The sequence below is a fragment of the Phaenicophaeus curvirostris genome, chromosome 2, assembly GCF_032191515.1.
Source record: "Phaenicophaeus curvirostris isolate KB17595 chromosome 2, BPBGC_Pcur_1.0, whole genome shotgun sequence".
Classification (NCBI taxonomy): Eukaryota; Metazoa; Chordata; class Aves; order Cuculiformes; family Cuculidae; genus Phaenicophaeus; species Phaenicophaeus curvirostris.
The window spans coordinates 57,409,692-57,698,049 of record NC_091393.1 but is presented as its reverse complement, the minus strand read 5'-3'; the positions used below and the strand labels follow the sequence as shown (position 1 = coordinate 57,698,049).

Here is a 288,358-nt window from a genome sequence, read left to right as displayed (position 1 = left end):
CATATGGACAGTCTCCTGTAAGCTGGTACCTGTATGTGAAATAAAGCACATTTGTTTCTGAAGTTGTAGAAGGTGCAATTTGTTTGCTGTCACTTTTTGATAAGTGTGAGTAACATAAGCACATCCTAGTCTCAAATTCTAAAAATCACCGTTGTTTTTCACTGGTAGGTATTTGTGTCTGGAAATTCTTTATACATAGAGACACAAAGGGGAAAAAATTACAAATGTTTCTGAAATGCATTTGCAAGTAGATTTATTGATGCATGAGCATTCATATTTAGCAGTGTATAAAAATAAACATCTGAGATCTGCCCACAAAGCTACATATGCCATTTGCATTGCACAACTTTGAGAGCAGGATGTTTGCAAACAACAGAGACCTAAAAATAAGTATTTGGCACCTTCTGGATTTTTGTTTTCCACCTAGGCCCATTGAGAGATCTGATTCTTAATTTAATGCCTTTGTGTTTATCCTTTTCCAAAGGCAGCCTCTCCTCTTTAACAAGGTACCTCGTCTGTCATTGAACAAGCCTTTAATAGCCTAGAGTCTTGGAGTAGCACAGTGATCAGATTCTCTTTCCTAAAACTTTTTGACAGTAGTAACATTTGAGCTTTTCAAACATCTGGCACATCCCTTAGAAAAGAAGCCACTAGGGAAGCTCATGTAAGTTTGGGGTTTTGTTGTTCTTTGTCATATTCCATCTTTAACATGAGAAGGTGGGTTTTTTTGTAAGGAAAATCTACCCTAACATCAGGTTAGATGTCTCGGTGTCAGCAAAATTGCTCACCTACCTAGTTAGAACCATGAAGGATGCAATAGGTGGATGCCACACTTGCTTTGTGGGAATTTTTGGTGTTCTGACCCAGGTACTGGGACATAAACACCTTCAAGTTAATAAAGTTTAAATCCTGCCAAACTGGACTCCCTTGGTTGGTTATAGACCTATTAAGTAGCAAGATAGAAAGAATCAACACCCACTCTCAGAGTGGAAAAAAATAATGTGCTATTGCATGGAAACTTGTTTTTAAATCTCAGGAGTGGATGTATTAATGAATCCTTCAGTATGTCATTAAGGTCTTTGAAATGTAATCCCATTAATGCTTTGAATTAATCCCAGGACTTTCAGCAGTCATTCAGCATTGACTTCACACAAAACTACCTTTTTTTAAGGTAAAAGTGAAACTTGTCTGATTACGGTTATGTTCAGAGTACGTTTTTATAAGTAAAAATCCCACACCACAGTATACCTGTAATAAATTACATGTTTTTATATTTTAGCTGTTCTTAGTAAACCGCTGGTCTCAAAGTAAACAAAACATTGAAACATTAGCTTTCTGACATCTTCAACTATCTCAAAATGGAAACCATAAACGTAACTGTTAATTAGAGGTGGCATCGTCTGATTCCTGTGATAATTTAGACCAAAGACTGTAAGAAGTTACAGAGAAATCTGCAGCTCATGAGGCTATTTCCGAGTTGTGAAAATATGTCACAGTCAGCTTCACTGGCGTAGAAGGGTTTGCTCTTCTTAGTTGAAATAAAAATTCTCCAAAGGTTCTAGTTATGAATAAAACTGACATCAGTGCTCCCCCAAAGACTAAGCTTTAGCTGGCCGAAGCTTGGTTTTGTTTGGAGAGAAAACAATAAGTACTGTTTTTTACAGAGGAGCCTCTTCCACTGAGATCTAACTGACAGTAAATTATCTTAGCATAGATCAGGTTTCCCCAGTTCTAAAGCACTTACAAAAAGCCATATCTGAAGTGAAATGACAGCATGGAAACGTCATGTACCAGTTCATTTAACTTGGAAAAGGGATACTGTGCCTGAAACGCTGAGGAAGCAGTTAATAATCTAGGACAGAGTTTGAAATGGTGCAAAAATTATTTAATTGTAACTTACTGAATTATCTTCACTTTTAGCTTTTACTTCCAGTTCTTATTCAAGCAGGAGGAATAGAGTGGAGTTGTTAAAGGAGGTAAGCAAGGGACAATGGTAGTCTTCTAAATAAAATGTACCCAGAACACTTTTGTGCCATATGCATATTCAGGATATTTTTGTCTAGGATATGGTACTGCCTCTTCAACTTGGGGATTGCTTTTGTGGGAAGGTGGCTGTTTACAGCTCTATGGGTCTTCTGTTGTTTTACAGAGGCTTCATCCTCCACGAGTCAGATGTGTGGATGAATTGGTCTCCAGTCTGAAGGGAAGACTCTCCACCATGTGGTGTTGCATCTTCCAGTATGGGTGACAGCTAGGCTAGAAAGCATTTTAAGACTGATTTTTTCCTGAAGTTGCCTAAGTTTTATAACAACATTATCATAGAGAACCTGGTGGAGCTGTGTCTGAATTGGAGTAGTGGAAAGAGGGAAGAGCCAGGCCCTCTTAATTCCACGTTTTCAAGGAGCTGTTTGAATGGCTGAGTGACAACATGACAACATCAAGGGGACCTCTGTGAACTCAAGGCAAGTTTGGCTCAGAAGCTGTAGTGCTCAGGAGGATCATTGTACCTCCTGGGCTTAATGGCACAGAGCTGATTTTTAGGGGAGGTAGAATTCCACGTTTAATGAATAAAAATAACAGTGATATAACACCTTTATTGGATTTTGTTCTCTTTGGCACTAGTCATGCTTTGTATAGCTACACTTCAGCAGTGTGACATTTTTTTCTTTAAAAACATACTGGGAATTTGCACCAGGCTGTGTAAAACTTTTCTGAATGGACCACTTTATGAATCACTTACTTGTAGTTGCTTCCCTGTTGTCTGTTAGCTGTCACTGAATGGGACCATAAGAGACCATGTGAGTGGGGAATGGAGTTGAGTCTCTTTTATTTATGGTTATTCTACCATACTCAGTACAATTCTGATAGAAGAAATGGCAAAAAATCAATTCATTAATGGACAAAACTGCTTGCTTAGAAACAAAAGCTCACCAAGTAGGGGAAGAAACAGCTCTACCAGTTCTGCAAGGCCCTATATGGGGGCTATCTTCTTTCAAGAAATTGCCCTGACACCTGAATGTACAAACCAATACATCATGTACTCCAGAGACACAACACACAGCTTGTCCTGCAGCCAAAGCACGAGTATATGCTACTCAGAGGACTTGCAGTTTAACGTTAACTTTTTTTTGTAGACAGGCTCATTCAGAGTCATTTGAGGTCAATAATGGTGTGAACCTGCAAGCAAAGACCTGGAGCTATAGACAGCCTGTGGCAGCTTGCACAAGTATAGATATACTGGGGTTCATTTTCTGTGACCACAGATCAATGTAGTTCTTGCAAAAGGTTGTTGGTTTTGTTTGGTTTGTTGGTTGTTTTTTTTTTCAAGAGGATCATTCACAAAGAGGCACTAGTAGTCTGTCTGAGAATCAGTTCCTAATCATGTGCTTTTATTCATACAGCAAATACACTCAGCAGCAGGAACAATGAAAGTAAGTTATGGGGTTTAGATTTGGACATTTCACTCTTACTGTATGGGTTTTTTATTAACTTCCCCCAACTGTATTTATGTTTCAGAGCTGTTACCGGCAATTCCTGTCATGTTGAATATGGGATGGGTTACTTGTAAATATTAGAGTATGTAGCACTAGGTTGATAAAAGGAGTACCAGAAGATACTTCAAAAATTCAGCTCAGGCTTGTAACATACCCTTTTAATTTATGAGCTTGAATGATTTCTGTTTCTTGAATCCTGTTATTTGCAGATATGACAAGAGGAAATGTCCATATCTGCTTGTTTAAGGCTATATTTCTGTCTATATTATATAGAATATTATATGTTTCTGTGTATACTTTGATATATTTCTATACTATGTAGATTTTTTTTTTCTGTCAGAGCTTACTTTGTCATAGGGAGCAACTTTCTGTATACATCAGGAATTCCCACCTATGGATTGAATTTTGATGACTAGGAGATGTAAGGTCATACTACTGTAGCTATTTCTTAGAATGGCTAGTACTCTGTTGTCTCTCTGTGACAAAACTGGCAGATAAATAATAGGCAGTTTTGTCATGGCAATGAAAGACACAGGGCCGTCAGTGTGATACTGAAGAGAACAATAGAAGTAGGAAAAGGGTGTAACCAGGAGAGCAATGTTACAGTAAATGCTCAAATTTAGAAGTATTTGGGGAAAATGATGTACAGTAACAATGCATTTTTAAGCTATTTGTAGAATTAGCCTTCTTATGTAGTAATTTCCCTGTTTCCTCCCTTTCCAAGCAAGCTGGTTCAACCAATGCTCTCTGTAAAGAGAAGATGGGCTACTCCTTCATATTAAATGCTTCTGTCTGCAATTATAGGTCAAATCTGGCATCCTGCACACTCCCTTTTTCCAAGGACAAAGCCTTCCCTCTCTCCAAGCCCTATATATAAAATAGTGATTAAGCTCTTGTGAATCATGCTGGGGAACTCCACCGAGCAATGCTAGTGAATCTGTTAGCATCTTGGTTGGAATGGGAATAGAATTCTCAAAGCACTCAGTCATCTGGGGAAAGATCTTGATATGTATGGCATCATCCTAGTCCAGTTCTCCAAAAAGCATGAATTTCAAAAATAAGACTAGGATTAAGAAATAACTTTCACCATCCATAATAAAACAGATCAGGATTCAGAAATTCTACCCCTTTCACACCCTTGCAATATACACAGAACTGAACATCCAGGTCAGCTGCAGAGACAAAAATAAAACCTTGCTTCATTGATTGGGCTCTCAGCCCATAATTCCCCCCAGTCACAGCTGTGCAGGGAAGTTACTAGGGCTGTTCAGGAGGTTTGGGAATGTCCCAGTTAAAGATCATGTGCAATACCAAAAAGATCTGCAGAAGAAGTCAACAGGCAGGACTTCATTTGTAGCTGTAAGATTTTCTTGCAGCAGGCCAGTTTCTTGCCTGGAAGCAGGAGACTGCATGCACTAAAGTTTATGGACTTTAGGCATAATAACCACTCATAACTCGGCAAGACTGAGGAAGGCCTCTGCCCATATGTTAGACTAAGAACTCAATGTCATTTTGTTCCAAAACCTAAAAAATCTACATTGGAAAAATCCACAAAGAGAAAATAGGTTCAACTTCAGCGAATAGATGCAGACCTTGTTAGGCTGCATGTTTTGAAAAAAAGTTCTAAGGTCAAATGTACATTTTTAAGGCTTTCTTATCATCCCTCATCAGTTTTAAAAATGTGAATGAGTAAATGCAACATACATAGTTATACTAATACATACAAAAGGAGATTCAAGTTCCTTTAAGACAACCACTACTGGATAACCCCCATGATCAAATCAAGACTAACTCTGCAGATATATCCTTAGGTGCCTGTTTCTCACATTAGCAATGGTCAGTATGGAATATGCCCTGCTCCTTATGGTGCCATAATCTTGTTTTCTCCAGCACTAGATGAGGCTAAGTTAGGCCCTATTACAAAAATTAAAATAAATTAGGTGCAATGGTAAGTGTATTATTTATGCACTTCAAAAGTATTTTACTAATCTGATGATATTGGGTTGCTAAGGTTTTGAATCACAGGATAAACTAAGCAGTGATTTCGTAGGATGATATGTTTCTAAGGGTTTAGGGTTTTGTCCTTTTAAAGGAAGTCCATGCTGTTGTGTGGACAAATTCTGTAACAAGGTCTGAAGCAATAAATGACATTTATATCTGGAACCAGAAACAAACCCTAGTTTTGTTTTTGTCAGATTTTGTTTGTTGAGTGCATTTGCAATCTTGTGACTTTCAGGTTTTGAGTCTATTTCCAAAATGTCATACTGCCTTCTGCTTTGATTCCTTCTGTTGTTTAATGTCAGCATGGTGGCATTTCAGATATGTTTTTAAAGGAACAAACTGGTTCATAAAACTTGTTGTCATGAGGCAGCTGCCATTAATGTCTAAACCTCTACCACCTGAAACCTATTGAGTAGATATTGTATTTTGTATCATAGTATCTCATAAACACTGAGAATATGATACGATATTTTCTCTTCTAATCTTCAAAATATTTCCCCTCTGGGCTTTGAATAATAAATCTTGCTAGTATCATAGCGCTATAGGATTCCACAGCATAAAAGAATTTGTTCTTCTAGATGGAATATTACAGTGCTCATTAGAAAACTCCTATTTCAAGAGCCTGTAATTCATTAGCTGAGAGCTTGTAAATGTCACCTAGTTATAACTCCTCTAGGACCAAGTAATATCATATGCTTTCTGGTACCACATTGCATTGTCTGCTCAGAGACAGAGAAATTCCTTGTTGTTTGTTTTCCTTCAGGACTACAAGTGTGTAATATAAGCTGTAAACTACCATCAGTACAAATCTTTTTTTCTGTGCACAACACTGGACAGGCTGCTCTTGAAATAATATAATCCATCTGTCCAAATAACGTAGGCAAAGCACAAATTGATTTTGATGCGACCTTTACCTCTGTAATCATAGTTAAAATAGTTTGCTATCTACCTGGAAAGCTAGATACATAAGGCTAAAATAAAAACCTTTGCTGATTGCTCCTCAGTTGCATTTCTGCTGAGTCACTGCACAGGCTTGCAGTAAGAATTATTATTCTTGTTAATGGTGATGCTAAAGCCCTGTGGTTTTTAATGCCTTTGCTTGAGGCTAAGCGTCAGCTAAATGATGGCAGCTGGGACTCAGGAACTCCCATATAATGAACCTGCTCTCAAGTTTTTAGGTTGTCCCAGTGGCAACATAACTTCATCTTTATCCTCACCACCCTCAAAACTTACGGGCTTACAGACAGCTGCAGTGTTGTGACAAATCTGAACTTTGCAGTGCAGAAAAATGTAATTGCAAGAGACACCAACAAATCTGAACATCTGGATCCTAAACATTGCTTTTGTTCCTTTTCCATTCATCAATAAATCCAGGGTTTCTCCCTCGGCAACTTGGGGGCAACTGTATAGTCAAAAGTATTATGCAGTTAGATCCAAAAGTCATAAATCTTACTCTGTGGAACTACTTGTTGTGTCATATGTTGAAGAGGTTTAACTATGCAGCAGGATCCAGGTCCAGTGCCTAGGCATGCGATTCATGCATCCCACAAAATAATCAAAATTAGAACTGAAGGAATCAATATCAAATTGAGAAAAGCAGAGGTGGTTAAGTTTGCTAAATTTAATAATAAAGTGGTTTCTTATTCAGATGACTATTCAGAAAAAGGTGCTAACACCATTTGACTGTAAAAAGTCCCAATTTCCACTTCAATTTTAAATCATAATTTTCAATTTTTGGATTATTTTAAAAACATTTTTAATTTTTCCAGGCTTGCCAGAGGATAGCACAAGCAAAGGACTTCAAGGAAAAACATTTCACTTGTTTTGTCTGCAAGTTCTTCTCTGTGCATTAGAATAAAGTGGGGAAACAAAATTAAAGAATTCCTGAGGCAGTCACAATATCTTATTTCAAGAACAGGGAGGCACATGCACTCAGACCTCTGGTAGAGGTGAATGGACCTTTGACCTTTCAGGTGGAGTGTGCAAAAGGATGCAAGCTCTAGTGCCTGCCTGTAAAAAGGGTAGCCTAAGGTAAGTTAAGTAGTGGGGTGTCAGACTTTGAGATGGGAGGTAGCTAGATTAAAGATGGGTGTGGGAGGGTGGCCTCTGTGGTACAACATACTTCTAGCAGTGTTGGCCATCAGATGTCATACATCTGATGTAGATAAGCTTGTCTCAGGTGTGTTATTACAGCATTTCTTGCCTCCCTTCCCCTTGCCTGTTGCTTGCCCAGTGCTCTGAGGTCCCTCCCAGGCACCTGGTGCTCTTCTCCTGGCTGATGAATGGCCAAGGCAGCTGCAGCAGGGGCTGGAGCAGGGCATTTCTCTGCTGTCATTCCCAGTCTCTGCTGAGACTGATGTGATTTAACGCTAGGAGTGAACAAAGACCTTGGAAGTATTTTAATGCATATTAAAAAAAAGTGTTCAAGTGAAATGGTGAGTTCATTTCAGCTGCAGTCTATATTTGTATGTGAATTGTTGGAAATAGTTGACTTTACATTAAGGCATGTGTAACCTTATTGCATACATTTTTTGTATTTTAGAGGAGAATCCCATATTGGAAGCTCCAAGAATCAAGGAAAAGATTTATTTCTTTGCTTTTGTTGTTGAGGCAATTTGATGTTCACAAACAAAAATAATTATTTACAGTAAAATACTGGCAAAATGATTTTTGCATTTTGTTATTTGGCATAATATCAGAACGTGGAATACTGTGAATAGTGATTCTTAGTGGCAGTTGTGGATAAAGTACCCTATATTTTGGATTCTCTGGCCACATTATAGATTTCATGATACCTTCCATTTTCAAAAAAAATGCAACTTAGCCAGAAAATCTCATCTATAGAGGAGAACTGGATCACAAAGTAAGCAAAGTGTAACTCCAGAGAGTATAGTGCCATTCTGAATCAAAATATTCGAGGTTTCATGTTTTAGCATTTTTAATGGAATATGGAAACAGCTGGTATATTCAGAGAGGGGCAGGGCAGAGTGACTCTATTGTAAATAAATTTGCCTCACAGAACAGAGGTTTCACCAGCTGAAATGTTCCATTTCTCTTATTTCTTTTTATATGTTTGTTTCAAGTCTGTACACAGGTTAGCTTTTGTGCACGTTTTAGATTTAAAATTTTCGCTTAAAGTGAAAGCTCTGATGGTCATTATATTGAAAGATTTAACAATAAAATTGTAAGGCAGGCCATGCTAAACTTACTGGAATGCAGGTACTTTCTGGAATGAATCCAGAAAGTACTTGAGTGCACCCACCAAAAATTTACATGAAAGGTTACGTGCATCCAGCTGTAAGCCCTAATGCAAAGGGCACATGTTGTAAAGAAATCTGTTGGGGGAGCGGCTTCTGCTAGCTTTCCTGTTTGGCTTATCAGTCAGTAACCTTCTTCTACACAGTGGTTCGGTGGCCCAAATTAAGACCGACAACTATATGAAATTCTAGTTCCCCTTTGTAACCCAGAGTTTTTGTCTGAGTAGATAAATGGGCAGAGATGAGGATTTAGAGAGGAAGATGCTATAAGCAGCTGAGAGGTAACAATATAGCAGTATCATAACCTGGATCAAGAGCAGCTGACGGTTTGTCAGGCGGCAGCCCACGTCCCCACAGTCTGCAGCACCAGCTTATTGCTCATCCCAGGCTAGTCATTCCATTCATTACTGGCAGATAAACACATTAGCCTGACATTTCCGCTCAAACTAGCATCAGTGAAAACGTAATACATTCAAATTACCATCAGTCTTCATTTTACTAATTCATGGGGATGAATTGCACTGCACTCACAGAAGCGCGTGTTTTGTGCAGGTTAATGGAAGTAGCACAGTGAGCACAGTACAAATCTACATTTACTTAGCACTTTTAAAGTTTCCTTTCCTACCTTCATTAGCTGATGGTTATTTTAATGCATTCTTAAATTCTAGAATAAAATTACATGGCAACTTATAATAATATGAAAATATGTGTGGCTGCATGGCCAGACTGTAACTTTAGTTCAGCTAATGATCTTATAATAGATCAATATGTAGGATTTTTCCTCTATGGAAAATTTCTCCTTGAACTTTTCATTTTGTTATAAATTGAAAGGAAAAGTTAGATTTGCAAAGTTTCCTGTGCATTAAGAATTCAATAATATATTATTTGAAAGCATCAAACAGCACTTTTTGAAGTATTTCATCTCATAAGGTTAGGACTGCTGCTTGGGATACTTTCAGTCTTATTCATAACCTACTAAGTAAAAATGAAGTAAACTGATTTATATGAAAGCAATAATTCTCTCCATTGCTTTTTTCTAAAAGTCAATATGTGGAAAAATACTCCACAGCATGATTTTTTCTAACAAAAAAAATGCTACTCAGAAAAATTTCAGTCAACTGTAGATTCAGAATAGTGTTTAATGAATACAGGAATACAGACATTTCTTCTATAAAGGAGTACTGGGCAGCATGGAAAGGGTCTATTGTTGGTGTGAGCCAGCAGTTTTCAATCTGAATTATTTAGTGTCTTGGAATCTGCAAAGAGACAGATATAATTTTGTGATGGATATAGGACTTTTTTTCCAAAGCTGAAGGCAAGTTGTTTGTGCCTTCAGCTAATTGGTGCTTGGGGGAAACTCAAAGGAAGAGAGGATGGTGGTTGTAGATGAAAATTCTTGTCATATTAACCGATTCAGACTTTCACTTGGCTTGATATATTTTTGATAATGAAAGTTCTTTATAATGAATTCCCTTAAAATTCAGTTTGGACAGAGGCTGAACCTAATTCATTTCAGTTTAGCTAACAGCTCTGACTAAAAGGGGAATGGACTTCGTTGAAGTCTTTTTCCAACATTCCTTCCAACAGTTTTAAAATTAAAAATGCCAACTCTCACATTAAAATGATACTTTTAAGAAATAGAAATTTAATTGGAAGTTAAAAATTGTTAAATAACCTAAAGCTAACAAAAATGTTTTCTTTTAAAACAAATTATTTTTTCCCCAATGACTTCATCTCACTTTGAGAGTAAGAAATCCATCATTGAAGTGGATCAGAAATTTTCATAGAAATCTGGAAATTGGCTCAGACCTGCCAACACTGTCAGATCAAACACGGTACAGCCTGGGTAGCCTGCTGTCCCCCTGTAGCTGCTCTGTGCAGGCACTGTAAGGTGCTTGGGTTCGGTGTTTCCAAAGCCTTCAGTCCATGCAAGTGCCTGCCCCCTCAGCGTTGCAGATGCAGTGGGTCTGACACAGCTGGGTGCCCACAATGTGTTGTGCATCAGCTTTACAGCAGCTTTGTGCGTGTTCAGTGGCCATTTGTCTAGCACGTGACCCCAAATTTACCTGTTCAAAATCACAGGGTCATAGGTTACCATGAAAAGGAGAAGTGGCTGGTCCTGTGAGTCTTTGTGTCAGTGTTCATGGCTGAAATGCCTAACCCATCTGTGGCCCAACAGCCAGCAGTGTGTGCATGGACTTGAAGAGGAGCCACGCTGAGGATGAGAGGAGGGCTTTTAGCTGTGGGGCTTGACTGTCCGTCTCTGGGGAAACTTGTCCATCCAGCTGCTTGCAGATATTTCTCACAATCTTTGCAGCAAGCTAAAGTGTTAGCTGAAAAGCTTTCTGACTGTGACACTTAGATCTATGGGATCCTGGTATATGTGTTGAAAATTTTTAGGGCTGCATGGTCTGGACAGAAGCCACAACTGAAGCTAAAACCCAACTGCATTAAAGCATTGTGCATGGATAAAAGAATCATGAGATCTTGCAATCTAAAGCAGACCAAAGCAGATCCTGCTAGCCTCAGTCATGTGAAAAGGCATTATTTAGGCAAGGAACACACTTTATTTTGCTGGTTCTCTTTGTGGATCTTCAAGCATAACAGCATATTAGCTCCAGTTAGGAGGAAAAAAAAATAATACTTGACGTCAACACTGATCTTATTCTCCCCGTTAGGCTGTTGTGCCATGGAATAAATAGGGTATTAACAGGAAAAGGTAAGGATCTTGCAGCTGTGTTGAAGAAGTAACTCTGTATTGTGTTTGTGAAGACAATATATGCATCGTCTGAATCTGAAGGTTAATAGATATTAGGAGATGAGGACACATGCCAGCAGTTGCTATTTGTATGAAACCATCATAATTTCTATCATAACGGACCACACAGATCCATTAAAACCAATCATGGTTAACAACAATTGTGTTTATTTTGTTAGCACTGAGACACAGAGAGATCTCTCCTCCTTCCCCTGAGCCAGGTACTCCACTGACTGCAGATGGTCGGCTCTGCTCTGGAGGGTTCCCAGCCTTAACGTATGGCCTAGCAGTGGCTCTGCAAACAGAGACTGGTTTTTGGAATGGTGTAGTTCGAGGGTGAGGGGGTCTTAAGCATGTGCTCCAGGGTTGCTCTCTTGTAGAACACTTTCAACAGAAGCTGGGGCTGGATGGCCTCCAGGGTCCCTTCCAGCCCAGGGGCTCTGGGATGAATTCTCTGAATGCTTGGCAGAAGGTAGATGAGGTGAAAGGAAGGAAAACTTTATGGTGGAGATGTTGACAGAGGCTGATGCTATGGCAGCAGGCTGGAGGCAGAAGGGGGCATGTATATCTGTAAGGAGCCAGACTTTTTAGCTCTCCAAGCAGAACAGCTTAAGAGGAGAAAATGAACATTCATTGAAGTAATTTCCAGCTAACAGTTAATGCCAGACATGATTAAACTCATGCTGTGTAAAAGCGCACATCACATTTTTTTGTGGCAGGTGTTTAAAACCTAAGACTCAGGCAGTCTCACATGCCCCCTCCTCCTGTATGCAGAATGCACTGGCTTCTGGGAAAGTGTTTTTATCTTCTTATCCCCAGTGCTCACATCTATGTGTCCTGATTTTCTGCAATTTCATTAATTCACATTGAAAACTATAATTATGGTTATTAATATAGGAAATGTACTTGGAGAGAGCTGATGTGCCTTGGTTGTTTTTTTTTTTCTGAAGTTACACCTATGGTAAATCTGAATTTGGGCTTTCTATAGCTGTGAGATTCTTTCTTTAATGTATATTCTGAAACTGCACATGTAGCAAGTTTTTTTCTTGTCTGGACAAAGATCTGTCCTATGGACTTTGAGCAACATCAGCTTTTTGCTTAGTGTCTGTCAGTCTTTTAAAGAAAATGTACAAAGTTGCAAAACAGGTATACTTGCTTTCATTGCCTAATGCTTCTAATATCATACAAATGATATTAGGTATTCAAATGGTGCATTAAGTTTATACAATCTCTTCTTGGTCAAAAAATTTTCTGGAAATGTCAGCTGTTCTCACGAATGTTTGATTGAGTAATAAGAAACTAGTACAAGGCAGCAGCAATAAAAGACAGAGAAAATACAGAAACATGTGCTTCATCATCAAACACGTTCTATTCTGTAGCTTAGGCCACCCCAGAAAAAGAAATAAACATGGCATCTAGGGGAAAAAAAGGTTCTTCTTCAACAGCAGGCTATTGCGCATATTACCACTCTACTTCTGCAGTTTGTCAAATTGGTTTTGATGCTGAACATGTAAATGTTCCCTTTTCAGTACCATAGCATTCAGGGGTGTTCAGGTCTAAATCAGAGATCTGAAATGAAATTATATTTTCAACAGCTTGTTATGTGTTAGCATCAGCTCATTTTATACCTTGATGATCATTACCTTACTTCTACATATTCCAGGCTCTGAAACAGAAAATTTCATTTTGAAAGAATAAAATAAACAAGGAGCCATGCACTACAGCAGAAAGAACATAGATTCAGAATCTCAAAATAGGGATTTGGGTGTCGTCTTGGTATCAAACTCTTAGACACGGCATGAACTCTGGCTTGCAGAAGTGCTGTTGGTGGCCATTAGCTGCAGTGATGGAGAATGATAAGTAGCAGGAGATTTATATCCCTATTTACCCAGAATTTCTTTGCTAGCTAAGTAGAACACTCATTTAGGGTCTGTACACAGCTCTGGAGTAATGTAGGCAGATGCACTGAGATTTTTTTCTTGCTGAATTTTGCTGTTGAATTGTGAGGGATGAATCTCTTGTGTCTGGTCATCTGCCTGGATCTTCTGAGCTGCGAGGAAGCCATAATAAAATCCTCTGAGATAGATTTAGGGAGCTTCAGTAGAAACCTTGCTCCTCTTTTACTGTTTGTTTTATGCTGCAAAACAGAGTTTTCTTACATAACAGGTGACATTTCTGATAACTTAAATCTTGCCAGCATGTTTGGACAAATAAAAACTTTTTTTGAAACAATTGCCAAATTTAAGAAAGAAAACAACCAAAAAAATTGTCTGGATAGAAATTAAATGGATATTTATCTCTGATGAAACAATCAGACCAACAAACAAACATTTTGAATCAACTCAACCGTTCACTTTTTCCCTTAGGTTAATTGCAAAATGAGAAATGTGATTTTAAAGCCAACTAACATGTTTCTTTCTAAAAGCATTGGAATATTTTTTTTTCTTTTTCAGCATGCAACAAGTCATTAAAATGCAAAAGCAAAATATTTCAGTATTTTCATAATTCTCTTCTCATGTATTTTGACCTGAGAACATTGCAAAATTTAACCTAAAGTTAAACCTGCCTCAGTTCTTACCACACAAAATTTCATTTTTCAGCAATGTTTGTTTAATGGTCTCAGAGAATAGTAAATTACCCAGCACTAGATAAGAGGTCAAAGCACAATTGTAAACAACATCTAAGTGTTTACTATCCAGCTCCAGCAAAATGCATGCAGTGAACAGTTGAATTTTGCCATATCTGTGCTCTTTTCCACATTATCTCCTCTTGCACCCTGAAATGCAAGCCACTGTATGCTGTTGACGGTAGGCGGTCAACAAATAGGAATGGAAGTCTCTCATGACTCAGCAAAATATGTGGTAAAGTGACAAGACAGAAGCCTTTTACCCACCATCCCAATTTCATTCGACTCAATTAGTGCAAAAAAGGATTTTCACATGACAAACTGATCCATATGTGCGTTTTTATTACTTGTGATATAGGATGTAAGGATTGTGTCTGTTTATGTGAAAGTCAAAGAAGAGACAGAATTCAGTGCAAAGCAAGCCTTTGCTCTTTTAGAAATGTTAATAAAACCGTAATACGACCAAGGCTTCATTGCAGGATTTCTTGTATTTAAAGACTCGTGATTTTTTTTAACATGCTCTTGATCAAAATGGGGAGTGAATGGCAGTAGGATTCCCAGCTACTGCTGGAGGGGACAGTGATGAAGGCCTGCTGGTTCCTCCCCAGTGCTTCAGAAACTGATAACTGGACAACAGGAATCACCTCTCATTATCAATTCTGGAAAGAGCCATTAGGGAAGATCTTCCTCATGTGACTTCTCTGGGCTTCTGCTGATTTATGCTAGACAGGAAACAGATCTCATTGTGTCATATAAAGTCCTTGAGATTATCAGTCAACATTAAGCTGAAGAGGTTTGCAGCTGAACTCAGGAAAGTGATGGGATGGATGTTATCTTATAATTTTTGCTCTATAATAACATATTCTGGTCTTTCACCTGGTTGATAGTCTGGAGTTGTCACTTTGTGCTACCACCACCAGTTTTTATTTTCTTTACTGCTGAAAGGAGGGGAAAAGTTAGAAAGAATTAAAGAGAAAATGGTTTGTCATTTCTGCTCTCTCTTTTGACCTGAAGATGTATAGTGAGACATCTGAATTCAGATTAAAGTCTAGAGAGCCCACTGTATTGCACAGGCAGCTCTCCCATGATTTCAGTGATATCCATTGACTAACATCATCTGTCTGTCAAAATTCAGAAGGTTTTACATTACTACAGGGAGCTGAGCCTGACTACAAGAATATGTAATTGTCACTGAGATCAAATGAAATTATACTGATTACAAGGAAAAAAGCCACAGCCGAAGACATAAAAATACCCTATTTTTTTTAGTGTGGACAAGTAGTTACTAGAATTGGAGGATTTTTTTTCAGAAAGAAGTATTTGTCATTTCCACCTCAATCAGGTCCTTAGTACAGAGAAGAGTTTCATTGATTTGTGTGTAAGCATTAAAATTAACCATAGAATTCACACAGCCTAATCTGCTTTGATTCTTCATCACATTAAATACTAATTCAGATTTAACAAAAAAACCTTCTACCTAAAGATAAACAGAATATTGCTGGATTGAAAATTGTGTGGAAATAAAACTATCCTGAGGCTCATTTACAAAAAGGACAATGAAATAAGTACAGCTAAGGAAAAAAGAAAGTCCAAATGTCCCTTTTTCATAATTTCCTAATACTTTGATCTCTATTTTCATCCTGAATAGGAAATAGTCACTCCTCTATAAAATGGAAGGTTTCTGAAAATTATGCTTCAAAAATGTGAAAAAAAAAATGTTGATGTTTAAGAGTGAAAATGTTTCATTTCAAGTCAGTTTGATATAGAATTGTGCTTGTGTGACTGTCTGGAGTGCTTTGGGAACATTTTTCTTTAGACCTGCCATGCTTCCACTCTATTCTGTAAGCTGTTTTCTTCCCTGTGATGTACCTCCTGCCATTCACTGCAGCTTTCCCATAAATCCTATCCTGCACCATGAAGTAAAGCACTTGGCGCATGGGGTGTGTGAGGCCTTTAGACTAATGCGCTCGAAGGAAAAAAGACTCAAAAAAACTTTTACAGGAACTAGATATTGTATGTAAAGCATATTTTGCCTAGAAACCCTAGGTCAGCTACAGGAACAGCTACAACCCTAGGTCAGCTACAGCTTCGATCGGGGCAGCCTGGACCACCTGGCCTGGTAGAAGCTGCTGCTGCCACCACATGTTCCCAAGAACTGCTGCTGCCATTGATGTGGTGATTTCTTTCCTTCCCCTTCTCTCTCTTTCTCTCTGTCTCCCTCCCATTACCTTACAGTGCACGTGTCAGATCAGATCTGAGGGACTTGGGTTGTGTTCAGGGATTCGTCTCTGTAACTTTGGGGTAACCGCAGCAGTTCACATGGGTAAACTGACAGCTGTGATCTATCTAGACTTTTGTAAAGCCTTTGACATGGTCGCCCACAACATCCTTCTATCTAAATTGGAGAGTTATGGATTTGATGGGTGGATGGTATGGTGGATAAGAAACTGGTTAGAAGGTCGTATGCAGAGAGTATTGGCCAATGGATCAAAGTCCAGATGGAGATACGGGACAAATGGTGTTGCTCATGGGTCCGTACTGGGACCAGTGCTGTTTAATATCTTCATCAATGATATTGACAGCGAGATTGAGTGCACCCTCAGCAAGTTTGCAGATGACACCAAGCTGAGTGGTGCAGTTGCCACACCAGAAGGACAGGATGTTATCCAGATGGACCTGGACAGGCTGGAGAAGTGGGACTGTATGAACCTCATGAGGTTCAACAGGGCCAAGTGCAAGGTCCTACTCCTGGGTTGGGGCAATCCCTGTTTTCAGTACATGATGTGGGATGATGTGATGGAGAGCAGACCTACAGAGAAGGACTTGGGGGTGCTGGTGGATGAGTAGCTTGACATGAGCCGGCAATGTGCGTTTGCAGCCCAGAAGGCCAACTGTATACTGAGCTGCATCAAAAGAAGTGTGGCCAGCAGGTCAAGGGAGGTGATTCTGCCCCTCTGTTCCTCTCTTGTGAGACCTTACCTGGAGTATTGTGTCTAGTCCTGGAATCCTCAGCATAAGAAGGACATGGAGCTGTTGGAATGGGTCCAGAGGAGGGCTACAAAGATGATTCCAGGGCTGAAGCACCTTCCATAAGAGGACAGGCTGAAAGAGTTAGGTTTGTTCAGCCTGGAGAAGAGAAGGCTCCGAGGAGTCCTTATAGTGACCTTCCAGTACCTGAAGGGGCTACAAGAAAGCTGGGGAGGGACTATTCGTAAAGGTTTGTGGTGATAGGACAAGGGACAATGGATATAAATTGGAGAAGGGCATATTTAGGCTTGATATAAGGAAGAATTTTTTCACCATGAGAGTGGTGAGACACTGGAAGAGGTTGCCCAGGGAAGTTGTGGCTGCCCCATCCCTGGAGGTGTTCAAGGCTGGACAGAGCCTTGGGCAGCCTGATCTAGTGGGAGGTGTCCCTTCCAACCCAAACTATTCTATGATTCTACCCTATGCTCCAGTATTAGTAATGTCACAGGTTCCTTCCTTTCTTTGAGCTTACCAAGGAGCCTCACAGCTGCAATGCAGAATTAAGGTTGAGCCTAGAAACTGAGTAAGGAATGGCCCAGCTTTCCTGTGGTCGTGGAATTTTAATGAGGAAACAACAAGAACAAAAAGATCATCTGTTAAATGTAACCAAAGGTGTTTATGTTCAGTTTCAGTAGAGCTGCTAAATATAGATTCTAGGGAACTGGAAATTGGCTGGTGGAGATCCAGAATGTTTGTGTCTTGTGTGCAAGAGTTGGAGCACATCTTCCCTCACATCTGTGCCAAGCAGAGGGACACAGTGTCCCCAGAAAAGAGACAGAAATGGAAAGGAACATAGTTTTTTTTTCCCCCCTGTCAGAAGCAGGACCCTTCTGCTCAGACCTTCACCAGTGGTGCAAGGAACAAAACCAAATATAAGATTTGTTTAGGGAAAGCATAGCTCATTTTTCAGGTTCTTCCTTGAAATGACCCTCTTGGTGCTGAAGGTAGTGTGCAGCAGCTTACACAACCATTTTCAGTGCAAATTCTGCCTTAAGTGCATGTACAGATACCAAGAGACCCAGAAAGCCCATAAATACTTCCAGCTTTTGATGGGATAGGGAAGAGTGCAATGTTTATCACAGACCGTGGTACTTGAAGTGACATTGCTACCCTTCAGTCTGAAATACTAATTCCAAGGAACTGCCCAGTAAGGCCACTGAAACCGGAAGGCTCTGGAGGTGTCTACTCTACATGAGTGCGCAACAGCCCTGAAATATTCTGTTCCCATGCACACCTCACCCTGTTTTACAGATGAACTGGCAGCAAAGCAGCTCACAGCCAAGTACCAGAAGGCCTGATCTGAAAAGACCCTTTCTGTGGCAGTGGAGCAGTGTCATGTAGACATTTCCAGAGAGGACTGGAGTATTTCTTTCCTGTTGGCAATGCAGAAAGAACAGCCCCCAAGCTGAGAAGTGATCCAATAGATGAAGGTCCTGATGTGTCTTTCCCCTTCTTTAGTATATATATGAAGTCTTTAGGAAGAGTAACAAGGAAACACTGACCATTGCATTAGTAACTGACACTTGATATTTAGCTTCACATTGGTATTATGGCAAATCCACTTGGCGAAGTGGAAGACATCTCCAGCCACAGGAGATTTTTACTTGAATATGGCTTATCTGCTGGGGCTCAGTTCCCAATCAAGTGAAACTATGCTGGCAGAGTTGTTGAAAACAGCATCAGCAAGAAGTGCTGCCCTCCCCACTCTAGTAAATGAGGGACAGAGCTCCAGCAATATCTGAAGTTCAAGACTGGTGCTAAGATCTCCAGAAGGCATATTTTAATTATACCAGCCAGGCTTAGGGAAACCTTGCGTTTTCTATACAATCTTTGCAATAGTTGATAAAACATGTGGTATTTTGCAAAATGAAGGGAAGATTATTTATTTGGCTTGCAGGGTTTGCACAGGGAGAGCCCCAGCTCTCTGTTTACCACTGAGTCACCAGCTTAGCATCAACTTTACCAATCCACATAAACTGTAGCCAGTTAATTCCACCTCAGTACCAGCAGTTCTTGCTGCCAGCTGAGTTCTGGCACAGAGAGTTGCAAATGCTTTTGCTACATTGCAGACTAAGTTCATGCTGGTTTATGACCAGTTATTGCTGTGATGAAAGCAGCTCATGAAGCTGCTTTTATGTACTAATTGCCTTCCAAATTGTCACAGTGGAGATCTGTTTTAAATTTACATTATGGTGTGGATTGTGAACTGCAGGAGATAGAAGAATAGGCTAAATCAGTTTCTGCTTTGAATGGACAATTTGTATTTAAGACAAGATCTAACTGAAGAATAGAAATGCAACCATACAGTGTAGATAACTCAGCAATTCTTCAAAATTTAGACTTGGGTACAAAGGAAGGGCATATAAATAATAGCTTTCCCTTTCTAAATATTCAACATATTCAGATTCAGTTTTCGTAGTAGTTCATGTACTGTCCACTTGGAACAGAGGCCAAGCATTTATTTATCAAGCGATGCACGCCCTGGCTTGGGGTGGACTGAGGCTGCAGTTCCCAAGGGATGGGAAGCAGCTGCTCAGTGCCCATTACAATTTCACTGACACTTAAGGGAATTAGTGCAATTAGCAATTGTGAGAGAGAGGAGATTCTTAAGCTGACAGTTTTATACAGGAATCCAGGGAAGCTAATTTTAATCTTCCTGAATGTAAGTTTTCAGGCAGAACAGAATACTGGGAGCAGATGCTGCCCTAGAGTGTTCAGATATTTTTCCTGGAAGAAACCCTATGCCCCTGTGAAATATTTAGCGGGGCCCCAATTCATCTCTCATTTCTGTAAACATCCTAGTGTTTACAGCAACATCCCAATGTTACGTATTACTGTACCAAATCCAGATGTCCCAACTCATGTAAAACTTTATGAAGCCAACAGGAATTCTGTGGATAAGACAAGCCGCAGCTTGCTCTAGAGGGATGTAACCAGAGCTACACTTTACTCTTAGTTGCACTGGCAGGAGCACAGAAAAAAAATCCATAAAGGTCTGAATTTACAGTGAACAGACTGACAACAAAACGTGTTCCCCAGATACTGACTCATACCAAAAGGAACCAACCTGTTTAAACATCTCATTAGAAATGGCAAGTGACACACCTTAACTCTTGACCTTTCCTTCCAGGTGTGACTTCTGTTTAGCTTTTAGCTCTGTCATCAATGCAGATTTTCCCTTTTCCCTTGCCATACAAACACCTAACAACTTTTGTTCCATTAACACACCATCTTCCTTATTTGGTATACCATGGATACCTAAGCAGGAAAACTACACATGGAGCAATAATTCCAATTTTTTGTGTGTTTTAGGAGGAAAAAGTTGCTGCCCAAAGCATTACTTATGCACTCCCAATTCTCTCATTACTGTTCTACTTCACCCCCGCCTTGTTCTCTGCCTCCCTGGATGAGAGTTACAGACCCCAGTCATCACCAACACGCACCTGCATTTCCTCAATCCAGAGACTCCGCGCAGTGGGTTGCGGAATCAGCCTGGGGAACATCCCTTGCATGAATAGCCAAGAGGGATCCACGGTCCTTCTCCCCCTTCAGTCATCCATAACGCATCCCATCCTGCCCTAAGTCTGGCCAGCAAGGCTCCCAAAGCCAGAGGGTTCCTCTGATTCCTTCACAGAGAAACCTCAATATGAAAAAGGACTACAAACCCCCCTCTTCCTTAGTGCAAGAGCTAGGACAGGTAATGTCATAAGATAGTGGCATTACTGAAGGTCTATATGTCACTCACAACAGCTGTTTTCCTTTTGCTGCAATGAGACCCCGCTATGGAATTTCTGTAAGATCACCTTTTTAATAACTAGACCACAAAGAGCCTTGGTGCTTTCTTCTAACGTACATAACACTTAACTACTTAATATATTTATTCCGGAGTATAACAGATCTGTAAATACCGTGGTCAATGTGTGCAGCAGTTTTGATTGGTGTACTGCCTTTTGATAGAAAACCTTCATCCTATTTTGTATCCTTCAGCCTATTTGTATGATCAGCATTTCAGATCATAAAATCAACAGATGTGCTTCTTTTTTCTTTTTTTTAAACACCTCAAGGCCATACTATCTTCTGCATTATTGCTAGAACTGGCATCTTCTGAGGAAGGTTGGAGTGCAGGACAGCTGCCAGCCAAGGTGTGGGGGCCATGGAAGATAATCCTGCTCTGCCCGGGCGCAACACACGGGAACAGGGAGCGTTGCAGGAAACAACCCAGCGAGTCGCAAGAGCCTTTGTGTAGTTTGATCAATATACAATGCCACGGGAACAGTAGGAACAGGATCCCGTTGTGTGCTTGTGCTGAATGTCTCCAATGCTTAGAGTGCCAGCAGCTCTGTGCAGGAGAGGCAGCTGAAGGCAAAGCCTGCCCGTGGTGGCTCCCTGCGGGCTCAGGTGGGCACCCCTGGTCCCTGCTGTGCAATGAGGGAGGCTGGGGCTCCCCTTTCCTCTCTGACAGGGTTGGGCTTTGGACATGTCCCCTCATCACCCTCACAGCCCTTGCAGCTGGATGCAGGTTATCACTCCCTGAATAACTTGGACTTTGGATTATATCCCAAGCATTTGTACAGTGCACGTAAAAATAAAGGGACCTGCTGGAGTGCTGACTCCAAACTAAATTAAGATACCTTATTTTCAATATATTTTCTCATGTTTTGTCATAAAGTTAGTCTTTTTTTTTGAAACCTACCATCTATTTTCTTAATTCTTTAGGTTCTTTCTAGATATAACTAACTGAATAAATTTATTTTTTAATTAATTTTTGAAAATGTTAAAAGGAATTAGAAACAGTAACACATGAGCTGCCATACAGCAGTGGGCCAAATATGACTCCTAATTATACTACAGCACTAAAAATAATTCTTTGTATATTGGGATTGACCAGGAATGATTTACAGTTCTAGGAAGGAAAACACGATACAACTGATCTGACAGATGACTTTATCGAGGAGGTGTCCTAGGCCTGGTCTCTATGGAGCTGGAGACTGCAGTGAAGAAGTGCTCTAGGGAAGTGCTTGCTGTTTCCAGGAGGCAGCAGTTTTGGAGCTGGGTTCAATGAACCATACTGAAAAGAATAATTGGGGACCCCCAGGCTTCTCCACATATTGTAACTGTAGTTCTGAATAGCAATTATTTACGCATGCAGAGCACTCCTAATAACTGATTCTAATTAACAGGTAATATCTATCACACAATTCGGCAACATATGAAGGAAAATGACTAGGAACACAAATTAAGCACTGTCTCTCAGAAGAGGAATCAGCTATTTTTGCACAAATCGTAAAGAAAAGGGTATTTAATGACTATTACAACAATCAGTATTATTTCAGTAGCAGGGTAATAGAAGACAAAAATTTGCATTCACAAAGGCTTTGGAATAGCTGCAAACCTTCAGAGACAGTACGATAAACTTCTGACAGCAAATTTTGAATGCAAAAGAAAGGTTCTTGATAGGAATGTTAAGTTACTGTCAGACCAGAACTTAAAAGTTGTACACATATCTATCCCTGGTAATTTTTTAAATAAATATTTAGTTTACTTTCTAGATGAACTATTTCATTGAAATTACAGTGTCGACATAATGCAACGAAACATCAGGTAATCAAAATACTTTCTCTCTCTTTGCTTATCATCCAGAAATGTCAGTTTTGGAACTGTACAGAAAACCTATGCTTACAAGATACCTGGTAGTTAAGAGTATGTAAAAGGGGAGATTCTCCAGAATTACCTTCTGACATAGCAGGCTGAAACCTCTGGCAAGACTTCTCAGCAGTTTGTTTACCTGCACAAGAGGACCAGCCTATGTTTATATCCTCTCATCCCCTCTGCTGACATGGAAGTTTGGTAGGTGCAAAATTTCCCAAATGGAAATTAAAAAGTTCACTATCTCACCCCTTCAGAGACACTTGAACGTTTACAGCAGAAGTGATTAATAAACTTCCCTTTATTAAGCAAAACTCAGTTTATTTCAGGGGATCTAAAAACATATATCCTCCGAGTTTAAAATGTTACCCTTCACAAATCCACAGCATGAATTTGGCTAGGGAGTTCTATGACTTTTCTTAAGTGCACATTAAAACATGTACCACAGGTGTAACATTTTTCAATATTCCCATTTGCTCATCCACTGTATATTCATATCCCAAGATTTTGGTAAGAAAATAATTATAACCTCAAATCACGAACACACAAAAATGCGCCACCGCATTTAGACTCCAATGAATAGGTTACACTTGCGACCTTTCACTCTTTGTTTGTTCATTGCTCATATCAGTGACTCATTCCTCCCACAGGAAAACTGGCAGAAGGGCACTCAGAGGAAGATTTTACAAATAGTCCTCAAATTTTCCCTCCAACCTCCTCCTCTCCAACTCTATCCAGCGTAGGTTCTAGCTCCACTGCAGCATACCAACAGCAGCAGCAGGTATGAATGGATCACCATTCATACCTTCTCTGGCTGGTGTTGAAGTGCTCTGGGCTCTCTACCTCTAAAAGAGGAGCTGTATGATGGGAATGTCTTTTCATCAGACCTGTTGTGAAGAGCTAACATTGGCAGCAGCAGTTAGCATAGTATAATCATTTGCATATAAGACCTACATTGCTTTACTAAGATTCTGTAGAAGACTAAAAGAGAAAAAACCCCATATCTATGTCCTTTCCTTGCTGCTGATCCCCTTCCTGTATGGACCAGATACCTAACATGCTCTCTGTGCTATTTGAAGGTAAGCTCTATGACAATGGCATGCATTTAAGAAAATGCTAGTACACTATGGAAGATCTTATGTCATAATTAGGTATATTCACTAAAGAATAGGCAGTGTATGTGTTTTTAAAGTGCTGCATATCAAAGAAAACATTGCAAGGAGGAGCTGTTAGCTTTACACCTATACTTCTTTAGTTTACTTTCCAGTATGTTGGGAGAAGCTGGAATAGAAACCAAATCCACTGCTTGCTGCTGCTGAAAACATAAGATAAATGTGCAATAATTTAAATAAGACAAGGAAGAATTAGTATCACTATTTGTCATTTTGTGAACAAATGTCCTTTTGTTAGAAGGAAATGGCCATAATGTTAACAAAGAAGAGATCAGAAACTTTTTTGCAAGCGAGATTTCCCATTCGCAGGGCCTGGGTTGCCAACCAGGGCAATAAAAGAGGCATTTCCAGGAATTATTGTTCCACAGCCTAGTACAGTAATGTTTGGCAATTACATAAAAATAATCCCCACAGAAACTCTTAGGCTGACTTTCATATTGTTTAAGTAAACCCAGCTTGGTGACGTAGAAGTAGGCACTCATCACTTCAGTCAAATGTGCTCCCTGTTCCCACACCATTTATTCTAGTGTTGCTTCAAAGCCTACACTGCAGAACACAAACCAAGTCAACTGCATGTGACGGAAAAAGGAAAATCACAGTTGGATATAATGGCTTTGTCTGCTCTCTATAAAATGTATTGTCTATTGTATCAATGTACCCCCAAGCTGATGTTTTATAAATAAATATGAAGCACCTAGTGGAGTAGTGACCCATATCAATATATAACTTTAACAGTAATCATTTGGTTGTCCAAGACAATATGCTGAATATACCTGAGTATATACATATGCTCTATTACTGCAGAATAAGCCATTAAAATGGTTGAATGCACCATGGCATTAAGTGCCATTATTTTATAGAGTAGAACAGAATATTTCAGTTGGAAGGGACCTACAACAATGACCTAGTCCAACTGCCTGATGAATCCAGGGCTGACGTTAGTTAAAGCATGTTAAGAATGTTGTCCAAATGCCTCTTAAACATCGACAGGCTTGAGACATAGACTGCCTCTCAAGGAATCAGGCTTCAGTGCTTGACCATCCTCTCGGAAAATAAATGCTTCCCAATGTCCAGTCTAAACATCCACTGGTGCTGCTTTGAACTATTCCCATGCATCCTATCACTGGATAGTAGGAAGAAGAGCTCAGCACTTCTTCCGAAGCTGCAGAGAACAGCTATCTCACAGATTATCTTGCATCCCCATTTTCTAAGTAGAATTATTCTAGTATTTAGAAGCCCTACGTCATTTACTTCTCCCCGCCACAAGTGACTTATTTCCTTAACTACATTGGATAGCTGAGTTCAGCTAAATGTCCTCTTTATACTGCGTATGACTGTACAATATGTGAATGAATATTAGGGACTTGAGTTCAACGCTGTAATATTACAACACAACAGTTACCTATACTTTCCTCCTCTAAAGAATAGGAGACAGCGTGTACAACAGGACTTGTGATAGTGGTTCAGGTGCAGTTTATCAATCCAAAACGTAAAGACTTAACAGCTAAAAACTTGTAAGCCTAACTGATCACTCAGTAATTAGATTCCCAGGTTTTTTTATATGTCAGCAGTACAATATAAAACCAGAAATATAGAAGTAAACAGACTGAAATTCAACATCCGCTTCTACAGTGGTGAAGCATAGGGGTAAATTAAGACATTACAGGTATAAAAATGAATTTATACCAGGCTAATATTATCGTTACCCCAACACTTTTCATCTGACATAATAAGCTTGTTTTACTGTAGCCATTTTATGGATTATGACTCATTTAGTCTACTTCCACTGACCAAATGTAAACGTGCTTTGTAACAAGCTGAGTGAGCTGGGGATGGGTGGAGCATGGGGGGCTGGGGCAGGATGACAGACAGAGAAAGGGAGACAGACAGAAAAGGAGAGAGAGAAAGCAGGATGTCATAGACTTCTTGATTTCTCCATTATGAAAATCCTTTAACCTACATTTATGTTGTATAATCTTGTAAAAACCTTACTTGTTTCAAGCAACCAAAAAAGGAAGAAAACCACACACAGTGGCTTTGCAATTAGCCTTTCAGTCTATAGAAAAGCTTATCATAAAGATTTTAAGCACTAACTCTTTAGATTAAGCTTCAGAAAGAGGGTCCATTTATAGTTACGGAAAAAAAATGAGATTTCCTTTTAGAAACTGACTTAATTCCTTACCTTGGGGGAGCAATAAGCTTCAAGGTTAATTTTTTTACATTGGTCAGTTCAATACCATAAGGGAATCCACTCCCTAGTTTCCAGCATTACCAAGCTGTTTGGTTTAAGGAATTCTACTATTTGCATCAAGCTTTTACAGATACCTAAATAAGATGACAGCTCTGTTCTACAAGGCACTGAACATTTATACATAGGAAGAAAAAAAACCTTGTCCTGAAATCTTTAGCAACTACAGTCAAAAAAACCCCTCCCAACATTTTTTGTCCTGGAACTGAAAGAGATGAAAGGTCAGCACCGAGTTCTTTGACATCAGTCAGAGCCTCATTTTTAAAGGGACTGCACTGGATAAACAAAACTGTCAACTGTGGTCATGTTTACATGTTTTAGCAGGAGAATACATGAGGATCAAGTACATGACTGTGCATATCTCTACATGTATATTATATAAACACTGCAGTTACTTTAAACTTAGTTCTCTGTACTTTAAATTGCATGAAACTTGAGCAATCCATTTTATCACTGACACTTCAAAGGTTCAAGTTTCCGATTTAAAGTGCTTTAACACACCTATTTGACACATTTTTCTGTTATTCCTCCTAAGTTCTAGGTCCTGGTGCTCCAGGGCAGTTGGGAGAGAGCCTAGAACCAGATCTCTGGCATTCCATGCTGCTAAGTGAGCGTAAAAAACTAAGTCAGAACTAAAGATTCATGCGCTGCTCGATGAGAAGTTATGCTTTTAGTTAGGAATCCAAAAGCCATATTTTCAAATAAACAATGAAACCACCATCTTCATATAATAGGCCAAAAACTTGCAGAGCTGAGGAAACTTCTCATAGCAGATATTTTTCAGTTTGCTTCTGTCTTCACATTCACTGACAACTATTATTCCCACATCTAGTTATTTAAAATGGGGGCTATGCATGTTAAACTCCGTGCACCCGTGGTGTTTAACATGCAGTTTCTCAGAGTGATTAGCAGCTCCTTGTTCAGTCACATTATGTCGTACAATATTAAAACTCTCTGAGGATGATAAGGCAACTGGAATGCTACAGCCTTCAGAGTTCCTGGAGTGTCTGTACAGTATGATCTTCAGTGCACTGCAGAATAATTTAAGCTGGAAGTGATCCATGGAGGTCATCTGGTCTACTCAGTAGGGCCAACTTCAAAGCTGGATCAAGTTGCTTGGGCTTAAATTTGAGTTCCCAACATGTTCAGGGATGGAGATGTCAGTCTCTGTGCAAACTGATCAATCTCCTTTTAAAAAAGTCTACTACCTATTCTATTACCCTTGCTGCAAACTGAAAGCTGCAAAAGATCAGTAATCTCCAAAATAAAATGTATAAATAAGACTAATACATATTACAAATATGGGAAATAAAAACACATTGTGTGTAAATTTACTCAAATAGTCTTTAGAACAAAATATCTAACCTGTCCAAAAGGACAAAAGACTATAGATGTCAAAAAACACTTCCTGATACAATATTACTCATGTAAATTCTACTTACATTTGTCAGCAGCAGAAAAATTGTTTGCCGTGTAGACAGGCTTAATACCCAAATGGTGCAACTCAAATGTAGTGTGATTGAAAACAGAACGCAAGAAGTGCAGTAACTGCAAGGCAAATCTATTTACTGGACATGATTAGAGTAAAAACTCTAAAATGGAATTCTTCAAGGACTCATTTTAGTTTCAAACTCAAATAAGATTTCCAAAGTATACAAAAAACATTGTCTACTGAAACAGTAGTACTGAAACAATATTGTAACTGCAGGGGAGCAGCTTGTCATTTATGCATATACATTTGCCGAGTCTCTAAACACTATATTCTGTCCAACACCAACTGTGTAACTAAGCTTGCTTCTGTAGGACCTTCAAAATGGTGTTACATTAAGTGGATACACTTAAGGAAATGTGTATCCATAACCTATGCTAAAAAGCTTAAATATTATCTTGCCTAATTTCAGTAGTCTAAAAGTTAGCCTAGGTTTGTTTTCTAAACTCTCTACTGTCAGTAGCAACAGGGTAGAGTGATCTCGCATATCTGAGGATGAAGTTTCTCCAAAGTTTCATCTCTGTCCACTCATTATCTAACTTAGACTAGGTACTTAACAATTAGACTACCTACCTCATAAATGACATTTACTTTTAATATTTATGTTGCTGCATCTCTAAGGGGGAGAACTAGACAAAAATCAGAGTGAGAAATTACGCAGAAGCACTAAAAGATTATAAACTGATCAGCAACTAAACAAATTAATTTTTTAAAGGTCTGTAACAAATGCATTACTTTTTTTTTTTAAACAAAGCATTAAATTAGTCATGGCTTTAAGAATAAGTGAAAACACGTACTGTATGTTCAAGTATTTAACTGATTACCAGACCAACACACATACAAAAAGCATAATTTAATTATCATCATTTTGCAGTCAGTAAGCATTAACAATGAAGTTGAATTGTCAAAAGGCTTTATGAGTATCTACAAGCCTAATACAAACATCCAAATTATTAGCAAAGATTAGTTATTTAAAGTGTTACCAATAATACGCTCAGTAACTCTGCATTAAATGCTAACAAGCCCTTTCTAGAACAATATTTACAATCATTTTTTCTAACAATTCTTTGTAGAGTAAAAACAAACAAACAAATCAATCAGATTTGTGTTTTCCTGCTTCCCTTTCCCCTCAACCACCCACAGAGTTTTGCTCTTAGACCGAGCTACTAGCCAATCAAACTTGATGGTAAAAATCCTCTCAACCAAGGGTCCAAGGTGTCAAGTTTCAACATCCAATTTAAATGCTCTTTGGGAATAAAATCCGTGGTTTTGTATAATGTGCAAAGTGCAAGTTTTATCCAGTGCTATCAGAAGTGCGTGCTGCCAAGAACTTCACCACAGAATAAAACAGTAACAATTAAGACTTTTCTATTCCAATAGCTCTGTTACAAATGTTAGATGATGTTCACAGGAATGACAGATCAAGTGTATAATACACTGGTGCTTATTAGGTAAGGTATATTCTGATTTCATTAGGCCAAACCAATGTTTCTTACTCAAGCTCTTCAGTTTCCTCTGTAAAAAGGTCAGCCAAATCTGCCACTGTCAGAACTGAGGCTTCTGACTGTTTCATGGAAGAGCTTGTGTGGCTGTGGGAAAAAAATTGCATGCAAACATGAGAGAAGGAACCTCCTTAATTAACAAGCTATATGTACTGAAGAAAGACTACACAGTTCAGAGTCCCGTAGCTGTTCAACTTTGAAGTTTAGAAGGAAAACACACTTTCTGTCACGGAAAATACATACATCAGCTCCTCCTCTTGCAAATTCTGAGTAAGATACCAAGTTCGTGTACCGTCCCCGAAAAGCTGTCAACACCAAGCACTGCACAGACAGCAGAACATTGACTAATCTGCATTGCTCTCAATATTTAAAGGACTGGCTTCATCTTTTAAGCCTAAGGTTTGATATTATCTTCAAAATATTAGCCCTCATTGGATCATTCAATCACTGTATATTTATCTGAATTTTATATGCAAAAGTAGTGCTACTTTACAGATATGTAAACTGATTAAATCGTTCTTTCAAAGCTAAAGCCAATTTTTTTTCATAACTACAGCCAAAGATACGCATGTAATTTTTAGACTCAATTTGTAACAGCCAAAAAATTGGAAAAATAGCTAATTTTCTTAATGTAAGGCTCCTCCTCGACTTGGCATGTGTATACAATATATTTAGACGTACAAACCTCTTGTATTTTCTGCATAAAGGATGTAAATACCACTTTTGTTCCACTCCCATCTGTCACTGCTTATATATTTTGAAAAGATAAACACAGTGAAAAATGCTTTGTGTCTGCACACCAGGCTGACTCATAAGCTAGCATCTGGACAACTCCTGCACTGACTGCAAAATCAATCAGTGTGACACAGAATTGACAGACTAGGTTTGTAGAATTTAAAAATAATGAAAGAAAGAACTGATGTCCTATATTAAAGATTACAGCATTGGCTGTTACTCCAGTAACAGGCTTAGTATTATTCCATTAATTGCTTTTACACCAATGGAAATAGGTAAACCGAAAAGATAAATCATAACACAGTTTTTTAATTAACTTGGCTTTTATGAAATAAAATATACAAAATGTAACTGAAGTATTCTCCAGAGTATTAAAATACCTTAGGTTTCAAGTTACTGCAACCAGGTTAAAGGATCAGTTTTTCAAACCTTAAATTTTTTTTGTCAATTAAAACAATTTGAAGGAGAACAGTTGGAAGTTTATATATAAAATATGTGTACCTAACTGTACTCAAAGCATGGTTGAAAACTACCTTTTCATTTTCAGTATAATAACTATTTTTCAGAAAAATTTGACACATACCTTCTATCTACAGTTTTCAGCATAGTCTGCATTCTCTCTTCTATTGTTGCTTTTATCAGAAACCTATGAACAATGGTAGATCTGAATGTGTTCAAAAAAAGAAGAAAACAAGACCGGGAGTGAGCAGAAGTTATGCTGTTACTGTCAAAGTTCACAACTACATTTTTGACTCATACCAGTTATTGTAAGAGTGAAAAAAGGCCTCTGTATTTTAAGAAAAGAACCTTACAAGGTGATTAATGACTCCACTGACATTTAAGGATGTTTAGTGCCTCCCAGAGCACAAGCTTCCACTTTGCTGAATCACATCCTAAATGAATATAAGCCTTATTAACTAAAATCCTAAAGCAGCTGCTGGCCAAAGTTCTGCTTTCTGCGTCCCTGCTATAAACAAGCAGTCTTCATGAGCCTAGATTGTCATTTAAAAGAATTACTTCGGCCCATTGGTTTAACTGCATTGTCACAAGTCAGTCTAAGAACAGAGCTCAGTGTGATGAATAATTAAAGCTCATTCCCAGGCATTTAACAATATTGCACTTGAAGACAGCAAAATACTAATTTTTTTTTAAGTCAGTAACTGTAGTCACTAAACACAAAATTGTAAATAGTAAAATATAAAAACCAAAATGTCAATAAACATAAAACAAAATCAGAACTCCATTTATGAAATAAAATGTCAAGAAGAATGTTGTAATAAAAAGAGAAATGTCAGTTAGAAGAAAGTCAAACAGAAAAGAGCCAGCTCCAAAGATGAAAAATCATCCCAGGCTCTCCAGTATAAATGCTTTTCAAGATATGAACCCTTGAAAGTGCTCAGATGGTTTTCAGATCTTAAGTGGATACTTTGTCAGGTACCATTACATAGAGGAATTCTGCAGGAATATTTTGTGATTCATTAGCAAATGTCTACCCAGAAAAAAAAAAAAAAAAGAAAAAGAGTAGTGAATAAGTACTTGACTGAACTGGCAGTAGTTGCACCAGTGACACTGAACAGCACATTCCCTTATGCTCACACTACTTGATCATGGCTGTTTTTCAAATAAGCCTTTCTGAGGTCTTATTCTTAAGTAGTACAGCATATGTTCCTGCTGGTTTTATTGCAAGGCTTTTGCCAGACCTTTTGTGCCAGCATCATGTCAAACAATAATGCAGGCTGTGGCAATCAGTCTTCCTATGCCCTCATAGTTAATTCAAAGTCTTTACCAACACACCCAAATACCCATTTGTTTATAAACATTCTTTCGTATACATGCTCATTCATGCCCTCTTGCTTTGCCTTCATTTCTAGAGCTCAACCCCCACTGTTACTCTAGAATATTATTATTCCAGAATTCACTCCAGCTATTTTTTGTTCTTCATGTACAGTGATTTACTATTTTTTCAAATGAAAGGAAATCAAACTTTCCAAAACCTTTGTTAAGTATTCAACGCTACCCACGTAAAATCTACAACACTAAAACAAACAAAAGATATGCAAACTCATTAATGTCTTCAAAAAGGTCTGGACAGGGTGAGGGGAGAACTGTGATTTGAAAACTTATCAGTTCTAAAAAGCGTGTGCTGTAATGTTCTTTTTTTGGGCTCCCCTGGCTCCAAACCCCCAACCCTCCTAATGTGGAGCTGGGAATGCCCAATGAGAAGAAGCTCTCAAGGAAAATAGGAAGGGCCACGTCTGAACCTAGCCACATATGATATAAAGAGTGAGTTGCTCAGATCTGTAAAGCTAAGACACTTCTGGACATGCTTACAAGCAGAATTTAGAAGTTAAAAGCTAAGGCACCAATCACACACACAAAATAGGGCAGCAGCTGAAGAAGGTTTTTCAGGATTTTGGGCTCAAGAGCCTACACTCCTCCTAAATGCCTAAACACAATTTGCTTCTGCATCTTACCCTCAGAGCACAAACAAACTACCTAAAGTACACAGTGTGTGTTTTCAGCAAACTTTTTTATTTTAATCTTTGTCCCTTATATGATCATTTTTAAAAACAGAATTCCTACAAATGCCATCATCTCCAAACTTGAGAAGTTCAGTGAACTAGATTTATTCTGATTGCAGTATACGGTTCTATTCTGAACCATATCTAAACCACCCAATACGATTTTAATTCTTACTTTGTCTGGCCAATACGATGCACTCTGCCAATAGCCTGTAGCTCATGTGCAGGATTCAGAATGGGCTCCACAAGCAGAACATGAGTTGCTTCGATGATGTTTAATCCATTGGAACCAGTGTGAAGAGGCAGCAGCAAAATATTGATGTTGGGATCATATTTAAACGCAGACAGATTTTCCTGAAAGGCAAACATCACAGCATTGTGACAAAAGTTCTTCAATAAAGAATGTGGAAGGACATCTCTGTAATTTCAAGAAATTACAGCAGCTACTAAAGGGCCCAGAGAGACATCTTGCAGTCTGACTGATCCAAGACCTGTCATGCCAGAACAGATGCTTGACAGATATCAGGAAGGCAAGAACTTATTGCCACAGTGATCACCGTGTCTCATCCTTAACGTCCATGCCAACACTATTCTTGAAAGTGAATGTACTGATTATCTCCAGAGGCTCTGAATTGTGGCTTTTTGTGATTATGATTTTTAGAATTAATGAGATCAAAGCTTCTGCTAAACAAACTTGCTGCTTTTGTTTCTCAAATGAAGCAATGAAGTAAAAGGATGAAACCAACTTCTATGAACTGAAATTTGCCCCACTGAAAATAATTAAAAAAAATATCTGAATTTCAGTACCTGAAATTTACTAATTCCATTGATCTGAGAAAAAATCATGTTGTTGTCATACAAGGCTTTTGAAATTATGTCCAACACATCTTGCCACTGTAAAAAAAACCCCAAAAATACACAACACAATAAAAGTAATTCAACATTACAAACAGTAATAACAACTAAATTATATTAACTTTCCTAAGAAAGAGTAGATAAAAAGGCCTTTCAAAATACTAGCATTTGCAATTTAAAAGAAAAAATAGATTTGCATGCCAGAAACTGAACCTTTCATAAAACTAAAGTAATTAAAAAGATCAGCTTGAATAAAAGAAATTGGTAACCATCATAAAACCAGTCTTACAATGTATCAAAAATACACAGACATTACATTTAGAAATATCTAGAATTTCTAATGCTTCCATATAAATCTAAATCTTTGCTCCTTAAAGAAACCAGCTTTTACATCTAGTGACTCTCATTATTGTTCGCATCCCAGTTACAGGAATTGCCCTACAAATTTTCAAAACAATCAAGAGGCTGTACAGAGCGATTCAACATTTTGGTAGCTAAACTAATTCCTAAAAATATAATGACCGCTTTAAACCCACACACCCATAAAGCCAAGACAGAAAATAGTAATTAATACCGTCGAGAAAACTAAGGATTTAGCCCCTGGATCTTTAAATTGAATTCTCTTCAGCGTTCGGACCACAGCTTCCACTTTGGTGGAGTGACTTCCCTTTGAAAAGTAAAAGAGCATTAGTAAAGTAGGATATTAAACAACTCCTTCCACATTAATTGCTTTATTAAATAATGTTATTAGGACTCCAATGTATCTTACAGAAAATTAAAAATCAGCAGCCCGGAGGAGGGGCAGGTTAAGTAGCACTAATTCCTTTTATCCATCCCTTACAATACAACACTATAGGATCAGTGGTGTATTACTGCATGTCCAGCACACAGAAGAATGAAAAGCCATAGTTACACCTATGTAGATCTCCATGAGGCAGAATGAATAGCCCCAGCAGCATTGTTGCAACAATCAAGCTAGTTAAGCCTTCTGAGGTTTAACTTAGTGGCACAATCTTTAACGAAACCTTCCAAAGGCACGTTTAAATTTCCCCCCCGTTAACTGTAATTCCTGTAAACTGGCAGTGAAAAAAACCTACCTGAACTCTGCTTCTATTGCTTTTGTTTCTCATTCTGGCAACACCAAACTTATGCTCAGTACTGTGAAGCTTGTTAATTATGGTTAAAATAATAATTGGTAAATATAATCAAATTAATACTTGAAGGATCACATGCTGCAATGAAAATATCTTCATATTCTGCATTCAGAATTATTTCAGTGCCTAATGAATCAAATAATACTTTCTACCTCTTGTCCACTTTGATTTCTGTGCTCCCCTCTTTTCCCTTTAGTCAGGAAGAGGGTTCTGAGAAACAGTTCTTTTGGCATCTCCCTCTATTCCTTATGTACTTTGCATTACAGCAATTTTACCTAATGTGTTTTTTTAAGCAGCTCTTATTTAACTTCTTTACTAGTTCTTACATGCACAGTAATTTCAAGCTGCACTAGATTCAGCTGGACAAATATTGTTTTATTTCTGTCTGCACCTGTCCTCTGAACATTGAATTAAGTATGCTGGCTTGCGACAATGAGAGATCAAATTTACTGAAGCTCTGCTGCTCGCGGAATTGGTGGGGAAGTATGTCAGCAGACTAAGCACAAGTTGGGAACCAGTGCTGGGCTGCTTGATCATTCATATGTTACACAGCTAAATGAATGCTCCAGAAATACACGTAAAAGACTTTCTGCAGACTACTTTACCATAAGCTACAAAAAGTACCATTTTATTTCCAGGCTCTTCCACAGTGATCTCAACTCTGTGACACAGACACAGAAGTAAACCAGCTTTTTTCGTAACAACTCTGTTGCACCTGGTAGACATTATCATTGTTTCCAAAAGTTTGACAGACAATTAAAAATGCTTATTGTCAGCAGGTGTTAAGATCTGCATGGACGAATGACATATTTGCAGCCCTCCAGCAGCTGCCTTTCAATCATAACCACCTTCAGTTAGAAGATTTGAGATTAAATTTTGGCATTTACTATATATCCTAAGGTCATTTATGAACTTTCCTGATAACATCCATCTCTGACTCAGTTATGACTATTCCTGCTCATCTGCTCTGTGTTCTTCACAGACTCTTTTTGGACCTTATCATAGCTCCTGTTTTTTCCCTGCTGTAAGAGATAGTAGCTTTAGCCAGTATTATTGATCCTTCCAGCCCTTAGGATTCCTGTGACTCAGATGTTACAAACATGACTTTGTACTAGACAAGTCAGAGGAACAATGGCAAAGAAGAGAATAGCACAATGATCAAAGTGGTTACAGTCTCACTGCTCTAGTTTTCAAACAAGATAACTTAAGTTCTCCATCCCTCTGCTTACATCGTATTAGATAAATAATATTAGACTTGTCTTTGAATTAACAATAGACTAAAGCTTTGGTCCACAGGGCATAAAAAAAATTAATTTTCTTCTCAATATTTATGGAGAGATAGGATTTATAGAAGTATCATGAGCTCTTTGTTTTCAGTCTGTTTTAGAATATGTTACCCCACTGAATACCCAGATAAGTATTTATGACAGATTAACTAGTTCTAATTAATTACAGAACAGGACACATTAGATTCAAAAATACCCTATTAAGCAATTTCTGTCTCAGATGACAAGCTGGCAAAACCCAGCGCAATACTGACCAGACACTGGAAGCATTTACAGAACCAAAACATGCAAGGATGCCAGCAACCTCTCTCTTAACATAAAACGGCCCCATTTGCAGTAGTCCTTTTGCATTCAAGGCATTAAACTTAAGATTGCTAGTGATGATACAATGAAGAGCAAGAAACCTTATAGCAGCCTTCCAGTACTTAAAGGGGGCTTACAGGAAAGCCAGGGAGGAGGCTCTTTATCAGAGAGTGCAGTGATAGAATGAGAGGTAATGGTTTGGAGCTGAAAGAGGGGAGACTTAGGGTAGGTATTAGTAAGAAATTTTTACTTTAAGGGTGGTGAGGCACTGGAACAGGTTGTCCAGAGAAGTCGTCCTTGGAGGGTTTCAAGACCAGGCTGGATCAGGCTATGAGCAACCTGATGTAGTGGAAGGTGTCCCTGCCCAAGGCAGGCAGGTTGAACTTGACCATCTTTAAGGTCCCTTCCAACCCAAACCATTCTATGGTTCTATGATTCTAAGACGTATATGACATGACAAAAGAAAAAAAAAAGGAGAATAAAAAGAGAAAAAAAGATGGAGGTACTGGATACTGACAAGAGAGCAGAGAGGCTGAAAAAGTTCAGGTAAAAATAAAAAAAAACCTGAATAAATCACAATTTTCATATATATACTGCAAGGTATTGTTGTTAACCTCAGTATTCTATAAAAACCATAGTAACTTGGTTATCCTTTGTGAACTGTCCTAACAGAAATACCAGCTGGGGATTTTTAACAATGCTACCTATTTTGATAGTACGTACAATGAAGGTACAGTATAAATTGCTAATTTTTCTTGAAATAAGAATGAAATTTTCTCAAGATGACTTGGGACTTCACACAGAATTCATGGTTTTACTTTGCCTCAAGTTTTTGATGCAGAAATACTTCAAGAAAACACTACAACCCTTTACATAGGAACATAGATGATATGTTCCAATTTTTATTTATGAAATTTAGTTATTCTATTTACATTTTGTAATGTAATTTATGAAACATTTAGAATTTTCTGGTTAGAAACAGGGTAATATCTCTAAACCCTGAGGAAACACCTGTTTAAAAAAACCATATGAAATGAGGTCCTAATAACTAGCACTTCAAAAACATAGCCTATTTACTCCCCCTGGTGCCACGTGCCGTCAACTACTTCAAATCTAACAATTTGAGTTAGAAAGCAGCTACTCATAAAATGGAACTGCAGCTTTTCAGGCAGGTTGACATAAGTAGTGTGAATGTGGTTAGCACTGACTTCAGTACAGTCCAACAACTCCCCTACACCTGCAAGGTTCAAGGAGACCTGCAGAGGTACCATCGAACTCTGTCAAAACATTTAATTACTACTTTTGAATAAAATAACCACATTAGAACTATTATAGGTATGTCCAGCTGTATTATATATTTTAATTAAGACAGCAGTATAATCTAAATAAAAATTTTACCAATATTAGTCTTTTACCTTTGCATTTTAGTCCAGAATCCTCTGTTTTTAACACAACTGCAATAACCCTAGGCATTTGGTTTAACACCATCGGGTCTAACAGTTTTTGTGCAAAGCAAAAATGTATCTACGCACTATGTATGTGTCAGTATTGCTATAGACTCAGAGATGCTGCTTTTCTTTCACATTTGCCTTCAAGAAAACTAAGCTAAAAGGAATAAACACAGAAAGTCACACTGGAAAACACAGTTACTGGTCTTTAACAGAGCTATATATGGTCAGTGAAAGCCCTTTGAGAAAGGGATAGCCCAGGCAGGGAGTCATTTTAAGATCAAAAGTCACACTTTATTCAACAATCATCTTTTCAGTAGGTATATGTATACAGTCAGCGGGGCTTTAACCAAACACCAACAAGATTAAAATGCAGACAGGCAGGAAGCTCTAGTTCATCTGCCTAAATGCAGTATATGATAAAACTACACTGCTGAAAGTGTGAGCCACAAAGCTCATGTAAACAACGTACCTTTACAGGAATATCATCTTCCTGATTTGCAGTTTCTGCAGTGAAGACATAAGATATTTCTTTATGAGATGTTGTCTGCCTGCAAATGGCGCATTTAATTGAGCTCCGGCGGGTGCCAACGCTGTACTGCTCTATGATGATAGCTATACACTCGTTACAAAAACAATGTCCACACGTCAGCACTGCCCACTATTAAAAAACCCCAACAAAACAAAGTATTAGTTTCGGATCAATGCAAGAGAACTAGGTTACCAGTACACTATAAGCTACATTTTCATAGAAACATAATTTTAATTAAACTAATTAAATTAAAATTGAAGAATTCTAGAATTTGTACCACTCCAGCTGCTAAAAAGCCTGGATTTCAAGGTTTTCCAGCACAGAAAGTCATGATCCACAGAAAGTCCTCTGCATTTATTGTTAATTTTTTCATTTTCCCAGTTTTAAACTTGAAGAAGATACTACAGTCTTTCACTTCTGTGAATGATTCTTAACACACAGGTTAAGCATAGAGATTAAGTATTTACAGAAATACTTAATCTTTTTTTGACAGAATATATTAGAAACAAGACAGTGCATTTCAGAAGCTATCCTTCAGGTCCTGGAACATCTATGTGTTGGCTGTGACCTTCTGTAACAGAGAAGTAAACCAATGATTTTGCACCTAAAAATAAGGTCTTAACTCTGTATTAGTCTGCTCTACAGGCCATTCTAAAAGGGAAAAAAGAAAGTAGCAAAGGGAATTGACGTGGCTAGTGATTATCACGCAAAAGATACTTTAGGCTTTGTAAAGTCCTTTCAATTATGCTAAGCATTCCAAAAGTTCCTTGCAACATGGGGCTACTATCATCCTAAGTGGCAGTCTCAGCCAAAGTTAAAGAAAACAGTATTTTTGCTTTCAGTGATATCCTCCTGCTCAGAGATGACGCAGATGAGCGTGTCCAAAGGGGAGAAACGAAGCTGGTGAAGGGGCTGGAGAACAAGTCTTAAGAGGAGCAGCTGAGAGAGCTGGGGTGGCTTAGCCTTGAGAAGAGGAGGCTGAGGGGAGACCTTACTGCTCTCTACAACTACCTGAAAGGAGGTTGTAGAGAGGAGGGTGCTGGCCTCTTCTTCCAAGTGACAGGACAAGAGGGAATGGCGTCAAGCTCCACCAGGGGAGGTTCAGGCTGCCCAGGGAGCAGGAGAGGTGGTTGAGTCACCTTCCCTGGAAGTGGTTAAGGCACGGGTGGACAAGGTGTTAAGGGGCATGGTTTAGTGTTTGATAGGAATGGTTGGACTCGATGATCTGGTGGGTCTCTTCCAACCTGGTTATTCTATGATTCAGACTGGACATCGGAAAAGTTTTTCACAGAAAGGGTTTTTGGGCACTGGCACAGGTTGCCCAGGGAGGTGGTTAAGTCATCTTCCCTGGGGTTATTTAGAAGAGGGGCAAGGTTAGTGGCAGATAGGAATGGTTGGATTCGATGATCTAAGACGTCTTTTCCAATCTAGACATTCTGTGATAAAGGCAGTTAACAGGGTAAACAACTGTTCTGTGAAAACCTGTATCACTCTAGTACGAATTGCACAGAGGGAATTTTGTCATCAGCAGGACAGCCGTTCATGCTTACATGTCTATAAAGCTAACAGAAGCCAAAACACCTTAAACCAGCTACCCTTGAAAATGAGTCAATGTAATTCGACTGTACAGGAGTCCTTTCATGTTTCTACATGGTCAGTAATATATAACTATGGCTTTGTACTTTATTATATGGATCTGTTTTGATTAAATCTTGCTTAAGTTTCAACTCCTGAAGTTCAAGAGGCAAGTGGTGAGGAAATAAATCCAGATTGTCAGTCTTTATTCTATTATGTTTTACTACTGTTTAAGTAGCTAATGTCCATTTCTTTAAAGTCTAGAATAAAAAAATAATATCAATAAGAGCAGTTACAATAAAACACAACAGCATACTACAGAAACTTATCTATTTCTTCATTCTATTAGCTTATAAATGACATTTTTTTTTTCTGATAGAACTATGAAAGCAAAACTTCAGCTATGAAACCATCAGTAACAATTTCTGGAAGACTTCTGTCAAAATACTTACAAATTCACTTCAACAGCTAAAGGCAGCAGAGGTACTTGCAACTGCACAAGGTGACATTTCAGGAGAGAGGTTGGCTGGTACTTTATAGGAAAGGGCTTATTTCCCCTATTTCAATACCAAGTTCATTTAAAAGCAGATGTTGAAAATTTGAAATACAACTGACTCAGCTCTGGTTCTAAAACCAAAACCCTGCTGACTAACTTACCTGTTTTCCCAGTTGGCGTGCACAGATTGGACATGGTTCTGGGTTAACACCCCCTGTAGTTTTATCCTGAGACTACAAATTAGAAAAAAAAAAACCTTTATGTTTCAACAAATAAGAAGTTATACTATATTCTAGAAAAAAAATGAATAATTAAGTCCTTAGAATAAATTGTGTGAGCAAATTAAGAAATACCATTCATGAATAAGTCTATTTTGAGGAGTTAAAAAATACGTAATTTAAGGTTAGTAAAAGGAGCACTTTTCACACTGACACCCTTCAGATCTACATTTCTTATTACAGTTTTGAAAAATCCTGGTAAAATACAAGCTTCAAACAAGAAACTCCTCATATTTTTCTATCAGCTCTACATTGTTGTAAAAACACGTAAATATACTTCATGCTTAACTATGCTTTCTTAAGTGTAATTGTACGCACTTGAACATTACGATTAAAATAGTGTAACATACACGTTTTATTTTTTTTTAATACTAATTTAGTCCACACATCTGATTATTCTTCTGCTTAAGATGGTAAGCTCTTTGTACATGGAGAGGTACATAATTTTACAAAGCTTCTGCTAAACATGATCCAGTTAGTTTTAATGAAAGCTTTAACTATATAAAAGTAGTTCATAGTTTTGTAACTGCACAATTAAACAAATAGCACAAATATAAAATGTAATAAAGTTTATGACTATTCAATAACGCAAAGAACACCACACTGTATTCCAACATGCAATGAAACTTCACAAAAAATACATTTCCTTTAAAATGCAAGCTTTAAATAAAAGTAATGGTAGGTTTGTTCTACTAGGTAAAGAGAGTGCATCACTATGGGAATGACCAAGGAGCTGTAAATCTTACTTTCTCCAGATTAGTGAGATACAAAAGTTGTCCTAATTTCTTTTGAAGCTGAGATTTGGCAACTGCCTTGTCATTCAAAAGTTTCACTCTGTTTTGTTCTACCTGTGGAAATAGTATTAAACATGTATTAAAAAGCAAGAAAAAAAACATAGCTAAGCAGCCTGAAGAACAGTTAGTTTCACAGATTTAAGATGTGCTTCTCCTCAGGCACATGATTATCAATTCCTCTCCTGTATACAGTAAGAACACAGTACCGTGAATGGGCTGAGAAAACTTGCTCTTTTATTATTTGCATTATAAATTCTTTCCAGAGACAAACCCAATTTAAAATAACTTTATTTTTTTAAAGTTTCTTTCAAATATAATTCAACTTATCTACCTTCTTAGAGCCAAATACATCCTAAACTCTACTTGTGGTTCCAAAAACAGGGCATAAGAAAAAATTAATTACTTGATTCATACTTCTTAAAAGCTTTCACTTTCTATTTAACATATGCAAAGACAGAAACATCAAGCTGACTCCTTTCTAGATTATTTAGTTGGAAGTGGCATAGTTATTAAAACTACAGAAGAGGCAAGGACCCAAAGGATGAAGTCCAAAGTAATGACTGTGCCTTTTATTGTTGCACACATACATAAATCAAACTGTCAAACACTCATTAAGCAAAGTGTTGCATTTTAAAAATTGCTTTAATGCACAGATCAAATATCTATTTTCCTACAGAAAGTGTCTCAGAAATTCCATGATACTGCAAAAAAGATTTATCTTTTAGGCTTTCACTGTCTTTTATTTAGGGCCTTGTGGAAAGTAGCTATATGGCTGAGAAATCAAGTCAATTTAACTTTCCGCCAGCTGGGAAAACTGTGCAACTGTAGAGAATGGCTCTGGGACTTTCACCTACTGCTGGAAGGAAAGCAGTCTTTTGGAAACACACCACTATTACAGTCAGAGGGCTGACAAAAATATATGAAAATAAGAGTAACAAGCTCAAAAAGGCCTGTACACTGAATGTAGAAATAGATAGGAATTCTTTACTCCACCAAGGCTTTCTGAAATGGAAACAGAAACATATTATAGACCTTAGATATAGATCTAGATACAGATTCTATTTTTATAGGTGGTAGGTTATTTGAGAAAAATACCATTTCTTTCCTGCCAAGTACTGTACCTCATGTGGTTCTATAATGTAGAGAACTGGTGGATTTGGTTTTGGCTCATCAGGATGACGCACTCTCAGTCGTTCTGTTGCCATTGCCAGTTCATCAATAGCAGACACATGATCCCTCAGCACCATCCAATATTCATGAAGTAACTGTAAGAAAAACCTAAACAAATCAGTAGCAGATCTCAGTTGAGTTCCCTTTACATGACTCTGCCATACAATATGTAATGTAAAAATCCTTCTGGAGTAAGGAATAATATTTCTTTCCTGTCATTCAGGCACTACAACAAATTACAATGGAAAACAAACAGTACAGAGATCATCTGTGACGTGAAAGACCTGTGTTCTTTTCCAGTTTCTCTTCATAAGCAACTATAAACAGCTGTCTTCCATGTCTTCTACACCTTTATTATTACAATAACTAATTCAACTAAAAGTTCAAGAACAAAATTACTTGCAAGACTAATCAAATGCTGCATAAAATAAGGAAAAATGATTAAGCAATTTTAAACAGTTAGGTATTATAGTACTAAGGACATTTCTTCAAGATGAAGTATGTTTTAAAGAAATGTTAAGAGTTTTAGTGGTCTTACAGATTATTGTGATGTGAAGATAATATCCAATAGAATTCTCCCAAGAAAAAGTAAATTCTGGGTTTCTGCAAAAGAAATGGCTACAACTGGAAGCATACTATACACATAAACCGTCATTTTCAAATTACAGATAAAACTGTAAAATGCTTCTTCTAAAGCTTTCCACTTTCTTACATATACTCCTGTAGTTCTCTCTGATCTAAACAACAGGAGACAAATAATTTCTGGTCACATTGTGTAGTAAACAAGATCCAGTAAATAAAGCAATAATGAAAAGACATCTGCATATAGCTAGAGATTGAAGGTAAACTGAATCACAGAATGGACCATCATTTGATTTGCTGAGTCTTCCCAAATTCTGATTTAACTAAATAATGAACACATTTAATTATATCAGTATACTATCTTAACAGATGCAAATACATTGCTTACTAATTTGCTTAGTAGCCAATATATTTTTAATAAACTATTATATCATACATAAACTATTTTAAATCAAATCCTGTAACAAACACCGTGAAAAAGCTTTGTGTAGGCAGGCTTGATTTTGTTTACATTACATTAAATGGACTACACCAATCTTTCATCACAGTCTTATTTATTGTACCTTATATTCCTTCTTCCATGCTTCATAGAGTTCCAAAAATATGCTGCCTTCTTCAGTAAGCTTAGCATCCATTCGGTGAGCTTTGGCAAAGGAGAGAATAGCTTTCAAGGCACGTTCAGTTTCACTGGTTGCCCACAGTCCTCTACTTGTGGTGGGCAAACGGTCATCAACAAGCCCCTCTTCATCTTCTATCATCTCCTCAAATATTGCCATTTGGCCTTTAACACTTAAAAACAAACACAACATAATACTTAGCACTGGTTTTGTTCTTGCACATCCATTTTTAGTTATTCACTGTATATCTCAGCCTTCTAACAGCTGATTAAAGGATAAAGCAAATGAAAAATATAAACGGATGTTTCATTACTTAATACACCAAAAGCTTGCTATGAACACAGTGACCTCGGTACCAGCAATGAAATCACCATACAGGCCATTTTGTCAGCTCAAAAATCACCAACAGCTTTTGTAAAGGCTTACGCATCTTAATGCTCCTTCGGTAGTTATTAATCATTAATGTCACAATTATATAAAAAAAATAGCAAATCTGAGTTCTTAAATCTGAAGAATTCCAGTTAAACTCTAATGCAAAAGTTGCTGTGTATGGCACTATTTAAGAACACTATAAATTCCCAGTTCTCTCCTTGACAATCAATGCCAATTAAGAAACATCCTAATGTTACCTAATGATTGCTGGAATCACTGGGAAACAGAGCTTCTACCAGTAAAGACTTGTCAAATTGTTCTCTCAGTGAGCTCAAGATTCTGACATTATGCAATTCTGACATTATGAAGGATATGAGAAATAAAAGAGAAAGCATACAGAGGGCTGCATGTAACCTGTGCCTCTCAGTACTGTCCACTACGCATACTTCTGCCACACCTCGTGCTGGTGTGACCCTTCTTTCGTCTCTCAATTGCATTCATACCCGAAATCTCTTCTCTCATTGTGGCTTTAGTTAAAATTTGTTACTTTATGGATTATACAGAATGAGTATGGTATTGTACCATTTAGAACTGGACTACAAAAAATACTTGCACAAATGGGAATGTGTTTAATTAGCACACTTGCATTTATACACACAGTTTCTGAACAGTTCAAGGCTTCATTTCAAATGTACGGTCATATTATAGCAGCTTGAGGAAAAGTGGCATGTACTCGTCTCCTGTACATCATTTTTTCATTGATATTTGGGTAGAAAAATTAAACCAAACTAATAAAAATGCCATCAAGGCCATTAGCAAGAAGCTGCTGCAATTTGTTCATAAAGTTATTTCAGAAAAGTTGAAGTAGGAAATACAAAACAATTCACCTTACACTTTTTTTAATAAATTTTATAAAGCTTTGTACTTACGTATGAGAAAAGAGCTTTGACTCATATTCTGTGAACAATTCATCAGCCTTACAAAAGACACAGCTGCAATACAGAAGATTGGAAACAGAAGCACTCAATTTCATAACAAAATACAGTAATTCCTGCAATTAGCTATTCCAACATATAAATTCACATTAAGTCCTTAAAGAACAACTTAACAGTCCTATATACACTCAATATAATAACTGACAGGAAGATCTTATAAGAATAAAACCAAACAAAGTAAGGTCATGTTTCCAACAAACTTATCTGTGAGATCTGTGTGCATACAAACCCTAAATACAGACTAAAGACTTTAATCTTTTCTTATTTCAAATGAAGTAAAATTTAGTAATAGACCCCTAAAGTATGTTTTCTATTTTCAGGACATACTTGTTAAGTGGAAGCCTAACAGGTCGCAAATGGCAGATAGTGGCAGCCTCAATAACCTGCTTAGAGGGAGGGCCTTCTAAGTTTTTCACTGCTTCTCTTACAATCTTCTGGAACTTCTTTACTTCCTCCAGCTGGGTTGTAAGCAGGTATTGAAGGCCTCTGCAGTCACGGAATCTGATTTAAAGAAAAAAGAAATAGTGCAGTGAGGCACCAAATCCAAACTTAATTCAGTGTTTTGAAGTAGAAAAGAAATAGCTAAATAGCAATGTAAGACAATTTATGAAGCTTACATCATAAGCACATGTTTATTAGTACTACACGTGATGCTAACTGAAAGAAATCATCCCACTGTATCCCCTGAGATCATGTCTGGTATTTGTAGAAAAGAAATTCTTTCCAAGAGTTGAGAAAGTAGTCAACATCAAACTGCAACACACTGGTCCAGAAGGCACATCTACTAAAGGTAAACAACTGCACATATTATAGTCTTATTTGCATCTGTTGGCTAAACAGATTTGCTGTGCATCTGTGCAAATCAGAGTAGAGACACATGCATCCATCACAAAAATATACTACATTTTGCAAGTTAGCTTTTGAAATTAAAATTATTGAATGGGCAGAACAGTGAACTATTTTCCTGAAACCTACTTGTCTTTTATGATGGGAGTAGGAACATGAACAACAGCAAAGCACTTCCAATACTGTGTTTTCCCTGTGAGCAGAGGCCTCTTGCTGAGAGTGCATCATTTGTACAAGGTCTGGCATTCATATACAAGACAGCATATTATAAGGCTGTGGTTCTACCTCATATGGAAAGCTTAATCCAAAACATCCCTTTTATAAAGTGTGGAGGAAAAACCCACAGGTTTAACAACACTAAAGACTAGCATTTAAAATGACCTATTTAAGTAATACGTATTTTAAAATAAAATAGACCAGTTTGCTTAACCAGGCAGTCTGAAAATATATGTAAAGTACAATCACAAGTTTGTTGTTAATACTACCAGTTACCAAACATTTCAGATTTAAGACTATATCCCACACACTACACCCTGGATTAACCATCTCTAATATTCAGCTAGAGAGTAGCACTTGTTGTTTCCACCACTGACCAGTAACGCTCCATAAGACATTTAATTTTTTACTGCAGATGCTAAAATAAGTTTAAAAGGAAGTAAGTTTTATCACTATTTCATGAAAGAAACCGTTGAGTTGCAGATAGCTTGTCCAAAGTTACACAACCTGTAAGCAATAACTATTTAAAAATACACTTCCTAAACAGCTAATTTAAACTAAGAAAAAAACAAATCACTTTTTTTCCCCAGCATGACATAGGCAACCACACAGACAGATGCCACAGAGACCATGAAATCCTCCTCCCTGCAGATGTCCTAAACTCAAAAGGACAAATCTCTATGCAACCTGCTTGGGCTGAGTCCCTGGTCTGGTTCTATAAACTGGGGATTTGCCTAGGTAACCCCTAGATGTCCTTCCCAATCCATTATTCTGTAATTGCACACAACAGTGGTACTGTTGTCTAACCTAAAAAAAATCCAAAATTCTTCGCTCAGAAAAACAGTGATGCTACTTTATGCAATTATACTAGGATTTTCTGATACTGTCTGTTTTCCATTTAAGCAAGTCAGTTTCTTTCAAAGGTTATTTGAAATTTTATTTATTTTTTGTTTATTTCAATTTTAAGGCAATAAAGTTTCAATTTTTCTTGCTCAGCAGTTGTAAGAGTACAGAAGACTGTAAAGCTATATTATATAATACAAACAAACATTTAAAAGAATGCTTGTCTAGGTGAAAACTGTAATACTCCTGCTTTTCTTTCTAAAACTTCTATGTGGGTATACTTTTGGGGAACTGTTTTTGAAACCTAATTGCAGCCCAGATGCTCTGAAGCAAAAACATCTGCGATTTAATTGCAACTGCTAGCACAAGTTGATAAGAGGACTTGAGCAGACTTAACTGTATTCATTAGCTTATTCTAGCTATTCTCTTACTTCTCTGCCATGGAGAGTTTATTGGTCTGCTGTTTGTAATTGCAGGTTATTTCGTTTTGCACGCGTTGAACAAGCTCCTCATCGATGGCATACTGTATTGCTGTCTGGATGACATCCAGCCACCATGGAGAACCTGAATGTATCTGTATGCAGAAGAACAGATGAACATTCCACAATCAACCATTTTACTCATTGCAGCACAGGCTTATGCTGCTCTCTAGGCCACACTAAAAACAGACTGCTAAATTCCATGGGAAGTGAAAGAAGAGAGCATGCTTAAAACAATATCCTTTCCTGTTAAATGAATAAATGACTAAGAAATTTTCTACATTCCTACCTACTTCCACACCTTCAAATTGCTTCAGCAAAGTTTGATTCACAGAGGCCATCTATATAGAATAGCTCCATAGGGATACCGCAATCTCAAAGCTTCTTCTTTCTCTCAAAGAGATAAAAGTAAGCTCTCTAAATTAATAAAGAGCAACACTGAAGTGACCTTATAATTTTAAATGGTGAAAAAAGATGCAGAAGTTTACTGCCTCATGTGCCACTTGTCCACGTTTCTTTATTATTTCTTAAATATTCCGCAACTGACAAGCAGCATTTTAACTCACGTTTCCATCAATTCATTATGGGCTTGTACCTTCCCAGGAAACCTGAATTGTCATATTGACTGAACACAATTAAGCACAACAATTAAATGCATGTCAAGTAACAGTTCCTTTGAAAGTAACTAAAATACCATCTGATACTCCACAGAAATGTTTCAGGTCAAAACCTGTAATTTATTTATCTAAATTACAAGTGAAATACAGTTTAGATAAAACCAAAAAATTGTGTTAAAACGTTCTGGAATCATCCCACCACATACTTCTGGTTCTACTCTCCTGTTCATCAAGTAGCATGTGCCTCTTAACACGAGGAACACAGGATATGTTCTGGGGCTCTGGGTTGTGTATATGTGCATGCACACTGCCCAAGTCCAATTCCAAAAAGGCCTTCAAAGAAATGTTAGGGATAACAAACAGCTGAAGTTTTGGATAAACACACGAAAATAACATTAAAACAAAAATCATGAAATTGAGAAACTGAACATATAAGAGGTACCTGCCTTTCTCTGGAGCTCCCGAATGGTCTGAACAACTGGCTGTAAGGCCTGATGGGCTTCTGCAACTTCTGCATTGGATTTACTCATATAATGCCGTCGAAGTTGTTCTGCCTGTAAGGAGATGACAGCTTAAGCTATGAACAACTCATTTATGAGGAATAATCAAAAATGCAACCCCCTTCTCTTGCAACTCCCAGCCACCACAGCATTCTAAAATAGTTAGCTACCTATGTGCTACTCACTTTCATTTGTGGATATTCAGCATTAATTTTTAGCATTATTTATTTTCCTCTAGAATCCAACATTTATTAGTAAGCCCAAAAAAACACCTGACAAGACAAACTTGATTTTACCAATATATGTAATTAACTTGAAAGCTATTTAATGATATTTCTTTAGGTGGGAAAAATATTGAAGTATAAAAAAACCTAAACAATGTGAACAATGTTTACCTCTTCTGCAAGTCGGCTATCACGCAACGTCGGGGGAATTCCTGGGTGCTTTGCCAACAACAATTCCATCAAATTGTGTGTAGAATGAAGTCTCTAAATACACACAGAGTCAACAGCAATCACAAAAAAATATATATCAACATCTGTGACAGGAAAAACTCAAAGAACAATGAAAGATCATAGGAAGAAATTAGTATTAATTTAAAATTAGTTTTATTTGTTTCTCTGTTAATCTTAAAGCTTCTTGTAAAGTAAATAAACATTCTTTTCCTCATTTTACTGAGACAGGAAATAAAACATTAAAAAGACCTTCTTTAACACCTCAAAAGCAAATTAGCAGGAAAGTTTGATACAAAGTCATCAGATTCTGTCCCATAGTAACTCCCCTAATTAAAACAGCCCTTGAATATCATGGAAAACAAGTTACTTATCTCAGAGCACATTGTTTTGTAAATATACTTTGGAATACTATAAGGAACAATTCACTTGGCCTATTTAAAGTGAAACAAAGTATAAGGAAAAAACAGCTCCAATGACCTTCAAAAATTTTTTATATTTTTCATTTTTCTGAAATAAAAGATGACTGAAAAAAAAAAGCTGGTTTTGTTTATTTTCCTTCAACATTAACTTGATTGTTAGTATAAGGCAACTCTATTCTTTTTCCCTGTGTTCACCCTAAGCATCCCAAACCAGAGGCCTATTATTATGCTGCCTGCATATGTTGCACAAACTGATAACTTTTGCTATCATGAACTTGTGCCCTTCTCATCTCCTGGATCCACTTCACCTTTGCCCTGTACTATCGCAGCCACTGAACAGCACTGGCCAGCAGTGGTTTGCCCCTACCTTAAAGGCATAAGCCTACATAACTGACAAGTACTCAACAGAAGGTGAGTTTTATTACACAAACACAATATTAGGCAGTGTACATTTTAAGAAAAGAAAGTTTTATCAGTTTATGTTGATACTGCTATGTGAAGTGAAAAATGCCTCTGGGAAGTCACAAAGGAGAAGGAAGAATGAAAGAAATATGCCACACAGCCATCAGACGACCAAGTGCAAGATGATCAAAGAATAACTTACTCAGTGAAACAAATGAAGTAAAGAAATAGATAACTGATCACTTATTTATCTGTCCTTAATTTTTTAAATATTCTGTTATGCTTAAAAGAATTTTGGTTAATTTAGAACTGATATTTCTTGAAGAAATACAAAGCTGTTACAAAATCATTGCTTTCTTCATCATGAAAAAGTACATATATTTTTAATACAGTTTTCAAAACACATATTGATATATTTCCTGAAAATTCCCCTTGATTATTTTTCATATTTTAGTGCCCTTTCAGAGAACATCTTCTGCAGAGCAACAGTTTTATTATTCTCTATCATTTGATACATTAGTATCATTCTCAATGCAAACTCAGCATCCTGTATTTACAGGGTGTAATATAGTAGAATTAATGCGAGCAGTCACATAGACAAGGAATTCAGCATGTTAAGTTTATTGCAGAACAGCAGGTGGAGATCATACACTGCTTATGAGATATCATGACTCACAAGCAGAAGTCTTTAGAAACAGAGTAGCTTTTTAAAAACAAAGGGAACTGGACAGACCCCTATCTAACAAGCACGATAATGACAGCAGGCAGAAAGAAAAATTCAGCACACCACCGGGAAGAAGAAAAGACTGACCTGTTAAGTTAAATCTAAAGTATTCCAGTTCTTAACTACATCTCTCTATATTTGAATGCTCACTCACTTGCAAGGAATCTGTTTTGAGCTTTTCTTTGTGCTCTTCAGATGATCTTAACACTTCTCTGTACAGCTCTGCAGCCAATGCATATTCTCCTGAATTAACAGAGTAACAAAAACACACATATATTTTTTGGTTCTTAATTATACAATCATGACTGGCAATAACTCGTTACATACTAAGGTGTTTTCAGAGAGGCTATATAATATCTGCCTGTCTTTAAGCAAGTCTTCCCTACTTATTCCGCTACCCTCCACCCCCTAAAAAAACCCAACCCCACTAGTAAAAGACAAGACTATTACATTTTACAAAGACTAAGGCAGTTTCCAAATTAAATGTCTTGTGACTGCAAGATCTGTAGACTTCTTGATCTTAAAATATGTATTCGCAGTTGCATAAGTCCAAAAAAATCTCACATGTGGTACCGAAATAACATCATCTACCACTCACTGCAGTGATGCATCATTAAATTCACACTGCAAACACCTTCTTCAGTCTTCCACTGAAAACAATGAAAGTTGCATTGCACTTCAGAAATGCAGAAATGAGTAAATACATGCAGGGAGCGTAACTACTGATGTAAGCTGCTAACATCACAATCACTTCTCAGAAATCAGATTATATAAATTAAAAAATAAATATAAAATTGAAGTTGCATATGGAAAAGCAGCAAAAAAAAAAAAAAAAAGAAAAAACTATTTATTTTCTTTCTCCCAAAAGAGATTTTCTTAGCCAGTAACAGTCTTAGAAGATTCTGAAAACCTGGAGAATTACAGGGACAAGAAATGTAGAAAGTAACAGAGTAAAAAGCATCTTCCTACATATCTGGAGGTGTTACAACCCTATGTCAACAAGATTTGCTGCTTCTGACATTGAAACAGTTGCCAGTTGTAAAGGGGTATCCCCTGCGATATACCAATGCCATTACTAGCAGCAGGCAGAAAGCTATGTGCTGAATTTGCAAGGCCTCAAGGTTGAGGCTTGTCAGGCCTCCTTTGAGTTTTTATTGACCTGCCTGTACCTTTTACTTGGCTTAGCTGTGACAGTAATTTCTCTAATTCATTAGATATCTATGGCTATTTATTTGTGTGGGTTTTTCTAACAATCACAGCTTTATATAGATAGCACTAACAAGCAGTTATTCTATGTAGATAGAGATATTTACAACTAACACAATTACCTACTATAGAAGAATACAGTAACAATAGCAGAGGCCTTGAAAAGTAAAGATATAGGATGCAGTGTAGAAGAGTATGGCCATGGGATGCTAAGAGATGGAGCACAGGCTTGGCAGTGAATAAGAAAGCCATGGCTATAAACAACTCACCCACAGTCAAAGAAATGTAGACCTAGAGCTGGACAAAACTGGTTTTAGGGGCAACAAAGAGAACAAAGAAATAGCATGTAACATTCATAAAAAGGTATAATGTACACTAAATTTGGTGTTAACATGGATCTGCAGACCAATGAAGAAAGAAAGAGGTGTAAAAGTGTGCTAGCAAACCTAAAAATGACCCTTGTTGGATCCTTGACTAAGAAAGAAGAAACCATCAACACAAGTATCTTATTCCTCCTGACAAAGGACTCTAGGTAGTGACAACTGGCCATTGTACTGCCACCACCAGTATGAAACCACTGACCTCAGGACCCAGAAGAAAGGTGACCATAAAAGCAAGACAAGTAGTAGAAACTAGCATGATTACAATCTTTTTTTTCACCTGTAACAAACAGATCTGGACTACTAACAATTAGACCTATAAGATTTCAATAATATTAAAAATAAATTCATGGCCTTGCTCATATACAAGGTGCACTTCCTCCTTGCTGATATAGAATACCGAGTGTAATGCTGGGTGGAGGGAAGTTATAGACCAGATCTCTGCCTCAGTCCTGCTTTTGTTTCTTACCAGGTGCAATTTTCATCGATCTGCTCTTAAAAAAGGGCCAAACAATTCTTGTTACTAGTGTGTTTTAGAAATATTTAATCTTTACAGAAATCTTTTCAAGTACTTAATTCTATCTGAAAAAATAAATTAAAATTCATTCTGCAATCAAAGTATTTCAAAGCTACTAACTACAGACTAGAGAATATGTCATTGAAGAAATACTTTAGCATGATCTTGAAAAATTCAAGCAGCTTGTCAGCTTTAGAAGACTTGTTACTTGGCAAAGAGGCATTTCTTTCACATTCATGACTAAGGGACTTTAAGTTATTGTTATTTTGTTCATGGAAATTAATAGAATTATTTTTGTTTCTCATTCAAAGCTTTCTTCCCCTCCTAACTCAGACAAAATCTGACAGAGCTAAATAGCAGGTAGTAGCAAACAGATCCCATGGTCAGCATAGCAGTCTGCATGGCAAGGGGCACAAAGAAAGCCCACAAAGCAACACTGGTAACCCAAAAGCAGGTTAAGAACAATTCTACAAGGATGGCTTCTTTTACCCTACCAGTACGTATAGATGATAGAATCAAGAAAGAACATAAAAGAAAAAAGCCAGAAACACGCCAAGACATCTCAAAGACCCATCAAACTACACTTACTCTTCTCTCCTTCATCAAGAATTAATGGTTTTTGTTACACTGTTACAAGCCTCTAGTTTGCAATGACTTCACTAGGGCTTTTTCCCTGAATTGGAAAAAAAGCCACTGTCTTTACGTGGTGTCATCTAAACCATGGTTAGCCACTAAAAAGAGTAAAGAATATGCTACAGCCATCTAGTCTTACCTTTAATGATGTGGATACCAGCTAAGCCATTAAGAGCACAGACTAGCTGTCGGTGAGCTTCCTCACACTCTGTTCGACATTTCTTCTGCAGAGATGTTAACAGCTCCTCCATGGTCATAGTGCTGAAATGGAGACCAAATGGCTCAAATTTGAAACAAACCCACAATAGCAGAGAAGTAAAACGGTCATGCTGCGCAGCATGAAAGATTGCTACATGCATCCAACATACTGTGCAAATGTTTATTCAATATTTATTTACTTATTAAAAAACCGTAGTTGTCAGCTTTTCCTCCAGTTAGAGCTTTTCCCCAATATGTCATGTCCTAAAAATATGAAGAAATAAGACACAAGAGGAAAATTACGACTAGGTAAAATGATCCTCCACAGGGCAAAGTATTTTGCTTCTTCTGTTACAGTGGTGAACTGGAAACAAGTAGACCGACCTCATTTGGCTAGAATCTGTTCAAATGAAAACAGCTATGAGAGACTACATTTCTCCCTTCCACTGCCAACCTAAAAATGTAAACCAGATGAGGTGTCAAGGTAAAGAGGAAGATGTGTTGAATGATGATAGCGATAACTAGCAAATATCATTTTAAACTTCTTTTTCTACATTCATTTGTAGTGTTTGTAATTACTCCAAGGAATTTAGTCAGAAGAGAATTAGCCTAATAGAAAAACACAAGGAGCAGAGAGGTAAGAGGGAAAAGCAAGAACTGAGATGAGAAAGAAGCATGAAGGATAGGTTGGAGTAAAGCCAAGGGACAAAGAATCCAGGCAGGAAGAAGTCTGATGGAGAGTAAACTGCAACAACAGTCTACAACTGCTGAGCTGAGGATGCTTCTATGATCAATCGCTGCGTGAGAACAGACACTACTCCTTTCCCTGAAACTCCACACCTCGGCATCATTCACCTTCAGCGAAGCACCACTAAATTTGGTGTTTAGTGCTGCAGAGCAGAGTAAGAGTTGGCCTAATCCTGTGCAGTCTGGGACCAAGGTATGCTGGAAGGGTATCCTGGACCAGGCCTTCATTTTATCCTCCTTGCCACACTGTTCGATTTGCAGAAAGCATTCCTTGAATTTACACTGTAGTGTTACCCTACAGCCAGCTTTATTTAATATAATCACTACTTGTAATTAGCCAAATTCTGCAGAGGTATTGGCCACTCTGATACTTCTACCACTGTTGCTTTCATTTCATTCATTGCATGAATTATGCAATTTTATATATAGCCTGAGACTACCAATTAAGACAAAAAGATTTTTTTTACCCATTGTAACTAAGAGAGCCTAGAAAACTCCCTTTTGAGGGCTATATTTTTGCTGAGTCAATGTTCTCATTTATTGCCTTCACTACATATGAGGGAAAAAAGGTCACCTCGCATAATATTTGCTTCAAACTCAGATTTCTTGTTTCTGGCCGGTTTCCTCTTATCCACAAGCTCCAGCATCAACTTTGTTGTTTCAGTAAATTTCTGTTTGTCATCAATGTATCTAGCACTGAAATTCTTCATTATTCTCATACATATTACCAAAGCCAGGAGCCAAATCTTCCCTCTTCCCTGGGAATGTCCACTGCTGCAGTCAATCTTGGTTCACAAAAAAAGATATGCAAATAGTGCTGGGAAACAAAAACTTTTCTTTGTACGTGTGATTTAAAGGAAGTTTTAATTTTCATTACTGTTATTTCCACCAGGGTTACTATGCAACTGTCACTCCACTAGCATTCCACCAAAATCAACACAGCACTTAACTGTCCCAAACTTTTGGCTCAGTTTACATATTTAATTTGCAATCCACTGTCCCATTTCCATGTAAATAATCTTGTAGGGGCTGGTGGACTCCAATGTTTGAGTCCTTGCCTCCACACTAGCAGACTGTTAGACAAAAAGTGCAACAGCACAGTATGTTCTATAGGTCCCTGGTGAAGTAGGTGCGATATCAGTTAAAGCTGCTTAGGCATTGTGGGTGTCCTATATGAGAAAAGGGAAGGAGTAGGACACAAAATTTAAGAGCATTAGCAACATGCTTATGTCTAACAAAAGCTGAGACCAAACTAGTATTCACAGGGCACTTGTGAGGAAGATGAGCTCAAAAGCATGCAAAAAAAAGAAAAAAACCCCAGCATCTGAACTGCTGTCAAATTTGGATCTATATTTAGAAATTCTGCAACCTCACATTAAAAACATTTTCTTGGAATTAATTATTCCATTCTGTTTATTCATTTTGTTTGTAAATGAGAACAGTGAACATGAGTTTTCTAAGAGAAAAAGCAAAATTAGTGGACTTACTTAAAACTGAAAAAGAATTTGGCTTGTTTCATGCTCAGTCTGTCACCTCAACACCCTAGTATCTATCAGTATCATAAGATTAAAACATGACTGCACAAACTGCCTCTCAGTACTATGTTCTTTAACACAAGAATTATATTAACTACCTTACTGCATCCTATTCAGCTTCTGGGCTCAGATAGCTTTGTGTGCCATACTCACACATTAAACCGAAGAAGCTTAACATCAGGCTTATTTGAGAACTGTACAAGATCTTGCACCGTTAGGGACCATCAGAGTTTTGTTTTGGACAAAGCAAGCCATATAAGAAGTGACAGAAATTCACCTTTTCTGCAATGGCAAGAACTCTCCCCGAACAGCTTGTGGATGACAGCAGGCCTGCCTCAGACGCAGCAAAGGGTACAGAATAGAGGTCACAGTCCTTCTATCTAGGCTACTAAGCTTAAGAGTCCAGTCTGATATCTTCCTGAGTTTTGCCAAAGCATCCTGGCAGCACACCTCGTGCTGGCGATGATAGAAGTGTCTCTCCACAGGAGAGAAGTGAAGCCAGTGTACATTTTCTGTCTGAGGGGGGATCTGAATCTGCAATTAAAAAAAGAAAATAAGCAAACTGCAAACGAAGACATTTATCAACATCTATCAGGAATTTCAAAACCCAAAAGTCTTATTTACTTGATCAATCACATCCTTTTTTGCTGATCTCCACGTTATCTGGGCGATTAGACTGTAGAGAGGCTGTGGATTTTTCCTACAATAAGGTCGATATAAAAGCTGGTCCCACCAATGTTTGACCCAGTAAGGATCAATTCCAAGAAAAAGGACTAATCCATACAGATCTGCCAAGAAAAAGAAAGTGTTTTAGAACAACGTTTGTGCTTTAGTATTTCATAATATGTCTCAAAAAAACTCCTTTCATACAAAGGTTACCAGGCATAAAGCAACTCCAGTCTGCCATTATCTTTTCCACTAGCCAATTTGAGGCAGGGGACTGGGTGAGGAAAGGTGAGGGTTCTCTCCTTTAGATAGTTGTTGATTTTCACAGGAATTTCTGGCATATACCTATTTGTGAGACACTTTCCTAATTTCAAGTTTAGCAGAACAGAGCAATGAATTTAAATCTATACAAAGCAGGGGTGAGAGGCAGAAAATACATAATTGCATATGGTTAACTGGGTTTGCCAGGTTTTTTAAAACAATATTGCTCAGCATCATTACTTCACAGCCTGCTGTGCACCAGCTGTCTGTTGCTCACCATCCTAAAAAGAGGTGCAATTCAAAAAAGAGTTCAACTTTTCTACTAGGGGATAAGAAACTAAAACATAAGTTTTCTTGCTAATTGAGAGAATACAGCTTGTTAATTCTGCCCAATTCAGAAACCTATAATTTCTTGGGATGAAATATAAGGACATACAGACTTTAAAGCTTGGTCTAAAATCTTACACGAAAAACGGAGAAACGCATGTTTAAATGCTGCATGTTGACAATGGAGAAACAGAAATACAGGATGGCACCTTACAGATAGTTCTTAAAGATGAGGCCACATTCTTTATTCTGTTAACTTTATGGTAGTTTTGGTATTCAGCTAAGAGTCGTAAGACATTCCCCAAATACATCACAGATCAGGGGAAGAAAAATCCTGGTAATCATTTTTATGCAGAAAGCAGTTTACTCATGGGTCCTATGCCACTTAATTACAGCAGTGACAGCAGAGATTCATATTAGTCAGCAGTTTTCATTTCCTCTGTGATGGGGCTGGCCTCGGTACAGCCTGAGCGCCTGATCAACATATATTATAGACAATATGGCATTTCAGATAGATATTAAATCAATACTATCACACATAAGAACTTGAACAAGTTAATCATGACAGTCAAATAAGTCACTTCCATAGTGTTTGCTCTATTAATTATTCTCAAAACTATTTGTAAATTTAATCCACAACTCCATAACAAATGAATCTGCAATACTGACTTATAATATAGTTTGGTATCTGAACAATAGTTCTAACACACACAAATGCTTGCAATGGTTTATCCATTTTCAAACGCGTTGCCCTGATACGTATCATATATTCCTAACACCATAAAGAAGTCTGTCAGTTCCCTTTCTTTTTTTCTTTGTCTCAAGCCTGTCTACAGAAGCTGAGTACTTAAAAATAAGATAAATGACACCTGCTAACATATAGCTCCCTACTCCGCACATCTCAATTCATTAGGTCCTTACATAAGGAAGCAAGACAGTTTCATAAACTTCAGAACAATTTTTAGAATTTATATTCATGGCAGTTGATACCCACAGTAGTTCATACAGGGCTAAGCAAAAGCAAATACAGCTTTGCTCGCTGTATTTGACAGGAGGATTCTGTAACCAGAGCAGACTATCTTTAGCTGCAATAAAAAAGGGTTAATATTTACCCACTCTAAGTGAAACTGAAGAACAGACTCGAGTAAGCTGTTTGACATACAGGTTCTCTGCTCCCCCAAGAATTATTCTACCTTGGGGAGAAAAAAAGATTTTGGTTCTGCAGTTTTTATATTCATAAATTTATTGATGGCTTTATTACATACTTAATGTTTATGGCTTACCAAGTCAGAGCATCCAATGAGAAAAACTAGCAGATATTTTAACTGCTTCAACCCACTACCTAATTAACAGCACAAGGAAAACCCACAGATGACACTGCTACATAAAATCTCACCTTCTAATCCTCGCTGCACAGGAGTGCCACTGACACACCACCGATTGATTCCACTTAAACGGAGTGCCATTTCAGCAGCCTAGCAGAAGATAGAACCAATGGGAGGAAAGGAAAAACAAAGTCAGAGTGGAACACAGTCTAAAAACACATGGACTTTATTTTTAAGAAGTCTGAACATCTTTTCAGTATGTAAGATTAGCAGACCTATAAGCAGCATTAGTACAATACAGTATAAAAATGTGTATGTATTTACTGAGCTTTTTTGGAGGTAACTGAAAGCTGATAAAAGCCATGATCACTTCCTAGTAATCAAGTGCAGTTAGGGGTTCACAGAAGGCTAACAGTTAGCAAAAGAAACTATGTTAAAAAAAACCAAAACAAAACCAACAAACAACTAAAACCCATGAGCTAGTATGCAAGCAGCATTTCTGTCTTCCTGTTTGGGGCAAAAAAACTGGATGAATACTAATTAAGACTGTCTTCCTCAGTAGACTGCAGCCCGAGAGTTTGCAGACAGACTGCTTGCTATCTTAGCTTCTAGACCCGAAGGACATATCTATGCCTCTGAATCATGTCACTGAACAGGCTAGTGTCTTGTCTGAAACTATCAAACACCATATACAAGATGATGACCTAGTTCTTTAAACTGTCAGTATAGATTATGTTAAATATTTTTTGAGCTGGATATACTTCAGTCTGCCATAATTCCAACAGGAGAACCACTTAACAGTAAATATTCCTCACAGAAAATTCACTTCTAAAGAGCAAGGACAAATTACCTGAGTGCACTGAACGTTAGAGGTGGCGAGGGAAATCTATTGTATTATTTACAATAAGCTTGTCAAAACCTTTTCAAGTTAAATAAATGCACGATCGCGAATGTCATACCTTTGCAGTAGTGCATTCAACCATTTGTGCTTCGTCAAGGCAAATCCTCCACCACTCCACAGCTACTAATGGGCTTGGGATGGCCATGTACCGCTTCTGGTTCCTGAAACGGCGCCCATCTTCGCTGTTACTGTGGGGTATATCTACGTAGTTCAGTTCAGTGCGGAGGACATCATATGTGGTGATGACCACCTCCTGCTCTGCCAACATGTGCGGCTGCAGAAAGCCATGCTTCTTCACACCTTGGTACACCTACATAGATTTGTATTCATAGAATTATAGAATCACTAGGTTGGAAAAAGACCTTTGAAATCATCAAGCCCAAGAGTGTTCAATAGCACAACAGCAAACAAGGAGGGAAAGAGAAACTTTCATAAAATTGCTAAAATACCAGTACAGCTTAATACATGTATGCTTTCATCAGTGTTGCTCATATAATATGAAACCATTGATAAAAACCCATATTCATAGAGTAGCATGGCAGGAAATCCATAAAAGTAATACAGATAATAAATGCAACACTGCGAGTTCATTATTTATTCTATAAAGACAATCCATCTTGGTTAGTGTTTATCTGCAACTACTTACAAATGCTTTTACCATTTAAGAAAATCACACTGTCTTTCAGTCCCTCATCGTGTTAAACTTAACTGTTAGCTGTGTGAATTAAGAGAACATTAAAAAATACCAAAATCAAGGGAACTCTATAAAACTTAGTTGATTACCCCCCTCCTTGCCCCTTGACATTCAGCACTTGATTTCACTGTCAACTGTACTTTTTCTTTCAGTAATAATCTTCCTCTATATTTGTGCGTATAGAAACAGTGTTTCTGTCAAGTGAAATACTTGTAGAAAATGTCTGTTCAGCCCCAGAGCGTGAAAACAGAGCATGTTCAACCAGGTCAATGCAAATGAATGAAACGGAGAAAAGGGCAGGGGGAGAAAAAGGGAAAAATAAGAGCACGCTCACTGATGTAACTTAAGAAAAAAATAGCCGTCGATGCCTAATAATTTCTTCCAAGTATTTATGAACAGATTTTCCAGAGGTTTATAACTTGGCTGTTGTTTTCACAGCAGCAAGAAGAGACAACCTGATAAATTTTAATTTCTTGCTCTATTACATAAACCCACTAGAATTTCCCGTGGGTTGTAAGGAGTTGGAAGAATAAAAAGACACCCTTCACATGCAATGCAAAACCTGTTAATATGGGTTCTTTGAAACAGCTGTACTGGTTTCGTTGTAACTTTACAGGAAAAAATGTAACAAATTTTCACTTTGAAGCAACACTGAAAGCAAGTCTACATGACTTAGAGTTGGCAGTTAAAATTTTAGAAGTGTCTTAGAATGGCAGGTGTCACACAGCTTAAAACACTGACATTCAGTATTTAAGCTATTTTACTGTTACCATGTAAATCTATTTCTGACAGTTTTCATCAAAGCTGGTATAAAACTTGGACCAGGTCCTATGAAAACTCTGCATGTTTTACCAGTTTGTTAGTTGCTGCACTAAAGCCAGTTAGACCGCTCACACGAATAGCATACAGGAAACCTACAATTCATTTATGCACTGGGCATCTAAGCAGGATATCTGAAGGTATCAAATACATCTCTGAATACAAAAGGCTTGTCTACCAATCTACTACTGTTGTTTTATTCAAAGTATAAGGGATGTACAGTTCTCAAAGCACTTTATCATTACTAAGATTCTTGCTGACTAAAAATATAAAAACCAAAACTTGACTATATCATTCATAAAAGGCAGTGGCTACCCTTGAACACTGTGATAACTATAGTAAAAAAAAACCTGTATAGCCATGGTTACTATACATGTAAGTAGGTTTTAGTGATAGAGCTATCAGAAATAAAGACCAGTCATGGTCTTCAGATAAGCAACATCCCAATAAATACAGCAGATTAATAGAGACAATGTCTAGGTTGCAACGGTGTTATTTTCAGTAAACATCAAGGCCAAGGAGTTCTTTTGTAAAGCCCCTATAGTTAGGCCTTTCTAGTTTCCTGGTAATCTCTCAGAAACAAAAAACCACTAGCAGCCTTCTCTCTCAGGAATCACCTCTTGTTGTGACAGGTGCTCAAAATTTGCTTCCACTCAATAGATATATCTAGTCCACTGTATCATTTCCTAGTAACCAACTAATAAGGAAAAAATTAAGAACCACATACAGTTTTAGTTTGACAGCAATGCCAAAGCACAGGTCTAATAGCAAGAAATGTAGAATTGTGACACAGAGGACAAAGAAACCTCTGAACTTCGTGGGATACAGTGTGTCAGACAAGAAGCCCAGAGCCTAGATAAAATAACCCTCCAGAACATGAAGCTATATAACCTTACCAGAACTCGAAGAGAAGACGATCTTACATGCCTGTTGATCTCATCTACCCACTGATGGCAAATAGAACTTGGAGAAATTATCAGAGTTGCTCCTGTAGAAACTGGTTTCATTGCCACGAGGCAATGGGGACAGTAGAAGGGTTTGATCTTCAGGTTTTCCTCTTTGTAGTTTACGCATTCTGCATGCTGCCATAAATAACATTTCAGGCATTGCACTCGAGCTTTATAGTCAGACAATCCAAGCTCACCACAGATGCATTCAAAACGATATTCAGAGGTATTAAATGGAAATACAGAACCAGCATGTTGCGTAGTAGGGCCAGCATGCTCTTGTGAATGAGAGGACTGATCCTTTGCTATTTCTTGCTGGACATCAGCTGTAGTTTTAGAAACATCAAAATTGGGATGCCTGCTCACATCACTGGAGACAAGGACATTGCCAAGCAAATCAGGAGACTCTGGGACCACAGCTTCCTGCTGAACTTTATTCTCTTTTAGAGAGTTCTCATGATCTGCTTCAGGTTTCCTGTTATTTTTGCTAACTGTACAATAATCATGTTCTTCCATGGCAACATTAGACTGTAAAGGGGCTTTAAGGACAACTTCAGAAGTGACATCATTATTTTCTGATCCTTTTGTTTGAGTTTTAGCATCAATCAGTGGCTTCTTCTGAATGTTTTCTGAGGTCCTTGCTACCTACAAAGCAGAATTAAACAAAAATGTCAGAAATTCTCCTCACTTTTTTTTTTCTTTTTAAACATATAAACACATCAAGACATAGATATTAAGTTTGTATATCAACTGACAGTTTGAGGATTTGGTTAATACTTGCCAGCATTCAAAAGACAACTTCACAGTAAGACCAATACATCTGCCCACCCCAAACCCACTATTTTAGATTTCTGACAGATGTGGTTAATATTTAGCCCTAAATTTGATTTACTTGTGATTTCTGGGTTTTTGTTCATCAATGTCAAATGCTACAGTTTTCTTTATTTTTTATAAAGAAACCTGTGTCACTCAACTAGTGCACATAAACATAGCTGTAGTATGTAATTGTTAGAAATAAGATCTGCCTTTGCAACATTCCTTGAAGTAACTACGGCAGCATGTTTTACCTGCTCTTTGGTCCTTTCTCGCTTCTTCTGTTCTTTGTAATTCTTTCCCAGCTTGAAAGATCCAGCCAGACCATGTCCTTTGACTTGCTCTACTACTTGTTCTGTGATTAGTTTTTCTAGAGTTCTTTTGAGAAGCCGTCTATTTCTCTGTACATCATACTTATATACAGCACTGATGTACTTAAACATTGCAATAATGGATGCTCCTTTCTTCACATTCATTTCCTTTACAGCTGCTAATATCATCACTCGTAAGCCTACATGTAGAAACAAAGCAAAAATCTTACAGCTCAGATGAAATGAAAGTTACCTTGGAGAATGCATATTAAGGGAACTCTAAACACTATGCTTGTCTAAAAAAAATGCAAACCAAAGTCAGGCAGCAGCTTTGACAAATGCTTTACTTGAAGCCCTACAAATTGCTATGTTTCAGTGATTCTAAGACAATACTGAATAGCGAGAGAGAATTCACTCAATTTTCTCACTGAAGCTTATAAAAAGGAAACACATTTCAGTCAAATGCATAAACTTTCTTACAATAAGCTTTAGTTACATGGAGCTCTGTAGCACAGATTCTGAGTTGGCAACTACTTTTAACTGGGGATCACTTGTCTGTAGCATGCAATCCCACATCACAGTACTCAGCAAATGAATATTTTCTTTCTGCAGAAGGGAAGAGTAGCCTTGAACTCATCATCAGTGAATAATAAGGCCTACGCCAAAAGCAAAATGTATTTTAAAAGTCATCAGAAATACTTACTGGGGTATTGTATTTTTTCCTTCAACTTAAACTCCATTTCCTTTGGTTTTTTGTTTTTAGTTCCTTCTAAAGGTTGAGGTGGAACAAAGAAGTTCACGAGCTTACCCTAATGCAGACAACGTTAAATAGTTATTAGCTCATGTCTTCACAATAATTCTGAACTTCATTAATCTTTTCACATTTGGAAATAAGCATGAGCTGCTACAGATGTGTACTCTAATCTCACCAATTTGCTCAGATAACTCATTTCAGTGTACAGAGTGGCACCCCACTTGGTTCAATTTCTTGGTAGAAAGTGTTCAGCAACCTACACTGAGAATACAAAGAGCAGCCCTGCAAGCTGCTCGGGTCCTCCACTTCCTCCTCCACTAGCAGCAGGAATCTATAGCTGTAACTGATCTCAGTTATTGGTGGGGGAGGAAAATACTTAGTTAATAGATAGCTAGAAACACAAAAGAAGGTAAGCAACGTTGACTGAGAAGTGCTAGTTAGTTGTGTAACAAGCAAGTTTCTCTCTTCAGGGACTGTCCTCCAAAAACTGACTTTACTACTTGTGATTCAGAAATAGTGATTTAATTCAAGGAGCTGTATATTCAAGAACTGGAATATAAAAAAGAACCTAAAAGTCTGAACAAATTCAATGCCAAAATTTCCACGATTAATTGTTTTATAGCTGTATTAATTGACACTTCACTCTGCCCTGTAGAACTGGTTGCTTTGTAGAGTTCCTAAACAGTAACCGCAATGAAACTCCAGGCATTGTTTGAGCCCTACAGTGACTGGAAATACTTGGAGGAAAACTCTGACATTGGTTTACACAAGCCAGGAGTCATCCACAAAGTCCCTGTTGGAAAAAAGCACTTTTGGCTGTTCTTTCAGGGGTTTTTTCCAGCCCATTTACTACATGATATTGAGGGATAGCAGAAATCTTTATTCACTGACTTTAAGTAGTCCCTATTTTAGCACAGAAAGTATGTCTGATGGATGATTGATACTCATCAACGTGGCAAAGGGATAATGGATTTCCAACACAGTAAACTAAATTACATTTTTATACACTCCTGGAGTGTGGGTAAACTACCAACAACCTATTAACAGTGCAGTTACTGGCTAACAATCATCAACAACTGGACACTATCAACTGCTTCCCATGCAAACCATTGCACTCTTTATGCCACCAAGCATTGCATCCTACAAAGCAACTGTACCTTAACCTAGCTTTGAATCTGGACTTCTATAAAACAGAAAGCAATGAACTCAACAGAAGTGCATTTCCATTAATTCTGAAAAAATATTTTCTTCATACTAAATCTTATCCCGGTTTTCTTACCTCAGGTAATGTCAGATCGTCTTGTTTAATGTCTGGTCGCGTATGGGTCAGAATAAGAGCCAACACTTCTACTGTTTTTCCTAGACCCATCTCATCTGCCAAAATACCTCCAGGCCACTGAGGTCCCGCAATCGGATATTCATGGATAATACTAAAATTCAAGTACATTCCCAAATTACAGTCAGCAACTATAGAATGGCGTCAGAGAAGCATGTGTTCGGGGACAAACACAGCATAGCTTCAGTAAGGCAAAGTTTCTAAGGTGAGGCATTACCTTTTATTAGGTAAGCCGAGATTAACATAAGCTTTTTGAGGCATACAAGCCTGGCCAAGATGAATGTGTATGCCAGAAGATTTTGGATTTTTTTCCCCTCCTAACAGGCCCTGCTTAGCTAACCTAACTAAAAAGTTTGAAATACATTTCTATTTACAGCTGTTAATCTGAATGTTATACAGGAAAAAAACAAAAAGCAAACTAGCAAACAGAAGGTTCAATTCTAACCAAATAAATCAGAAAAACACTGAAACAGAATTAATAATGTAATAACCAGCATTAATAAAAAACATTGTACTGACTCCTGCCCTTAGACTTTAAAAAAATTGCACCAGAAGGTCAAAGCCTCAAATACATTAATTAAAAAAAGTGTTAATTTTAAAACAACAAATTTGCATTAAAGTAAAAAAAAACCCCACAACTTCAAAAATTATGTCTTCAATTTAAGAGTTACATATTTACTTGTGGATTGTATACTCCTCTTTGCCTATTTTGTTTTCAAATTAAAAATGTCACTGTTCTAATAATTAAGTTGTTAACTGAAAAATGGCAGTTATGGATTATTTTATATCATCTAGATAAAAACTGTCAATAAGGTTTTCCCAAGGTACAACCTTTATGTGTTCTCAGAAAGAGATAACTACAAAAACATACCAGCCAGTAAATGGATTGTAGTAGATTTTTACTCCGTCCAGAGTGATGACCTCCCGCCACAAGAAATGCAGTGCATTTTCTATGGAGAAAGAGTTCATGTTACTATTACGAAGTTTCTTTATGAACAGCACACTGCTTAGAATTGCTCATCCTTACTGTGACATTGAGAGACAAAAAGCAGACATCTACCTCCACAGACCTTCATGACCAACAAGATAGATCAACTGCTGTTCAACAAAGTTTAGTTTGTCATTTAGTGCGCTACATAAGCAACAGTTTTGATAAAAATGGTAATGAAATAATTAACAAAGCTTCTAATCAAACAACAAGAAAACATTACTGCTGATAATACAATGCCCTTTTCCTTAACTGCACAAGTTTCCCAGACCCATATACTTGCCACTGCTTGGAGTGCTTGAGAGTTTCTCCCGATAAAGCATCCAGTTAACAGCTTCACTTTGGTATGGCCTCAGAATAGGAATTAATGCAGGATGCTGCACATCCTCTCTCAGCAAATGGATATTCTGCTGGTGGGTGTGCCTCACAAAATCATAAAGCTCTTCAATATTTTGTCGCTCTAGTTCCATGTCAGATTCTTCCTCATCTTCCTCCAGCTCATCTGCATACACCAAGTAAAGAAATATATTATAAGACAACTTTGTTCAATATTTCAGTAAATTTTGCTGCAACACATTTAGTTAACCCATGAAAGCAGGCAAAGCAAAACATCACTTAAACATATGTCATGACTGTACCCGACTTAGGAAGCAACAGTAGGAAACAATCAGCACATATTCCCTCAAAGTAAATTAACATGCCATGGCAATCACAGCAGCCTAGTCAGCAAAGTCTTCCTTTAGAATTTAGAGGTAGAATGCCCAGACTTCATTTATTTAATAAAGATCTTCTACTAAACATTTCAAACAGATAAAGAACCACAAATATCTCACATTGCAGACTTAAATGTTAACAATGATGCCATAGAAAGGAGGAAAACACATTAGGTTGTCAAGGATTTGTATATTTTTCAGGAAAGAAAGCCTTTCTTGACAAAGTAACATTAAAAAAAAAAAAACTCTGAAGATTCTCTTCAGTGAATGTTTATTTAAAAACTTTCCATCTGGATAAAAAAATTGTAGCAGTTGGACAACACAAAATTCTCACCACTTGCACCCCTGTAAAAACTCAGACAAGGCATACTTTATAAACTAAAATCTCACCTCAAGAGAAGTATGCACCTTCTAGGACAGAAACCCAACCCTTCTTACCCTCTGGTAAAGAAGGCCTTATGCTTACATATTTTTCACATAATTTGCATATGTGGGCATAGACAGAATTTAAGAACTGCGGACCAGAAATTCATGAAAGTTCAAAGGTCTGCATTTTAGGAAACTGACATGAGGAAACAAAAGACTTAGAGGACCAGTTTTAACAGCGTTTTAAGTCTTAAATTAAAAACATTGGTACCAATAAAACAGCTGTACAGCTTTACAGTTCAAAAGAAAGACACAACCCTAGCTTGTGCTGGAGATAAAGCCATTTTGCAGAATTTTTCTCAAAAAAATGAAAATTTAGAAGCAAGTCAAGGCCAGCATTTTCAGCACAAAGTGACCTTAAGGTATACTTAAAAGCGTCATATAATGATAAAAAGAGCAAACACCTAACGGCAGGCACAATTAAATCAAATTATAATTACAACGCCTCACGGAAACAAAGAAGTGATGTACATGGCACAAACAACAGAGAGTTTAGTCTTAAAACAAAGTTTGTGGGATGCTATTAGGACTCTGTTTCACAGAAAGCAGAAACTTTCTTTCATTCAAATGAAAGGTGAAGGTGAAGAATAGTTTCCAAAAAAACCATCAGGAAACAATGTCCCTATATTTCCTCCCTGAATCCTTTTAAGCCAGTGGGACAATTCCAGTACTTCACAAGGGAAAAGAGAATTCTAAAAGACATTAAGTTCCTATAAATTCACTCTCTCACTGTTAAAGACTTGTAATGTAAAGAAAGTAACCAGAGTGCAGAGCATGCAGCTTTATATACTAAAGAAACTATTCCAAGGAAACCTCTCACACACATTCCTCATTTCATAGAAAGAGCAGAGAAATTACAGCGATTGCAGAGTAACTTTGATCAATGAAGTTGATCTATATATAATGACACCTATCATCATACTTATTCAAATAACAGTTTTCAAATCTCACATTTCACAGCATAATAAATTAGCTTCTATATAAACTAAGCCTATCCAGAATTTTATAGGAGAGCAAAGACTACAATACCCTTTGAAGTAAAAAGCTGGTTGTTTTTTATTCATACAACTGGATATTTTGTCCAAACCACTCTTGTTTTGTTCATCCTCTCAGTGAATTTTTTTCCTGATTAAATCATTCCACGTACCACAGGGATTTTTAAAAGGATACTAAGGAACTTAACCTCTTTCTCAGTGACATTAAATGATGAATATTTAATTATGCTTTCAACCATTTCAACAATGCTTTCATCTTAGTTATTTTTTACCTTTGAGAAACAGATGTTATTCTACTATGTAAAATTAAATTTCTCTTATATGTTTCATAATTCTAGTTAATTCTTTTAATGACTGAACCAAAGTTCTACTATTGCACCTGAAGCAGGATCTTCCCATTTTAGCTGCAGGGCAGTTTCCAAATTGCTGAACAAAAATATCTACATCAATGAAAAAGTAATCTTATCCCCCTTTACTCTAGATTAATGAAAAACTTATGATTATTGTTACTAAGTCAGCCTCCAACTAATGTTTTGAATCCATCCTACACTCAGGAACAAGATCAAGGCTGGTTTTCTTAAAAGTCTCCTAAGACATCGCACCACACAGCAGTCATATATATCACACTAAAAATCTGTATCACTATTGAATATAATAAACACTTCCTCAATTCCAAAATTACGACAATGCCCTTATTGTAAATTTGCCGTGGTTAAATCTCTCATAAAGGTGAATTTTCTATAGTTTAGATTACAATTGCTTTGCAATATAAACCAAACAGAAACTCTGTAGCCACAGTTGTGTTAGGTACCACATTATGAACAAAAGCATTCCAAACTGAATTCCTGGTTCTTTTAAACTATTCTTGTGTAACTTGGAGAAGCTACTGCAGATCTGTTCAAACAACCTACGTGAATCATTAAAAACTGTATTTACTCCCAAGAAAGGTAAAGGAACAAATTTCTACATGCCTCAGTGCCTTATCTGTAGAGAAGGAATGTTATCATCTGTAATTTGACCATAAACAAATTAGCATAACATTAATTATCAGGTAATATTGTAGAAGGAAAAATCTAATAATATCACCTTGAAAACAAAGGCAGGAATAACTTACTATTTTCCCTTATATTTAAAACTACTAAAAAGGCGCCCACACTTGAATAACAAAACTTATTCATCAATATTCAACTTGAACATTCAACATTACCTGGAACTGAAAAACTATAGAACTTTTCCATGAGTTTTTGAATCAGCTGATTAGCTTTTTTGGGTCTTCCACCTCCATCACTGAGAAACTCTAGTTTACTTAGCCCAGCTTCCAGCAAATAAATTCCAACCTGTGAAATGGTTATACAGTTAATGACTTAATTAACTGTTAGAATGATAAGAATACCATAAACAGAAAAACACGACAATAAAAGCAGTGCTTTGAAAGTTAGCAGATGTAGACATACATAACTGATCTCCTAAAACCACCATACTGAGGATACAGAACATTGCAGGGAATGGCTTCTGTGACTCCTTGGAGTAATGCATTACTAGCAGTGTCACAGTAAAAAGAAATTTTTAGGGAAAAAACCCACAACATTGAAAACATTCACAAAAGCACATAGAAACTAAATACTTCTATCACATTATAAAAACAAATGGTAGCTGCCATACTTCATTGTGTTCAGAGGTTTTTATTTTCTATTTCAAAAAAAAAAAGAACTTAGAATGCAAAACAAATATAAGAATCCATACCTTTAAAGTTTGAGCCTCTCCAAGTCTTTGATAAAGTCCAATTATCTTTTTCTTTTGCAACCATCTCAAGTCTTCCAATATTTCACCAGCTAAATTTGTTTCCACCAAAATACGTTGTTCATAAGCACCCAGGTATTCTTTTGTTTCACTACCGCACTCTTCTTCACTTCTTTCATGAACACAAACTTGCAGCTGATCTTCAGAGTCTCCTCTCATCAAACTAAAGCTCCTTTCATGGAAATCATCAGTTAGAATTTGCTCAGAAGGAAGATGAAGAACAAGTTCTCCCAACAAAGCTTTCCAGGACCCATCCGCACGGTATGGCAAGACTATAATATTTAGCTGTACCGAAACAGAAGGCAAGATGGAATAAGAGTCATCTTCATTGTTAACTGTCAAAAACTTCACAGATTTTGATCTATTGCCTTCTTTTTGAATGGGATCTTCATCAGTGCTATCATCATTTACAACAACGAAGGACGGAGAAGTGGTGCTTGGACCTGGAACAAGGTCCTCATTGGTTGTATCATCATCTAATGTTATCATTTCATTTCTCCGGTCTTCATGCATATTCCAACAGAGCTGCTTCTTCTTCTCCTCATCTAGTTTTGATGGAGGTGCACGTTTTCGACGACCACTCATTTTGTCGTTTTCTCAACAGTGTTTTCAGCCTCTGAAATGAAGTAAATTAGTCAGCAATGAGTACCTCAAAGTCAGATGGCCACACCAAAATTTCACCGTGTAGTACCTGCTAAACTTGCAAATGAAGAAGCAGATTATGGAATATTAGACCCACTAATTACATGCTCAACGCCACACACTCATACTTAAATACCCAAACAAGTAGTAAACCTTTTTTTAAGAAAATAATGTTTTTATAAAAAGCCTGAACACAGCAATAGATTCATGACCTCATAGTACAGCACTGTCTTTGTCAGCAACGAAAGGAAAATATTTAGATATCCACATCAGTTCAGCTTCTGCATACAGGTTCTAAATACATGAAGATGAGAGGTAAATATTCTACGTTATTAATTCCAGTGTCCCACATCATAATGTTAAAAGGGTTTATTTTGGAATAGGCCTGAATTCCTAGAATTCGGAATGATTTTTAAAAAGATCTTTGGAAAAAAAAAAACCACAAGAACAACTAAACCAAATCAAAACAAACTGTAAATTTTATAGTTCGTGGCAGTCAAAAGACAAATTCAGGAATATTCAAATCTTCACAGAATCATAGAAAGGTTTGGGTTGGAAGGGACCTTAAGGATTATCTAGTTCAAACCACTCCACCATAAGCAAAGACATCCTCCTCCAGGTGAGGCTGCCCAAAGCCTCACCCTACCTGGCCTTGAACACCTCCAGGGATGGGACACCCACTGCCTCACTGGGCAACCCCTTCCAGTGCCTCACCACCCTCCCAGCAAAATATTTCTTCCTAACATCTAATCTAAATCTCCCCTCTTACATCTTATAACCGTTACCCCCTCATTCTATCACTACGCTCTGATAAAGAGCCATTCCATGGCTTTCCTGTAGGCCCTCTTTAAGTACTGGAAGGTGGCTAGAAGGTCTCTCTGGAGACTTCTAAACAAGCCCAACTCTCTCAGCCTGGTGCTCCAGCCCTCTAAATATCTTCATAGCCCTCCTCTGGACTCGCTCCAACAGATTTTGCCACTTTTTAGATTTGAAGCACAATGGAATTAAAGAAAGGAAATGTGAGTTTTCCATCACCCCTGGAGGTGTTTAAACAACAGGTGGAAGAGGTGCTCGGGGACATGGTTTAGTGGCATATAGGAATGGTCGGACTCGACGATTTAAGAGGTCTTTTCCAACCTACTGATTCTATGCAAATAGCACTCATGCACACAGAGCGCTGCTGCCAGTAAACCCAGAGACGCCGAGGGCGAGCACCCCATAACATTGCACTTACACCAAAGAAAGAAGGGTGCCTGCGTCACCAGGTCTGTCTGTCCACAGCGGCTCTAGCATCGCACTCCGGCGTAGAAACTCGGGAGAAGGGCTCTGGCACCAGTACGGCCAGGGGACGGTCCTGCCTACGGGGCGAGCAGCGACCCTGAAACAGAGGGACGAGCCGTGATGCTTCCCGGGGCCGGTCAGACCCCAGCCCCACAGCCCCCGCCCCGCGAAGTCACTCCGAAATGAGCAGCAACCTCACCGTACAGACCGGGGGGCACCGCTGGGACCCCGGCAGACACGGGGACACCCGAGGTGACCCCCGGGGAGAGACAGGGGGACACCCGCGGGGACCCCCGGGGAGAGACAGGGGGACACCCGCGGGGACAAGACGGGGACACCCGCTCGGACTCCCAGGAGAGACATGGGGACACCCGCTCGGGACTCCCGGAGAGGGGATACGGGGACACGACAAGCAGAGCCGTAAGGACCCCGGGGGCGGGGGAGACCCGGGGACAAGACGGGGACATCCGTAAGGACCCCCGGGGGGACACGGGGACACCCGCCGGGACCCTGTGGGGGAGGAGAGGCGACACGCACGGAGCCTGGAGTGGGAGGGGGGGACAGGGACACCCACATGGACGCCGGGGGGGGTGGGGGGTGGACACAAAACAGGGACACCCGCCGGGACCCCCGGGGGAAAGGGGACACCCGCAAGGCCCCGCAGCAGCGCGCCCCGCCCGCCCGCCCGCCCTTTCTGCCCCGCCGGGGACGCACCGCCGGGCGCCGCGGGTCCCCGGGTCGGAGGGTGCGGCGCCCCCCGCCGCCGAGAGGGGAGGGGTGGGGGGGATGCGCGACCCCCGTAGAGCGGGCAGGGCCGCTCGGGGACGCGGAGAGGGGCGGGCGAGGAGCTGCGTGCGCACCCGCCCCAGCAGGCGGCCCAATGGCAGCCGAGGGAGGCGCCGGGTCCGCCCGCCCCGTCCCGCCCCACCGGAACCAGCGACGGGAGGGCGGGCGGCGGCGCAGGCGCTGAGGGGCCGCGGGGCGGGGGCTTGTAGCGGGGTTATGGAGTCATTAAGGCTGGGAAAGGCGTGTAAAATCTTCCAATCCAAATCATCGGGGTTGGAGAAGACCTTGGAGTTTTGGAGAAGGACTTGCAGTGGTACAGACTAGGAGAAGTCTGGCTAGAAAGCTGCCTGGAGGAGAGGGACCTGGGGGTGTTGGTTGACAGCGACTGAACACGAGCCAGCAGTGTGCCCAGGTGGCCAAGAAGGCCAATGGCATCTTGGCCTGTATCAGAAACGGCGTGACCAGCAGGTCCAGGGAGGTTATTCTCCCTCTGTAGTCAGCACTGGTGAGACCGCTCCTCGAGCACTGTGTTCAGTTCTGGGCCCCTCATCACAAGAAGGATGTTGAGGCTCTGGAGCGAGTCCAGAGAAGAGCAACAAAGCTGGTGAAGGGGCTGGAGAACAAGTCTTGCAAGGAGTGGCTGGGAGAGCTGGGGTTGTTTAGCCTGGAGAAGAGGAGGCCGAGGGGAGACCTCATTGCTCTCTACAAGTGCCTGAAAGGAGGTTGTTGAGAGGAGGGTGCTGGCCTGTTGTCCCAAGTGACAGGGGACAGGATGACAGGGAATGGCTTCAAGCTCCGCCAGGGGAGGTTCAGGCTGGACATTAGGAAAAAATTTTCACGGAAAGGGTCATTGGGCACTGGAACAGGCTGCCCAGGGAGGTGGTTGAGTCACCTTTCCTGGAGGTGTTTAAGGGACAGGTGGACGAGGCGCTGAGGGATATGGTTTAGTGTTTGATAGGAATGGTTGGACTTGATGATCCGGTGGGTCTTTTCCAACTTGGTGATTCTATGATTCTGTGATCATCGAGTCCAAACATACCTGTGTACTATTAATCATATCCCTAAGCGCCTCGCCTACCCGTCTTAAATACCTCCGGGGTGGTGGCACCACCACCTCCCTGAGCAGCCTCTGCCAGTGCTTGACCTCTCTTTCAGTAAGGAATTTTTTCCTAATATGAGGAAGCAGGTGGCGGGGTGATATGGGGCTAAGTGGACTAACAATTGATGACATTTAGGGCTAACAGGATAACCATTGTTTAGCTTTAAGTTTTTAGCAATCAGTCAGCTCGAGAGAAGCACAAAGCAGGCACTAACTTAAGGGGTGAACAAACTAGCAATAATTTAGCTGAAGCAACTGACACTTCAAGAGTGACAGAATAGAAGCTGCTCACACTTAAAGAGGATGACAGTTGTTTAGTTAAAGCAACATATTTCTATAAGCCTTTATGTTGGAAGGGGGTCTGTTGCTAGATGATTTCTGATAAGACAAGTTACCTGGAACTGTGATAAGAGCAGAAAACAACACTGACAAGAATGCCAAGGATCTAGAGAACATGTGCACAGATTGAAGTTAGAGGAAGTTAAGACAATCGACTTTATCCCTGAGAAGACACTGCACAGGCACAAACAGGAAGAAGACTTCTCAAACTCATAATAAGAAGTGGGGAAGGGTTATGAATATGTATAGGTGTTTTTTTTGAATTTTATGAATATGTAACACTTGGCTGTATAAAGCCAAGACAGGTTGCCTCGGTGGGCATGCACATTTTTTTTTGAGAAATAATTCTCCTGTGCGTCTCAGTGCTGAATAAACATACCTACTTTATAACTTCATAAATTATAGAGTCATGATTCCATGTGTCAGGGGGACGTGGTTGTTCTAGTTTGACCTGAAGCAGAAGTTAAGATATCTTACTTCAGCTAAGCCCTGTGTCATCACTAGATGAACTCTGAACAGGAGGCCTCCTGTTGGTGTTGCTAATAGCTATAACCTCCCTCTCTGCTGATAATTTCTGGCTGTTCTGGTTTGAGCTGAAGGAGTATCAGTTTTCTAGCTTCAGCTAAGCCTCATCTAAGTAACTTCATTTTCTGAAAATTAACTGCATGTTTTTCATACAGTGTTCTTCTCCAGAAGTGACAACACAGGGCACTGGTATGCAGAAAGGCCATTGCTTATACTTATTCCTATAGTAACCAAGACCATCCTCAAGCTGGTGGAAAGCCATAAGTCAAAGATGAAAAAGGATCACACCTGCAGGGAGGAGTGGGCACTACAGGTGACCCCAAACTGACCAACAGGGTATTGCATCCCATATACACTGTAGTCTATATAAAACTGAGATATCACGAGGGTTGTCTCTCTTCTTTGATGGCTGATGTCCAGTGAGGACCTCGTGTGTCTGTTTGTCCCTGATCCTGGATCCACTCATTCCTGAAGCCAGTTCCTGAGCCCAGCTCCCTTCTAGCTTCAGACCCCTCCCTCCTGCCTGCTCTGCGATATCTGTGGAAATGTATATTCATCGAGGGGTGGGGGCACAATTTCATTTTTTTTTATTATTATTTTCTTAGTAGCTTCTTCAGTATTATTTCATTAAAGCTGTTTTAGTTTCCAGCCCGCAAGTCTTTTCCTCTCATTTTCCTTTCTCCTTTCCCTGGGCGTGGGGAATAAGGGAATTTGTTGACCAGCTGCTCAGTATTAGCTGCCGAAATTGGCCAGGCTATGGCTAACCCATGACAGTGGTCTAGGTTGTGGCTGTAAAGAGAGAGGCTGAAGGGTACTGAGTTGCTTAAAGCCCCACATAGGTTTTGTGAGGTGCGTCAAGTCCTTATGACAGGCGTTCGTGTAAGGGGTCATGGGATAAAGTCCACTTGTGGGCAAACTGTTGAAGGCCTTTTGGCTTGAATGACTTTAAGCATGAGTACTCACACTAGCAGTGCTTATGTTGTTGCTTTAGAAAGTCTGTTAGGTTTAGAAACTGTTGTGGAGCAGAGGAGATGCCATCTTGTTTCTGTGGACAGTCACACATGGGAAAAGGTGACACTGGGAAATGATGGCTCAAAGTAGTGGTGATGGTAAAATCTTTGATGCAATCCACGAGGTGAAATACTGTTGAGAGAAAAGAGAGGCATGGAAAGGTCCATTAAGTCATGTGACAAAAGTGATTTAAGGAGTGTGTTTCTGGGCGATTAGCACTGCAGAAAGACAAAATTAGTCCAATTAATTTTTAATGACAAATATCGCTGCAATAAAAACTATGAAAACATTCATCTGCTTGTAAAATACACAGATACACACTGGAGAGCTTATAACAACTGTAAATACACAAATACACAAACCCTTACAGTAAGAAGGGTTTTTTTCCTTAGAGATGTCATTTAGACTGTTTGCTAGGATTAGTCTTTGCAAATGAATTCATTACTTGTCTGTGCCTAACCTTCCACCACTTTCAGCCCTTTTGGAAGGGTGAGTGTCCTGTGGGTTTGGTGGAGCTGCTCAGATGTATGGTAGTGAGAGGAACCATCACAGTGTCGGCCTTTATGCCATGGTGGTTTGGCTGTTTAAATAGTCAATGTTGAGTTTGCTGCATGAGTGTTTGGCATTCCTGTATGAAAATTCACTTTAAAATCATCACTTAGTCCTATGTTACAACAGTATATTACTGTGGAGCAGAGACAAAAGGGAAGACCTTCTGGTGTACATCGGTAACTGGAATAACAGCAACCAAGGAGATGAAGAGTGAGCAAACCTGTTTTATGGGGAGGTTCTTGGGTCCACGGCTCAACACGGCTTGTGGCCCTCCGGAGCAGGTCTGTGGGGAGCTGGAGACCAGCCCTGCTGCAATGTCGCTGGGCCAGGGGCTAACAACCCCGGGGGGCGGTGTGGGGGTGTGATCCTTGCCTGGGGCTGGGCAGGAGCAGTCAGGGCTGGTGGGGCCCTGAGGATGTTGATGCTGTCGAGTTTTTGGTGGTGCTGCAAGCACAGCTTTACTGCTAGCTTTTTTCTGGTAGTTGTGTAAAGAAATTGTTGGGGAAGTAGCAGAAGAGCTAGTTTGGCTCAAAGTAGGAAGACGGTCATATTAGTTCAAAAAGCTTAAAGCCAGACTTGGATCACACTGGGGGAAGCTCACCACCCGTCCCTAGTGATCCATGCCTCCAAGTGTGCTGCATCTTGGCATGCTGGGTCTGTGTTACAGCCCGTGCTGCCATGCCAGTGGCTTGGAATTGCCTTGGAAGGTTTTCTGTCTTCCTCATAATGTGAAGGTCTTGCTAAAAGATCATCCTCCTTTTTATTTTTTTTTTCATGGAAGCCTTTTATTTCTGCATAGGCCTTTTGGGATTTAGCTGTTGACTCAATCAGTAAGATAGTGAGTAGTTGAAGTTATGTGCTTCTCTAGGATTTTGTGAAGCCACTGTGTTTCCCTCCCACCTCCTGGCATGCAGCCCTGTGCCTGGGTAGGCAGCTCCCTTTAAAGGCATGAAACCCAGGTTCGTGTTGCAAGATGTGAACATCAGATTTTCCCATCCTGAACTGTGTCTCTCAATGACAGGAGTCAGAGCAGCCAGAGAACAACTCCTGTCATGATTACTGATATGAGAGGGTCATAAAAGTGGTATGCTGTCAGTTTGGGTGTGCTGGTTTTGGCTGGGATAGAGTTAATTTTCTTCCTAGTAGCTGGTGTAGCACTGGGAAGGAGGTGCAACCAGGAAAGCTGACCCAAACTGGCCAAAAAGATAGTCCATGCTGTATAACCTCTGCTCAGTGTATAAACCAGGAGGAGTTGGCTGGGGGGCAGCAGTCACTCTCAGGGGTCAACCTGGGCATCAGCAACTAGGTGATGAGGAATTGTATTGTGCATCAATTGCTTTGTATGTTCTATTATTGTTATTGTTATTGTCTGTCCCCATTGCTGTCCTATTAAATTGTCTTTATCTTACCCCACAAGATTTTTACTTTTCTTTCATTCTGTTCCTCATTCCACTGCAGGGGGAGAGATGAGCCAGCAGCTGCGTGGTTGTTAATTGCCAGCTGGGGTTAAACCATGACACTGGGGCAGCATGGATTCCCCCTACACGGGACCTCGAATAAGAGACTCCTCATGCAAGTGCCCTTCACCTCCTGTTGCCAATGGGATGCTGTGAGGAAATCCCACCAGTGGCTGCTGCTTGTCCTCCTCTGCTTCTTGAAGTCTGGGCTTTACTAGCTGTGGGAAATGAGATAGGAAAGGGAAGTCTGCCAGGTGGAACATTCCCCTTCTCTGCAGTCTCTAATCATGGTTATTTGGGAATTTAGGGAATATAGACTTCATCATCCACTATGGATTGCCTGCCTTTTTATTTTAGGTTTGGATGGCCTCTGGTAATTGTGTTAAGCTGGTGTTAAGCTTTCCCAGGAATACTAGTGCTAGTGGCAGTGCATTGCATGACTCAAGAGGTATGTCAGGCCTGTGCCCTTGTAAAGTATGTGGAGGGGTTGTCACAGACATAAGTGAAAGAAACGCAAAAGGTTTCTGGATTCTTGTTATGCTGAAGGTCGGTCCTGCTTGAATGCAGACTGGGCACATCTCCTTCCAGAAGGGCCTGGATGCAATATGTACTGTGCCACTTGCCCAGGAACTAGACTGTAGTCTAGTTCCAGTCTAGTCCCAGGAAATAGACTGTATCCACTGGCATATCTGATAGAGCCTACTCAGGTATAGCCTGGAAGGCTTCCCATAAAGATCCGTCATAGCTGTCAAATCTAATCCTAAGGTGAATAATAGGAAACAGCTTTATTAATGTCCTAGGATCTACATCTAGCAATAAAGCTGGCAAGGAACAATGTGGTATCCTATTTCATTATAAATCTGTAAATCCTGCTTAAATGTGATGGATCTCCCCTGACAACAATACACAGTTTTCCATTTCAGAATTGTGAGTTCCCCTAAAAGCTCTTTGTGAGTATTCTGAACTTCTGAGGGACTGCTAAACTTTTGGCACAGGGTCCATCTACTGCTGAATCCAGTAGCTGATGCATCATCCAGAGAAATTTTCCTCATCTCCTTCAAACTGAAAAAAATCACTACAGATGTAATTTTCTAGCAGTAACTACCTTACCTATTACCTGAGCTTCCCGAGGAACTAGTGACCATGAAAACATTACCTGTTTCCCACTAAAAGCCCAGAGAGCACTCCTTTGACTCAGACTTCTCCAATACAAGTATATAGCAGCACAAAAGAGAGCAGACAAAAATGAACCGAAACATTACATCACATACTCTCCCGTAGGAGAATAATGGAAGAAAAACACATGACAGATGGTAGTCAAATCACTCACCCATTATTAGAAATCACTGCAACAGCATATACTTCAGGAATCCATGTAGAAATAGCAGACAATAACCTATGCTTCAGTGAGCTCTATTCACAGGCTAAGGGCTGTGAAGCTTTTAATTAGTCCTTGTCTTTTCGTTAACTTTTTTTATTTCTGTGTTATGCATGTCTTCCATTTAATGATTTCCTCTCTGGGGTGGGGATTTGTGCTTTCTTTGGTAGTGATGGGTTTTTTTAAAAGACTTTTGATGTAAAACTCTTGTGAAAATGAACTTTATTTTCTTATCTGGATGTCATAAAAATTAGTAAGCAAGGAAGGAACCTTTCTGCCTTCCAAAGAGGGAAAATACAATGGCAGCAAGAAGGTGCCAGTTTTGCCCATTGATTTCTGTCTGAGCTTCTTTTTCTTTCTCACCCTTATTTCTGTAGGAAATATCTTCTTTAGTTCCCAGGATAAATGAGCTGTATTTTGAAATAAGGGTCAAGAGCATGTGGAGGAATGTTCGTTTCTATTCAACAGCCAATGATGAAAGATCCTAGTGATGAGTACCTCGTAATTTTACTCGTGTTCTTAAGAATTTGAATGCATGAAAGAACATAATTGCCATTTAATTTAACAAAACAGAAAGGAGCAGTATGAAGAGAAGAGACTCTGACATAAAATGAGGCTATGTGGCTTTTTTGACCACGCTTGAGAACTCAGCCCCACTTGCCTATGGATAAGAAAATTCCCCTTTGCTCTCAGTAGTAACGCTTGAATCCCAGGAAGAGTAAGCAAATAAAAGCAGGAGACCTGCTACTTTCCAAAGTGTTTCTTTTTGTGAGGGAGAATGAAGAAGACAAGACAGCATGTTAGTCAATGTGGTATTTTAAAGTCCTTTCCACAAATATTTTGGGTGCAAAGGCAAGCAGATTTTTTCTAAAGAAAATAAAAATTGTATTTGTGTCCAGATTGGTTCTGATTGCAGAAAATGTGAGCAGTTGCAGCGAGAGAATAGAAATGAGGACAGATAAACTATATTCCCTGTACTACAATGTTTACACGTTATGCTGAAGCACTAACTGAGCATCTGTGTGCCTCAGCAAACTAAGTATAAAACCACTCACTGTGTTAATCGGTTACTTATCTAGTAGGAAAAATCTTTTGAGTTCTGTAGATAAAAATCACCGTATGATAGAAATGAAAAGATGGACCCCAGTAGAGGCCTAATGTGGCTCCAGTCTGTTCCAGATTAATAAATTCATGGTCAGTATTCTGTGCCCTGGTAGGAAATTATATTCACGGGTTCAGCTCTACCCAGCTTCCTTAGTGTTTGGTATTTTAAAGTAATTTAGCTATCATAGTGGGACTTTTAAAGTGCTACTGAATAATTGCTACCGTCCACAGTGTGTAATACCGCTTCAGGCAAAAGAGTAGAAGTTTTAAATATTTTAAATATTTTAAATATTTTTCAGAGAGCTACAAAGGGCCGAGTATATTTGCGTGCCAGAAACAATCAGGTATGCCAGTAGGCTAACTCCCCAGCACACAGAGAACAATACCATGGAGCCACGGGATAGCAAGCCTCTCTTTTTTTCACTTCTCCAGGGCTTCAATTTTGTTTCTTCAAAATAGCGAAGTTCAGTGTATCACTTGTGCCCTTCTGCCTCTTAACACAGCATCTCCTGAAGGAATCATCTACACCCCACAGAATAACACTCTTCAGGCCATCTGTCTCAGCTCACGTGTATGCACAATTCTTATGCACCCTTGTCCATCTGTCACTCAGCTGAGCTACGTGCTGGTTTTGTGAAAACCAGGTGATACACCTGACCTCGGGACTGATGGTAGCAGCTGATCAGTCACTGGTGGGAGTTAAGCCCATCTCCCTCTTTCCAAGAGAGAAGGACAGTTAAAAAGACTACCTAAATATAGAGCAGAAAAAAAAAATAACCATGTCATTGCATCTAGGACATCGTCTAGAGTTCCTATGTAGGATTTGGAATCCAGTTCTTGGAGTTATTTAAATATATACCTAAATAAGGTGTTTTCATTGCTTTGATATTGCTTTTATGAGCCTTTTTTTTAACATAATGAAAATACATAAAGGAAAAGTTTGCAGCTCCTGAGAAAAAGCAAACCCTCTAATAAAACTGGAATTAAGTAGATAAAATGTTATTAGAAAATCAGTAAGAACATTTTGTAATTTAGGCTCAAAATATAGATGTTTATGACATAATATTTGGCACAGCGGTTTGTAGGAGAGCTGAAGGACGCTTATGACAGAGAAATATTTCAGACATTATCTATTAGAGATACCTTACTTGGCAGTGAAAAATCTTTATTTTCGCACCCCAGCAAGAGAGTATTTGAATTCATAGCTGGCTCTCTAATATAAAAATTAAACCAATCAAAACTTCTTAATGCAAAATTCTTATCTGTGGTCTGCACTATGGATAAAAAAGGCAATTCCAAGCGTAATTGAAACAAAAATGGGCAGTCTTCTGGGACAATTTTCTTTTGGCCACTTTACTCATAAAGAAGTGAGAAGCAGTTTTTCTATTTTTTTGGTGAAAGGGTATGAACTTCATCAGGGATATTATTTCCCTGATTTATTAAACTAGAAGTACAGAAAGATCTGCACTACTCAAGCTATAAATCAATGTATTTATTTAACACAGATGAAAATCTGCCCCCTCCCATAAAAGTTCATAAATACTGATGTGGCTTCGTGGTAGACGATTAATAATAATTCCCTTTAGAGGAGAGTTATATTTATCTGTCTGAAATTCACCTTCGAGCCCACCCAGATTACGACACTGACTCAGAAAAAGCACCTGGTTTTACAGGAGGGCAGGCGGTGTGCTCTGCACTGCCCAGCATTTGTTCTGATTCTGAGCTGAGAGAGCAGGCAGTGCTGAATCATGGACTGCACAGGGCATGAAACAGCTGAGGAGACACTGCAAAGCTGTCAGCAAACTAGCTGGTGCTTCAGGGTAGTCAGACTTTATCTGGATGTTGTTCGTGTCAGACTGCGTTTCTGGTAGAAGACATAGGGATATTTCTGTCTGCAGTGTATGAAGTTAGGTACGGTGTGTGTGGGAATTGCAGTGAGGCAGTTCTCAGCTGGGCAGCAGAGCCTACTGCTTTGTGCTGCTAATGTAATGAGGTCTGATTCCCTATAACTTTTCTTTGAAAAGCGCAGTAAATCTGGAACAGGAGAGGCCCAAATGAGGCAGTATAAGGCTGATGCTGCTGCTCAGGGAAGAAATGTTAAGGCACCAGAAGCCTCTAGACTCCCATCTGTCTGCAGTACTGTTGATCCCTCCAGCAAGTCTCTAGTGAAGAGGAGCCTGAAGCATCCCTGAGCTGACCTTTTACTTTCGCTAGGGGCATTAACTGACTAAGGCAGCAACCCTAACTAATGAGAAAGAATATTTTCTCTGGATATAATGTCATTGTACTTCAAATGATATCATAGACCTACACTTTTATTAATCAAACTATGTTTTTGCATGTCTTTGGCCTAAAACTTAGAAATGCAATGATCAATGATCAATGAGAAGTTGTTTTGGGGCTCCAAAAATATCTTTGGTTTTGATTTTCTCCACGGTAGCACAGGGAGCGCAACCTGGTGGGGACGGATGGAATGGCCCGAGTAAATGAGCAGTTCTAGTTCACGGTTTACTACCAATATATGTGATGCAAGCAATTTAAGGACTTCATTTTGGTACTTCTATACATAGTGTTCTTTTGCAATTACAGAAAATTGTAATTGTGTTTTATATTTTAATTTAATCTCCAGTGTCTGCAGATATTCTCTTTTCATTAGTGTCTACTTTGCCTTTTCCAATCCAACCAAACCTATCTGTGTGCGTTGTGTTCTAGCTGTAAAATGATAACAAAAAATGAGTCTGTGTCTACTGTACTCTCACCAGGGTAGATGTATAATCTGTTTATGTAGTGCTGCAGTTACAAAGTTTGTACAAAAATTTCAGTAATAAGCCATGCTTCAACCTGATCTCCTTCCTGCTTTTGGTGCTCTGAGGAGTTTTCTTTTTTGACTTGTTCTGTTCTAAGGCATTTTCCTACATGGTATTCCATCTGTGTACCACAGAACTGGTCATACCTCTTAGCTGATGTTGGTAGAATCCGTCTTCTCTGGCTGGGGAAATGAGTCAGCAGAAATAACTGTGCCTCACTGAACACAGTCTCAGAGAAAAAAGCCACCTTGTGCCACAATAAAACAATGAAATATTACATCTCACAATAGTGCTTGAGCAAAAATAAACCTTTTTTAGTTGAGGAGGTAGTTAAAAGGTCCAAAGAGATGGGAGAACAGGCTTTTATTTGAAGGATGATTGTGAGAGAAAATAATGGGGTCAGAGTAAAATAAATCTTTTCCTTTTTTTCTCAACAAAGTATTGCTTTTTATTAACTCCACTTTGTTTCTCTAGGCAATAGGAACAGAATACAGAAATGTTGCAAGATATATTCTCCTAGGATGCTTACAGACCTGCAGATGTTCCTAATAAATGAAGTCCTGGGTCTGCAGCACAGATGGAAAATGTTAAGTGATTAAGATGTTGTAGGATATAGATAACAATACTACGATGTTGTGTGTAGAGATATCAGCAGAACAAGGAATGCTTATCTTCTGGCTTGGTAAGCATCTTGTTTATGGCTTATCACAAACTGCAACAGTTGTGTCTGCTGCCTAAACCATAAGTCAATGTCTTTCTGTCAGGGCACCGTGGGCACCACTAGCCCTGCTTGGCCAGCCTCCAGGGCTCTTCTCTTGGCTGCTCTGCTTCTGGCTGGGGTGGTTGGACGTGCCCTGGTTACCAGGCCCTGCTGCCACTGTCCCACAATGTTTGCTCCAGAAGGAGAGCAACGAGCATGGTTTTACCACAGGCTAAGGATGTTTTTTTCTTTCTCCTGTACTTGGAAACAGCATTTGTCAGGAAATCTTCCAGAAAAAAATTAACCCAATGGGAAATTCCCATGGTATCCAGTTTTAACTCACATCTTTCAAAATTTTGCTCCTTGTTCTTCAGCCAAATAAACACTATTGTTTGAGATTGGGAAAACAAAAGGTAGCATCCTCACCAAGCAAACCCTCACAAATTTTTTGTCCCAGCTTCTTGCAACATGAGAGCTTTCCTAGGAGGGTGTTACCCAGGCAGTTGCATTCTCCAGTTCCGCCTGACTGAGCCTGGCCACAATTCGTCAGTCTTGGATTTGGTTTGCCTGATGAGATTTTGGTGTGGTTTACTCTTCGGTGCCAGCTTTCCCAGGCAATATATGCGTGCTTTCCACATCTGCTTCTGCAGAAGCAAGGTGGTTCCCTGACAGCCAAGCTGATTCTTCCCCATTCGTGCCCTGCATTTCTGAGACATTCTGGTGAAGTTAGTGTCATTTGGAGCAAGATAACTTCAATTTGAGTAATCTTTAAGATATGCGTAATGTAAAGTAACATAGAGGACAGTCTGCTTTAAAGTGGTCTTTATTGTTTATTCTTCAAATGCAGACTCTTCCCTATCTCATAGCCCTAAAGTGTTTTATGCTGAACAGATAGCTTTCTCCTCAATAGCCAACTTCTGATATACAATTACCATAATTACTGTAGGTATTATATGCTTCTGTCCACAGGGTAAGAACTGCATCTAATCAAAATTATCCCATAAGCTATATAAAGATGTGATACTATCTAAGAGCACTGAATGTGGAATGCCTTCAAAGAAAAGGTTTCTGAATACATTATCTACACTATAAAATTAAAAATAGCGTGAAAGTGAATAACAGCTTCCTCTCACCCACATTTCGTATCTCCAACCAAGACAGTTAAAACGGGCAAAGAGATAAGGCAGTTTAATCTCAGCATCCTAAAAAGTACAGTTTACAACTATGAAATGCTAACGGAATCACTTCTAGCACACTTTAGAGCCCTTCCACTCTCATATTTACTATGCAACCTCAAGTAGCCAATGTGAACTCTGGTCTTGCAGCATCAAGTCTTCATTGCAGCAACAAATAGCCCAGGATGTTTCTCTCCTCGGCTGTGGGGGTCTTGAAATAGAAAGTATATACACAGATGGAAAGCATAGCTGTGATGCACAGGAAACATGTGTGATGCTCTCTTCACAGAACATGAGTCTGTCTGGATGTTTACTGGGCAACCCTTTTTTAAAATTTCTTTTTATTTATTCAACAGGCTTTTACTGCATTAGAAATGAATAAACAGAATTAAAAATGAGCTAGACAACAGAAGCTGAAGGTCTCCTCACCACATATCCCTGAATTCCTCTCCTTACCCTCCTCCTCAATTTCTAAAAAGAAAACTGAGGGCACAAACTTAAAAGCCGTGCTAAAAGAGGGTGGAGTTAAGCATATGACAAAATGCTCTTTGGGATTAGGTTCTATGCGTGTGTCATCAGTCTATTTACGTTTAGCCACAAAATGAAAGCAAACTTAGAAGACTTTTCACACAAATTTAGGCTGAACATTCACATTTTAGGATGATTTAGGAAATAGGTTGAAAATGTTGTATAAACTATTTGAGTGGCACATACTATATTGTCTGGTAAAGGAGAGTGAGAGGGAAGAATGATGTTCAGATTTGCTTCCTCTGTTAACAGTGGCTGGAATTCAGAGGAAAATAAAAGCTGGCTAGGACCTAAGATGTTCAGTTAGACTGAGTTCTAGTAATAGATTTGAAAAAGCCAGTTTCCTGAGACTGGAACACAAGGCAAAGAAGACAAACTAAGTGCAGGTACCATTTAGAAATCAGAAACACAACAGGAATTAAGATGTTTATGTGCAGCACTAGCAATTGTCTGTTGGATTTAAATGAAGACATGAAAATCAATAGCTGGCCTATTGCTGTGGTGACTGTTAGCAGCTGTCAAATCAATTGAGCTGGTTTGGGGTAATTTATTGGGGAGTTATGGTTTGCCGCAAAAGAAAAAGTGAAATGATGATGGGAGTCTTTTTAGAAGCTATTGCCAAGAAGAAGGAAAACAAAACTAAAAACAAGCATATGCTACAAAACCAAGCACATGCTACAGTTATCAATAAAATGTCCTTTAGAATAAAAATAAAAGGCTACACCATGAAACTGATGTATACTTACACAACAGGCTTGTACAGGTAATTTGAAAACCACAAGGACATTTTGTTTTAAACTCATCATTATGAATATGCAGATATTCATTTTCTAACCAAGACGGCTAACTGCTATTTAGAATTTTTCCCTTACCCGAGTTCTCTTAATTTAGTGGAGCAAGTGTTGATTGCCTGTGCGCTTTATTTACAGTATGACAGCACAGCACCTCAGCCATGTATTCTTCATGTTGTTTCATCTATTCATTGCTAGTCAAGTTTCAAGAATCACTTTGTGCATTAAAATTAATAATCTATACACACAATTTATGCACATGAGGAGATTAATGGTGCCACGAGGACCCCACTTTTCTACCCAATCCTAGTAATCTGTCACACATAATCAGTCAGTCTAATGATCACTCCATCCTCCACCTCTGAAAATCACCTCTCTTGAGTACTCAGTTTCACCTCTCAGGGCAGAGATACCACATTGTGTGGCTGTTCCAGAGCTGTGCTGACTGGGCATCTGGTTACCACTGCTGGTTATTTCACCTGCTTCTCTCCCAGTGTGGGTATTTATGTATGTCTACTTCTTTTAGTCACCTGCTGACCTTCAAAAGTTTGAGTAAATGTATTTATCTGTGAGACATTTTCAGTGATATTTTCCCCAAGTTAAAGACTGGATAGCTTTTGGTATTTTGTCAAGGGAGGGCTGTGGTGGCAGTAGGCACAGTAAACACACTGGATTTATTTTCTTAGAGAACCAAGATGAAAGTGCCCTTTAATTAAGACTATGAGAGGTTCTTCTCTTGGCTTTTGTGCACTGCTCCTGACATTCCTTTTTGATCATTTTCAGTTCAACCCCATAGCTACAGACAGTATATAAGATTTTTTAAAGAAGCTAATGGTTTCAGGTGCATCCTTTTTTTTAATGTCCAATTCAAAGCGTATGAGAGGGTCTGGTATTTCAGAACATTGTTGCTCCAATGCTTATAGAAAATCTGGATCTGTTAGTGTCTTGTAACTATGTTATGGTCAGCAAGAGCCAGAAAATTTGTAGCAGCATATAAGGAAGATATGCAGGAGAGCAAACATCCAAGTATGATGCTCTGTGATTTAATGCGTGAATCGAATGTGAACCATTAATTATAAGTGGACTGGAGAAATAAATGCAGTATTGCCTAGCTACAGAACACAGGGCAAAAGGCAAATAGCTGACGGGCATGCAAGACAGAAAGCATTTGAATACACTTATTGAGGACCAGCATTCACAGTCAATGAATTCAAGCTGCTGCTTCAGCTGAACCTCAGGGATTTCATCACCTATGGTTGTGTTATGCTTGATGTTTATTTTCCTGTCTTAATAAAGGCATTTTTTTTTTGATAAATCCAGTGTTAAATCAAGTAGAGTTGCATAGCTGGACAAGAGTAACAAAGTCTGATTCTGGAGGAGCTGAAATTTAAACACCCTAAGAAGCAGCCAGTTATAGCTAGTGGCTGAAGAGCCAGGCACCGCAAGCGAGGATCAAGGTCTTGGCATCCCTGCAATGGCAGTGGGCCAGTGAGACAGTGCAGCCACTTCACCAGAAGGAAATCACAGAGAAAAAGCAATTAATATGTCACCAAAACCACAGCAGCATACTGTCAGGGAAGTGAAAGGAAAGGGAGTTATAACAATGATTCTAATAAATCCTGAAGTAATGAAATGCTTCCAGAAATGCTTTGCCTGGCCAGAAAGTCAAAATGATAAAGTCTGTGTGCAAATTCTGTTATCAAAGCAATTCCTTATGAGGTCTATAACTAAGAGAAGTTCTTAACAGAAACATATGCCCTCTGATATTGTTCTTGTTTTCATTATAGTACAGGAGATATAAGAACACGTAAAAACTTGAGCTATTTTTTTAAGTGCTCTGAACTAGCCTTTCATTTTGTAGTTGTGGTGCTTTTGTATATCAAGTTTTTGGACAAATGTATCAAGCCATTTTCAAACAGTTGGAGGATCAAAGCTTGTACGCCATATCCTCATGCCATTTCTGAGTATCAGATTTGTGTTCTATATGTCCTGCTCTGAGTAAGAGGCATTAAAAATAAATGCAGTATTACCTAGTATTTTTTGTCATGTTTCCTTGACTGAACAGTTGGGTTTGGACCAAAGCATGAAAAGTATGTTAACTGCACAGATATAAATATGTGAGTGGTATTATAAAAATATATATCTGTTCTTTTTTCCTTTTTCAGCGTGTATTATTTTTCTGCAGCTGTTTGTAGGAGGCAGAACTTTGCCAATACCTCTTTCCTCTCACTCAGCATCATACAAAACTAGACCAGGCTTCCTTTAGTCTAAACAGCCATTTGCTCACTTTGATCACTCCGTAATTCTTACGCACTATTTAATCCAAGCAAGACCAACTCAATCCGAAATAGGGCAAAGCCATAGCACCTCAATCCCTTTGAATTCACTCATGCACATGTCTGCAGCTCAATGTATCTCAAACTACAGACCCCTTTTGAGATGTATCTTCTTCTAATCTCCTTTAAACCATGCAACTTGAATTATTTTATCGAATAACTACTCAATGGTGTGCTGTTGTCATATTACCTAGGTTTAGAAAAATAATTGAAATAATGATTGTGAAACTAGAAATACAGGCCTGAAGTTCCCTTAGTTGACAACTTTGAGTTCTTATACACTCACGTATAGTAAAAACAAAGTGAATAAAATCCAACTAGTCTGAGAGCAGTGATTTTAAGGCATCTTTTCCATCCATTCCAAACAATTGTAAATGCATAAAAAGGTGCAGGATAGAAGATGAGATAATTTCAGTTAAATGTCACCACAAAAGCCTATTAATCTATAAAGTATTCTATTCTCCCTTTCTTTATTTGTTATTGCCAACTTCAAAAATAAATATTTATAGAAACTGGTAAAGTATCTTATATACAGTGTGTCATAAAGAATAACGGGAATGTAAATGGGAAAACTGACATTCTGAAGTATTTAGCATTTTTTATCCATTAATTTTGGCTTCTTTTAACATCGGAATGGTTCTTTAAAATGTGTTAGATACTTATTACACATGATTTGATTGCTAAACTGATATTTGCCAAACCTCCATCGATTCTTTAGTCATGTGTAAAACATTTCAGTTTTGGAAAGACTGCTAGCCTTTTCCATCTCTGATATTTGCGATTTTTAATGTGATTTTTTTTCCTTCTTTTTATTTTACAAAATAACTAGAAGGGGAATATGTGGTAAAACGAAGGATACAAACAATGACCACTAAATGCAAAGCTGTTTTCTTCAGTGTTAACTGTAATCGTTGGTGTAATTTCAGAAGTGACAAGGTCCTGGCAGGTTTCCTCTCAGCGGTGCAGAGATGTGTTGTTTCATAGTATAGTTTCATATATAACGCGGAAACTTTCCATCTTCCCAAGTTACTTATTCCTCTTCTAACTGAAATCTGCAGCCTAAGGGATTACTGACCCACAGCTCCAGCCTGAAAGCTGAGGTGGCAGAAAGGAGCTGCAATACCTTTTCCTTATCTACGTGGTAAGGACTTCCTTTCTATATGTAGCTGTTACGCGTTTCCTGTGATACTAGACTGGATTCCTGCAGATCATGATTTTACACGGAGCTGTTCTTGTAAATCACTAGAAAATTCTAGCTAACAGATGCTTTAGCTACTGTATTTCCCACAAACAGAATGCCAAATCTTTCTCCTTAGGGTACTGTGACTTCTAGTTAAATTCCTTGTCCTGTTTGTTATTTACAATCTATTATAATGAAGTATACCTATCTAGTTAATCTGTATGAAATCCCATATAGCCAAGATACCATCTCTCTCTTCACGCTTACATAAGTCCCTGTCTGGCAAGTTCAGACAGAGTGATTCAGACTGACATTTCCAAATTACATTAGAAATCTGTGGATTTTAAACAGAGAATCTGAAGGTCAGAAATTGTGGACCTCTGACTTTGAAATGCACTTTTCTCTTTGGTCTGATGTAGCATAAGCTTGTTAGTACGCAAGTTCCAGCACAGATTTATCTGTTTACTCAGGTTGTATCTTAGGCAATGATTTCGGGGAATTCAGAGGATTTTAGGGCAAGAGAGTCAGATCAAAATGAATTGAGCTGGACAGAACAAGTGTATGTAAGAGCATGTTGTAAATATTGCGTAGTATTTTGGCCTAGAGGGCACCCTAAGAACATTTTTTGCAGTTAATAAATAAATACAGGAATGGCTTGCAATGTTATCCAGGACCAAATATTTCCATTGTTTAGCAAGGGAGACATTCATATGACTTCTCATACACTTTTTTGGAGTGTTTTTGTAGCCATCATAGAGCCAAAATTCATCCTCAGGTGTCACAAGAGGAGGTTCCTGGGGTATCTCCATGCTTTGAGACATGTGACCTTTCCGTAGTGAAGGGACATCAGGTATTTTTTGGCTATTGCTTGTCATTGCTTGGACAGCATGGGTTTGTAGCATGTCTACGCCGCAAAAAGACTATGCCGTTTCTCTTTTGGAGCATGCTTTTACAGTCTCCCTCCTTAACAGCTGGCACAAAGCACTTCTGCTGAAAGTTTTTTTGATATAGTGTTATAAAAGCAATCAGTTATTTATTTTAAAATATAGAAATAATTAATCTTAGTTTATTAACAGCTCTGCTAGCCAGACTTGGAAACTGCTGAACATCTGAATAAATCTAGTCTGTTCATCACTTCATGGAGTCTATAATCCTTAGAGAATGTAAAAAATTTACAAGACATCCCTGGGTGCTGAATTTTGCATTGATCTCACACTTATTTGAAAGACATTTGAAATCATAACCAGACAGACAATCCTCCCCTGACTAAATCTCTGAGGAGGCATTTTGGTTATTTTAAAAGGATGTGAAATGTCTTAAGCCTGTAAAATATGCTCAAGATACCGTGACTTGAGAGAGGGAATGAGAGGGTATGTGATGATTAGCAATGCAAGCTTTCAAATTTCAGGGGATCCTTTGGGTCAAGGGATGTGTATGCCTCTCAAAAAAGGAGCAGAATAGCCCCACATCATCTCAGGTTTCTGTAGAAGCTATTGCTAATTTTTAGGTATCACAGGAATGAGACCTAAATTTCATGGGTTAATCCTATTTAATTTTAATGGATCTACTAGTACAAGGAACAGCTGAGCAATCAGACCTTCATGAAGCGCCCTATATATAGACATCGATCCATTAATGTTCATTTCCTCGCAGATGCAGCAAGTAAGTGTAAGTAATCAAAACTGTTAACAATGTTAACAATGCTGTTGCTTTCTTATCAGATAGAGTGACTTAAGAGCTTAAATATAAGAAATACAGTAAAAACAATGTTGTAGCTGGCACGCATTTTAAATGAAAACCCATGAGAAATGTTTGCTTTGCTAAAAGAAAATGAGAAAATATACTGAGCATATTAGGAAGGCTTAAATACCTGTTTCAACTAAATGAGCATGCTAGATGATATGACTCTAAAGCCTTGTTCATGAGCAAACATTTCAGCATCTACTACAGAGGGATACCTATGCATGTTTTACATGCACACTGTTTATATCTAGTAGGTGGCTTTTGTAAATCATGAGAGGAAAACCTCTGAGTGAGCAGAACAGAAAGAGCTATTGACAATTTATGAAATAGCTGGTATCTGTTTTAGCTGACTTCAGACAGGAACAAATGAGCTTTCTACTTGTTTCCAAGGCAGAATAAATTTGTGTAATTTTAGCAGCATCGGTTGTTGCGGAATAGTTTTAAATCTTCCCAAAAATTTAGCCAGACAGACTTGGTAGGAAGTAGAGGAGGGGGGAGCCATGTTTGGGAAACCAAAAGCAGGGTCTCAGCAAGCCCTGCTTTAGTATTTGCTACTTGAGGCCACCCCTCTATTAAATGGCTTTCTACAATACACTGGCCTGTCTCATTGCAGCTGAACAGAACTTTTCCAATAGATTTCCTGTTGAAAGAGATAATTTTTATGAAATAGAAACATTTAACAGGACTATGCCTGTTGTAGGAAAAATAAAAAAAGAAAATCTTTTGAAGAAATACTGGAACAGAACTTCCATTTTAAGCTGATGATTGATTTCATCTGAAGTAAAAATAATGATACACTGTGCTACACTGTATAAAATGTTTAAATGGAAAACAGAACAAAACACATTTGATGCCATCAAAATAGAATATTTCAATCAATCTCCAATTGCTTTTTAAATTGTGTTGCATGGGAAAGTGAAAATTGTTCACTTTTCATCCATTTCAGGAAGGACAAATATTCAACATCAGGCAATTTCCCATGGAAAGTAAACATTGCTTATAAGCCAGCTCCAACCCTTGCTCTGCTTTTGCCCTGATCCTCTGCTTATCTGATGGTAGCTCATATCTCTGGAAAAACTGCAGTCTTGTGCAGTGCTCCAGTGTTGGTTACCAGATGATAAAGGTACCATGTGATAGGAAATTTGGGAAGGTTGTAGGACTGGGTCATGGGATGTTTCTGAGGGGAGAAGTGTAAGATCTGCAGGCCGAGGCAGGATCAGGTTGTGTAGAAGATGAGCCAAAAGGCAATGGGATGACTTTGGCCTCTTTGCGGGTACAAGGACAACAGGGTCACATGGTGCTACTTCCCATGGTGGAAACACGACCACTGGGGAAGATTGAAGCCCCTGCAGTCCCAGTGGTCTCTGCCCATCCCTTCTGAAAGCCTTCTAACATCCCATGTGTCTTCTCATGAATTCCAGGCTTCTGCCAGCTGTTACCTGTCCCCATCTGCTGCTGCAAGGATTGGAGGGGCTGCAGTTGAGGCCATGGCTCAGCATCAGGACCTGGTAACCTGCTCTCTAGTCTCAGCAAGACTCAGACCATCACAGGAGGGAGAACAGCTGTGTGTGACAGCCATGCATGATCCTCGACTGAAAGACTTTGTCTTTGCGAGTGCCTGGTGCGAGGGCATGAACGCTGCAAGGTGTTGATGTTGGGATGGGCCAATGGAAACATTTGCAAATGCTTCCCTTGCCAGAGCCAGTGGAGAAAACCTTTCACTTCACAATTGGAATAATTTACTGGCATGTTGCATATTCTTTATGTCAAGGGCAAAAGGTAATTTTTAAAGTGTGGATAAAGGGGTATTTGTTCCTCCTTTATGTACATTTCTGGATGTCTCTCCAGGCCTGGTCCTGGTAGATCTGACCCAGGCTGGCTCTGTGATGCCCCGTGAGAGCTTTGTGCCCAGAGACAGAGGACAGGCAGCCCCTCTACTTCTAGCTCCCACTTTGGGAAACATGACCTACAGGAAAAGTGGGCACTGGCAAACCATAGTCTTCCATAGCGAACACGTCTCACAGATAAACATGCAATGCAGACAAATAACTAGCTGCGTGTTAGTAAAAGCACAAATATTGACACAGGGAGAAGACACCCCTGAGGCAGCATTCACTGCAAGCCCTTCTTTGAATGAGCAATAGTTAAATGTTTGTCCTTGCCTCTTTCTTTCAAAAGTAGGGCAAATATCTATAGAGTTCCCAGCGGGGAGGTAATCTAACTTTAACTTTCGTGCAGTCAAGTAAAACACTCGAGACCTATGTTAGGGATGCAAGCAGGTCGTCGGAATTATGATTATTCAATCTGGTATTATTTTAATCTGACATGCCTCTCACGTGCTTCATTTACATTCATCTTGACCTGAAAACTCTAATCTCAATACCTTTGCACCTATAGGTGATTTATCTTGTTGCAGTATCTCTTTTTTCTCCCCCTCCCCCCTTTTATTATAAAATCTTTATTTTAATAGCAAAACCATGCCCGTGAGGCAGACCAGCACATTTCACTCTGTCGGGTCTCCCGAGCGTGGTCTGGGTCTCTTTCGAGCAGCAGCCCCTCGCTTTTGCTCTCTCTATTGCTAATTGTGGCACGAGGATAATGAATTAAGAGTCGCGGGAGGTGAGAGCTGACACCTCCCCTGCAGCCGCAGCGCGCTCCGGGCGACGCTCCCTCGCTCGCTTACAAGACAATAGAAATTAAGGAGGGGGAGAAAATGACTGATCCTTCTGTGTGAGAGAATGGATGAGCCCGGGATGACCTGTTTTTTTCCTTGCGGTGGAGCGGTGCTGAAGACAGAGGGCACCAGCGCCCAGCCCACAGCCGTCGCCCCGCCGCCAGCACGGCAGCTCGGGGCGGCCGGGGAGCCGCCGGTGCCCGCTCCGAGCAGGCAGGGAGCCGCCTCCTTCCCCGGACAGGTATGTCTCGGGTTGCCCTGCGGACAGACCGCAGGTCTCAGCCCGGGGGGCGCCCGCGGGGCAGGCGGCGGAGGCAAAAGGAGCTCCGGGTCTGCCCGGGGGAGCCTCCTTCGGGCGGCTGTGCCTGTGTGGACGCAGCGGCCGGGACGGCGGCTCTCCTCGGAGCATCGCCTTCCCCGTGACGGTCTCCAGCCCCGTCTCCGGCCGGCGGGGAGGGCAGGGGAGCGGCGGCCGGTCCGGGGCGACGGGTGCGGAGGCCGGTGTCCGTGCCTCGGGGTGCGCGCCCGGGTGCCTGCGGGATGCGGGGAGACCGCGGCGGCAGCGCCGGGCGAGGGGCAGAAGTTTGGGGAAAGCGCCCGGCGGTGCTCGCGGGCGGCCGTGCCGGCGGGGCCGGGGCCGGGGTTGGCGGGACACGGAGGTACCGGGACAGCGGGGCGACAACGGAGGCGCGGGGACAGCGGGACGGCAGCGGGGACCGCGGGGCGACTCAGCGCGGCGGCCGCTGTCCAGGGTGCTGACGGCGCAACAGCGACCCGACCCGGCCCGCCCCGGCCGCGCCCCCCGGAGCGGCTCAGCGCGGCCGCGGCCCCCAGGCTGCCGGGCGCTGTCCCAGGTGCTGACGGCGCAACAGTGACCCGACCCGGGCGCGCCCCCCGCGCCGCCCACCCCCCGCTTTCCCACGGCGTTCCCAGCCTCCCAGCCCAGCTGCCGGGCTCTCCCCGCCCGGAGCCTGCATGCATGTGCCGGTGAGGCACATCAGGACTTTGCCCGCTGTTGCCTTAGTAACTGACATGTATTTTCCCCCGCTTGTACATCTGTGTCCCCGTCTGGATTACGGTTTTGCCCCCCACACACGGAAAAGTTAATCTAAGCTGTAAAGTGGTTCCTTTCTTCTTCCCTTCGCTGACCTTTAAATGACATTTCCCCCGTCGCTGGCAGGCCGGATTGTTAGCTCTCTCTTTGCACCCCCTTTCTCTTGAGAAAGGAAATTGCTGAGCTGAGAAAGATGCCTTCGGAAGTCAGAAGCACTTATTGCCATTCTTCCAGGGCTGAGGCCGCCGGGGCGGGCTGGGACGCTGAGCTAACTACCTTGTGAAACTTTTAAAACTTCCCGGGGGCGGAGGGGAGGGTCTGTGCCGGCTGAAGGTGTGGAAAACAGCTGCTTCGACTTGAAAAGTGGACAGGAAAGAGATCGTATAAACTTAAGATATACGACAATGCATGATCTTATGTGAAGGTAAATACATATTTTAATCCCTCTTGAAACTTCCTTTTCGACTGCCTTTTCCAAAGCAAACTGACCCGGGCATTTGCAAAAGCAGTCATCTCCTCAAAACGTGTGGAGTCGCTTTATTGAGCTCTGGTTTGACATCGATTTCCTGACTAGTGTGTTTTATCCCCTGTTTCTATACCACCAGGTTAAAAATCCCTAGGATGACGGCTGCCTTGACATCTTCGAGAGTGGTGCTATAAGTCTTCGCTGTGATGGTACTTGAAGTAACTTGGGCACTAGCAGGGGGAAGCAGATGCTATTTCCTACATGTCCTTAAACCATGTGCAGGCAAGAGGAGCCCATGAAATTCGTCACCTGGATCTGGATGACATCCTGCAACAAAATGATCGGTGTGTTACTGGTCTTTTTCCCTGCTCTGCTCCTGGAGATGGACGTGCTGCCCAGGAGCGCTGGGCGGAAGGTGCTTCTCTCTGCAGCCTCCTCACAGCGTTCTGTGGCTCGGATGGACGGGGATGTCATCATCGGGGCTCTCTTCTCTGTCCATCACCAGCCACCGGCTGAGAAAGTGCCCGAGAGGAAGTGCGGGGAAATCCGGGAGCAATACGGCATCCAGAGGGTCGAAGCCATGTTTCACACTTTGGATAAAATTAATGCCGACCCGGTCCTGCTACCTAACATCACCCTGGGCAGCGAGATCCGAGACTCCTGCTGGCACTCCTCGGTGGCCCTGGAGCAGAGCATCGAGTTCATTCGGGACTCCCTCATCTCCATCAGGGACGACAGAGAGGGAGGCACCCGCTGCCTTTCCGACTCGCAGCCGCAGCCCCAGACCAGAGTGAAAAAGCCCATCGCGGGGGTCATCGGCCCCGGCTCCAGCTCGGTCGCTATCCAAGTCCAAAACCTGCTTCAGCTCTTCGACATCCCCCAGATCGCTTACTCCGCCACCAGCATCGACCTGAGCGACAAAACCCTCTACAAATACTTCCTCCGGGTGGTCCCCTCCGACACGCTGCAAGCCAGGGCCATGCTCGACATCGTCAAGCGCTACAACTGGACCTACGTCTCCGCCGTCCACACGGAAGGTAGGTATGGGGCAGCCCCACCGCATCCCCCGGGGCTGCCACCTTCTCCCGGAGAGGTGCTGGGGGGCCGGGGAGGGGGGATGGAGACGCCGTCTCCCGGCGAGGAGGAGCAGGAGCGTGTCCCCGGCGGTCCCGTCCCCGCGCCGAGTGGTTTGTGTGTTTCTAAACAAAGGGTTAACAGACGATAGCGACTAGATCCGGAGGTAACAGAGGCCCCGTCTGTGGTGGGTGCGGAGGTGGCTCCGTGGGGCTGGGGAGCAGGCATCGCTCGCCCTCGGTCGCTGCCACCAGGCGAAGTTCGGCATCTCTGCCTGAACGAAGCGGAGTGGCGGCTCGGCGGGGACTCGTGGATGAGCTGCTGGCTCTGCGGCGTGGGAACTCTGTTTCTGGGATGGCGAACGCAGGGGAAAGAAACCTGAAAATCCCTCTTACAGTCCAGGTAGCCCCTGCAAAGCCACGTCCCCTGGGGAAGAAAGGGCAGGAGGCAGTTTGTCAGCAAGTCCAGCCGAGCATGGGGTTTTTTTTTCATGCAATTGCGTGAAAAAAATGTTGCTCCGTACAATCTGTTCATAGTCAACAGGTTTTGTTAATTTTAAATATCAAGACAAAACCGTCAAAAGTAAGGATACTTTAAAAATTAGTCGCGGGTTTATAGCCAGGCTACGTGGACCAACACAAGTTTCAGAAGTAATTGCATTTGATAGAAAGCAAACTCTTGAGATATATTATTGTGACATTCTTACGGCCCAGACGTGGTCCTCAAACTGGGACTTTTGTGTATGGGATTGCAAACCTGACCACATTACTGCTGTAGTTTTGCAGACATTCTGTGTATCTGACTGTATGTCTTGTATGGATTTGATTTATTATTCCCTCTGGTTACTGAGCTGACTCCACACATTTTATTATCACAGAGATGACTAGGTAAAAATACTTAAGACATATATTATGATGAAGAAATGAAAGAATCTCCATGAAGAGTTGCGTGTACAAGATTCAAAGGTGAACTGGATTAAACCGGGCACCTAAAACGTGACAGTGTTGCAGTCTAGGGGGAGTGGGGAAGTAAGAGCAGGAGGCAATGACCTGCCATATGCAGTTCATCTATGTCCTGTTCGGATGAGAAAACAAACTGCTAGCAGGAGTTGGACATGAGCTATTAAGATTCTGTATTGCTGACAGATACGATTAGATCTTGTGGCAGGCCAGGGTGAAAAATAAACATGAAAGGAGTAAATTCTTTGTTGATGTAAATCACCATGATTCCCTTCAATGCTCCCTTCTGGGGAGCTATGCTAACTCAAAAGTGCCTGAGAAGCCACCTAAAGGGACTTGCTCTCTTACTTTCTCGCTCAGATGTAACTCTCCTTAACATTAGTGGACCTATCTTTTTTGGAAAAGACAACAGGTTATGAAGGTTATTTGTTAATTCCTTCTTAAAAGATCAGTATAAGTAACAATTTAATTCATCATGAGGAATTTTAATTAAATATCTGGTTTTATAAATATACTGCTAAGGACTTTGCAGGTTGTGCAACTTGATATTCACATTTGCTTTTTAAAATGATTATTAATTTGTAACTGCCATACCTCTATTGTTGGATTCAAGCTACAAAACCCACTGGAAAAATGTAGCAGGCTTGAACTTTAGTATTTTCTTCCAGAAAGACAAGTTAATAACCCCACCCCAATTGCTGTTGAGTGATTTCCAAAGAGAGGGTTTTTTTTTGTTTCCTGTTTAAAATGAAATTACTACTCGTGAAGATTGGTGTAAACTGTTACACTTCTGTTGCTTCAAATCCCCTGCATTTACTATGAGAGATCTGCCTGCTGGCGTGTTAAAGGTGGGATCATTCTTTGCAGACAACACAAAACCACTCTGAATAATAGTCTGCCTGAACAGGAGCTGCTCCATCCGTGCTATGTTTGGAAATACGGGGATAAAGTCTGGTTAGAAACATTCCTCCCACACACTTACTCATAGGCCGCTACACTGTCTTTATGGTGGGCTGTGAGGAATTCTAGGTTATCAGGGGTTGGAGAATCACTTCAGCAGGGACTGTGAGCAATCTAGGAAATCTAGGAAATGCACAGGCTGACACTGTGAATAAGTTAATTGTTTCACCTTCAAAGTAGTCCAGATCCAATCTGGTCACCTGTTGAGAGCAGAAAAGCTGTTTTGTTCTTGCCTGACCTCTTGTTCTCACGGGGATGGACAATACCCAGCTCTTGTAGGCACCCAGCCACAAGGGGATGCAATGAGACCACTACGCTCACTGACACCTGTGCCAGCTAGCCCTACTCCTCAGTCTACACTGGACCAGGGTCACAGAAGTGATGAAGCCCTCCTCAGACCATCTGAACCGTCCAGATCCTCTGTTTACCCTTCCTCTGTGCTTATACATAGCTGGAGTTATTAGAATGACCCAAACAATACCAGTCAACACAGTTATAACTTTAATGAAAATCAGAAATAAATACCATGTAATTCAGTGCCCACGTTTCTTAACATGAAACCTACACGTGCTGTGAGAATGAAGATAACAGTCACATAATCTGTAGCATGATGTCTTTAAGTAGTCCTCATTATCCTGCTTTACATTCGACACAAAAGTTTACTCTTCATGCATTAATACGATAACTAGCGTTGATTAGTGGTGATGACATTTAACTATATACAATCTCTACACACTGTTACGTGGAGTTGCATGAAGGTATGCAATCCTTGTTCTAGGGTGGGGTTTGTTTTGCACAGTTTTTTATTAAAATGTATAAACGCTGTGACTTGGGAAGATACTTCTGTGTTACTGAATAAAATCTGTTTTCATAGGCCCAGAGAGCACATTGCTCCTTTTATTGACCTGTGGGGCTCCACATCCAAGAACAAAAAAAGAAAGACAAATTATGTTTCATTATTTTATTATGTATCTCAGTTGAGCATTTTTGCACATCATGAAAGTGAATTTTTTCCAGAATGGGCAGCAGTCATTAGATGAGGTAAGAAATCTGTGCATCTGCTGGCTGAAGATATGTGACTGTATAGTAGCTGCAAAGCATTTTCAAGACTATTTTTTTTAAGGATTCCTCACAGGTAATCCAGTGTTGGAGTTCTTGGCATGTGCACATCTCAGCTCTTAGGGTTGGAAATAATTTTTATCTGCAAATGCACGTAAGGATATGTCTAGCTCCAAGCCAAGGCTACCTATGGAAATCAAGACATCAAAAGCACAATCCCAAATATGATAAGGGCAGAAGGAACTGCACTTGATAAGTGTTGCTTTCCAAGTGAGATATTCTGGTCTCCAGTGAGCTAACCTTAGAGTCAGGTCTTATTCTCAAATTACCAGGCAGCCACTGCTTATTTGTTGAAACTGAATTACAGGGGGCACTTTCTTCCTTGCTTGGAGAAGAACGCCTGGGCTGCCCTTGGATTGAGGCAAGAAATGCTAAATGGAGGTGGTGGTCACCACCTCTGCAGTGTTTTGATGATGAAGACACAGAGGTTAATAGGGTTTTGCCCAGAATATTCACAGCAGTTGTGAGATTGCTATAGGTTATTCCAGCTTCCAAAACCTGCAAGATATTCACCTTGGCTAGTGATTCGCAGAGTCTCCACTAAGTCCCTCACTTTTAGCTGCTCCTCCTATACATGAAGCAGGAGAGATGATGGTGTAAGAAACCTTTTTATCACCTCATTTTCAAAATTTATCTCTTCTGACTAAGCTTATAGAAATACTTACTGCCTGTGCTTTTCATTTAAATCACTGCACATGTTAGGCTTATAAAATGTATGTGAGACTGATTCTGTGAAAACAAGATCTGGATGTGCAGAATAGATCCGTTTAAGTACCAGTTACAATTTATAGCCCATTCTTATACTGTAGTATACAAATACCCCTTTATAAACAAAATTTCCATTCCAACTGATTAACATTCAGGCTTTGTAGAAACAACTTTGGAAATGGAATGATTAAATTAATTGCACCAAATTTTGATTGTTTATAGATTCATTTTACTGAGAGCACTGGGATGTTTCTAGTCTTGACCAATTTTGGAAGATTTGTATTGCCAAATACAAATTTCTTGAGTAAGGCTTAAAATGAACTATGACTCAGAAGGCACAATTGGAAAGATTTTCAGATCAAAGTAGATTGTAGGTAGGATGGAGCCTTGGGCAGCCTGGTCCGGTGCGATGTCCCTGCTTATGGCAGAGGGGGTTGGAACTAGATGATCTTTAAGGTCCCTTCCAACCCAAACTATTCTATGATAATCATTGCAATGATTTTTGATAACCTGACTGCTGCTCACACTATTGTAGTAACATACAGGATACTTCTAAACGTGGTTCTGTATGTTGGAAAGAGGATGGAGGGGAGTGAATCTTGCACTTTATTGCAAATTTCATAGGAAATAAGTTCTGTCAAGAGAAGTGACTAAAGTAGCTCTATAAGTAGAAGAAATTAATACTTATGTTTAAACATAAATAGGGCAATATCCATCAAATAGCTCAAAGGAATAATTTTCATGCATTTGTTATTTATTTCTCACAAGGTGTTTCTAGAGATTTTTCTAATAATATTATATTATTAATTCCACTCAATGATTGATACTTTCTTATAAAATTATGACCGGACAATAGAGAAAAGTAACTCCAATTCAAATGTTTGAAATTTCAGTTTGCAAATATTTCTGTAGATACCAACAGTTACAAAAATGCTCTTAAAGGTTAACCTCACGAATTCTTGTGAACTGTGTTTGAGGTGTGTGTTCACAAATGAATATTCCAACATATTTTTTTCTTCATTTAACTAGCTTCACTAACCACTTTCAGAGCCTTTGTAATAGGGAGAAAAGGAGACAGAGATATCCCAAGGAGGACAGAAATTAACCTGAAAACAAGTAGGAATTATAGTATTCCCTGCATTGGACACATTAATTGTATTTATCAGAAGGTGCTGGGAGAATCATTTACATTATATGAAGCTGACAAAATTATTGTGGGTGACAAACACCACAGAGATCAAGCGAAATTTCTTCTTGAAAATATATTGCTTTGGAGTACTCCTAAATTCACAAATAATCTAGCTTTCCAGCTATACAACTGGCAGGTACATGAGTTAAATCAACTCAAAAGACTAATTTAATTTCTGTGCCTGCCTTTTCAGCACTGTTGGCAGAATTCATATTTATCAGTCAACACCATGGTTCATTTGTGCTTTACTTCTATTTTTTCTGCATTTGCCCTTGCTTTCAGAGTTGCGTGTCCCATGACCCTCGTAAACATCTGCAGGATTCTTGACTTACTGAGGATGGTTTTAAAAAAGTTAAATGAACTTTCTCAAGAAATGTGAAAATGCCTCTAAAATATTCCTTTGAATATATAGTTGATAGTATGGAGGTGCTTATGCTTAGGTTTCTCAGATAGAAACCCAAAAGCTACGTGAAGGGAAATCATGTAACTAGAAGTGTTGTCACCCATTGTGAAAGATTTTTCAGGGGACTGCTGCATCAGTGAGCTGATAACTGTAGTGAGAGGCCAGGAGCATTGCACCTGCCACACGCAACCCGTAAAAATACTGATTAAAGTAATTTCTTAGTGGTGGTCACTCACCCACCTGAAACAATGGGGATTTCAGTATGTTTACTGGGTGGTAGGTGTTCACAGCACAGACCACTGGCACAGACGGCACTAATTAATACCTGTGCTGGCAGTTGGGAGAGGAGGGCCAGAAGCTGACTGAACATGAACTACAGTAGTGTTTCACCAAAGAAACTATTCCTTCATCTATGGTCATCTACAAGATGGTAAAGGATATCACCAGAGGTGGATGAGGACAGAGAATCCTCCTAGCCACCTTCACAAGCAGTACACTCAGAGAATTAATTTAACTTTTCTGTTGTGGTTTTATCTTCCCTGAGTGCTCTTGTATGGAACTAGTTAGCACTGAATATCAGTCAAGTTTCTCATTTCTGAAATATTTGAAGAGTGGTGGGTTATTAGATTCTATGCATTTATGTCTCAAAATTGTTTTGTCTTGTTTTATTGTGGTTTTGTATTTCATTTGCCAAGGTATGCTCTGTTCTCTTTTCTGTCATTAACACACAGCTTAGACTTTTAAAAGTATTTTTTTTACTTTACTTTATTTTGTTTTATCTTAATAGCTTTAGGAAATTTACTTTTCTGCTTTGTCATAGTGGCTTTTTTGATCCTTCTGGAGCTTTGTCTTGCAGCTTCTCATGCATTTCATGTAATTCATTAGTATTTCACTCTTTTAGCTTCTCCTTTCAAATTCCTTGAAGTTAGTTTTTTCATTTTTTATATAATTTGTTTTCGTTTATATTAAATATTACTGTCACTGATATATTTCATAGGTAGCTTTTTCTGTCCAAATATTGTACAGTCACAATTACAGAGAATTTTTTTGATAGATAGATCTTAATAAAACTCAAGACTAAATAAGGAGTTGTTTCTTCTTTTGTGAGTTCAATGAGCAGCTGAATAACACACATGTGAAAGAAATCAATGCACAGTATGTAAGATTTGCCTTCATTTTCCATTATCTAACCTACAGTCTGGCAGTATTACATACAGAGCTAGGGTGTGTTAATAGCCTTTTGTGACACTTGGGGTGCTTTTTAATGAAAAGTGCTGTGCGACACAAGCTGTCCTTTTCTCCTGCGATGTGCCACTACCCAAATGACTTGTGTCTATCAAAAAACAGTGTGACAGTTATTTAATCTTACAGAAAATTCATATTGTTTGTTATAAAATGCCATTGTCCTCTGTTTGAACAATTTTCATTTGTATTCTCTCTTGAATGTTTTTAAACAAATTAATTTATTAAAGTATATTTGAATTGCATTAACACCAGTGATGATTTACAAGTCCCTTTTGAAATCTGATAGAAGTATTGTACGGACAGACATTTGGCAGTTCTGGTAGACAAATCAGAGAAATCCATGTCCTGTGCTGATGCAGAGACCAAGTGTAGCTGTAAGGCTCTTGATCCAATGCTCATTCAAGTTAGTTGGTGGTCCGCTGTTGAGTCCAATGGATCCTGAATGGGGCTCAGCATCACCATCAGATGATATCTTGTCAGGCTATGGAACTGACATCCCTCACAGGGTTTGTGAATCCCAGAGCTAGAAAGATCTCATCGTTAATTGAAAGTAGTATAAAATTGTGTGAAGGCAAACTGTGTTTGTTGGATTCGCATAGATAATAGATTCTATTCATAAACGTAATTTTTTTCCTTCCAAGTAGAAGAAGGCTAAATCTAGTTCACTTCTTCCCATACAAATTCCCCAGTGAATTTAACTCTTCTTTCTCTTTGCAAATTGCAGTTTTTTGACCAGCAACTTTCATTCTTATTCATCTGTGTGTACAGATGGATTCGTACAAGCTAGTAATTCCCCAAACATTTATTCAAACGAAACTCATCCTGGCAAACTGCAGTAAGAATATTGCTGCAGTGACAGCTATTTGAATTCTAAATAAGTGTTCATAAATACTTACTTAAGGTGTCTGGTCAGGCTCCATTGAACATTGAATGTCTCCTCCTGTGTGGAGTGGAATATAAAAGATAAATTTGTAATTAATTGTCAGGAAGTGAGAAAACCTTTCATGCTTATTTGTATAAGCCTTTTTAACCCACATGATTCTTTGGAGAGGCTTTAGCAAATGGAAATTTGGCATGTAGATCATCATGTTGGGTATTGAAAGATCGTGAAACTCCTAGTGAGGCTCTTTCTCTGAAATACAAGACTCATACGCGTATATCTCAGCCTCTTGCCTGAGTAGCAAATATGTGAAATGGAATATTGACAGTGCTGTAAAGGAATTCCATATTATCAGCACTGCTAAAACTGCTAAGATGATTAGAGAGACTGGAAAGTTAAAATCCACTCCTACTGAACTGTCAGAATGGGGTACAGAAATGGACCAACAGCACTCTCTAGGAGGATGCCCTTATTTGCTAGGTCATTATTCCCTGGAAGGGTAATACTCATATTCAGGATCAGATTAAAAACTCTACAGCTATACAAAGTAGAGTACTGAGCTAGGATGGTTGCTCTGCTGGAACAAAAGTGCTTAAGATTTTGAGAAGGAGGAATGAGCCGGGCTGCAGCCCTGGCAGCCTGGGTACCACTTATCCACAGCATACCACACATGAATTTCTTCAGCTAAGCCATCTGCTTTTTCATTAGTCCTTTTTTGTACCCTTCCCTCTCAAGGCACTACAGTTATGGTCCCCAACTGTCAGTGCATTGCCTTATAAATAGGTGTAGGCATCCTGTTTCACATAGATATCTGCCCAGCTCAAACCCTTCTTTGTCCACTGACAAGTATGACCAGGACTACAACATCTGACAGCTCAATCTGTTGAGCTGCTAGTGCTGGTCACCCAGAGCGAGAATTCCTCCTCCTTTCCACGTAGTGTCAAACTGCAGGTGAATTTACAAGAATGACAAGAATGTTTTCCATGAGCTCCTTCTGGATTTGTCACTGACCTCAGAAAGAGATGGCCAATATTCTGTTAAACATATGCCCCACAACCACACCTACAATGGGGTCCTTCAGTGCTGGAATCCTGCAAAACAGTAGGATAAGGATGTAGTGAAAGTATGAGCTTACAGTGTAAGGACAGTAATGTACAAACCTAATGTTATGAAATTGAGTGCAGCAGTGAATATTGATTTCAATATATCATGAAATGGTCAAAAATGTATAGTGTTGAGTTGTGCCAAAAATGCAAATGTGAAAGACAAAAGGGCTATCCTGGAGAGCTGGCTGTGAAGACAGCAATTGTCAGAAAAATAAGAAGATGATGGTTCAGGACTCAGCTGACAAAAAATTGCAATTAAATTAAAATCAGCCAGTGTGACTCTGCAGAAAACAGATCTTCTCAAACGAACCTGATTTTATTCCCTGATGAAAATGTGAACTTGGTAACTACAGATAGCAGTGCAGATGGAATATCTTGGATTTCTGTAAGGCGCTGAATTAGTATTACTGGATATTTTGATTTATAAAGCAGTATGCAAAGTCAAAACAGACATTGCATAAATTAAAACTCAGCACACTGACTACAGCAAGTAAAGACTGACCATTAAATGAGCTTGTATCTATTGCACAGCACAGAGCTCAACAAAGAATCTAATGTCTCACTGTCTTCATCAATGACAACAAAGCATCATTGCTGACAAGATAGGCAGATTTTTGAAATGGCAGTTAATGGAGACAAAAGGGAAGATTTAGATCTCTTGGTAAGCTAGGCTCAGTCTAAGAAAATACTGTCAAATATCAGACATAAATACAGGAATAAGGCATATGTGAAACTTACACAGGAGAAGAATTGTGTCCCTGAAATAATTCTTATATGGTTACAGAGCAGCTGCATAAAAACAAAGAAAAAAACCCCAACAAGCCCCAAACAAACAAAGCAACCCAAAATACAAAAAGCTAATGTAATCCTTGAGAAAGTGGAAACTTTACTTCATTCTGAGGATTATTTGTACTAACTTCACTCTTCTTTGTTCAGTTCTGTTCCTGAAATTTTAAAAAGAAAGTTAAAATAGCGAAAAGAGATAGGGGTAATACCCTATGAGGGCTGAAAAAAATGCCTTACAGCAGGAATCTAAACCAGCTTAGTTTATCAGGTTTGTCAAAAAGAGATACAGCTTTATCAAAGACCATTCAATTTCCTCCAAGCAAACAAAACCAATAGGAAGTATTGGGCTTTGTATCCTAATGGTTGAATGCATAACAAGCAGCAATTGCTGGTGAGTCAACAAATTTCAATTAGGAAAAAGACAAACTTTTTAATCTGTGGCAGTGATTAACCACTGGGGGAAATGACTGAGGGAAGTGATACATTTTCAGACTTTTGTTGTTGTCTAAGAAAAATTTTCTCCAGACGTTCCAGAAGAGTTTTATTCAAAATGCAAGTCATTGGACACAGCGAGGTGGGATCTGGAATGAGTGAATTTATGGGCTGTCATTATACAGGTGGTCACATATGAAGACCTGACTATTTGCTGTATGAAATCCTATTCATTTATGGATAGCATTGGTTGTACAAACAAGCAGGACAAAAAGTTTAATTTAAAAAGTAGCTTGACAGTCATGTGTTTCACAGAATCACAGAATCACAGAATAACCAGGTTGGAAGAGACCCACCGGATCACCGAGTCCAACCGTTCCTACCAAACACTAAACCATATCCCTCAGCAAATCGTCATCTGCTTAGCTGCCTCGGAAAATTCAAAGTATCCTGTGCTGTTCTTACTGATTGAAGAGGAAGAGAAACTCAGGATGAAATAATCCCCTCAGTCAAATTCAGTCTGCTGTTGCAGTTTGTGTGTGTTATTTTAAGTCAATATTTGTTCCAGCAGTTGGTGTTTGTTATGCATTTTACCATTAGATTAGAGAGCCCTTTAGTTCCTACTGTTTTTGTTTGCTTAGGGGAAATTTTCGCTTTCATGGCAATTTTAGTCTGCGTTTAATCTCTTAGTTGTGACATAAATGTTGGCCACTGTGAATGAAGCAAACAGCAAGTTTTCTAAAAGGATATAGTGACATTTTTTTCTATGGTCTCATTAATTAGAATACTATTTTGTACCTAAAATTATATAATTCATCCAACAGCCCATGCTAGATTAAAAAAAACCAACTTTAGAAAAAACCAAGAAGCTGGTGGATAGGTTAATTAATATTTTTGCCTAACAGCTTTTTTAGAAAGGAATTCAGTGTTGAATTTTGTGAATATTTGTTTTAATTTCAGCAGAGAAAGTATGGGCATTGAAATTTTTGATTGTTTCAGAACACAATCAGCACATTGTAGGTGGTATGCCTTCACACAATGATCACCTTAATGTCCTCTTACAAGGCAATGTAGAGTATAGCCATGTTTGAAAATTCATTGTCCTTGTCACACCTACTTGTGCTTTTTCTACGTAGTCCAGATATATGTGACATAATTTATTCCACTTTTGTCATAGCTGCGGTGTTGCCTGTGAAATGGGAAGCAGAAATGTGCAGGTACCACAAATATCTGAAGTCACATCACTGCTTTTTGTAGCTTATATCCTGAGGACAAATGAATAATAAAATGCCGTTTAAAATTCTGGCAATACATGTGTATTTACATTCAGAACTATGACTCGCTTTAATGAAGGAAATGAGAAGTTAGTTATGGACTGAAATTTAGCCATACATCTGACCCTATAGAAAGATCCTTTAAGGTGCAGAATACTGTTTCTTGATCCTAAAAGGGATGTGAACACTAGCTTAACTTTAAGCACTTGGATTATGGAGGGCAAGGATTAATCATACACTTACAGGGCACAGTTTCTGAGGATTCCTCACGTCACAGCAGTGCCCAGTGCCTTACAAGTTTAGGCACAATGTGCTTATTTCACACTAAAGACAAGCTTTCTACCAATAAAGCTAACATTTATAAGCCTTGTAGAAGTCCATGTACTGAGTTAGGCTAAGGAGAAACTAAATGACCTTGGAACTGTGCATATCAGAGGATTATGAAAACTGATGAGTGAGTTGACTAAAGACTGCAAGCTGCTGGAAAAAAAAAGGCAGGATTTTGGATGTGCTGCTTTAAAGAGAGAGGTAAAAATTAGTTGCTGCTGTCTTTCTTAGTTTAAATCCAGGTAAACAGCCAGCCAGCTGAATGCTGAATCATCATTGCATTTGACCATGTAAGAATTAGGATTTATTTTTAAATATTGTATTTATTTTGCTTTTGCTAACCATTTGCTAAAATCTGGATACACTAGGGTAAATGTCAGCTGGATTTTTTTTCTTTCTCATTTTTTTGATGAATATTTTCTGAGTGCTGATTTGTATGTACTTAAGTTCACAAGGTCGGACAGCACTTTCATCGTAGTAGATGCAGGAATATCACACATGAAAGGAACTATTGCTGTATCTCACAAAAAGACTTCTCTTTTAAGAGACTACTGGCTTTTTGGTGTTGCCAGCCTCTTTATATGAGTGCAAACTACAGACTTTCTTAACTTTCAAGGAAGCTATCTGAAATGGTTGAACCTCTAACAAATACTAACTTAAACTACACAACATATAAAATACACAAATTTTGTGAATCAGGTTTCTTTTTAATTACAAATTAAAGTTTATATTCAGAATAAACACTACAAATGCCTCATGGCTTAGTAAGCTGGTTTCATTTTGTATCCAGCAGAACACTGTCAGTCACTGACTAGGAGATGCCATGAAACAGCACTGGCCTACCTTGTTTTGGGTGGAAACTTCTAAAAATTAAGGGATTCTTGTAGGATCATTTGATTTCACTGAATCAGCACCTTCCAAAAGAGGAAACACCCTATAGAAACCTTCTAACTGGCTCTACCTCTGGCTCTACCTCTAACTCTGGGTCTCATCATCCCATCCTGTAGAAATCACAGCCTGTGTGTTTCTGTACCCAGTCTTTCCTACAGCTCACTTTCGCAGACCCATCTCACAGATTCTATATTAATACCTGGAACAGTTTTTAAATGGCTTCGTTGATTATTTATTGTTTTTAGAAGGTATTGTCTTCTGGAAAAGCAGACACTCATTGCTGAATCTCTCTCTTCAATACTGTTCTTTTCATGTTTTCACTATAAGCCACCATGCTTTGGTAATTTGAACAACCAGATGTAAGCATCTCTGGACCAGGCAGAATTGATGATCGTGACCTAAGTCTCCAGGAAGTCCGTTTTCATACTGTAAAAATATTAAATGTGTCTGAGCTGATCCGTAAGCTTAGTTTTCAGACAGGCAAATCATTCGAAAAAGGCATTGTAGTCATTAGAATTAGATCATAATTAGCCTTTTATTATTGCAAGTTATTTTAATCTAAAGATAGAATTAACTTTCAACACGGTTCCATTGATGTCACTGGAAGATTTGCTACTGATTTCTGTAGGAAGAGGTTGGAGGCATAATTATTACAAAGTTTCAATGTAAATATAAATGCATATGCGGAAAATGTGCATGGATATTAGGAAAGAGGCTTGTAAAACAGGGAAGCTGAGGGAAAGACTGTATATTTTACTAATAGAAACAATATTTCATCATTTTGCCTTATTCTTATGTAGAAAGAATTCAGGCATACATTATAAAAACATAAATCTTTATAAAGAAATTCTTCATGGTGATGTGTATTTGAATTTCAGTCTCAGGGAAATTTTGCTTTAGATTGCTACTAATTATCTTTGTGGTGACAAGGACCCTTGTTATTTAGAATAAGGGAAAAAAGATGTTCTTCATACTGTAATCAGGAACACCAATAGAAAAATTCTTACATTTTAATGAACTGTAGTGTAGGAATGATGCACACCTGCAAGCACAGATGTTTTACACTTAATTTCTGCAACTTTGATTTTATTTAGAGCATTTAAGTTCTGCACGCATCAAGGAGTTCTGCTTCACTGCTAATCAGGAATTGATCCAGGAGATAAGAAAGATCCAAATATGCTTCACAGTTATATGAGGAAAACAGAAAAAAAAAATTGGGATATTTTACTTGAATCCTAACTCAGCTTGAAATGGTGATTTGCTGCAGCTCAGCTGTGGAGATTAGTGATTCATTTGTGTATTTATTATGGGAAAAAGCGCTTTGGACAACTGAAAATGAATTATTTCAACATTAAAAGAATGTTTTATTCTTGAGCACTTTTAGCAAGAGCCAAGGAGGTCAACCTGATGGTGTTTCTTATTTTACATTTTATCTCACTGATAACACTAACTGGAAGAGATTCTGGATCAACTTTTCTCTGGGAAGATGGGAATAACATTGTGTGAAGCATTACTGTCAAATGTTATGCTGCCATATTTTGCAAGAACCTTTTAAAGTGTTCATTGCTCCGAACAGTGGGTTGATCCTGGCCGGCAGCCAACCATCCACACCACTACTTGCTCACTTCTCCCCATCCTGTACCAATGGAATGAGGAGATAAAGTAGGAAGAACAAGAGAGAGCAAACTTCTGTGTCAAGTTAAAAACAGCTTAATAGATGCAGGAAGGGGGGAAATAAACAAGCGAAGCGAAGGAAATTACTCACCACATCTGACAGACAGACCTACACCCAGTCAGTCTCCAGACTCTAACCCCCTTGGAAACTGCCCTCCCCTCTTCTTGTTTCAGTTTTTATTGCTGAGCACATTGTGATATAGTGTGAAGTAACCTGCTAGCCAGATTAAGTCAGCTGTCCTAGTTGTGTCCACATCCAGTATACTAGCGAACCCCAGCCTACTCACTATAAGGGAAAGAGAAGGCACAGCGGGAAAAAGAGAATGCCCTGGTGATATGCCATCACAGTTCAGCAACAGCTAAAACATTGATGTGTTATCAATGCTATTTTAGTGACAAATCCAAAGCACTGCTTCATACAGGTTGCTATGAAGAAAGTTAACTCCATTGCAGCCAGATCTAGTAAAGTCTAGCTGAAGAAACACTATATTTCAGTGATTAAATCACTCTTCTCTGTGAAAAATGGATTTTCTTATCCTCTGATGTTGAAACTGAAGCTCTATTGACCACTTCTCTGATAAGTGCTCTAAATGCTGAACTGCTTGACTTGAACTTCTATGTCTGCAGAGGCCTCATTGGGTCTGCAATGTTGGCAGATGGAAGCTTTCACAACTAACACATTAAAGATATTTAAAAAATAACACAAGAAATGCATTATCATTTCAAATTGTAGATAGTCAAGTACTTGGAAGTGTAACATTATTTAGTCTAGATTTATAGCCTAGAGCACTTTAATGGATGGTTCCCAGGCTGGATGCTTTGAGCTTAAGTGACACACATCTGTGTGACTAACTGAGCTGACAAGTTATAGGAACATTTTATAGATATATGACATACGCTTCACTTAAGTTTGTAAGTTTCTTCCTTTTTAACATGTTCCCAACTGTTCTAGAAGCTGTGGTTTTATAAAAACTTCAACTGTTTTGAAATAGGGAACATATTTAAGGAATGCAGATTGCACATAGAGGTCCAGCTTTGGTGTCACTTGCATGGAAGTTCCCCAAGACATAGTCCAACTCAAAATTACATGATTCTTCAAGCATCTTCTTCATGGACTCACCATATTGTATAATTGTATGTGTATGTGTACTCATTCCCATTTTAAAATCCAGCCTGGTAAGTTCTTTAATACCAATAGTTCTCTTGGAACATTGTTCTAGAGTTTCATTCCTTCTACAGATAAAAGTTGCTTAATGCTTTGCTTTGCTTTTGGTTCTTGCTTTGGAAGGGTTTTTTTTGTTGGGGTTTTTTTTTTTTTTTGATTGAGCCCTTGATTGAGCTCACTTGAAGTCAGTCACATCTTCCTGTCTTTCTTTGAAACTTCACCAGTTTTCCAATATCTTGTATGACTGGATATTACCTCAGAAGCAGTCATAACGCTATGAAATGGAATTAAGGTAGTATGATGTCTCTGTTACTACAGTATCATACTTATTTATATAACTAAAAACCAAGTCTATATTTTTTTAGCCATAACATTACCTTTACTTATCTACTTTAATTCCCAAGCCAGTAATCATATCCTATGATGGAATCCAAGATCCTGTATGCACAGCATTTTTAGTTCCTGAGAATTTAAATTTATGTGTGCATTTAACTGTATATTTCTGTGTCTATGCACAGTTTACTGAATCAACTAAATCATGCTGCGTTAGTAATTTGTCTCCCAACCTTTCTGTCATTTGCAAATGTTACTGGTAATGCTTTTGTATTTTTGTTTTTTTCAGGTCACTGGTATATGTTAACTAGTAAAATCTAAGAACAGATCCTTATGGGACACAGTACAGACACCCATTAAATGCGTGTTGATTCACTGCAAGTATATGTTGACATCTATCAGCCAGATTTGAATCTTTTTTAGGTATGCAATACTGATTCTTATAATTCCAGGTTTATAACCAAAGTATTATACAAAATGAATATCCTCTGGAACTGTATTGCATTGACATTACGTTTAATAACCAAGCTTGTAAATCCATTGATAGAAGATATTTTGAATAAATGAATTTGAAAGATCTAGTTTTCACATACAGATAACAATTATATTGCCTTAGCTCCTTGTTATTTTCCTACTCGAGTTCCATGTCAGCTCCTGAGTTATATTGTCCAGAATGGATGTCAGGCTGACAGACCTGTAATAGCTCAGGTTAACTCACTTATCTTTTTAAAGCATTGCACAACACTTCCTCTGTTGCAGTCCTCTGGCACTTCACAACAGCTATTGAAAATCATTTCTAGTAGTTCACAGAGCTCGTCAGCAACTTCTGTCAGAAGTTATCTCAACACATCCATTTTAAAATGCCTGCCTTTTGGAGCTGCCACTTGATTTCCTTCTGAGCTGGGGAGGGAAATTACCATTCACCATCACCAACACTGTCATCATCTCTGGTATGTATACATTATCTGTCTCTTTCCCAACATCCAGAACATAAAAGCTTCAGTATCTTGCTGTTCTGCAGAACCCTTTCAAGCACTGACCCATCATCATTATAATTTATCATTTTCCTTTTCTTTCTTTCTTTTCTTTTCTGAAGTTCCCAGCTTCTAATGTTTCTCTGTTACCTTTTGTGCTCCCATGACATGGATGGTAGCCAAAAAGCATATTTTATTCTTTTTTCCCAGCACAGGAAAGTCAGTTCAGAGCTAAGCAAAGAACGTAACTGGGAGGGCTTACTGGGAGAATCAGAGGAAGGCACAGTTCTGCTGCCCAGTTTGCCTGTTCTAGGTCTGACAGGGGGAGAGATAACATGTGACAATGGCAGCTGCTGCTGCTAGGGGAGTGACAGCTCCTGAGAGTAGTGGTCCGGGCTCCTGGCCTCCACACTGGGGGCACTGCCAGGACCGACAAACCTGCTACTCCAGAGCTTTCACCCAGACCTGCATCTCGGGCTCTGTCCTCCCTTCTGCTCATGCTTTTGACAGACTTTGAGTCAGCTTCAGTGACACAGCTCCCTGCAGGCAGATGGCTGTTTCTGTATGTGTTCAGATGATGGCAAATGTCTGATGCTGTTGCTCAGAAAGTTTGCCCAGTCAACATTTGGGCCACTTGAGTCATTATTGTGCCTTTGGCTGTGCCTGCAGTTGGGTTTTGCATTGAATAAAACAGTATTTTGTTTCTCAAGGATAGTAAGTACAGCAGATATCTCACAGGAAGTATCTGTTCCCAGCATAGTGTTATGACAGCTCTCAGCTCTATGAGACAAGAAAGGAAAACAGTCATTTGTGATTAAATAAAAATTGTTCACACCACCCCATAAGTACTTTGTGTTCATTAATATATGGATATCCACTCAAAATAAAACATTATTTACCAAGGGAGAAAAAACCAACTAATCCACTCAATCATGAAAATGGAAATATCTTGCAGAGATCTTAAGAAACGTTAAGAAAAACAGAAAGCTTTCTGCCTTTAACTTTCTTTAGTTTTGCTAGATTAGAGTGCAGGCATCGTGTCAAAAGACCAGCAGTGCTTGTTAGAGAGCATTTATCAAGTGCTAACTAGAGGATGAAGGAAAATTGAAATGCCATTACAATCTTATTCTTCATTAAAAGTGCAATACTAAATTTTCCACTAATTCGTTTTGACAGATGATATCCTGACAGAGTTGACACCTATAACAAAATGTGACTAAAGTGGATGCAATGCAGGAAGTAGTGTTTTACATTATTTTTCCTAGCACTACAACGTCAGTGAAATAGATAAACTGGACCTAGATTTTTTTTCTTAAATCTTTTTTTCTTAATTTTTTTTCTTAAATCAATACTTTGTGTTATAGGCAGATACCTACCTACAAAAATACCAAAACCATTAGTTTCTTAGAGTATAAGAAAAATGAAGTAATTAATGTGATTAACATTACCAAGGAAAACTGTAGCATCTAAGCTCTTTTCCCAGGCAATGCGTGAGGTGACATTTTAAAGCATGATTTCACTAATAGTCTTCTCTCAAGTCAGATTTTTTTTTAATTGGAAATGCAAACATTATTTTATTGGAGCTGTTGATGAGATTTAACAGAAGATGGAGTGCAATGGGGGGAACTCTTGCAAGTTACTTTATTGTAAAACTTCAGTAACAGCTCTCTTTGGGATGTAGGATTGAAAGCTAGGTTGGCAGCTGTGTTCCAGCAAGGTATTTCAGAGGTATTTCGGCAACTTATTTCAGACATACGTCATGATGTTTGTTTGCTGGTTATTGAGAATGACTCTAGTCTGTGGCTGAGAAATGCCAAATGAAACTCATCACAAACACAGGATTTAAGTCTCAATAATGGTCCTGGCTGTTCCTAAGCTTTTCTCAAGATATTATTACGAGGCTTCTCTACCATTTACTGAGCAAAAGTGATTCCAAGGAAACCATACATCACAACTGCTTTTAGCAGGCAGTATAGGCTAAAAAGCCACAAAGCTGCTGCACTAGTTGAGAGGACAATGAATGCTTCCATGAAAAGAAGTGATTCTCCCTGGGCAGATATATTAGCAGTATGCTGCCAAACATGGTCCCAGTGCCAATGAGAACTTGGCTACTCAGTTGCCTTTACGAATGTTTTTTTGCCCACCACTGAATGAATGAATAATCTTAGGGAGCAGAGAATAGAGGTAACAAATAGAATCATCAGACACAGTTCCTTTGGCTACAGACTACTATGGAATAAATTATTCCATAAGGTTCCTGTATATTAATTCAGTAAATAAACAGTTTGCCTTGTTTTCTGTGTTTTTTTCTTTTTTTTTTAAAATAATTGCAGTAAGCTGTCAGATGATACCTTAAGAATACTATCTTGAAATATTATTTTTAAATAAGAGGTTAAATTTATCTCTAGCAGAGTCTAGCCACTTACATTTTTTATCAGAACTCTTTTTGTTTTCTTTTTAATTTTTTAATTTTGTTTTCAGCATGCCTTATTGATTTAGTATGCCCTCTTTGTAAGCTAAGGAAGATACAATGAGACAGTTTAGAAATATTGCCATTCTATATTGTAAGAATTCTCAGAGGCATTGTATAAGATTGCAACCCTCTTTTTTTTCAGCAGTCATTTACTTGAGCCTCTGTTTTTAAAAAATAAAGTCAATAAAAATTCAGTCCATATAATTTCATACTTTTTTTAAAGGATCACCAATTAAAAGTTTGGGTTTAAGCTAATAAATGCTTGGAATTTCTCAAAAAGCACCGACCTAAGATTAGGGAAGACAAGCTACTTATCTAAAAATGGAAATCCTTATGCAAAAATGCTATACTAATAGTCATCAGCCAAAATAAAACCTTTTCCGGGATTCGAATAAGAATACAACAATATATCTTTCACTTAACTGACCTTTAGCAGACTTCAAAAGATACTTGCAGGTCCATTTGTCTTTTCTGATTCCTTGGTAATTCTGAGTGTTCCATAAGGTGTACTTGATGGCCCTCCTGAATTCACCAACTATTTCTGGGTTTCTTATACTGGTCTTAGGTTTTCCCACTCCATACACGGAGGTTTTTAAAAATCAATTTATCTCAGAAGACATAGAATCATAGAATCATAACCAGTTTATCTCCTTGGCTCCCAAAAGCCTATGAGCGTGGCTTGTCAACCATGCATTTTTGCTTTTAAACATGGCCCCTCTCTACTGCTGTAACTGTCTTGGCAACACAAACTCCTTGCCTCTGTATAAACAGTGCACACCGAGAGAATACACATAGAGGAATACTGGAATGAAGGAAGAAAGGCAAATCTAGAAGACAAGTATTGCTGATATTTATTAAAATTTCCAGACTTACACAGCTTTCATCACTTGGCCTTTCTCTGTATCAGATTGCAACAGCTTTGTAAAAAATGTCAGAAATATAAAGCGCTAAGTGACTGTTTTTGCACTAGTACATGCATGTAACTCCTGATTCAAACAGTGAAATACACTTCACCAAAACAGAGTAGATTTTGGCCCTCACTGTGTCATTTAGCGTGCTTTCCAGCAGCATGTATATAGTCAGATTATTAAAGCTGAAAATTGAGGTTTGCCTAAAGCATCTCCTTACAATGCATTAACAAGAATAACCATGTGCTTTTCTGATTATATTAAAACATAGACAGATGTATAAGGTAAGATTGTAGATACTTTGAAGATGTTTTTTAGTATAAAACTAATCTTAGACACAAAATCTCATACATATAGAATACAAAACCTGATTGTTGTTATGAAGGAGGAAAAGCCATGGAAAAGTCTAACAGATGTCCAAAAGATGCATATGTTCATAGAAATTCTGTCCGTGATTTTGAGGTTCTTTGATGCCAAGGATTTTGCATGAACAACCTTGCTCACAGTTCTGCCAGTGGCTCCTGCCATCAGGTTGATATTTCAATAGGAGCCTTCTGTATTTGTACTCACCTTCCCAGATGCATCAGAAACACAACCACCTCCACCTTGCGTGGGGTTGTAGTGGCAGAAGAAGAGAGGCCTTCACATTAGCAGAATAGAGTTGGGGCCAGATCAGCCTTGGTGGGCACCTTTCACTCTCTGTCCATTTGGGAGAGTAACAGCTCGAAATAAGTTTCTTTGCATTGCTCATGGAAGTTTTGCATATTGTATTTATGAGGGCGCTTCTTATGTCGTTGTTCCTCTGAGTGAGTATCCTAGAGGGGTTTCAGCTGAATTCATAAAGGAAATACAATGAAATTTGTGAAATTAGTTTGGGTATGATTTTATTTATGACTAGCAGCTTTTCTCCCTCCCCTCCTCACTGATATTTTGTCTGTGCAACCAGGAAGTCTTGAGCTGGATCCTGATGGCACCAAAGGAAATGAACAGGGGCTACTTTCACTTTTACCTTCTGAGGCTCTTAACAGTTTCAAAGGAGACAGAGAAAAAATTACATTCAGACCATATTTTAAATAAAAACACTGTTCACTATTTATTGAACACATGGATAGTGAAAAATACAGCAGTATTTTAGAAACAGAAATCCTGTTGATAATGTGGCAGCTAATCACTTTGTGTACCATCTAATTCCCCTGTCATGTAAATGGGGTTTGCCTAGTCCCTGAGTATCTCTGCTCTCATGTAGTGCAGACTCACAGATGCCTTGAACTTCCAAGCACCTGTGGGTTTGCTTATGTATACAATCATGTACTTGCAGAAACATTACTTGTTTAATCCAACCTCATCATAGCATTGGAGAGGGCTTTTCAAAAAAGGCTAAGACAAATTTCCTTTACTTAAAAGTGCCCTGTAGGATCACTTCATCGTGATCAACTTCTCAAATAGCCACGCGCATCCAAATCATACAAACTATTCAGTTGCATGAAACATAGTGCTAAGAGAGAAAACATTTACAATTAATAAAACGGATGTATCAGTCCTATCCAAAATGGTATGTGACTGATATATCACTTAATCATGAGTTAAGAGGAGTCACTAGCTGCTGTCTACAAGAGTATGGGAAACATCAAAGTTTTCTTGGTTCTTTTGGTGAAATCTTGGTTCTCTACTAACAATCTTCAAATCAAGCTTAAATATCTTGTTTAATATGGAGGACAGGAGATTATGTGGAACTTCTACAAAGTTTACCATCAAATGTTCACTTAAGTGCTGGAATTAATTTGCTGGAAAACCAAAGAGTTTATGTGAGTTCTTAATGGCATAAAGCATTTGCATCGACCTTTGCAGTGATAATTTTTTTCTCTAAGAAGACCCATTCCTGCTTTCCAGCTACTTAAAGCTTCTATAAACCTTTTATGAGCTTGTTCTCATAAATAGACTCACTTATTTTGTTCTTTTAACACCTGGCCAACTTAACAACTATGCTTATTAGCAGTTTGTGCTTTTGAACCTTAACGACAATGAAGAGAAGAGAAAATCAAATTGTCCAGTATAATTAGAAACTGAAATTTTGTTTCTTTTTGGTTCCCACATGTGTTTTGGTATCAGCAGATATTCCGTTGATTGTATGTGGATTAGATACAAAAAGCAGATGATATCTGACCTGAAAACATTCTACGCATCTGAAAGATTCAGTGTCTTCTTACTGTGTGTTGCTTACATCTTGTCATAGAACATTATGTTATTTCATATCGGAAGCATGTTAATGATACTAGGTTATACAATGTCAAAATGGAATTTGTAGTGTCTTGTTCTTTTGTATCAGGCTCCCAAGATGCCTGGTCAGGGACTGATTTTCTAACACTCCCAGTTGTAGAAGCATGTCTGTTGAATTGCTGTACTCCTCTTTGTCAGAAGTAGATCTTTCTGCTGGAGAGAAATATATGGAGTATTTTGGTGCACGGGTCAGATCTGCCACACTCTCTGTCACAAGATCAAGAGGCATCCATGTACTGATAAATAGATTCAGTCAAGGCAGAACTGTAGAACACCCTGAAAAGCCCTGTCACTCCTCCACACCCTTGACAGAGACCTTAATCAAAAACTCTGGCACTTGGTGGTGCTATGCTGTCTCTCAGAACTGGAATCACAGAATCACTAGGTTGGAAAAGATCCACAGGATCATCGAGTCCAACCATTCCTATCAACCAGTAAACCATGCCCTTCAGCACCTCATCCATCCATTTTTTAAATAGCTCCAGGGATGGTGACTCAACCACCTTCCTGGGCAGCCTGTTCCGGTGATCAATGACCCTTTCTGTGAAAATTTTTTTCTGATGTCCAGCCTGAAAATCCCCTGGCGCAGTTTGAGGCCATTCCCCCTTTGTCCTGTCCCCTGTCCAGGCTGGCTGAAAAGTCCTCCATAACATTGTCACCAAGACCCCATCTGCACAGCTGCAGAAAGATCTTTCCTTGCTCCCACAGCTGTGAGACCAGAGTTAGCTGTGTCAATATTGTCCTTTTGCTGCTGTAAAGGCTGAAATCCTTTCTTCTACACTGCCAGCAAAGTGCCAAAGCCGTGACTGGTGGATCACCCAAATCTGCCTCGCAGTCTGCCGTCTTTGACAGCAGTTAATTAGAATGCTCCTGAAGAGCTTGTGTGCATTAAAGTGTATAAGCATAACTGTCTTGCCCTCAGTAGCTGCTGTATTTGGATGTGCTTAACACATGCACAACCTCAGCCTATCTCCTGACATTTCCTGCCTGCTACCCCACCAGTCTGGGGTTACCCAGCTCTCCTCCACCTTCCCTCTTGAGCTGAGTTTCCATGTCAATAAATGGGATGTGTCTGGGCAGTGAAGCTGTCCTGGCCAACAGCTGCCTCTGGGAGGAAGGGCAGCTTGACCATGGGTGCCAGGTCCTTGCGGGGCCGAAGCCCTGCTCTGCTGGCTCTGCCCTGCCACCAGTGCCTGTTGCTGTGCCTATTCTGCTCGCTCACTTCACTGCTGTCTCATTTCTCTGAGTGCTCTGGCCCTGACAGCTGCAATTTGGGAAAAAAAAAGGGTGGTGGGAGCAAAGAGGGCTGTTTCTGTCTTTCCTGGTGTTTGCATGCTTGCAGGGGGCTGTGGTTATTTGGTGGGACTTTGACAGAGGGCTCTTACCTTCCTCCAGCGTGTCTTCTCAGGTATGTTTAGTTGAGGGCTGAGCTGCTGCAGCCATGCGGGGATGATGTGCTTGGGCTCAGATAGTTTTGAGCTGGGGACAGGAAGCTGCTAGAGGTCTGTACCACTTGTGAGCACCTAGATGTTGTTCCTTAGGAGCTGTCTGTAAGTCACAGGTCTGTGTGCATGGAGAAAGCAAAATTGCAATGTCTGGGGGGAAAAAAAATATTGTTTTGTCTTTCTTCAGGAGCTTTCCTTTCTTCTGTTTCTTAACCCAGCAAAGGATCCTTCTTTTCTCTCTCCAGTGAGTCCTTTTATGGGTTTGCATAGCAGCATTGTGTAGATGTCTCCAAGGATGCACAGTGCATGAAGAACAATATTAGGAGTGTTGCAAAGGCCTCTCAGCCCTTTAGGCAGTCTCAATTCAGTCTAGAGAGCACCAAAGGTGACCTGGAAGTGCTCCTGGGCATGGGTGAAGGAAGACTCGGGAGGCCTTTGGCACCGTTGCTGGGGCACAGCCTGGAAAAACCACAGAGACACAGAACCATCACGCTTCTAAATCAATATGTAACACACTGGTAGAAGGACTTGGTTGCTCCTGGTTGCCGAGATCAGATAAAGGCTGTTTTTGACAAGTTGCCTTTGGGTCATTCTTCTTCAAAACCTTTCCTAACCAGCTAGGGAAAATTAAGAGAGAAGTGCAAGAGAAAGGAAGGAAGAAAGTTAGGGATTTCTGATGTGAAAGTGAAAAGTGTGTTAGTCAGTGCAAGGGTTTATTGTCAGTTTTGTGGCAGTTGTAACAGTTTTGTTCTTTTAGGGCTTAGCTAACTCAAAATCTATGTTCAGTTCCAGTTTGTGCTTCTGTAGCTTAATGGCAATTCAGGGAAGAGAAGATGAACTGCTCATTTTGCTCTTAATTGACAAGCTGTGTTTTAAAGTGTTCTACAGTATCTCATGCTTTCAGATGTATGACTTTGTCTTATTTGCATTTAGCCAGTTTTTCCTATCTCACAAGTCTACTTTTCCAAAGTTCATTCTTTTGTATTACCTCTGTGGGAGCTATGCGAAGTAAACTATTAATGTGTTCTTTGTCTGTGGTAACCCAGCTTTTACATTCATTTCCTGTACTAGCTCTGCCTGGGTTCTAGGTATTAAGTCACCATTTCATCTGCAGATACTAGAGTAGCCTATGGAGGAAGGTATTTCAAATATTTCACCAACCAGCATCAGATATGCCTTTTAGAGTCGTGTATTTCAAACATTTATATTGTGTTAATCCTTGAGGCTAAGAACTCAACTGGAAATGCTGATGCGAATATCTCATCTCAACTTTATTGTTGGGACTACTGTTCAAAATTAGGGTTTGATTTTTTTTTCATTTATTTCTGTCAGTCTCAAAGCCTACAAACACTTGCGCTATGTATTTAATGTCTCTGCTTTAAGTATTTTAAAGAATTGCTCTGAGTATTCAAGTGACCATCTATGGCTATTTTTGCAGAATTGGTACTTCAGCTTGGGGGTGATTGGAAATATTTTGACTAAATGCTCTTTAGAGGGTACTAAAAATATTTATAAAGTTAAATTAAATATTCTTTTGATTTTGATTCTGTAAAAAATTAAACACTTCTGTTTAGATACATTTTATTTTTGCTTATGCATTCCATTTCTCTTTTCCTAGGCCTTTTCATTAAGTTGTTAAATATGTGGGTTTGCTTCTTATTTCTAGCTTTCGCAATCAACATCTAAACCTTTCTGTCTTGTTTTCTTCTTGTATCAAACCGAGAGGCAAAATTGTTTAACATGCTTTTCCGTGTTTCTTCTAGCTGTGCTGATACAATTGATTACATATGATTGGTCATAATATTGAAAATCAAAAGTCAGGGTAGGCAGTTCAGATAATATGAGAAAATTACATTTATTTTCATCAAATTCTGCAATGGACACATAAGACATAGCAACCACTGTCTGTCTTAAGCATATTTGAATTAAAACAAAATTCTAAAATTGCATAATTTTCTTCTGAATAGTAGGATTACAGTATCCAAGGACTTGATAAAGTGTATGGCAAAAAAAATCTGTCTTCTCTTTCACAATAAAACCCAGAAGTTTATTCCATTTAGTTGAATAGTTTTTTCCACTGATAGATAGCTATGATTAGGTATAGTTTTCTAGACAAAAGACTAAGACTTATTATTTAGATGCTATTCCAAACCTTACAGAATTAACGTCTAGAGCTGTGGCTCACATAAGCTGAAAGAATTGGTGTCTAAAAATCATATATAAGCCAAAATAGCAGTGAATATTCATCTCTAGGGTTATAGTCCATGTCAGTAGCTTTTCAGATATTTGTTTCAATGATGCATGTCCCTTTTGGGTGTTCTTTCTATAACTAATTTTGTAGATGATTTCACTAACTAAAATATTCAAAGCAATCTTTGAAAAAAACAAGAGAGATTATTCAGAAGAAAGTGTTGAAATTATTCTTTTATTTACTTTCTCCACTCTCATCAAGAACCAGAAAACATCTGTAACTCATTGTTCAACCAATGCTAACCAGCAGAACTAACCAACAATTAATGTTAGGCATCACTAGATTATTTTTAATACATTTTGAAGAAAACTGGAAGCTACTTGCTTGTTCATGTTAAATCATGAACAGAATCACTATGTTCAGCAATTTGTTACTAGTATCAGCCAGGATTGGAGCTGAAATGGTTCCATTACAATATAAATAAATCTCTAAAGCTCCTTGTTAGACACGTAATAAACAAGCACTGACTGTAGTCTTTGAATACATTTAGGAAAATGTATTGGCATATGACCACATTTTGGCATTTCTTTTATTAAGGAAGTGCAGTTTAGCACTGATACTCTCATTACTTTGGGACTGACTTCACCTGTGCTTGTATTTCTGACAAGAATATCAATTACTTGTTTAAGATGATGCCCCTGCCTCATTCAAAATGAAGGCTTCAATGTAACTGCTGTATGAAGCAGCAGAATTTTATTTCTATTTGGGTATTCTCTGCTGAGATAATGCATCACTATGGTGAACTATTGGCAGAATGTGCATACCTTGTAATTAAAGACAGAAGATAACCTAGTGTTTGCTAAAATCATGCACTTTTTTCTTATCTGAAATATAGTTTCATCTCTCTGAAAACTTGGACTATGACAGGAATCCTGTATTGTTTTATAACAATCATCTAACTCCACTCTTTCATCTTCCACTTTCATTTTCTCCCTTGTAGTAATTTTTACTTGACTTCAGAAAATAAAAAGACTAGTCTGGTCTCAACAGCTCACTTTATGCATTTCTAGAGGGGCCTTAAGTTCTGGAGAAAATAAGCACAGATGGCAGAGGTTTGTGGTGTATCAAAGCTGACTCAATTAATTCATTTAACACATCCTTCTGGCTTTTGTCAGGCTGAACTGCAGTTGCTTTGAAACCTGTGGTGAACCCAGAAAACTTTGCTAAGATAATTTAAAAGAATACAGTGTGTATACACTGCTGACTTCCACAGAGCCATGAGTTGGCCTGAGGTGCAAGTTGTTGTTGGTGAGGAGGTTTGTGACACCTGCAGATGGTAGCAGGTTAAGAGTTAATGTAAAGCTGAGGAGCTGGTTGGCTAGACGTGATCTGTGTGGCAACAGGAAGCCGTGGGAAATCCAGCTGGTCTCCAGGAAAAGAATACCTACAGTGATTCTCTGACATTCAACCTGTAATAAACTGTTGGAAGGACATGTTTCTCTCTTCTTTAAAGCCATAGTACTTTAAGAAATTAAAATAGCTGCTTCAATCATCTTTGTAAAGCATTTTTTTTCTCACTTAACTGCAAACTACTTAGAATAGAAGAAGATTTTAGGTCTAGCAAAGTTTTTCTTTTGGTATTTTCTCCACTGCTTTGTCCTGACTGATAACAGAACTGGAGTTCCTGTCCATGAAGAATTCTTCTTGTTGTAAAGTGGACGCTTCTTTAGGGTTTGTGAAGTGCTCCAATAGCCCAACTTGACTGCTTTTGAGTTGTCCCGTAAAAACATCTGAGGTGAGATATACTCAGTATAGAAAGAAAGTGGTGTTGAGGAAGCTATCTGAACTCTGAAAAGACAGTGTGGTAAAGCGCTTTAGGTGGCAAATACAACATTAAAGTGAAGAGGGTTCACTGAAAAAGGAAACACAATTCACAGAATCACAGAATCACTAGGTTGGAAAAGACCCACAGGATCCAACCATTCCCATCAATCATTAAACCATGCCCCTCAGCACCTCATCCACCTGTCTTTTAAATACCTCCAGGGATGGTGACTCAACCACTTCCCTGGCCAGCCTGTTGCAGTGGTCAATGACCCTTTCTGTGAAATTTTTTTTTCTGATGTCTAGCCTGAACCTCCCCTGGCAGAGCTTGAGGCCATTCCCTCTTGTCCTGTCCCCCGTCACTTGGGAGAAGAGGCCAGCTCCCTCCTCTCTACAACCTCCTTTCAGGTAGTTATAGAGAGTAATAAGGTCTCCCCTCATAACTGGTAAACTGCAGCCTTTCCTGACATTAGTGAGATTTAAGCCTTGAAAAAAGATATTCTCAGGAAACAGGGAAGTTTTGGGTTTTGTCCTTTCCGCTGCAATAGAGAAGTCTGGCAGAGGAGGGATGCTGTCAGTTCAATGGTCCTGGAAGTCACATGCCAGCAGAGCTGCTTTGTATGAGTGTGGTATTATTTATGATTGGGGTATACCAAAATAGCACTCATAGGCACATCCATTTCTAAAACTTCTATTTTTTTGTCAGTCTGCTACATTCAGGGATTAAGTGTAGACATTGGATTTTGGTTTTAACTCTCTCAATAAAAGCTGTGGATAAATGGAAGTAAGTGGTTGAATAATTACAGTTTAGAAAGTGACTGCTTGTCATCTGAGACACATTAGCTGATTGTGTATGTGTTCCCAACCTGTTACTGACATACTAGTTTAAATCTGATGGTTGAACTTTTTAATGTTAGTTTGCAACAGAGTAAGAGTATGCGCATGACAATTTAATATGATTCAGCTGATAAGAAGTACATTAAAATGAGAATTAGATCATTTACTTATTAACTGACCCTATTCAAAGAAACACAGGACACTATAAGACAGAAAATTGGCACTCTTTGTTTGCCTTTTTTCCCCTCTTTTTTTTTAATTTTTGTTTGGTGGTCCAAAAGCTTCCAGTCTTCCCAGACTTGTATTTGACCACGGCACAGTTACTGTCGTATTTAAGATCGCCACTAGTTTTTACCAGTTACTGCAACATATCAGGAAGTAACTTAATCAGATCATGTCCTTGTTTGGCAATTCCCAGATAAAATACTTTTCCAGCAGAGAAGTTTTGAGTGTTATTCCTTGCTGTTCTGTTATGCATTGCTCTTGTTGCTATTTTCTCTCTGTCAAAAAGCAGTTAATTAGCTAAAGAAAAGACATGCTTTATAGTGAATCAGTACTGAACACAAATTTCATACCTGCAGCAATGTATCTACAAGCTTGGGAGAGGTGAACAAACAGATTGTAGTGCTGGGAGAGGAAAGAAGAGGACAGGGAATTGTTTCTCAGTTGTTATTTGTGAAAAGGAGGACCTTCCTATAGCATGACTTATCTCTCTAGTACACTGTGTTGAAGCTAGATTTTGTCACTGTCTTATTGGTGCACTTCCTTTGCTGTGTGTTTGCAGGATATATGCGGTTTTTCATTTTCACCTTTCATCTAGATTGTGGTTACTACTGGTGTTTAGAGAAATAAACGTGGCAAATAAGCCCATAATGGCGAGGAACAGGTGACCTTAGCTGAAGACATTGCTCACGGGCCAGATAGGTGACGTATCTTGTGCTTCCTGCCTTTTGTTATCCCAATTACAGTCCTCTACTGTGGGTTTTTGTTGATGTTCTTGTAGATATGTATCTAAAGGGGTCTCTAAAGAAGTACGAAGTAGCCAATACTTCCTATAGCCACTGAAAGCAGAGTGAAAGAGAACAGTTTTAATCTTCCTCTTTAGCATTATGTTTTTCTTCCTCTTTAAGATTTATTTTTAAACAGGTACTAGCTTATATTTCAAGAAGATATTCTCTGCAGCACAAATATGAATGATTCATATTTTCTTACACTGCCCCACAAATACTCCCTGTCCTTGAATGAAATGAGACATTGATTTATGTTAGACCCACTGTTGTGGTTATAAGGTGTCTGGAGACACGGCTATTTCCCTCCTGTGGCTTGGGGAGACCCAAACAGCTGTTCTGCGCATCCCACAAGAGGACCATGTCTAGGTTTCTAATAAGCATCTCATTGCTTTGACTACATTTCCACTCATTTCATAAAGGAAAAATAATTGTTTCTTTTGACACTTAAAAAAATAGGGAGTAAATTTGCCTAAGAGCTTTAATAAAACGAATAATATAAAACTTTTAGATGGAGCTCATGGATTCTCCTACCCGTGGTGCTCAAATGTTAATACAAACAAATAGTGCTACTTGCAGTGTAGCTGTGGCACAAGCGTAATGCACACTGTCTCACAGGAGCAATTTATGAGGTTAAAGTTTTGGTACTGTCATCTTTTGTCTGTCTTCTGTTGATCAAAAAACCATTTTTGATATTTAATACGGCATCTTACTGTTTTTGTTAAGACATTTATTGCATGGAATGCAATGAATAAGAGTAATTCCTGCTACATGTAGCACTCACCAGCATCTTTAGGTATGTGGAGCCCTTTCAGGAATGGCCTTATATGGGATTTTTACAGTGGAGAAGCAAAGCTGTCTTTGGCACTGAGAGAAGAGTGCCATGACAACCCTTTGAGTAAAATCGCAGCCACGACAGGGTTAGAATTTAGCTTTACACTGCTGTACAGAATCTGCTAGAAACACATAAGAAAACAGTTGGTTCTCTGAACAGGATACAAGTTGAATAGACCTAAAAAAAGAGAAAAAAAATTGTTAAAAATTAGCAAGATATTGTGGGGCTCAAAGTATGTTACTGGCTTACTTGGTTTTGGGTACAGATCAGAATGGAAATCAGTTGTTTGTAGCTTCACCATAATGAATACTTTGGCTTTTCACAAATGATTCTTGTAACAAATAGCAGTTGCAGATAAGATTGGATCTTTTCTTTCAAAGGAAAAATAGTCCTCAGCGCATGACCCTGTTGTAACTCTTTGCTGACTAGCATTTTGCATAGATCTTTCATTACACATTTCCCCCCTCAGCTGTTGCATGTGTTCACTGAAGTTGATGTACCCAGCAAGCTGATACAGATGGATATGTCCTTGGCTGTTGTACAGAATTAATTAGTGTTTTGTGTTCTATATATGCCTTTACATTGTGCTTGCTCTGGTAACTGAGTGCATTGAACAATGTGTCTAACGCCTGTCACATGTTCATTTTCTCCATGGTCCTTTCCCCTGAAGGAGAAGGTGTGCTGCACACTGTCTTGCTTTATGAACACAACAAACAGACTTTGGGAGGACCTCCTGGGTCATCAAGTCTCATCCCTGGCTGTTGCAGACATCTACGTTATATAATGCTTTTGTGAGCTGAGCTAGCATCAGTCTAACATCAGATTTCTTTCTTTGTGCTGCTGCTGGAAATATGTTCCGGTACTTCTCTCACATGAAGGTTAAAAAGCTTTAATTTTTGCTTCAAATTCCCTGGCTGTTCTTAAGTAAGATTTTAAGAGTAATCCTACTGGTTTTAACTGAATTTGTGTTGCATAAAGTTCCACATTAATTTGGGAAACTTATTTCATTCCAAAGCATAAGGTGCTTGCTAGTGGCAAGTCAGCAATGAGGCTGTCCTGCTTTAGTCTGGCACCTGAGAAAAGTCATAAAAGCAGTACAGCTCAAAGTGTTTAGCCTCAGGTCCTGTGGGTTATGGCCTATAAATACTTGGAAATGTCTCCACCTATGTTCTTCTTAGCATATGACAAGCCTTATATGAGGCCACAACTTTTAGTGAAGTACAGGGCCATGAGATGGGGCTACAGTGCTGAGCCCATAGTGGGGGCTATTTGGTAGTATATTCCCCCCATGCACAGCTCTTCCCCTCTTCTGCCCACCACACAGCCATCCAGGGCAACGGCGTTGCTCCCACTTTGGAATATGTCACCATCTCTGAAGGTATTTAGAAGATGCATGGAAGTGATGCTTAGGGACATGGTTTAGTGGTGACTTGGCAGCTCTAGGTTAAGTAATGGACTCGATGATCTTAAAAGTCTTTTCTGATCTATACAATTCTGTGTTTCTATGTCTGGCTCACAGGAAAAAAAAGCAGACTGACCTGCTTGGTGCACATGACATCAAGTCATAGACTGGAAAAGAGGCCATTCTGCTGTGCTGCAAATTTCTGAGAAAAGGGCAATTCAGTACAAAAGGCTGGGAAACTTGAGTTTTGTGCTTGACACTAGACCTAGCAGGTTTGGTTGTATCCTAGTGTGACTATGACTGTCAGTGTGTGTCTGCAGAGTGTGTCTGATCTGTGGCAATTTTGTTTCTGGAAAAATGCACCTTTTGTATTGGATTTATAAAGAAAGCCTGAACTGTCTTTTGCTGAATTTTCTCTTCTGGTTCAGAGATCTTCCTCCTTGCAGTTTATTGTTTCAAACTATTGCTGCAAAGGTGGAAGATGGAATTCTTCAATCACTCCTGTCTTTAAAAGATCTATGTCTAGAAATGATCAGGATATCTGCTGTTACTCCCTCAGTAATGAAGCAAACACCACAAATGTGAATAGCACAAAATTCGTGCTTCTCTTTGTGAAACCATTTCATGTAGCTGTTAATAGGCAGTTTTTTTGTAATCCATCTGTTCCTCTTGCCTGATTGATGTTAATCACAAATCCTATGCTCATGGCAGGCTTGAGATATTCAAAGAAAACTTGAGATTTCACCTGTCTCCATAGATGAAGGCAGACTGAGCTTTATAAAGCTGTTAATTTGGCTTCCAGAATGTATAAATAGAAAAAATGAAGGGAATTTGAGAATCAGCTTTGATATTGTATGGACCATCAAGTTTTTTACTGTTTTTTGCATTTACTGTGACTGTTCTTCTGGACTAGCAGAACTGTAGTTTTTGCCATAGAAATGTTAATAAAGCTTTATCCTTACTGTCTGAACTGTCCTTGTCCCCTTTTCTGCCTGTCTATCCCTTGTTTGCCTTTAATATTCACTGGTAAATCAAGTTAAGGGAACAAACTTGCAGTATCCAAGTCAGTTAGGACCTACTGATACGTGAACATCTTTCTCCACTGAGTTCCAAGTATGTTCACTTTAATGAGCCTCCTTTGCTCTTGGTAGCTGATCTTTTCTTTCTTTTTTTTGAAAGAAAATTTTCCATTTTTCCTCACAGCCACCTCTTAATTGGTTAAATGCATGTTATAATATCAACCATTTTTTTTTTTTTGTTAACAACAGGAAATTATGGGGAAAGTGGAATGGAAGCCTTCAAAGAGCTGGCTGCCCAAGAGGGTCTCTGCATTGCTCACTCTGACAAGATCTACAGCAATGCTGGGGAAAAGAGCTTTGATCGCCTTCTGCGCAAGCTGCGAGAAAGATTACCCAAAGCTAGAGTGGTGGTTTGCTTCTGCGAGGGAATGACTGTGAGGGGGATCCTCATTGCCATGAGGCGCTTGGGAGTTCTTGGGGAATTCCTGCTAATTGGAAGGTAAGGATATAAGTGTGATTTCTCTGCCTCTCCAATCCCTCTTGTTCTGCAGGCAGTCCTTTCATGTGGGAACCATGCACTCAGGCTACCCATAATTTTCATATTTCATTATCTAATGAATGAAAATAAATGTCAAGATGATAAAGCAGATCTCAGGAAGGGAATATGAAGATGTATGCCAGCTTAATTGGTGGTGGTAACTTCTGCTGAAGTAAATGTTAGTTACTAACTGTTATATATGGATATACAACTATAGTGATTTTGTGCTTTTGCACACTATAGGGGAATGTTTCATATGCAGATTTTAGAACCAAAGCAGGGAGTGAAGAATTCTGGTTTCAGACTGTTATCTGGAAGTGTGACATGTAGTAAAATTTCATGTCATCTTTCACTAAGAATGTATTCTGACAATCTGAAACTGCAAATTATTGAATAGTCTTGATTACTTGAACTATTTTCCAGTCTTATAATTAAAATCTATCATTCTTGGTTGTATGTTTTGTTCTGATCTTTGCTGTTTGAATCTAGGGCATTGATATTATGCAGACTTGCTAATGGCCAAGTCAGTATGCACGCATGTTTTTATATTCCCCAGAGTAACAGTGCAGATGTGTATTTGATAGGCTAAGGCTGTTTTTGTCAAAATGGGAATGGTTGCTTTTTCCTTCTAGCGTTTACTTTTGTAGATATCCACTGAAATTTGGTCATTTTAGTTTGATCATGTATAGTCTATCCACATATTCGTTTTTGTGATAATCCTTATTTTGAGGCTTCTTTGACTTTCAACTTTATTTTTGCAATTCCTTTATGTCTGGTTTTCTGTTTCGATGGATCTAGTTCGTATGATGAGGACTGACATTTTCTGTCTTCTCTTTTAGACTGTCTTTTTTTTTCATCCTTCTACTCACTCTTTGTTTCTTTCTTATCTGTTGTTTAAACACTATTCTTCAAGGCCTTTAACAGTTTTCTCCATACCTACTCAGCAGCTGCTGCCTTTTTATTCTGCTGTCATTCTGAGCTGCCAGACTTTTTTTTTTGTACCTTTCTTTCCCTGAGGTCTTTGTGTCTGCCATCACTGGGTTGCTCTCCTTTGGTCTATCCAATAATATTGGTCTTTCCCTGACTGTATCATTCCTCAAATTTCACAATTGTGTTTTCTAGAAGTCAGATAGTTCATCTGTTTTAGGTAATAATCTGAAAGCAACCAATTGCTCCCCTTTCATAGTTTTTATTTTTCAGTCTTTAATTGCAATGTATTGGAGAAGAGACTATCTCTAGAAGTATGTGTAGATAAGATAGCACATTTGGGAAGCCATCAGCATTAAAATGAAATAATGAGTACAGTGGTATTGAAAATGGTATTATCTCCTAGATTTGTGCATATGCTTTTCATCTGCATCATTCAATATACATAATTTAAAAAGAATAGTGCAAAATTTCAGGACTGACATGTTTTAAGTATGTTTTTTTTGTGAACTGAAGAAGCTAACTATAATGAAATTAGTCTGGATTACAGCATCTCCAGTCATTTTGTAAAAGCCTTGCATCTTGAGGCAATGCTGTGCTCTCTTCATGTATTGTTGTCCCTCTGTAGTGGTGTCTTATTGTTCACCTTATTTTGGTGCTCCCTCTTTTTGCTGCCATAAATAGAGCCAAAAGAAATCACTCTCCTACATTAAGCACAAAATCTGGGTAATGTGGTGGTACAAGCCTTAGTTTCCTATCATTTATCCTTATCATTTACTTGATCCCCTACTCCATGGATGTATGGAACATTTCAGGTTGAAATTTTGACTAAAAACCTTTACCAAGTGTTAGTTACTCTAGTTCAATTGTATGTCTCAAAATATGCCCAACAGCATTGCTCTGAGCTTTTTCTCAGAAATTCTCACCTATTAAATGCTAATAGTGGAATTTCATAGGAAATCACAATGCACTTTTCAGATAGGTTTTTACATACTCTTATGCTGGTAATTGAGTACGAGAGAGTCCTCTTTAGGACTGTGTGGGCTGATGCAATTGTAAAACAGACTGGCAATTGCTTTGCATAGTCTAGATTGTGCCCAACAGATGGTTGAAATAAAAAATATTATAGGGTTTGCACATATTTTATATGTCCTTGCAGAACTACAAGGAAAGACATTTTCTTTGAATTGTCTTAATTGAGCGATTTAAAAAAAATGGCAAATCTAGCAAACTTATTCACAAACAAGTTGCTGCGAAACTGCAGTGCTATGAATTTGGTCATCTATATACAAACAGGAACTGAGGCACACATTAACATTGCTCTGATATGCTGTTCAGTCTTTTTATTCAAGTACCCAGCTAAGCAAAAACCCAAAAGCCTTTTAAGAACATCCTTTTAATTGAGGAAAGTGGGAGTGAATGATATTTTTTTTTTGGCAATAATGAACTAAACAAAGCTTTTAATTTACCTGAAAGTTTATTATCAGCCACACTGTATCAGCCACATATTCCTCTCTGACTCACTGTAAAGAGGAAGCCTTTACAAAGGGACACCTGGCTAAATAACTCTCTTCCTGCTCTGTCTTCAGTATTGCTATTGGTCAAAGCAGGCAGACACACTTCAGCTTAACTAAATTAAAGGTATGAGACAGAGAGCTGGAAACTAAATTTTACTTCAGTTTCACCTGGGACTGATACATTGGGAATTACAGGGGTTACATTGAGCCAGGACTAGGTCATTACATACTGGGTCTTTTCCAGGGTGGGCTAACTATGATTCTACAAATCTTCTCAGGGATGGAGTTAGGAACCTATTTGTGCTGCATTTAAGTAAATGTTCCCAAGTTCATATTGGAGATCTAAATAGAAGTTCAGTCTCCTTTGCTACTGGAAGTGGGAGTCTGTTGCATTAGTGAGAAGGAAGGGAATTCCTATTTCTGCATCTGGAGGGAAGCTGGGATTAAGACAGGACAGAAAAAGAGGTTTTAATCCCACCTGAGGGAGAATGCAGATGTTCAGAAGCCAATACAGTGTGCAAATGTAATGGAGAGTTCAGTTAGAACATTTATTAAGCTATGAAATTAAGGATGATAAGCCTTTGAAAACCGGCTGATAATAAAAAGGAAAGGAGAAGGCAAAAATTTGGTCACGGCTTTATATGAAAACAATGATTGGAATAGTATTGGAGTAACCAAAGCAAAAAATTATGCTAAGAAAATAAACTATACTCTTAAGGGAACTCAGGTGATTTCTAGCAGAAATTAATTTTGATGTGAAGAGACTGTGTAGAAAGAAACTCAACATCATGTGTCTAATCATGTTTATGCAGGCCACTGGGTTTTATATTACTTAATAAGCATCAATTAGTTTCAGTGATAATCTTGCAAGGTGGATGAATCTCGTGTATCCCCTGGGATGATGCATCAAGACAAAGCATGTAACTAACTTGCCAGCATCTGTGTGGTAACACAAAGCGAATGAAAGACAAAAATGAAATCCCCAATTTTAAGAGTTACACTGAAATCATTGGAGAAGAGACACATTAGATAAATAGTTGGAAATGAAAATGCTTTTTGAAAATTGATGATCTCTCAAACTCCTACACACTGGTTTGTACAAATGCATGAGAATCTTTAGGAAAGAAGTGATATATTAGTGCGCTTGCTGTTTTTCAATACAACACATGGTAATGGGCTATGTAGGAATTTACTTCCATACACTTTCCAGTGTTTTGTGGTCTCCATTAACATTGCTCTATAGGCTGTTGTAGAACTATGAATCTCAATTGCTGTTCGAGTGACCTCTTCTGAAAGTTTGGACACTTAGCAGTGAAGATATGGATGAATTCTCTGCTGTGGACCCAGTACATGACAGAAGTCAAGTAAATTTTTTTTCTGTATCTGATAAAACCCTTCTAAGCATAAGGTGACAGAGCTTTCAGGATAGCGTGATGAAACTTTTCCTGAATGCCCTCCCTCCACAAGCCAATATTATCAATATTGACAAGACATTGTGAGTGTAAGTTGTTCGGTACTATTATCTGACATTGCTGGATATGTGGAACCTGATTTCATCCAGGTGTAAGAGGAAACAACTTGTTGGTGAGGTGACAGAGAAATGTGCCCTGATGTGGTCAGTCCTTGTGTGGCAGGGTGTGTGGGAAGATTTTGGCAGGTGCCTAGGGCAGTTACCACATCTGAGGACAGCACATTTCAGACAGCACCCCAAATTCTATCTACAGGAGTCAACCCACTAAAAGAAAATCTGGAAGCAGAAATTGACAAGTCCATACCATCGATTAGTAAGGAAGGAGGAAGAGTGATCAGGGAGTTGGTCCTATGGCAAGGAAACAGGAGAAGGAGGTGACAGAAGTCATTCTATAGGCAGAAACCACCTGGTCCCTGAGCAGACCTTGAGGAAGATTGTATCTGCCAGCCAGACAAATGGATTACTACCTGGTTGCTCAGACGCTGGGATACTGGGGCTGAAAGTCGACAGTCAGAAATTAGAAGGTAAGGAAGCCCAGAAGCTAGGATACCTTGCTAAGGACCAGAGAGGGGACAAAGGAATTGGAAGAAAGACAACAATCTACAACCTCTGAAGGCAGCTCCTGTCAAGCATGGTGGAAAAGTGTCTTCTCAGAGATCAGCTTGTAAATTTGTAAGAGAAGTAAACTACTGCAGGGAAAAGTGTTTTAATTTATGTCTTTGTTTCTCACCATCCAAATCTATTTTAACTTGCAATAAATCAACTTAATATGCCCCAGGTTGAACCTCTTTTGCCTGTGACGGTAACTGTTGAGCAATCTCCCTGTCTTTATTTTAACTTATGAGATTTTTCATCTTATTTTCTACCCCTGTCCTGTTGGGTGAAGGTAGGACAAGGAGCTAAGTGGGTATTTGGTTGCTGACCAAGACTAACCCACCACAGATGACAGAGGTTGTTGTTCTTTTGAGTTAGTTTGGCTGAAAGAAAGATGCTACATTCTGTCTCCAATGCACAGTGTCTATAAGACAGGGACTGCCCCTTATTTATGAAAAATCAATGAAAAATATCCATATTTTCGAAAAGCAGCTGAAGTGTTTTGCAGGGCTTATGTGTTTAGCTTAATTTAAAAAAATAAAAACAAAACCAAAATAAGATTAGCTATTTTTATGTACATAAGAGATTACAAGGAAATCAGTAACACCTGACAGCTGACAGTATTTTGTCAATAGGAAAAAAAACCCTGCCTTGTGCTAGCCTAGATTATCTAGGATAGATCCAATCCTTACAAATGTGGCAAAAGTAGTAGGTATCACAGAATGTTGCTTATGATAGTGTTTTACACCAACTTGCTATGAGTGGAAATGTGGTGTTAGAAAAACTGATAGTAATCCAGTATTCCCAAATGGATGTGGTAGAACCCAAACCTCTAGCATGTTACGTGCGGATTTTTTTGGAGGGTAGATTGATAAAACTCGTAGTGGTTCGAAAGCCTAAACTAAAATTAACAACACAAGGGGCATACTGACAAATAAAACGATAGTCATTTAAGCAGCAAAAAGTTTATTTTTCGTACTGATTACAGAAGGGAGAGGACTGTCTTATCTGTCTGGTGTTGATACTCCAACTTAGTGGAAGACTGTATTTAAATAGATGTTTAGATGTAATCGGAGCTTTAGATGGATTTAGATTAAAATTTCTGGATTTAAATTCAGGTAGATTCTCTGAAATGTCAAAATTATTCGTGACCAGTATTCAAATACTTCCAAAGTCTAAATGAAGTTGGCAGTTAAGCAAAATATTGTCAATGGAAGTAGTCCCATCTGGCAACATCAGCTCATGTCCTGAATGTTTTCAAGGTTGGTAGTAGGATTCATTGTTAATTTTAAAGTCTGGAACCTTAGCACATGTCTGTCTCTACAAATTTGTGTTCCTTATTCATTCATGGTTCAATTTCAAGTTGCATCCCAGCACCTGTTAACTGTGGTGAGAATTTATAATCAGTGTGGATGCAAACAGCAGTACATGATACAAGACTATGGACAAGCACGTTGTTGGATATAATCAAACCTATCTATTTTATATGGGCATCCAGTTTTTGCTTTATGCAATAAAAATAGGCACAAAATAGTAATTTACTGCTATAGTCTCTCTGTTATTCCCAGTTCTTCACAGAATACTTTAACACAGAATTTTCGTTATGGTGCTTGCTAAAGTGAATCCAGTTTAGAGGAAATGGAGAACTTCACTAACAAGTATGAGAGTGTTCCAGCAGTCCGTGTAAATTCCTGCCTTAGATTTTCCAAGAGAAGTCCAATAGTGACAGACATGAAATACCATGTCTCCAATAGCTTGAAGACACAAGAAAAAAGCGCAAACCCTTCATCACAATCTTCTTTCCAGGTTGATTTTCCCCTATCATCTTTAGAATTACCTCTCCTTAAATGCTTATATATCCAAAGACTTCCTGAAAGGGTCAAGTTTATAGGAATTTAAGGCTGTAGGCTACCTAGATGTGAAATAGTATGTTTCAACTGTACTTGAGTGTGTGCAGATTATCTGTGGTAAGAAATAAATCAGAGAAGATAATACTTAGATTAGTTGCAGCTTTAGGGTTAGGATATCTTTTTTTCTTAGACAATGGTCATAGATCACTTCTTTGATTTCTGTACAGAGTTTGAAAGAAAAAAAATTATCCAGGATATTATTCAGGAGAATAAAAGGTGTCTATTTATGGGTTGTTAACATAAACATTACAGAAAATGAATACAGTGCTTTACCAAAACCTGAATACTTGTGTAAGAATAATGTAAGTGGTAGCAGTATTGTTTACTAAAATACAAATGTATAAGTTAAGATATTTTAATGAAATACTTACACAGTTTTTAAAGTGATATAAAAGTTGCTGATTTAAGAAATGGGATATGTGAAAACTTGTTTGAAAGCAATGTACACCTTTAAATGGTAGTCATTAATATGCTTTTTTTAATAAATGTTGATTGTATTGAAAGGAGAAAAAGGATGGGATTTTGCTGTTTCTGAATGTGTAATGCAATCAATTATCAAGGCATAATAATGCTACCTCTTAGTTATTTAAATCACTGAAACAGGAGAGGAGATAGAAACCAACATTTAACTATCTTGAAATGTGATGCAAAATGTGATGCTTAAACCTCATGATGGTAATACTTGTGGGGACAAAACCCTCTTGTTTCTGGATTTCTGGTAAAAAACCCTGTGATTCTAAGGCAGTTTAAGCTTCTAGAAAGCTAAGATCAGGTTCAGTGTTCTAAATTGTCTTGGCATAGACTCTGCAGGGAGAATTATCTAAGCTAGTAATGTCCAACAGAGTGCAAGAAGGAACAGCCTTGCAGAAAAAAATTATCTTTAAATTTCTACAGTGAAAAAGTGTAACAGTCCAGTGCCTTGTTGTCTATGAATTAATATGGGTGTTAGAAACATTGAATTATTACATCGTGCTATGTGTTGTTGATGGATTATTTGTTAGGCAGTGTATGTTTTGTTATGCCTCTGTAGAAGCCAGTAACTGGGTGGCTGCTGCTCACCTGGAAGAATGTGCTGTACTTTTGTGTGAACGTATCATATTGAATGATGCTATTTTGAGGATGTTTGCATAATTTACAGACAATTTCAGACATGTTTACATGAGGCTGGGACTCATTATAGTTGGTTAGAAAACTAAAGAGTTTATATTTCTATTGACAACCGTTAAAATACGACCGTAATACCATGGACTTCAGAATTTCTGCAGTTTACTTCTGGTGTTTTTCAGTGCTCAAATAGAAATGCAATGTCTTAATTCTAAACAACAAATTAATCACCTATTTTTGTTAAGAAAAACAGAAATTAAAGATGAACCTTTCCTGGAATACTTTACTAATTTTAATATTATTTTCATGTTTCCTGCCAATTTTTGGGATAAAGTTTTACCTGCTCCAGTGCAGAAATGTAGATCGTCACTGTTAATAACAGTTCCAGTCCTTGGATCACTAGAAAATAGTGCCATTAGGGGTAAATTATTGCTTGGAGGTAATCAGAGTTGCCTGAGCTGTGGTCATACAAACAACACATGTTTTGACAGGGACAAGTACATCAAGGAAAAAATAATTTATGTTGAATTTTAAACACCTTTCTACTGAATCCTGGAAAGCAGTGACTGAAATGCTTTAGAGCTCCTGTGAATAACCAACCAGCTGCATTTTTAGTGCAGCAATTTACTAGTTGTTTAAGCCTTTGGCTTGTTGGCCAGAGAAGGTAAAATAAAGAGTAGAGTACAATGCTGTGGGGAAAGAGCATGTATTTCCATATGCTAGTTGATTTTCATTAATTTTCCCCTTTCCTTTCATAAATGCTCTCAACATATTGGCCTTGCTGGAGAACCCTTGGCGTCTTTCCAAGGCTGGAAAATGTGCCCAGCACTCAGCAGCCCGAGGAGCTGAGTTCATCTGAAGGGAGGCTAGCCTGAAAGCATCTGTATGAACATACAATATGGCAGTTGTAGGTCCTGCAAAGGTTGCAATTTGACAGCCAAACAAAAAACTTTTATAACGCGCAAATTAAATTGGAGTCAAGGCTCATGGTGGTAGTTCCCTCATCTGTTGCTTTTCTACAGAACTTTTCAGCCAAGACAAATAATTTCAATTTCTGAGCCATAGTAGTGGTTTAGGACCTGATGTGATGTCACAAACTTGTTTCACGAAGTCAAAGCTGGCTTTTTCACATTACTATTCCTTCTTCAGCACGAGTCTGTTTTGATGTAGGGCTGAAAGACTGCAGAACTGGCCAGTTCTTTCCAGTTCTTTACTTCAGTAAAGTCTGCATTTTAGTTCATTTGTTCATACCTCAGAAAGGGAGAATCAAAAGGGAATTCTGTTTCAAAACCTTGCAGATTCACTGCTGCCTGATAACTGACCTGGCACTTATTTTAACTGACTTCAGACCATATACATTATTCACTATGAGCTATTTATGGGTAAGCTTTGGTACCTAGGGCTCATATAGTTGTTTTCTGTGTTGGTGATTTGATTGTATTTATTTTTTCTGTGGGGAGTAAGTTTAAGTTTTTTCCTCCTGGCCTTCTTTTCCTCAACAATTGGAAGGATGCAATACAAGTCAGAGTTTGAAAGAAGAATATGCTACTGTTGTATAGTTTGGTAGAAATGGAATATGTTATTTTTCTGCTTTACAGAATGAAACTAATTCTTTGGTTTCAATTCAAAGAAGGCCTTGCTAAGAGGAGGCTGTATAAAGGAGACTGTATATCAGCTCTTGCCTGTTAACATGAGGATTAAGAAAGCTGCATAATAGGTCAGATTTAAGTACTTCTGTATGCAGAAATGGCAACCTGAATGTGACTCGAGTTATGGTTTCTGCTGATTTCTCACAGTAGGTTGAATCATTGGGCGTTGCTATTTATAATGAGAAATCTCTACATTTTCTCTACTCCTCCTCTGGTACATTTCTGAATATACACTTTAAACTACCTTCTTTTTGTTTTATATTATTTGCATTCTTTAGTTGTTCCTTACATGCTCCATCTTGTTCTTCGCATCTTCATCCATCCTTTCTTGAACTTCCTGTTGCCATTTACCTGCGTCTCCAGACTTTTCTGACAATTAACATATTGAACTCCTCAGCACCTGCCCCCATTATGGGGCTTCTGTTCTTTGTAGTAAAAAGTCCACACTGTTGGCATAGTTTACTCTCTATGAAGTCAGGAGGAGTTTGAGTATTCTTAATCAGAAATGGAAATACGCAAAGCATGCTCTTGAAATCCTACTAAAGGAGACTCTTGAGGAACAGATAATTTTCTCAACTCTTCTGCTTTATCTATTTGCTTCTGTTAAGTTGGGCTGAATAACTCTCTACACTCTTTTTTGGAAGTCCTACCCAAAGCCATAATTAAATAAACCTAACAATTTAGGAATGATGTATATTTTTTTTGTTTGTGGATGTGAGAAACCAGCAAAAACCAGAGAGGATCCCCTCACCTCAAAAGTATCTGTGCAGCTATCTAGGACTGATGCTTCTATTGTTTTCAACTCTTTTTGATGGCAGTTGATCATTTTCAGAATTGAAAACTGAGCAAATGTGAGGACTCATAGAAAGGAAACATAATGTAAGCAAATAAGTCAGGCACTGAGTTCTGTTGAAAGTATCACTTCTAAGACTGGTGCCCAGACTGATTTACACCTAGAGCATGAAATTAGATGCATTAATCTGCATGCATTTCAAATTAATTTGTCTCAGCAGTGTGATTACAATGTATGTTAAATGAACCCAGGATGGGAATGAGGAGTTTAAAGTCTTCACAAGAAACGTGTGACCACCTCTCTGTATTTCTGGTAACAGAAATACAGGATGATACAGTACAGTAATATCTCTCAAGGGCTCTTTTGTCCAATTATGACTGATTTATTTTTCTCTGTTTGCCGTTATGTTTGTGGGGAAACTTCTTGGATGGAAAGACTTAACTCGAGTAATTGCACAACCTGCTACTCCAGCATGGTTAAGAATTGCAGTTGCAGAGAGATACAGAGGTGATGCTAAGCCATGAGAAAGAAAACATTTGTTGCAGGAGGAAGGGAAATACAACGGGGGAGTGGGGCAGGATGAGTTATAAATTTCTGTATTTAAGAAAGAGATGGTGAGTGATACGGCTTCAGTCTCAGGAAATGATTAAGTACTCTGATGCAGACTGAGATGTGTTAAGACACTTGAAACAAGCTGTCTCTATAAATTGCAGAAATGGAATGGAAGCAAAACATGACTCCAAACTGGAGAAAGTGATGGGCTGCTAGTCCATCAGGATTCAATACAAGAATGCTTCTGTTGATAATGAAGCTCTCCAGTAAAACACTAAGGGCTGAATTCTGTTTTCATGGTGCTGTGAATCATGAATAACATTCTGAACAGCAGTGCTGTTAAAGTGTGAAACGCGAATAAGTTTCTCATACCAAGTGCTTACCTGTTAAAACAGAAAAATGTCCGTGGGTTCCAGGATTGTGTTTCTGTCAGTGGTGAACATCCAGTGCTTGCAATTCAAATGAAGATCTACCATTTTTTTTTCTCCTCTGTGAAGAAACACGTCTCCTGGGACTATCTGATTTGTTTCAAGTCAGATGATGGACATTCCTTGTAATTTGCATCCTTGGTAATGAAACTATAGATGTTGTGCTTGTTTGTTAATGTCTGATTCTTGTTTAAAGCTTCCCAAGCTGTTTATTTCCACAAAAACTCAGTGGCGTCTAGGAGTTCCACATATTAGTCTGAATGTAGGAGGATGTCTTCTGTATACTTTACATTTGCTGGCTTTTAATTGAATCAAGTCTCCCTAATGAAAAAGGGAACAGGAGTCTACCTGGATTAATTTTCACCATTTATGCTAGACATAACATCATGTTTGTCCTCATGTCTCTTTCTGACTAAATACACTGCTTTTAAGGTTCTGCAGACTGCAAATGCTTTGGGAAAAGGACAGTATTTTAGGTCTCTGCAGTGCCATATAAAGCAAGGGGCCCGGGCTCATAACTGGGTGTACTACTCACTACTGTAACTCATGCAAATAGTAATAATATTTTAAAAACAAAAATTACTTAGGAAAGAATGTACAGGAAAGACCAAACACAAGAGGTGATTTTTTCTTCTGTTAGGATAAGTTATTCATGCATGCTAAAGCCCAATTTTGACATTGCATTGGGGCTGTGGCCTCCCTGATTAAATGGTGGTACTCAGGATCAGTATGAGTGATGGTCCTGATGAGCATAGAAAGAGATTAGCTAGTAGTCTGGAGAGGAAAGTGTCTGTATCAAAGTGTTTCAGGTCTTTCAGAATGTATGGACATACCAAGTAAAGCTTCAGTTTCTCTGACACAGCTCCCAAACCAGATGCTTTAAGGTGATGGAGGCCTACCTTAAGTTGTGCTCCTCCTTTCCCTGGCTTGAGACAATGAAAGTTGTAGCACAGGATCTAGCCCTTCATCTTTTAAAAACTTATGTTTTTCGTAAAGTGGTGTCCTTGGATTAGAAGAAACTATTTTTGTGATCCATTTTTAATATTCAGAGCTCCATGTAATACACGACTTTGAGATTGCAGTTCCCACTGCAGAGCTTTACAGTGCAAGAGTTGCTGTTTCATTGCCAGGTATTTTGCTGGAATCGAGTTCAGTCTGTTAACCCCAAATCACTTTTTGTGTCCCCAGGCAGGCAGAGCCTCATGTACGTGCCCCTTACCAGTCTAGATTCTCCAGCCTTCTGCTCCTGACAGTCCCTAAAATAAACTTCATACATTGTTAATGCCTGTCTACAGCATAGCAAAAGCTGAAATAGTAGAGGCACTGTAAGAATAAACTGAATTTAACACAAAAAAGACCTCAACTTTTGTATGGACTGTGTAATTCCATGTTGTATGTAACTTAATATTAAGCTCTGTAATTCATTTAAATGAAACTGCCACAAATTTTCAGATTGAGAAGGAGAATGGGCTTTGCTGTGTAACTGAATTCCCTCCATGAGGTAGGCAGTGATTCACATCTCTCTTGAAGGAGCCAGGGTCTATTGACCATTATGAAGTATATGGGGATCTAAACCATAGGGGCAGATGTACATAAGGAGTGGTTGCACAGTGCTCTAGGCTATGTGTATCTTCTTATCCTGGGTTTACAGCATAGGAACTAAGTTTATACCTCAGTCGGATAGTAGTCAGTGAAAAACAAGCCTTAGAAGCAGGGCATTTGGAAGGTATGTATGTTCAGTTGATTGCCCCACCTGGCTTTTTTCAGAAAGCTGCAGGAACAATACATTTTGTCACCTTCTTGAAAGTTTATTGGCTGAACTACACAGTCTGGTGGCAATGCTTATAGCAAGCAGAAACAACTTGTAATGAGTTTAATAATTTGTTTTCTTCTTTCAGCAGGAAGAAAAATTTTATTCTTTGCCAACCTGAAACACTTAGTTAAATATAGAACAATGTTGTGTCGATTTCAAAACAATTGTGCTATTTCAAAATAGAAGTTCAGAATGATCCTGTTTTGAAAACATTGAAACTAGTTCTCCTAGAGAATGTCAAAATAAATTATTGTAATATTTAACCCTCCATGCTGTCCAAATTGGTGAATAATTTTGATCTCCCCACAAATGTGATTTCCAGCAGACACGTTATTCATCCATTTCTTTGTAGTTTTAGTAATGCTTTTCAAATCCCTGCTGATAGTAACTCCACAAATCAAAATCTCCCAGCACTTTCAATAGTCTATGAGACTCCATCCTGTTCTCATGGACAATGATAGTAATACAAACCTCTATTTTTTTTCTTTGCGAACTACACCAACACACCATAAAAATTGTATATATTCAAGTCCTTAGGAGCATGGGACTTTGCAACACACTTTTACAGCAGCATGGTATACCGTGATTTTGTATTGGCTCCCCATAGAATAGTGACTTGGCTCAAAATCCTTACTTAAGGTCAGCTTTCCCCTTTATCCTTTAGTAACTTGGTTTTGTTTAAACTCCTTTTTTGACTCGTGCTTTAAGGACTAATCTTTTTGAAGGACAACTTCACTGAACTTTCACAGTTCCTGTTATCATTTTCAGAGTGTCTTGTGGCCAAATATGCTAATGATAGTTTGAGAGGACAGGGGCATGTCTGTACATCAAAATATTTGTCAGCCAACAGACAAATTTGTGTTAACAGAAAACCCATCCAAACCTTCAGATGTGAGAAGGTAGCCTTTTAACATATGTATTCTCGGAATTTTTGGAGTCTTATATGTCATATTATCTACATTTTCATACCCCTTCACAAAATAAGTTTAATGTTGGAAAAGATGCATGTGTATAATTTACATACATTCTTTGTTAGAAGTAGAACACAAGCTCTTTACTGGTACACAAGCAGAAGGTAGGTTTGTGATGCTGAGACATTTCTGTTCTGAATAACTTTAAATTTAGTTGCAAGATGGGAATATTTTGTCTCCAAAGACACAAGAGTCACTAGGACATGACGTTGTACTTGGCAATCCCTGAAAAAAAGTTGAAAATGAGACCCATAGGAAAAGCAAAGCCTCCAATGATTTTCTTTCTTGGCACTGTTGGGGTAGGGACTGTTGGCTCAAGGCTGGTTAATCAGGAAGCTGTGGTTCTTAGCTAGGGCCAGCAGCATTGGAGGCTTTTCTATACTCACAGAAGCTCAAGAGGGAGATCTCTCGAGAGCTCACTGTATCTCTGAGGCCTTGGGCAAGTGCTTTGATATGTCTGGACTCCTTTTTCATTTGTGGTTTCTGTTGTGTCGCACAGTAAAACTGACTTCTCTTATGTTAAAAGTTAGCGTGCTTCTGAAGCTTGCTTGGCTGCAGAGATAGAACCTGTCACTGATGTTGTAGATCAACTTTCCTCCTATTCAGTTTTTGTACTTGAAAACATTACACATTTTATATTGGCTTCTAAAATTTAGTAGTTTCTAAAATTTGAAGTTTCTCAGTAGGAATGAATGCCAGAATTAATCTTGGGGCTATTTTATAAAGGTAACAGGATCTAGATTTATTAATAGTTTTTTATCTATATCAAAGCTAAGGACTAGTTTCATGTTTTTGGTAATAGAAAAGTAATTTGACTTCACATTGACAATCAGCTGTGGTATGAATACACATTGCAAATTATTAAGCAGAACTGTCTTAACTTTTCAATTTTAAATATGACTAATTTCCTGTATCTATTGTTTGTATTAGAAAATTAGATGATGTACACCAGCACACAGACTATGCATACTTGATGTAATTAATATAGATAGATGAAAGGCAGATATATTTTGATACAAAGGAAAATGTGAATCAGTGATTGTCTGTCATAAGAGTATGTAATTAAGTAATCTTCTACTCTGACCTACAAGAGAAACTGAATCTTGGTTGCAAGAAACATGTAAATAGCAGCCCTGTATTTTGAGGAACAAAGGGTGATATTTACAGAAAAGACAGCGTATTATCAGTGTCATCATCTCTCTGTAGCTAGCAACAACCGTTTCTGAAGGGTGCCCCAATGTTACAGTTTCACCAATCAAAATCTGGAAAACACTGAGCATTTGCCTTTTTTATGTTTGGGGTTTTTTGTTGGTTGTTTTTTTTTGTTTTGTGTTGGGTTTTCCTGTGTTATTTTTTGGGGGGTTTTGTTTTCCCTTTTTCTTTTCTTTTTTTTTTTTTTTAATAAAAATACTCTCAGAACACAATCATATATTTCAGGCTGCCATTTGCATAAAATCTGTTGATGTTATTTTAAGTATCAGGGGCTCAGGTGTTGTTGGTTAGGTAGAGCCTGCTCCAGGTCCAACATCCCCCAGGCAAGGTCTCCTTGTTCAATGCCCCCCTGTTCCCCCTTGCATTTCTCTTCAGGGCACAATGCACAGTTCTCTTTGAAGCACCACTAGAACCAAAGAATACATTTTGTAGGCACAAATGGCTGGCTCACAAATACTTCTAAATAATTCTCTCCTGCCTTGAGAAGGAAAGCCATAACTCCTTTTTCCTTCTCTTTCCATTTAACCAGTGTCACACTGGTTGGGATTTTAGCTATGTACGAGATATTTCAGAAGTACTCATCATCCCTAGGGCTACTTTTTTCTCTATATGCTTAGCTCAGGTCCTCTGATCTACTGATCGGTAGGACTTTCCTTACTTCCACCTTCTTCCATCTTAGTTTGCCTCTCATCAGACACGTCCCATCTCTGTTGGAATTCAGTGAAAGTAAGAAAATCTTGCTAAGCACTTTCTTGATTACTAGTTGACATGCCCTGTAGTCACATCAAAATGAAAGAATGTTCATCAACACATTATGACTGTGATATTTGATACAAGATCCTTACTGGCTGATAATTTCACATAGCTGTGAGGCTAGGGTTTGGGTTTTAAGTGTTATGAAGGCAGTCAAACTGAAAATAGTCAAACAATGCTTCCCCATTGTGTACGTGTTAATTTATAAGGTGAATTAACACTGATTTTCAACTTCTTTTTTCTACATGACAAGAAGAATAGGAGAGACAAAATCAGACACCATATACTAATTTACATGTTCCAGTAATGGAGTAAGCCTGTCAGATTCTCAAGCACAGAGATTTGGAAACTATCAATTGGTTTCTTCTGCATTTGTGATTATTCCACATCAGTTGTTCCCTAACCTTCCCTTTTCAGCAGACCATCATGTAGAAGCAGGACCTGATGCAAGGCTTGCTGAGCTCAGAAAAAGTGTGTGATCAGGGAGGGATTGCAGTGCTGTGCTGCTGGTACAGATGCAGAATTGTTATCCTGCTAGGTTATGGTGAGGTAAGGACTATTTATCACTCTTTCCTGACTAAAATTTAGGAACTATTGGTGATGATAAAGACTGGCTAAATGTATGTCTGCTTCATAAAAAAGAACCTCTGTGCTTTGCAGTCTGGCAAGTGTTTCATTTATGGCAGTGTAGCGTGCTTGCAAAGGCAATGGAGAACACATGCAATCAAATGATTTTTTTTAAACCTTTTAATACATCAGAATATATACACCTTAGAGACTGGTTTTGGGGCACGTTCACACTCAGTAGATTCTACTGAATAAAAGGTTAAAAGACTATAGCAGAAATTGTCTCTATTATTTCAGATAAGGCTGAGTCCTGAGACAGACTGTCTGAATCCTGAATCTTGTGTTTTTGGTAAGCTGCTACTGCATTAACAGTGAACATTTTTTGACTCATGGCTTTACATTTACAGCATAGCTGACTTTGAAAGATTTAGTGTCATTAACACTGGACACCAAAAATCATGCAGTAAGGGTTACTAAGAGAACAGAAACAAGTGTTGGATTTTGTCTTTATTCCCATCGGCCCAAACAACTGTTCTTTGATTTTTCCCCAGTACCTTTTGAAGCAATAAACTTCAATGACTCTAGCTGCACCAGACAATAGGCTACATTTCTGGCCTCTTTTTCCTGAGAGATTTTAGGATTGTATTGCTGCGTTTCTTTGACTAAATTTTCTGAGTGCAGGCTGGGGACTGTGTGTTGTTTTCAGCTTAGAGAAAGGAGATGGTCATCATTAGCTAAAGCTTGATGGGAAGAAAATGTTGATTTATCATTGTTATTTCTACTCCATGGCCTTCAGGAAACCACTCCTGCAAATACTTCCTCTTTTTGAGGTCTAAGAAATAGGCGTAGTAATGCTTTCTTGGTTTTGTTTCTTTGCAGGAATGTTGTGATAGTTAATGTGTTAATGCTTTGCTGTTGTTTTATAGCTTAGAAGATCTCTGTGTATTCAGGAGTTACTTAGGAATACTGTTTTCATCTGTGTATTTCCCTCAGCGATCCTGAAATAAAAACACGTTGAAAGTCAAACGATATTTGGTTATATAAAGAAGATCACAGGGGATATACATGTGCTATATAACTGGAATATATTAATAATTTTTAAATCAGTTTTGGGAAAAATAGTGAAGTCACTTTTCCCATAGCATGCTAAAGGGGAAAAAAGCAGAAATTTGTCCTTTCTGGACTGAATAGATATAATGTAGCACCCAGCAATACAGAATCATAGAATCGTAGAATCGCTTGGTTGGAAAAGACCTTTGAGATCATTGAGTCTAACTATACCTGTCCACTACTAAATCACATCCCTAAGCACTTTATCTGCCTGTCTTTTTAATACCTCCAAGGATGGTGACTCAACCACCTCCCTGGGCAGCCTGTTCCAGTGCCTGATAATCCTTTCAGTGAAGAAATTTTTCCTAATGTCTAGTCCGAACCTCCCCTAGTGCAACTTGAGGATATTACCTCTCGTCCTATCACCTGTCACTTGGGAGAAGAGACCAACACCCACCTCTCTACAACCTCCTTTCAGGTAGCTGTAGACAGTGATAAGGTCTCCCTTCAGCCTCCTCCAGGATAAATAACTCCAGTTCCCTCAGCCACTCCTCATAAAACTTGTTCCCCAGCCCCTTCACCAGCTTAATTGTTCTTCTCTGGACATACTCCAGGATCTCAATATCTTTCTTCTAGTGAGGGGCCCAAACCTGAACACAATATTTGAGGTCCAGCCTTGCCAGTGCTGAGTACAGAGGCAGAATAACCTCCCTGGACCTGCTGGCCACACCATTTCTGATACAAGCCAAGATGCCATTGGCCTTCTTGGCCACCTGGGCACACTGCTGGCTCATGTTCCATCCCTGTCAACCAACACCCCCAGGTTCTTCTCCTCTGGGCAGCTTTCTAGCCACTGTTCCCCAAGCCTGTAGCGCTGCACAGAGTTGTTCTGTCCCAAGTGCTGGACATGGCATTTGGCCTTATTAAATCTCACACTATTGGTCTCAGCCCAGAGGTCCAGCCTGTTCAGATCCCTTTGCAGAGCCTCCCTACCCTCTGGCAGATCGACACTTCCTCCCAGCTTAGAGTCATCCGTGAACTTGCTAAGGATACATTCAATCCCCTCATCCAGATCATTGATAAAGATATTGAGCAGAACTGGACCCAGCAATTAGCCCAGGAAAGCACCACTTGTTACTGGCCTCCAACTGGATTTAATTCCATTTCCTACAACTCCTTGGGTCTGGCCATCCAGCCAGCCTTTTTACCCAGCAAAGAATACACCTGTCCAGGCCAGAGGCAGCCAGTTTCTCAAGCAGAATACTGTGAGAAATGGTGTCAAAAGCTTGACTAAAGTCCATGTACACTATATCCACAGCTTTTCCCTCATCTGTTAAGTGGGTCACCTTGTCATAGAAGGCGATCAGGTTAGTTTGGCAGGACCTGGTTTTCCTAAAACTGTGTTGACTGGGCCCCATCAGCTGATTGTCTTGTGTGTGCTGTATGATAGCACACAAGATGACCTGCTCCATGACCTTCTCTGGCACTGAGGCTGAACTGACAGGTGTGTAGTTTCCCAGATCCTCCCTCCAACCATCCTTGTAAATGGGTGTCACGTTTGCCAGCCTCCAGTCAAGTGGAACTTCCCCAGTCAGCCAGGACTGCTGGTAGATGATGGAAAGGGGTTTGGTAAGCACCTCTTCCAGCTTCCTTAATACACTTGGGTAGACTTGTGGAAGTCTGATTGGCCAAGCACGTTTCTAACCATTTCCTCTTGGATCATGGGAACTGCGTTCTGCTCCTCTTCCTTGTCTTCTAGCTTAGGAGACTGAGTACCCAGAGAATGTCTTACCTTACTATTAAAGACTGAGACAAAGGTGTAAATGTAATGCTACGCATGAAAAAGGAGAACCATCTTTTGGCCTCCTGAGTAGTAATACAAATGATATGTCAAGGATATTAGTGGTCCCTTGGCACTTCTTTTGTTTCACAAGGAATTTGATTCACATTAATAAACATCCAATAACAGACAGTCATTGGTATAGTGAGCTACTCATAAACTTCTGCTTTCAGTAGAAGGCTGGACCTGAATATTGATAGAAGCCTTCAGATCCCATCACCAGTTCTATGTACTATCCAGTCCTCATGGATATTGCTTTTTCTAAAAGAAATTATTCTAAAGCACTAAGGTTACTGTGTTTCTTATATCAGTATTTAAGGGTTTTCCAGTCATTGTATCATTGTTTTTAATTAAAAAGTCTCTTTGCCATCAAGGGAAAAAATAGGGAGTTAGGTCAAAATATGGATATATAGCTTGGTTCTGAACTGAAATAAATATCTGGTATTGGCAAGGAATGTACTATCATTCAATAATAAGAAATTCTATGTAAAATAATTCTGTAAAAGGCTACAATTCTGGATAATAGTGAGAGAGACAGAAATAGAAAAACAGACATCTAGCATCCATTTGTCCTTAAAAATAAATAAATAATTATAAAAAAAATAGTAATAGTCATAGCAGTAATACTAATAATAATAATAGCAACAATAATAATAGCGGTTGACTCTGTCCTGGGGAAGCTTAAGAATCTGGGAGATTTCATTAGCAAGAAAGATTACATTTATAAACTTATTTAAGTTCTTATTTCACAGTCTTGCTGATGTGTCCTTAAACTCAGCACACAGCTCCTCTTCACAAGGAGAGAAGATATAAAATAAAAAATTAAAAAGGAAAACGTCTAAGTACATTCTTTAATAACATAATGTAACTTTTACTTATGGACAATCACACTTTGTACTGGCAAATCTTGATCCGGAAGAGATGAGCATCTGAATACTTAGTTATTAAATTTTAGTTTCAAAAATGAGAAAGAGAACTAATTCAGCTGAAATTCAGACTCTTTCTTACCTTAACCTCTACAGCAAAAAACACCTTACATTTGTTCAGGCCATCTGCCTGCCTACCAGGCAGCCTAGAGCAAGTATTGAGACACTTGGCCAATTTCAAAGAGATTTGGCAGACAATAAATTTCTTCAGGATTAAAATTCCTATCAGTTTTGTCACAAACCACATCTTTGCAGAAGGGAAACCCTGAAGCAGTGTCCTGTAGCTCAGTGAGAGCTAAAGTTACCTCTTCCTCCTCTTGGCTCACCAAACAGCACCTATTCCTCTGCCTGTCAGCATACATGGGGCCAGAGTCTGAGGTCAAAGCAAGGAGACTAATGGAGGATCTGCAGCTACTCACTGAGGAGCTAGGGAGGAATGCAAAGCAAAGTAGATAGAGAGTCAGTGCTTCGTTGGTTGTGGTGCTTCTGGAATTCATGTGTTACTGAAATAAATTAGTGTAAATGACTTTGTAGTGAACACCCATTAGGAGAAAATTTCTTTACTGCATGTCCTGAAAAATGCAGTAAATTCTGGTGCAATGAAAATATAAGAAAAGATGAAAGTGGTCTTGTTCTTTAATGGAACACAATGAACATTGTAAATGGAGTTTACTATTCCTTCAGATTTCCAGCATTTTATTTGCACTCAAAAATGTGGGTGCAGATCTTGGATGGAAACGCTTCTAAATCTTTAAATAAAATTGAAGATTTCTTTCTTTTTACATTTATTACTTAAAGACCTTAGAAAGGCCGGTTAAAACTGAAGGACATCCATTACAATACTTACAGACTGACACAAAGCGAAGTAAAATGCAGTAAAAGCCTTGGCCAAAGTAGGGTGAAATGGATGTAGATGATTTGGTTCAAGATAGAAAATATGGCATTGGCTACAATAAATGAGATTTGCTGACTGCTTAGAAATGGTGTCTACCCACTATGGCATAATGAAGCTAAAATATGATTTAATAAAGCAAGAGGTCTTGTGTTAGAGAATTCTAGCTAAGGATTTGGCTAAATTGTAGAGCATAGTATCAACTGATGTATAAAGCAGAATCTACCAAGAAACTTGCTGGAACACACACCCCCTTTCCTCCAGGGAAGGTATTGGAATTAAATTCCTTTGTGCTGATGAATTCTGAAAGTGGTTAAATGCCTGTTGTTTATTTGTTTGTTTTCTCTGAAGATACATTGCCTTCACATGTTGAGCTGTCTTGCCAAGTACCACAAACTACATCTTTTGCCAGTTTTCTTGGAGCGTTTCCATTACTAGAGTAGGCTACAAAGCAAATTCACATTGACTGCTTGATCTAATGTGCTTTAGTAACATATCAGTGAAGTAAGACACCTTTACATTGAACAAAAATGAGCAGTGATGTGTGGTGAACATAAGGCTATCTTTCATAGCACTGAGAAGGCTTTTGGTAGGAGCAGCTTGGTTAGCATATGTTAAGAGAAACAGCAGGGTGTTTCTTCTGTGAAGAGGGTAGATGACAATTTTGGGATTCCTTTTATCAGCATACAAGGACATGATAGATACAGCTCACAGATTTAATTGCCTGGCCATGCTCTCTCTCAGTAGAACTCAGATGCTGGATTTTGTATTTTACAATTACTGCTGCTCCCGTGCATTAAAAAGAAAAGATATTGACCTAGATGGCACCAGCCTTTTGGACCATCCTTAAAAATGGCACAGCATAGTTTCAGCCAAGCATGGTGCTGCATGCCCTCTGCTCAGGAGTTATGGGTGTTGTTGGCTAAGTTCATCATATGGAGTGAATTAGAGAGACGTGCCTTTTAATTTTGTATGGTGGAAACAAGCGCAACTTTGTAAGCTTCTGTCAGTATGAGTTCTTGGTACAGCTATAAGCAATAAAATGCTTGGCATTCTTCAGTGTGAGAGGGCTAAATGATGCCTTGATGACATTTTTGACATTTTGTAGTTCAGCACGTTCAGGACAAATGAGTAAGCTAGATACATGAATGGAATATGAAGGAGATGACTCCTTCATGTGTGTCAAATATCTCAGAAAACATCTAGATGAGCCTTTTGCTTTACCATCTCTAAAGGGTTTTGCATGTCAGGCTAATGCTAATTTGAGGTGACAGCTGGTTTTCATAAATGCCATTCATGTTTGATACTAAAAATTAGACATTACATACTTGTATCTAATAATGTGTTACTTTAATGTCAGATTCCTCAGCAATCAAATTTCAGAAACTGTGCCAAAACAGTATACAAAAAGAGTATTCAAATTCTTTTCACAAACATGAGCAACTGAAATGATGTGGAACTGGTCAGAGAACTGTGTCTTTCTTCTTGCTTTTGGAGGAGTAGTAAATACAATAATTTCTTGGAAGACTTTTATTGGATCTATTTGGCTTGGAAAATATATCCGAAGGAGCATCTGACTTTAAAACTAGTCAAATAATAGAGGCATGAAATGTATTTTTGAATGTGAATACACACAGTTGTTTAGATACATAATGTACCCCACATCATGAATTCTCCCTTTGAACTATGGAAGTTTTTAATGCAATACCAACAGTTTGTTTTAAAATTAGATATGTTATACCTGACTGTCTTGGATGTGAAGGAGTTCTCCCTTCAATATTTTTTGGCTTCCTATTAACTTTTCATAAGATCACCTCTGTGAAATCCTATATTGTAAAGGGCAATATCACAATGTGAAAAGAAACTAATTCTTTCATATAACACGAATAGAGTAAAGAAAAAATTAATATAATAAGTTGGAGTCTTTGGCACTGAACACACCCTCTCTCTCTTTAATTTTTTTTGTAACTAGGCTTTCCTTACATTTAAATATAAAGCTTTCATGTAATTTAGTATTAGTTGTTCTTACTGGACTACCTATGAGTTCCCATTCTACAGGAATTGCATTTTCCCTAAGGCTTTCCTGATGTCATGCAGCCTGTAATGGAAAAGATGCAACTTGGTGGATATACAAATCATATCTTCTCATGGCATCTATACAACATTCATAAATATATTAATCCCAGACTTAGCCTAATATGGCCTTGTTTTAAAATTTCATGTGTAAACAATAAAAATAGAGATGGACATAAATGGAAGGTGATACAAACAGCACGAAGGGATTACTCAAATACACAAGAAGTCACTTGATAGTGTCAACAGCATGTAGCGATCAAAATAAGAAAATCATTGCATGAAAAATTGTAGATGTTACCTGTCACAATGTAGAATGACAAGGTTTACATAATTCAGATGGCATGTTCCAGTGTAATGATGTATGTTGATGATACAGGACCAAACAGAAGATTAGAGGAGCAAGACTTCTCTGAGATCTCTGAAGCCAAGGTGCAAAATCCTTTTTTAGACATTTTCTTTGGGATTACATCTGTTGGATTGTTCCAATGAGCAGATGGGCCAGGAAGGATTAGGGAGAGATGGTTTCGTGTTTGCAAATACTGTACACACGCAGCTTGTTAATCTGAAGTATAACATAGACACTTAGACATACAAATATATCCTTGCGTGTTTATCGATAAGCAGGCATGACTCCCCTATTTTCTTTATCTTGCATGCATGCATAACTCAGCCTCGGTAGTCTTAACTTTTAAGCATGTTATTCTGTCAGCATTCTCTCATACACAGTGTTCAGAGGTAGATTACAGATCTACTTATGTTATAGAAATTTGTCGCTCATTTTTTTCTACACTAAAAATCACCAGCTAAATTGGATGATATATGCAACTCTGTAGCCTAATAAAAAAATGGTGTTGTTATTGCTTTTAACAGGCCAAAGGCTTTCTGATAGGCTTTATCTTGGCCTTCCTGGAGATTTGGTTTTGTTTGTAGCTCCAATGATCAGGTGACTATTAACCACATTGTTCAGATTTGTTTATCTCTCTATGATTGCAATGCTTATTGTCAATTATGCAACTAGCAGGTAATAAAAAGTGCTTACTGTGTGTGAAAAGAACTACCTGTAAGTCTAGAATAAATTGCAGCACAGGGCACCAAAAGCATGACAGCAGTGTTCTTAAATGCGCAGGCATAGATTGATGTTGGAGGCTCCAGGACTTTAAGCAACTCACTGCTGGACATCAAAGGAATGCAGCTTTGGGAGCTTGGTAAAACCTATTTCAGGCACAGCAAAGAGAAGAAAGAACATTAAAAAAAAATAATATACAGTGAATTTACTTGTAATGTGAACTGTAGGACCAATGAAGAAAAAACAAGTTGTAGAGCATCTTAGCAAACTTAAAAATGATTCTGATTGAGGAGGAAGAAGCATCAGCACCACTCTCCTCCTGGGAAAATTTCCTTGATACTGGAGAATCCCCTGCTTCTTTCCCTTACCCTGTGCCCCCTCATCCTTCTGCAAACTTTTGAGCTTAAGAAGATGGGCAAAATGTCAAAGGCAGGCATGAAATTTAGAGATATATAATTTAAACCATATATAATTATAAAGATATGTAATACATTACAGTACACTTTACACAATATTATGTATGTAATAAAATTTTAGTGCCATTGTGACTCGATTAAAAATAATGGATGAGACTGATAAAACAGATTAAAATGACATAAATTCTTGGGTTTGACATAAGTTTTGTTCCTTTTGCTCATAACAAAGGTTTTAGTGGAAGTAATGGGAATTAACATATGGGCAACACATATCTATGGTGAACATGGTATAACTGGTGGCACCCTCTGCATCTGAACATTTTTTAGCCCTCTTTTAAAAGGTAAAGCTGAGTGCCATGATTAAGGTCATAGCCTAAAGATTCCTGCATTTGGGCAATATCCAGGTGACTTCACTTCAGCTTTCAATGGACACAGGTTATCTCATACACTGCTGGTTCAGTTAAATAATCGCTGTTATAAATAAATAACCTGCACAACCCTGTATAAAAAAAAGATTTCAGTGTTAAATAAATCATGCAGACAAATTAAAAAAAAAGGATATGTTGGAATTTGGATGGTTTTAATTAAACTAGAGAGGAAGCACGTTTTACAAAAGGATTTTGAAGGGAGAATGAATTATTTGTCACAATATTCTGCTAAATCATTCTGTGATATTATTTTTTGGTGGTTGCATTACTTTATGTGTGGATACACAAGGATGGCATCAGTACAATCACATATGAGTTGCCATTTTCTCTAAACTCTCCTTTGGTAAGCACTTAGAATTTCCAAAAATGTTTTCCGTTCAACAAAATTTCTTCCCTTTGATGTCAAACCAAAATGGCTTATATTGTTAATTTTATTTGTAGGAAAGTCTAATATTAACCAACAGGGTTTACCTGTATTAATGCAGAAAATAAAATAAAATTTAATTACAAAGTCTCTCTCTTGCTTATCTAGCTGGACAGTTCATTGCTGAAGTTGGGATGACTACAGGAGAAACATCCATGTAATTGCTCACCAGTACAAGTTTAACACATTCTAACCAATAGAATAGACAATATTTTTCTTTCTATTAATTTGAATAAAAATTCATATATAATGTCCTTAAGCAAGGGAAATAATTGCCTGATTCATTTTTCAGTGTGGCTTAGCTTTGCTCTCCTTCATAAACATTTAAGTGTTACTATACACACATGCAAATCATACTGTAATATGTATTTTCCCCTTTGAAAATACTGATAAGCTCCTTTCTAGTATCTCATTGATTAAAGAGGTGTGATGCTCTTTGTTCACTGTCAAACTCGAGTGATTTAAACCTGATAATACAAAAGGAAATTTAGCCTTTCCTTTTGACATTTCTGAGCTAAATAAAGATAGTGCAGATGTGCTAGGTTGTTTACTGCTTTCAGTTAATGAATTTTTCCTGTGGGTTTAGGATCTGTTTCTGGAACAGACAAAATCCAATATCTGCATTGGAACAGTATTCCTTCCTCAGAAATGAAATATTCACTTGGCCAATCTGTTTCTTTAATATTTAGGAAAATAGTATGTTTGAATATTGTCACGGTGTAAAAGTTTGAAATGGAGTCTCTCTTCTCAAAGAAATTTTAAACATTTGAATAACTGTTTACTACAAAATACTACAACATTATTTTACTCAAAACATTTTGACAATTCCTTTTTTTCAGAGGGAATTTTACTGTTTTTTAAAACATAGATAGCTCAAAATTAGAGTTCTGAAATACTCTGTATAATTGCCTTTTCTCACAACTATGATGGAAGTTTTTATAGCAAACCATGCAAGCATAGAAGTGAACTTTCATTTATGAACATACTTTAAAAGGGGCCAACTCATGTCTTGAAGTTTCTTTATTGTGTCTTCTCTCCTAAACTGTGAATATCGGATGTTGCATACTCAAAAAATGCAGCATGCCTATGGAGTATAGTCCATAAGAGCTCTACAGAAATTCAGGATGGTAGTGTCAGAGTCAAATCCACAATGGTCTCTTAAGTATTTTCACTTTCATGTGAGATTTAAGCAGGAGTGTGTCCTTCTGAATACTCACTGACTGAGTTGAGGGGTTTTTTTTGGCCTTGCAAGCACTGGGTAAGTATGCATGCAGTCACTAACATCTAAACGTAAATGCAATTGAGAGGAAAAAACATGACTTGGTCTTCCTCACCTAAGCTAGTGTGAGGATGCCCTCATGTAAAAGTACTCTGCTCATGTCAGATACAAGAGTAAGTCCTTCTGCAGATGACATCATGATCTGTTTATGTGAGTAGGAAAAAATGATCATTTAGTATCAATTCTTCTCACGATATAAATAACTGGCTCTTTGATACTTCTGTTCTCCAGAAAGTAAAAGGTATTAGGAGTTCATACTTTGGTTGATAACACATTAACTAGAAAAAAAAGCAGATCCCTAAAGCTTTTGAATGAAAAATCCGGTTGTGTTTCTATAGCAACTGCAATGGGTCAGTAATGATGTCATCACTCAACAACCAGCTAAAATGCATATCACTATATTGCAAATACTGAATACAAATAAACATTGAATCATCTAATTGTTAGTATGAATAATGTACCCACCTTCTTTAACATTTTACTGTAAAGAAGAAAAGGACTCATACCTGACTGGTCAAAATAGTAACCACATGCAATAATTTCAAATTCAGGGAAATGTCTTTGTTGCCAAAATGCTGTTCTTTTCAGGCACGTATAATGCAGATAATTACTGAAAATATTTTTTATGTTTGTAGTCAACTTGAAAAACTTTCCATGGTGCTCTATGTAAATTCTGGGAGACATTTGTACTTCTTTTGCTGAAAATAATTACTCACTGAGCCGCTGGCACACTGACACATAGCTGGCTATGTAGAGTGGAGCTCTCTGACTAATGTGTAAGCACAACACTGGAGTCCTCTCCACCGACTACCCTGGAAAGGAAGTACTTGATTTATCTCTAAATACTGGAAGGATCTGTTTTCTTATGGGAGGTGGAACAAACATTTTCCCTTAATTATTCTCGAAAAGCAGTGGACACTTACAACGTGTTAGTCAAAGTTTAAAAAAATGTTCATCAACTTTTGTTAATTTATTATCAATATGATTGAATATTTTGCTGCTGAGTTTGCATAGAAAAGCTGCATAACACTTCTGGCAGGAATACTTCCTTCTCCCTCTAAATCACAAGTTTAATTGTTAGTTGTCTGATATGGTTCACACTGGGCTAGATATGTGTAGGCCTCCATTTTTAAGCAAATACTAAGACAAAGTTTCGGTCCTTCTCATAAGAGTTGTCCACTGCCATATGCCTATGTTTCTCCTGCATCTGAAAATTTAACAACTATTTCTCAGCTCTTTCCATGAGCTTAAAAAGAAAAATCTTGGTGGTTATGATCAAAGTCTGCTTGACTCTTCCACGTCTGCCCTTCTTTCGTGTATTCGTTTCTAGAAAACCAATTTGGTGATAAATCAGTAGTACTCTTAGCCTGCTTTGTTAATATAAGTATTTGAAAAGTGGCTTCTACTTGCACAGATTTTCTGTCTCTGTCATTCAAAGAAATCCAGTTTCTTTTACAGTGGGGAAGGAGAAGTGTGAGCTCCTCAGCTGTCATTTTGTATTTCTGCTGACTTTCCCAGAAAAGGATCTTTAGACAAACTGTGGTGCAAGGAGGTTCAGCAGGCTTCTCTCTGATACTGCAAGGTGCCTGATGAGTCTGTTCTCTTCCTTGCTTTCATTTTTGGATTTTTGACCTTAGCTCCCTAATCTTGCTTTTTTTTTTATTCCTGCCTTCAATTCCTCCTTTGCTCATCTCCACAGATCTTTTCTACTGTTCTAGTCCTAGGCATAACTCAGCACTTTTCTATAGCTTTGCTTTTCAGTGTTTTTCTCTAGCCTGATCTGGTTCTGCCTTGGTTTCTTTTTCTTAATATTGAATGCAACAACCACTGTCCTCTACACACTGTAACACTCTGATTCAGAACTTTTTCTTTATGACTGCCTCAGCATTGTCATTATTGCTTTAGTCTGGGGAAGAAAATACAAGCAAGAATGGCAAAATGCAGCTATAATGACATGATCTTTGATGTAAAGGGCTAGTTAAAAAAGTATGCCATAATACTGAGAGTAACATGAACAATGAAGATGACATACAGAGATGTTATATCTGTAAAATTATAGTTTCCTTATCAAAGTTATAGCATAGTGAGAGAGCTATCTTTTTTTTCTGTATCCTGAGAATGCTGAAATTTGTTCTGTTTACTTGTCAAGCTATAGATGGGCTGTTGTATAAACACATGAACGGCAAAGATAGCATACTTGCAGAAGAATAGGTAGAGTGAGCCTTGGAGAAAAAAAGCAGAGAATAGGCTGTGGGATAACAGGGTACTTAGTCTGTTGGAAGGGAAGGAGCTAGGTAATATTACAACAGACACTCAGAAAAAAAATCAGCCATAGTATAGAGAAAATAGTAGAGGAACTGAGTGTAACACAATTGAATCATCCTACTATGTTGTACAGTTTTGATTAAGCATGGCAAAGGAAAAGTTAGCAGCAGCTGTATCAGGACTTGAGCTCTGTGAGCAAATGTAAACTGAATACTTAGGAATGTTGTGTGAACAGGAAAAGAAAGGGGAGGGTTGAAAATTAACGTAGGTCAGGGACTGGGGCAGTAAAAATGTGTTGAGGCACTAGACACTTGGTGTCTTCAAAATCTACATGGTAACCCTGCTTTAGACTTTCAAAGTAACAAGAACTGCTTCTTACTACTGTTTCATCCATTACAGTGCATCTCATGTCTTCTACCTCCTCTCACATAGTTTCTATTTGCAATTGGGTGTTTTACCTGGATGAAATTCACTACACTTTCTTTTACCGTAAGCTGAAAACAGGTAAGAAGTGTGTGCTTCCTAGTACTTACATTTTAATTTAGTCCTTTTAATTGCTTCAGCAAGTTAAACAAACTGTTCTCTGCCTAAGCATAAGAGTCAGCTGTTAGGAGAACAGTTTGCTTCATGATGAAGCTCATCATGTATTCAGTATTAGATAGCAAAAACCTAAATTGTCTTTATTGGTTTTACAGTTTCAACTAAAGATATTGCCTGCCTTTTAACAGATGCTTTGTGCGTTTATCTCCATGGGCTACCAGGGGTCATACTGATACATGTTCTCCCTCACTGCTGATATCTGTGTTCAGGATGAGCCTTTGTCTGAGAGGCATGTTATACAAGAAATCCCAGTTTAAAGGTTTTATAGGTTAGAGTACAAATTCAGGTGCAAAAAGTTTTCTGTGCCTATTTGGAAATTTTCCTTGACACAGTGAACAGCTTTCAAGTCTGTCCCAATCTAAAGACAAATAGATCACCTAGAGATTGGACTTGTTAACCTGTGCCAGAATTTTCCGTGTGCAGTCAGATATGTTGTTCTAACTTGGAATTGGGCATAATTCTGCCTTTGTTAACTGCTTCAGCTAATGAGTATTTCAGTATTTTGAGTTACAACACTTGCAACATTATTGTTAAGGTGTTGCATGAAGGAAGATTTTTTTTATTTTTCAAGTACACTTTGTGATTCTGTTCTCTGGTAAAAATCTAAAGCAATGCCAAGGCACACACATCAAATGCCCATAACATGTGACACGTCTCAAATGTTCCTAAATACAGAAAAGCTAATAATGGTGCCTCTGATAATTCATGACCACCAGTGACATCCTTTAATACCTACTTATTCCAGAAGTTCTCTTCACTTAGAATGAATAATCATATAAAGTGAAAGCTCACAGCTTACAACATTGTAGAAAAATTTATAATACAAATGAGGACTAATATTATTTTGATCAAAAAGTACTAAGAAAGGTGTGAAGTTAATTTGCTCCATTTTTTTGCAGCACTTATTATTTAAAGGATTTTCCTAGTACCTAATCTTTAACACAGAATTAAGCTGACAACTTCTCTTTACAGCTCTCGATAGGGAACAAAAATCTGGCCTATGCTTTTACTAGCATATTTTATGTACTAGACATTGTTAACGGATCCCTCAGTTTTCAAGAGATTAAGTAAACCATTTAACCTTTCATTATATATATATATAAAATTTATATTTTCCCTCTTGCTTTACCATGGAATGCTGGAATTTTTGACACTTCTTAACATTATGATCATGACTGGATGAACTTTTTGTTAGAGCTTGCAAAATAGCAAGTAGACTACAGTAATTATTTGTGGTATCTTACATACAACATGTCAATTAATATGTCCCAGACAGTTTTACTCTATCAATTAACACTGTTGTCTCATTTTCAGTTTGCTATTAAACTAATATTCACCAAGTCCTTTTGCAATACATCTTCCCCCGAGTTTATTTCTTTGATATTCTATTTCTCCCTGGGTACACAACTATCAGTCTGATGTTTGTAAGCTGTTTTTTAATTTTTTTTCAAAATTACTATGTATTTTGATTCTGCTTTCCACTGTGTGTGCAATCCTTCTCAGTTTAGGACAGCCATGAATTACAGACTTATTTTTTCTTTTCTACTCTAAGTTAAAATAAAAAGTAATAATAAAAGGATAATATCAGAATTCTCAACAAACATATTTGGATCCCTCCACCACAAACACATTAAGTACTGTTTGAATTAATTTTATATAGTCTGTACAATAACATTAACTGGAACATACTTTGTAATTTGCATACATGAGCCTCACATAGGAGACTGCCAAAAGCCTAAATAAAGTAAATATATTTTACATGTGATATTTCACTCTAATCCACTAACCCAAAAAGGAGGAAATTGAATTGGTGGAAGAACTGTTCTTAACAAACATGCAGTCTATTCTGATCACTTTATCTTTCTGTGATTATAAACGGGCCATTTAATAATTTGTTAGAATTATGTTTTGGGGTTGCAAGTGAATTTGACAGTTCCATAATTCGTTACATTCTCCTTTTTTTGATTGTTTTCAAAATAGATGCTGTGTTCGTCCCTCTTCAGTCCCCTGAGACTGTGTTTATCGTTGGATCTTCAAGACAACTGCTAACAGTGCAGGGACTGCCTCTGTCTATTCCTTAGTATTAAAGTATAAATTTCATCACACCTTGTAACAGGGATACCCTTTGCTTATCGTACAACTCTAGAAGCTACTCTTTCATGGGCATGAAATTTTCTTGCTTCATTTTGTTAAAATTGTGGTCATCACTGATTGATCCTTTACTGAAGACAGAGGTCAGGAAATTATTAAGTGCTGCACCATTTATTTGTTTTCTTAACCTTCATTCAAATGAATCTATATAGTCATTCTTTTCCTTTGTGTTTTTTGTGAGTTTGTGTTTGTTTTTTTTTTTTTTGACTTGAATTTTATCCCTTCATAGCTGCACTGCTTTTTATATTTCTATGTTTGACACATGCCACTTTGTTTAGCTATCTCAATAAATGGCCTTTTCACAGTCTCATTTACATTATGTTATCCTACCAAGATACCTATCTGTTCCCTGAGTTGATTGTGGCTCATTCAATGATAGCAGAAGATCTCATTCCATCCTTTGTGTTATGATGGTGGTACATTTCAACTCATGACTGTGTGGACCCAAATTTGTATCTCCGCAATCTCAAACAATTCTTCATTATTTGCTAGGAAGCAACTTAAAAATGTTGTTTGCTGAGTCACTTTATCTACCTTCCCAAGCAAAAAATACTATCAGTATCTGTGCTTCCACATGCCATGACTATCTCAACCACCATCTTTGCCTCAAATGATTTCTAGTAGGCTGTCTATGTACTGTTCCAGTTACTCTTGCTGCTTCCTGAGCCTGGCTAGAAATAGGAATTATCTGGTGCTGTGAGGTTTGTAGATCATACCTGTATATCTCACAGTTTTGAGATTAAACCATACATTTAACTATAAATAGTAAAAAGAAAAAATGACATTCTTATTAGTAGTTAGTCTATATTTTTAAGCTTCACTCATGACATATCTATAGATGCATTTGTTTACAGAATGTAATAACACAGAGTGAGGAATATCTTTCTCAGCTCCAGAATCTATTTTTCAGCATATTCTCAAACTTGTCTCCATTAGAAATGTGAGATCGGATAAAACTGATCAATCACCTGTCATAATAGTTGATAGTTTCCCTTTCTCTACAATATATAAACAAAACAAAAATACTGATTTTGAGCAGACTGCTGCACTGCCTTTAAATAGTTTTCAGTAAATATTCAAACTTGTTAGAGCAGAAGCTTTACTGAGTATGTTGTATTCCTGTATGTCAATGACATTAATTCTTATCTAGCATAATTTGATAGTTATATGAGCCTCAACACATTGTCAGTCAGTGCCGCTTCTGTATTCTCATGTAAATGCTCCTGTCAACAGGAGAAATCCTTGAAAAGAGAAGCAGAAGCAGGATGTTCTTGAATGGCTCCTTCTGAAAGGCAACAGGCACAGTTAAGAAGAGCTTGTATAGTCCTTTTGCTGTATTACCTAACTGCATTTCTAGCAATTAGCTTTACAATGGGGATCTAAAAGAGGAGAAATTCTGTTTCTTTGAGCACTTCAGCAACCCTTTACTCCTTGGAAGAATAGAAAATGAGCAGAAACATTTTTTTCTGTGAAATATACTTCAGGTTGATCAAAGGTCTGTGCCTTGCCAAGTATCCAATTTTATTTTAAATTCCTTTAAAGGTATTTTCCTAATCAAGGTGCTTTGACTCAGTCATGGCGTTATCTGCTTTACTATAGGATTACTGGAAAGTGTCCATGTATGACAGGTTCTTTCATGCTAGAAAATTGGTGAAAGTTTCTAATGGGGAAGGGAAGATGGCAGAAGAGATCAGGTATCTACAAAAGAGACAGCAACAAAGAATATTTCCTTTCAGTCTGGTCCCGTAGTTAGTAGTCCTCTCTCTTTCAGAAGCAGTGCTCCTGTGCCAGTATAGTGATCTGATGAAAAAACACAAGGGGGCTGGTTACATTTCAAACGGTCAGATCAGCTCAGGCTTCAATCAGCTTTCTTCCCTGCCTTTATCCCTGAAATCAAAGGATTTTGATATCAGCAGAAAATGACTCTCGATATTTTGAAACAATACCTACTTTAGACCACAATATGCATTGTGTTGACTCAAGCATTTTTTTTCAGCACGTTTTTACCATTATCAATAGATAATGCTTGTTACTGCCTTTTACTTGAACTGAAGTACAAAACTATGACCAGTGTAGGTTGTTACTGAAAAGATAATAAATTTGACCGCCAGCTTACAGACACTGATGGCATTTCACTAAAAAATCTCTAAATTAAAGTTTGAATGTTATCCAAAAGTCAAACCAGTATCAAAATACAAGTTCTTTATTTGAGCCTCAGACAGAATTGCTAAAGTAGTGCAGCTAATAGATGCGCCTCTGATTGTAAGAAGGATAATTTAGCTGCGGGTAATAATTAATTTTATATAACGTTTTGGAGCTGACACATAGTGCATATTGAGGTCATAATTTAATGCCAAACATGACATTTTACTGCTACAATTTAACTGCAACCCTTAGAAGCCTCAAAATTTTGATTGGTGTTGTCGCTTGAGTGGTGATTGTAGTTCTTAAGCAGATGTAAACCACTGCCCAATTAGAATGCAAAAAAAATTACACCTTATGGAAGATCAAGTGACTGCTATTTCTTAATTTGTTTGTTGAAATAGTTCTGAGACTAAAACTAATGTTACATCCAAACACATTTTTCATCTCCTAAAAATGTGCCCAGAATCTCCTGGTATAGGGAGTTATGTAATTTTGCTTATTTTCTTGCTCTGCTTTAGTGAATAGTTTTAGTTAAGAATTTACGGGCTTGTTTCATACTTTATTAAAAAACAGAAAGTCATGCACAATGCATAAGGAATTCAGGAAACAGTGAGTGACAGCTAGAGGTCTTTCCCCTCACCTTACAGCCTAATTTCAGGGCACAGAAATGTGTTCCACTGCGTGCTCTCCTTTTTATCTTCTTCTCCATGCTTCAGTCTAGCTGTGGCTACTGAGACTAAGAGTGCCCATTGGCTTCACACACGGCTTGAGACACACCTGAGAAGGAATACAAGCCTTTCACATTTCTTAGACTGAGAAAGAACATGAACCCAGTTTTCTGTCACTGTCTGCATGAACAACTTGGCTAATCAGATTATCTCATCGAAGTGTTTCCGGCCTGCCTGAAAAGGCCTGAAGCAGATGCCATCTGAGAAAACCAGGTTGTCCATTCCTGGTCTGCTGGCTCAGGATGCACCAAGAAGCCTTCAGCTGCTCAACAGAGATGTTTACATTGCTTTGGCACTGAAAATCACCACAATGGTGGATTTTTTTTACCCTCTGCAATATAGAATTTGAATAACCACTATCAGTGCTGTGAATCTGGCTCTTATTATAAAGTAGATGAGCTATAAAGGGCCGAGCAGTCCAGAGAGATGCATATTTATTCTAATCCCAGCTCTGGGAAAAATCTCTAAATTGTTCAAGCTGATTCTGGCAATGTTTGCACTCTGAAATATAAATTGCTTTCTGAAAAAGTAACCACTGCACATATTGCACTTTCCCTAATGTTATCAGCAGTTTTATGGGGAAAAAACTTGTCTGGGGACTCAGGTGCCAGGTACCTGATTGACTGACACTAGGACCACACTGATGAAACATTGCTGGCTTTATTAGAGTCAGTTATGACTTGCACAGAAGAAAAAGTAGTTCATTACTTTTTACCACAGTCCCTTGTGCACCTTCCTTGCATATTGCTTTAGATTAAGACAAAATTGAATTGAGATGTCCTTGCAACTTTACCACTGCTGTGTTTAGAGGCCTGGCAGCCGGCCAGCTGCTCAGTTGCCAATCTGATGCGTATGTGGCACTACTTTTTCCTAACGTCTGGTACAATCATTAAGTTCTTACAAAACACTCCAATAAATTAAAAGTTGTCTGTGATGATTATGGATTCTGCATTACTAACAGTGGCCATAAAAACCTTTTCTAGTGAGACTACTGCTGGCTCTTGCTGGCAGGGTGATGACAAAATTGTATAGGATCGTGGCTATGTAATTCCATGCACCTGCCTTTGGTGTTCTCTCTTGTAGTCTTATGAAACATTTTTCAGAAGAGAGAGTTATATATAAAAAAAACAACCAAAACCAAACAAAACCGCACTATTCTAAGATAAAATTACATGTTTTATGTGAGTGGATGTTCTTTATATTTTTCATACAAATTGTGGAGACAGATTTCTAGGGCCATTCATCTAAGAACTGTTTTTATTGTATACCAGAAAATATGTATCCTCTTTCACTGTTGGGATCAGATCAGGAAAGATATTTCACATAATCCATTTTCTGAGGTGAACGCATCTTACTTCTCCTCTGCAGAAGCAAATTTTATCCTAATACGTCATTTCAAAATACGGTTTGAGAATACAATACGTGGGAAGCAGGTTCTGATTTTGTGATCATTGAGCAAAATACAAATGTTTAAGGCAATATAGTTAGAACTGCATTCTTACACAGGAAAATTAATTAATTTAAAAAAAAACCCTAAATACACATGCATTCAAAATGACCTCTGTTGCAGTTAGCTTTGGTCTTGGAAGAGATATAGGTTCATCACTGTCAATACTAGAAGATTAGTAAAATATAACATATTCCATTTTGCTGCTAGTATATCTAAGACCTGTAGTCTGCAATTTTAAAGCCTACTGTATTTCCTCAAACATACAAATTAATTGTTATCAGCAGTTTTCCTCCTTTATATTTGTTCTGCAAAGACATTGAGATAGCTGACTCTTACTTGCTTAGAGTAGACAAAATATATATATATCTATATAAATCCTCGAGCTGAAGGCCAGCTGAGGTCATATGTGTACTTTAAGTGCTTTCTTTTGAAATGTTAGCCTCTTTAGTTTGAATTGGACTTCTGCCCTGCATAGATTTTACTCTAAGAGAAATGTGTGTGTGTTTTATAAACAGCACATTCTGTCATGCCAAGTTGCAGCTCAAATTATGCGTATCAAACAAATCTTCAAATATGTTATTTGAATCACTTTATAGTCCCCTCTGCATGCCTGTTTTCTGCAAGCTATCTGGTTTTGCACAGTGAAATAATAACCTATACTAGTGCTTAGTACTGCTATGATGCAACATAATGCTCACTGTCTGAGCAAAATCAGAATGTAGAATTCAGCTAAGGCAGTTTTGAGAAGTCATTTACTAGCTAAGGAGGAAAAGGCGGGCAGATGGAATTGATGGAATCTATGGACATGTGACATCTTTGTCTTGAACAGTCACTGCTATTTTGTTTTTCTGGGCTTCAGTTTCAGGTAATATTTCGCTGGGCATAATCTAAGCCAAGGGATAGGACAAATATTTTTGTAAATTTTTCAGCAGCAACACAGCAATGATGAAAGGATGATGCGGTAGCAGGGTCTTTTCAGCCCCAGTAGTGTGCCAAAGAAAGAAGGTCAGTCTCCACAAACCAAACAGTCTGTAGCATTCGTATTGAATGGTGGAGAAGATGCATTTATAACAACAGTACTAACACTGACACCAGTGACTTTCAATTAGATTTTCATCTGTCTCAAAAGTGATAGTGTTAGGCCTGGTGTAAACCATAAATGCTAGAGGTGTACCACTACCAGTCTCCTCTAGGGTTCAGCACATTATAAGCTGTGAATAATGCACAGGAAAGAGCACTTTCAGTCAACACAACGTTAATTTAGGTTTGATTTATTTTTGGTAAGCTAAATTTGCTTGAAAATTTCAGGCTGAATAAAGTGCTGAGGGAGTTAGAAACCATTCAGAAATCTAGGTAGGATAAACTGATAAAACTGCTTATAATCCAACCGTCAGATCAGTCATTTAGGGTTTAGTAGACTGTTTCTCCACATTAGAGTCAGAGGAAGGACATACACTAAAGTTCTCCACTGTTCTTGTACTAGGGCATTTGCTCCTGTTGAGAATGAAATTTGTCAGCACAGAAACCTGGATGTTGTGTCCTACAGGCAATGGAATGGCTCAGCCTCTCACCCTCTCCTGCTGAGATTATTTCACTTTGTATAAACACCTGAAGAAAAAATAATTAGAAGAGACCCTGATGTCCAGCCATGATTACCAGGGTCTACAGCAAATCTTGTTTACTTAGTGAGCATTTACCTTTAATGTTGAGCAGCTGTACATTATAAAGAGTGTAAATTTAAAAAAGGGGGAAAAAAACAACCAGGAAAATAATAAAATACTTTGCTGTATATGTCAGCATCATAAACCCCATTTCAGATTCCTGCTCTGAGTTGGAAGGGATGACATTCCAAATGTAAGTGTTCGTACGACAAGTAAGTGTCTTAATCATAGATAAGCATCTTCGTAATGTTACCTAAATCCTCTTCTGCATCCAACATTTTGCTTTCAGTAAGAAGATCTAGAAACAAGTAATGTTTTACTCAAAAAAATCATCTTAAGTTTTATAATATTCCTGAAAAGATTTCTGTTTTTTTTTTTGTTTGAAATTTTCTCCTCTTTACGTTAAGTACAATTGGGACACATCTTTGTCAGTTACTGCTTGCTAAAGTAAGAAGCTATGTCACCTCCAAGGAATTAATATTTATAGAAAAGGCCAAAGATGACTAAAAATGAACAGAGATGAAAGATCATTTTGATAGGAGTTTTTTAAAGTATGCTTGCATTTTAGCATCTTTTCTCCATTTCTAGAATACCATATATGCCAAACCCCATGTACAGCCTTCTGGTTGGTTGAACAAGAAGCCAGAAAACAGAGTTATCAATTTACTGCACTTTAAATCAAGCTAGGAACTGCTGCTGCTGTTGTCAGAGTATGGCTTGAGGCAGACAACATAGGTGGATACTGGGATTTGATGTACAACTGGTAGCTGCCACTCCTTTGAATGCATTACTTGCATACTCTTTGTGCCTTCTGTAGCAAGGATAGGGCCATCTCCACAGCGATGCTTGGGGGAAGGAAGGAGCAAAAATGCTTTGTACTCCGCTTATGCTTTGAATATTTTTATCATGTAGAAACAGATATATAAATAAGGAGTGGATACAAAGGATGTGTAAGAAAGCGAAAACTTTCCAGATGGGGGTGTCCTCCTCAAGTAGCCCAGTGATATTGTCTCTTATAATGCTGCTATAGAGAGCCCTGCAATGGGCTTGCATAGGCTACATGGCAGGTCCAGAGTACACTTAGGATCAGGATGGCCTCGTTGTGCTCTGCATCTGTACTGTGAGCTCTGTGAGGTAGGTATTACAGCAAGGCTGAGCACACCACCCCTTCCTAGTCTCTTCCAAACTGGGGACTAAAAAGCTGCATAGGGATATGCAAGGTGGAGGAATTACAGCATGGTCTCCAACAGCTCTTTTATTTTCCTATGAGATACATAATCTTGCAAGTAATTTATTTTTCTGAGATGTATGAGATGTCAATTCCACTTGACTGCACTTCTTGTAGAAAACAAGTTCTTTGCTGCAGGTTCTCTGTTGGAAATCATATGGTGGTAAGAAAGAAGACCTTGCATATCACCGCTGCGTATGTATAATAGAGCCATTTACACTATTAGTGAGTGAAGTAATTACCTTTTTCCTTAGTCCCATTTTTTTTCGTTTATGTTTTTGTTTTAAACGACAAGAAATAACAGCTTGTCTCTTTGAGAGCAAATAACACTCTTTAAAAGCAGTTGCCCAGCAACCTACGTTTACAGTTTTGGTGGGCTGCTGCATTTGTACTAAGCTGTGAACAGCAATGAACCCTCCCCTTCCAGCCCCCAAAATAAAATAAAGTTGAAATAACTGACATACAAAAGACAAACCATTCTAGTGCTGAACATATTTTTGGTACCACAGAGCGTCTCTTTTACAGTGATACTGAGAATGGAGCAATCTTTTAATGTTGTGGAAAAACACATTTAGGTCAATCAAGGAGGATTATTTTTTCTTCCTAAATTCACTTGTTCATCCGAAGTTTGAGAGTGGAAGCAGCAAAACCGTTGATATTTTTTCCAGTCAAACATGTGGAATAGAAATATTGCATACCAATCCCCAAGAAATGCTGTGGATCATGACTCCTCCTGAGATATGTAAGTGCTTGTAGACTCCAAGCAGCTCTCAGTGTTTGAGCTTGTATCTCTGGGTCACATTTTTTTCCCCAGCAGCCAACCTAAGAACATTGCATGCTCTAGCATGCTAGGAAGGAGCTGGCTGGGAGTCAGGTATGGCAGGAAACTGCTTCTCTTACTGTTTCACATGGTTTTTGGCATGATTTGGCATTTTTTTTGGCATGATTTGGCTTTTTTTTTGGCATTTTTTAGCGGAGTTCTAAATGGAAATATGAATAGACGAGATGTGAATAATATGAGAAAAGTGTCCAACTATGGCATTGCCAATGAACTTGTATACTCCAGTGCAGAAGTTGTCAAGGTAGATGTGTGTGTACACACATAATTGCTGTATCTGGTCTTGTAATTGTGGTGATTCAACTCTGTGCATCATGGAAACATCCATATATGAGCAACAAATGTTAGTATGTGTAGTTTTACTTTTCTGAAGGACAGAGTAGAAGAACTAAGGACTACAGATAACTGTTACGGTCCATCGTGGTCCTTGTCCCTATTACAGAGCTGGACACAAGGAGGACATTCACCTGACTCCTGGAGCTTGAAGATGCTCCATGATCTTGGAGTTCAGGTGGAGCTTTAAGTGTTCCAGATGTATGCTCTGATCTACCATTTCTCTGCTACTCCATGGAGAGTGGAAGAAGCCTGTACAGAGCCCACAGAACCTCCTTTGAACCCTCTATGGGAATTACAGTATTTTATGTAACTATATCATATGCCTTTGAAATTTTGTCATTGAATGTAATTTTCCTTCTTTGTTTTCTCTTTTAAACTGCTGTATAGTGCTTCTGTGTACAACTAAAAGTGTCCAGTTGCATCCTAGAAGTACAGTTCAGTTGGGAGGGGGTTTCTTACTGTTCCTGACAAGTTCTTAGCCATTCTGGACTGACTTAGTGATGAGCTATTCAAAGATGATTATTTTCAAGGCCTTGAGTCTTCAGACTATAAGGAAAAAAGTCAATGAAGTATAAAGATCTTCAAGAATTACAGTGTTTTATTTCCTTTCACTGATAAGTGCTCTCCTGATGGCAGCAGTATTCTTTGTTGAATGTATACTTTCTTAACTTCGTTTTATTATCAGTCCCCTCTGCTCTGTCTTCCACAAAAGGCAGGCGCACAGAACTGCATGGAGTTTAGTTGTTCACTGGATTGCTTTTTCCATACAGTTCAGCTTTGAAGCTGAGTGGCTTGCGGCCTCCGTTTGGCATGTTTTAAGGCTAACGATACCTTAGACCAGAGGGACCAGATGGATGTACCTTATTGCCCTTCTTTAGAGACAGGTTTTTGTCTAAAATACAAGAAGCAGAAGAGCATTGCTGTCTTGGCGCCTCCTTGTGTTTCTGCCAAGGTGCATGAAGATTGTTGATTTTACTGTCACTTCAAGCTGAACTGCATTTTACACAAAGCCCTCAAGCCTGTCTCTGATGCCCTTTCCACATGACTTTTTCTACACATGACAGATAACTATAGGGATGGATCCAGATGTGAGCCTGATAAAATATTTGAGCTCACATGACAATCTGTCTACAAGCTCCCTCAGAGCACTGAGGAACCATTGTGCTAGCATGCCTTCTGGTGTCAGCAATGCAAAAGGAATATGAGAGACTGAGAGTCGAACATTCTTCATAGTATCTGTAGACCTAGTCTGCTTTTTACTCAGCTGGGAAAGGAGGACATAAAATAGTGACCAAAGACTGAATTTGCATTGCATCATTAGTGACCTGCTACATCATCTAGAGACACACAGCTCTATGGGGCCAGATGAAATTTTCCCAAGTGTACTGAAGGAACTGGTGGAAGTGCTCTCCAAACCACTCTCCGTCATTTATCAGTAGTCCTGGCTAACTGAGGTGGTCCCAGCTGACTAGAGGTCAGCTAATGTGATGCCCATCTTCAAGAAGGGCTGGAAGAAGAATCTGGGGGACTACAACCCTGTCAGTCTGACCTTGGTTGCAGGAGAGGTTATGGAGCCATCAGGTGTCACATGCAGGATAACAAGGAGATCAGGCCCAGTCATCATGGGCTTATGGAAGTCAGGTCCTGCATGACTAACCTGACATCCTTCTATGACCAGATGAAATGCTTATTAGATGAGAGAGAGCCTGTTGATGTTGTCACCCTCCACTTTATTAAAACATTTGACACCATTTTCCCACAGCATTTTCCTGGAGAAGCTGGCTTCTCATGGCTTAGGCAGGCATACTCTTCACTGGGTAAAAAAACTGGATGCATGGATAGGCCCAAAAAGTGTGAATGGAGTTAAATCCAGTTGGTGGCTGGTCACAGCTGGTTTCCCCAGGCCTCAGTCTTGGAGTTAATTTTAATATCTTTATCAACGTTCTGCATGATGGAATCAAGTGCACCCTCAGTAAGTTTGCAGGTAACACCAAGTTAGATGGGAGTCTTTGTCTGTTTGAGGAAAGGAAACATCTACAGAGGGATCTGAACAGGCTGGATTGGTGGGCTGCAGCCAGCTGTATGGGATGCAACAAGGCTAAGTGTAGGGTCCTGCACTTGGGACACAACAATCCCATGCAATGCTACAGGCTGGGAAATGAACAGCTGGAAATCCAACCAGCAGAAAAGGACCTCGGGGTGCTGGTCGACAGTCAGCCAAGTACAAGCCAGCAGTGTGCCCAGGTGGGCAAGAAGGCCAGTAACATCCTGACATATATCAGAAATGGTGTGGCCAGCAGGACCAGCAAAGTGATTTCCCCCCTATACTGACCACTGGTGAGGCCACACCTTGAACACAGTGTCCAGTTTTTGGCTCCCAACTACAAGAAGTAGTTCTGAGGTTCTGGAGCGTGTCTGGAGAAGGGGAATGAAGATGGTGAAGGAAATGGAGCACAAGTTTTATGAGGAATGGCTGAGGGAACTGGGGATGTTCAGTCTGGGGAAAAGGACACTGAAGGGAGACCTTATCATTTACTAAAGCTCCCTGAAAGGTGGTTGTAGCAAGGCAGTATTGGTCTCTACTCCCAAGAAACAAGTGATAGAACAAGAGGAAATGCTCTCAAGCTGTGCCAGGGGAGGTTTAAACTAGTTATGAGGAAATATTACTTCACTAAAAGGGTTGCCAAGCACTGGAACAAGCTGCTCAGGAAAGTGGTGGAGTCATCATCCCCGGTGTTATGTAAAAGATATATAGATGTGGTACTTAAGGACCTTGTTTAGTGGTGAACTTGGCAGTGTTAGATTTACAGTTGGACTTGATCTTGGAGGTCTTTTCCAACTGAAATGATTCTATGATTTCGTGACTAGGTTTTTGCCTGAGAGCTTTTCAGAAAAGTTTAGTGGAATACTCAAAGAAAAGATTAGGAAAGACAAATTCAGAGTTAGCATAGAATCACAGATGAGGTAGAGGGGAATTTTGGAGGCCATCTATTCCAAACCCTCTGCTCAAGCAAGAACATCTAGAGCTGGTTGCCCACGACTGTATCCAGACAGCTTTTGAATATCTCCATAGACAGAGATTTCCAAACTTCTCTGGGCAGCCTGTGCCAGTGCTTGATCAAACTTACACAGTACAACTCAGTGCTGAAGAGGACAACTCAGTGATTAGCTTGTTCAAAACTGTTGAATGACACCTTTAAGAACAATAGAGTCTTACAAATGCAAAGGCTTGGAAGCCTTTCAGAATTGTTTAGCTTCTTCCAGTGTGTTACAAGAATACTCACAAAAAAAATAAAAAATTAAAAAGAGTCTTCTGGGAAACTGAGTCACACAGTTAAGACAAATAAGTTAGTACTAATCTTTAAAAAACCTTTTTTTCTGTGTATATAATGCTAAGTGTTCCATAATGATGCATTCACAGAAAGCTGAAAACAAATTAAGTAGTGTTTTAGGTTTTTTCTTAAAGACTTTCAGACTTAATATTTTTATGTTAAAAGTGATCTGTGGATATGGAGGTTTGTCTGTCTTTTTGAGGGTTAAATCAAAAATGGTTATTTAATTTTTCAGCCACTGAGACTGATTTTGTCTCACTTAGGTTTTCTACAATTCTGGTAAAGCTTTTGTATGCACTGGAGTATTCCTGTTGCTAGAAATATTGGCTAGAAATTCTGATCTCCTAACGACTTCAGCTGTACCTGCAGACTGCAAAGCTGATAATTAACTCTGTTCAAGTTTGCAGGGGTAAGAGGGTAATCACAGGGACTGTGTCCTTTGCAGTCTGCATACTGTTCCTTGTTGTGCAAACATTGATAATGTCCTTATGTATACATACGATCTACTACCCTAAAAAAAAAAATGTGCTGTCAATGTTCCAACAATATTTTCTATATAGCATTTATATTTCACACAAAATTAACTGCCTGTTCTGTGGAGGGAGAAACAGCGATTGCAAATTACCTACATAGCAATGTACGATGAGATGTTGATGGGGTTTCATTACGTATTTCAAGTATTCCTAATGCTACATTAGGGTATTGTAGCAGTATTAGGCAATTTGTACTTCTATCTATTATTTACAATTGTTCTACAACTGACATAACATCAAAACACAATCAAAATGTGAACAATTCTAAATGAAGTGTTACAGAAATGAAAAGAGATGTTGAAATGCTCACACAGATTTTAGGAGTCAGGGAACTGTTTCACTGGAATGTTTTTAGCATGAAAGGTAGTGAAACTTGCCTTTGGTTTGTGCTGTGACTGAGGCAACTGATTTTTGTAGAGATTCCAGCTATCTGAGTACATAAAGGAGTACAACTACTTTTGACTTTTATTCTGAACAAAGGACAACTGTTAGACTTTGCACTGCCGTTTTTATTCAACTCATAACAGAATCATATTCAATTCAAAAGCTCCTTAATTTTTAGTGGTTTGTGGTTTATTTGTTTTGAAAATTTGTATTTTTTGCTCTACCTTTCCAAAGGCCTTTCTGTTTCACAAACTGATGCAGCATCCTCATCCTCTGGCTGCAAACCAATTGCATTAAAAATATATAAGCCATAAAATAAATTTTGTGGTATTTTGCTATCTTCCACTTCCCTTACCAATAGAAATAATGATGTCGCTTTTCAACCTCTAGATTTGGAGGCACATATGTTATTTTAAAGACATTCTGTGGGTAAGTTTTTTCTAGCAACCTTTTCAAAAGTGCTCATATGAGAAATTAAAATGAGAGATTTCACCTTTTTAAAATTCACTATTTAGCTAGTTACAGGAAATGTTTTAAAATTAACAGTACTAATTTTATACTTTTTCCAGCTCCAGGTATTCTGTTGTCCTCAAAACAGTTTCTCTGATTTAAAACACAAGTAAGTCATTAGTGAACCAGCTGGAAAAATCCTGTTTTAAATATAATTTTTTTAATTATTATTCTCATGTAAATTTGTCTGAATGACTTTTGTGAGCTAGTGTTTCTCATAAAGTGGATAGTGAGAACAAATGGATCATAATTAGATTTGATTTTAGCAAATTTGTCCAAAATAACGATGTGACGGCAAACTTTGTCATATCAAAGTCCTGTCAAAAATGTCACAGAAATTCTGTGTTGGACTTAAGTTTCCAACAAACTTTTGGGAAGGTGAATTTACAAATGTATTAAGTCAAAAATAATCTGACAATTTTTTAACCACATCCAACAATATAATAGTGGTATGAGTCACGATAAATATTCCCTTGTTCCTCACTACAGAAGAGAAATGAGATGCACTGGCATATACAACCAGCATCCCAGCTGAAATATCTACCCATAGTCAGTAAAGCATTTCAGTCATATTGATTCTGGAGGAGCTTGAGTACATGCTTAAAGTTGAGTGCTCTGATGAGTAAATATGGATTCAAGTGTGCTCTTAAATATTCTGCTGAGCATAGATCTGAACTTGTAATGTGATAGTGATCTATCGAAAAGGTCTGTAGAGAAACCACTGAAATCAGCAAGCCTCTGCAGGGTCATAGAGGTCTGTCAATGTGGAAGATTTTTTCATGATTAGATCAACATCAGAAGTAACAAGTACTCATGCATAACTCCTCAATTGAATGCAAAGATGTCTTAATATTCATAGTCAGTAATGTGTTTAAAATTTCCTGTAACAATAAATAATTATACTAGGAACGAATTCTGCAACAGAATTCCTTGGAAATATATACATATGCTAATATTTTTCAACTTTTAAATTCGTTGCTGTGGGGTACGATACCAGTTGCAGCTGTGGCATACTGTGATTCAACAGAGGTCTCTTTTGCTTTTAGTATTCAGCTTTTATTCTTGCATTCAACATTTGTTAAAAGAGGGAATGTGTGATATAAATATGTCTACTTTTTAAACTATAGTGCTGGTATGATTTTTAATCTTCCTTTCCAGCTTTTCTTGTTGTTGATTTCTTTTACTACACTCCTCGTATTTTACCAGCAGCTGTGTAATGTGAATGTCACTTTCTATTCAATAGTCTTAGGTTGCTTCTGGCTTCTCAGGTTGATCCAGACCTCTCTAAAATCAATAGAAAAATCATATGGACTCTGAATCCAGCTGTATATCTCCATGCTCTTTAGCATTTGCTCCTGATTAAATGCTACTCTTCAGTTAAAATTTTTTCAAATATGGGTCATTGCTAGTCAATTTTAAAAATTCATTACTTACATAAATTAGGGGAGAACATGTGTCCAAGAGAGATATCTAATTTTCTTTCTGTGACAAAAGTCTAGAAAATGGCTATTTATGCCACATATTTCATAGATTCCAATTTTTTTCTATGATTAATATGTTAAAATAATTAACAAAAAGACTAAGTTCTTTGTGGGGCAGGCAGACTAGGAATAATTATTGGCCTTATATTGCAGAATTTCACCCAGATGCATTATTTATTTTTTGGCATATATCACTTCCAAACCTTGTGCAAGGTATATTTTGTAGGTGCTCTAGAGATTCATTGTTGCTCACTGTTGTATATCCCTCAGACATTATGGTGTTTGCTGGCATACACAATGGGAATATTCCAAGGGTGAAACAGTCTCCTTACAACTGTAGTATCATCTCAGTTTTCAACATGTCCAAATTCAATGAGAGGCATATTCTGCAGACTTCTCTCTACCATATACAAAAGGTAATTTCCATTTTTCCATGTAACAGAAGTTTGCAAAGGTAAGTCGTCCTTGGATATCATTCATTAGTGGTTCCTGGGATTTCAATTTATTCTTTACCCAGATAAAGAAAGGAATGACTAGCAATAAATAGTTCTCTGTGCTGGTATTATCCATAAATAATTTTCATCAGCTAGAGAATTCTGTACACTTATGCCATTTGATAAATTGATTCTGGCTCACAAATGCCACTGCAGAGACTGTAACAGTGCTACATGTTTTAGACATTTGATTTCTGAGTGGCAAGGGCAGTTCACAGAGGAAAAAAATTGTATTCAGGGGATTGTTCTGAAAGCTAATTTTGCAGATAGCTACTGTGCTGGATGATCTTTGATTTTACCCATTGTAATTTAGTGTTGCAAGATCTCATGCTGCCTCAATAACCTTGAAATCTTTTGCCAGATACAAGTACTGCCCGTTCAATCAATTCTCACCCAGATGTTTTCAAAGCAGTACCCAAGGTATTTGCTCTTTGACTCCTGCTGATTTTAATGGAAGGACAATAGCTAAATTTCTCTTTGTTTTCCAGGTGTTATTTTGAAAATTCATCCCTACAGACTGAATAATATACACAGTAAGAAGCCTATTTGCTAGAGAGTAGGCTATTCAAATTACTGGGTTTTGTTACTTTTGTTAGCATGGGTGGATTTGTGGCCATTACCATAAAGGAAAGAAAAGGCCAGTGTGCAAAAAAAAATCCTAAGCTCTGCTCTGAGTGGAACATAATCACTTCACCCTGATAATCATATCTTTCCCTGACTTTTATCTACTTCAAATGTTTACTGAAATAAAATATAAAAGATGCATATTGTCACTGTTAGCTATCAAATGTCAGATAGTGTCAATATTTTTGCTTAGGAAAAACATTCTGACACTGCTTACCATGCCTGGAAGCTGACATAGTCACCGTTTAGCATGCAGAAAGTGCTTGGATTTTTTTAACTTTTGTTGACAATGAACAGAAAAAAGCAATAAATTCTGTGGTTTTTCAATTATTTCACTTACACATCTCACCTGAGAATCTGTTCCTCTATCACAACCATAAGCAGCTTATCAAAGGTGGTTATTCATCAGCTGCAATTTCCTGTTGGATCCCTTCCTTAAATATCCTTGTACTGATGAAAGCAGCTGGAATATTATGTTATTCTCACAATATTACTATGAGTCAAGACCAGCAGCTTTAAATTTGTGCTGAGGAGGTGGAAGTACATAGCAACAGTGTCATGCAAACATCCTGTAGCAGTCAATACAGAGAAATGGAAAAATATTTCTGGACATTGCTATTTACTAATTATTTTGTGTGAGTATGCAAAATTATCAGGCATATTTACCAGCCAAAGCATAATATCTAGTTTTCAGTCATTTACTAAAACAAACATTTTACTCATAAAAGAAATACCCATTGAGGACAAACAAAGCAACAGAAAATGGTGGTAAGACATCAGCAGATGCTGTATAGAAAATGAAACCAAGTTTCCTATGGACAGTTTTAATGCATGCATCCCATTAAAAAGAAGAATCTGCTCATTACCATCCATGGTAGTCAGATTTGATCTGAACGAGATAGGCCCCTATACCATAACCAACTCTAAGTTCATAAAAAAGGCTCTAACATACGTGAAGGATTGAAATGATGTTTCTTTCTAATCCCACTTTGAAGAAAATGGTGGTCAAACTTCAAGAATGAAGAGGAAGTAAAAAGCAGAAAACAAATAAAACATGACACTAAGCAATACTTTCTTTTTGCTATATTTCTCTCATGCATAATTAGAACCAACATTTTGCTAAACTGAGTGGATTTTCAGGGAAAAAAAAAAGCTTCCTTGAGAACTTGATGTATAACTCAGAACATGAAACTAAGGCCCCTGAGCTTAAGACCTTAAGACATCAAGACCTCAAGACCTCAAGACCTCAAGACCTGCATTTTACTTTTGCATAGCGCTGTTTTCCCATTTCATTTCCCTTGTATATTCCAAGCTTATTCTCTGGCTGAGAGAGTTGGGGCTGTTCAGCCTGGAGAAGAGAAGATTTGCAGGACACCTTATAGCAATCTTCCAGTACCTGAGGGGGTCATAAAAAAAACTGGAGAGGGACTGTTTACAAAGGCTTATAGTAGTAGGAATGAAGGAGAATGGCTATACATTGGAGAGGGGAAGACTTAACTAGACATGAGGTGGAGAATCTTCACAATGAGGGTGGTGAGGCACGGGAAGAGGTTGTCCAGGGAAGTTGTGGATGCTCCATCTCTGAAGTCTTCAAGGCCAGGCTGGATGGGGCCTTGGGCAGCCTGATCTTGTGGGAGGTGTCCCTGCCTATGGGGTGGGAGGGGTGGAATTAGATGAGGTCCCTTCCAACTCAAAACTTTCTATGATCCATGGCAGTCAGCACTGAACTTTTCTTCTACATTGTAGTGTTGAGAGTTTTGAGGGCACCTCATGTTATGAGCAAACGAATAAAAAAGAATATTAGAGCTGAGAATTGTAGATGCCCTTGGAAAACAAAGAACAATAAATAATAACCTCATAATGACAGATAAGGGATTTTATTTCAGTGATATAAAGCATAGAGGGCACTACTAGACACCAAGAGAACCTGATTTAGGTAGGAACTGTCTTCCTACAAGGAACGTATTACTGTAGGCAGGCAATGTATTCACGACTGGAAAGAATCCTTAGTGGGTAACATATGACAGCATGTTACATAAGGCCAAATTAATGCACTTATACATAAGAATATTTGGTTAATAACGCTAGCATAGAGGAATCTGTCTACTCAGTGAATAATAAAAACAAAACAAAATCAAACCCAGCACCTGCACCTTGGTCCCAGTAGGCAAATGCTATCCATCAAGGTAAGGATTAACTACCACCTACACATTTCTCCAAGCACATTGGTAACTGTCAGCACCTCTGGAGGCATTTCATTCACGCAAAAACTTGAGCAAAGAAAAGAGATTATTATTTTATCATTATAGACATTTTTAGAGTACACAGGCTTTCCATTTTAATCTTGTGAACTGTCAAAACTCATGTTGTTCACCAAATGATTCTATTTACAGATCAAATGGATTTCCCATGGAATATGGGACAAAATCTGCATATTCAGTTTCATATACTTATTTATGCTGGCCTACATATGCTTGGCCTGATTTCTTGTTATGAGGTTACTTACTTATCATTGTAAAAATAATGAAAGCACAAAAGGATCTGGAATGTAACTGAGCAGGAATAGAAAGATGCATGAATCATCAAAGCTGTGTTCAAATTCTTAATTTATTTCTTGCCTGATAAAGTTTCACGAAAGGAGATAATATATAGCTTATATTTGATTGCAAGCGGTTGCTGGGAAATACTTTCTTAAAAAGAATGGAAATAACTTAAAGGAGAGGACATCCATGATGCGCATGTTCACACACACACAAACACACTGATGCACACAGAGAGAAGTACTTCAAAACTGTATGCCTAAAGTTATGAACTAAGTCACTTGGAAGTTAAGAATGCAATGAAGCACTGTTTAATTACTTAAATGCATAGGAAAGTGCCTTATTCAGTACATGCTCCAGACCTCCTCTGGGTACAGGCAAGGCTATGTCAAAAGGCAAATGCTGGTTGGAATAACTCTGCCTTAGGGAATACTGAAATATCACCTATGTATTAAAAAAACAGAGGACTATAGGACAAGGAGGGAGAGTCTTTTCTTAAGACAGTTGAATACCACCATTTATGATAAAGTTTCTTAAAAAATCCCTATCTCTACCACAACATCACACTTTTGTGTGATGCTGACTAAGTCAGTTGGAATAAGATTTTAACATGCATTCAATTGTAATAAAAGTAAATAGAAAGTATATACAGAACAGATTTAAATAAAGAATAAATCTCTGGGTAGTCTGAAAGATTAGGTCCTAGGTGTCCCTGTTGGACACCTAAATAGGCTGTACTTACTGTATTATTCTCTTTTATGCCTCAATCCAGCCTGATCTTATCTCAGAGCTGACCCTGTTTTAGGCAGGGGATTGGACAGGAGTCCTCTTCCAGACCATGCCCACCTGAGAGTCTTCATGAACATTGAATACAGGCGAAAATTCAGATGAGTGTCTAACAAAAATATCGCACCCCCTCACAAATTTCAAGGTAGAATCTGCAAGATCTTTTAAGAAGGTGATCAGAGAATATCTGCAAAGGCAAAACTACCTTTTTTGCAGTCATTATAGTAGAAGTTACAAAATTGTTCTGGGTGACATTTTAAAATATAAATAAAAAAATGTCGGCCTGAGGTGAACAGCAGGCAAAGACTATTTCCATCCACATATCTATTTTTCCAAGTTACAAATTACTGTAAACAAAATCTTACCCTAGGAAGTGTCAGGCAATTTTAGTAATAAGCTGAAAGATGGCAAAAGGATTTGGTGGAAGCTGTTACCAGTGGAGTTAAAAAGCATGAGTTCATTCAGGCAATTTTTATTCAATGATGGCCAGTCTAGTATGGTGTTTTCATGTTAAGACTGGAGGACTTGGTTGGTTTATTTACTAATTTCTATTCAATTTCCTTACCTGGAGAGTTTGCCAGATTTTTCATTTAAGGCTGCTCAAATTGAGACCTTGTTGAGTGTGGAAGATTGCCAATGACTGATGCAGAAAGAAAATGAACTTGGCCTTTAGGAAAGAAGTATCTGAAATGTGAGCCTGAATAAAAAGCAAAGGCTTAAGTGAATCTTGGTTCCTAATCCTAATACTGATACATATGAATTTGTGAAACTATTTGGAGGTGCAGACAGGAAGCCCTTTGAAGGGCTTTAATCACTTTTCAGTGATTAAAGCTTGATAAATTCAGCAGGACTTCAAACCTGTGGATGTTTACTTCTGTATACATTTTTTCAGAAGTAATTGTTTCTCAGCCATACCGTGTTAGCATATTAAATCTGGAGAGTTTTTTTTTAATTAAAAAGCAAATTAGAAGGCATATTTGCTGTTGATTTTTGAGTAAGGTTTGGTAAAACTTAAAAGTTTAAACCTCTGTTACACATCTTTGTCCTTCTCAAGTTGGAAGTGATTGGTTAGGTTAACTGATACTTTATATGCATGTCTGCAGTTCTGCTTATAATTTGGACATATCAGAAAAGAGCACTCTTTTTGCTGTATTTGCAATGAAACTTAGTTTCAGGAATAGGTTCTGGAAATTCAGTTTTCTCTGATAAGATTTTGAGACCCAGATGGATGACAAAGTCCTTGGGGCTGTCAGGCAAGGCTTTATCTTTGACTATAAATCAGTGCAGTCATAAAACTCATAGTGATTCTCTTCATCAGTCAGCAATGTGGTTACTACAGCTTCTCAGAAAAGGGTCCAGTGCAAGAGTCTATCCTGGAATAAATGAAGGAAGGGTGCAGAAGGAACACCAAAGATGCCTCTAGCAACATGTCACGCCTTTTCTTTCGGGGAATTTATTTCTATTTAAAGACAAATAAATAAATAATCATATGGTGCCCCAGCATCCTGGAAAAAAAATGCGTGAGTACTCTCTGTCTTTTAAATTCCGTACTTAGTCCAGACTGTTTTAATGTTTCTGTCAGGAAACTCTTCTTATCAAGTACACTTCCTATTCAATTTCACATTCCAGTGACTAGATTAAGTATATATGCAGTAATTAATAACCTAATGTAATGCTTCCTAGGACTGAGCAGGGCACAGTAGATTGTTACACGTTGTAATTTTCTCTCAGAAGATGTGTTTTATCTTCCTTCCCCTAGAATTCCTGCTGAGAAGACACGATGTAACTATGGCTTAAATTACTCAATTCCAGATTTTGTCAACAGTTGGTTATAATCTGTGTTCTTCTTCAGGTTAAAATTGTGAGGCTGTGCTTCATTAACACAATAAACAGGAATGTGGTGAGTCTTTTCAAACTCCTGCCAGCCTCTGCAAAATAATTTTGGTTTTCTGACAGGAACATAGACACCTCTAAGACAATGAAGTCAGCACTGTCCCTTGAAAAGCAGAAGTGGATTAAGCAATCTCTTTTAGTTACAAATTCCACAGGATTTGGAAGAAGCAGCAGAAGGAGGGAACAGGGCTGAGTATTACCTGACTAGATTGGCTCACTCTAGAGGAAAATAAAAAACGAGGAGTAGAAGATATATGCACATCCATGAAAGCTCTGGAACTACAGCTATGGAATTCATTAAATTAAATTCATTTTGGTTTAATAAACTACAAGGCTTGTCTTGCTTTATTTGTTCCCTTTTATATGCTGTTACAACCTTTACTGGATCTCTTTTTAAGTGGGCCAAACTGTCTTTGGATTCTATTTCATAAGGGAACAAAAATGCTAGAAGGGAGTTACTTTCTCTTAATTTACTGTATATATAATCTATCTTTAAATATAGCATCACATTATAGATACTCTACCTGTTGCTACTGTCTTTTCACATCTGAAGCTTATTAAATGGATTATGACTTTGTGACTTTCCTCAGTCATGTATTTTAAGATCCTTAGTCCAGTACGTACTCACTTATAGCTACGTCCTGTCTTTCTAATCTTCAGTTTCCCATGCTAAGATTTTAGTAATTCATCCTACAGGTCACATTCAGTAAAGTGGGACACTTATTCCTGTAAGGTGATTCTGCTGTTTTCAACCTTCATGGGATGGTATTTTTATCACTGATCTTTTATGAAGACTGGGTGGGTTTTTTTGACATTTACTTACCCTGACACTGCCCAATAAAGATTTTTATTCCCCTCTCTCTTTCTGTATGCCTGGCTGCTGTTTTCATGATTCTGCAAGAAACACTGGCCTGGATTCTTCTCTTGGCTTTTTAAGATTACACATACTTACATATTGTGGGGTCTTGCTGGTTTTATGATCTCAGTTTTTCTGTTTCCTATTTAAAAAAAATTATGCAGTTCTTCAGTACTCAGATATACATTTTCTCAAGAGTCTCTGCTCTTCTACACATATTTGCATTAACACAGTATCCCCTAGATAGCCCGCGCATATATTCTCCACAAAAGAAATGACACATTTATGGGAAAGAAAAAAGTTTTAAGTGCCTGATCAGGCCCAAAGAACACACTAGCTGTAGCCATCATAGTCCTTCCCTGTGTCTGTTTAGTGTCTTTGAATACCAACTTGCTGCATTGCACTACCCCTTGGCTCTGGGCTGTCCTGAGCATCTAGACAACAGCTTAATGCTAAGTGGAGCTGAATGGTAGGGATTAATAACACCCTAATGTGTTGTTTCACCTTCATCTCAAGAAGCTTTGGAAAGTCTAAATTTAAAACAAACCCAATTTCATACGTAGATATAAGTCCTGATACAATTTCTTCGAATACATTTTTCTGTAACTCCATTAGTTTCAGCTGCTCATTTGGGCCACACTGGTAATTGTATTCAGTGTTGGCATTTGGATGTGTTATATTAATAAGACAGAAGCCAAGTACCCTATTTAGCAGGCAAGGAGTGACTGAGATCACTGGGAAGCAGAATGGAATGGTTCTTAAACCATATCTTCCATCTTCAGTGTTTAAACTTTCTCTTTGTGTTGGATCAGAGAGGAAAGGAAACGTTTACAGGGTCAAATCAGATCCACCTGGCAGCTGACAACTAAATGTCAACTGATAACTGATGAAAATTGCCTTTGTCACCTCTCCATTATCAGAGTTACTCTTTCCCATGAAATTTCACTATCCACAGTACACCAGATTTGCTCTCTTCTGACGTGCTTTCTGCTCAGAACTCACAGTTTCAATTTAACACATACACTTTGTTCTTTGTTGTTTTACTCTGAAAAGGCCAGTACAGAAATTCATCATGTTTCCATGTTTTTTTTAATTTTAGAAACAGAAACTGATCTCACCCTCACCCTAAATTTTCATTTACAGAGGTCATAAGAAAAATCTTAAATTATTTAAGTACTGCTGCACATATTCTTCTAGCAGCACTTTAGACTTTGATCCATTTTCCAGCACTCCGCCATAATCTAACAGCTTTGTGTACAAACCGGCTTCTGGTTTGTCTTCAGGAAAAAGCCATTTCTGTCTCTTCTTCACGTCCCCCTTCCCCCTTTTATTTTTCGTGAGAAAAACATTGTAATGGCTTCAAGCTTTCTATAAAAGTATGTTTGTATAAGATAAACAAAGCACATTTCCCTGCCCCTTTGCATTTACTGAATGTAATTTTGCATACAATCTGCCCCACCAGGCTTCAAAAACTTTAATACCCTAGAATTCCTGTCATACTATGAGTGTATCATTTAAGAACTGGTCTTCTATTTTATTTTTTATTAACCTAGGAAATCTGATCTTGATTTTTTTTGTGTAACAAAATTTCAGCTAGTGATAGACTACTCTAGAGATGGTGCTGACATGTTCATCAGCAGTAAATGTCACTTCTAGAGTTGCTTGTGAAGAATCATTTTTCTTTCTTAATGTTATTTTCCACCAGACCATGCAGTTTAGGATGTTGGGAGCTTGATATGTTACCTGTTGAAATTCATAATCCTCTGCAATGGTTTTGCCTATCAGGTTGTAGACCATGATCAGACAGAATGATTTCTAGAACATGTCTGGCAAATACAGACCTAATTCTTCTCATGAAAACATTTTTATGCAAATTTCTCCATGCAGCCTTATGGTAATGCAAATTATAATCTAACAGTATAGTTTCTGAGATGGATTTTTTTGTTACTATTTCCATGTGCAATAATACTCCATGATTTTTGAAAATTCACCTTGAGGTTGTTTCTATCAGTATGTTTCCTGTTTTATGCTATACTTTAAATTATTGTGACTACAACTGAAGAAAACCCACCTTATTTTGCTGTTGGATGTAACCAGTGCCACCTTTGCTGTGGGCACAAATGTTCTGTGTCTAGTTGCTGCTAGTGCTAGTTTTCTGTGACTGAATATGTACCCTCTTCCTCTCTGCTTACTTAGTAAGTTCTGAGTATTCAGCCTATTCTGTAAGCATCCCATCCTTCAACTATTTTCTAAAACATATGAAAATGCTTGGTATCAAAATACTTGAAAACAGGAACTTTATTAACCCTGTAAGCTTTGAAAGTCTCTGTCCAAGCTTGAGTGCTTTTGTGTGCTCATCCTTATAAGTGCTTGACAGTTACTAATAAAGATTGTCAAGTTTTGCACAAATTTTCCCTCAGATTTTACCATCCTTCCCGCTTTGCACACTCTTTTGTCTCTCGATCTTTGAAGTCTGGAATAGCTTGGAGTTGACTGTAGTCTTTGTACCATCTTGTTTAAGCCTTCTTTTAAATATTTTCTCGAGCCTGAAGAGTCAAATTTTTTGTAAAATTTGGGTCCTATTTCACAGTCCTGTAAAATGTACATTTTAGTCTTCTGTTTTCTCACAAGTCAGAACACCAACAATATATGTTTCTATGGACTCAGTTCCTTCAAGATATGTGTAGCTCTTCGTGAAAACTCTCAGGACTATATTTTAAGACAAAGGAAGCCTGTGAAAGTACTACACCCTGCACAGGGGCTTGAAAGTGGCTTGCCTTGAACTCCTTTTATCTGGGAAGATTTGTAAGAGCAAGGCAGATGCATTTAAATTAATGAAAAGGTTAACATGTCACTTCATGGAAATTTTTTGTAACAATCTGTATAATTCTCTTAGATCTAAACAAATAGTAATGGGGATTTTCTTTCAATGTTCTAGTACATATTCAATGGCCTTTTGTAATCTTTCTTGTCACTTATTGACTAAGTAGTTGAGTTTCTCTTGGAGTTTCTGTCTCTATTTTCTGGCAGGATCTGGTTATGCATACGGTTAAGAACAGCTCGTCTTCTACATTACCTTTTCTGGACTCTTTCACAACATACAGCTTCTGCATTTCATGCTGGCTGGAGCAGATTTTAAATTAAAAATTGAGTTTGGTCCGAAATATTTGTTCCCACTGATTTCAATAATCGAATCAATTTCATTTTTACTTGCAAGACCGCACAGTCCCATACTTCAGATTCCCAATATAGGCTTTCAATTCTACTGGACTTTCCAGTATGTACTTCATTTTCTGATTCAGTTATCTGGGATCTCCTTCACATTCTGCTGTTACAAACTGGCCCACAGATGCTGTCTTGTTACAAGGTCCTTACAAGCACCTCCAAGGTTACCTACCCAGACCTAGGGAGCAAATGCAAATTTTAGTCAGAGCAGGACCGGGAATGTCACAGGGAAGCCTGGGATCACACACTTAAGAACAACCCAGACAAAAGCCATAATGGTTAAGCAATGTGTGGGACAGAAAACACATTGACAAGACACCATAGAACAAGACTTCTGCTGCACATACATATGCCTAGCAACCAATCTCAGCAGAGCTAGAGATGCTACTGGTCAGTCATAGGATGCTGATGTAACCAGTGCCCTGTGCTCGCATGTCCTAATAATGTTTTAGTAGCTACCACACACGACTGCTGCATATTTGGGTTTGACATGCCTTGCCAGACTCAGAACAGAGGCCAAGACAGCCAGATGTATGCTTTTTTTTATTGCTTATAAAGGAACTGTGCTGTCCACAGCTAGGCATGCGCAAGGGCACAAACACTTAGCTAGAGAGAAGGTGAAGAAGAATGGACTTTATATGGATAACCTCTTTGCCCAAGACTATCTCTCCTGTCACTGCCCACTGACCTTCCCTCCCTTTCTCTTCATCTCTGAGTTTCATTGCCAAAATGCCGTAGAGCGATCAGGTAATCTATCACCCCACAACCCTCTCTAGCTTACTTCCTTTCTCAGGAAAGAGAAATGGGCTGTGGGCTGAGTGAGAGGGTCTGGGCTTCCTCCTGAGCACAGCACATTCCTAATGGATATTCTTCAGATCTGTCACCAAAGTTCTAAAGAGGAAATATTCAAAGTCGAATGGTTAATATTTTTAAGCCATTTAACACTAGCAAAGAACTAGATTCACAAAACCCTAGCATTAAAGGCTGTTGATCTCCCAGTTCCCAGGTGTAGTACCTCTTTAACTAGGGCTGCCAAAGTGCCTGCATAGGAAAAGTCAGCCCAGATCTTTTTCATCACCTTGTAACCCTTTTCCCATGAACCCAGACATCTCTGCATGCAGGCACGAGAACTAACTACAGTTTAAATCTGAAGCTTTGTCTAGGGCATGTTGTGTGTTGGAGATACACTGCCAGACATAATATCCTGTAATCCTTCTTTCCATCTCCCATGAAAAAGCAAATCCATTTGAACATAGAGGAGGCATGACAGCATGTGGCTGGCGCTAATTGAGGCTTGGTAAATTTTCTTGCCTAGTCCAAGGCAGGTACTCATCAAACTAACAGAAGCAGAGGCAAGCTGAGCTGTGAAATCTCTGTTTACCTGAGGAATGAAGGGGCTACTCTGAAATAAATGACTACAGCAAGTATTTATGCATTTTTCATTTTTTTTAATTATGCATAAACATGTAGAAATATATGTTTAAAAACATATAAAAACATATACAGAAATAGTAATAAAAAATTATTAGGTCCTTTCAAGGCCAAGGTGGTATTTACAAAACAGTTTACTTAGAGAATGCTCTTAGTACTGTTGTATACTCATGATTCTCATCCCCTCAGGTACTTGTAAGCCTGAAGATTAAATCAAATATGCGTTAGAAGCACTGTTTCTGATTTGCGTTATTTCAAATTAAATACTGAAATTCCAAAGAGGGTATTTTTTCCTCCTAGGATTTTGCAGTATAAATTACAAGAGCAATTATTTTAAAAATGTATATAAGAAATGCATGTCAATAAGGTGCTATGCATAATGAGGAATATGATTTGTAAAGCCTGGCTATATAAGCATTCTTATTTTCTGCCAAGTGAAAGGATATGACAGTAAGCCAAACAAGAACAACGTGCAAAGAAAGGAAATTACAACAAATGTAGAACGAGATAGCAGGTGTGTTAAGAGAAGATGGAGAGACTTATACAATTACAATGAGAAAAAAGAAATAGCAGAAAGGAAGTAAACTCATGAATAAAGATAGAAAATAATGAGTTTAAAATGACTAAACTAGGTGCTGTTTAAATCTGTCTCAAGAGAAATGAAGATGAGGGGCATCATAGGCATCTAAAAAGTATTGATGGACATGACAGATATGGCTTCTGGTGTAAGAGAAAGAAACCAAATGTAGCAATGAAGAAACAGACAAAAATGTCAAGTATGTAAACAGTTAGGCAGGAAAAAGAAAGATTCAGATTTATGTTTTATACATAAATAAATTGCAATATAAAAACACACTGAGTGAGATCATTTAGGGTGGTATCAGATTCTGAAAAATCCATGGGGAGATGAGAGAATTCTGGGTGTATTTCTATCTAAATGGGAGGTTCAAAATTAACAGTTTTTCAGCATAAAATTTTTGTCATGCATCAGTGAGTGAGTGTCAGTATTTTGAAGAATAAAACCAGTCACTAATAGTTTTCCTATCTCCTTTTCCTATCTCCTTTTCCTATCTCCTTTTATTTTCCTCCATAACTTAGCATAATTTAGCATTTAGCTTAGTAAGAATGCTTCTCTGTCCTTGATGGTAGGAGCAGAGTGGTCTTTTTTTTGGTGATTTATGATTATTTTGTATTTCTATTCAGTTCTTGTTCCTCAAGGCATACCACCACATAATAATCTGTATTTCCATTTAACATAAAATAATGGTTTAGCTGTTATGATTCCAAAGAAAGCTTCAAAGAATGAAATATGTAAGCCATGAAGACTCTAAAAAGTCTCTGAAAATATTGTATATTGCAATATCTCTTAATTTGTAAATATGTCTTGCAGTTTTATAGTCTGTGCCCATCAAATATATGGGCTATTGGTAATGTAAAAATCCCAAGGATAATCTACTTGAATAAAATGTGAAGAGTCAATAATAAACACTTGAGCATGTATAAGGATGGAGCATCCGTGAGTTAGCACAAACACAGAAGTTTCTGTTGCATGATAGGTAGCTTTCCTCACCTTAGTGAGGAAACAAGTCATTTTTTCTCGTTTTGCTTTTACTTTTATTATTTGATAAAGTAGTAAGGTCTTTGCAAAGCAGCTAAGGACCAATGTGGACTAATATTGGTTGGGTTATATTGATGAGACAGTGGGTCATAAAGGTGGTGTCAGGGAGTAGAAAGGAGCAGCAGTGTCTATTTCCATCATTGGTGAATGTGATTATTTGCTTGAAATGAGTTTACATTTCAGTATGACAAAAATACCCCAAGACCTGCTTAATCAGTCTCTGAGAGTTCATAAAAAAAAAAAAAAAAAAGAAAAGGGAAAAGTTAATCTTTCCCTATTGAGCTTTGTTACTTTTATTTATATTTTCATTTAAGAAAAAGAGATTTCTACAGAGAAGGCTGTCAAATTAACACTGGTATATGCTTCTCTAGGGATTTCCTGAATATACCATTTTAAAAGGTTATCTTATTAAACCAATTCCCCTCAGACACTTCCCTGTCAAACCATACCTGTGAAATAATCCTTGCTCTTTCTGACCATTGAGTAGATAGGCACATAACAAAGGCGTGACTTCCCTCTGGTTGGATATTGGAAAATACAGTCCTAAGCTGAAATTCATTGATGCCTGTGGATTTTGAGTCCTGAGGAAGAAAGCTCCTCACCAAGGTAATAAAATCTGAGCTGCAAATACTACTTTTGTTGTCTGCTAATTGCATTTTTTTTCCCTTAAACCCTTTCATACCTTCCTGTTTTCTTGGCTGGCAGAATTATATGGCAAACACAAAATACCTGCACACGACTATAATGTGACAGAAGGCTGTCTTTTTTGGGAGTGATATTTTAGTTCTATCATGATGACATACTTCCAGCTTCCCTTCTATCCTCTGTGCAAAAATATAGTTTCAAACTCAACTGATTTTCTGGTGAAAGTTTTATGATGACCTAGCAGTTACCTCTTAGAGAGTTCAGGCATCTCCTTGACCAGTATTGGATAAAGTTCTAATTTTGTTAAACAGTTGTATTTACTTTTTTAAAAAATATTGTTCAGAATGCAAACATGCATAAGACCAATAATAGCAACTGTGAAATGTAAAATTAATGTTTGCTGGAGTTCATGTTTCTTGTAGTACAGATAAACCTAATGCAAATGCAGGATGGATATAAATAACACTGCTGTATTGATCTCATTCTTTGTACTTGGTCAGTCTTTTAGGACAGTTCTGTTCTTCCTCTGCCAAAACTATATAATTCCCATTAATACAATGCCAGTCTTTCACAGCTAATTCTTTTAGGAGATGTGGCATCATTATATTATATTTCAATAGGGTTTAAAATGTAGTTTTCGGTGTGCATGAGGAGATAGTTTGTCACACAAAAAATAGTAGCTGGTAAAAAAAAGTGTCCTTTTCTTCATGTAGCTGGTGTGGAGTTTTTTGTTTAGCTATCATTTAAACCATAGCAATATCTAGAGCTTTTCATCAAACAAAGTCCCATTAGATAGACAGTGTGAAAGGAAGGTTGTCATGCAGGGCAGAAAGGAGGAATAACTGGGGAGAGAACATGCAAGCGGATGGGAAAGAAAAAAGCATGGAATCATAAGGGATTACTTGTCCAGAGCAGGAGTCAGTGTACAGGAGACAGTAAGTGGTCCCATAGCACAGCATGGGAGAGTTAGTGGTCAAGTGTCACAGGATCAAAATGGATTGGCAAATAGATTTCATCCCTATTCAAGCAAATTACCCTTTCACTTATCTCTGTGGTTACAATATAGCTGGCACATAGGTTTCATGTCTGCACAGCTCTTCCATCTCCTCCCTCTTCCCTCAGTAATAACTGCAGAGTGAAGTTCACTGTACAAATTTTAAAAGCATGTGACTATAATTAATTAGTAAAACAGCCTCGTTGCAAATAAAGGTTATTTTGCTTAAAATTTTACTCTATTTTAAGTAAAAACATAATGCTGCATTTCATAAAGATATTGCAAAGAACCAGTTTCTTACTTGTTTTTTCCATTAGAATTTTTTCCTGAATCTTGTCAAATGGGGCTTTAGGTCAAATATTTTTCCTTCCTTACAACTGGAAATAGGGATAATACCTATTGGAAAGATTACGAACTGTTTGTAATTCAAACAGAATTGACTGTCTTGTAGTAGTTTACCGCTTTCCCTCCCTTGTCACCTTTCTCCATTAGTTTTAATGTCACTTGGAAAATTATAGTATTGTCAATGTATTTATATATCTGTATTTATATATTCATACATTCTTCTCTCTTGAACACTCTCAAAATATCCTCACATGCACATTCTTTCTCAACAGTTGTGTGCTCTGCCTGCCACGGACCTTCTAAAAAGGTGATGAATTCAGCCTTAATATCATCCTCATATTCCTTCCTTTCGCTAACACACCAGTATTTAATAATGCTGAGCAATCTCATTAATTTTCTGCTCTATCCCTTGGATAACTGTTACCAGACTACAGTTAAAGGATTCAGAACCAATGCATGCTATTCCCTAAGGATAAGTGATTTGCTCCATTTAGAAGAGCTGGTGCCTCAAGGCCCAGGCTACTGTCCTCCATGTCCACCCCTTTTGTCTGGCTATCTTAAGCGTTCTCATGCTTTAGTTCTCAGTGATGGAAATAAGGAGTATTAATGCACTAGGAACCAAGAAGACAGGAAGGTAGAGGACTAAGCACAAGTGGCCATCGGTAGAAGGCAGAAGGCACCCTGGAAATCTCAAAGCATTTTCCTTTCTAAGACAGCTGGAAGCCGCTTAAAGCACTATGGCTGGCTTTTAATCACATCCCAGGGTTTTTCTGAGGTAGTATCAACTGTGCAATCTTCCTTTTCTTACAGCTTGTAGCTCATAATACAAAAAAATCTATAGAGCTCTTTTTCTGCCTCGGTCCACTTCAACAAGTTTTCTTACTTCATCTCTTCCATCCTTTTGTGAGCAGCAGTCCTTGTATCCAAACTATTCAAGGATTTGTCTGCTGTTCTTACATTTACCCCACAACACTATTTTTATGGAAAAAGCTATTTTCCTTAATTTTTTTCCACTGATCTTTTTGGTTTATTTATTTCATAAACGTGTATGTGGTCTGCCTTGAGGTCTGTAGGTTTTATTAGTTTTTTAATGGATGAATACAAGAAAGTATTTTTTATTTTCAGGGTTTCTCCAGAAATAACTTTTTCCCAGTTCTCGTGTATAAACATGGTTTAAAAATTTGGATATTATTTATAGAGGTAGACTAGATTTAGTTTCTTTTAGATGGATTCTTAACCTTTCACACATCCTTCATCCATAAAGTAAAAGGAAATAACCACACTGGGGACTTCTCCATGGCTTTGAATTTACTTTTCTTTCTGATCAACAGAAAATGGGAATTGGTCCAGTTTGCTTCATTCCCTCTCCTGTCTGCACATGTATTGCATGTCTGTGGTGAGTATAGCAATTCTATTTGCAGAACAAAAACATTAAGAAAGCAATGTTTCGTGTTGCACTTTAAAAGATTGTTAAAATCACTAAAAAAGCTGAAAACAGGAGGGACACTTCTGCTGTACCATCACTAGGTTCTTCAATTAATGCCATCAGATACTCTCCACAGTGACCTCAACTCTTGGCTGAACGTGGCCAACGACCTCTGGGTCTTTCCCCATCTCACCTAGGGTCCCTCCCAGTTCCTGGCTCCCCAGCCCTCAGGGAGTATCAGGCCCATGCAATATCCTGACAGTAAGCTTTAGTCACTGTGACTTTTACTCTTCTGCTTTTCCTTGCACATAAACACAGCAATTACACTCAAGTGAAGTTTCTGCATTGTGCCTTTTGGATTTTCTTTGTGCATCTCCCACTTCTGCATAAAGCAAAATGACAATTTTCTGTTTTGTGTGAGTCCACACCCATTCCTCTTCTCTGGCTAGATTCATGAATGCAAAAGAAAAAATATTTCTCTTCCACTGTGTCATGTAAGGCTGTTTATACACTCTTTGCTGATAGCGCTTTTGTGCAAAAGCTGGACAAAACAGGGTTCTGTTTTAAAAAAGCTTGCTTCGGTTTTCCATTACTAAGTAGTGAAATTATCACTAATTAATAAAACTTGATCCTAGGAATACTTTGATTGTTCTGGAGTCAATAGATTAATAAAATATAAAAGAAGTCTAGCTTCCTAAATAAAAGTGTAAAGCTTAAGTTGAAATGGCAGATTTGTTGTCTCCTTAGTTACATGATTTGTACTTTCTCTATTGACCTGGAGACAATGACAGGAATGAGTCAAATTAATTGAAGGGAGATTGCATGGACCATATAGCTTGTTCAACTATAAGATCTCTAAGGGACCCTCACAACCTAAATTATCCCATGACTGCATAAATAAAGGGCAAAAGCAGAGCATAGTCAGGAAAAAATATCCCAGCCTTTCTTAGGAAAGATGAGAATTAAGAGGAATTTCCATCAGGAAGACATTTGATATCAGAGAAGATATCCACACCTATTGCCTTCGAAGAAGTATTCCAATTTAAGAATAGCATAGGATCTAGAAGGAAAACAGCTGTCTCTTATCTCCAGTATAGAATTAACAAAAAATAATTCTTTTTTTCTTCAGTTTTGAAATTAATCTGATTATATTGTAAATAAATTTGGTTATTTGGTCATTTAGACACTTTGAAGAATTGTGATTTTGCTGTAGTCTTGTATTCTTATCTAGTCTAATGAAATGTCAGTAGTTTACTCAATGGTACATTTACTTAGTTACAGGTTGACTTGACCATATGACAAGTATATGGAACTAGCTTTACTCTTGTGATTTTAAGCATGTTTCAAGCATTTATAAGAATGCATGTACTCTGAGCAAGATTTTGGCAGATCATTCTAGGCTTTTTCTAAATGTACATCTGTTCACTTCACAATTTTTACTACTGTTTAAAACAGATTAGTGAGTTTAAACTTTTTTTGTAATATCATCAATATGGCTTTCTGATTAGCATAACTTACAACTTTTGAAAATCACTTATGTTGTTCCCTCAAACACTTGGATAAGTCTGCATATAAATTTTTTTCTAATAGGAAAAGAGATTCAATAAGTCCTATTTCTAATTCCTAGACATCCAGGCTGGGAAGCAGTTATTGCTGTATGCAAACTCTGTACTTAAGTACGCATGTGGCTATGGCTATTCTGTACCCCTCATGCCACAAAATGAGATCACTGTGAGACTCCTTACACAGTGAATATCTGCCATCCTAGCTTTCTCAGTGCTGTCAGCGTGATATCTAGAAGGAGTAAAACTTGAACAATGTGAATAATATACTTACAATCTATTCTTTAATAAGACATTGGACTCGATGATCTCAAAGGTCTTTTCCAACCAACCTATTCTATGACTTAAACAATATGGTGTATTTCAGTGGTTCCTCTGAGCAAGATACTCCATCCTTTCCAGTTATGTTTTGGGTATATTTTGACTTAATATGTATTGGAACCCAGACACCTAAATGCCTAGAAGTCTGCTACTGTGCTACTGTAGCTCTACTTGACAGGCAGATTCTTTTAAGGCACAGAAGGTGGCTGGATGATGTTGAACTAACTTTAGTTTAGACAGGCAGATGATTGCATTTGGATTTCTTATTTCATATCAGTGTAGCTACATGAATAAACATTTATGATTTTCAGACAGCAATAAGTGCAGAAGAGTAAATAATACTTTTATACATTTTTCAAGTGCTCTATAACAGCTGTTTGGAGTGAAGTACAATAGTATTGCCTGAACAAAGTAGATTATTAAAGAAGTATTCAAGTCATTACACCTATTCTAATGTTCATTAACTGTTTGTGAAAAGGGTGCTTAATTTTCAGATGAATTAATTTCTGCATTTAGTTCATGAGCTGTTCATTGGAGGCACAATGGAATGCTGTTTTAGGAGGTTACCAAAGGTTAATGATTGTACTTTCTTTATTGTATGAAAACCTTAAAATATTAATTGATTCTCTCACTGGAAAGGTTTAGGTGCTTAGGCAGCTCTCTGTCATAGTATGAATTGAATATTTTCCATATCAATATATAATTTCAAATGAACAATTTATGAATATTTAAGTGTGAACTGTCTTATTCATAAAGATTCATAATAATCTGAATATTCAAGTATCCACAGAAATTGGAAGAGAAAGAATGGCAGATATGACCAAACAAAACTTTTGGTAGAAACAGAAAGAAGTGTTTACAGAAATATTGTTCTAAAACATGTTCTAAAACATTCCCTAAGGGGAATGGTTTAGTGTTTGATAGGAATGGTTGGACTCGATGATCTGGTGGGTCTCTTCCAACCTGGTGATTCTATGATTCTATGTTCACTTTGATTAATAGATTCAAAAGTTTTGTGATTTTCTTATGAGTTTCATCACATTTCACCTTTGTTTTCCATTTTATTTGATCTCTTGTTTTCAACCCCATATAAGTATGCACCTTTATGGAATGGATAGCATGCTCTTTTCTGTGGCTACCAGTTCCTCTTCAGCCATAGTTTCATTGGTGGGCTACCAAAGCAATGAGCAGTTCCTGCATAAATACTTGTGTAAAGGTTCAGTTTTCAAGCATGCGTGTGGAAACAGTATTTCAGAAAATTTGTACAGGTATGGAAATATGCCATATGCAAAGCAGTAATAGCAACCTATATGCAAGATGTAGGATGTCTGCTTTAGATCTGTATATTGAAATTTGATTTCCATTGGAAAACGGCTGTCATATCTCTGTATATTTCTCTTCAGTATTATTTTATGATGGTTACAGCAAGGGGTGGTTTAAGGGAATCACATAAGAATATAAACCTCAAAGAAAATTCTGGACTGTTGTAAGAAAGTCAGCATTGTGGAGAAATTCAAAGGTTGGAATTCAATGTAATTTTGAATTCAACACAGTTTGTGTGAAAATGGAGAAGGAAATGTCATTCTATGTTTATTTTGTCGTTCCTCAGCATCTCAACAAAGCAAGGAGACAAGGAAGAAAATGTTCTTCTTCTTTTTCAGTTAGTGATTAAGGAAGATATCTATGAATTAATCTTTTAGGAAGCAATTCACATACAAGCATCCAGCTAGTTCTGCTGGAGTGGCATGCAGCAGAAAGGGCATGTATTTGCCCTCTTTCTTTCCTGAATATATACCTGTACCTTTTTGTGTATTTCTAGCCCATTTGCCCTCCACATGGTCTCTGCCTTTACAGTCCATCAGATCTGGCCCTGAGAACAGTGATTTGCAGTTGGCTGGGGCAGAGGTAGGAAGTCTTTGCATGGTTACACAGAAAAGACCTCAGTCTCTAAGACTTTTACACAGGATGGAAGTCTTAACAAGAATTTTTCTTTGTAATTAGCCTCCCTGAAAAGGGACCACAGTTGAGCTCTCTGTGGCAGGAACTACCTCTTACTATCCATATTCATTCTTCAGGGGAGTCTTGTTGCACACAATTTGCAGCACAGCAGCAGCAAGGGGATTAAAAAAATCCCCTGGAACTGGTACAGAGAAGCAAAGATAAACCTCTCTGTATTTCAGATGTGGGTGTATTAATAAGATGTTAAAAATCTTGGATTTGGCTGCACGTATTAGAGGCCAGGAACACCCTATATGAGGAACAATCTTGAGATTAAAGCTTCCTGTTTGTGTATGATTTTTTAGAATTGGATGCTCTCCTCCTCCCTACCCATGTGCTTTCATTTGGAAAAGATATTGTGCTTTCATGATACCTCATGTTGTGAATTTCAAATATGCAGAGCAAGGATTCAATCCTCTTGACAATCTGGGCTGAAACATGTGTACACCTTTTTGAAAAATCAGCTATTGCCTTAGAGGATATATGTATAGTTTCTGATTTTCCAAGATACGCACCATTGTGCACTCTTGAGAATGGTTAAACCTTTCCTGTGTGAAAGCAGCAACTACATTTACAAAGAGCTGCACATGCCAATTGTGTTAAGAATTTTCACAGTAAAGACTCCTCAAGATAACGCCTGCATGATAGGCAGTTAAATTACATTATGTAAATTGTATGCAAATATATGCAACACATACGATAATTAAAACTTTCCTAAATACATATTTGCAAAATACAATCTATCATGGTCCACAAGGTTATAATCTACATTTTTTAAATGAGCGATACAAAAATTCTGAAAATTCACACAAAATTGAATGATAATAATTTGAAACATAATGACCTATCATTTATCAACTTAAGTTCTTTACAGGGTGTCACTTATTCAAAAAAATCCACTGATTCACTAAATAAAAATTGGAAGCCCTTACCACAATTTGTGCTTGCATAAAATATAAGAACTAATGTGCTACTGCTACTGTATGCCTTCAGTAATCATGGATGGGAGGTGAAAAACTGCGTATGCAATGTTATGAAACAGAACCTGGCAAGAAGGAAAAATTTACTAAGAAATATGACAAAGCACTTGAAGAACATGGCCTTGGGAATTATTTTTAAACCTCGTGTTACAATTTCCCTCAGAAAATAGCACCTCCTGTAGTACATTTGGTTTCAAACCATGATGAGTACGTGTAGCTGTGTCAAAGGGAGTAGGGTTTGCTAGTAAATCATACTAGTTTCTTTCAGAGTCTCATTGGTGGCCTCTAGAGGTACCCAGACCAAGCCCTAACCACGTGTGACATGTTCTTTAATCTATAGTCCATGACAGGATTACAACTCACAGTGGCATAGTAGTGCTGTGTGAGTTATGAGTCTGCAACCAGTAAATGCACAGTCTGGCAACAAATGCTCTTCTTGTACCTTCTTTTACGTGTCTGTGAGACTGTCAAGGCAGTAATCTCCTCTATCCCTCTTATTTTCCATTTCCCTCCCAGAAGAAGTTTCAGTGGTTTTCTTGTCCTGCTTCCTGTTTACAGAGCTGGTGTTCCCATGATGACTTCAGCTGATTTGAGTCAGGACTGACCTATGAAGGTCAACAACAAGTAGAAATCTAAAGGCTGGAATTCAAGGCACATTTGAGCTCAGCACCATTTGTGGGGAAAGGAACAGGTACAAATCTCTCAACAAGTTATGATGCCTGCTCCCATAAACTGGCAGCTTGGGAAGGTAATGGCTCCTGATGCCTGCAGGAGCAAAACCTATAACTCCCCATCAACATTTTTTTTTTTTTTTTAGCTACAAGATTTAGTGAATTGGATTCTTCTGCTTTTAAGGAGGTCATTCAGTGCTCAGCAAACCATTGTTTAGAGCATGAGTGTATACAGCCTTTCAGTCTGGTCTTGCCAGTTTATCTTTCTCCCTGGGACTAAACTCCTAAGATTGTCAGGACTTGTCACACATGTAAAAACAAAACTGTACTTTCAAGAATCATAGAATCATAGAATAACCAGGTTGGAAGAGACCCACAGGATCATCAAGTCCAACCATTCCTATCAAACACTAAACCATGCAAACCAAGAAATACATGGTTTGGCAGCTGAGGAAAGGTCTGCCACCTTTCAACGTAAGTATGCAGTACTGATGAATTAGCAGAATGAATGAGTGCAAAACTGGCCTTTCTTCTCATGTTTGAAATAATGCTCATGAGCAATAATGATCAGCACCTTTCAGGTGACATTGGTGACCACTGTGAGTGACTGATAACACATAAGCCTAAGGAAGAAAGTTACTTTGCCAGTTGCTGACTTGTGAATATTGGAAGTTTCCATTTTCTTTACATGGCATCTTCTCTTTGAGGCATGTGTTAAACTGACACTGAATACCTTTGGTAGAATTCCTTTTTGCCAGAGAATAGGTCAATCCTCCTTCACAACAAGCTAGTTGTCTTCTTTTCTTTCCAGTACAAGAGGTTAGTGAAATAAAGACCTTTATTCTCAAAGTCTGCTCCCAGAAGAGGGCAGTTAAGTAGCCAGCTACAGTACTGTTTGTGGAGTACTCTGGGCCCAGTTCTGCTACCTGTGCTCATATCAAGTTGCAACACTGATTTTTCTGGTGGAGCTGTCTATGAAATTAGTCCTCCTGCCACACCAGCACTTTCTGGCTTGGCCTTATGCTGAGGTCTGAGTTTCCATCTGTTCTTTCAGAAGCAAGCAAGAGGCCGTCACAGTCATACATTTCCTGCACATGGACAGGAGAATCCGTGCTGGATTTTCCAGTGGGATGCTGCCAGGGAAGATTTTTATAAAAAGAGAAAATTGAATTTGCAGATTTGCAGGCTTCCAGATGTGATCAGTTCTAAAAATCCAGAGCACTGGCATTTATCAGAACAGAATAACAAATTATGTAAACTCGACTTATCACTATTTAGGAGTTTGTAGTGTTTTGAAATATTTCTACCTAAGCAGTGTCTGAACACTACACAGAAAGATAGTTCTGCAAAAACCACTTTCCAATTAAAATGGCCAGCTTTTTATTTATATATTCAAGCTTGTAATAGTTGTCCTTAAAATATATTGACATACATAATAAAATGGCATGGCACTTTACTGAATGTTGAATTTTTGAGTGGTGCTGTCCTCATTTTTAAATCTGTTAGAAGTTTAACATAACAGCAGGCCAGATGGCAGCCTTGAGAGCAATGATAAGAAGGCATTCATAAACATGCACTGTGGGAATGTATATTGATGTGAACAGGAAAGTATATTGACATGGGCTTACTTTTGTGGAAAGGAGAGAAAGGCAAGAACATATGACACTGATGTTTGAACAGGAACCTGTCCCCAAAAAAATAGTAATTCATTTAGCATTTATAAAGACCATTTTCCTCTTCATTTCTTTTCTGTGTTTTATGACTTGGCCAATACAGTATAAAAAACCTTCTCATTAATGCAAACTCCTTAGGAAAACATTACCTTACCTAATATAAAGGGAGTTGACAAAGCTGCCAATGATGCAGCGCTCCAAGCAGAGGAGTCTAAATCAGTTGCTGTCCACAACTTCGGTCCATTATATCAAGTCTTATAAGGGTGCCGGAATCAAATTGCTATTCAGTGTCCATGACTGATATGATTTGTTTTGTTTACTTGTGCAAGGATGCTACCTCCTACAATAATCACAGGGCAAGTAGTCTTCATAAACAATAACGTGTTTTCTTTTTGCTTCGTTGTTTATTTGGAAAAAGCATCTGGAATAGTAATGCTGAGTGATGTGCAGGGAAGCAGAGCAGAGCTGGTGCTGCTGCATAGTTTAAGAGTTAAGTCCTGAGGAGATGAAAATAGAAAGCCTGATTGTAGGTTGTCTCAACAGCCCTTGTGAAAAGCAGCTGACAGTGTTCATGTTTGGAAGAGGAGAGGAAACTGGAAATCTATTACATTTCTCCTGGTGTTTCAGTCACAGGAATATATGTGACTGTAGTTCAGAAAATATGCAGAGGCCAAGATGCTGAAGCCACAATTCAGAAATCTCCATTGTCACACATTAGCAGAATAGTAAACTGGTTGAGAAAAAAATAAAATATGTTTCTTGAAATTCAGTTTGTGATAATGGGACATAGGTCTCCTGAAACTAGATGGAGTAGATCTGGTTTTTTTTTCCCCTTTCTGCTTGATTTTTGTTTGTAATTGAATGCTGAAATTCAGATTTGACATGGTAAATGTTGGCCACCAGATTGGAACACGGACCAAGAGTAGCGTGCAGGATATCAGTGACCGTTTTGATTGTGATAAACACCACAAAACCAGAACAAAAGCAGTTGGTCCTTTCTCTTGTAAGAGCAGAGAGAGTATTTGCTGGTTTGGTACCCACGCACCTGTCCCTCCCTCACCGTTTCTGTCTTCATGACTTTAACCCCCTCACAGAGCTTCAGATCAACTGTTACACAAGATATCTGGTATATTTCAAGTCCAGAAAACTACACAAAAATTACAATTGACACTTATCAGGGAAGGCAGTTGAGGTGATGGATATTGGGCCACCTCCTGAAATCTGAAGTAAAGGCACACAGAAAGATGTTGTTTCAAAAAGTGATACATGTGGTGCTACTTGCTGCTCATCAGGGTAAAAGAAAGAAAGTAGGCGGAAAGTACTTGATTCTGACAACAAAAGGCTAGTATGTGCTGCCTTCTTTTAATAAGATTTCATTTTCCCATTAAATCAGCTCTTGGTCATGTGATTCTGTCACTGTCATTCACACTGTCATCTGGACTTCAGTATTGTGCTGTTGCCCAGCATTAGAAATGTCAATGTTTGAATGTTGTCTCCTGGAACCCTATCCATTTATTCATACAGCACTAAGGATACACGTTCAAAAGAAGTATAGGTTGAGAATTTAAGAAGATCTGAGATCTCTGATAATCCTCCCACTATTGCTGATAGGGCTGTACGGCTCCCTTAGGGACTTTTCAGCACAGCCAGATGCCATGATAGCAGGAGTTCTCTAAGGAACTGGAGGACTCTTTTTCACCTCCTTGATTTTAATGGAAGTAAAGCAAAGGTCTCATACAAACATCAACACATATGAAATTTTTTCACAGATTCCAGTGCCTTTTCTTCACATTTCACTGCACAAAATACTTATCTGACTAATTTAACTATTTGAGGACATTGAAGAGGGACAAAAAACATGTGGGGCCAGAAAGAAATGAAGAAATATTAGGTGACAATCTGCGTCCCAATTTAGGGGAACTTTTCCATCAGCTGCCCTCAGAAAACTTGAAATACATTTTCTCTTGCCTTTGCAGAATTGCCTTGCTTTGCCTTCAGAGGGAATGTGGCAATTTTCCAAGCCAGACTTACAGGGGAGAGGAAATAAATCACTCTAATGTTTGGCTGGTAGTAATCCAAGCAGCAGAGAAACTACCTCCTTTCTAGAAAGTCTTTTAAAAATGGCCCGATTTCCTTAATCTTTTTGACTCACTAATGTTTCTGCTTGAGTCTACAGTTTGCAAGCCATAAACATTGTGACAAATAATGAAGTAATTGTGCAATTAAGACTCAATTACTTATGCTGTAAGAGTGACCTCTTGCTTGTTTTTCCCCACATAAAAAGAAATAAATACTGTGTCTTATTCTCCCCTCTGGTGCTAGTTTATGGCTTGAATTATATAAAATCCAGAAAAGTAATTCTCCTGGTTTTACTTTTGTACAGTTACCTATGCTGTGATCTGTTGTGAGGCAATCAGGGTGCACAGTACCTTTTACTGGGTGCTCTCTGCTCATGAACAAGTGAGGAGTGGAGGGATGCAGGTTCTTTCCCTCTGCAAAACTCAAGGCAGTCTAATGGCATGGTGAGCAGGGATGGATAAATTGTGTCTTTTGAACTTTGCGCACTCCTGTGGCAATCCAAGAGCAGTTGTGAGGCCAAGACTGTGCCAGGTGCTAATCATTAGGGATATATTGGTAAAAGGGCAGGACCTGAGTAACCTGTATCACTCGCAGTGAGAAGTGACCCAGTGTCATGGAAGGATGTTCAAAACACATAATGAGACACTAAAAATGAGTGTGTGTGTGTGTATATATATATATATACACATAAAACCCCAAATAAATCACAAGTTTGGATGTCTGGTGGGAATATTACTGCACAACCGACTTAAGAATTCTTAAGTTTCACAAACAATCCTTTAAAAGGATGACCCAAAATGCACACATTCACTCATCTATCCCAAATGTGCATGAGCACTCACTGATAAGACAAGGGTGCTCAGTCCCAGGGAATTTACTCTGGGCAAGTTCTGATCCCAGGGGAAGGTCCCCTGCTGCAGGCCCACTGCTCCAAGGAGAAAACAACTCAAATTGGCACTCCAGTGGGACAACGTTTATACCTGTGGTCAATTTTATTTGACTGGGAGCTTCATCTTCCAGGGCTGTGCCTGGCAACAGTTCCCTACCTCCTCCGCACCCCAGCAGTGCAGAGGGATAGGGAGTGGGGGTTTCAGTCAGTTCATCACTGACCTTAGTGTTCTCTGCAGTGAAAGAACATTCTCCCCCTACTTCTTTCTTCTGAAAAAAGTAATTACGTTTCAATAGCAGGAGAGCCCCCATCTTTGTCAGGTTCTTGGCAAGCCCCGATATTTGCCAGGTTGGTTGCCTCTGCCACACACAGCAGTCATTATTGCGTCCAGCCTGGCAGAGACCATCCCTTTGGGATACCATATCATGCCCATCGCTGTTCCACAACAGAACTTTTCAGTCAATGTTGTCTCCTCCCTGCAATCTATTCCCTGTGCCTCCCCCTGCTGTTATACCACGTGTGAGATGCAACATGCATACACTTGTATCTCATGCTGCTTGGCTATACGAAGATATTGGTCAGTGGTTTGTAAGCTCAGAAATTTTGGGCAGTTCTACTGCAAGGCCTTGGCAAAGGGGGAAACAAAGAAATCCTGCCTTAATTGTGCCATATAGTGCCATCTTAAAAATATAGCCTTGTCACTCCCTAGGCTCAAGTGGAAAGGGCTCTGTTAATCACTCAGTCAGTGGGCTGCCAGATGTCCCGTGACTTAAATAACATCCTGTAATAGAGGCTTGGATTGTGTGTACGATATGGAAAACATTCAGTACATGGGGTTTTGTGTATTTCCATGGAGAGTTGCCACTTTTTCCAGGTTCCTACAGCACAGATGCAGCAGTTAACATGAATGTCAGCTAAACCATGCAGCTGTTCAGTCTGGTGGCTGAGGACCAAAGATTCACACGTTCCCAGTGCATAGTTACCTTACATCTATTCGACTAGGACTGTGACAGAGCTTGCTATTTCAAATCTTATCTATTTTCCATTGTGGAGTCCCAGGTAGACGTAGGCTGAGTGTTTCATAAATATCCTCAGCTGGTATGGTCTGCACCTCAACAATCTTCTCAAGGCTGTATGTAAGAGTCTCCTAACAAGGACCTTCTTTCAGCTTATCATCTGGAGTGAAACAGAGACTCATCTCTTAGCGGCCAATTGCATTTTTGCTCTTGAGCTTTCTGCTTCTGGCAGTGCTTCATCTGTCTGCTTTTCACAACAGCAGTAGTATTGATTTGATTCTGAATGGACAGAGCTAGATCTGAGGTGCCAGAATAATCTATTTCTCTCATGACACGTGCAGCATATTAAAACTAAGCAATGACTTATATTTGTGCTTAAATTAGACTGTAATAGCACTGTTCTTAAGGGGACCCTAGTACAATTGGGAGAATGACACTAAATTGATGGACTTCATGCTAGCAGAACTAAACTAAGACTCAGATGTTAAGCCAAACAGACTTTGTTTAAACCTGTTAAAATAGACTTTCCATGAAATAATGTTGTCAAGAGAGAATTTTTTCTTCAGGCTTTTAAAAGTATCCCTTATATGAATAAACAGAAATAAAATATAAAGCCACTGTTTGTTAAAAAAAATACAAAAGAGAGGAAAAATAAAGAGCAGGTTATCACAAATTCCATGCAGTGCTAGAATAGCATGTGGTTTTCTTTTTACTCTGGTCAACTTTATCAAGTATTCTTACTCCATTCTCTTCCAACACAATGCATTTCTCACTTTATGTTTGATTTGAATTACTCTTCTAGCTGTGAGATCCATGTATGCTGAGACCTCTTCTGCAAAACACCCAGGATTCTGGCTCAGTTTCTTTTCCATTGATATTAATTCTTTCAGTTTCCACCACTTACAGGACAGCCTAAATAAGGCAGAATCTCTTCAGCCATAAAGACATCACACCAGAAGCTATGCCCAAAAGCCCTTTCCAGAGGGACAGTCCCTCATCAGTCCAGATAAGTTAATGAGAACTCTGCGTGAAATGCAGTCAGACTGCTCATTACAAGTCTCACTGTGCTTTCTTCTTTCCCTCTCTGCCTGAATTTTAGATGTACCTTTAGATTTCCCTTTAATCATCTGCTTCCGAGGGTGCCGTCCTGCATTTGGGTGATTACTTTTTTCAAAACAAGCTTCCTGTCTTTGTGTAATAAGTGTTTTTTTTCTTCTTTTCAGTGATGGTTGGGCAGATAGAGATGAAGTTATTGAAGGCTACGAACCTGAAGCAAACGGAGGCATCACTATCAAACTGCAGTCTCCAGAGGTCTTGGCATTTGATGACTACTATCTGAAGCTGCGTCTGGACACCAACACCCGCAACCCCTGGTTTCCTGAGTTCTGGCAGCACAGATTTCAGTGCCGCATCCCGGGGCACCCATTAGAGAACACCAACTTCCAGAAGAACTGCACTGGTAAACTGACAATAATTTTCCTAATTGAATTTCTGCTCTTGTGAAAATTTGTCTTTGAGTTTTTTCTTCTTATTTTTTTTCTTTTTTAATATCTCAGTCACCAGTTTTGATCCCAAATTGTACAGATATAAATCCCAATTCTGGCAGGAGTATGGCTGGCACTGGTTGCACAGCCTCTTCTCAATTTAATTCTGCTCTGTTGTAGAGTGGCTTGTTCCCTTTTTGTGTTTTAGGGTTATACTGAGACTGAAAAGAGTGCTTCATGTTTGCTATATGGCTTGTAAAAAATAAGCAACCATAACATTTTAACAAAAGTAAGAACCAATATAAACTTTTTTTTTTTTTTTCCTCGAAGTCAGCTCTTCTGATCAACTGAACAATCAGGAAATTCGCAGAAAATATTATGGAAAATTTTGAGGAAAATTGATGATTCTTGAAGCTGGCCCAGCATCTGCTTCATCCTTGCTTTTCTTCACTCACTAAAACATTTATAGTTTGCTTCCACTATGTAGTACTCATATAAAAACCATGCTGTCCTACAGACAGAAGTAGCTCACTTCATAGCATATCAAGTACTAATGAAGCCTATATTTCTGTCCTGTTCTTTAAATCTCTACCTCCTCTATCCCATAGCAGTAATTTCAGTTGATCTTCATGTGCTCGATGAGTTGACCCCCATTCTTTTATTAACAGCTAAGACATACCACCAAATACTGTCAGTGACTCAAAACTGGCCTGACTTGCTAAGTGTCAGACAGGCTGGTTCATTTGGGTGCTAAGGGGCTAATGGTAAGGCAAACTGGCTAAATAAATATTGAGGTTATACAGATTTTTTTTTCCTCAGAGGAGTCATTTACTCTGGACTCTACCGAAGGGTTGATTTATGGTATAGAGATTTAATTGTTTTTGAGATTGCTTCAGCTCAAACGAGTTACAATAGGCCAACAAGGGCAGAAATTACTAAGATGAGGGTGAATGATGGATGTACAGTGCAAATGCAGTTCTTGAGGAAATAAGCTTCAAATTGCATTGCTTTGTTTATTCTATCCATGAATATGAATTTCATTCTGATACTTGTCTTGTTTCTGAGGAAACTCAGCAGCCGTTGTAAACATGGGTAGTTTGTTACCAGCCTCTGTTTGGTTAGGAAACTAAAAACTTTACTCTGAACCAGCACAGTAATTCTTCATCTGCTACACAAAAGGCAGATACCAGGTGATTCTTATACTATTGGCAAAACACAAAAACATCACTCTACATTGGTAGGCTCTAACAGTTAGTAGTCATAATTCAGGCGCTCAGGCATATTTCCCTCCTCAAAAGAGCTCTAACTTTTTCCATGAAGCCTCAAAATGTGTGATACTTTTTAGCTGATTGCTAAAAGTAATCAGCTAAATTTGGTGATGAACCACTGATAACCATCAGGTTTACCACACACAACTAAGAAGTTCATAAATGTCTCAAATCACCAAAGGGATGCACTACAATGTATCTGCTCCTAATAATAGCATACCTACAGAATCAAGAGACCTACATATCCTCAGCAAGTCTAGGGGCAATAAAATACCATACTTATTTTTCTTTCACTGCACAGACTTCACTGGTGACTGTCTGGCACCACCAAAGCTTTCTTCATACATATCTTTACCTGACCTTTCTGCAGAGCTAATAATGTTGCTTCGGCTAGTAACAGCTTCAGAACTTGCTGGTGGAGCCTTTCTGTCCAAGTATGACAGTGCCAAGAAGCTGCCTTCTTGATCTCACTCAGGTCTGGAGACAAACCTCTTTACCATCTCTCTGTAAAAAAGAAGTTGTCTGAATTGCCTCTTCCTTCCTTCACAAAGTATCCCCATGCACAAATTTGAAGGACACAATCCATGTTGCTCAATAAATAATAAGCACTAATATTTGAAATCCATTAAAAGTACCAATAGATGAAGTTCAGAGCCCTTTGTGGCACTACAGATTTAAGTACTGCTGCTACTACTGCATCACCCCAGAAAAATTACCGGTATTCAATACTGATACCAAGCACCTTAACTCCATTATGTCTAAGAGCTTTCAATCTTACCTTACAGTATTCCATCAATATTCCTGTAACATGGCACATAGGTTCCTGCATTATAGAAAAAGGTGAATCCCCTGTGGTCTTAGGAGTCCATGGACATTATTAGCATGTGTTTTGACTATCTCTGGGTCCTGATCTGTTCTCTATTCCAGAATTGCACTGGTTGTCCTTACTGAGAACAAAGCACAGCCATACTTCTGCACAGAAACTGATTCAAAGACAGCAGACTGCTCAAGTTATTCTTCAGTGTCTGAGGAGTTAATTTCTCAGAAAACTAACTAAAGAAAAAGAAAATTAAGGACAAAACCATGTGTGATATTTAGGGGAGCATAGTGTATTGATATTAACACAGCAGTGTGTTGCCTAGGAGCGACTAGAAACACAAAACGAAGAGGCAGTGTTGTTCTCCAACTACCTTATTAAAAAAAGATTCAAAATCCTTGGGCCTATCCATTTTGAAAATGAGATTAATGACAAAGTTTGTATTTGAGAATCTTGAATTACTGCCTACCCAGTAAAATTTGCTTATATACAACTCAATCACTTTACTGAGTGATTTATTCAGAATTGCCACTGGAATATGAAGTTCGATTTTTAGCATTCATGGATAGGCAAGGACTTCTCCCCAGCAATTAGAGCTGCTGCATTTGCAATTTCTCACACCCTATTACTGTTGAGTCAGCACTAGCTTGGGATTACAGGCTTTCTAGGAAGCAAAGGGAAGACAGTTCCTAGAAATCCCCCTTCTCTGATGACAGGAATTACTGCCTGAATTCCCTCAGTCGGTGAGAAGACTGGTGCTGTCCTTCAGGAATTCTCATGTTACACTGAGTGCTGCATGTATATGTGCATTTTTTTTGGAAAATGTCTCCCTGATTTAAGCACTACTGGAAGGAAACAAGTCCAAGTGCCTTCCGATCTTGAAGTCCATAGGATGCCTAACAATTGGCCACATTTTCAGAATAGCTGTAATGGATGTACAAAGAATATCTGCTAGTAGCACAGGTTTATGGGAAGAGAAGACAATCATCAAGAGCTTTGCCATGACTGCTTTTCTGGATCATCCCTTCCTGAAAAAAATTAAACAACTTTTCCCTCTTCAGTAGCAGTCAAATGAGTTGGAACTGATTTTGTCTCAGTTTTTGCTAATGCTACAGACAAATGCCTCTCATAAGGTAATGTCTCTCTCCCTCTCCCCTTCTTTCTCTCTTTCTTCCTTTCTTTCTCTTTCTGCCACAGGAGATATTCTTCTTCATCATGAAGTTTAAACTGGACATTAGGAAGCATTACTTTACTAAAAGACAGTCAAGCACTGAAACAGGCTTCCTAGAGGGGCAGTCTATGCCCCAGGCCTGTCAATGTTAAAACTGCATCTGGACAATGCCCTCAACAACATGCTTTAAATTTTGGTCGGCCCCAGATTGGTGAGGCAACTGGACTAGATGATTGTTGTAGACCCATTCCAAATGAAATATTCCATTCCATTCCATTCCAAGTCTAGAAATTTTCTTATATGTAGATGTATTGGATCAGGCTGAGATGGAGTTAACTTTCCTCATAGAAGTCTCATAGTGCTGTGTTTTGTATTCCTAGATAAAAAGGCGTTGATAACACACCAGAGTTTTGAAAACTGCTGAGCAGTGCTTGCATAGCACTGAGGCTATCTCTCTACCCCTCTCCATTCTATAATTCTACCTCAAAGGGCAGTAGATTGGAGATGGGAAAGAGGTTGGGGGGGACATAGCCAGGACAGCTGACCCAAAGTGACCAAAGTTGCCATACCACATGATGTTATACTCAACAATAAAAGCTAAGAGAAAAGAAAAGGAGGAGAGTAGGCATTCATTAATAAGGTATTTGTCTTCAAAGCAACCACTACATACTGAAACCCTACTTCCCAGAAAGTGACTGGGCATTGCCTGGTGATGGAAGTTCTTTCTGCTCTCCTTTGTTTCTGTGTGTGACATTTGCTTTCCTTTTTTTTTAACTGTCTTTATGTTGACCAATGAATTTTCCATTTTATTTCCTCCCCCTGTCCTGCTGAGGAGGGGGGGTGGGAGAGTAGCTTGGTGGGCATTCACCAGCCAAGGTCTACCCACCACAGTAGAAAAGAGATAGTTGTATATGATCATTCTTCTGTATTTTCCTTGACATTTAGCTGGCCTAAACCACTTCCAGGGCAGAATTGTTCAGAAACTGCCCCTCTCACTAAGGTACTTTCAATGCTTTCCATGTAGTAGCTACATTCATTAGGAAACATCATGGCCTGCAACTCTGCATGGACCTTGACTCATCACAAGATTCAGAACTTCACTTCATTCTTCATGCCCTTTAGATGAACAGTCAGAATAGGGAAGTCCACTTTAACAGAAAAAAAACCCTCTGAATTTGAGACACTAAGAAGCTACCTGACTCAGGATGGACTAACACTAAGTACCCTTAGTACACCAACTCAGGCAGTGCACCAGGCAACAGTCATGACTTGTCGCAGCTCATCAGACACTCAGCCTTCTCTGAAGTTTGGGGTTTGTAGGAGATTGTGTGCTGACACCAGGATTAGGTGATAGACTGTGTATATCAGGCAACAGAGTTTAGATACCTTTCCAACAGTTCTGTAAGATGCATTCTCCTCCCTGATCTGATAGAAATAACCCAAATGGAACTGTTTTTCTTCCAATAACACTACAGTGACAAATATTTCTCTGTTGGACTTGGTGAGCCCACATAGGCCAGAATTAAACACATGCCACACTCATGCAGAAATGGTGTAGAACTCAGTCCAGTGCAAGCAAATGTATGGAGGTGTGACTGCTCACTTACAGAATGCCCTGTTCCCCTTCTGGCAGATAATAAAGCAGCTGTAGTTTATGTAAACGGGGTGAGATGAGTACTCCTCTGCACCACAAGAGACAGTTATGAAATTGGTTATGGAACTGATGCAAACATCAGATTATGCTCACAGCAGTTCAGTGGCAGACAATCAGCACAGACATTTTTCAACAGAGTAAAGTGGAATAAAGTGGGCAATTTATGATTCATTCATTGATTCAATAGATCTTTGAGGAGAGGATTATTTGTCAGTGAACCTATTTGTGGCGGACAAGAACAAGAAATGTGGATTTTTTTGATCCAAAGGAAGTGGCAGTACAAGTCCCTTGTAGGATGCTTACTCATACCTTGGTTGTGCCATAAGGATTGCTTTGTCTTCTAATTCCTGTCTCAGTCCAAGAGAAAGACAAACATTCAGACTGAGTGCAGCCAGAGTCACAGAGTCACAGAATCATTCAGTCTGGAAGGTAGCCCAGAAACACTGTAGGCCAACCTCCTGCTCAAAGCAGGGTCAAGTACAAATTCAGACCAGGCTACTCAGGGCTTTATTTTACAGGGACCTTGAAAAAACCTCAAGGACAAAGGTAGCAGAGTATTTCTGGGCAACCTGTTCTGCTATTTGAATGTGAAAAAGTTTTGCCTCATATCCAGTTTGAAACTCTCTTGTTTCAAGTTATGCCCATTGTCTCAGCCTCCCACCATGCTTCACCATGAAGAACCTGTCTCTCCTCAGTAACCACACTGTAGGTAAGAGAACCTGTTATTAGGTTCCCTTGCAGCCATCTTTTCTACAGCCTCAACAAGCCCAAGTCCTTCAGCCTGTCCTCAAAGGGTAAGGACTGCAGCTCCCTATCAGAATATGCAGAATTATATATCAGAATATCAGTCCTTCTGCAGAATATGCTCCAGGTTTTCAAGGTCTTTCTGTACTGGTGGTTAAAAAAGTGTATGCAGTGTTCTAGAAGCAGCCTCATGAGTGCGAAGTAAAAGATGGAGGTAGCACAGAAGTAATCACATGCTGCAGACACTGGCTGTGCTATCAATAGCCGAGATTCCTGCCAGGAATCTGTTTGGCCACCATATTTGAGCATCAACTTTGATACTAAGTGTCTTTTCCCATCTTCTTTCTGCATCAGCAGATTCACCCAGAAAGAGGACATAAGCTTTCACCACACCTAAGTATTTCTGGATATCCACCATAAATTTTCATAGCACGTCAAATCATTGGCAGAACATATTAATGATAACAGAAAAGAGTTTGTGAGTAAGAGTAAATATTCCAGAAAAGGCTTTTATGCTTTACTGAGAATAATGCAGAGTCATACTTCTTGAGACAAAAATTACAGTGAATATAGATTATTTTGTCACTGTAAAGACCTTGAATCGTTCACTTTTCTTGAAATAGCCATGGTCTGAAAAAGATGTGGGGCATGGTGCAGAGGTGTTTTAGATGTTTTTTAGCATAGTTACGTCTGTGGGAAATTATACCTAAGCTACTAAATCCAGTCATTTCTACAAGTGCTTCTGGAGCCAGCTTGACTTGCTTTCCTTTAGTTAAAATGCCTTTGAAAAGCATCCTTTAGTGTTTGCCACCATTGTTACCCACCCTTTAAAAAAAACCTGGTTTTATCTCATTCAGACACAGACAGAGTCCTTATAGTTTTAGCAATGTTTGGCTTTTTCTCTGACATAGGATAATAATGTCTTTTTAGAAGGTCTACAGAGTCTCTGTCCGCACCTGTCATGGTGTTTGATTTCTGTATTTGTCTGTGAAGTTCTCCTGAATTGCACTTATTGCATCAGATAGAAAGATAGAAGACTGATAGCTGACCTATTCCCATCTTCAGATAGCTTTGTACTTGGCTAATGCATCTTTCAGTCTACATTGAATTCATCAGTAATATATTTCAGAGCTTCTCTTATCAAGGACCTTTTTCTTAAGACCCATCTTAGTTTTGATGCATTTGTGTTTTCTCATATCAGTGGACAAAGCACCCCAGGGCATGCAATTCATTGTTTCTACCCTTTGCCAATAGGCTGAATGCATTTCCAGTGAGAGCTGATCTGAGCAGTTTTCAGAGTGTTTCAGCTTGTGTTGCGAGTCAGACAAATTAGATCTGGTAGACATTACTAGGGGTCATTCTGCTGTGTGAGAAGAGCTCATTGATGTTTCTCTGAGAACATTTCTTTAATCTCAATACCTGCAAGGCTCCCCCATGGAGCACTTGGCCCATGAGACTTTGCATAAGCAGAACCATCTACAATAGGAACTACTTTCACTACAATATATCAGAAGTTAATTATAAGACAATAGCCTGAGCATGCACACTGCCAGATCAGTCACTGCTTGTAAACCACCCAGTGCAGTATATATATCCAACATATTCATAAGCCTTTGCAGAAGAAATCGAGCTGTTGACTTGATCACAACTTTTCAAGTTGTTTTGTGTATTATGTATCCTGTGACTCACCCTCCATAACCCCTGCAGCAGAGAATGAGCTGAGCCCTGTGTCTCTTTCTCTGTCCTCAGGATGAGGCAGGAGATTCTAGGCTTCATCCCACAGTAGTGATCAAAACTGATTACTACTTCGAAACTGAAGGCAGTTTGCAGAACATATACATGTTACAACAGGATATGACAAAAGTTTTCTGAATTTTAAATTGCATGTACATCTTCCTTTGTGGGCTTTAACAGTCAAAATTTCTAGTTCTGGGATTAGAACAGTCTTTGGATAGGCTTGTGACATTCAGCCTTCTCCTTTATGAGAGTAAATCGGTGGTGCTGTAAAGGAACAGGACACATGAATCATGCTCCCTTGTGTCTCCTTGTTGCTTCAGTTTCCTCTGTCTAGAGAAAGAACGGGTCAATCCTGACTGCTCAGACTGTCACAGAGACTTTTAACTTGTTTCAGAAGCATGGTGAGGATAAAAGCACACAAAAAAAATTAATAGACATGTTCCTAGAAATCAGTTGTGGAGGTCACACATCAGAACAATTAACCTTGGTAAAACTGTTTAACCAAACCCGTAAATAAACCAGATGAAATAACATGGGTTACTGATCTGAAAGAAAGGCCAGCTGCCTTCTGTCAGCCCTCCTGGTCTTTTATTAAGTCCTATCTTCCCTTTTCTCATTCACCCAGATTAGGAAAGTTTTTAAACTCTGCTTGCAATTTTACGGGTTATCATTACTGGCATAATTACCCCATAAATACAAGTGCAAAAGACATACAGTAGGAATTCACATGTAGGCACAAACCCGCACACTGACACATGTCTAGCTGCAGCCCAGAGATATCTTTTGTGCACAAGGATATTTGCTGAAAAACAGGCAATAAAGTTCTTAAAATTGATGTGTTCCTCTTAAAAGACCCTAAGCAAGCAGTGGTGTAAAGAATAAATTATGAGTCTGAGTAGTAAAACTTGAACCATACAATCCACAAACCTTCCTACTCAGAATCAGCTGTACTGAAACACATAGGGAAGGTGTGTGCTCCAAAAAAATAGGGCTGCTAGAATTAAATTCTGTTTTCCCACTCATACTGGGAGGTCTGGAGGAGCACAGAAGCCTGCTGGTGTGGAGGAAACTAAGGAAATATAATGAAAGCAGCTACTGCAACTAGACTGGGCTGCTAGCTGAGACAGAGAGGGCCACTGCAGCATAGCAAGGTTTGAGGTGATTACCGAAGGTTTCCTTCAGCTAGATTTTTGAAATTCATATGATAGAAAGCAGCTTTGGAGGAATCTGCAAGTTCAAACCTTTAATTTAGCTCTGGATTGAGGTTCAGATACATAGAGCTGGAAAATCAGGCCTGTTGTCCTCAAAGCAATAGCACTCTAACATCATGCTGTCCACTGTACTGTCTACTTTCTGCAAAAGCCAGTTTACTCTGCCTGTTTTTCCAGTTTCTTAAAATCTAAAAATTCACATCACAGGGGCCCATTTTCATATCTCAAGTACTTCAGTAATTTGTGTTTGACTGGGCTTGATATTCCTTTTTTTCTAAAAAATCACATCTGGCTATACCCAGGAAAAAAGGAGGTATGCTAAAATGAAAGCTTTTAAAATTCTTTCAGATCTGAAAGAATCCTGATTCTGTTTTTCTGTTGAATTTAATATCTGAATAAAGATTAGGGACACTTATTTTGTCTTCTGATTTGCTTAGCTCTAGTTCACTGCTAATCAACGATACATTGTCCTCATGCAGATGCCATTCAGAAGCTTCTAATCTTAGCTTCACTTTAAAATGAATCTTTTCTGTGATAAGTTATTTGAATACAGCTCTGGGCATATGTCCAATTAAGAGGAAAATAAACCAGGTCTTTGTGATCTGTGCATTTTGATTAATGTATTGCACATTCCTAGGGTTGCAAAGGAATATTTGGATCATCCTAACAATCATTTGAAATCTACACTTAAATTAAAACAAAAACTGTGAGCGTGCCCTGTTAAATTCTAACATGTTCCAGCTAAGCACTAGTTAGGGTAGCTGAGACTGCTTTGCTCCTCAGCTCCAGAGCAGCTGCAGCAGCTGCCTTTGATCCTGGGAAGTGATAGGAGACTCTGAGAGCAAGTACGCTGCTGCAGGGCTGGTTAGTAGTCTGGGCACCCAGCGATGCACGCGCAGCACATGTGAAATCCACTGCATTGGCATGAAAACATGTGGTTCCAGGAGGCTAGTTCTTCATTAAGAAGGTTTCTGGTGTGAGGATATGCTCTATTTAAAAAAATGAAAATTCAAAAGCAACGGTAAATTTGGCAAAGGAGAAATTTGAAGGGAGATATATTTCTGCAGAAGCGAGACATGTTGGCATTTGTACTGATATATACTTGGGCATCTAATGCTGGCATCCTCAATACTACCTTAACTTTGAGAACTGAAGTGAAGAAGAAGTGGTTTGCTCTTAAATAATAATAAAAGAAACAGGAAACAAATAGTCTAGTGAGTGGTACACTGTCATGCAAGAATTCTGAAACCCATCTGAAATCAAAACTATTTTAAAGCATGATCAGTATTAGATATCTTGCCTGACTGTTCTTCAGACTCTTAGAGAATCACTCAAATTTAAAATAGGAAAAGACCAGTTAGGCCAGCTAGTCTGTACCTGCCAGCCACAGGCTAGTGTCCTACTGTGAGGGCAGTACTTGGTCCAATATTAACATGAGACAACCATAAGCTTGTACTTAAATATTTACAGGTATATATCAATGGATGGAGAAAAGCTTGTGTGGTTTGTTCCATTTGCTATCTCCATGCCAGACAGGAGCACAGATCTCCAGAGAGGATAGGTTAGTGAATATCTGTATTTTATTATTTTCATAATATATTTCACTGTGATCCAAAGGCCCTAATTAATAGTTCTACATGTTGTATTTGTGCAGAATATTTAACATAAATTTAACAGAACTCTCTTAACTTCTCCGCCCCATTCAGTGGTAATAGATTCTATATTTAATATGAAGGTTGCTTGTTTTCAACTCTGAGACAGCATTTTTTGATGAAAATGCCCAAAATTAGGCTCCTGAAGTGTGTGCTCTGAGACCTAGATAAATTGGCCTGATTTTTAAGGGTTCTGATCTCTTACAATTCCCATGGAAGTCAACAGCAACTAGAAAATTTTGGGTATTAATCAAGTCAATTAATTAGGTGCCCAAATACGTATTCAGGTTCCTAATTTAAGAAACTAAGGTGCTTAATATTCTGAAAGCTGCAGCACAATTACTGAATTCTGTCTCTTTCTTAAAGACAAAGTCTCTGGCTTCACATGAAAAGCATGACACTTGAAATTTAATAAGTTCTATTTTCTGTGCTATTCATTTTTCCATCATTGTGTGTTACAATAGGATATCTGTAAGGGTATCTGACAACTGGTTTTTTTTTTTTTTAAATTAAGAGTGAAAAGCATGATTAAAGCTAGCCAAGCAACACAAAAATCTGCAAATATTTCTCTAAATTTGTAAATTAATTTAATTTTAAGTGTGTTCATTCCTCTCTCATGTAAGATTAGCAGCAACTCATTATCTGTTAGAATTGTTCCAAATAAGAGATCTGTTAAGAACAGTAGTTCTAAATATGTCTTTAATAGAGCATGCAAATAAGGCAGCAAGGTTATATAGTTACTCGAGGGAGAGTGGAAGACTGAAGGCTGGGTTCTCTCTTTAATCCTTTCTCTACAGGTGTTCAGGTCATGTAGGAAATGGGCTCTGTGGAATTCTGTCCTTGGAGAGACTAGGTCAGGAACCAGGATGGCACTGGAGGAAGGCTGTAAAGAAAGCAAGAGAAGCAGGCACATCAAGGTCTCTGTGATAATGAGTAGTTGTGGGACACTTCAGAGCTTGAGAGAGAGGCTCAGAGATAGTTTATTGTTGGACTGGGAGTGATAAAAGAAGCAATAGGGCACACAGTAAGAGTAAAAAATTTAATTCCCTGTTGTTGTATTCCCAAGAAAGGGGACAGAAGAAAAAAAAGAAAATAATTTTAAAAAGGAAAGAATCAAAGTCAAAGAATAACTTGGGACTGGAGGATTTGTGATGCCAGATTAGAGTATGACCTCTGGCCAGGATCAGACAGGACAAAAGCCTTCCTTTCCATGCAACCTGTCTGTGAATCTTCCATTAAAATAACTGTGCTGTTGCCTATGTCCTTTAAACACAAAGGCTGAGCTTGACCGTTCAAATACATTTGTCAGCATTAAATTTTAGTCACCTAATGAAATAATTAGATGGATTTCAAACGCTATATCGGTATTTGAAATCAGTGTCTTTGCTGATTACATGAACAAACCATTCAATCACGGAACAACAATGAAAAAATCAGCTGGCATATTTTATTGCTGTTTATAAGATGAAATATTAATTTCTAATTAAAATAGGAGCTGAGAATAGTGTCTTGCTGAAGAAGTTAAATAATAATTTCAAATAAATAATAGAACATGTTGTGGTCATTTTGCAGGCAGTTTGTACACAGTCCAGCTTTTAAGAAAAACAAATTAATCATAATAATTATTTGTCAAGCTCTCATAATAATTACCCTCTGTCTCTAAGAAAGGCTTTGGAATCACTTCAGATTGTCTTCTATGTTGCTTGTTTCTAGAATGAACATGTCATTTAATGTTATGTCCTAACTATCTAAATTAGAGTAGATTTAGATTTTTTTAAAGCCTAAGATATTTTTGACTTGATGGGTTCTCCTAGTCCAGAATCACAGTCAGTTTTATTGATCTCTAATTTTAAGTCTTGAATATGAACATTCATTACATTTGAGTATTTGACTGTGGGTACTATTTAGCTGCTGTCTTTCCATGCCAGATTCCTGGTCAGTTCCATGAGTCTTCCAATAGGTGATCACAGTATTTTGTTTGGGGGTGAATTTCCATAAGCTAAAAGGGCCCAATGTTGACTTTTTTCCTGATCATCAAGTAAGTTAAGTATCTTTATAACTTACTATCTTCATACGGGAGTTAAGTCCAAACATCTTAATTAAAATGTACATAATAATGGAAGTTCATAATTCTATGTGCATTATGGCAGTTGCAGGTATAGTCCCACTCTGGTGCATGAATGCAGCCATGAAAAACATGGCATATAAATATAAAGCCATGCTTCTTTTAAAACCATTTGAATTGACCCTAAGTGCATTTAGCTGATAGTCCAAGATACAGAAACAGATTCATCTCAGATAGGAATAGCTACTTTTCTCTGTTGTTTTCCAGTCTAAAGCATGGGAATTAAGATAATAGCCAAAATGGGATAATCAATAACCTTAAGAGTTAACTTTTTTCAGTTTTTAATAATGATTCTTCATCACTGGACATTCTGTAAACTGTGTTTCTCAAGCTGATGGCATAGCATGAACACATACAAATATCACTGGTGTGGATCTTCCATTTGTTTTGATGGGGACTGTTTTTTACCCTTCACTGAGCTACAGTCTACACCCTTTGGTTTCTTTCCCATTAAAAACTAGTCTTCACTTCAGAGCTATCTCATCACGATAATTCCACTAAAAGCTAGGAACAAAGAGAAACAATTCTAGAATTTCCTGCCAAGCCTTTAACAGCATATAGCACTATATATATACAGAAGAGGTTTCAAACATCAGCCTGCAGCCTTGTTATAGGAGAAAGAATCTCAACAAGCCCTAGGTTTTTTTAAAAGTAAAAATCTCTATAAAGAATTTCAGCCCAGTGGGAAGAAACAGAGTTTTCAAGCCATAGTGTTATTACCTCTAGGAGTTTTATTAGGCTGATGAGCTTCTGTCAAGCCGTCTGCTATAAGCGTATCTCTGCAGACCTTATTTAAGAGCACGTGGCGTAGACATTATCTTGTAAAGAAAGTTCCCTGCTTGTTAGCTTTTCTTCCTGTTGCTATGAATACTTTCTGTGGACATATAGTCTTGCAACTTTTCAACACTGCAATCAGGTTTTTTTCAGCTCTCGCTAATAGGAATGGGTGTAGACTGCTAACCCATGATGGTACAGAGCTACACCTTGCCAGGGGCAGCCTAATGAAGGAAGAGACAGTCCTCTCCTGGGGTGACTGGCATGCAGATAACTGTGCTGCCAACATAGCCCTTAGGCGGTGCACTGTAGTTCCCTTTGAGCCTTTCTTTTACTGTTAGCCTACAAAAGAAACAGAGCAGGCCATACAGATCTATGGAGAAGGGGGAAAGGAACTTTTTCTCCACCCCAGGCCTGTTTTGCACTCACCTGCCTCCTCCTCCAGTGAGACAGTGCTAACAAAGCCATGCTGCCAGCTGCTGCAAAGGCATCCAGCTTCCCTCTAGCTTCCTTCAAATGCAGAGAGGGGCTGCAGCATTGCTGATAAGCTGGGAGTGTTTGGAAATACATAATATCTTATCCAGACATGCTCTGCCTGCTTGCTCCAGCACTGTCACGTACAGACATCAGGCATGCACATATTTGCTTGAAGCTACAGCCAGCCTTTGGGAAATCACAGCCTTCTCAATCCCTGCTTAGCCTGTTTGGGTCACTAGAAAGGAGACATAAGAGGAAAGCTCTCTCTGCTGTCCTGGACACAGGCGCATTTTCAACGTAGCTTTGTCATCTGCCACAGAGCGAGCATGAGTTATGTGCATGTGTCACTTGGTGTTTATGTCTCAAATCTCCTTTTCCTGGGGTCATATAGTTGTGTGAGAATCTGAATGTCCATGGGGAAAGGCAGAAAGAGCAGGAAGGGGAAGTGAACTTCAGACTCTTGTGCCTGCTAAGCAAAGTTTGTACACTGGGGAAGACAGGAGCAATTAGAAAGAGATTGGTTTCCTTCTGTTTTGCTCCCAAATTGTATGGTGCCTGGGCTTTAAGTTCAGACTTGGTGTAGGGCTGACAGCACTGCTTAGTCCCCTTTCTCCCACACAGTACCTAGCGAGTCTGAGACTCTCCCTACATCTGATTAATGAGTGAGTCAGCAGCTTGTGCAGTCATTTCTCCTCATGATATTTCAGCTTCACTGTGGCACTGTTGTATTTGTGTATGCCAGTCTTATTTTGGAGTCTTTGACACTAAGCTCTTAAAGCCCTAATGTGCTTACATAACATGACATGTAGAACCAAGAAAGTAAATTTAATTAAAATCTTTCCCCACTGCTTCTGACACACAGGAGAGACGAAAGGAAGACACTTCTTTTTGAGCACTGAAGAATAACATGACATCCTCACAAAAGCAGGCAAGGAAACTGAAGACACTGGTGGTGTATAGTATATCCAAAAAGGGGACTAATCTCCTAAGGGTTAGGCATTAGGCACCTGGAATGAAGGAGAACCTGGACCTTGATAGCTGAATTAATGTTTGGTTTCCTTTAGCCATTGAGTTGACATCTGTGAAAGATATGTAGGTAAAAGTAAGTAAAAAAATCCCCAAACCCTTTTAAAATCAGTATCAGCTTTATTCCAGAAGAAGAAGGTTCATCAGTTATTTGATCAGCTTTCTAGGGAAAATATATAATCTGTTGAATACAAATATTACTGCAATCAGCATCCTGTTAGTGCCTTCAACTGAGAATTCAAGTGCAAATTTTTGAGGTTATTCTGTTGAATGCCTGACTTTTGAATGGCTTTCACTTCTTTCTGTAGTTTTATACAAGAACAGAAGTACACTAATCCCAATTAAAAAGGAACATTCACCAGATGTAGCACAGCAGTAGTATCTGGGAGACCTACAGATTTTCCCATGCTCAGAAAGAAAATAGCAGGGTATCTCAACTGGTAACTGTAATTGTATCCTAGCTTTTCAGGGAAAAATACATCAAATATAATTGTGTGAATTTAATCTTTTTGCTTGGGGAAACAAAAACCATTTGAAGAATGGAAGCAAAACCTTCCTGATTTAATGACATCCTGAAAACAAATCTGCAACCCTGTGAACTCCATTTGTTGCTTTATGAATACCATGAGATGTGAAATGCTTATCAGTATGTTTTGAAATCTCGTGTAGAACCTGCATATTGTAAAATGTGTCCTCCTTTTAGCTGCCCGAGTGAAAGCTTAGCTTCTTCTCTTGCCAAAGGGCAGAGCAACTTGCAATCTATAGAGTGATGCATTATTTTCTATAGCTTGGTGAGATGATGCTCAGGAGGTAGTTAAGGAAAGATCCCTTTTCTTAAATAATACAAACTTCCTCACCCTTTCCTGACCGATAGTGGAGCTTCCCCTAGTGAAGCAAATAGTACACATTCGATGGGAATTGAATTAGCTGTTTTATCTTGTGTCTTTCTGATAGCTCTTCTACTATCCTCCCTGTATGTCCTATCTCTCCTCTCTTTCAATCTATTTGGTTGCCTCTTGAACCTGCCTCCCTGCTGCAACAATGCAGGCATCAAAGTAGGAAGTAAAGGGGTAACTGTTACGCACATGTTCTGCTTTTGCTTGAAAACAGTATAATAGCTGGTTTGCTGGAAGCACGAGCCATACAAGAAGCAATAATTTACCATAATGGGATTATTTGTTCTAAGTTGAATGAAGCATTGACAAATTTTTCAACTGATCATTCTGCCTCATTACAATTACGATTTTTTTTTTTAATTGAGATTGAAATAAAGTCTCTATTTTGTGACTCTCTTTTGGCCTGGTAAAACAGACAAAAAAAGAAATCATTTTTCTACAAATTGTTTATGGTCACTTTAGCTTGCACAGAGACACCAAGGTCATTGAGAGAGCCCATGGCAAATGAAGCCTTCAGCTCTGATCCACAATTGGCTTGCTTGGTCACCAGTTAGCATTTCCTGGCCTTTTCATCATAGGCAGTCAGCTACAGCTGGAATTGCCTGGAAAACAGGTAGTTACTTCTGAAAACATGATTTCAGAAATTCTTATAGATGTATATTTGATTGTGGGCTGAAAGAGATGAATATGTACAAGCCTTCATATAGAATAACTGACTTTTACTAATCTGACTTGTTGCCTGTAAGTTACATTTAGACATAATGAGCAGTGGCACGTACAAAAGTCCTTTGTATACCATCAAAAGGTGAGGATTTCATTCAGCCATACAATATTAACAAACAGAATGCACTTGTTACTGTAAAGGTGATAAGAAGAGAAAAGGCCAATTAATGCACAGGCTTTGAACACAGTATAATTTTACTAATTACACTTAGAGACACCATAGCCTATGTTATTAATTTTACAGTGCCTTAAAGTGAAATTTGTTAAATAGTTTTGTTGTTATCATTGTTGTTAGATAATGTAAGGGTGATTATAAATAGATTGCAAGAAGGAGAGAACTGGCAGTATTTTTAAATTATCAGAACAGCACGAGTTTAAAAAAATTAAACCCTTTTCAAAAATTATTTCATAGAATTTTAATTGTCATGGTTATGCAAAGGGTAAGCCATTGCTAAATAAAATTAAAAAACATATTTCAAGGAATAGGAGAAAAATCAGAAATGGAGAGTTGATAGCATTTTCTCTCCTTTGCTTAGGTAGTTAAGAATCCAAATAAGAGTGCTCTAATTTTTCTAAGAAACCAAATATCCTAAAATTGCACTAAAATCACAGTAAGGTAAGTCTGTTCATTACTTTTCATGAGCCATTAACTTGACAAAATAATCTTTAGCTCTTACCTTTAGTGACCTAGATTTGAAGTGACTGTTCTGTTCAGCATGTTATCCTTATGCCCTGCTTCTTGCAAGATCCTATGACACAAATTTGTTGTGGTCAGAGCCTGGCAGCTCTTCTCTAACAAGAGATGTTGCAAGATATATAACTTCCATTGTTTTCCAAGGACATGCTATGTTCCTAGCACATCACTACAAAACTTGTACAGAGCCAGATGGGCACATTTGCTCGGGGGTTTGGGAGCTCTTTTGGTTTTTACTTCTTTGTTTTAATTCGGTTCAGTCAGAGGGCCCTAAAATGATCTCTTGGTCCAACTGCCTGACCACGTCCAAAAGTTAAAGCATGATATTAAGGGCATTGTTTTAAATACTGAAAAGCCTGGGGCATTGACCACCTCTCTAGGAAGCCTTTTCCAGTGTTTGACCATCCTGTAGTTAAGGTGGTGTACGTTGGGACTGAGGGAGAGCACCAGAAATCTGCTTCCACAATTTCTCCAAAGCATATAGACATTTGATGCAAGCCTGTGTACTTCTCTACCAGTTCATGGTGTAACTCCTGTTCTGCCACCTGGCATTTTATGGGGGATTCCTCTTTACGCTTTGGCATGGCTTTGTACCAAATTTTTAGGCATGCAGCCCAGATGTAGGGCATTTCTTTTATTTCATCTCCCTAGTGAAATTTAGCCCTGATTGTGCTTCCAGAATATTTTTTTGTTTTGTTATAATGAGCGCTCATATTGAAGGTAACTCATCACTATGCTGTAACTTGCAACAAAGCTGAAATCTCATATGACCTATCAAACCCAGAAAACATGGCTACAAATAAAGAAGGCAACATATGCTATTCTGAAGACCTTCAAACCTCTGTCTGGACCACCAGAAAACATAACAGCTCTCAAAATAGTTGCTAACTGGAGCAAAACAATAAAATCTCTTTTTATGATATTCAGTGGATGACAGAAACACACTGTAAAACTATCTGCCTATTCCAGATCAAACATTATCATTTATTACTATTTTGTTCAACATATTTTGGCTTTTTGTTCCAATCGAGAGCCATCTGTGAACAGACTGTGTTCTTTATCAAATGTTTTGTGTTTGTTCGAAATTTATCAGCTGGGTAGGTATTGATCAGTTTGTCCAACCAAAATGTTTTTTACATTTATTTCCATCCCAAATTCCTTCCTGCCCTAGCCTTTCTGAGGACTGCAAATGAGTAATCCTTTGTGGTTAATATCTTACTGTATATTGACATAGACTTTCCCATCTTTGCTTTATACATGAAAGGTAACTAATTTTTAGCCATAGTTCTGATAGTATGTTTTTATTTAATTTCAGCTTGTCAAGTGGGATTTGCACGAGTACCTGCTCTGCTCTTGAGAACATTTTTAGCCCCACATCGACTTCACTGCAAAGACATTAGACTAAATTCATGATTGCTTTACATTCGGGTCCTTCTAAGTACCTAGCTGAAGCTAATATTAGTTAGATTTGAGACACATTATAGTAAAAGGAAAGAATTATTGTGAGCTTCATGAAATTTTGGTCTGTGCTGCCTTCCTTCTCCCTCTACTTAGATATTGCTTTTAGCAGTGCTAGGAGTATTTTTTCAGTTGTGTGTAGCCAGAATGTAGTGTTTGGGGTTTTTTTGGTTTGTTTTTGTTTGTTTGTTTAATTTAGTAGTAAATGGGTATATATACCACCCTCCTTTTCCAGCCTTAGAGTTGCTTGACAGAAACAAAGACTAAAACCAGAACTGTAATAAGAAAAAATTACCCAAACTACTAAGAAACTATTAAAATGGAATTATTAAAGGAAGTTTTGCACTGCATCTGATACAAAAATATGAAAAAGTATGAAATTTAGGACACACAAATTCTTCAAGGTCATTAAAAAATTAATGGCCTGATTTGAGTGACTTCAATTAATCCACTACTCACAGGGCTTATAATTTCTCTTTACTTAGTGAAAGCTAAGCTCCCTAAAATAACAACAACAAAAAAGAAGTAAGAAAAATACTTATCTATTTTTAGTGTTAATATAACCTAGCGTTCAAATTAGTCTTTGTAGGTCAATGGTATTTTTTCCAAAGGGTAGGAGAGGAAGGAAAAAAAAGGTTTCACAATCCAGAGCTCTGCTTTGCTCTTTATTACATTTCAAAGAGCTACTGAGGAGAAATACAACTTCACAGAAAAGCCCCATAAAAAACACAATATAGTTCTTACATTTATTGAAAAGTTGTCCAATGAAAACTTAACTGGACATTGATTGTCTCTGTTTTGTCCTGGCTGAACATAATTACATGATTTCATTTGTTTTAAAAAAACCACACAATTCTTGATGATTGCCATAAGTGATTTTTTACAAGCTCAAATGCGTAAGTATATCAATAATATCTAATGATGAAAATGGAATAAAATGGATTTTGACTGCAGGAATTTGTGTTTAGGTAAAGCATGGCTTCTCATGCTGGATTTACTGCAAAAATAGCTTATTTACACTTGGGGATATTTATATTACTGATCTGTAGACAATTCATTACCATATGATGCTTTGCATGTTGCTTTCCACTACAGTGCAATTATTTCTATGAGTGACATTAAGGCAGTTACCTCTGTAGTGTGGGACTATATTCTTGGAGCCTTAATGTTAGCTAGATGTTCACTTCTAATTATTCAAAAGCAAATTGTCCCACCATCAAATATTTATTCTCTTTGGAGCTATGCATATAATATTGAAATATGAGAAATTAAGTCCATGCTTTGCTAAGCTAATACGTACTTGAGAGAAATGGCCTCTTTATAAAACATTGGCAAGTTCTGTTACATTTAGTTTTCTACCTCCAGCAGGAATACGAATGCTTGCCTCTGGAAATGCATATGGATGCTATCATTAGCAGATCTCCTGCAAGTGTCATTGTTGTTTACATTCCTTTTAATAACAATTAAAAAAATAATTAGAGAAATTAAGGAGGCATCTGAGTTAAACTTTCAGGTAGCATCATGATTTAACCCTAGCTGGCAACTGAGCACCACACAGCCACTCACTCACCTCTCCCTCCCCCACAGCGTGTTGGGAAGGAGAACAAAAAAAAACCAGATAAAACTCATGGGTCGAGATCAAAACAGATTAATAGGACACCAAAAAGGAGAGATAATGATAATAACAACATTAACAATAACAGAATATACGAAGCAAGGAATGACCAACTGCTCATCACTCAATGACTGATGCCTGGCCCATCCCTGAGCAGTGACCGCTGTTCCCTAGGCAACTCTTCCAGTTTATATACTGCACATGACATCATACATTATGGAATATCTCTTCGACCAGTTTGGGTCAGCTGTCCAGCCTGTGTCCCCTCTGAGCTTCCCATGCACCCTCTGCCTTCTCACTGGCAGTTCAGGATGAGAAGCTGAAAAGTACATGGTGGTTTAGCAACAACTAAGAACATCAATTAGTGTGTCATCGACATTACTTGCATTTCAAATTCAAAACAGAATACTACACCAGCTACCAGAAAAAAACTATCCCAGTCGAAACCAGGACAGGTAGAAAACCATTGCTAGTGAGTGCTGTATCCTGTCAGTGAGATTATGATCTCTTCTGCAACTTGCTGCCTAGAAAATTCACAAGAAAGGGAGAACTGTCATGGCAAGCTCAGGGGCTTTCTGCCTCTCTTTCATGTAGGGATTCTTCTTCTGTCTACAAGAAAGAAGAATCAGTGGTAAATTTGCAGTGTTAATCCTGAGGGACAAATCAGCAGATAAAACACACATAGCGGTAGCACATACAGACTTTCCATTATCATATTCAGGCAACAGATGCCTTGGCTATGTTTTATGTTTTATATACAGTACATAAGTGAAGTACATGTAGTGGCATACTCTTTGCTTCCTTGAGTAAATATTCTGTTAGTTTAAGTTTAAAATTTCTATTCTTTCTGTGTTTCTGAATGTGATCTGAATGGCACTGATTTAATGCTATTTGAATAGGAGCTATGAACCTTCTCCCACCAAAGATGCGGCAGATACATTGCATCTGGGAAATATTTCTCCAGCTGCTTCTTGCTGGTGGTGAATGTACGGCAGTGAGATGAGCACATGAACTCATTCAGTCAGATAATGCTGTTTTCACAAGGCTTTTTAAATTCACAGTCACAACTGTTTGCTATGTTCAGCTCACCTGGAAAACAGTTACTGAAGCAAGATTTTCTTGTCTAGTTGCAAGGAATGTCCTGTGTGAGGAAGACCCAGAGAAAGAAAATTAGACATAACTGCGGGATCTCTGCTATCCTAATAAATCCCTAGTTGACCATTCTGAGTTGCAGGGCAAACAAGCTGACAAGATCTACCAAATCAGAGCTTTTTCCAAGGATAAATGTAAGGGTGATTTTCATGATTCAATTTGAAAGCCATATCATATCTACATTAGAGGAAGGAAATATTTTTTAACTTGAAAGTTTCAGTGAACATGCATATTTTCATAGAATGGTTTGAGTTGGAAGAGACCTTAAAGATCAGCTAGTTCCAACACTCCTGTCATTGACAGGAACACCTTCCACTGGACCAGTTTGCTCAAAGTCCCATCCAACCTGACCCTGAACACCTCCAGTGATGGGGTATCCACAACTTCTCTGGGCAATCTGTTCCAGTGTTCACCATGCTCATAGTGTAGAATGTCTTCCCAATATCTAATCTAAATCTTTCTCTTTCAGTTTAAAGACTTCACTCCTTGTAAATAGTCCCCCACCAGCTTTCTTGTAGGCCCCCTCTAGGTGCTGGAAGGTTGCTATAAGGTCTCCCCAGAGCCTTCTCTTCTCGAGGCTGAACAAGCACAACTCTCTCAGGCTGTCTTCATAGGACAAGTGCTCCAGCCCTTTGATCATTTTTGTGGCCTTCCTCTGGACTCGCTCCAACAGGTCCACATCCTTCTTCTACTGGGGAACACAGAGCTGAATGCAGTACTCCACGTGGGGACTCACATGAGTGGAGTAGAGGAAGAATCACCTCCCTCGACCTTCTGGTCATGCTTCTTTTGAAATCCACCATTTCATGGTCACTGGAACCAAGCCTGCCCTTGAGCGTCATATCTCAACCAGCTCCTCCTTGTTGGTAAGAACAAGGTCTAGCATAGCACCCCTCCTTGTTGGCTCTTCTGTCATTTGGAGAAGAAAATGATCATCAATACACTTCAGGAACCTCCTTGACTGCTTATGCTCTGCTGTGTTGTCCCTCCAACAGATATTGGGGTAATTAAAATCCCCCATGAGGACCAGGTCTTGAGAAAGTGAGGCTCTGACAACCAGTCTATAGAAGGCGTCATCCGATTGCTCTTCCTGGTCTGGTGGCCTTGCAGCAGTCCCCTACTACAATGTCACCTGCCACTGACATTCCTTTAATCCTGACCCATAAGATCTCTGTTGGCTCCTTATCCATTTTTCTCTTTTCTTCATATTAAAATGACAACTGTCCTCCAACCTGGATTTGAGAACTGTCAGTTAACACCTAGTCTCTCACACATCCTACTTCCCTAGCATAGTCAAGGTGTTACTTAGACAAAGTAACAGAGACTGTATTGCAAATGCCTGTTAAACACTGAATAATGTGGGAGGTCTACAGATAAAAGCATCTAGCAGTTTGGAGCATATTGTGGTAAAATGACTCAGGGGAAGGAAACAAAAAAGAGAAGTTTCTTACTTCCAGCTCGCCCAGGAACCCTGCAGCACAAGTCCTCCATGAAACAGGTTTAGCACTGACAGCATTCAGCAGCTCGTGATGGGAAGCTGGCTAAGGGTCCAAGACCCAGCGAGGTCTGATGTGAAATGCAACCACAAATGGTACCCTCTGGCAGTGCCTGCACATCAGCCGATCAGAGCTAAAACCTGTCTGCGGGGAAAACCTTCACTGCTACATGGTTTCTGATCAATGGACAGAGACTTTAATGTCTGCTTGTGCTACAGTAATATGAAAAGTCTTCTAGTGTTGCAAACTTCATTTGACTTTCTCTAGCAATTCCAAATTGGTATATACTTTAGCTAAATTTATTATTTCTGATAACTTGAGAAGTGATGCTGATTTAGATTGTTTTCTTCTTAACACTGAAAGGGACATTGCTATCTTGGCCCTCAAAACCATGAGATTTCAAAGCAAAAAATGTTCAAACATGATAAAAAGTCAAATTTACAAGCAAATTACTTTTAAAAATGTTCGGGATGAAATGTATAATTCCAGTGCTGGATTGTGGTCTAACACTTCTCAGCATAAACAGCATTGTGGAATGACAAGGAAAAAAAATCCAAAAATAACAAATTAAAGCTGACAATTTGATTAAAATGGTGCTTTGTCATGAGGCATTTCACTTTCAATGAATTAAAGATTTCTGGGGCAAAAAGGGGGGTGTATTTTTTTAATTTTATTAAAATCATTGGCTGGCATCTTATTTATGCCTGCAAAGTGTCATAAAATAAATAAGGAAATCCCTTTTTATATCTCACTGCTTTTTCATATTTTCGTGTTATTTCGTCTTTATTTGTAACAACACTTTTTTCTTACTATTGTAGGCAATGAAAGCCTAGAAGAAAATTATGTGCAGGACAGTAAAATGGGATTTGTCATCAATGCTATATATGCTATGGCTCATGGGCTACAAAACATGCATCATTCCCTTTGCCCTGGACATGTTGGGCTGTGTGACGCTATGAAGCCAATTGATGGCAGCAAGCTCTTGGAGTTCCTCCTCAAATCCTCATTCATCGGTGTTTCTGGAGAAGAAGTTTGGTTTGATGAAAAGGGAGATGCCCCTGGAAGGTAAAGAGATGTTTCCTCTCAACTAATTAATCCAGGTGTTGGGAAGTGGAAAAGTTGTAGGATTTGGTGATGGAGATTTCTTTGGCTGTTTTGTTGAAGCATATAGCATGTATACTGAGAGGCGTAAATGGAATTATCTGGATTAGTCTTACCAATAGCCAAGAATAACAATACTAACATATGATATATTGATAGCTACAGCTCATATTGAGACTGGAACTACAGAATAGCCTGTAAAATTTATAGTGTTTCAGGAGAGGGCAAACCTTGCATCTCGAAGACTTTTGGTGTTTGTGATACCACTAGGGTGCAGCACGAGGGTTTTAATATGTACAAAGCACAATACAAGTGAGTGGAATTTAATGAAGCATTTGCTTGCTAAGATTTTGATGATAGGATTGCGGAGCATAACCTTTACCAACTGGAGCTCTGCTGCTTCAAGTGCCCCCAGAACCTAGCACTGTATCATTGCCAGAGAATATTTAGTTCTGCTTGCTGAACTCCTGTGCGCTCTTAACTCGTTTCACTCCAAATAAGATTGGATCTTTAAAAATAGGACAAGTAGACTAGAAAACACTGTGGGTTTTTTTGGCCAGAAGATACTGCATTTCACTTATATGGGGGTTTGGTAAATACCATCTGTAGCAACTGGTACTGTTTACCCCTCCCTTGCAGACACAGTGTGTACCTGAGCAAAAGATGAGACAGCAACTCTGTGGACTTGGATGTCACCTTTGTTTCTCTTACAGGAGCAAGCTAACAGAAATCTTTTCCTCTTCATTTAGGTTTATGGGCTTTGTTCAAATATTTTAAGTGTGACACCTCCCAGATGGAGGAACTTTGGTTTTGATTTTGTTTTTATAAATAAGTTGAATTCCTCTGTTGAAGTACATAATGCATTATTAACTGAAATCTGCTCAGGGGTTACTTCATTGAAGTTAAGTTTTCCTACTGAGTTATTAAAGTGTTACAAAAGACTCTCTCACTCCATCTTTGGGCTTATTGCATAAATGCATCTGAGTGCCAACACTGCACTGAGTGCTCTGGAACAAACTAGAGTTTGCAGTCTAGTATATTCCTTCAAGTATTTGTAAGATACTGTGGTTTTAAAGCAACTCTTACCTCTATTACTAGCCATTATTAGCAAAACCGATCAACTTTTTACCGTTTGCTCTTTGCATTGCTCATTATATTTAAACACTATATACATTTAAACACCTTGTTACACTTAGTAATGAAAAAGCTGGTCAGTTTGTTATTCTTGTTGAATATTGTATACTTCAGATTATTTTAGTCAAAGATATAGGTGAGCTAGGCCAGATTTTAAAAGTAGATACAAGCAATTCCCTTGGTCAAACACATCCTTATTGACATAAATGCATAAATCAAGTCTTTGCACATATAATTTAGGTAATACAGAGAAATCCCTGTTTAGTGTAGTTTTAAGTTTGTTACACACTACCTATCCCCATAAAAACATTACCACACGCTTGCATATGCTGAATTATCTGCCTGATATCTCTTCAATTTTTTCTTTAGCTGTAATTTTTCAATTTTAGCCCAAACCTTATTTATTATCTTGTCACGTGAGAGCATTTCTGCAACTCTTAGATGTACCAAGCACAGAATTAGAATGAACAATTCCTGAATTCATAATATGGGAGGATATATATCAGGGTATTTCTCTGAATAGGTCAGAATGATAGAATTTATCCATCCATCACTTTGGTCTATAGCATGGTTCATTTTTTCTTGATTCTCTGGACTATATAGAATTTGGCGTGTTATTTTATGCAGGGATTTTTGTTGTTGTTCCTCATTTATATTTTCACAGCTGGAGTTAGCATGTTTGGGCAAGAAAGTTCAATTCACCTTTTTGTTATGGACGCTGTAATCCTTGGGATAGTCTGTGGCCTTTATGACATGGGTAATATCATATTAGAGAACGGCGATGTGCATATGAAAAGTGATCCGTACAGGCCATTAGATCCTTGTATGACAGCAATAGTTTATGTCCACACAAAACAGTATTTAGCTACAGATTAGCCCTAGTGTTTCCACAGCTCCACATGAAAAATCTTCGTGGATGAGTGAATGGACCATGCCACTTTGATCAAAATGAGATCAGAAAACATGAAGCACTCTTTCAAAGATTTATTTCTCCTGTGCAGAATCTTTTTTTTTTTTTGAAGAGCTTTTATGCATAAATGTGAAGCAGACCTGTATCATAAGGGCACAAATGCAGTCACTTAACTGACTTGCACTGCCTTCAGGAAAAATGATGTGGCTGTAGCTCTGGGAAATCAGCAGTATGAATTCGCTATACAGTCATTAAGAAGATGCTGGTAAAATTGCTAAAATTTTTACTTTTATTGAGTATCTTCCATTTCCTTTCTCTATGCTAATCGTATTACTCAAATTCCCAGAAACAGCTAGAGAAGATGTGAGGAATGCAGAAGTCAACACCACCTCCTTCACTAGGCTGGCGGACAGATCTGTTTTAAGCTCTTCTCTATCCTAGGGTAACTGTCTGCTTTTACCTTAGGGCAAAATGAAGAAACTTACCTCTCTAGAACAAACAATTTCCACATGAATCTGACCATAAAATGCTGTGTGACAACAGGAAGGAGAACCTCCAGCCCCCACAATGCACCTCTAATGTGTGGAGAAATGCTGAGGTTCATAAGCTAAGAGAAATATTGTTGCTAGTTTTACCCTAACTAGATTTGGATGTAGACCGATGTATGCCTATTTCAAAATTTCCAATAGCTCTTCTGGCTTTGATATGGCAAACCTATCAGCTCTAATGCTTTGAGTAAATTACCAAATGCATAATGCAAAGACTTCAAACTTGTATATAAACGAATTTTTTTTGTCAAATATATGTGGTTGGTTTTGAATTTGGCTTCATGGGTAGTTGTTACGGCCAATTACATCCTAGCATTGCTCAGCATTGTTTTTTTCCATCCTGCCCTTCAGGGCAGCAAACCTCACTGCCAGTCTGGTATAACGGCTATGGAAAAAAGTAACTTCAGCTATGTAGAACTAACCAGAGTAAGAGTATGTCTGTGACCAGCTGGCTAATGATCCGGCTCATCTCATGAGTATCTGGTTCATATGATGACACCTATTTGAGCACATAATTTCTCAATATGCCATAGGGCTTGCTTTTATACTAAAAGAAGGGTTCATTCAGAACTCTTCCAGAATGTGGAATGTTTTCATGGCTTCTGTAAATGCTGCCATATATATGTGTGAAAACCTGCTGCCTCCATGGTCCTCACTCTCTTAGAGCTTTACAAGTCTTGTCAAACCCACCTCTTTTACAACAATAATTTTTAGCTTGGACACAGCCCAAAACTATTAAAGTTGTACGTATCTAAGGGAAGTGGTAGGGAAATTTATTCCAGCACTGAGTGTGTCCTTACTCACAGCAGAAAGTTTTCATTAAAGAAAAGAAAGAAATTATAAAGAACTTAAGCATGTCTCCATGTACCAAGCGTATGTGTTAGACTGCATTTTTGCACTTAGAACTCAAGCTGCATATCAAAGCTGCAAACATTGTACTACAACTTGTCATATGCAAGGCTGTGTAAGACCTTTCAGTCTGCATACTTTATTCTTTGACAGATAACTGATAGAAAAGAGTACAGTACTATTAGAAAACATAAAAATCACTTTCAAACTAAAATCATATTCCTGAAATTACCAGTTCTTGATTGATATTGCATTAATGCACTCTGTGTCTTGTAATATATTTTTGCAAAAATTAAAACAATCTGTGTAGGTTCAAAAATTCCTTTAAGGCAATGTGAGACTATACTAATATTTTACTCCACGTTCTAAATTCATTTTGCAGCCCACAGCAGCTGATTTTATATCAGTCCAATACAGGGTCACACTAAAATCTAAGTATGTTCTTCTTGCTAGGAAGAGACATGTACATTCCTGCTCAATTTTACTCCTGTCTGTTGAGTCTGTGTTATAAAGTGCCTGGCTCTTATTGCTTCTTGCTATCCTGATTCTTCATGATTCTGAAAACAGCATTCCTTTATTGACATTCTTCCTTTGCAAGCACTGAGATATGAGAAGGAATTATTTCCTACTGAAATTGATATTTATACCTTTTCTAAGCAACCCCTCAATTAGTAGACAATTGCCAACCAGTGAAGCTGCCTTCTGCTTGGAGGCTGCTTTGAAGTTAGTGACAAGAGTTTCTTTTCCCATGCACCTCTCTATAGTGGCACGGACATTGTCTGAGGATGCATATTTGCGAGACCAAGGTCTAAATATAGCTATAAATATGTATTTCTTTAAATAATCTTTAATTAAAGACATCCCAAACAATCAATTAAGAAAAAAAAGACATCTAGAGAGCAATTCTACCACCTTTTTCCTGTGTGAAGTGCAGAGAGAGTTGAAATTTTGTGCGTTTGAAGCTCAGCAGGGAAAAGAAAGAAATGGATATGTCTCTTTGCACACAACCAAGCATTCCAGTTTTATTTATGGCTCATACTTTGCTTATCTTTCATTCCTAATGCAAATATAGTTTTGCAACACTCATTATAAAAAAAAGAGACTGAGACAATCCAGTAGAGAAAAACAAGGCTGTAACTCCCGGGCTTTGAAAACAGAAGGTGCTTTGTGATTTTCAGCTCCAGTGCTGATTTCTCATTCATAGCCCTCTTTCTCTTGTACTTTTTTAAACAAATCTCTATCCCTTCTCATTTTAAGAGGCCAGCCTGTAGATCTAGACTCTTTTGTAATTCTTCCTCTTTGTGCACTCTCTAACATTCATTCTCCCATTCTTTCTCATTTCCAATTACTAAGAAATCACCACACTTTGCACAAGCCACATTCTGTGGGATAAAGAACGAGCAGAATAATTAGCTGTAAGGGATATGTGTACACCAGGCCCAACACATGGAAGACCACGATGGAGGTGGGGTAGCTAAATGTTTGTTTTTTGCAGTATTTTATGTTTCCTTTACATTAGCCTTGGAAAGTGCTCTCCTACTTGCCTAGGGTGAGGAAGTAAATTTTGTGCCTGAGCTACTAACTTTTCACAACAGTCTTACTGGAGTGGGTAATATAAATTGTTGAACTAGTGTTTACAGTTAATTTATGATATATCAGCTCAGTTAGTGTGAGCATTTGTCTTGATTACTTCAGAGCTCCCACGGGGGGCTAAACTACAACCGACCTATATGTAGGCACCAAGTGAATGTTAAAGACATGTTGAAAAATGGCTGAAAACCACACCATCCAGGCAGTGCCTACATGTGCATCTTTAGCAGAGCTTGCCTTCTTTGATGTACAGTTCCTCCTGGACACATACATTTTATTCACAGTTTTATGTAAGCAAGTCAAGCAATCAGTAACTGTGTAGCAATCAGCTGTCATTTCCAAAGATTCTGCCACAAATCCTTCTGTATTTGGTGTTTGTGTGAAATTCTAGTCCCTAGTGTTAAGGGATTATATGAATGTTTACGGAGGCAGAAAAGGAAGATCAAGATAAGTTTTAGTGTCCGTATTGCAAGACAGTAATTTGCTTTCTCTTTTTTCCCTTGCAGATACGACATCATGAACCTGCAGTACATAGAGCCCAACCGTTATGACTATGTCCTCATTGGGACCTGGCACGAGGGTGTGCTCAACATTGATGACTACAGGATTCAGATGAACAAGAGTGGAATGGTCCGATCTGTGTGCAGCGAGCCTTGCTTGAAAGGCCAGATTAAGGTACGCCTCATCTTTCTGCTATAGAGATGTAAAAAACTCATCTATATTTTTTTCCCTAAACCTAAGCAAGCTTATTTCAAGCCAAGGGACAGGACTTGCTTTTCTTCAGACAAGCCAAAAGGTGAGAAAGACTTCTAGATTAACATCTTACTCTTACAATCCCATTTTCTAAAATTGTGCTCTGTAGTGGTGCAGAATCTTCTAGTGTGACAGGATTTGAATTTCACCTTATGTGAGAAAGAACAACATTTTCACTTAGTCATTGCCTATAGCATTCAGTGGCTGTGATTCATTTGGGGCTTGATCCTGAAAATAACGTGACCCGTGGGAATCCAGCATTTTCTTCCAGCAATAACACCAGCAAGAAAAAGACACCCCCCCTCAAACAATCTATGTCTCATGTTCACAACAGGAGGTATGGAAACACAAATGAAATCACTCTATGTTTACTAAACAGTAGTGCTTATATAAAGCTACAAATAATTTGCCACCTGCCATGTCTGGATGACAAGTTCCATCACTATCAAAATGGTATGGAAGCAGTAAGCTTAAAATGGAAAGAATGGCAATTCAGGAAAATCACCTTAGAGCAGACCTTTCTTTCTAATTTCATTTAATTTTTAATTCTATATTGCTACTCTAAGCAATAAGTGATTGATGATTTGGCAAAGGCATAGTGACATATTCCAACAATCTTGGAGAGGAAATATTATCAGTATTTACTATCCTCCAAAACATCTTTTCCTTGTTTTTGAGATTGTGCAGTTTGTGTATATGTGTTTATGTAAACACCATGCATACAAATTGCCAGCTTCAGCTCCCATCATTGAAGTCTATTGGATTCTGTCCACACTGCAGGAGGAAATGTTAAAAAAAAGAGCCCACAAAGCCAGGATTCAATAAAACAAAACATATTTCACTACTGCACTTAACTCCGCATATAGATGATAGCAAGATCCTGGAGACTAGATTCCTCCATTCTGGCAAACAAAGCCAGAGTCTTTGTTGGAGCCCCATGACCTGAAGATATCCTTGATGTTTCTTTCAGCCTCGATGTAATAAAACTAGCAGTCAAGATGAGGAAACGATATTCTCAACACTGGATCATTACATTTAGCAACTTTCACAACAGAGAAAGATACAGCTTTCAGCAACATTTGTCTCCAAAAGAGCTGTTCCAAAGCATATTCTTAAACACTGCATATTGTTTTTATTTTCTACTAGGACCTATTAAACCTTTTTAGCAGCAGATTTTTTAATTTACTCTTATTTGAATTTCTATTTACACTAGTGTAATGAGCCCCAAAGAGAATTCAATGTAAATTAGAATTTATGTGTGTGTGCCTGTGCTTGTGTGCATATATATTTATGTATATGCATGAATCACTCTTTGTTCTAAGCTTTGACTTTGTTTACTGCTTTTTACTATGCAATAAATAATAAATATGGTCTGAGCTACTTGTCCTGATCTGAACCATCTCTCAGATTAAACCTTTTCTCAAGTTTGATTGAAAATATAACACTCACTATGACTCTTCACCAAAGAAAAACGGGTTTATATTTTTGACTCAGAACCGCTCCCTCAAAACAAAATTGAATCGTCCTTAAAGATTATCCCTAAACTCATAAACACAAATTTTAATATATAAACTTAGATACAGAATCAGGATTCATGTTTTCTAGTTGTTTGAAACATTCCATACACAAGAATCCTTTCATACTTTAAACAGCACAGGTGGTACCTGTTTTCGGGGGTGGGGGGATTCTGTGTTTTCTTACAAAGGATCATAGCTGAGGACTTATTTTGCATTACAGGTGATCAGAAAAGGAGAAGTGAGTTGCTGCTGGATTTGCACTGCTTGCAAAGAGAATGAATTTGTTCAGGATGAATTCACATGTAAAGCCTGTGAGCTTGGCTGGTGGCCGAATGCTGACCTGACAGGTAGGGATGTGTCCCTCCAAATGCGTTCCCATTTTACTGGGCAGAAGGTGAATGGTGTGTGGTGGGATGTGTGGTGGGACGTATGGTGGCAGCATGCAGAGATACTAGAGGTGCATCCTTAAACACACATCCCAATACAGTTTAGGGTAAGTGGAAAGTTCTATACCTTTTGTCTAAGTTCAACAGCAGTGACAATTAAGGTAGAAAAATTTCTACCCAGAAGAAATTACATTGTCTGTTTCTCCCCTTCAGTAAACATAGGCATTGATAAAGCTGTTAAGACTACTAATGAACTTAGCAGCATTTCCTGCAGTTTTGGCAGTGATTGTCACAAGAGCTCAGTGCATTCTTGTTAGATTGACTTGATACTCTTTCTGACTGTTCTACCATGCAATTAGTAATATTTTGTCTGGGATTTGGGGCATTCAGTAACTGACTACCACACTTTCGTTTGCTGTAAAGATCATTCTTACTGCACTCACCAGCAAGAGGAACATCAACAAAATCCTAAGAAAGGCTGGCAGAAGAAAGAGAAACAGCTAGAACTGGTCTCTACTGTGTATAGGCTTTGGATGAGCTGTATACACCTTCGATGAATTGTCTGCTATGGCAACTTTCTGTTATTTTTCACTTGTCAAGGTTAACCTCCACACCTGCTCTGGACTTTGCTATAAATCCAAGAAAACAGATTTAATGCATTGAGAAGCTCCACCTTGACCTTGGGTTTTGCTTTGTATCACTATAAAGGACTACTGGCACTTCTGTCCCATGCTGCACCTGCAAATCTTGGCTGCCAGTATTCAGTAGGCCATCATTTCTAGTCAGAGAAGCAATTTGACTACCAAGCTGAAGATCAAGTGTGCAACTTATCACATCTTTGTCCTTTAATATGACTACCTGGCAACTAGATATTGCTGCAGCATTTAACACATAGATGAACTACTCAAACCTTGATTAAATATTTCCAAAACGTACTGTTAAGCAAGTCACTGAAGCCAAGTAAGCTTTCAGAGGTTTAATTTGACAGAGAATGCTTGCCAATTCTCCAGCTAAAATGATACTATTAATCACAATAAACTAGATGTGACCCATTGTCTAACTTGGTTTTCCGTGTAAAATAAGATATGGTCATGTTCCAGATGTGTCTCTGTCTATATTTCATACCTCTCACCCCAACCTTGTCTCTATCTCTCTGTCTCTCTGCTGTGCAACTGAATCTATTTCAAACAGATTTGTCAGCTTACGGAAATCTTAGTGTTCATTCAGTTCCTTCAAGCTTCATGCCGGTGAGTTTTAGGAAGAGGAGTTCTTGAAAAATGCCTTCTGTAAGGGCCCAAATTCTGGAAGAATATCTTGTGTTACTAAACACCAGAAAATCCACATCACCCTTCATAAATGTCCTGACCGTTGGAAAAGCTCATATTCAACTCCCACCTCATGGAACACCAGTGTCTGCTAATTTTAAAACAGATATCCATAGAGAACCAGGTTCTGTTAGTCTTGGAGGTTCACAGAATTGTTTGTATCTACTATTCAGGGACGAAAACTGGGACTTCTTTTTAATTAATAAGGCAGAACAAGAACATAGCAAGAGATCCATGTGCACTTGAGCGAATATGGTTCAGAGCTACCAGCTGCCCAAAATAGCTCAAAAGGGGGCATGTCAAAATGACAGGCACTGCTGAAAGGAGTTGAGTAAAGCATCAGTGCTGGAAAAAATCTCAGGGGCATGTTGCAATCTATTAACTTTTAATGAAATCAGTAGATGACCTGCTGATTTGTGTTTCTTCTCAGCAAGGAGACTGGACTGCTGCTGTTCTAAAATCACAGTAGCATCAGCCAAATGACAGCATAGCCATCGACAGATTTCCTAGAGAAGTCTGCTCCTACACAGGTTCTTAATTCTGTTTTATTGAGGAAAAAACTTTTTTTAACCCCTGCAATTCATTTACTTGAATTGCAGTACAAAGTACAAAGTTGTGTAGGGAAGCTGATGCCATCCTAATCTCTATAAAAGGGACACTCAGCTAGATAAACTCTGACTCTTGAACTTTGTGGGACTGGCCATTGGTACTATTTAATTTGGAATTCTCTTTTATTGCCAGGATCTCTCCCATCAAATATGTTTTTATAGCTTTTTTTTGTGTGTAGTACCCATATCCTGCTACGCACCATAGCATCTAGACACAGACATTAACATCTCACATTACAGACTGTTTTTCCCTTTGCTTTAAATCTTAATTGCTAGACATGGATGCAGTTTTAACCCCATTTTCCATCACAGATGATGGCTCTAAAATCCTTAGACATGGCTCGAAAATCCTTATACATGGCTCTAAAATCCTTAACCTGTTTCCTAAGACATGCTTTTCAAGGTGCTCATTCTCTCCATTTGAAGTCAATCTCTTTTGCTCAACAATCCTTTCCGGACATTTTAATTCTTTTTTTTTAAATGTACAATTTTGTTTTACATTGTGTCCCTTAAATATGTGTTCAGTGAAGTGAAGTGGAGCCAGCAGACACAAAGTATTTCTCACCACAGATGATAAAAACCTGACCTGACAAATAGTTGCTAAACCCAGTATATTAAGGCTTTATGCCAAGAAGAGATATCTTTTACAGTATCAGAAACTGATATAAAAAGAATGAATGTCAAGCTAGTAAACCGAGTTTACATAAATCATCTTAAATAAGCAATAAAATGAGATAGGACAGGAAATTTTATAGAGCTGTTATGAAATTAATCGTAAACGTTTGGGGCCATCAGTTGCATGGGATGTGTTAATGACCTCAGAAACATCCTGGATTGTCTCATTGGCCTTGCAGTATGAATATAATTAAAAAAATATTCATTAAAATCGATTAGCTTTCTGCACTAGGAAATTATTCAGGGTTAAAGAGCAGGGAAAACAGTAGATGAAAGCTCCCAAACAGCTTTTTACTAGAAGCTTTCACCACTAATTCTCTGGTTTTTTGAGGTTTGGTTTAGTTGTTTTGATTATGGGGAATGGGATTTTTGTGTTGCTTTTTTAAAAAAAACCTGTAAGTACACTATTTCCTAGGTATCCTCCCCCAGTCTCAACAAGGATCCCTAGCCCACTTTCTCCTAGCTGTGAAATGACCCACCTTTATAGGTGATGACAACCAACAACTGTTTGATGATATAACCAGTGCAAACAGCTTTTTCGAATGTTTGTAGCATATATGGCTCTTGGGGTTTGCTGGTGCACAGAAATTACACTGATATAATGAAACATTTCTAGGAATTTCAATAGGTAAGCTTGAAGCAATTGATAGGCTTAACTACTGTTCTGAATTTGGGCTAAGATTCTGAAGCTATCATTTAAGATGGACTAATACAAGTATGGCTTGATGATGCTAAACTTAAAGCCCACATTGCAACTCAACCCTCCCAGCAACCGCAGACTGGTTTCTTGTTTAAGAAGAGCTTTGCATGTATTAATCAACCAACAGGAATTTATGATTGTCAGTCCACTATTAAATCAAAGAAAGAGGTAATTGCCATGGAGGGCTGCTGTGGCAAATGGCCAGATGTTCCCATTTCCAATAAAAGGCTTTTAATTCATAGTTCACTGTAAAAATACTGGCTGGGAGAATGGGTTTCTTCATCTAAGTCTTGAAAAGACCACCCTGAGTAAAACAGAATTCCTTTTCTTCATAGGACCTCCAGTTGTACATACACTCATTTCTGTTGATTTTGATGTTACAGGTACCTGTAACATTACCTGTACTGAAGTCAACAGTGTTATCAGCAGTTAAGTCAGCCCGGTACTGTTAGAGACAAAGAGTACAGAATTATGAGACATTGTTTTAGTTCATAAGCCATTGACAGATATTAAAAGTTAAAGTAGAAATTTTCTGTGTCAGGATTTTGCCTCGGGCTGATTTTTTCTTTTTTTAAATCATCAAAAGTAATTTTTCCTCTATTTTTCAAAATGAGGTTACAGTAAAACTGTTCAACCTTGATCCAGACCTCTGCTTACTTCTCCTATATTTGGAAGGAAGGAAAATACATTTTTGTAGAGGTATCAGTTGGTAGCTTAATGCAACCCTGTGGAAGATGCATACAAATTGACCAAAACTGTGGGCCTCAGAAGCTTTTGGTTCTTAGAAGCTGATTCCTGCAGATACAGTACGTATTGAGGAAGAAGGGGCTAAGCATGACCTTTGTGCTTCACAATATCAGGGCCCTCGCTAAGATTTTAGAATTATAGAATCATAGAATAACCAGGTTGGAAGAGACCCACTGGATCATCGAGTCCAACCATTCCTATCAAACACTAAACCATGCCCCTTAGCACCTCGTCCACCCGTGCCTTAAACACCTCCAGGGAAGGTGAATCAACCACCTCCCTGGGCAGCCTGTTCCAGTTCCCAATGACCCTTTCTGTGAAAAATTTTATCCTAATGTTCAGCCTAAACCTCCCCTGGCGGAGCTTGAGGCCATTCCCTCTTGTCCTGTCCCCCGTCACTTGGGAGAAGAGGCCAGCACCCTCCTCTCTACAACCTCCTTTCAGGTAGTTGTAGAGAGCAATGAGGTCTCCCCTCAGCCTCCTCTTCTCCAGCTCTCTCAGCCGCTCCTTGTAAGACTTGTTCTCCAGGCCCCTCACCAGCTTTGTTGCTCTTCTCTGGACTCGCTCCAGAGCCTCAACATCCTTCTTGTGGTGAGGGGCCCAGAACTGAACACAGTTTTGCAGCAAAATGGTTGCAAAAAAAAATGGTTGAACTCAATGATCCAGTGGGTCTCTTCCAACCTGGTTATTCTATGATTCTATGAAAATTGCAAAAGATGTATTTCTTAGAAGGTCGCTGACACTGCCGTGTTTTCCCTGCTCTTCCTAGCCTCTTCAACCCAGACAGGCAGAAGTGATAAGCAGCCAGTCCAGGATGTGAAAAGTTGGACCAGCAGCTTCATAATAGAGACTTCTGGGTGTAGAGGTGACTAGCTAGGAAAAAAAATAATTAACTGGAAGGTGAAAAGAGGCAGGGATGGCGAGGGACTGAGAGGAAAAATAATTGAGAGGTGGCAGAAATGCACAAAAGGTGAACTGGTCCAAGGGAAACTGGAGGAGTACAGAAACAAGAAGTAGAAGAGGCTGTGGATACTTACCTTAGGATACAGAAACATGTTAAAAGCATTTTGGCACTGGTAAGATCAAAAATTAGGAAAAACATTTTCATTAACTCAGCTTTACAAATGTAACAGCCTGTTAACAACAGAGGACTTCACTTTCTCTGCAATGCTTATTGCTGGTATTACTTCTGCAGCCCAGTGAGGAAGGCAGAAGTCTTCCCCAAGAGGGAAGACTCCCTCTTGAGTGTGGGAGAGAGCAGTTAAGTACTGTCTTAAGTGATACCTGTGTTTGCATATCTGTACTAGTCATAAAGGAAAGCCTTTCCAGTTACTTTTTGAAGGTATGCTTATTTTGTGGGGTTGACTCTTTCATAAGAATTAAATTACACTATTTAGTGGAAAAACAATGAGCAGAGGGTTTGACAAAATGAGGATATAGCAATGCTAAGATTAAAAAAGAAGAAATATAAGAATGTACAACATCTGTGATGTAGTTTTACTACAATTTTGGATTTTTTTACTGGTTTTCAGCCCATAGATCACTAATTAATTTCTACAGTTTATAAAATCACTCTCACAAGAAGGCAGCGGGTCAAGTTATAATGGTTTTGATAAAGAATAAAATAAGTTAGTCTTAGTTACCCATTCTGGTTTCTAACAGTCCCTTCCCTGCTGAAATGAAGGGATGGTGCAGAGTTTGTCTGAGTTTTGTTCCCAGCTCCACCTTTGATATACTGGGATTGTCAGCAGGTGTTTCAAGAAAAATTAGGAAAAAGTTTCCAAATCTCATTTTCCTTTGTAGTGCCATAAGCAAATGTTTGAGACATCTAAATATGATGGCTGTATTGTTAACACATTTCATCCAAACTTTCCCATGTTACAGTTCCCTCCTTTGTAAAGTGGTTTTAATAATCCATGGCACACAGGCATAAGTTAATATTTGTATTATAGTGGAGCCAGAAAAAAAAAAGTGTTCTTTCTTCGAGCAGATACCTTTCTAACACTCTGTTTCTTTTCTGTGCACTACAGGCTGTGAACCCATCCCTGTAAAGTACCTTCAGTGGAGCAATATAGAGTCTATTGTGGCTGTGGTCTTTTCCTGCCTGGGGATCCTGGTCACCATGTTTGTCACCCTTATCTTTGTGCTCTACAGGGACACCCCTGTTGTCAAATCCTCCAGCCGGGAGCTCTGCTACATTATCCTTGCTGGCATCTTTTTGGGTTACGTCTGCCCTTTCACCCTTATAGCTAAACCCACCACGACATCCTGCTACCTCCAGCGCCTTCTGGTGGGTCTCTCATCTGCCATGTGCTATTCTGCACTTGTTACTAAAACCAACCGCATTGCACGCATCCTAGCAGGCAGCAAAAAGAAGATCTGCACCCGCAAGCCACGTTTCATGAGTGCATGGGCCCAAGTGGTAATTGCCTCCATTTTGATCAGTGTGCAGCTGACACTGGTTATCACGCTGATCATCCTGGAGCCCCCCATGCCCATCCTCTCCTACCCCAGCATTAAGGAAGTTTACCTTATCTGCAACACCAGCAACCTAGGCGTCGTGGCACCTGTGGGCTACAATGGACTCCTGATCATGAGCTGCACATACTATGCCTTCAAGACTCGCAATGTGCCTGCCAATTTCAATGAGGCCAAGTACATTGCATTCACCATGTACACCACTTGTATCATCTGGCTGGCCTTTGTGCCTATCTATTTCGGGAGCAACTACAAGATCATCACCACCTGTTTTGCAGTGAGCCTGAGTGTGACAGTGGCACTGGGGTGCATGTTCACTCCTAAGATGTACATCATCATAGCTAAGCCTGAGAGGAACGTCCGCAGTGCCTTCACCACCTCAGATGTTGTTCGTATGCATGTCGGGGATGGCAAGGCACCTTGCAAGTCTAACACTTTCCTCAACATATTCCGGAGAAAGAAGCCAGGGGCTGGAAATCCAAAGTAAGTGATTGGCTGTAGGTACACATCTGTTTGTATATGTCCCTCTCTTTGCCATCCTTTCTTGGTTGACCGTAGTCGGCTGAACAGTAAGGTATGTAACGTTTTTCATCTCCTGTGTAACAGAAAAGGTGGAAGTGATCCTTTAGATTCAAGCATCAGATGGATATTATTTCTTATTTTCTCTCCTGCTCTAAAGGCAGCCCTGCACGCAAGTCCCTCTACCTCTGGGGCAGGAGAGGCAGTGGCAGAGTAACAAAAGCTCCATTTGCAGCTTCTCCCATCTCTCCATGCATGTGGTGGAGATCTCACTCCCCTACGTGCAGCTGCTCTGCATTATATTCAAACCGAGGTGCTATTGTAGCCTTTTGGGAAAGGGCACCAGAGATCTATATCTGAGTGGTTGTAAATCACGTGTACTGGGATACATCTGTGGAAGCTGGGGATTGAACATTGTTTTTTAAGGTAATGTCTTGTGACAGTCCTCATGATAGTTGTCTAAAAGCACCCTTCATACTATCCCTATGCTCTATTTAATATTCAGAATTATGAGCAATAGTCTTAATCATCAGTAGTGTATACTTGTCTGTGTTCTCAAATGCAGTGTTTGTATGAAAGTTGCAGGAGTCAACTGATGGTTAAAATAAGCTTGCATCCACATCTATTGAACTTGTTATTTTCCTTGCTAATAATTGAAAACAACCCAGCTGCAGCAGAGGAGGAGAGAGAACTGCTACTTCAAACGGTATCTCCCTGTGAGCAGTTGTCTGAACATTTCTTTTTAATCTTTAAAGAAGCACCACAGTGCTAGACATGATCTTAGATTATTTTTGTCCCAATTAAAAAAATTATCAAAATAATAAAGAACCAGTGAAGTCTACATTTATGAGCCTCTTGATAGAATTAAAATTCAGTTCATTTCCAGTTCTTTGGAATCTGCAGGTTCCTCTGAGTCACTCGAGTTAGTTTCAATTCAGTTTGCATAAGAACCATTTTTATATGTCCTGGAGATGGAAGGGATAAGGATGAAGGCAATACTGTATAAGACCCATGCTGTGATCAATTTTGCCTTTATCCTATTTCAATACTTTTTATTTTGTGGCCAGGCAGGGGGTCAGAAGAGAAGAGAATGGAGACATATATAACCTAAATATAGAGCTCTGTGCCATGAAGGCCATGACAAGGCTGCCAGCTCCTGAACAGACAGGGAGCTGGGAGTGCCAATATCCTTGGGAGTTGCCCCATGCAGGGAAATAGCAAAAATCTCTGTAGCTCAAGAGCTTGAATTCCGTACAAATGGAAAGAAGGAGGCTGGTCCACCTTCCTCTGACTTTGTGGAAGTTGGATGGGGTCTTAAATGTCTGTAAGAAACTAGTATGGTTTCTCTGTGGTGTAGTCTTTGGCTAACACTGTTGCTATCTTTAAGATGATATCTGACAAAAAATAAATAGTACTAATGAGTGTTCTACATCATGAGAAACTGAGTAACTAATTCTTTGTTGTGCTTAGTGTTCATCTTTCACCAAAAAAAGTACTTTAAGTGTTCCAAATGCAATATACTTAGAATACAGTTCGTAATAGGAGAAAATTTTTCACGTTGTTCAAAACCCAAGCTTCCTCCTCAGCATTGTCACCCTAAAAAACCAACAGGACTTGCCTGAGATTTTAACAATTTATTTGTTGCATAATTTTAGTAAGATTTTCTTGACCTCTCTACTGAGCTTATGAGTGGTATAAAGCAAAAATTTTCCTAGAGTTTTAAAGTTTTCTTGTAAACTAAAGGCTCAACACCTGTTTAATGTGTTTTATTATCTCAGGTCAAGTCTCCAGAACTTTTACACAGCAAAACCTCAACCTTTGACCTAATACTCGTGTGCAGCTACTGCTATGTGCTTCACCTAAACCAGCGCAGACACAGAGGCATGTTAGGCTTGCTGATGGAGAAGGACAGCATACCTCCCTGTACACAGGCATGAAGAGCTGAAAACAGTGTATTATACAAACATACAGATTCAGAAATAAAGTCACAAGACAGCACAAATAGTAATTTCAGGGCTTTGGAGAGGATTTCAGTTCCTAGCAGAGTACATTGCAAAGCTTGTGAGAACATTGCGCTGACACAGACAGAGAAGCGTGAGTCACTGAGGAAACCAAGTAAAGTGTAGAATTTTCCGGAGCCTTCAAAATGTTTAGAAAACTCAAGTGTGTAGTTAAGCCCTTCCTGAAACAGGACTTGAAACTCCTGCAACAAGTTTAATGCCCACAAGAATGGCCTCCAGGTTTATTGTCAATATTTTTTCTCATTTCCTATCAAAATCTGGGATTTATTTGCCAGTTTTTCAGTAATTCACATCCCAGAAAATGTTGATCTGCTTTTTGATTCTGTAATTGTCTTCCCTTTTAAACACATTTTTCTATCTATAAGTGGCCAGCAGTGCTTCACTCAAAAGATTTCTTTTCCAGCTGTCTTACAACTATTTCCCATCCATTTTCTCATTATCTCCTCTCTCTTCTTAGCAGGTTTTCTTTTCTGACTTTTCAATTTTCATCTCTCTTTCCTGTCTTTATCAAACCTCTCCACTGCCAACTCAGTGAATTCCAATTCATAAGCAGAAAAGTTGCATCCCTCTAAATCAAATTGATGTGCAGATGTAGAATTAAATTGTGTTAGTTTTAAAAACTGAAACCAGTTTACATTTATAAGGGCAAATCAAACATGTAAGTATTGATAAAGCACGCACATGCAATGTTGTGCTGTTAGTTTAAGTAGCATATCTTGGGAACAAGAGCAAGCCAAGCCACTCTTCCTTTCTCCTTCCCAAAGAAGAGCAAAAGAATTAACAATTAATGTCTGTTATCATAGGATTTATTGGTCAGTTCAAAACCTTCAGCTACATCTGGTAGTGATACAAAGGTCAGAAATATCCTTTTGAGAAATGTCTGTCCCAACTGCATTGATAAGTGTTTAAGTGAAAATAAATTGTTTAAAACCACCAAGTCTTCACTTAAATAAAAAAGCACACTGCCTTTACTAATTTGCTGCTCACTAAAGATGCTATGTGCAATCATGAAGGTTTGAATTCTATCTTACTTGGTTGAATTAAACTATGAACAACTACAGCCAGTACTGTTTTAAGCAGAGCTGGCTTGGAACTTTCCAGTAGAATATGCTTTCCTTCAGAAACTTCTAGTCTTTTAAAATGTTTCATAGGATTGAGCTTTGGTGGTCGGGATACTCTCTGGGCCAGGAGTACTTTCTTTTTTTCCCCATGGAGGGTTGAAAGAATTGGGAAAGCATGAAGGAACTTTACTCATTAGTTAAAACACTCACTTAGGTTAAGAATACCTCTTTTACTTCCCAGGTGAATGTCCTATAACAGGACAAGTCTCCTCCTTTCTCTGTTCTTGACCAGCAATGTGCCCTGGAACAGAGAAAAAAAATCCTGATGCAAACCCTAGAGAAATACTTTGTACTACTCTGTGAGAGAACTCAAATCTGGCTCTGAGTGATCCCTTGCCAGTGTCTTCAGCAACAAGCTACTGTCAGTCTCTCCCTCTTGTCAAATGAATATTTAAGTATTTATAAAAAATGGAACAGCTCCATCAGGAGAGATAGAGAGAGTGATATCTGCTGCTTTTATGGAAGCTTCATGAGTACGCGTATTGTTAGAGTTTGTTGCTTGACGACACCACGAAATCCTAGCAGTTACAGAATGATGACATTGTAGCATATCTTAGAAGAGCCATTTTAGTCCTTTTGGATTTTGGCTTTTCCTTCAGCTGTGAGATTGTAACTTTTGGATCTGGATCTTGCTGTGATCGTTACCCTTGTTCTTGACCACAAATGTTAATTTTGTCTACAGGGGTCAATAAGCTTGAAGAGCAGCACTCTTGTACAGTGCCTGTATGATTGCTTCCCTCAGGAAGCAACACTCCGTTCTGTGCTACAGGCAGAAAAAATAACCAGTGACATTGAAGATGCTGACCTGGAAGAGGGTTCAGTAAAAATCTTCTCCAGCTACTGCTTCAAATGGACCCTATTCAATGTGCAGGAGGCTGGAGCCAAGCCCTCAGGTCTACTTTTCTCTAGTGCACACACTTCGAATAGAGCTTCAGCAACACAGCAAGTCTTACCTCTTCTCCCATGTATCTTATGGGCTGCAGTGGCATGAGAAGGATCAGTATTGCAGAGAGGATCACATAAGATAAATTTGTTGTGCTCCAGGTTTGGCAGTGATGGTTATCTGCTGCCTTGGTCTTCGCATATCAATGATTTTAAATTTATGGTTGAGACCCCAGGCCTGGGCACCATTTTAGTGCATATTTTATCAGAGTAAGTGAGGATTTACTTGTCAACATAAGTCATGCAGCAAAATTTGAAATGACAAGAAGGCCAAATAGCAAGACTCTCTGAGTGACCAGGACTCCACATTAATGTGCGAGCCACCTGCTTCCCCCCTTGCAATATTAATATATTTGCATTCAATTATTTTTCCTCCAGCTGTCTGCTCTCAGAAGTGAATGGCTGAATTTAGATATTTCCAAACATGTACTTTTTATTTATCTTTTTAACTTTTTTTGGCAGCCCATGCCTCTAGGCTGTTCTCATAGGCATCCACTCTAAAATGTGTCCAGGCAGTCATCTGGGCCAATGATCTCTCAAAATGGCTTTATTTTATTCCAATAAAAGGTATCAGATGACCCAACATCCCCTAGTACCTTACTGTTGCCTCCTTTAACAGGAAAGTGCTCCTATACTTTGTCCTCTCTCCCTCTGTACTGTGTCCCCTTATACAGTTTTTTGTAACTGCAAATCAGGTTTCTTAGTTACCTTTTAGAAATACTTAGCTGTTCCTTTATGAGGACTTAGGGAACTATCAGCTTTTTTGTCTTACCAGTTATAAAATTATTTCCAGGTATTCTTAAGTTATTCCTTCTCTTTAAACTGACTTGCTGTGTTTCCATTTCATCTTGAGCAAGCTGTGCTGCCTTGCGGACTGGGACTCATTTCACTTGGCAACTCACAGTCCACAAAGGCCTTTGGTCTCCTCAGCTTCTTGATTTTCAAAGCCACCCACGGACATGTGGTAGGGGGAATCTTAGCATGCATGCGTCCAGGAGGCAGGACATTTTGTTTCACTGTCTTTTTTTCTGGTGGTGAAGGAGGCAAATGCACAGTGTAGCATGGCAAGAGCTAGAGCTTTCAGAAACAAGGAGTAAATGTTCAGCATGTTCAGTTGCAGTCATACGAATACTGATCTTTCACAGCCTCTCACTTGACCCAGCTTGAGTCCTTTGTAATATTCTCAGGAGTATTCCCTCTTCTTAATCTCATGTTACTACTCCATGTAATAAATATGCTATCTTTAAGCAGCAGGTTATGAAGGAAAGGGGGAAGTGGAGAGAAGTGTGAACAGAAAACATGAAAACACTTTTAATGTAAGTAAAACAATGGCTTTTGTTCTGACCACTGCAGGGTAAAGTGTGTGAAATTGAACAAAACCAATCTCAGCCTGGGACAGCCACACAGAGAATATTTCATTTTGTCTGGTTGAAATGCATCAAAAGATATGAAATAAGAAGATTTAGTGGAAAGTACAGGGAGGATTACTAGTAACTGGTCACCATTTCACCTCCTCCTATAAAAGAGAATATATTGTTGAACTACTACACTTCAGGACACAAGCCTGATCTGAGCAGTCTGCAATATATTTAAGTATTTCCTTTGGTCCTAAATTGTGGCACTTAGCCTGTAGCATGTAAGAATTATCTTTAAATGCTTGTTGTACAGATTACTGTCTAGAGTAGTTTTATCTTACAGCATTGCCAAACCAATATAGAAACAATTGCTGAATCTAATAGGAAATAGTAGGCTAGCTTGCTTTGCAATTTAGAAAATTGATGCTGTTGGTAAACTTCTCATGTCCTGTCGTGGTATTGCATACATAGTAATATAGCCCTTTATTTTTACAGTTACAGACCTTGGAAAATACTAAATTCCAAGGCACTTGCAAGAAAGCCCTTAAACCAGCTGGCCCTGCACAGCCATCCTGCTGAGACTTACTCAAGAGGGCACAGGCATATTAGGAAAGAGAGTTCTGAAGTAGTAGAGAGGTTATAAGCTCCTGCAAATGGGAAATAATACAAAGATTGAAAAACAAGCAAACAAAAAAAGAACTGCAAGAAACCTGGAGAGGGACATACAAGAAAGCCGGAGAGGGACTATTCTTAAAGGCTTGTGGTGATAGGATGAGGCAGAATGGGTATAAACTGGAGAGGAGCAGATTTGGACTAGACATTAGGAAGAACTTCTTCACCATGAGAGTGGTGAGACACTGGCACGGGTTGCCCAGGGAAGCTGTGGCTGCCCCATCCCTGGAGGTGTTCAAAGCCAGACTGGATAGGACCTTGGGCAGCCTGGTCTGGTGGGATGCTCCTGCCTATGGCAGCGGGGTTGGAACCAGCTGATTTTTAAGGTCCCTTCCAACAAAAACTATTCTATGATTCTAAGATAGTGGGAAAAATTATACAGAACAGGTTAGGTTGTTTATTTAAATTATTTTTTGTCATTGTATCTGATGTTTCCATTAACCTAACAATAAATTGTTGATGTCCAGGCCCTGGTTTTGGTGCTGGCTCTGTAGAGGAATGGCATCATGGGGTGCAAGGTGCAGTGCTGGTCCATGGGTGTGTAGTACAGCTCCTGTCTCCCTGTCAGGGAGCAGGGGTCCACAACCACAGGGCACTTTGTTCACCCAGGTATATCCTGGAGAAGTCTGCTTCCTTTACAGTGTGGATGAAGATGTGTCAGCTCAGGCATGGCTCTCTGGTGCCACAGCTGTCACAGGGAAGGTGGAGGGCACCTTGGTCTGCTCTGACTCATGTCCCCATTGCAGCCCACCCTGTCGTTTGCCTAGCTCCTGTATGCAGTGCAGTTCTTCACCCTTTTCTGAATTTGCAGTGCATTCTTGGGAAAGTATCTGGTATACTCACAAAGATAGCTGAAGGTTTTAAGCACAAACATCACTCAGCAATTGGTACGTTTGCTGGCTTTGCTGGACTGTTGGCTGGGCTAAACCCATTAATGATTTTGTGGACACACAGCACTGTGGCAGATAACAATTCTTGCCCAGTTCTTTCCTATATGTGATGTGTATTTCAAATAAGAAAACCCAACAAACTCAGTCAAGCTGTTGAGTCCTTGTCAGTATATTGATTTAAGTGAATATTTCAAAACTCCCAGAAGACAGTTATATCTTTCCAAAGGGACATCCACAATTGATGTTAAATAATTTGAAAAAAACCCACAAAATAAAGGAGTCCAAACCTTATTAATCCAATAGCAATCTCTTCTAGCCCTGCTGCAGGGTTGTCTATTAAATTTGAGCTATGTAATTATATCTAATATTGTCCTCCAGAGCCTTGAATTTGCATTTACTTTCATAGATATGATGTAGTTCTGTCCCATGCACCAAAAAAAGCACAGACTAGGTGATAAATAACTCTGAAATTTCACTTCACACTCACATTATTTCTAGTTATTTAAATAAATACTATGAAACATACTGACATAAAAACCATGCATTGCAAATTTGTGTACAAAATTACATACTAAATCTGTGTACATATGTGCAAGATAACCAGTTCAGAGAAAGAGGATTGACTTTTTCATTTTAATGACAAATAAGGAGCAATACTGCAAAAAGCACTGTAAGTTTTTCTTGCAAATTATCACAGCTAAAGGGAGTTCCAGCACATGCATAACCAATCACATGTCACTTCAAAGGGAAGCTGAAGAGTAGGAGTGGAGACAGATATACAATAAAACTGAGAAAATTGTCATCATGTACAAGCCAAGGGGTCTGGCAGTTCAGGCTTATTCTTATTTAGGTTTCCTTCTTTGACAAAGCAGAGTCTGCCCAACACTACATTTCAGAGAAATACATTAGAAAAGGAATGAGGTTTTGCAGTGACCTCCCAGTGAAAGCAGTGGGGATGAACACGCCTCAGACAAAATTCAGGTTATATTGCATTAGTATGCAGGGCACAACACCTGCACCCTGGTCTCCCATCCAAATTTCTGCTTCCTTGTCACCAGTCGGAGACACATTTATATGAATGGACCTTTTACTAGAAAGGGCTGTTTTGTAATGTTTTATGTAGTTTCCTCCTTTTCTCTGAAGTTCCCAGTCCAGAGCAGTTTATCAACTTTCTTTTCATGGATATTCACTACTCTCCCAGCGGATTTTGACAGGACATAAACAGAAGGAATGGTCTCTGAGTGCAGCTTGGTTCTTACCAAAGGACTCCCAGAGAACTTCGCTGCACAGCTTCTTCTCTTGTTTTACTGCTCTTAGGATGCCAAATCACAAAATGTTGCTTTGCTTATGGACACTGCTGTAGCACCAAGCAGCTTTGTATAATGAATCTTAATACTTAAACACAGTGGCAAATAGATACACAATCACATTGGAGGGGAGCTTTACAGTTAGCTACCACAATCTCTGCTTCCTGACTGAAAGGAATTAAAGGCAGACTACAGATATTGTGAGGAAGACTGGTATCTTTCTTGGCATAAAACACAGGAATAAGGATACCATTTGTAATTTAATTTCTTGCTTGACTGAATCACTTATTACATTTCCTTGTATTTTTTATTTATATATATTATTTATTGCATTTTTTATTCTGAAATGTAGTCATAACGATCTAGTTAGAATGCTACTAAAATACACCAACTCAGCAGTGAGTGATACAAACGGTTGTGTTCACATGTAGGTATAAGCAAGTGATGTTAATCTATTTAGCACCATAATCTTACGTTGTTTTGGCTAGAATCCTCACCGTGAGAAAAATAAGCAAAAAATCTCTTTTTAAGAGTGTCAGGTAAATAAATAGATGTTGAAGGTTGCATCCAGAGAAGCAATTAAAAACTTGGATATTTTCCTATATTACATATGGAAGTCAGACTCCAATTCTCACGAGCCTATACTGAGGAAAAAGATCCCATCAGTCCATGTTTAGCAGGGTGGCGAAGTGGTCTTAAATATAGTTTTAAAACACATATCAGCTATTTATTTATTTAATCCAGAATTAAAATGCAAGTCTCCTAGATTTTTTAAGTCAAGGATGCATTTCACCTCTTTCCTGTCCTCGAAGGTGCAATGTTTCAGCCTGGTGCCTCAGTTATTTCCCTCAGCAGAAGCAAACAGAGCTGTGACATTTCATGAACACATGATAATTCATGTACAAATACTTGCTAGAATAAACACACAGGATAGTCTGCAAATGTTTATTCTGCAGGGATCTCTGAGCCACCTTGTGATCTTTGAGCTAATCTAGAGGTGAAAAAAGTGAGGATACTGAAGGATATCACATGGCTCTCTGATACTCTCCATATAAGAATAAGGCTATGGAAGAACACAAGCACTATACATGTCTATATTCCATTAATACAGGGATTTGTTGTTTTCCTCCAATTAAGATGTAGTCTGAAAAATATTCTTGATTCATCTCAGCAATTCAATGCAAATTTACTAATGCAGAACTACTTCTAACTTATTTAACATTTTTTCATGCTTAGGGACACACAAGCATGTAAGAGCCCAAGAGGATGGCACTCTTGGATATCACCTCTTTCACTGATGTGAAAGGCACTTCACACTCTGGTTTCTCCACTGAGCTTATCCCTGCCAGCAACAAGCACTCCCTTTTGTGCAGGGTTGCCCCACAAATCAAAACACTGCAAGACAAACAGCAGATGGTGCAAAGACATGCTGACAGAGCACTTGATTTTTAGCAAGATTCTAATTCACTGGCGAATCACACGCCCAGAGAGAGAAGGTGGTCCAGCTCTGTTAAGGGACTGTAGGTGTGTACAGTTTTCCACCTTGTTAGAAATTAAATTGTCTCAGCAGGGTTTTAGCCTGATTACACAGTGTTAGTCTCAGTCCAGTATTGTTCTGTTTCATTAGAGAAATACCCTCAAAGCCCTTGGAGGATGACACTAGCACATACATTTGTTTTGCAGCTGGAAGAGGCCTGCACATTGCTCTGTTAGTTGATTGGTACTGTGTGTTTCAAAACAAATTTGTCAGGATGATGCCTGCTGTCACCAAGACACAGAGACCTGACTGCCCTGACTTATATTATCACTGTACTTTGGTAATGCTGTCCACACGTCTTCCCTGTCCGAAGGAAGGATTTGAAAAAATGTCTCACCAGCAGTATCTCATGTTACCTCCCCCTCCACTGTCTGTGCTCTCAGAAATAGGAGTATTTTTGACAGTGAGAATTTTACTAAACTTTGGAAATGAAACAGTGTCATCTTACCTGTACCTCAACAGCATGAACCACTGCCAAGTGCAATAGACTGTGAGACTACAGCCTTCACACCTTTATGCCTTACCATCAGCAGCAGCTAAGTTCCAGTTATTGCAGGAACAGCACACAGCACATTAGCCAGGCACCTGTAAAAGTCCATATTTCTTAAAATACCCCCAAATTCAGACACATACATTTACAGACACCTCCTACCACATTTAATGCCATCCTTATTTTTCCATTCTTCACATTACTTTCATAGAACACAGGAGAAGATGCTGGAACTGGTGCTAGGTACGATGTATGGCAAAGCAGAGGCTAACTTCTGGTGCACTACTCAGTTCAAACTCTGAATGTAGTCTTTGCTAAACACCTGATCCACAGATATTTGCAATGAAGTAACTTTCTTTCTTCTCTTTAGTTTTGCCTATGGCAATTCAAGCGTTTGTAAAGGGAAGAGTGAGGAATTTCAAAATCACCATTTCCACTTCCTGCTTGATTCTGGTTTTAGTTTAGCTAGTATGGTTTGATGCTTTTTTTAACTGTCTTCTGATGCAGTTTCCCATCAGTCCCAAAGGCAGTGAGAACCATTTACACCCAGAGAAGAGACCTGACCACGTTCTCCTCTGTTCTCCCAGCTCTTAACTCATTGCCCCTTGCACTCTGAATGGGCAAAATCAGCATTGCTGAATATTTGTTTGGGGTTTCTAGACCCAGGCTTGGAATTATGCAGAACAAGGTACGACAGATTTAATGTCCATAGAGAAGACATCCACTATCAACAAGTCACTAATAACTATGGCCAACGACAGAAGTTACATTCTCTGCCATGCCAAAGTACTCTAAGAAACTACTTCAAGTGTGGGTTGAAAAGGAAATTATATTGTATCGATAGGATATCTGCCTCCACACTGCAGTTGTTAAAGACTATTTAATTTTGAAATAGCAAGTCAGCTAATTCTTCAGAGTATATATGTGCTCTGGCATTCAGCCTCCCACACCTGATAAGCATAGGTTAAAAGGCATTATCACTGAAAGCAGCAAACAATTGTGCAGGTTAGAAGTAATCACAAAATTTGTCACTTTGAAGCCCACATGAAAACTAAACGCTCCAGGACTCTTATTACTGCATTATAAACAATTTACCATTTCTAGTTTACTGCTTCAGCCATCTCTTCTTAAGCTGTTTCCCCTTCTCTGCTCTGTGGTTCTTTTTCTGTGGCATAGAGGATGTGGTTTTCTTTCTCCTGCAAAATTAACCTTACAGAGATACAGAAAAGAAAAAAATATAATAATTATTTCCTGCTGGATTGTCCTTGAGCTGGATCTTAAGGTCAGATAAACATAAATGTCAGCATGAGAGGTGTCCCCACTGCCCCTGGTTTGGGGAGCAAGGATGAGAGTTGTCCTTTTCAGCAGCAAAACATCAGATTAGCACAGCTGTGTTGCAGAACCACAGCCAGAGATGTCAAAGCTGATTTTAACCTTTAGCAAAGCAAGTGTCCCATGATCTGATTCTAGCAGGTCCTCAGTAGCAGATGGTTTGCTGGTGTTTGCAGTTTCGGTCTGATCAGTTCCAGGTACCCCCAGAAAATCACAAGTTCTGTTTAAATGCTCATCTGCAAGCCATTGTCTAGCAAGTATATCCTCCTTCTCTTTACCTACCACTATTAATCTTTCCTGATTCTTATAGTGTTAAAGCCAGGAAAGTCTGCTCTTGTTGCTTTCTTACTTAAAGTTCTTGTTAGTCTTCCCTTCTACTTCAATGGAAAATGTACTCCTACATTCTCTTCTGGACATTTATTTTCATGGCCAAAGGTAGATAATTTGAGATAGCCCAGTTGAGCTTGGTTTGCCTTTCTTGCAAGCCTTACATTTCCAGATCAAGAGTAATCTGGAAATTGGGACTTCCTCCCTATTACTCACTTTTTTTCACCCCGAAGCCTCCCAAACCAGCCAACTAACCAGCCAGCCACAGAAAAACACCAAAAGAACAAACAAACAAATAAAACAAATCCCAAAATCTGTGCAAGTCCCCACAGAGGGATTATTTCAGTGGACTGACAAGGAGCAATATTTGAAAGTATAGCCACAGCAGCACAGACTGCAAAAAATACCCGGTGAGCAGATGGGGAGGCATTTACCCTGCCGAGCCAAGCTGTGCACTGCAAGAGCTGAGCCCACCAGCACTGACCCACACTATTGCCAGCTCCCATGCCCTAGATGGCAGGTTAAGGCTGTGAATATGCAGGAGCCAACCAGCAGCTCCGTAAGTGTCCTTGGAAGCTGGTGTGTGCAGTGTGGGCTTGTGGGGGTGTAGTGGGACCTTTTGTGGGTGTGTAGCATGAGTCACGTGTGGGCAGTGGGAGCTTGCTAATCATGAAGTGTGGCCCAAGCCATCTCTGTGCTCCCCAGTCAGTGAGCAGTCCTTCCTCCTTTACTTTCTCACATACTCTGAAATGTAAGGCTATACGCATTTCTTAGTCCTTAGGGTTATACCTTATCTCAAAAATCTCTCCTACCACCATCCCAGAGAGCCAAGAGATTTGTCTGCATCTAGTTTGGGCTATCAGAGCTTGTAGAACCACAGATGCTTTAAGCTGCCCTAAGCCAGAAATGACACCCAAAGCCTTACTTTACCCCATGCTGTCCTTTTATTTATGCAGAGACAAGAGCCTGGACAGCCATGCTGTGGAGTGCAGAACTGATAATATTTTTTTTTTCTTTTCTATTTCTGCTTTAGCTGTGACCCAGATCAGCTGTCTCTCTCCTTCGCTGCCAGTTGATCGAGCAATTACACCAAGGGTTGTGCTGGGATGGAGGGGAGGGTGGGGCAGCAGGAGGGAGCAGCTGGGAAGGGTTGGATTGCTCCCCAGGGCACACAGCTGGCTCCTGCTGGCCTAGGGAGACCTGAAGTGCAGCCTTAGCTCTGTCTCCACCTGCTGCTCAGCACTGGGTCCTCCTGGGCATCCTACTGGGACTAAAAGAGTGACTGTGACCCTTCTGTCCTCTTCAGCAGATGCTCACATCTTAACAAAGAGAGTGTGCTGTGAATTCCCTCCTGCTCCTCAATCCTCCACGGGTGATATGTCTCACTCTGCCTGGCAAGGGTGAATGAGCCTGTAACTTCCCTCCTACTTGCAGTGCTCTTTGCTCTATGGCTCTTACTGATTTCTTTCTCTCCAAAAAACTGCCATGGCACCATTTATTAGCAAAGTTAAGTTAAATTCAGAGCAATTATTTCCAGCCATCACTTAGCTTGGAATTCAGGACTTGTGTTTTACAATTAATTCGTACTGAAAACCTGTCCATCTTCCCTACTTCATCTGTTGGTTTATTGAAATATATTGCAGAAATCTTCTATCAGATCCTGGCTCATGCAAAATGCATTGAAAATTCATCTCCTCTTCCTACAGGAAAAGGATATGGTCGTCCTTCCTTCCATTTATGTAGATGTAATTTGATCCAGCCATGAAAACCATATATAAAACTCGATCTTTCAGGGACACAAACACCAGGAGATGAATGCTTCTGCCTGGGAAGATACTAGATTTAGAGACACAAAAGGATTTGGGTTGAGCGTCTAGTTCAGCCCTTTACTGATCTGGTTTAACATATGATGTGTGCTTACTTCCCCAGCCACCTTGCAGAGTGCTAGAGGGCTGAGGAGGTGAAAAGCAGGCTAGAAAGTTTGTAGTGGTGTTGAGCTGTGGAGGGCAGTCAGTCTGAATGCCGGAGCAGGAGCTAGTCTAGGATGTGATGACAGTGTGCCACAGTGCTTCTCCTTTCCTGTATTAAAGCTTAGGGTTATACTTAAGTTATGAAAAACTAGGGAATGGTTCGGGGCTATCACTATAAGTATCAGCTTGATGGCATTTTATTTTTTCTTGAATATCCTCCCTGCTTTATTTTTAACCTGATGTTATTGATGATTAGTTGTTTCAGATTGGATTGCATAAAATCTGGAGCTGTCCTGTTCTGTGTGTTTTTCGCTGTGGGGAATGCAAAAGCTTTCCTTACAGGTCAGGCAACATCTAGTATGGAGGATCTCTGACCGTTGCTTCAGATGATAGGTGTCCTGCGCTTCAGTTATCTTGGACACCAGATAAGATTCATTCAATTTGTGTCTGTTAGGGGAGTCTGGAAGAGCAGAGAGAGTAATTCCAGAGCAGAAGGTGAATGTTTCTGGTTTCATAGCTGTTCAGGTATAAAACATTACAGATAGCAATTTACACTTTCCTACAATCCTGACACAGCTGTTTGCCTCGCGGGATGATTCAATTACACTTAAGAAAAAAAAAAAAGTGGCAAGAAAGACTCTTCCCTCAGATCCTTTATATTCCTCACTGCAGATTTCAACAGGCCTGTTACCTACTCTGTTCTGAACAACTAGCTAGAAGCATTTCTCTGCTTCAGAGAACATAAAGCAATTAATCCACCTCTTTCAGGAACCTTTTGCACTGCCACCCTGCTTCCTCTGCCAGATTCCCTGTTGTTACACCCAGGGGTTTGTTAGAAAGCACTTCAGACACTTTCAAGATGTTATGCCAGCTCCTTGTTCAAATACACAGAAGATCCACCCTGCTTCTGGGCTCAGCATGCAATTAACCATTCAGCACAAAGTGAGAAGGCTGTGCCCTTCTCAAGTACCCTTGAGAAGACTGCCCCAAAAAAGGCTCATTAATACTCACGTTATAAAGGTGGGCAGGCTACCTATTTTTTTTTTTTTTATTGTAGCGAGAGAAATGTACCTGAAGCTCCATCACTGCCTGGAAGGCTGGGAGGAAGAAGAGAGGATACATTGTCACAGTTGAAAAAAAAATGAAAAAAGGGGTTACAGAGATTAGGAATTAATGCTGTTCAGGGCTTTGCACTATTAGCACACACTACTAGTAAGACAAAGCAAGACTACAAGGATACTTCAAACTGAACACTTCAAAACCATTTATTATTATCTATGCAGTTGGCAATGGTTTGATAATTGTAAAATAACTCACTGAAGTACACTCAGTACACGCACTGCATTTCCCTTAACGGTATAAATCCAAATTTCACTGTGCATCCAAATCCAAATTCTACTGAAGCATGAACCTTGAGATTTAGAGCCGGTTTCAGTAGTGTATATGCTGTACATCACCACACAGGGTTCCTCCTTGACCTTGACTAAAAGGCAGACCACTGCTTTGATTGAGCTTGGCAGCATTTTAACAACAGCCTCCCACAGAATTCAAACCTTATGTGGCTCTAAGGGGTTGCGTACTCTGTTAGATGCAATATCTGTGTTTGATTTTGGCTGAGGATCACAGCTGCAGCCATACTAACAAAGAAGTTCACTGTATTTTGATCCTGTTAGGAAGAATTTTGGACTATCTGAGGAAGCAAGCTTCTTTCTTCCTTTCACATAGGAGGATTTCATAACAAGGCCTACAGATATCCACAGTCTGGGGACCCAAATGCTCTGAAGTCACTCTGGGAGAACATCTGAGTAAGAAGATATAAGGATGCAAAACATGGCATGCCAAAAGGAAGCCAAAAGTAACAGCAAAACACTGTATCTGAGGGACAACAGCTGGTAAAGCCTGTTAGCTCAAAAAGACTCAGTTCCCAAGTAGTTCTCTGAAACAAGAGTTTTCCACCTTTCTCAAGGTCCATGCATAAGTTTTTCTGTGGCTGTGTGCCTTCCATTCTGCATACAGTACTGCATATGTGTTAAATACATTTAGAACTGGATTTTTCTCTTGGATAATCATAGAATCATAGAATCATAGAATAACCAGGTTGGAAGAGGCTACTTGTTTCGTAAAATTAGCTCCTGTGACTGAATTAACTACTAATTTCTGACTTTTAACAAAGCAAGCACAGAGAGTAGAATGCTCTTATTCTGTCAGTATGTGAAGAAAACTGGAGGTTGTATATTCTGTTTAATCAGAAGCTTAATAATCTCCGTAACTTAAATAGGGTGTAGGAGAGAGCTTGATAGCTAAGTTCCTAATTATAATCACCTTTAAACTGTCAAATATCAGAAATCTCATTACACCTGGTAAGGAATTGAATTATTCTAGAGACTGCAAAGTGAGTAGGTTTACAAAATTGTTCAGCAGTATGTCTTATTTGTGTTTTATTCATAATAGTTCAGAAGTCATCTCAAGGCATCTACCTCTACAAAATGGGTATGCATGTATTCTGTGTACGTCACTTTGTGCTTCCATGCTTTGGTATGTGGCGAGAAGAATGGCTTATTTGGCTCATGATCAGCTGTACTGAGTATGTAGTACATGCACATACAATCCACCAATCTGTTGTTTCGAGGTAAACAGAAGTATGGCAAGCATGCACTATGATTATTTGTTTAATGGGGAGAAATGCTGAATTTTTATTTGCATTTTATTTGCAATACAATGACAACTTTTCTTTTGCAGAAATTCATTGATACATTACATGTGCAAAAAACCCTGAGATTTTTGTCAAAGCACATGCGTGTGTATATATATTTTTAGTGATACTGGGGAATACATATGAGAGTTTACATCCACTTGATAGAGGAAGGCAAGTAGAAGGAAGTAGAAATTGTCTTATATTAATGGCCAAAACTACAATCTCCAATCCATTTTTGAATTACTGGTGCAGACAGAGGATCTAGGAGACCCTTCATTTTGTGTTTACCTCAATAAGACAAATGTATCCTTGAGAAATATGAAGTACATACAACAAAGTCATATATAATGAAAGCAAGTAGCTATTCAGCTAGAGCTCAAAAAGTAAACATTTAGAAGGAATCATAAAGGAAATGTTTAGAAAAGCAGATAGTAGGAATAAGAGATACAGGAAAAAGCAGGAGCTGAGTATATGTTAAAACCTCCACCTGCAAGAACTTTTGGTGGTGCTTTTGTAAATAAGATGTGAAAGACAGATGCTCCTTTTTCATCATTTCACCCTGTGTTGAAAATACCAGGGGAAAATTTCCACTGGCAGCTAAGTGCACAACAGCCCTTTGCCATCTGGTATGTAGAACACATCAGTGCCCAGTAGAGGAGGCAGGTACGAACACCATGCAAACCTGTTTTAAGTAGTAAGGCTGGGGTCAAGGAGAAACCTGTGTGGCAAGGCGAGGTGACTGACCCAATGAGCAAGAGGAGAAAAAATTGGAAAGCTCACAGAGACACTTAGGCATAGGTGAGGGACAGGCACCCTATTGAGTGGTATAGCCACCATGTGTGCACATGTGTATAACCACTCACTGGGTGTCTTTTTCTTTTCAATCTTCAGGAAGAGGCAGCCAGAGTTCTCGCCCATCAGCCAGTGTCCGTCGGCACATGTGCAGCTTTGAAAATTCCCACACTGCAGTGAATGTGTAAGAGAAGCTGCATGACAAAGAGTGGTTTTATCCCTTGCTTTCGCTTTCTCATTGGTTTATCATTGGTTTATCTAATGATGGGACAAATGTGGTGCATGCCATTAAATATGGAAAATTTGCTTATGTCCCCTGTTTCACATAATGCCTTAATCTGATTGTCCAGATGTGATGAAGAGGACGCTAAATAACTTTTTGCAGCTTTTACTTTTTTTTTTAAGCCTTCAGTTTTACTTGTAAATGTCTACAACTTTGCAAATACTTTTTTTTTGTACTAATTTTATTTTCTTTTTCCATTTAGCCAACATTTTTTTTCTTTTTACAGTTTTGCATGGAGATGACTATCCTGGGTGCTTTAAACAGCAATCTAGTGGCTGTCTCATGGCAAGACACTTTTGCTGTGCACAGATCCTGCTAACTGTGTTTGTTAGTGAACTGCTGCTGCAGAGCCAGCAGAGGGAACACAGAAAACACTGCTTTGAATGGGATTTGCAGAACAGGGAAATTGTGAGACAGTCATGTGTAAATAAAACCACCAGAATCTGGCCTAGAAACAAATAGTTGCCCTAAGGTATATTTAAATAAGAGCAGAGAATTTTTTCCTGTTATAATTTCTGAAAGATATACAGATTCTGCATATTCTGCATTCAGTGAACAATAGCAAAGTTCAGCTGTATAGGAACAAGAGTGCAAATACTGCCCTCTCTGAGCAAACACAAACTCGGTGGAGAAAACATGCTAGTTGTTGCAGAAACAGAAAGGCCTTGCCTCCTTTCTTCCAGAACAGATTTATGCTCATTTGTGTCTGATAAACTGCAGATGTGAAACAGTCCTGCTTCCAGCCCCAGGGAAGGTTGTGCAGTGACTATGTGGAAAGCTGCCTGAGATCCACTGACACAGCATTTTGAGCAGCGCTGTCTCTCTATCGCCAGAGATGCTGTTCAGCTCTAATGAGCAACAAAGCTTTCTAGCTCTGAATGTGCCTCTGAGAGGCTATGCTTTTTGTGGATGGGTAGCACTGATGTTATTTCAATCAAATCTTGATCCTCTGATTTGCAGATCGGAAAAAATACATACAACGTATCATATATTTTGAGCAATAGTGATAGTTTTATAGGGCCTGTGCAGCAATGAGGTTTGTCACCCTGAAATGCAAATTTTACAAAGCCAGCGTAGGAGCAGTATACACATTTTTTTTACTTGCTTCCAGTCCAACAACAATATGCTTTTCTTTTCTGATCTGGAACAAGTGCTGAAGATTCCTAGGGCACAGATTGCCAATTGTTTGTCTGGAAAGACTGATGATGAAATGTGAGCCCAACACAGGCATACCAGTATAAGGCAAAGAAAGACAAATGCAATAACAGATTATATTCAAAAAGCATTGGAACAAGCTTTAAAACTCCTGAGCATAAGGAAAGCTGAAACTCCTGCTTTTTGCATGACAACAGTTGGGATTTTTTTTCAGTTTGGATAAAAAAATCCTCATTCATATGAGCTCCTGAGAAACACCTCTGGTGGGACTCCAAACGCTTGCAGCAGCTACACAGATAAGCAAGACTTTAAAACGCAGTGGAGCTTTTCAGACCTGCTGAGCATGAAAAGTGCTGTTTTGGCTTCTCCCTCTGACCCTGTCCCTCAGGTCTCCCTCTCCATCCATCCAGGGCTGATGGTTTCAGAGACCTGGCAGTGCTGCACTGTGACCAGGGTAAGGGCACATTCTCCAGCAGTGAACCACTGCCTGAGCTCTTTGTGGCCATGCAGCCCAGGCTGAGCATTAGGCACGTGTCCATCACTATCACCAGATGCCCATCATCCCCACCTGGCCTCACGCCTTAGTCTCAGTCACCAGAACTGCAGCAGTTTGCAAGATTGGAATTTCCAGAGGAAGCCCTGCTTGGCTTCCCAAGATACGAGAAAACACCATGGGTGGTGCTATGTTTTCCCCCACCTTCCAGTTACAAGCAAATAGGTGTAGGGACTTGAAACTCTCTTATGTTTTGGTATGCACGACACTTGGCAACAGTTATTATACTAGTGTTGATTTCCATTCTCCATATGACCCTGGAGATAGCCAGAAAGCAGAATAAAATCAAAATATAAATTTTAAATACATAAAATTTATTATCCTAATAAAAATCTCAGAAATATCAACTTTTTCTTCTGAAGCTGCACATTTGTTACCATAGAAACTTTCAGATACACCCAGAAAAGCCACAGGCTTTACTAGCTGCTTTATCTACTGCTGCATGGTAGGGAGAGCTGTAATTACAAATGAGGGGCCTCATGACTAAGCTTCCTGTGACAATTGGGTTAAGTTTGTACTCAAAATGCTGGCATGTTAAGGCAAGTCTGATGGCTCTTCAAGCACTATTTAAACTGTTGGGAGTTTATTTGATTCTTAAGTGTACCAGAGAGTCTAACAAGTTATAGTGGCAAAAAGACATCATTGACAGCTACCTCTGCAAACACTGCACACTTTTTTTGCAGCAAACACCCATGGCAACAGACTTTTACCAGTTCATTAGGAATTTATTCCTACTTTGATACAGCTATTGACTAGGAAATATTCTGGATTTTCTGTTTAATTTTTTCCTTTTGCAATTGCATCTAGACTTCTCAGTGGTGCATCTGTATGATATGTGAAATACCTTCCAGCCTCAGTGTCAGTGCCTTTCAGATGTTTAAAAACTCTTACTGTGCTCCTGTATCAAACTGATTATATTCAGCTATTTTAGCTTTTCTCATGCACTCTCCTCTCTGTCCCCAGTGTTTGTTGGGTTTTGTTTGGTTTGGGTTTTTTTGTCGCTGTTCAGTACACAGCTTCTAGTTTGTCAATATCTTTCTGGTAAAAAAAAATGGTGCCCAAAAATTTTTCCTTCAGAACCACAGAGGATTACAGAAAGCAAGGACAAACCTCCAACTGACTTAATTACTATTAGATTGCATTCATAGGAAAGACCTCCTAATATCTGTATTGTGGTGTGGTGCTTTTGAGTGGGGAACATAGTGTTCATGGGCTGGGTTTTGTGGCTTTCTTATATTTGAAATTCATTAATTAGAGATTTTATTCAAAAGCTGCTCAAGATCTTTTCCCATGGTATTTATTTTGATGCAAAGTTTTTTGAAGGCTGTTGATCTTTACAGCCTTTCAGCCCTACACACTATTTTGTCTTAGTTGCACCCACCTACGCTTTTCCTAAATTAATTTAATTCTATCTTTTTCTTCCCATGTTCCTAAGCTTTCCTGGTCTCTTTAGTGAACGCATCATAATTTTCAGTTTTCAGGAACTGCAAAGGAGCAGCTGTGGTCCTTTTTGAGCCTGTCTGAATAAATGCTTTGGTTCAAGTATTGTCATTGGCTGCACTATCATAGAAATTTATTTAAATGTGTGTCATGAGACACACCTCCACATAACACAAATGTGCTTCTCCATTGATATCAGAGGATCCATGATGATTCTCAGCATGTTTTTTCTGTGCACTAACTTTAAAATCCTTAAAAAAAATTACAATGGTGATCTATTAGGATGTATTAATTCTGAATATCTAGTGGGGTTTATTCATTAAGGACAACAAAATAAAAAGATTCAGATTTTTTTCATAGTAAGAGTACTTTTTAATTTTATTTTGATTTGCAGGTTTCTGATCTTCATTTCTTGAACACTGGAAGAATTTGCCTGCTATTTGGGACAAACAGTTTATTATCCAGAACTTTGTATTATGAATTAGAATAAGGTGTTTTTTTTCCAAGCAACGCATTAGCAACTATTTGGTTATTTTTGTTTCAAAATACTTAATGAATAGTCCACAAGCTGCAGCATTGTTTTGCACTTTTGAGGACACTTTCATAATGTTAAAGCCAACAGATCACAAGCAGTTTTCAAACTCTACAAATGTATTTCTCTAAATTATTTGTAGTAACTTATTTTTAATCTGGTGAACAAAAAGTTTCATTAATAATAATAATTAGATGGATGACTGAAAAGTGACATATTTTCTATATTGCATATGAGACTAAAAATTAATACAAGTAACAATAAGTAGTAGTCAGCCCTTTATACATATTATCAGTGCAATATTCTCATACCTTTTTGAGCTAGGTAAGATCTGTGATACATATTAAAGCTGTAGGACTTCATCTATATTGAAACATGGCAGTGCTGATCTCTCTCCAAATTTACAGTTGTATAAAAGTACCTACATACATGTATGTAGTTGTTAAGTCCCAAAGTGAATCAATCCATTTATTTAGGGATATTTGGCTATATCTCAGCCACTGGATTTGGAAGTACTCCCCTGCTCTTGGGGCTTGGTATGAGTCTAGCAGCAACCCAGTTCCATGGTAGCATGAGCGTAAATCGTGTGTTTCCACTCTTGGCTCAGCTTTCCCCATCTGGTTGACCAGGGCATAGAGGCAGTGGAGCAGGCAAACTCTCATACTGCTCCGAGGGTCTGAACCCAACCAGGGGGCCCTGTGGATGGAAACCAGGATCACATCGCAGGCGACTCAGGCTAGGCATAGCTACTGCATCCACATTTCCAACTGTATATTAACGCTGCAGTTTTTAAGAAAAAAAAAATCAGAAAAATCAGTTAACAATAGGGTTGTTGTACATTAGAAAGCCTTTGTGTAGCTCAGATCAAAGTAATATTTAGCTTTTGCAGCAGAGTAACTAATGAAGGAAATAACTAGCTTAGATTTACTTGACATAAGCCAGGGTAAGAGGGTTGGGAAGGTGGCTCTGGGCTTGTGCTCAGCTGCAACAATCCCAACTGTCATCAGTTGATGACAGTGAAGCAGCCTTATATCGTTTTGTTTTGCTGTATTTTGTGCAGAGTTTCCATCATATATTTAAAACAGCTCTCTAATTTATATAGAACGTTGTGTTCCATGCCCAAGGCAATTTTGTCCCGAAAAAAAGATTTGGGGGAGAGACAAGGAAAAGTTAGTTCAGTAATTTAAACTTCCAGATACACCAGTGGGGTGTTAAACTTTGCTCTAATTATATAGCACCACGGAAAGCACTGGAGTCATATTGTGAGAACTGTTGCAAGGTTCTCTTAACCACTGAGATAGAGATTACAGTGTAAATGGACTAAGGCTGAAATTAGTTTGCAATTCTTTTTTTCTTTTAGGTGATAATAATTGATGCTTACCAGGCAAAAAAGCCCACAGCATACATCAGGCCGAGACAGTGGTTGATGATGGTTCACTCATTCTGGGGTGAGCCACAGAGAGGTTAAACCTGGGTTAGTAAAAGAGATGTGTCCCTAGAAGCAATGTTCCAAACACTAGGCTTGCAGGAATGTGCTAACCAGAGTGGCTTCCTCTGCTAACGCGTGGCAGGGCTGACTGCTGTGGCTCTAAGAAAGGAGTTAGGTTTAACACAGGCAGATATCCTTAACCTGGATTAAAACCATTTCACTCCTATAATTAAATTTCATGCCCCAGTAGTCTTTCTGAAGTGGGAGCTAAAATGGAAGAGACCTTGGGAATACCAGCAAAGCACTGGCAATGTGCTGTAGTGCAGGTACTAGCCTCAAATTTTAGCTTGTTAGCTCAGGCCCAGGAACAGTGAGGCTGCAGAGGGACAGAGCTTTGCTCAGGCTTGTTATTGCTTCATACATGACTACAGAGTTGGATGGCTAACTTCCTTTCTGTCAGCAGGGCAGAAATTCCTCTGTTTGTTCCCTAGGAGGGCATTCATCATCAACTGCTTTTTGGGCTGAGAAAGGCTCTGTTCAATGCACAGCTTTTGGATGGGGCCTTTCCTTTATTCTGTTTCCTCGCTACGTTTGAAGGCTGGACATTTCTGTGTAAGTGTGCAGGGACAACCTTGCATGTGCTGCTTTATGGAACATGGTTTTCAGGCAGCAGGTCATAGTGCCCCACTCTGAAGGTGGGAGCATCACCTGTTGACTGGGCAGTACCTGGCACTGACCCTGTCTGGTTGGTGATAGCTCAGGGTTTGGTTTGGACTCATTTTTTGCTGTCAAAGTTGATAGGGCCTTCTCAGGCTGCATGTAACATTCATTCCTAAGATTTTATCTTCATAGAAAGGACCGCTTGGTTGTCTCAATGCGTCCTACTGGCTGTGGTATTTCATTTACTGTAGTGACTATGAAGTGGTAGGTCTGGCCAGAGCATCAGTCTGATGGTGAAAGGGAACATATGTCATTTCTCCTATAACCTCTTCCAGTGGTTAATTGCCACTGCTGCTTAAAAAACCACCAGCCTTATATTATAAATCTGTGCTCTGGATCTTGTTTAACATCACCAGGCCTGGCTCAAATAACTGTCACTCATCTCAGCAAGCTTAAAGTTCTCCCTTAGCTCATGGCCAGTTGGAGAATATAACAGACCATAACTCTGGCATCTTAAAGAAAGGAAATAAGGGGTGAATTCTAACAGATCTAGGAATGACCCTTCTTTTTTAACTAGATGTGTTCTTTCTCAGCACTTCATTGACTGCATCTCCAGTTGTTTCATTCTGGCAATGACAAGCACTATATTGGATGAGAAGCCATTTGCCAACACGTGGATTCCTAAAATTAAGCTTGTCACAACACATCACTCTGTTTAACCATTTTATGTGGTATCAGTCAAGGATTGTTATGCATAAAATGTTCAAGGCAAAAAAAGGCAAACATTCGGGCAAGTTCATCTAATTCTGTGTGCTCTGGGTTTCAGGCTATAGCTTTGCTGCTGAGAGGACCAGAGAGTTACATAGACTAGATTACCTTAGACCACTGGGGCAATTATCTTCCACCTCAGGAGTATTCAGCCTCTAATATTTAAAGGGACCTTTGCTATCCAATGGCTAAAGTAAGACATCTTCAGGACCCTGCAGTGTCGTGAGGAACCATCCACTGTGGGGTGCTCAGACTCAACATTACTCCAAGGAAGCCAACAAGGTCAGATCTCCCAGGCACTGGCAGGAGCAGAACTCTGTTCTTGGCCTGTGACTGGATTGGTTCAGGTCAGTCCTAGCCACAAAGAACAGCAAGATTTTTGGTAGCTGGAGATTCTTAACAATGAAGAGTGAGCCGTGTAACAAGCTGTAGGCATTTCCTACAGCTGGGCAGTGGTATTTTGGATCACGATGTCAAGTTTGGGTACATCAGTTCTTTTAAAGACTTTCTTCAAGTAACTGCTAAGGTCTGAAGTTGTTTTTTCTGTTTAGTGTCTGAAATCATCAGCTATAAGCATCTGAAAATGACTGCCCCAGAGTCACGCAGAGAGTACATTGTGAAGATCGATACATGCATTAAATCAACACTTTGAATTACCAAAAATAGTGACAGATCTGCTCGCAGAACTAATAAAAACTCACACAAGAAAAATACTTACATCTATTCCTCAAAACATCAACTCCCCCTGGACAAAGCTGTGGTGAAAGTTGAGAAACAGCAGCTAAAGTCAATATATGTTTCAAACAAGTGGGTGGACTACTATCTTGCCAAGACCCAGTTCAGGTCTAAGTTTTTCCAATCCCATCTTTTCTTTTTGTCTAAATGTTGATTAATGCCATTCAAGGTGGCTGGTCTTTGTCCCAAAATAATAAGCATTTTTCTTGCATGTTAATTGTTAATTCTGCCCTAATGTGTCAAACTCGGTGTGACTCCCTGCCAGCTGTCTAGCAAGACAGAGCCCAGGTATTTCTACAGCAGTCTTGTGACTCTCTCTCAAACACGACTCATTAACGGGCTAACTGTACACGGTCACAGCAAGGGGAGCAAGTTGAGGGAAAGAGCTGGTATGAGAGACTGAGGAGAATGGTAACAGAAAGGAGATATTTCACAGTGGAAACAGCCAGACTGACCCCATGGAGAGCCACTGTGACTCTAAACCTATTTGTCACAAGGCCGTCTGAATCATGAGCACTAAGGCCCAGCAAGCAGAGGCAAGGCATTTCCATGGCACCAGCTTTCCCTGTAGAGCAAGTCAGTAACAGACAAATCCTAATTAAGTGGTTTGTTTATGTTTGGGTACTGCAGTCCCAGCACAGTTTGATATAAGTACAGCCATTGACATGGACTTGATTAAGTACTTTAAAGAGAATGCTACAGAAGGAAGAAGTCAGAATTTGAGAGTGAGGGGAGGAAAATGAACTGAATGGGAAGAAGATCTGAAGACCGAGGTAGTGAGTTCCTTAAAATAGCAGTGCTTGTCTTTGATGTAAAATACAAAATCTTGGAAACAAAATGAGATAGAGACTAAACAGATGGTGTGAAGAGGGATTCAAAAGTGAGATGTTGCACCAGAGCTAGGTATGAAGAAGTAAAAGATACAGAAGTGGACTAAGCATAAGAGACAGCAGATAATCATCATGTTCTTTTCTGAAAAGCCCTTTGCAGTGTTTGTAAGCTATAGCATCAGCAAAATACAATAAGAGAGCACTTGACATATTTTCCTCTCTGCAAGAAGAGACTTGTTTTGAAGTCAAAGAAGACAAAATGTGTTTCTGTGTTAAGAGTTTGTAGATCTTGGTATGTTAAAATATTATTTTAAAAATCTTTCGTGCAAACAGCTACATTTATTTTCTTATCTCTATAGCACTTAAAAAATATTATATCACAGCTCATTTTCATCAAAACAGAAATGCTTCTAAATGTTCATTCTTCTGTATAACTGTAACATAAATGTTTAATTCTTCAGGTGGGAACTTGTTTTTTTCCTGTCTAGGTTAAACTTCTAAATCCAAACAGCTTCAGGTCCTGCTAACTACATGCTTTTGGGGAGTTACACATTTTTTAGATTGGCCTACTCTTGTGAGCGAGTTTGCACAGAGGTAGTGAGTCACAAGTCCAGCGTTTGGAGTCTGGAGGTGGAGATGAACTTCCCAGCTTGGATCCATTTCAAATTCTTTCTTTCTCCAGGAATATTTACTGCTCGGCAGAAATGTGCGGCATTGTCACATATATTTCTTTTTCATTTTGCTTGACTTACAACATTATCTGTGTTGTAACAGTTTCTTCCAGCTATCACAATCAGTTAGTATTTTTTTCATACAATTTAACTGGTAATTATTTACACACTGGAAAAGAGAAATGCAGGAGTATGAGCAATGAAAAGTAAAGTACTCAGGAAAATATTACAGGCTGTATGGAAAGGAAGCAATCTCCCCTGGTGTGTGCAGTAGCAGGAGGCAACAGTGCTGTGCCAGCCTCCCACCCAGATTGCCTCCCACCTGCACTGCAATTACAGGGTCTGAAATGTAATCCCTTGTTTACTTCTGCCCCCTGATGAATGAAACCCTGAGATAAGGCTGCCTCCCATAAATCATCAGAGAATTTCTCCTCAGTCTCTGGTTTCCACCCACGTGATGTATATTATAATCTGTAAATGATCTCTACTACCTGACCTGCAATTAAGCAATTTTTTGGTCCACTTAAGCACTGCTCAGCTCCCTATTCCACCAGCTCAAAATGAGATATTATTCTGCTTTGAGTCCTGTTCCCTGCAAAGGAACAGGGAAATGCAAAAACCTCACTGCAGTTCTTCAGGATCAGACCTGACCCTCAGGTCCTCACTCAGCCAAGCAACTCAGCATTTTGATGGAATATAAGCTGCACGCAGTCAGAGGGTTCGATTTACCATGATCATGTTGTTCCTTGTTCCTCCACCCACACAAACCAACTGTTTTCAGTCCCAGTATTTTATCCTTGTTTGTAAATACTAGTCACTCGGGAAGAAGTGTGTTTACTCCTACCTGATGGAGGCCCTGGGAGTCCTTCATTTCTGTAGCAGTTAATCTGTTTCTCAGTGCAAATTGGGGACAGGGAATAAAAAGGAAAGGAGGGGTTAGTAACAATCCCTGTCTTTATTCAGAGTGCCAAAGAGTTTTCCAATAGTTTGGAAATATTTCCTATGAGCTGTACATTAGGCTTAATAAAGGTTTTCCTGTGATTTTTTCCTCTTTTTCTTCCCTATTGCAATGTGGTAAGAGCAAACCTAGATAGAGAATTACATGGCTAGAGTCTTCAAAATATTGCTGTCACTGCCAGGGCCCTCACCATGGGTTAGGCTTTCCAGGCTGGCTGTGGGGTGGGTAACTAGAAGCGAGTAATTGCCTTTGGATGAAAATCACAGTAATTGATGCTGTTAAAAGACACTTGTTTCCTGCTGTGGTATTTCTGGGAAGATACAAGTAATTGGAGGGGGGGGAGGCTTATTAATGAGGCAAAGCAATCAGTATTTTTGTAGGCTTGTTTGTTATACTGCCTGTGTCTGCATAATGTAAATGCAAATAAACCCATCTTTATTTTATTCATAGTTCTAATGGAAAGTCTGTGTCATGGTCTGAACCAGGTGGAAGACAAGCTCCCCAGGGGGAACACATGTGGCACAGACTCTCAGTGCATGTCAAGAACCAGGAGACAGGGTGCAATCAGACAGCAGTGATCAAACCCCTCACTAAAAGCTACCACGGTCAAAGCAAGAGCTTGACTTTTACTGACATCAGCAGTAAGACTCTGTGCAATGTGGTGGAGGAAGAAGATAAAGAGCCCATTCACCTCAACCAGCCCAGCAGCCCCTCCATGGTGGTGCACAGACGGGTAGCGACAACCCCCCCGCTGCAGGATATGTCAGAGGAGACCCACCTCTTCTTGCCTGAGCAGTCCCCCAAGACCCTGCCCCTGCAGCCACAGTCTCTCATGGACCAGCTGCAAGGAGTGGTCAACAAGTTTGCCACTGGCATCCCGGACTTCAGCGCTGCCCTCTCCATGCCCAGCTCAGGGAATGGTGTGCAGCCCCCCTATCAGCCCCCTCAGCCCCAGCAGACTCCCTTACTGCCTCTCCAGGTGGCCGCCTTCAGCGAGGAGCCCCTGTCTCCCCCAGCTGAGGAAGCAGACAGTGAAAAGTTGAAGCTCATTCAGGGATACATCTATGAGAAGAACCCAGAGGAGGAGGAGGAGGAGCCAGTAACCAGCAAACTGACTCTGGAAGACTCTCCAGCACTGACACCTCCATCCCCTTTCCGTGATTCGGTGGCTTCAGGCAGCTCCATACCCAGCTCCCCTGTCTCAGAGTCGGTGCTTTGCACCCCTCCAGATGTGACCTATGCCTCTGTCATCCTGAGGGATTATAAACAAAGCTCATCCACCCTGTAGACTCTGCAAGAACCAAGACAAGAAGGACTTTGGCAACTGCCAGCTGGGAGGTCCTGGGGAGATAAGTTCTCCAGGGCTGGGAGGAGAGAGAGCAGAGAACAAAGTCATATATGACAGGGAAAAAAATGATCCTACACTTAAATAAACAAATAAAATGAAAGAAAAAAGAAAAAAAATGATTCTGAGGGCTCAAAATTCTCTAGATGTTAAAAATAAAACTATTGTACTTTGATAAAACGATGGGAAACCATAACAAAGCACAAACCTAAGAGACAACTTCTATAGCAAAAAAAAAGTGAATGAACACAGAGAGAAAAAAAAATCACACTTAGTCACAACTTCTCTTGGCAAAGCTTGAAATGAACTCTGGGAAGTGTGATCTAGAGATGTCATTAACGCATCTTGTGGCTGCTGTCTGTCTGCTATGGAAGAAACACACCCAGGAAATGGAAGGGCAGAGTGTGGTGAGGAGAAACCAAGCTACTTGTATATGAGACACAGATGAATAAATATTTTTTCCCTTGTTTCTATAGATGGTATAACTGCATAATGTGTTTGGGGGAGAGGAGCATAGATAATGTGAGACCACATGGCTCTTACCGACTTTTGTCTGAACAATTTGTTCTTCATACTAGACTGCTTTGGGGGGGATCTGAGCTTTTTTTAACATTGTGAATAGAATAAGAAACATGATCAAGACTCGAGAGGTTTCTGAAGAAAGCCCTTGCTGTCCTTTTATATAAGATTGCAAGCCATGTGGCTAAACTGTTACACAACATTTCCTGTAGCAGAACAATATTTATTGACTAACTTTTCATATTCAACATATTTGCCATGTGATTACATCATTCTTTTGTGTTACTTTGGAATCAAATACACTGGAAAATAGCTGTATACTTAGAGCAAAAACTATTACTCTGAAAGAATGGCAAGTCCATACTGAGGGTCATAGAGTCAGTCTCTAAGCAAGAGAGTGAGCGTACGTTTGTGTTTCTGTATGCGTATGTATGGTATGTGTGAAGCGTAATGTCCTAAAAATGGAAGATTGTCTTATATACTATGAATATTTTTATGTTTAAATCATGTTTTATATCGCATTGTTACAAATATTCAATAGATCTTTGGGGGTTTGTATGCTGTGCTAACACATTGTTTTTCATATACAAGCTGAGGCAGTTGTTACCCTTATAACAGGGTGCTTTATTTTGCAGATATTTTATGAAGTAGAAATATGGTATTATTAACCAGTGCATTGAGAACTTGTTATTTTACATGTTTGCAGAAAGTATGGTTAACAAAAAAAATGAAAACGCAAAAAAGCAAAAAGTCAGGTTTAGAAGTCTTGCACTTGCGCGTATAAAGGCAAGACAGAAAAAGTAATTCAACTAGTTCATTGCTTCAGATAATGTAAAATAAAATCATGTCCAGACAGGAAATTTCATCAGTGCTTAATGTGTGTATAAATTACCATTTTTTTTACAGACATTTCTTTTAATCTCTTTATGATGTTTAGTTGCATGCTCTTGCCATACGCTTTCACTTCTACAATTTAATATACAATATTTTGTCTTGAAGTTCACTCCTAGGCATCTTACTTCTCTGTCATTCAATTTTCCTAGAGTTGGGCCTAATCCAAAACTCCCTAACGGCTGGCATGTTCAGAGTCCAGGTCTAATTGCTGCAGCTTGAATTTAACAATCCTTATTATTGCCTTATTTGTGAACATACATATTATACAGGACAGGGTTTTAGCTGCTATAAACTTTGACAGCACTGTTGAATTCAGTTAAGGATCTGTCGCACATTTCTATGCTTTATCTCCAAAGATACTCTTAAGGAATCTCTTCACGATAACATAGTTGCAAGACCTGATTTTAACTGTGCTTTTTGTGAATATTCTTTGAGGGATTTTCTGAATTAAGCATATTTCTACTCTTTTTCTTTACTTACACTTGAATTTTAGAAGTCCTCCTGCCAGCCATCAATTCTTCTCTGAAGATCCAAATCTCACTGTTTTGCTCTAATTAAATAGTAGTGGTATTGGAAGGTTTGACTGGTGCTCAAAATCAGATACAGTCTTTTTTCCTCATCCTCTTTTCATGATATCTACTCCTTTCAATATGACTAGTGGTAAATTGCTATCATCATCCCATTGTGGAAAGCATGAAATGACTTTGCCCAAAGACACGATTATGTCTTTGTCAGCAGACTGATGTCTCTATAATGAACTAAAGACACCTGCAGGTCAGTTGGTTGATTTTTGTCTGCTTGGGGCTTTTAGGGGATTTTTTGTTGTTGTTGTTTCTTTGTTTTAATGCTGATTACTCATTAAAGCAATGAGAAAAACACCATATTTTCTTTGCTGATCACTGCACTGGTAATGAATTCTATCTTTTTATAATCTCAGTACAAGATTTGTTGTGCTATTTCCAAAAACATATGTTGTCAGTAGCACAGAGCTAGTGCTAGGAAGCAGGTCTTTGAAGAAATGAAAATTTTAAGAAGAAGAAATTTAACATCACATAGATGAGAGATGGTAATGTGGCAAGATACTATTGTCTTCATATCTGTCTGTTTTGAACATATTAAGCACTGATTTTATTACTGCAATGTAAATATATAATAAGTAGAAGTTTTCTTGAAATTCAGTATATTAGCTTTTAGTTTGTAATTGTTAAAACTGGAAACATACACATACATAAATATATCTAAAAAGCAAGAACTCACCTTGTGTATGTAGTTGTATGAGCTATGAAGCTTCCTGTAAAAGTTCTTTCTTTTGGTCTATCTAATGCTTGATGAAAACTGCCTTTTTGTCAAAATGATCTTGAAAATGATGTAAAATAAATATTTTCTATTTATTATTTAAAAATAGAATGCCACGGTTGTTAATTTTTTTCTTCATAAGAAGAATTTAACTGTTTAGCCAGATCTTTTCAACATCATATGGGAGAGATGGTGGGATGCTGAAATGGAGGTAGGTATTGATTAGATTGTGGAATGTAGATGAGATTAAGAAGTCTTGAAAGATTTTTGTTTAGAAAACAAAACCCAGCTTTTTGACTTCCTAATAAAAGTAAGGAGTTCTGTAGGCATGCATTTGGGCTGACATGTTGTAGAAGACAGTTCAGTTGGAAATGACAGGAAATTTTGCTCCCAAAGGATACAGGGAAATGCCAGCCCTTCACTGGAAGTACTGACTCTATGAGATGTCAGCTTGCCCCATCACAGAAACTCAAGTATGCCTTCTTGACAGCTATAAGCAATAGGCATTAACCCATCCCCAGCATCTTGTGCCTCGTTTCTTTACTGCCTCGGTACAGACCAAAACCCCGGGACTCTTGACTTCTGCTCTGCAGCTCACATACAACTGTGGCTTTTTGGTGACTCCTGAACTGCTGTGTTCCTCAGCTTGAGACTCAGTAGGATGGGAGTATAAATGCTTTTTCCAGAGCACTGCTGCAATTTTCAGACCCAAGTGACTCTAAACATAGAAAATCTACCTCTTTACACTTGCGAATGGGCTTGTTTTGAGTGGCTCCTTGGTTTGCCCGTGGCCTTACAAGAACCCACATCTGAGTAGTTGGTCCACCAACAACTGCTGCACTGCTGGAATACAGAGAATGACATTACTTTCAGTGGTAAGTGCCAAAAATTTAGTCTCTTTAACTGTAGAAGGTTTTGATTTCTTTTTTTTTTTATTTTTCAATTAAAGTCTGGGCAATCTATGTCTTAGTAAAGGCTCTGCCAATCAAGTGGATTTGGCTTTAAAAAGACCCTAATAGTAACACAGTAGTTACTCCCCTCAAGAGTACCCAGTGCAACGTTGCTGCCAGCACCATTCTTGAAACCAGTTATTGTTTGTGTTGCAGCTTGCAGACCTCTGCCCATCTCAGCAGCTGGGAATGAACACAGGAATAAGTACAACAGCAAGATCTGAGAATCATCTAAGAAATATTGTTACAATTTAATCTGGTCTCTAACTAGTTACATGTATGCTGTGCAAACTGATTCATTTTCAAATTGCTATACTCACATAGGAGATTAGCACTAAGAGTTTTATGCATGACTCCAAACTGTCAGACTAGCATAACAAGTCCAGCAAGTCTTGCTTTCTTTTTGATGTAGTTTCAGTTTTTGTATTGCTATGCTTTGATCTTCCAGCATGGATGAGGATCATTTCAATTTAAGTAATTCTGGGCCACATAAATATTTTAGACCATATCCTTTTTCTTAATTTTTCCATATAAACATACAATATGAACATTACCAGAAAGAGCAAATTGGGCAAACTCTATACAAACAGACCTCAGTAGATGAGAAAACAACAGTTGGTGGAAGTGCTAAATGAAAATATGTAGAAGGCCAGATGCTCCAGCCTTTTAAAGCTGCGTTATTAGTCTCTAGATTTCCAAAGCAGTTCTTAATGTGTTTTAGTCTGACAAAGGAAAAGCCCACTCCGGTGCTGTATAGTCAGCTTCAGCTCCAGCCCAAGGGCAGATGATGTGACAGGTGGAAAGGGAATAGAGTTATATGCCTTCATCTGCATTTCTCTTAATCTAGCCTAAGAAAAGGCATAACAAAATCAAAGGCTGGGGAGATACAAGTACAAAAGCTTTACATTAGAAATAAGCAAATCAGAATTTTCAAGATATTTGAGTACTGTAGCAGATGGTTGGTAGATTTACGCAAATCTTCCTTAGGTTTTCAAACCAGTGAAGAGTTCACAGAATAGAATTGTTAGGTTCCTGCTGTGCAGGGGGTCAAATTAAATTGTCATAAAATTCACAAACTGCCAAAAAAAACCCATCTAAAATAGCTTTACATTGAGTAAGTGGGTGACTGGTCCAGGAATGTGATGTAGCAAAGCAACTACTTGAGCTTCAGTCTCAGTCTCCTGCCAAGGAGAGTGTTGGTATCTCCACCAGTCCAGTCCATGCTCAGTAAGCTGGGTCTCTGGACCCAGGCTACTGTGTCACATCCACTTTGCACAGAGTAAGTAGCTACCAGAAGCAAAAGGCAACAGAGTTGGGGCCCCTGCACTTGCATTCATCACCCTTTAGGGAGGAACAGAGAAGCAGGTTGCTAATAGCTGTTCTACACAAGACCTGAGCTGCTGTTAAAAATGATTCTTACATGGGAGTGGGAAAAGCGTGGTTTTGCAGATTGTATTGTTGTGGTGGGTTTCTTTCCCAAATAAATGAGTCACTAGACACTTGGCAAGTACCTGTCTGCAAATCACTGGGAAAGAGAAGCAGGCTCTGTAGTGAACAGCAAGACCTATTTTTATCTGCATAACATTTCCAACAGAGATATTAGCAAAAAAAGATGACAAGGAATGTCATGCAGCTAAGTGTGTGGTAATAACACAGGCCCTGGACCTGGACCTGGGCCCACGCTTTGGAGAATCTTGCAAGTTCCCAAACAGAGATAGTAAATGAGAACAGGTGTGACTGGTCGCCATTTCCAGTGCTACAGGCAAATCCTATCCAACTCAAAAAACAAGCAAGGTATCTTTTGCCTTTGTTAATTCAATTCCCTGTTCTTGGTAAGTCACACAAAAGAGGACTGCTCCCCACCTGAAAGCGTAGGTCACTCTTTGATACCAAGAAAGAGCATCTGTAATCTACTCAGTTTCCAAGGTGGGTGTAAGCAATATATCTCTACAGAAGTAAAATAACATTGTGAGTTGTGGGTTTCCATAACCAAAAGGCCTCTAGGTAGGTGGAGAAGCAGCTGGCACAGATACCAGTGCAGACAGATAAGAGTTTAGGAGTGGTATGCATCTATGACATTCAATCCACCCACTTATTTATTGCATACCATGCAATATGTAGGTGGCATGAGATCCAACCCACACCCACACCACGATATGGTGTATAGGACTCCAGCCTTCCTGTCTGAGTCTGTATCAGAAAAAGGAGTCTGAGAGACTTCCTTCATGGAAAGGCAGTGTTCCTGGGAGACTGGCTCAGAATAGGTGAGTCTCTGGTCAGCTCCCTGTGATTCCATTTTCCTTACACAGAGTGTCTTTGCAATGCATCAAGAGTGTGTTTCCCTTGCAGTTGTCACCTAGAGATGTGGAATTGCAGTGCTGTGGAGGGCATTAGAAGAAGTCAATACTATGTCATAGCTCTTTCCCCAGCTCCTCTTCAACAGACTGCATGTAGTCTGTGGTGAGGCCAGTCTCCCCAGCTATGACAAAGCAGACCTGCCAAATGTACTGCCTGAATCTGTAGGGTGATGAACCACTGCTTTCCTGAATGCCTAGCAGCACGTGCTGCCAATTGTCTGTGGTGTGCATACAGCCCCTGCACACATGCTTGGTGGAAACCTCTCCCCTGCTGCACCCTGAGCTGCTGGCAGTGGGAGGTCTCAGTTGGACAGAGGGCTCCTTGTAGCCTTCACTGTTCTTAATGACACTGGAAAAGAGAAAGAGCAAAAGAGAACAACTTGCTTTTATCAGTCTTACAAGAAAGGTAGACAGGATTGCTCCGAGGCCAGCAGTGTACACTTATAGACTTCAGCTACACCCTGTCTTCTGACAAAGCTCTGTCAGCCTCTGTGATTTGCATTTGGACAGACAGCATGAGTTAGCCCACTCTTCCTTAGCTGCTCTTGTTAGTTAACACTAAAATAGCCATACTGCAAAATTATCAAAGCAAAATGTTTAAATACCACCACTGAGAGTGATGGCTCTCATGGAAGCTGAATCTGAGCAACATACACAGAAACTGGCAGTAAAGGAGGTTTTTTTATTGTGCCCTTTAGACTTAAAAAGCACACTAACAAATAGAAGTCTTATTTTGGGGGTAAGGAGGTAAGAGCTGATGTGTTTTCCTAGGATGTATTATTATATAGGTGTTGCTTGAACACATAAGCAATTCGACTGTATTTCAATTTAGAAGGTACCTCAGCAATATGTGTTACTTCTGAGATTGGTGTCATAATTCATCCCAGTACAAGACACCTAGGTTTTTCAAAGGCTGTCTTCTGGAAGACTATGATCACTCCTCTCACAGAGCTTTAGAGAGCATAAAATAATCATGGATTCAGTCAGCCTGTAATGTAGCATGTTTGTGTGGGATGTAGCACTGTCCTCCCCATTTGGCAGGTGAGAAGGCTGACACATCGTATACTGACACCAACATTTGCAAATATTTTCCTAAAGCTAAGTACTAAGTTCTTATTTTGATATTTAAAAGAAAAAATAGCCTTTTTCAGTTCTACTGAATGTAACGGTAGCTACAGCTATTAAATGTATATATAAAATTTGAGTAGTTAATCCATCTTCTAATGGATTAAGTGCCTTTCTAAAGAAATGTTTCAAACTATTGTTCCAAGGGAAAGATCCTGTAGCATGAGTGGGGACCTGTAACACTGAGCAGAAAGAGAAGTGATTCTCTTCTTTCTAGCCTATGATTATTTATTCGTACTTGTCTTGAACATTGAAAGCTAAACTAACATCGCTTGGTGCCATCTAGCTCGAAGTGCCTTACATTCTGAAATAGTACATGCCCAGACTAAGACTGTTTATTCATCCGTAGTTCTGATTTATTTTTAGACTTTCTTTAGGACAAAGCCTTTAATTATGTCACCACATAACCATCTACCTTTCACAGGATCTCTCCCTCTCAATCAGTGTAGGGGATGGCCTTTGGTCAGATAGTAAGTAGCTTCTCAATATTTTGCTGTTCTTCACCTCATTTATGAGAAGGCGAGTAAGCTTTCTTTACTAAGCATAATTCAAATGAATCTAATTAACTTTATTTTGTAATTCTCCTATGAGACATGAGGACACTATTAGTCCCACAATGCTGTATATAAAAGTGAAACACGGAGAAAGAAGGATCAAACAGTTAGCTGTAGGTCCTCACTTTGGCCAGGCTACTGCATTTTACCTAATATTACACTGCTATATGGAAGTCATACATAAAATGACAGCTTTGCTACTTTGCAACCACATATGACTGCCTAAAGCTGGAGATCAAGCCTAATGCCTGAACTTGATGAAAGACAGTCTCTTAATTCCCCTCTTCATTTACTACACAAATTTACACTTACCACATGAACCTGATTCATTCCTAAAACAAGTTCATCCTGTTATTGAATAGAAAAGTAGCCCATGGGAAAATGGTGTTTGCTCCTGTCTTTAAAAGCTGTCCTCACATGTCTATACAAGGGAACAAAACAAGGTTAAGCTTTTTAAGAGTTAAGGTTTGCAGATGGTGCATGTTAATACCATTCCTGTGGGCAGAATTTACCATCTTTTTCAAGCTGGTTCACACCCAGCAGCAGAGCAGTGACAGCCTCATGGCAGCTGCCCATGCCTTGGGCTGTACTGTCATTGCATAGAGCTTGTAGTACTCCAGTGCCAATAAAGGGGTTCTCAGCACCTTGATAGCCCAGTGCTACAGGGTGGTGGGACTCTTTGCCAGTTTAAGGCACATTTTGGGGCCACTGGCTTACTCTGGAAGAAGTGATGCTTGCGCCAGATGTGTTTGCTTCCCCACTGACCTCCTACAACTTCCCTGCGCAGGGGGGAGGGTCCCAGTCTCCATTTCCAGTACCTTGCACTCCCTTGGCAGAGACATTGCAGGCTCACAGTCAATTTGGACCAAATTTCACTTCTCATTAAAGAAATGGCTGGATTTATTGTTTTTTTTAACTGACAACAGGAAACCTTTTGGTTTACCTTTTAAAATTTGAGATTGGTTGAACTGTTGGAAAATCACAGCCCAAATAATTTGACAAAATTTCAAGCAGCTGCAAGCACAGTCTTGCAGAAGGAGATACTGAAAAGCTTTAAGGTAATGCCAGGTTAGCCGTCCTCAACAACACATGTTGTGGCAGACCATCAGCCAAATTCCGTTCTTATTCCTGTTCAGTAGAATATTTCTTGCAGCTCTAAACCACTGCCAAGTAGTCTATCTTGTTGAAAATCTAGATGCATACATTATTCCCTGACATTTATTGTGACTGTGTGCTATTTAGATGAATGAGAAGTTATTCATCTGGGAATCACTTGACAATATAAATGGTGTTATTTGGGGCTTTTGTTGCCACTACAATTAATCAAATGAGAGACAATCACATTTTTTTGCTTATGCTATAGTTCATCTAAGAAATATGCCAATTTCCTTTGCTAGGCAGTGCTAATTTTAATATTCTGCCCCATTATAACACTAGTTTTCATCAATTTGGCAAAGAGGATTCTGCAGCAGCTTTTAATTACGTCACGTGTTCAGACACAACGTACAAGACACAAAACAAGGGATGTAAAATATGCAGCAAAGCTTAAGAAAGCTCATTCTTTCCCTGTTTCACTTGACATGTCCACTTCTCTTTTGGTTTAACTGTGTGCGGGTCTTGGTGTTTCATGAGCTGCTTTCTGTGGAAGAGAGCGTAAGCTGCTGTGGGTGGTGAGGACTGAAGATACAGAGGGGTTGTCAGGCTGCTGAGACATCTCTGCTTGCGTGAAATAAAAGACAGGGCACCGAAAAGGGCTAATATTTTAGCTCATAATTCACACTGCTTGTGAGGATGTATTACTCATCTAATGCAGATAGATGTAACAATGTAGTAGTCCTAATGATTTATTTACCAATGACAAATAGTTAGTATTGTCAACTTGTTCTTTCCTCACATCCAAAACAAAATTCAGTGACCTTCTACATTGCAAGCAAAACCTCTTCCCATCTGCAATCTGAAAAGCAAAAAATTGAAATAGAGTTTTCTTATGTTTCAACAATGGGATAAAATATACCCTATGTTTGTTAAGATAGCCAGTCACTGACATTCAGCCATCTTCGTGAAAAGATCATTTATCAGATGTTGCAATGCTCATAACATCACTAAGCACCTAGTCTTTTATTACCCCACAGTGTTGTATGGAGAACCCAGTCATCCATACGGAGTCCTTGAGCATGTCTTCTCCATAGGATGCCATAGAACACATGCAGTTGAATGCCAGACCTCTTTTCGTCTGGGGTAGTTCACAAAGATGATCAAAAAAAAAAAAAAAAAAAAGAGGTAGTCTCAGGTGAAAAAAATCAAATGCTTTCACAGTTCAAAAAAGATTTCAGAAAGTAACATCTTGGCTGCACTCCAAAGCACTTCAGAGTTGGCTGCCAAAGGATTAAGTCTTCAGTAAGATAAAAATATCTGTATGTCTAAAAATCTATTCAAATAATATTAAATGGATCAAACTGACACAATCATGAAGACTACAGAAAGACTGTGTTGCTTTAATAATAACTGTGTTGCTTTGTCCTTGTGTCTGAGGTCCACAGAAACTTTTCCAGAGTGAGGACTCTGTAAAAATCCAAGCTCTGAGCCCATACCCTGCCTTACTGACACGGTGCAGGAAGCACCCCTTCCAGATAGACTTACAGCTGCTTTCCAGAATTAGGGCACCCTGAAACACCTTATCTCCCCCACTAATAGGTAGATTGCAAATATAGGTAAGCCTATTTTTCAGCTATCAGTTTTTAATAATTCTGGAAACTTGCTCTGAGTTTATTTATTAATTAATAATTACTTGCTACGTTGGTTCTGAAGTCAACTGTTGCTTTTATCACTATCCAGTTTCCAGTGCCATTTTAGTATGACACCTCTGAAAAAATCTGAAAAAGCATATGAATACAATAAATATCTGACAAAGGGATACTGTTTAAAGGCAGGAATGGTCCTTCCCTTCATAAAAATGAAGCTAAATAGCAAGTGGAACTATAATTGTGGTAACTCATCAAAATCAGTCTTGGGACAGAAAATGCAACTGCCCAGCTTGGCAAGTGGCCAGATGGTCCTGCCCATTAATTTCACACCATTTTATTGTTTATTAAATGTCTCTGACACCTAGGAGAGAGAACATAGATTCAATGAAGGAGGGAGGGAGGGATCTGGAACTGACTAGGCAACATCTTTACCTCCTAATTAAATATTTCATTAATAGCTCCATGCCATTCAGTAAATCATGATGAGGAAGGGAGGAATTCTGTGCTGGCTAGCTACATGTCTTGCATAGAATGACCAACAAATAAGAAAAGTGGTTGAATTTCAGCACATGACATTTAAGATTAATATAAAAATAATTCTTTCCACAGGTGAACATCCTAAGTAGCCAAAAGTACTCTGAATATTCAGTGACTATTCAACGAATATTCAATTCAGCATTCTGAATTGAGCCTCAAGGTTTGAGCTCTTCTGCTGTTAGGCCAGAACCTAATGGGAAAGAGGTTGCTGTTAAAACTAGCCCAGCTAGATCATTGCATTGACAGGCATGTTTTGACAGAAGACAGTGAGTATTTCAACAACTGCACATGGGATGATAGATGAAGGAAAGAGCTGATTTTCCAGGGATTTTAAACTTCTTTCAAAATTATTTCAGATACTTAAGTGGTTTAGATTGTCCATGCAAAGCATCATATGAAGATTATTGGAGGAATTCTGTCAGGGTGGGACAAGTGGCTGAAGACAAAAAATTGAAATGTGAGCTTAGCACAGCACCCAGGGTTTGTTTTGGTGAAGGTTGGCTGAAGGTCTGTGATTAAAATATATGCAAACATAAAATGGGTCTTCCTGTTTTGATGATTTTGTAACTTGAGCTGTGAAAGAATGCACTCAAGGGAAACCTGAGAGCAGTTTGTTAAATTATAAGCATCCCTAGGTTGGAAAAGACCTTTGAGATCACCAAGTCCAACCGTACCTGACCACTACTAAACCGTATCCCTAAGCACTTCGTCTAACCATCTTTTAAATACCTCCAGGGATGGTGACCTCCCTGGGCAGCCTGTTCCAATGCCTGATAACCCTTTCAATGAAGAATTTTTTCCTAATGTCCGATCTGAACCTCCCCTGGCACAGCCTGAGGCTATTCCCTTTCGTCCTATCACCTGTCATTTGGGCGAAGAGACCAACACCCACCTCTCTGCTTTCAGGTAGTTGTAGACAGTGATAAGGTCTCCCCTCAGCCTCCTCTTCTCTAGGCTGAACAAATCCAGTTAATACTTGGCAATATCACCATGATACTTTACCACTCTATTATATCATAGGGCACATCATAACTTAAAAAAATAATAAAAGGGTAAGTAAGCCAGAGAATCTTCCATATCTCCAGGCCAAGGAGACACTGGCTTCTTTATTAAAGTGATTAATTGTAAAACTTCATATATTTATCCAGAACTTTAATGTGCGTGTGTTTATCTCTGGGCAGAGCTGCTTAGACCCATGCACCTTGATTAATTTGAGGAAAATAAATTTTCCGCATTTAAAATTGTCCACATGGAATATTCCTGAGGAGCTATCATCCCTTTTCATGAAGAAACTATAGGAGTGCTTCATTGTAGAGTAGCTTGGCTTTTAATCTGTGTCTCTCTTTAGTGATGAGAACTGTAGTTTGAATGCATTGAGTTTACTTCATCCACTGCAAGGAATGCCTTGTAGTTAGACCTGTATCTTCCTGCTATGCCATGATTTCCGTTCTCCACGTTTTCTGTAAAGTAAAGGAGGCATCTCTCTCTCACCATATGAAGCAGCAGCATGCTATTTTACAGCAGCCCAGGTTGGGCTATACCTTATTGTATTGCTGGTGCTGAGGTCAGGGAGGCAGTATGGATTTAGCAGAATGTAAAATTCAAATAAAATCTATGATAGATAAGAAACTGTAAGGTGTTTATGATCTTTGTGTAAACACTTGGATATTGGGATTTATAATGACACTATTGATAATGTAGTAGCTAGAACACCTGATGAGAACAAGATAAATGGCCAGTCTAGGCAGGACATGAGACTTTTCCAAAAATGATGGATGATCTTATTGCTTTTGCAGATTAGCTTAGACCTGCTGAAGCCCTCAACTGCTGTTCATTGTATTGCCATGTGATCTTGATGGTGAGATACTGAGGCACATATTACATGAGCTGTCTACAGACTGCATCATGAGTAAAGAGAAATAGATTTTACATTCTCTTTTTAGTCTAAAAAAAGAACTTTCAGAAAATTGATGTAAATTAGATTAAATTATTAAAAAACTCATTCAGTAAAACAAAAAAAAAAAATTACCATTCTACCTTTGAGTGCTAGACTCACTAAAGGCATTCAATTTTTAATTCAGCCGCTCCACTATCATGGTGTTCTGACAGAACAAAAAAGGAAAAAAAAAAGAGGAAGGAGTCAGAAATCAGCTTCTGCTGCCTTAAAGAATTAATTTCACAGGAGTGAAAAAGGCACAGAACAGCTGTCAAATTGTTTTGTCCTTCTGATGTCAGTTCAATGGATTGCAATATTAATATGTAAATGTCACAGATCAAAGTACACAATTAACAGTGATATTTGAACTACCATTTTTATTAATGGTAGCAGTATTCTTTGAAAGCCAATTCCAAACACAGACACAGAAATAATTTAAAAGGTGATTTAAAGAGCATAGGGTGATAAATCACAAAAAAATCATCTTTAGAGAAAAACGGCCATTAGCTTTTGTACACAAACTGCTTTCATAAGCCTGTTAGAGGAAGGCACAGTCTGAGTTTGCCCGTGCTAATGTTCTTAATCATGTTTATTCCATCTATGTTGCCCTAAAGGACTATTTCTTCTTGAGTTTGGAAGCTGAGTTTTCAGGTTTGCAAAAAAGTTTGGGTGAGTATAAAGCCTGTCTCAGGTGAGAATGTGGCTTGGCATCACAAAGCATTCCTCGCTAATGAGGCTCTCTGGTGGGAAGGCTGACAAGACGACATGGGTTAGATCTTGCTTCTTTCCAAGTATAGAAGGTTGACCAATTCTGGGAATTTGTTTTCAGGGTCCGTGGTACCACATGACATTTCAAATTCACTTTATATTCACCACAACTGCTGCATAGAGCATGTGGGCAGTGTTCAGACATGGTGGCTGCAGTCAGACTGTCTGCAACATGCAGCATACATAACAAATGCAGTTGTTGGGTCCAAATGTCAGGCAGCAGCATAGAGCACGAGTGCTTTCTGCACAGCAGGAAGGGATGCAGGCTTCTGCACCTGCCAGTTTATTTGCTGTGTATGCTGCAGCTCTAGTGGCTACAGGGGTGCTAAACAAAATGAATCAGACCTTAACCCTGGCCCTGAGAAAGACTGGCACAGTCTTGAATCCCTACAGCTTGAATCCCTACAGCTTGAATCCCTGGCTTGAATCCCTACAGCTAAAATCCCTTACGCTCCAAGACAGAGTAGTTATACTTGGATTGCCTCTGTGGATGGCTCCCAGGCATGCTGGCCCTTGACTAACACCCAGTAATTGCTTGGGAGACCTCTCACAGGCATGCACCAAAAGGTATGCTGAGAGAGGGCCACGCAAATAATTTAATGGTACCGATTCTGCTAGCTCTGCTCAGTTTCCTAGGGCAGATTATAGGTGAATCATCCATGCTGCGGCAGTGGAAGAGGGCAGTGGATGCGGGCAGCATGATCCCTGCCATCCTAGATGCCTTCATTCATCTGCCACAACCTGGCACTTCCTCACCTGGTTCAACTCAGGGAGCTCCAAACTTTTCACCTTCTAGGCCCCCTCCTCCCTATCTTCTTCTGCAGGAGGGTCTCATCAGTTTTTCTCCTCAAGGCCTCTCAGCTCAGGCAGCACTGAAAGAAGCTTAATAAGACGCACAAACTCAGCCCCAGTCAGATCCTATCAAAATCATGTCCTGCTAAAAAAAAAAAAGAAATAGTCACTGAGGGACTGGCTGCTGCTCAGTAATGTCAAAAAGTAATTCCAGATACACAATGTTGTTTCTTGGTTTTAAAAATGCCAAGCAAGCCACAGCAGCTGCGATTTAAAGGTGTACAGAGTAAAATGCATTGCAGATTACTTTCAAAAACTCTCACAGTAGATTGAACAAGTTGTAGCCTTGCGAGATCCTGCAAAACAGAAAATTTAAGCTATTCGAAAAATGATTTGCAGAGGAAAAGAAAAGCAATGTAAAAATATTTAAAGTGTCCACTGTTTGAAAAAGACTGTTTTCTTAAAATCCCCAGAAATTCTCATATTAAATATTATTGAAATGGCATCTTCCTTAATTTCCTTTTCATAAGAAAAACTCTGAACAAACAAGATTATAAAGTTCCTTATTCTTTTAAGTCGGTTGGTTTGAGATTGGCAAACTGAAGAAGCGCAAAAATTCCTGTGGTAGGCTGAGCATGGGACTGTACTTGAATGGTGGTAGGAACACGATACTCTTGAGTTTGATGTGTATTTAGTGTCACTCACAAAACCAAAATCAAATTCTGCTCAATTCTGCTCAATCCTTTTTTAAAGCATACATGACAATAGGTATCAGCTGCAGTGAAAAATTCAATGAAAGCTTGCTGGAAACCACAGCGAACAGCAACACCAATCCATGGATCAGCATTTCAGCGTTATTATTCTTCAGACTGTGCAGATGGTGGTTTGCTTAGTGCCTACTCTTTTCAGGCACTGGTCCTCATTTCAGGCACTATCTATGCCTTACCTAATTTGCATTTTCAAGCTCAGGGGTGCCAAAATGACCTAGATAGTGGCAGACATCTGGAGAAAGAAAGCAGGCATTCATAAGTGCTTTAGATCCTGCTTGCTCAAGCTCTTAAGTTATCCAGCCCTCTCTGGTTCAAA

At 38.9% G+C, this 288,358-nt stretch overlaps 2 protein-coding genes across 6 annotated transcripts; one reads left to right on the top strand and one right to left on the bottom strand.

Annotated features, from left to right (window-relative positions):
* Nucleotides 1-26,727: 26,727 nt before the first annotated feature.
* Nucleotides 26,728-71,747, bottom strand: SHPRH (SNF2 histone linker PHD RING helicase). Of its 2 annotated transcripts, XM_069852170.1 has the most exons (30): nt 71,604-71,747; nt 69,671-70,343; nt 69,135-69,264; nt 66,077-66,295; nt 65,677-65,755; nt 64,749-64,899; nt 63,419-63,524; nt 62,659-62,915; nt 61,541-62,236; nt 59,190-59,441; nt 58,302-58,380; nt 56,276-56,439; nt 55,929-56,185; nt 53,311-53,432; nt 50,590-50,678; nt 48,831-48,923; nt 48,382-48,489; nt 47,271-47,413; nt 45,262-45,435; nt 44,869-44,931; nt 43,514-43,739; nt 42,320-42,463; nt 41,151-41,252; nt 40,288-40,359; nt 37,996-38,184; nt 33,907-33,999; nt 33,285-33,371; nt 32,653-32,831; nt 30,539-30,619; nt 26,728-29,307 (listed from the first exon to the last, which is right to left on the bottom strand). In XM_069852170.1, the coding sequence occupies exons 2-30, from the start codon at nt 70,310-70,312 to the stop codon at nt 29,211-29,213; spliced, it is 5,094 nt and encodes a 1,697-aa protein (XP_069708271.1). In that variant the 5' UTR covers nt 70,313-70,343; nt 71,604-71,747; the 3' UTR covers nt 26,728-29,210. The 2 variants fall into 2 exon arrangements, with proteins under 2 accessions (XP_069708271.1, XP_069708272.1); XM_069852171.1 differs by lacking the exon at nt 71,604-71,747 and having other exon boundaries at nt 69,671-70,348.
* A 21,948-nt stretch (nt 71,748-93,695) lies between these two features.
* GRM1 (glutamate metabotropic receptor 1) lies at nt 93,696-275,569 on the top strand. 4 transcript variants are annotated; one of them, XM_069852176.1, is made up of 10 exons: nt 93,696-94,076; nt 95,495-96,392; nt 129,322-129,571; nt 205,200-205,435; nt 228,969-229,215; nt 234,789-234,957; nt 236,773-236,899; nt 243,024-243,954; nt 261,541-261,625; nt 271,941-272,067. In XM_069852176.1, exons 2-9 carry the CDS (start codon nt 95,630-95,632, stop codon nt 261,599-261,601), a joined length of 2,784 nt encoding a protein of 927 aa, XP_069708277.1. In that variant the 5' UTR covers nt 93,696-94,076; nt 95,495-95,629; the 3' UTR covers nt 261,602-261,625; nt 271,941-272,067. The 4 variants fall into 4 exon arrangements, with proteins under 4 accessions (XP_069708277.1, XP_069708276.1, XP_069708274.1 ...); XM_069852175.1 differs by having other exon boundaries at nt 271,906-272,044; XM_069852173.1 differs by lacking the exon at nt 261,541-261,625 and having other exon boundaries at nt 271,906-275,569.
* The last annotated feature ends 12,789 nt before the right edge of the window (nt 275,570-288,358 follow it).

What these genes read in the sequence shown, in the direction of transcription:
- GRM1 (XM_069852173.1), top strand. Translation starts at nt 95,630, where the DNA reads ATGTGCAGGCAAGAGGAGCCCATGAAATTCGTCACCTGGATCTGGATG. An exon ending in CTCCGCCGTCCACACGGAAG is followed by an intron (nt 96,393 to 129,321) that starts GTAGGTATGGGG and finishes TGTTAACAACAG; the next exon opens with GAAATTATGGGGAAAGTGGA. An exon ending in GCCGAATGCTGACCTGACAG is followed by an intron (nt 236,900 to 243,023) that starts GTAGGGATGTGT and finishes TGTGCACTACAG; the next exon opens with GCTGTGAACCCATCCCTGTA.
- SHPRH (XM_069852170.1), bottom strand. Translation starts at nt 70,312, where the DNA reads ATGAGTGGTCGTCGAAAACGTGCACCTCCATCAAAACTAGATGAGGAG. An exon ending in TGGTATCCACATCATTAAAG is followed by an intron (nt 50,679 to 53,310) that starts GTAAGACTAGAT and finishes CTGTTAATTCAG; the next exon opens with GAGAATATGCATTGGCTGCA. An exon ending in CATCGTATTGGCCAGACAAA is followed by an intron (nt 30,620 to 32,652) that starts GTAAGAATTAAA and finishes GAACACATTCAG; the next exon opens with ATCTACCATTGTTCATAGGT.